General features: G+C 40.9%; 4 protein-coding genes and 2 long non-coding RNA genes across 16 annotated transcripts; 2 read left to right on the plus strand and 4 right to left on the minus strand.

Annotated features, from left to right (window-relative positions):
• Positions 1-35,944: 35,944 nt before the first annotated feature.
• On the minus strand, positions 35,945-39,997 carry LOC120319448. The gene is made up of 3 exons (XR_005559763.1): positions 39,845-39,997; positions 38,350-38,406; positions 35,945-36,618 (listed from the first exon to the last, which is right to left on the minus strand). It is a non-coding gene; the product is annotated as an uncharacterized LOC120319448 (long non-coding RNA).
• Positions 39,998-44,279: 4,282 nt separating this feature from the next.
• Positions 44,280-68,815, minus strand: CNGA1 (cyclic nucleotide gated channel subunit alpha 1). 4 transcript variants are annotated; one of them, XM_039368308.1, is made up of 7 exons: positions 68,245-68,814; positions 65,354-65,966; positions 58,219-58,350; positions 56,873-56,968; positions 53,201-53,308; positions 50,949-51,055; positions 44,280-48,706 (listed from the first exon to the last, which is right to left on the minus strand). In XM_039368308.1, exons 3-7 carry the CDS (start codon positions 58,326-58,328, stop codon positions 47,310-47,312), a joined length of 1,818 nt encoding a protein of 605 aa, XP_039224242.1. In that variant the 5' UTR covers positions 58,329-58,350; positions 65,354-65,966; positions 68,245-68,814; the 3' UTR covers positions 44,280-47,309. The 4 variants fall into 4 exon arrangements, with proteins under 4 accessions (XP_039224242.1, XP_039224243.1, XP_039224245.1 ...); XM_039368309.1 differs by lacking the exon at positions 65,354-65,966 and having other exon boundaries at positions 68,245-68,815; XM_039368311.1 differs by lacking the exons at positions 65,354-65,966; positions 68,245-68,814 and adding an exon at positions 62,260-62,317.
• On the plus strand, positions 68,531-85,505 carry NIPAL1 (NIPA like domain containing 1). 2 transcript variants are annotated; one of them, XM_039368313.1, is made up of 7 exons: positions 68,531-68,665; positions 73,540-73,806; positions 77,332-77,388; positions 79,697-79,787; positions 80,527-80,687; positions 83,479-83,904; positions 84,524-85,505. In XM_039368313.1, the coding sequence occupies exons 1-7, from the start codon at positions 68,635-68,637 to the stop codon at positions 84,547-84,549; spliced, it is 1,059 nt and encodes a 352-aa protein (XP_039224247.1). In that variant the 5' UTR covers positions 68,531-68,634; the 3' UTR covers positions 84,550-85,505. The 2 variants fall into 2 exon arrangements, with proteins under 2 accessions (XP_039224247.1, XP_039224246.1); XM_039368312.1 differs by having other exon boundaries at positions 83,479-85,505.
• Positions 85,506-87,331: 1,826 nt separating this feature from the next.
• LOC120319442 lies at positions 87,332-88,603 on the minus strand. Its single transcript, XR_005559762.1, has 2 exons — positions 88,327-88,603; positions 87,332-88,163 (listed from the first exon to the last, which is right to left on the minus strand). It is a non-coding gene; the product is annotated as an uncharacterized LOC120319442 (long non-coding RNA).
• Positions 88,604-88,980: 377 nt separating this feature from the next.
• On the minus strand, positions 88,981-157,532 carry TEC (tec protein tyrosine kinase). 5 transcript variants are annotated; one of them, XM_039368300.1, is made up of 18 exons: positions 157,106-157,532; positions 130,228-130,410; positions 121,560-121,664; positions 120,033-120,114; positions 119,280-119,408; positions 118,310-118,350; positions 114,799-114,983; positions 112,905-112,970; positions 111,581-111,635; positions 108,410-108,489; positions 107,086-107,219; positions 106,553-106,627; positions 104,252-104,423; positions 101,901-102,117; positions 93,637-93,701; positions 91,636-91,754; positions 90,432-90,589; positions 88,981-89,331 (listed from the first exon to the last, which is right to left on the minus strand). In XM_039368300.1, the coding sequence occupies exons 2-18, from the start codon at positions 130,363-130,365 to the stop codon at positions 89,257-89,259; spliced, it is 1,896 nt and encodes a 631-aa protein (XP_039224234.1). In that variant the 5' UTR covers positions 130,366-130,410; positions 157,106-157,532; the 3' UTR covers positions 88,981-89,256. The 5 variants fall into 5 exon arrangements, with proteins under 5 accessions (XP_039224234.1, XP_039224233.1, XP_039224236.1 ...); XM_039368299.1 differs by lacking the exon at positions 157,106-157,532 and adding an exon at positions 146,090-146,290; XM_039368302.1 differs by lacking the exons at positions 120,033-120,114; positions 157,106-157,532 and having other exon boundaries at positions 130,228-130,245.
• A 15,728-nt stretch (positions 157,533-173,260) lies between these two features.
• SLAIN2 (SLAIN motif family member 2) lies at positions 173,261-210,199 on the plus strand. Of its 3 annotated transcripts, XM_039368270.1 has the most exons (9): positions 173,261-173,834; positions 179,158-179,306; positions 180,676-180,840; positions 181,875-182,033; positions 185,574-185,933; positions 192,351-192,488; positions 198,704-198,781; positions 204,194-204,500; positions 206,696-210,199. In XM_039368270.1, the coding sequence occupies exons 1-9, from the start codon at positions 173,401-173,403 to the stop codon at positions 206,760-206,762; spliced, it is 1,857 nt and encodes a 618-aa protein (XP_039224204.1). In that variant the 5' UTR covers positions 173,261-173,400; the 3' UTR covers positions 206,763-210,199. The 3 variants fall into 3 exon arrangements, with proteins under 3 accessions (XP_039224204.1, XP_039224206.1, XP_039224205.1); XM_039368271.1 differs by lacking the exon at positions 198,704-198,781 and having other exon boundaries at positions 173,263-173,834; XM_039368272.1 differs by lacking the exons at positions 192,351-192,488; positions 198,704-198,781 and having other exon boundaries at positions 173,262-173,834.
• The last annotated feature ends 10,157 nt before the right edge of the window (positions 210,200-220,356 follow it).

Consider the following 220,356-nt stretch of genomic DNA (forward strand, 5'->3'; position numbering starts at 1 on the left):
GAGAGACAGAGAGGGAGGGAGAGAGAGGGGGGAGAGAGAGGGAGAGAGAGGGAGAGGGAGAGAGGGAGAGGGAGAAAGCAAAAACCCCTTTAGTATTAAAGTAGTTTTAAATAGTCACCTCTTTGAAGACTTAAATTCTATGTCTCAGCCCAAACAGATTATTCTCGTTTGAGAATGAGAGAAATGGCCAAATGGTAGATAAAAGGATTAAGTCTTCTGAATGACTTCATCTACAGTAGCCATGAAATTACTATAATGAACAATGCGCGTTGCTCATCAAAAAGTCCAATGGTAAACACCCTTCTCTTGTAAATTAAAATGGAGCTATAATTTTAATGCCCACGAACAGCAGGTGAAACCTGTTTTCTCAATTTAATGCCCTCTAGATGTGGTTTAAACCACCCATGAAGTTGACTTCTGATGGAAATCTTGAATCTGGCTCCCAGTTTGTGTTAAAAAATAGTTCCCATTGATAGATTCTGGAGGTGTTGTTTTGGTTTTTTTTTACCATGGTGGAGAAACAAGATCAAAGTTTTTGACAAGGTAATAGACCAGAATTAGGGCTTTCCCTCATTTAGAAATAAGAACTGGGACCATATCTTAAATTGCAGCTCAGAAGATTTATTGCTCAAGCCTATACACAAGAATCTAGTCAATTAAATTCAATATTAAATTGGCACTAGATAAGGGTCAACAGAACTCAAGAAGAGTTGGAGTTAATACCATTTGTGGAAACCATAATGAGTCTAGGCTTATGACTCATTTGCCTCTACCTCCCAGCTCTGCCTGCTCCACAAATACATCCATAAAAGATTTTTTTTTATGTATCTGTGGCCTTTCTCCCAAGAGTGGGAGAAGCTTAAATCACCCTTAGCTGTACCACTATTAAAATAGCATCTCCATCTAACACCACCCAACGGCAGCCTCAAGGGGTATAAAATCTGTTAAGCTTAGCAACCAATTACCTTGCTGAGAAGTCAGGTAATTGGCAAGGACTTGAAGCAGTCATGAGGAGGCAGGCAATGCTAGGGGGCAGCAAAGTGGCATGTCAGCACACATCTCAGCTGACTCAAGATGGGCAGACAGACTTCGATTCGGCAGTGGGGAAAGGTCCTACGTCATCCCAGTGAAAGGTCATCTCCAGTGGTGAGATTCAGCCAGTTCGCACCAGTTCGGCAGAACCGGTAGCTACTTTTTTGTTGTCCAGGCCTAGAATGGACTTCCGGAAGTGGCATCCACAGACATATTTGTTCACATATTTGAATTCCACCACTGGTCACCTCTCTGCCAGTCATGTCCTTGGTTGGAGAAAAAGGGAAACGAAGGACTGATGACTTAAGAAAAGCCGTGCCCACTCACACAGGGAAGGAGGGGGGGAACCAAAGAGAAGTTCCTTGGGCCAAGAATGTTACTACTCTAGGTCTCACACAGGAAGTTCAGAGAAACTCCAAGCCCACAGGATTTCTTATTTGTGATTCTGAAGAAATCTAGTTTTTGTGATTGAAAACAAAACCGTAGCATCTCTTTCGTGGGGTCCCCAAAACGCCAAAGGCACCGAACTGTTATTCAGTTTAGGTGTCTTGTAGATCAGGGATGAGCAATTGAGGACTTCAGCTCCCAGAATTCTTGAGTCAGCTCAGCTTGTAAATCCAAATCCAACGTAAATCCACGTTGTAGATGGGAGATGACAGTAATATAACTGGGATGCAGAGAAGGGCAACAAATATTATTAGGGAACTGGAGGCTAAAACATACGAACAGTTGCAGGGAGTGGGTAAATCCAATCCACTGAAGAGAAGGACGAGGGAGGACAGGATAGCAGTATTCCAATATCTCAGGGGCTGCCACAAAGAAGAGGGAGTCAAGTTATTCTCCAAAGCACCTGAAGGCAGGACAAGAAGCAACGGATGGAAACTAATCAAGGAGAGAAGCAACCTAGAACTAAGGAGAAACTTCCTGACAGTTAGAACAATTAACCAGTGGAACAACTTGCCTCCAGAAATTGTGGGTGCTCCAACAGTGGAGGCTTTTAAGAAGAGACTGGACAGCCATTTGTCCAGAATGGTATAGTGTCTAATCAGTGGTAAGATTCAAATATGTGAACAACCAGTTCTCTGTATGGATGCCACTTCCAAAGGTCCATTCTGGGCCCGGGCAACAAAAAATTAGCTACTGGTTCTGCCGAACTGGGGCAAACCGGCTGAATCCCACCACTACAGGTAGTCCTTGCTTAACGGTCGCTGAGCAACCATTCTAGGATGGAACGCCACAAAAAGTACTTCGAAACTGGGTTTGAAGTTCTGACAGCTGCCGTCCTCTACCCCTCAATCATATAATTGTATTTTGGGCACCCGGCAATCAGCTGACATTTATTGCCATTTGCAGCGTCCCACCACAATTTATTTATTTTTTATTCTAATTTTTATTCACTTGTAACATAAAATACGAAGATACAAAAGCAAATAATAGGGAACAAAGGCAGGGGAAAGGAAAAAAGAGAACAGGGGACTGGAGGCTAAAACCCAAAGAAGAGGGAGTCAAGCTGTTCTCCAAAGCACCTGAGGGCAGGAAAAGGAGCAATGGATGGAAACTGACCAAGGAGAGAAGCAACCTATAACCAAGGAGAAATTTCCTGGTAGCTAGAAGAATTATTCAGTGGAACAACTTGCCTCCAGAAGCTGTGAATGCTCCAACACTGGAAGTTTTTAAGAAGAGACTGGACAGCCATTTGTCTGAAATGGTACAGGATTTCTTGCCTGAGCAGGGGGTTGGACTAGATGACCTCCAAGGTCCCTTCCAACAACTTCTTCTTCTTCTTCTTCTTCTTCTTCTTCTTCTTCTTCTTCTTCTTCTTCTTCTTCTTCTTCTTCCTCTTCTTCTCCTTCTCCTCCTTCTTCTTCTCCTTCTCCTATTCCTACTCCTACTCCTTCTCCTTCTCTTTCTCCTACTTCTTCTTCTTCTTCTCCTACTTCTTCTTCTTCGTCTTCTTCTTCAACTTCTTCTTCTTCTTTTTGTTTTTGTTGTTGTTGTTGTTGTCGTCATCATCATTATCTGGAGCAGTCATGTCCTTTTACATAAAACATAAAAGCAGGAAACCTCTGACTACATTATTTTCATCTCTCCACCAGATATGGGGGGGAGGAAGGGCTGGAAATAAAGTTCCTGGTGCAACTGGAGCAGTGAGCAAAAAGGCTTGCAAGAACTCTTCTGTCCTTCAAGAATTCTCCATCAAAAATGTTTCCCTAGCTGTTCTCATAGGCGCCCCCAGCCAACTTGAGCTTCCAAACTATAAATAAGCCAGTTAGGCTGGGTGGAGCCAAAGGCCTTGGGGAATTTGTTAGGGAGAACAGCCAAGAACGGAAAAGCTGACGAAGGATTTTTGATCTTACTAGCTAATTCTCCCTTGAAGGATCAAAGGATCAGAATCCTTGTCTTCCTCTTCATCCATAGCATTGACTTTCTCTTCCATAGAAGTCATCTCAATGTTGGGATGACTATTCATCGACCTTCTAAGGCTTGAAGAAAAATGAATTTGCCCTGTAAGGAAAAACACCAGAACTAAATGTGATGTGATTAAGGAAGGATCCCGACGGAGTTGAATACTGGGCCCTGACTAGCAAAATAAAATTCAGTGTGAGAACAGTAAGGATCTACATTTAGGCAAAAAAAACCCAAATGCACGGATACAGAATAGGTGGCTGGCTCATTAGTAACAACTGTGAGAGGGATCTCGGAGTCCTAGTGGACAATCATTTAAATATAAGCTAGCAGTGTGCTGCAGCTGCCAAAAAAGCCAATTTAACAGAGGGATAGAATCAAGATTAAGTGATGTGTTAATACCACTTTATAAAGCCTTGGTAAGACCAGATATAGAATAATGCAATCAGTTTTGATTGCCATGATTAAAAAAAAAAGATGTTAAGATGATTAGGAGACTGGAGGCTAAAACAAATGAAGAACAATTGCAGGAATTGGGTATGTCTAGTTCAGGGGTAGGCAACCTCTGCTCTTTTATGACTCATAACTCAGGAATTCTGGGAGTTGAAGTCCATGAGTTATAAAAGAGCCGAGGTTGACAACCCCTCCCTGGAGTGTAATGAAAAGGAGGACTAGCGATGACATGATAATAGTGTTTTAATATCTAAGGGGCTACCACAAAGAAGAAGGTCAACCTATTCTCCAAAGCATCTGAAGACAGAACAAGAAGTAATGGGTTGAAACTAATCAAGGAGAGAAGCAACCTAGAACTGTGCTCCCACATTGGAGGTTTTTAGGAAGAGATTTGATAACTATTAGTCTGGAATGGAACAGGATCTCCTGCTTGAGCAGTGGGTTGGACTAGAAGATCTCAAGGTTCATTCCAACGCTGTTATTCTGTTACTAGTAGTAAAATTAAGATCTCCTTTAAAGCTGTGTATCTTTCCTGGCAACACTATGGACGTTATTCTCCGTTGCCTTGTCTGAAGTGTTTTTTTTAACTTCCCAATCTAACCCAACCATCTTAGTACATCCTGAAGATCTGCCACCCAAACATTAATCAGGTTTGACAGATTGACCAGCTGTTCAAGTTTATCAGTTGAAGAAAATGAAGTGGGCAAATATACTCGAAATACTTCCACAGAAGTAGCAGATAAGAAGAGAGATTTGCAGGGATTATAAACTAGAGTGCCTCAAATCTTCAGTCCCACACACACTTACCTGGAGGTAAACACTGTTGAGTTCAACAAGATTGTGTGGGCAAGCAGGAGACCGTTCCTTCTGAATGAAAGTGCCTGTGAAATTGCGCCTTGAAGATGAAACAGCTGCCTCACAGAGCATTCCCTTAAAGCACATCGAGGCACCAGAAATAATGTTTTTCAAGCAATTTAAAATGGTGGACATGGTCTGAGTAATTAGTTACATATGTTTCTGGTGGTGCCCCAGGGTGAGCAAAAAACGCTGAAATGAGATCATAAATAGACCAAGTGTGGTTTTGCAAACTGACAACCACAGTACCCCAAATGTCCTGAAGAGAAAGAAAACTATTTGAATGTTTTAGAATATGGAAGTCATCACAAAAGGGGAAAGAAACTTAAGCTATCGCTTAGTTTTTCTAGGAAGGAATTACAGTCTAACAGGGAGGAATGCAACAACCACTCAACTCTCTTGAAGAGCTGGCAAAAGAGAGGAGTTAGATTTACAATTTGTTAGCCTGAAAAGACGCTTCTGAGTTTTGGCCATGGTAGACCACTATAACTCTGTTGCAGAAATGAGACAATGGTGTAAATTATTACATACATACAATCAGGATACTACCCAAGATTCGAAACCTACTGTGGAAAGTCAGCCCCCAGAGAAGGAAATATTAAAAGGGCAGAAAAATATATTTCCTCAAAGGATCTTAAAGAGGCAGAAAAGCATGCCCAGCTTTTCCTAATAGCCCCAAATCTCCCACCCCCAAGCAGAAACCAGCTCTGTAGAAATGCAGATGTAAATAATCCATTCAGGAAGGATGGAGCCCTCCAGCTAGAAACTTAGGAAGACAAAGACATCCAAAATCTACACACCCCACTCAAACTCTAAGACAGGGCATAATAGGATTAACCCACAGATGCCAAAGAGGCACACTCAGACTCAGGTCAAAGTACATGACACAGGAAATACGAAGCCTCAAACAGGAACAGGAAACAACTCCAAACAAAAGCCCAAGAGGGTATAAAAACCCACCATTCCCTACTACATGTGCTCATTCTTTTTTCTTCCAGAGCCATCTTTCTGTCTGGCTCTCCTCTTCAATGCAACCTTCTTTCTAAAGCAGTCGCCATGTTGTTTATTCCCGGCTTGGACTGAACCATGATGAAGACTTTTCCTTCAACACTACTGAGAAAAAAAAGCTGCTCAAATTCTTTGTTATCTGCGGTTCCATACATATTTTTCTCAAATTATGTTCTCATTGAACTTGGCTCTGAGTCATAATTTGCACTATTGACCAAGATTTAAGCTGACTCCCTGTTCTTTCTATCTCCTATTTGAACTAGATAGTCATTGGGCTTGTATGTTAAGCTGAAGATGGGGCTCACCCAAAATGACAAACAATGATTTGTTTAGCCATTGTTTTTAACATAAATAAGCAATGGCTAGGTTTCCTACAATATGTAAAGCAATTAGAAATGATTGGGTTGCATAGCACTCTAAACTATATTCAGGTAAGCCACATTTGGACTTAATGCGTAGCAGGACTCTGGAGGGAACTAATATTAATTCTAGCTCAGCAGGAACGAAACATGTCAGTCCGCCTTTCCCGATCAAGTTGTAAAGAAAACCTAGTTGTATCTTCAGCTACAGCTACCCAAAATCATGTCCTGCAGAATTTGGGTCAACTTGGAACAAAATATGCCAGCCTTTCATTGAGCTCTTAATATTCCTCAGTGCAATTTGATAGTAGGGCAGATTTGCTCATCAAGCAGCTGCATGACATTTCAAAGGATAGATATTATGGGTCTATTCAAGGTTACTAGATGGCATCCAACATCTTCTCCAATGAGAGCAACATGAATAACCTTGAATGGGGGCTGTGCTTCCTTAGAGCTTTCCATTGCTGTAGTGAATAGTAAATTGATTTTAGGGGAAACCCCCCCCCCCTTGGACTATAAGTCTAGCCAGATCTGAAGAAGTAGAGTGGTTGGGAGAAGATCACCATATCATCCTTGATTTATCTTGCAGAAGAAACAAGACTTTTGTTTCTGAATCGCTTTCACCTGGACATTGATCTGGACCAGGGGTCTTCAAACTTGGCCCTTTTATGACTTGTGGACTTCAACTCCCAGAATTCCTCAGCCAGCGTGCCTGGCTGAGGAATTCTGGAAGTTGAAGTCCACAAGTCATAAAAGGGCCAGGTTTGAAGACCCCTGATCTGGACTTATGGTCATTGAAAGTGCTGTCAATAAAAGACAAAGTTGTTATTGGTTATTAATATGTCAGTTTGAGAGGCAAAGCTCAGGATCACATGATCAATGACCTCATTTTTACATGTGTTGTATCTAGGGCTTCAGTCGAGACACCGTGGCTGCCATTTTGACTATTTTTTACCACCTCTGCCCCACCAGATCTGCTAACTTTACCAGAGGACAGCTTAAAAGAGATAGGGAAAAATAAGCTTTTAAAAATATTTCTATGCACTACATTATTTTTCTTTACTTAAAAGCCACAGTATCAACTCCACTCAAGTGTTTCAAACACAAAAGACCTTTTGGGGGCCAAATATCTGCTTTCAGTTTTATAATAAATTCTGTTCTTGAATTCATGCTGGTTAGGATCAAGTGCAATCAATGTGTCAACTGAGGATGTGGTTATTGGGTAAAATAATTTTCTGCAGATACTGTCCTGTCAAGCATCCTAGTATAGGAAATGGGAAAAATGATGGGCTAAATCTATAAAATGTGCTCCAAGCTATAATCTAACGTTCGTACAAAAATGTTTTACCAATGATAGCTTACTCTGTCAATAATCTCCATCATAGATAAATTATACAGTAATAAATGTTGGAAATGCCAGAAAACAGAAGGAACATATTACATATGTAGTGGACATGTAAAAAAAAAAAACGCCTCAAAAAATATCTATATAGAATGCAAAAAACAAATTGGAAATGAAATTTGTAATGAAAGCACAACTTTTTAAATTAAGTGTAACCCCAGTCTATATTGACAATAGGTACCATAATTTACTGAGATGCTTTCTCATGGCAGTGAAAATAAATTTTGTGCAGCATTGGTAAAAAAAAAAAAGAACAATTCTGACAAGATTGGTTTGGAGAATGTGCAACAGTGGCAAAGATGACAACACAACAAAAGTTTAACTAAATTCTAGCAAGAATGATTCCCACAGTATTCAAAATATTATGCAGGATGGGAAATATAAACAATTACAGTTTCTAAGGGGGGCTAAATGCTTATAAACACCACAGTCGATACACTCACAAGAAGGAGAAAGTTAGAAACCAAGTAGTATTTTAAACTTTTATTTTGTTATTGTTTAATTTGCTATTTTTTTTTCAAATATGCATAAACAATGATAAGTAACAGCACACTGAAGACCTCAATATTATTAGGCTTGAGCTAGAAACCTTTCTATCTCCATTAACAATTTAATACCGTTTGCAGGTGTTTTATCAATGCCACATCCAGCTTTAAATGCAAAATTTCAACTCCCCCCCCCCAATGCTTATCAAGACAAACATTTTAGAAGTCATATTTCATATTAACATCAGCTTCTTTTCTTTATCTTTAAAGATTGAAATCATCTAAACATCAGGATGTTAATAAACTCCAATCAACGCTGAATCTAAATAGTACAATATACTTCTTGTTTTATAATAATACACAAAAAACCCGCAATATATAAGAGGGGGGAAAATCTGTTATTAGCTCTACATCAGAAGTCTCCAACCTTGGCAATTTTAAGACATATGGATTTCAACTCCCAGAATTCCCCATACTGGCTGTCTGTGGAATTCTGGGAGTTGAAGTCCAGATAAAAGTTGTCACAGTTGGACACTCCTGCTCTATACTTCCAGCCAAGGTAATTTTAAGACTTGCACACTGAAGACAGAGGCCTCCAATAACAAGGCAAACTCAATAAAACCAAAATGAATTCCTCCTGTCTTTACAATTTAGCCACGCAAGCTTATTAATTCTACTTAGCAGGAGTTTAATGCCTGTACTTGTAACCTTAAAGTATTTCTCAACAGAAATAAACCAACAATTCTCTGCAAGTTCTTTGGCAATATAGAATATAATCACTATATATATTTAGAGTCGATATATATATATATATATATATATATATATATATATATATATATATATATATATCGACTCTAAATATTAAGCCCATGGGCTTCCTAGCAGACATCATTCCACGCCTGATATAATGGTGCATTTCTTTAGATAAATTAACTGCCTTAATTAATCCAAACATCGTCACCTAAACGCATCAGGGTGATAGACATCAGGGAATCTTCATAATTTCTTTTTTTCCCCCATTCTACAGGACTTCTTGGCACCATCACCAAGGGACTACATTTCCAGAGAGCAATTTAATAACATACGCTCTGTACGGTTAATAATGGAGGTAAAGAAAACTGGATGTGTCTAGTCTAATGAAGAGATAGACTAAAGTTATTAGGATATCAATTTTCCAGTATTTGAGGATCTTCACAGAGAAAAAGGGGGTCAACCTATTCTCCAAAAGCACCTGACAGCAGGACAAGAAATAACAGATGGAAACTTATTAAAGAAAGATCCAATCTAGAACTTAGGAGAAAGAACAATTTAAAATGGTAAGAACAATTTATCAATGGAACGCCTTGCCTCCAGAAGTTGTGGGTGCTCCAACACTGGAGGTCCTTAAGAAGATATTGGAAAACCTTTTGTCTAGAATGGGCTCCTGATTGAGCAGGGGGTTGGAATAGAAGACCTCCAAGGTCCCTTCCAGTCCTGTTATTCTATGTTCTATTTAGATGCATACAGAACAAGTAAGTTGGTTAGTTTGGGCTGTTTGTAACTTGGAAGCAGGCTAGGTTGTGTTGTGTGAACCAAGCTACTGAAACCAAACATATTTATTATCGAAGGAAAAGAGAACAAAAGTGGGGTGGCTGTTTAAAGATCAGCTAGATTCCTGCATAAGCTTTTGTGGGTCACGATTAATTTCATCTGCCATAATAAATTGTGGACTGAAGCCGACTTCATTTCAGGTTTGGGTCCAGAAAAAAACAACACCATAATAAATGTGTGTTTTAATAGAAGTGAACAATACGGCCTTGCCAAACTCTCCTCCGTCTAACTTTAATTCCCTTTTCAGAAGCATTTAATTATCGTCGCAGGATGGAAGCAGTTCCTAGTAAGGCCGCCTTTTGCAATTGACTAATAGCGAATTTGTCAATGCCAATGGTGTTCAAATGGTGCTCCAGTTGTTTTGGGATTGCACCCAAGGCGCAATAATATTAATAATATTAATATTAATATTATCATTATCATTATAAACAACCAAGCTCAGATACAATTCTACAAACATTCTTTTCTGCTGGAGGAAGACAAGATGCAGCAGTTGTCATGTGTTGATTAGCTGTTTGTCTCCTATTTCCAGCATAGTCTTTGACTTGTGGTCAATAGTGTTGATTTGCAAAGTATGACGCCATTTTTACTTAATTTGTGTATTTTCTGGCAGTGTGCTTCCCCCACTCCACACCCCCCCCAAAGTGTGAACAGGGTTGCGATGTTGTATTTCCATCTAATAAAATCATAGAGGTTGTTTACATACAGCCTATTTACTAGTTCACACCTAGCTATTTATAAAAGAGCCGCATACTCTTTTAAAAAAATCAATTGTATATTTTTTTTTATTTTAAAAAAATAGACAACCTGACTCTGATATGTTTGTGTTCCCCAATGGTGCCGTTATCAGAATTCCTTGCAGGCGTTAAATTAGCATATTGACGTTCCTTAGCAATATAACAACAATTGAACCTTAGTTTACACAGTGAGATGTTTTCAGAAGACGTAAACAGCAGAAGACCTCATTTTAAAATCCTGACCATATTTATGATGATTGATTTGTTTTTTTTAATTACAGCAAGATTTCCAGGCAGAGGAAGGACATTAATAAGCAAGAACTTTGCTTCAATGTCATTCTACAGCATTATAAACATTCTTTTTCAATTGAAGTGACTGCTAGGAACAACGCCTGCCATCCAAAGCAATGGTATTCATGATGGAAACGTACAGTGAGCAAAATGGAAATGTCACATTTGTTTATTTATTAATCAAATTTATGTAGCCACCCGTCTCACCACACTGGGCGGTGCCCAATCATCAGTTATACAATTAATGTTAAAGCAAACATATAAAAATATAAAAAATCCATATTAATAAATGTAAAAACCAAAGCTCATATGTAAATCTTTTCCAATAGATATGAGAAGACGTGATTTAACTATTATAGCATCTTTTCTTTTCCTCTCTGCACTTTCTGACAATTATACTGTCATGGTTCCGACAGATGAAACTCTTCAAAGAACTTTGATGCATTTTTTTACCTTAAAGAATCTTTATTCGAGTAGCATAGAATCGGCACATACATAGTCAAAACCAAAATCTGAATTCCCCTCCCCTGAGCACATAGTATCAAAGCACAATTCCCTCCTCTAATTAACAGTCATAAATCACATTCTCCAATTAGTTTGAAATGTAGGCTTTCCTTCCAGTTCTTCAACCCGCCAGTTCTTATCATCTCTTATTTCAAAAAACCTTAGTTCTCACCCTAGTTACAATATTGTTATGTCTAACTAAACTCCCATGCATATTCCTCCTCCCCCCCCCAGTATCATCTACTTCTAACTCTAATTCTAAGAGTAAAATGTAAGAAGGAAAATGGCTGCATCTCCATATGTTGTCAAAGAAAGAACATCCGATGTTAGCAGCATTGACATATACTTAGGGAGAGGAGATATAAACATGTCCAGTAAATGTACAGATAGTTCTCGACTTATAACAGTTCCTTTAGTGACCGTTCAAAGTTACAACGGCACTGAAGTGACTTATGACCATTTTTCACATTTATGACCGTCGCAGCTTCCCCGTAGTCACATGATCAAAATTCAGCCACTTGACAACTGACTCACGCTCCTTTTGTGATCTTCTGACAAGCCAAGTCAATGGGGGAGCCAGATTCACTTAACAACCGTGTTGCTAACTGAACAAATGCCGTGATTCGCTTAACGACAGTGGCAAGAAAGGTTGTTAAACAGGGCAAAACTCATGCCTCGCTTAACAACATAAATTTTGGGCTCCGTTGTGGTCATAAATCAAGGATTACCCTGTATAATGGCAGGGATATAATTATCCGTGTGTGTGTGTGTGTGTGTGTGTGTGAAGTAACTAGAAATTCAGACTTGCAATAAAGAACAGTGAAAAACCGCCGCTGAGTCTTTCGCCACAATTCTTTGATAATCCCCTTCATACAAACACAGACCGTGTGGAATACATTACAGAGCTTTAGAAAGAAATGATTTCTTGTTAATGTTAAGCTGCACAAAGCTGCCAGCTGACGGCATTTGATTTGAAAAGAAAAATGAGCATTTCCTTCTGGCTTTGCAGCCTCTAAAAATGAAATGTTTCCAATCGATCCCGTTTCTAGGATTCCCCGGGGCTACATGATGGATTTCATGTCATCCTAACCAGCTAAGGAGACCACAGCAATTCTCTGAATGGATTCCCTAAGAATAATTATCCAGTACATGGCAATTAAAGACAACAACTAAAATTCTTTCTCTTCCACTCTATTAGTGATGCTCGGGCATCTTGGCCCAAAAAGTCGATAACAACTGCTCCTGTTGTTTGGGGTTTTTTTTTCTTCAGATGGCAAGGGGTCATTTGTGTAATTAGTAGAACTATCTTTTATAAACCATTACTTATTTCATCTGGAAAATACCGACCAATGTTCATCCCCAAAGGACTAGAGAGGCCGATGTTTGGATGTTCTTGGGTGGACAACTGAGAACTTCCATCTGTTTTGATCTGCAACCCTTGTAAGGTCTGTGGAGATTCTCAGTCATCCCGATCATGGTTGTCCCAAAGGCGCTTTTTCCAAAAGGCAACTGGATTTCCTTGTTTTACTTCTTTTGAAAACGTTTCGCTTCTCATCCAAGAAGCTTCTTCAATTCTATATAACTGACTGGTGAAGAAGCTTAATTTATCTGATTTAGCCAGTGTGGTTTTAAGGATCCAGGTGATTGCTTCACTTGCTGAAAAGTTCCTTAGTCTAATCCAGTGGTGGCGAACCTATGGCACGCGTGCCAGAGGCGGCACTCGGAGCCCTCTCTGTGGGCACGTGCACCATGCCCCAGAGATGGCAACCGCCCCTCTTCAACCAACTGCAGGGGCTGTGTGCAGGGGCTGATGGTGTCAGGCAGCAGCCGCTCTGGCCCCTGCCTCGCCCTGCGACAATGGCACCCCAGCCCTGCCTTGCCTTGCCTCACCCCTCTGGATCTCCCTGAACCCTGCCTGGCCCCCACAGGCATCCCTCCCCATGAACAACATCGAGGTGACCACACCCACCTTGGCCACACCCACCCAGTCTGCCATGACCACCACAGCCACGCCCACCCAGTGGGCCATGCCCACCTGGCACCCGGTGATAAATAAATGGGTGTTGGGTTGCACTTTGGGCACTCAGTCTCTAAAAGGTTCGCCATCACTGGTCTAATCAATCTTTGCAGGTAGCTGGGTTTTCTTGAACCGCTTGGAGCAGTGGTTCTCAACCTGTGGGTCAGGACCCCATTTGGGGTCGAATGACCATTTCACGGGGGTCGCCAAACAACACAGTCCACCATTTTTTCCCCCTTTTCCTTAGCTGTGCTACTCCCTTTTATTCTATTGGCTTTTGAAAGCCAATAGAATAGACTCTCTTGAAGAGTCTAATTCTATTGGCTTTCAAAAGCCAATAGGAATTGTCCAGGCTTTCTCTGCCCTGCTGAGCCCGCCAAAAGTCCCATTCTGCAAACGGTGCTGCACCAGTTGAGTAGTCCTCAGCTTACGACCGGTTGAGTAGTCCTCGACTTACGACCGGTTGGGGGTCGCAGCATTAAAAAGGTTGAGAACCACTGGCTTGGAGGAATTGTGAACTATACTGCTCAAAAAAATAAAGGAAACACATCCTATAGGATTTCTTATAGGATGTGTTCCCTTTATTTTTTTGAGCAGTATATAAATTTAGCAAATCCTCAGATTTTTCTAGCTGTTTACCCTATTTTAATATGGGATTTTCCCCGCTGGTTTTTCCAAAAAAGAGCCTCCCTATTAGTCATGAAGCATGAACATGGGCCAAGCTGGAGAGAAAGCAAAAAAATGAACTCATAAAAAAGCAATTCTTTCCTGTAATTTATAGCACTCCAAGTTGCCTGAGGAAAAATAAAAATGTAAATGGTTTCCATATGGCTAAATACCTCTAGTGAGGAGGTCTGTACAGTATGTAGCCATTGAATCTGCAATTATAGGAGCAGCTGCCAAGTCCTTTGATTCCACCTATTTATTTTGTTGTTGTATATCTTTGTGTACCTTTGCAATATTTGGTGATTTCTACTGAGCTACTAGATGTGGGGGGGGGGGAGGAAGAAATATTTTAGACCATGGAAGAAATCTCTCATGGAAAAAAAGCTAGAAAAGGTAAACACTTACGCATATGTGTGTAGTGAAAAGAGGACAGTTATAAAAGATTAGAACATGTATTTTCCCCACAACTGGCATTTAGAGAGACAGCCGAGCGTCTGAAAGATATGATGTCCTTCCCTGTACAGTAGAATCAAAACCGTTTTAAAAGAAACAAATATTTCTGAATGATCTCGACTTACCTGATAGATGTGAACTGATAAACAGAGCATGGACAGAGATCAAGCTGGTTGAAGGATGGATCCACTATCTTGCTAAATTCCAAAGTACAGAAGAGGACAGAACAAGAAAAAGAGGGAAAGAACAAGATTATGTGAAGTGTTAATACCACTTTGCAATGCCTTGGTAAGGCCACACTTAGAATACTGCAACCAGTTTTGGTCACCACGATGTAAAAAAGATGTTGAGACTCTAGAAAGAGTACAGAGAAGAGCAACAAAGATGATTAGGGGACTGGAGGCTAAAACATACAAGGAACGGTTGCTGGAATTTGGCATGTCTAGTTTAATGAAGAGAAGGATGAGGGGGGACATGATAGCAGTGTTCCAGTATCTCAGGAGCTGCCCCAAAGAAGAGGGAATCAAGCTATTCTCCAAAGCACCTGAAGAAGCAACGGATGGAAACTAATCAAGGAGAGAAGCAACCTAGAAGTAAGGAGAAACTTCCTGACAGTTAGAACAATTAACCAGTGGAACAACCTGCCTCCAGAAGTTGTGAATGCTCCAACACGGAAGTTTTTAAGAAGAGACTGGACAACCATTTGTCTGAAATGGTATAGGGTTTCCTGCCTGAGCAGGGGGTTGGACTAGATGACCTCCAAGGTCCCTTCCAACTCTGTTATTCTATTGTATTCTGTTCTGTTCTATTCAGAAGTAATGGATGGAAGATCATTAAAGAGAGATCCAATCTAGAATTAAGAAAAAAAATTCTGACAGTGATAACAATTAACCAGTGGAACAGCTTGCCTCCAGAAATTGTAGGTGCTCCATCGCTAGAGGTTTTTAAGAGGAGGGTGGGCAGCCATTTGTCTAGAATGATATAGGATTCCCTACTTGTGCAGGGGATTGGACTAGAAGACCTTCGAGGTCCCTCCAACTCTGTTGTTCTGTTAAAAGACTGGAAACTGACGCATTTTGACCTAGAAGAGTTCGGTTTGTTCAAAGAAGACAGAAGACACAATTTCAGGAAGACAACTGAATCGTTGTGGGATTGATAGAGGGAGCTACAAACCAGCAAAGGAGAAACAGAGGTCTCCTTTGCTGGTACAGAGGGTCTTCAACTTACAACCATTCATTCAGTTACAATGGCATCGGAAAAATGTGATTTATGGTCATTTTTTACATTTACGACTGCTGTTGCAGCAACCCCAGGGTCAAATGGTCATGATTCAGATACTTGGCAACTGGCCTGCATTTATGATAGTTGCCATGTCTCTTTTGCGACCTTCTGACAAGCAAAGTCAATGCGGAAGCCAGGTTCACTTAACAACTGTTAAAGGAAAAATCATCATCAGGGTCCAGTCCAAGCCGGGAATAAACAACATGGCGACTGCTTTAGAAAGAAGGTTGCAGTTTATTGAAGAGGAGAGCCAGATAGAAAGATGGCTCTGGAAGAAAAAAGAGAGAGCATATGTAGGGAGTGGGTTTCTGGAAGAAAAGAGAGACAGCACATGTAGGGAGTGGGTTTTTATACCCTCTGGGGCTCTTAAGGTTGTTTCCTGTTCCTGTTTGAGGCTTTGTATTTCCTGTGTCATGTACTTTGACCTGAGTCTGAGTGTGCCTCTTTTGTATTGGTAGGTTAATCCTATTATGTCCTGTCCTAGAGTTTGGGTGGGGTACGTAGATTTCAGGTGTCTTTGTTTTCCTAAGGTTCTAGCTGGAGGGCTCCAACCTTCCTAAATGGATTATTTACATCTGCATTTCTACAGAGCTGGTTTCTGCTCGGAGGAGAGAGACTTGGGGCTATTAAAAAAACTGGGCATGCTTTTCTGCCTCTTTAAGATTCTTTGAGGAAATATATTTTTCTGCACTTTTAATATTTCCTTCTCTTGTGGGGCGGGCTGACTTCCCACACAACCATGTTACTAACTTAACAACTGCAGTGATTCACTTAACAGTTGTGGCAAGAAAAGTCATAAACTGGGGCAAAAACTGATTTAACAACTGTCTTGCTTAGCAAATGAAATTTTTGGGTTCATGTGTGGTTATACGTCAAGGACTACCTGTATTATCCATAGATGTTATATTTTGTTTTATAAATTAATGTACTGTTTGCACAACGTTGGTTTGGTTTGCGCTGAAGGCTTTCATAAACAAAAATATGCAGTGCACGTATTTCTAAAGATTGCTAGTTATTTATTAAAAATGAGTTCCTTAGCTATCAAGCAAAATTTACCCACAAAATAGTTCATAGAGTAAATAATAATAATAATAATAATAATAATCCCCCAGTGAGGCACTACCTTGACGTGGTTGTGGGGCTTGTGTACTCTGAGGAAGATGAGAGCTATGCCAGAGGTTCAACCATACTGGACAGGTCTCATCAGAGGAGTCAGACAAAGAGTGTCTCTCCCATAAAAAATATTGTGAGACGTAAATTTCAGAATGCCATACCGGCTCGGACGTCGCCCGGGTTAACAAGGTCCGCACTAGATATTGGAGTTCCTGGATATCTTGTGAAAAATGGGTTACAGGACTCAGGACTGTTGGCTGAGCAACCAGGGCCAGCAGCTGCAGAACTACTGGAAGAAAAGATGTTTACCCATCGCAGATACACAGTGATTGAAAACACAGAAATAATGATCTGTTACTACAGATCAAGTCCAACAAGAAGAGGATATCTAAAACGAATGCACCAGTTCTGGAAAGAACAACATCCAGAATCAGAAATAACAGAACAGAGACTAGCAGATCAACACCGATTTATAACACGAAATAAAATATTCACAGAAACAGAATTGGACGAACTGCAAAGGTTTACCCAGGGCAAAGAAATCAAAGCCTTACCAGAAGTAATTCAGAATGTAGAGGCAAACCAGGGGGAGTTGGCAGTGAAGGAACCCAGCAGAGATATACAACTGTTCTCATTTGGAAACTAGGCACCTCTTCCTCAGGAAGAACAAAACCCTCTAACTAAAAAAATAAAAGAATTGAAACAAAGAATAACTGAGCATCTAGAACAGCACAAAAACAACAGAATAAGGCTGCCTGCATTGAAGCTTGTTCCAAAGAAACAGCTAGCTCAAGCATTAAAAGATGCAAATACTGCAATATCAAGTATAAGCACCAATTCACTGCAAGAAACAAACCAACTAATGTACAGCACAGCTGCAGTTATAACAGAATACCTGGGATGCAAAATCAACAAAAAAGAAAAACAAACAAACATTGCACCAGAAAAATGGAAGGTTAGACTAGAAAATAAGATCAGCAAGTTAAGATCACATGCAAGCAAGCTATAACAGATTAAAGAAAAGAAGCTGAAGAACAAGAAGACCAAAGAATACCTAATCAAGAAATACCACTTAGAAACAAGGAAGATCAAGGAAGCACTGGAAATAATAAAGCAACAAATAACAGCTATAGCCAGGAAAATCAGTAGATATGAAGCTCGAATTGCAAACTATAGGCAGAACTCCAATTTCAATCCAATCAGAAACGTTTCTACCAGTCCATCAATGGAGAAACTGCAAGGAATCAGTCAGTACTTGACAAGGAAGAAACAGTGCAGTTCTGGAAGCAGATATGGGATAACCCAAAGAAATACAACAAGGATGCGGCTTGGTTAAAAGAGGTGGATGCAAATAAAAGAGAAGTTGAAATGAAAGAACTAGTAATAACAACAAAAATGGTAGAAAAAAGAGCAAAGAAAATCAAAAATTGGTCAGCACCAGGTGAAGATGAACTGCATGGGTTTTGGTTGAAACATCTAACTGTTATACACCCACTCATTGCCAAGCAATTCAACAATATACTACAAGGAGGATAAATTGAAAAGTGGCTAACAACTGGGAAAACCTACCTAATAATGAAAAATCCAGCAAAAGGGGCAACACCAGGTAACTACAGGCCAATTACCTGCTTACCAACAACTTTCAAATTACTAACTGGTGTAGTAGCTGATGCAATGCAACAGCATCTAGTTGAAAACAATCTCTTTCCACCTGAGCAGAAAGGAAACCGCCCCAACAGCAGAGGAACAAAGATCAACTCCTAATAGACAAAATGATCTTGGAAAACTGCAAGAGAAGGAAGACCAATCTGAATGTAGCATGGATTGACTACAAAAAGGCATTTGACTCTCTGCCACATGATTGGATAATAAAGTGCCTAGAAATAACAGGAGTCAGTAGAAACATCAGAAAATTTGTGCAAAGATCGATGGCCCAATGGAAGACACAGTTGCAGATCAATGGTGAGAGGCTGGGAGAGGTTAATATCAAGAGAGGAATATTTCAAGGAGATTCATTATCACCATTACTATTTGTTATTGCACTGTATCCTCTGTCAACAATACTGAATAACTCAGGACATGGCTATCAAACATCAAAAACATCTGCTAGACTATCCCACCTCCTCTACATGGATGATCTGAAGCTGTATGGAAAAACATCATCTGAAATAGAATCGCTGCTCAACACTGTCCTTATATATAGCCAAGATATTGTAATGGAGTTTGGCTTGGACAAATGTGCCACACTTACTATCAAACAAGGAAAAATAGTGAAAACTGAAGGAATCAAGATGCCCCACGAAAATAGCATTAAGAGTCTGGATGAGGAAGAATACTACAAATACTTGGGTATCCTTCAAGCTGACAACATCAAGCACACTGTAGTCAAGAAAAAGATTAGAGGTGAATACATCAAGAGAGTGAAGAAGATCTTAAAGTCCAAACTCAATGGAGGAAATACCATAAAGGCAATCAACACCTGGGCAATCCCAGTCATTAGGTACACAGCTGGAATAGTGGACTGGACTCAAGCAGAACTAAAAGCAATGGATAGGCAGACCAGAAAAATAATGACAATGAATCATGCCCTTCATCCACGCAGTGACATTGATAGACTTTATCTACCAAGGCAAATAGTGGGCGTGGAATGCTACAAGTACATCAGATGGTTGAAGAAGAAAAAATGACTTTGGAAGAATATCTGAAGAACAATGATGAAGATGCACTGAAATTAGTATATCAGGAAGGCTTACTAACTACTGGAGAGACCAACTGGCCTACAAGAAAGACCAAATGAAGAACAGAATAGAGGCATGGGAAGACAAAGCACTACATGGCCAATACATTAAAAAAATAGCTGGGAAAGCAGATAATAATAAAACCTGGCAATGGCTAAGAGCAGGAAAATTGAAGAAGAGACCGAGGGACTAATTCTGGCTGCACAAGACCAAGCTTTAAGGACAAATGCATACAAAGTCAAAATTGAGAAGACAGCAACAGACAGTAAGTGCCGCCTATGCAAAGAAGCTGAAGAAACAGTGGACCACCTGGTAAGCTGTTGCAAGAAGATTGCACAGACTGACTACAAGCAGCGGCATGACAAAGTAGCAACAATGTTGCATTGGAAGATCTGCAAAAAATATCATTTGCCTGTAAGCAAAAACTGGTGGGATCATAAAATAGAGAAAGTCATAGAAAATGATAAAATTAAACTGCTCTTGGACTTCAGAATTCAAACAGACAAGCACCTGCAACATAACACCCCAGACTTAACAATTGTCGATAAGAAAGACAAAAAAGTCTGGATAGTGGACGTGGCAGTGCCTGGAGATAGCAGAATAGAAGAGAAAGAACTGGAGAAGATAACAAAATATAAAGACCTACAAATAGAAATAGAAAGACTGTGGCAAAAGCAAGCAAGGGTAGTACCAATAGTAATAGGCTCCTTGGATGCAATCCCAAAACAACTGGAGCACCACTTGAACACCATTGGCATTGACAAATTCGCTATTAGTCAATTGCAAAAGGCAGCCTTACTAGGAACTGCTTCCATCCTGCGACGATATCTGTAATACCATCAAACATCCACATCTGCCTATCCCAGGTCCTGGGTAAGGACTCGATAGGTAGACAAAATGCCAAATCCAGTCTGAACATCTGGCTGACTGTGCGATGATCGATAATAATAATAATAATAAAATTTGTCAATGCCAATGGTGTTCAAGTGGTGCTCCAGTTGTTTTGGGATTGCACCCAAGGAGCCTATGACTATTGGTACTACCCTTGCTTGCTTTTGCCACAGTCTTTCTATTTCTATTTGTAGGTCTTTGTATTTTGTTATCTTCTCCAGTTCTTTCTCTTCTATTCTGCTGTCTCCAGGCACTGCCACGTCCACTATCCAGACTTTTTTGTCTTTCTTATCGACAATTGTTAAGTCTGGGGTGTTATGTTGCAGGTGCTTGTCTGTTTGAATTCTGAAGTCCCAGAGCAGTTTAATTTTATCATTTTCTATGACTTTCTCTATTTTATGATCCCACCAGTTTTTGCTTACAGGCAAATGATATTTTTTGCAGATCTTCCAATGCACCATTGTTGCTACTTTGTCATGCCGCTGCTTGTAATCAGTTCTGTGCAATCTTCTTGCAACAGCTTACCAAGTGGTCCACTGTTTCTTCAGCTTCTTTGCATAGGCGGCACTTACTGTCTGTTGCTGTCTTCTCAATTTTGACTTTGTATGCATTTGTCCTTAAGGCTTGGTCTTGTGCAGCCAGAATTAGTCCCTCGGTCTCTTTCTTCAATTTTCCTGCTCTTAGCCATTGCCAGGTTTTATTATTATCTGCTTTCCCAGCTATTTTTTTCATGTATTGGCCATGTAGTGCTTTGTCTTCCCATGCCTCTATTCTGTTCTTCATTTGGTCTTTCTTGTAGGCCAGTTTGGTCTCTCCAGTAGTTAGTAAGCCTTCCTGATATACTAATTTCAGTGCATCTTCATCATTGTTCTTCAGATATTCTTCCAAAGCCATTTTTTCTTCTTCAACCATCTGATGTACTTGTAGCATTCCACGCCCACCTATTTGCCTTGGTAGATAAAGTCTATCAATGTCACTGCGTGGATGAAGGGCATGATTCATTGTCATTATTTTTCTGGTCTGCCTATCCATTGCTTTTAGTTCTGCTTGAGTCCAGTCCACTATTCCAGCTGTGTACCTAATGACTGGGATTGCCCAGGTGTTGATTGCCTTTATAGTATTTCCTCCATTGAGTTTGGATTTTAAGATCTTCTTCACTCTCTTGATGTATTCACCTCTAATCTTTTTCTTGACTTCAGTGTGCTTGATGTTGTCAGCTTGAAGGATACCCAAGTATTTGTAGTATCTTCCTCATCCAGACTCTTAATGTTATTTTCGTGGGGCATCTTGATTCCTTCAGTTTTCACTATTTTTCCTTGTTTGATAGTAAGTGTGGCACATTTGTCCAAGCCAAACTCCATTACAATATCTTGGCTATATATACGGACAGTGTTGAGCAGCGATTCTATTTCAGATGATGTTTTTCCATACAGCTTCAGATCATCCATATAAAGGAGGTGGGATAGTCTGGCAGATGTTTTTGATGTTTGATACCATTGGCATTGACAAATTTGCTATTAGTCAATTGCAAAAGGCGGCCTGATTAGGAACTGCTTCCATCCTGCAACGATATCTGTAATACCATCAAACATCCACATCTGCCTATCCCAGGTCCTGGCTAAGGACTCGATAGGTAGACAAAATGCCAAATCCAGTCTGAACATCTGGCTGACTGTGCAATAATCGATAATAAGTGACATTGATAGACTTTATCTACCAAGGCAAATAGGTGGGCGTGGAATGCTACAAGTACATCAGATGGTTGAAGAAGAAAAAATGGCTTTGGAAGAATATCTGAAGAACAATGATGAAGATGCACTGAAATTAGTATATCAGGAAGGCTTACTAACTACTGGAGAGACCAAACTGGCCTACAAGAAAGACCAAATGAAGAACAGAATAGCGGCATGGGAAGACAAAGCACTACATGGCCAATACATGAAAAAAATAGCTGGGAAAGCAGATAATAATAAAACCTGGCAATGGCTAAGAGCAGGAAAATTGAAGAAAGAGACCGAGGGACTAATTCTGGCTGCACAAGACCAAGCCTTAAGGACAATGCATACAAAGTCAAAATTGAGAAGACAGCAACAGACAGTAAGTGTCGCCTATGCAAAGAAGCTGAAGAAACAGTGGACCACTTGGTAAGCTGTTGCAAGAAGATTGCAGAAACTGATTACAAGCAGCGGCATGACAAAGTAGCAACAATGGTGCATTGGAAGATCTGCAAAAAATATCATTTGCCTGTAAGCAAAAACTGGTGGGATCATAAAATAGAGAAAGTCATAGAAAATGATAAAATTAAACTGCTCTGGGACTTCAGAATTCAAACAGACAAGCACCTGCAACATAACACCCCAGACTTAACAATTGTCGATAAGAAAGACAAAAAAGTCTGGATAGTGGACGTGGCAGTGCCTGGAGACAGCAGAATAGACGAGAAAGAACTGGAGAAGATAACAAAATATAAAGACCTACAAATAGAAATAGAAAGACTGTGGCAAAAGCAAGCAAGGGTAGTACCAATAGTAATAGGCTCCTTGGGTGCAATCCCAAAACAACTGGAGCACCACTTGAACACCATTGGCATTGACAAATTCGCTATTAGTCAATTGCAAAAGGCGGCCTTACTAGGAACTGCTTCCATCCTGCGACGGTATCTGTAATACCATCAAACATCCACATCTGCCTATCCCAGGTCTTGGGTAAGGACTCGATAGGTAGACAAAATTCCAAATCCAGTCTGAACATCTGGCTGACTGTGTGATGATCCATAATACAATGTTAAGCACCCTGACACTATTGAGTGAGGAATATGGAGGATGAGGCCCAAATTCTGTGTGGTATTCTATAGACTACCTGCGAATCTATTTTTTTCTTAGGCAGGTCACAAAGCATTAAAATGTTTTCACCTAACCAAAATCAGATTGTTATTTAAAAAAAAAAAAACAGTAAATGAGAAGGGGTAATGAAAAGCTGCAGCTTTCAAACTTCAGGATTTTAAACTAGGGAGTAAAAGTTTTTCATCTGGAATTAATCTATACCATAAAGTGACACTAGGCAAACCTCGTACTAACTGATTTTCAGAACTGGAAAGTTAAGCAGATTTAAAAAAAAAACATATTTTGCCCTAGTAGCCACTAACTCCTGCCGTTTGGCCACAGAAAAGGAGAACAGGGTGTTTGCAAAAGGAACTTGTGGGTAGGGAACCAGTCCCACCCTATTAATATCTTTAATTCAGAATTCAGAAGTATCTATAATGCCAGGCGACTTTAGGCCCAGTAAAAATGATTGCAATCCATTTTGACAGCCAATTAATGTTTACTAGGAACCCATTAGTATCCCAAGCTCATGGCTCTTAGACTCCTCAAAGTCTTTTCCCACTGATAAATATGGACCCAGGGTATGTGAATGCTTCTTTCTTTGCAGCTGATACATAAAACAAATTGAGACCCTAGAACAGGGGTCTTCAAACTTGGCCCTTTTATGACTTGTGGACTTTAACTTCCAGAATTCCTCAGCCAGCAATGCTGGCTGAGGAATTCTGGGAGTTGAAGTCCACAAGTCATAAAAGGGCCAAGTTTGAAGACCTCTGACTGAAGGGTCAGGTTGGGGATGGGTCACCCTGAGGATGAAGTCCACAAGTCATAAAAGGGCCAAGTTTGAAGACTCCTGATTGAAGGGTCAGGTTGGGGATGGGTCACCCTGAGGATGAAGTCCACAAGTCATAAAAGGGCCAAGTTTGAAGACCCCTGATTGAAGGGTCAGGTTGGGGATGGGTCACCCTGAGGATGAAGTCCACAAGTCATAAAAGGGCCAAATTTGAAGACCTCTAACTGAAGGGTCAGGTTGGGGATGGGTCATCCTGAGATGAAGTCCACAAGTCATAAAAGGGCCAAATTTGAAGACCCCTGACTGAAGGGTCAGGTTGGGGATGGGTCATCCTAAGGAAGGTCACGCTGTAGTCACGAAGAACTAGATTCAGTCCATACCCTAAAACCTCTGGTTGGTTTTGCTCACTTATTTTGAGTAAAAGGTGGGATGGATTCTTAACAAATCTCATCCTTTGCTTGTCCCCTCTTTTGCTTGCCTTCCAGCAAATTTTGCAAAGCGAAAGAGGGAAAATGTTTAACCAGCCACAGTTTCATGTCATGTCTGTTGTGTCTTGGGCCTGATGAGGAAACTCAGCAGGCCCAGAATTGTTGCAAATGGTCCCGGGCATTCTAAAAGCTGCCCAGGACCAGACAGAGCGGCATCAGCCTTGTGCGCATGCGCAAGGCACGGAGAAAGAAGAACTCTTATTGGTTCACTCTGTCCGGGGTTTCAAGCCCTATAAAAAGGCCTGCATGCCTTTTGCTTTTTGCTTGGAGTTGGAGTAGGAGAATAAAGCATTGTTAGTTGTCACCATGTGTCTTCATCATTCGCATGCGAACAAAGGATTTAACAATGTCCAAATGGGGAACCAGGATTTTCTGCCTGGCTGAGGAATTCTGGAAGTTGAAGTCCACAAGTCCCCTCAAATATAAAAGGACCAGGGAAAGAAGATCAGTGAGAATTTAAGGAGGGTAAAGCTGCGGATGAAAACAATTTGTCACAATTGCACAACGCAGGCTTTCATTTCTTTTCTTTTGAAGCCTCTACCGTTTTGCAGAAATTTGCAGGCAACCGAGAGCGGCTGCTTTGAAAAAAAATTAATCTGGCTCAGAAATAGCATTCTTTCAGTTCCTTCTGAAAGTTTATAAAAACCCCTGGGTAGGAAAATAGAAGCAAGCCGCCAGATCCTTCGGCACTTGGCTAAGTCAGAAGCCCCAAAATATACAAAGCGAGCAAGCTGCTTTGGAAATGACCACAAAACGCTCCTAACTGAAACATCCGAAAATAAATAAAGCTGGACCTAAGCAAATAAACTTGATTGTGCATGGCAGTGAATCCAACCCATCGGCATAGCCGCTGAGGGTTGTTGTCAGCTTTAATGAAAAAAGATAAAACAATTGGATTTTATGGCTTCCAGCAAAAGAAAGGACTCGGGTCTGAATTAATGTTGTTGTTAGTTGCGAAGTCATGTCTGACCCATCGCGACCCCATGGACAACGTTCCTCCAGGTCTTCCTGTCCTCTACCATCTTCTGGAATCCATTTAAGCTCACGCCTACTGCTTCAGTGACTCCATCCAGCCATCTCATTCTCTGTTGTCCCCTTCTTCTATTGCCCTCAGTCTTTCCCAGCATTAGGCTCTTCTCCAGTGAGTCCTTCCTTCTCATTAGGTGGCCAAAGTACTTGAGTTTCAACTTCAGGATCTGGCCTTCTAAAGAGCAGTCGGGGTTGATCTCCTCTAGGACTGACCGGTTTGATCACCTTGCAGTCCAGGGGACTCGCAGGAGTCTTCTCCAGCACCATAGTTCAAAGGCCTCAATTCTTTTGCGCTCAGCCTTTCTTATGGTCCAACTTTCACAGTCATACCTTGCAACTGGGAAAAACGGCATAGCTCATAGCTTCATTGAGTTACACAAGCCCCTTCGCCACGACAAGGCAGCAATCCATGAAGGAGTCTGAATTAATACCCCATCTCAATTTTTTTTTTAGAGTGGTGGGTTCTCTACATTGGTATCTCTGTTTTTTAATACTGAGAGTCCTTGACTTATGACCACAATTGAGCTCAAAATTTCCGTTGTTAAGCAAGACGTTTGCTAAGCGAGTTTTGCCCCATTTAACAAAACTTTCTCGCCACAGTTGTTAAGTGGATCACTGCAGTTATTAAGTTGGCAACACCATTGCTAGGCAAATCTGGCTTTTCCATGGAGGTCACAAAAGGAGATCACGTGACGTGACTCCGGGATGCTGCAACGGTCATAAATATGAGTCAGTTGCCAAGCATCTGAATTCTGATCACATGCGGCAATGGTCGTAAGTGTGAAAAATTACAGCACACATGGCATCTGCCGGCATTCCCTTTATAAATGTGGCATAGTATCCTCCTCTCGGTGTGACTGTGGGGTCTTATGTCAAACTGTAGATCACATCACGACTGACTGTAAGCTGAGGGCATATACTGATCCAGTATCTGATTTTTTAAAATATAACAATAGCACTTAGGCTTATATACCACTTCACAGTGCTTTACAGCCTTCTCTAAGTGGTTTGCAGAATCAGCATCTTGCTCCCAATAATCTAGGTCCTCATTTTACCGACCTTGGAAGGTCAACCTTGAGTCGGTCAGGATCAAACTGCCGAAGTGCTGGCAGTCAGCAGAATTAGCCTGCAATACTGCAGTCTAACCACTGCGCCATCTTGACTCTTATAAATGATGCTGGCTTCAACGGTTAGATAGCATAGGACAGGGGTAGGCCACCTTGGCTCTTTTATGACTCGTGGACTTCAACTCCCAGAATTCCTGAGCCAGCCATGCCGAGGGGAAAGGGAGAGGTTTCCAAACTGAGCCATGCTGGCTCAGGAATTTTGGGAGCTGAAGTCCACCAGTCATAAAACAGCCAAGGTTGCCTACCAGGGGCCTAGGACTATTCTCCAAGGCGCCTGAAGGCAGGACAAGAAGCAACAGATGGAAACTGATCAAGGAGAGAAGCAACCTAGAACGAAGGAGAAACTTCCTGACAGTCAGAACAATTAACCAGTGGAACAACCTGCCTCCAGAAGCGGTGAATGCTCCAACACTGGAAGTCTTTAAGAAGAGACTGGACAGCCATTTGTCCGAAATGGTATAGGGTTTCCTGCCTGAGCAGGGGGTTGGACTCAACCTCCAAGGTCTCTTCCAACTTTATTATTATTATTATCATTCATCGCACAGTCAGCCAGATGTTCAGACTGGATTTGGCATTTTGTCTACCTATCGAGTCCTTACCCAGGACCTGGGATAGGCAGATGTGGATGTTTGATGGTATTACAGGTATCGTCGCAGGATGGAAGCAGTTCCTAGTAAGGCCGCCTTTTGCAATTGACTAATAGCGAATTTGTCAATGCCAATGGTGTTCAAGTGGTGCTCCAGTTGTTTTGGATTGCACCCAAGGAGCCTATGACTATTGGTACTACCCTTGCTTGCTTTTGCCACAGTCTTTCTATTTCTATTTGTAGGTCTTTGTATTTTGTTATCTTCTCCAGTTCTTTCTCTTCTATTCTGCTGTCTCCAGGCACTGCCACGTCCACTATCCAGACTTTTTTGTCTTTCTTATCGACAATTGTTAAGTCTGGGGTGTTATGTTGCAGGTGCTTGTCTGTTTGAATTCTGAAGTCCCATTATTATTATTATTATTATTATTATTATTATTATTGTTGTTGTTGTTGTTGTTGTTGTTGTTTTGTTGTTGTTGTTGTTGTTGTTGTTTCAACCTAGATCTTTTTAACGTTTATATTTTATTGGGTTCTTCTAATTTAGATGAAATGTTAATACATACTGCTAGTCCACATATGATGTGCCATACACTAAATAAATAAGTAGATAAAGAAGTAAAACCTTAGTGATATAGACCCCCCAACAGATGTGTCTTTTGAGTTCCACACTTTTACAATCTGAATAGAACAAATGGTGCATTTCATCAGCTAAGCAGTTTTATAATTTAAAATTCTCTTTCCACAGAGCATACATCCATTACAAGATTTAACAGCCTGCCCTCTGCTGTATGAAAAGTATAGAATAATTATATGTTATATATAGAGAGAGAGAGCACTCAGCTCTGATCACCAAAGTCTCTTAAGCTCTGTTTTGCTAAGCTACTCAGCATTTCACCGTCTGCCCCGTTTTTCTCATCTTTTTCAGAGAATTCAGAAATATGCCTTGTTTCTTTTTATTTTCCTGCCCAGATGAAAGCAAAGGCAGATTTTCAGTGATAGTTACAAGGACTAAGAGAAGGCATCGCGCCATGCATTTTTAGACAGATTTTGTTATTGTAAGTGTACACAGTTTAGTATTGTGTGTACATTCCTGGATTTAGGATTCGTTTCTATTTTGTTTATGGAGATTCTCAGTCAAACAGGTCATGGCTGTCCCAAAGATGCTTTTTCCAAAAGGCAACTGGACTTTCTTGGTGGTTCCTTTGAAAATGTTTCACATCCAAGAGAACTGACAAAGCTTCTGGGTTGAGGAATGAAACATTTTCTAAGAAAAAAACAAAGTCGAGTTGCATTTTGGAACAAAAAGAAAACACCTTTAGGATTAGCTAGCTTGTGATCCAGATATCAAGTGATTGTTAGCACAGCCAGTGTAATTAATTTATATCAAGTATAAACTGCATGGCACGGCAAATATATCCCTTTAATTAGTCAAGGCTTATTTAACTGCAAATTCAGTTAAGTACAATATGTAAAAAAAGATGTTGAGACTCTAGAAAGAGTACAGAGAAGAGCAACAAAGATGATCAGGGGACTGGAGGCTAAAGCATATAAGGAACGGCTGATGGAATTGGGTATGTCTAGTTTAATGAAGAGAAGGACTAGGGGAGACATGATAACAGTCTTCCAATATCTCAGGGGCTGCCCCAAAGAAGAGGGAGTCAAGCTATTCTCCAAAGCGCCTGAAGGCAGGACAAGAAGGAACAGGTGGAAACTAACCAAAGAGAGAAGCAACCTAGAACTAAGGAGAAACTTCCTGACAGTTAGAACAATTAACCAGTGGAACAACCTGCCTCCAGAAGCGGTGAATGCTCCAACACTGGAAGTTTTTAAGAAGAGACTGGACAGCCATTTGTCCAAAATGGTATAGGGTTTCCTGACTGAGCAGGGGATTGGACTGGATGACCTCCAAGATCCCTTCCAACTTTATTATTATTGTTGTTATTACTACTACTACTACTACTATCAAGTATTGGCTCAAAATGGAAAAACTGCCCATGAGGTTGAAATGGTAACGCCCTATGGGTTGCTACCAAGAACAAGGGCAGTGTTAGGGGCATATACTTAAAGCAATTTAGGCATCTCCTGAGATCCAATTAACACAAAACACTGCAATAGTTTCCATGAACCCATAAAAGGAAGGAGCATTATCACCAACCTGCATGGTCAAACTAACAAGCAAAACCTTGGATAACAATTGGCACTTGGTGATCAAAGGGCGGGAAAACATCTGTCCTTCAAAGATGACCTGGTTTGTTTGCACTGGATGGGAAGAAAGGTGAGGAGGAAGTTACACACACACACACACACACACACACACACACACACACAGACCTCGTGCTTGTAAGGCAACTGCAGGTATCCCTTTAGCTAGGCAGAAAGTAGAAAGCCAAACAGGGCTGAAGATGGAGGGAAACAAGAATGATTCCAATACTTAATCTGAAGGGAAGTTGCATCCAAATCTGAGCCATTTACAGCTAACGTAATATAGCGTTTTTTGTTGATTTCCCCACCTTTTTTTAAAAAAACAACAACCAAAACTTTTATTTTTATTTTCTTTGACCATGCGTGTATTTTTTCTCTTAGTAGTTTTTTTCTGTCATAAAAGCAATTAAATGGACAAATAAAAGGGGCGCCTGAATGAACAGAGGAAGCCTGGTCTGATGCTTTGTGGACAAATAATTACACTTCTGAATACATGTAGCAGCTTTTTTACTTAGAGAGCTGTTGGGTCACTCAGCCAGCTAACCAGAAATACGTTATATTTTGAGACCCATCTGGAATAAAATTAATCTAACAAAGGGCTGGAGTGCTCTATCTAGTGGACAGAAAAAGAATAGCATTCAATAGGAATGCCATTTTACTGCTCGACCCTCTGAATACAGGTAGTCCTCGACTTATAACAGTTCATTTAGTGACCGTTCAGTTACAACATCCCCGAAAAGTGACTTATCGCTTATCACCATCCCCACGGTCAGGTGATTTGCATTTGGTGCCTGACAACTGACTCACATTTATGATGGTTGCCATGTCCCGGAGCGAGAAAAATCGCCAAACGGGGCAAAACTCAATTAACAAATTTCTCATTTAGCAACATAAATTTGGGGCTCAGTTGGGGTCATAAGTTAAGGACTACCTGCACTAAATTTCTAGGGTGAAGGGCATTCAGCTTTCTGAAGACATTAGACCCCGTGTGCTGTGATCAAAGTGCTGCTGCAGGGAAAGTAACAAGAGACTCGTTCGTTTATTTAAATCCGATAATTTTGGACAGCCCTGAAATGGGTGTGCAAAGGTTTTATCAGATACAGATGTTTGTATGTACTGCTACAGTCTGCTGTTGAGGTTATCATTTACTTAACCAGTCAAAGCAAGGAATCCTTAACATGCTTTAAGCCCTGAAAGGCAAGCTTTTCTGCATTAGCTAAAACCACTGCATATATTCATATACCATCCATCTCATCTCATCATCTCATCATATCTCATCTCATCTATCTATCTAATCCAGTGGTTCTCAACCTTTCTAATGCCGCGACCCCATAATACATTTCTCCATGTTGTGGTGACCCCCAACCACTTATACATCACCGGGTGCCAGGGGCGTGGCCAAAGAAAAAGGGAAAAAAATGCGGAAAGCCTTGTTTGGGGACCCCCATGAAATGGTCGTTCGACCCCATATGGGGTCCCGACCCACAGGTTGAGAACCACTGATCTAATCCATCCCTCCATCTAATCTATCTTATCTATCTAATCTATCTTTCCATCTGTCTGTCCGTGTCTATCTCATCCATCCATCCAATCTCATCTATCTATCCATCCATCCAATTATCCATCCATCCAATCTATCCATCCATCCAATCTATCTCATCTGTCTATCTATCTATCTATCTATCTATCTATCTATCTATCTATCTATCTATCATCTATCTTTCCATCTGTCTGTGTCTATCTCATCCATCCATCTATCCATCCATCATCTCATCCATCCATCATCTCATCCATCCATTTATCTATCCATCCATCGATCTATCTCATCTATCCATCCATCCAACCATCCATTTATCTATCCGTATATATCCTAAATGCTATAACATGATATATATACTGTGTGTGTGTGTGTGTGTGTGTGTGTGTGTGTGTGTGTGTGTGTGTATCATGTGTCATAGGAATAGAATCAAGATCATGTGAAGTGTTAATATATTATAATGCCTTGGTAAGACCACACTTGGAACACTGCATCCAGTTTTGGTCACCACGATGTAAAAAAGATGTTGAGACTCTGGAAAAATTGCAGAGAAGAACAACAAATATTATTAGGGAACTGGAGGCTAAAACATATGAACGGTTGCAGGGAGTGGGTAAATCTAGTCCACTGAAGAGAAGGACGAGGGAGGACAGGATAGCAGTGTTCCAATATCTCAGGGGCTGCCCCAAAGAAGAGGGAGTCAAGCTATTCTCCAAAGTGCCTGAAGGCAGGACAAGAAGCAACGGATGGAAACTCATCAAGGAGAGAAGCAACCTAGAACTAAGGAGAAACTTCCTGACAGTTAGAACAATTAATCAGTGGAACAACCTGCCTCCAGAAGCGGTGAATGCTCCAACACTGGAAGTTTTTAAGAAGAGACTGGACAACCATTTGTCCAGAATGGTATAGTGTCTACTCAGTAGTAGGATTCAAATATGTGAACAACCGGTTCTCTATGTGGATGCCGCTTCTGGAAGTCCATTCTGGACCTGGGCAACAAAAAATTAGCTATCGGTTCTGCCGAACTGGTGCAAACCGGCTGAATCCCACCGTGTCTCCTCCTTGTGCAAGCAGTCGGACTAGAAGACTTCCAAGGTCCTTCCAACTGTGTTATTCTGTTATTCGTAGCCTGTTTTAGTTCCTAAAATAACACTAGTGTCCTAATGACTTGTCACCTTATTTTATCCCAAAAGTCATTGCTCCCTGGCAGAGCACAAGAATGGCTGAAATCAGCTTCTTTTGCTTTATCTATATAGTGGGATAATTGATGTCTGCCTGAATCTTGAAGATTAGTTGGTTAATCATTACTGGAGTAAAACAGGAGAAAAAAACCGCAAGCTATTCAGCGTTCAAAGCAAACAAAAGCTAAATGAACAAGTTCATTTTCTGTTAAAACAGATTAGAGGCTAAACATGTTTGCTTTATCCCTTGGACAAGAGAACTAAGAAATTATTATTTCTGGACTCAGCAACTGAAGATTTAACAGTTTTATAAACAGTTTCAATAGCCAGGCTCGCATCTCTCCACTGAATTGTGTTTGCTCTGGAACAGGTTATCTAAATCATTTCTGTATTCTTTTTTTTTATTGAAAAGTTTTATACAAGTTTTTAACAATATCTCCCCCCCAGAATAACCCCCTCCCCCCCTCACTTCCCAGAGCTGGTTACAGGGTTACAAATAAACAAGCCAATTCTAAATAAACTTATCCAACTATACAAATAATATCAATAATGTACTTTAACTCGAATACAAAAAAAATAACAATATAAGCATTTCCAAATTGAAAACTAAAAATTATTCATAATCTACATAATACTTTTTAAACCCATATCAACTCTAACCCATATTTACTCTACATATAATTTATCCATCTTCTCCTCGCTGAGGTGTATATTTCTTTTAAACAACCATTCATCCATAATAAACATAAAATTTTCCCTCCAATATAACCCAACCAACAAACTTACATTCGATAAACTTGGCTCTTTGCTTTTTACCCCTAAGAAAGTCTATTAATACCCTCCTACCTAAGAAGTTTCAGCAAACCATTCATCTTAATCACTAAAATTCTCACCAACAGAGATCATTAAAATTTAAATTCTTTTACACATTTACCCATATCTCATAATTATTTTTCACTTTGAATTAAAAATTTATAATGTATATACTCCCAAATATTTAAACTTTTCCACTAAATCAACACCTTCTATTATTCTTTTTCTTAAATCTACATACTACACAAATCATTCACTATTCCTTTAAAACATACTAAATCAAACTACCAGCTAAACTAACATTTATTGTTCTTTTTCTTTACATCTACATATTACACAAATCATTCACTATTCCTTTAAAACATCTTCTGTATTCTTGTGACATTGCTGAAGAATCAGTTAGATGGGGAGAAAAACTCCACGCTGTAGTTCAGCAAAGATCCTACCTGTAAATTTTGTTGGAAGCCATCGCCTTAAAACTCTTTTCCATCAAGAAAAAAAATACAGAATTTAAGTGACACCTTTTTATTTGAATCGTAAAATAAAAAAATCTTTCATTGGCTTTCATCTCCAGCAAGTCAACCTGCCCATCTCTCAGAAGATACGGTAGATATTTCTACAGAGCAGTTATGTTCAACGCTTAGTTTTTTCATGACTGAGAAAAAAAATGGAATGAATAACCTGAGATATAAATGGCATTTGCAAACGAACTATAGCTTCTTCTATTCCTATGTCGAAAGATTTGTTTTATAATAAGTCCCTGAAACACACTATATTTCTGAACACAACTTTTAAAAATTTGCATGGTGATAGTTTGGGTTTTTTTTTCTCTTTCCATACAAGATCTTCAACTATTTGTGTAATGAAAACTGCAAAAACAGAAGCTATTATAAACCAACCTGGGTGGGAGGACCTATGGATAATTGGGACGACGAACAGTGAATAATTTATATTTTATTGGTTCTTGACTTCAGTTTTATTATTTTGCTACTCTGAATCACTGCATTTTTATTAAGCCTATTTGAAGGGATAATATTCTTACTAGGAAGAAAAGTCTAAGGGCTGTACGTGTTTCAACCATGCTTTCTTATCTCAGATAACAACAGCATCTAGCAGCCTGTTGCTTTTCCTGTCTTGATATATGAACAAAGTTGCAGCTGCTTTAATGAGATGATTTATTAAAGTTAATGTAATTTTTTTAAAAAAAAAGTTAACATTTTTTTCAAACTCACACAGAATTCTAAAAAACATCAAGAATATCTCATATAGCTGTTCTACACAAATGTGGTTTTGCTTGACTTCAGGTTGACTAGACTAGGGGTAGGCAACCTTGGCTCTTTTATGACTTGTGGACTTCAGCTCCCAGAATTCCTGAGCCAGCCATGCTGAGGGGAAAGGGAGAGGTTTCCAAGCTGAGCCATGCTGGCTCAGGAATTCTGGGAGTTGAAGTCCACGAGTCATAAAAGAGCCAAGGTTGCCTACCCCTGGACTAGACCAACAATCATCTTGTTCAACTTTATATGTCTGTTAAGTATCATTATCTATAATACAGTTTAGACTAAACATAACAAGTGTATCCTCCACAAAAACTCTAAGTGAGCAAAGCAGCCTATTAAATATTATTTTGAAGTTTAGGCAATTTCACATCATTAAGCAAAAGATGATTTCTATACTTTGATACCCCATGTCTGACTGTAAATCACTGCTGTGCACATTTTCTATGCCCGCGATATTTGAAAAAATGTATTTCAATGGATATGGAGATGCAGTATTGCAGGCTAACTCAGCTCTGCCAGGAGTTTGATTCTGAGCAGCTCAAGGTTGACTCAGCTTTCCATCCTTCCGAGGTCGGTATCATGAGGATCCAGATTGTTGGGGGCAATATTCTGACTCTGTAAACCGCTTAGAGAGGGTATAAAGCATTATGAAGCGGTATATAAGTCTAAGTGCGATTGCTATACATAGCTGCCCGGTTCTATCTCAGTGGTTCTCAACCTTTTTAATACCGCAACCCCAACCGGTCGTATGTCGAGGACTTCCCCTGCCCGGGAGGGCCGCACATGCGTGGTACCGCCCCCTGCGCCGGCCGAGGCGTAGCTGGCAAACGGCAGAGACAGAGCAGGCCGACCACCGGCTGGGCTACCAGCTGGCCCAGCCCAAGGGAGGTAAGGCACCCCTGGGCCCCACGCGCGCCAGCAACCCTCCCTGCGCCCGCCAGCCTCCCACCTCCCACCCCTGGCCCTCTTTTACTTACATTTTTAGTAGTTGCTCAGCAGGGAGGGGTGGAAACTTCCAGACAGCTCGCCTTCGCTGCAGACAACTTGCAGCACCGTTTGCAAAATGGGACTTTTGGCGGGCTCAGCAGGGCAGAGACAGCCTGGACAATTCCTATTGGCTTTTGAAAGACAATAGAATTAGACTCTATTCAAGAGAGTCTATTCTACTGGCTTTCGAACGCCAATAGAATAAAAGGGAGTAGCACAGCTAAGGAAAAGGGGAAAAAAATGGTGGACTGCATTGTTTGGCGACCCCCATGAAATGGTCGTTCGACCCCAAATGGGGTCCCGACCCACAGGTTGAGAACCACTGCTTTAAAAGTTCTGTGAAGTGCAGTTTTGCCTGTCCTTGAACTCACCTGGACTGACTGAGGTGACCTGGTCATACAAGATTAGCACAGTTTAATGGAGAACGTACCAGGCTGTCGCTTGTGCGTGTATTTGTGTAGGTGGCCCACAGGTTGAGAACCGCTGTTCTAGCTGGTCAATATCTGTGCAGAAAATCGAGACTAGAAAGACTAGACCAGGGATGTCAAACTGCTGGCCCAGGGCCAGACACGTCATCCAGAAGCCAAGCCCACCCCATTGCCGGCAATGGCAAAACTGTCCCGTCATACGTTGCGTGATGTCACATGACGTTGCAGGTTTGACATGTCTGGACTAGACTATCTGGATGCTAGAAAGGACCTGTCAGGAAATTTCTACACTTGGGTCTCAATGCCAACCTAGTGACAATTTAAACACAGAATTATTAAGAAGTTCCAAATAAAGAAAAAGAGTATAACTTTACAAAAAAAAAGATATGAAAATGAATAATAAAATATTTTTTATTTTTAACAGGAAAAGTACAAATATAGTTTCTCTTAATTTAAGAATTAATTATAAAAGCCCAGAGCCCCAAATGATACCATTTTAATTAGAAATTAAATCTGTTTAAAAATCATCTCTTCTTGAAGCCTAAAAATTACAATGTTTATCTGGGATATCTTTTTCAGAAGTTAAGTATTGTTTTCCTCAGTCCACCTTTTCATTTAAAGAACGGCTAAAATGCTGAGCCCCATATCCTGTAGTAGAACATTATAAAAAAGCTTTATTTCTCACAATTCTAGAAGCAGGTTTGTTTTTTTTTTTATAATAATATACTTTATTGTTGTCATATTTTATACAGACGTCAGCTGCTTAATCTGTGCAGATCAAAATAATATTTATTCTCTCAATAAAGGAAAACACAATTATTCCATTTTCTTAACAGAAAAGATTCCATACAGTTCTCTTTGTCACATCTAGATCAGAGAGAAGCTTGCAAATTAGCAATTACTACATATATACATGAATGCAAACCGACATGCCAAACCCTTTTTCTACATTATTTCAGTTGTCAAAAAGGACTTGGAGTATTATGGATGGCAAAAAGGGAAATCCACACATCTTCAAGAGAGAGCTTTTCACTTTTTTCCAAATGGATCAGACCACACTTTTAATCCTGTGGGTAAACAAACGATTGGAGCATTTAGATTAAATAATTAAAATTACTCCTTTTAATATCGGTAACAATGCAAGGAGGTATTTATTTCCCAGCAGTAAACATGCACACACCAAAGAGAAAACATCCATAACCCATATAATTTAAATAATAAAACAAGCAATCTGTCCCCCCCCCCAAAAAAAAAGCAGTCAGATCTTTTCTTTAAAATTGGAATAGTGGTTTGAGGTGAGAGTGACTAAGAAATGACGTTCCTACATGTGTACATTAGAATGCAAAGAGTCTTTGGTGAGCGATCCTCTTTGTGAAATTTTCATCGATTCTGTCCACAATTCTTGCTGAATGACAAACTAGAATAACTCAGGCTACACTGAACTGTTTTGAGAAATGAGCATCAAATACAGAAGGAGGGTTGGGGAACAGAACTGAAATCCCACTCTTAAAGCTGACTTATTTCAAGATTTAAAGACCGTCCAGCTCTGACAATATGAGGAGGATGCACAACATACAATGATTTAAATAACAACAAACAATATATAAATACCAAAGCTAAAATCTAAAATGACATTCCCCAATAAATTAAACCTATCAATAAACATGTTTAGGTTTGCAGCAGGAAAAAAAATTAGCCAACAATAATCAGTAAAATGGGACAAAATGTAACAAATGTTTCATTTAACAGCAGAACATTTGGGCTCAATTGTGATCATAAGTTGAGGACTACCTGCATTTTGGCAAAGGAGTACCTATTTTTTTAAGCATTTAAATTAGCACTTTAAACACTCAGAAGCAAATAGGTAGCCAATAGTTCTAAAAATGGCAATGCAATAATGTATTGTACAAAGACAAATATGTTGCGCTCATAATTTGAGTGCCAGACACCTTATGAAACCAGTTGGTTTATAACCCTTTGAAGCAATTGAATTGGGACATATGTAGAGCACGGATAACTCTGACCAGGTTTTTCCATGCCTAAGAATATTGACAAGCCTGTATTGTTTGTCTACTACAACTTCACTTGGGAGTCTATGTCAAAATTAAACGCAAGGGGAAAAACAAATTTAAAATCTATTTTGTACATTAGTGCAAACCACTGTGTGGTTGTATGAATCCTAATTCTTCAAACAGGAAACTCAGTTAAGCATAGCACCCATTTTTTTTGGAATATTTTGTTTTCTGGCCTTCATCCACCCCACTAAAAATAGACTTCATGCAGCTGAGTTCACTAATCATCCTCAACAACAGATAATTTAATAACTTTACTATATTAATCCAAATCTTCTGGATTTGCCTGGCCTCCTAAGCCACAAAACTAATCAGATAGGCTGAGCTTTCCACAATGGACCAAGAAAAATGTGGCTGACTAATTTGTGCAAACACAATTTAGTAATTTCAGCTGACACGGAAAAGAGCTGGATAAAATCAGCATACTGGCAGGATTCCCCATACAACAAAAGAGACCTAAACTAAGTTCCATTCTGCATCTATTTTCCAATTTATATTTCCAAAATTGAGCAAGAATAAAATATATGGAGGTGATAAATAGCGCACACTCAGGAACAATTTTCTAAGCAGCAGAAGAATGTCTCCTCCAGGTAGAAACTATCAATTTAAAAATGTATCTCATATTTTGGGCTGGAATCCAAATTAAACCCCACTGCTTATCAATTTGGGGGTACTTATTTAAACTATAACATAATTAAACAGACACACATCAATTTAGAGATATACCTGGAGGCTGTACATCTTCTTGGATAATGCCGGCTCGATTTATATTTTGTGCCTTTTCTAAGAAATATAAAATACATAAGTAAATAAAATGCACACTTGGTTGACTTACTGCTCAGTATAAATGTGGCATTTAAGGGTAAGCTATTTCTTATGCCTTGGTATCTGTTCTCTGCTCTCAGACCAGAACTCCAATGTCATCCTATGCAATTTTCTTAATTTCTTGAATTTACTCTGTTCTCCCATTCTTCCTACACTGCATCCGGCGCTTATCTCCCATCAGACTTTGTCATTGACCAGTCTTAAGATTTTACTTATGCAAATCTATACACACAAGCCCATGCCCCTAAGTGTTCAGCTAATAGCACAGTACTCAATAAGTAATAATATAATAATAAATAACAATAACAAAATAACAATAACAATAATATCCACATCTGCCTATCCTAGGTCCTTGATGCTAATAATAATAATAATAACAACAACAATAAATTAATAATAATATCCACATCTGCCTATTCCAAATCCTTGATATAATAATAATCATAATAATTTAATAATATCCACATCTGCCTATCTCAGGTCCTTGATATAATCATCATCATCACCATCATCATCACCATCACATCTGCCTATCCTAGGTCCTTGATAGACAAATAATAATATCCACATCTGTCTATCTCAGGTCCTTGATATAATAATAATAATAATAATAATAATAATAATATCCACATCTGCCTATCTCAGGTTAATAATAATAATAATAATAATATCCACATCTGCCTATCTCAGGTCCTTGATATAATAATAATAATAATAATAATATCCACATCTGCCCATCCTAGGTCCTTGATAGACAAATAATAATAATAATATCCACATCTGCCTATCTCAAGTCTTTGATATAATAATAATAATAATAATAATAATAATAATAATAATAATAATAATAATAATACATATCCACATCTATCCCAGGTCCTTGAAAGACAAACATGCCAAATCCAGTCTGAACATCTGGCTGACAAACCATTATAAATATGGCTATTATTATTATATTATGTTAATCATAATACATTATATTAATTATAATATATAAAATGATAAATAAAAATATTTACTTAGTGCATCATATAGATGCCATACGCTAAATAAATACATACACCAGTTGTTTTTTCTTTGTTTTTGTTTTTTTTTTAAAAGAATAGGACGGTGTCTTGAGGCTACAATCCCATAAATGATTTTTAGAGGAAGGCCTGCACAACCGCCCTCCTGATCGCAGCTGGGACGCACTGCCAGTTAGCTGCTTTTTTTAAAATAAGATTTTTAAAGGAGGAAGCTTATGGGGTGGCTACGATAACCGTGGATCCAATTAAAAGGCGGCTCAGCCCAGCAGGCCAGCCGTGACCTCCTCCCTCGAGGCCCCGAGTCCCTCCGCCTCCCCTCCCCGCCAAGGGAAGGCCGGAGCCGGCCACGAGGGCCGCCTTCCCTCCCTTACTGTAGTCCCCCAGGTGGGTCATGGGGTAAAAGAAGATGGGGTAGAGGGTCAGCCCCACCGCAGCAGCGAAGCCGCCGAAGACCAGGACGTAGCGCCTCAGAGGCGCCATTGCTATCCGGCATCGGAACCGGAAACCCCCTGCCCTCCGCTTCCGGTTCCTGCGCTTCCCTCAGCTCGAATAGCCGTGCTGCCTCCCAGCCAGAGCGTCCGCGCCTGACCCCTAGTGGCGGCTGCCGGGAGCTAGCAAGTCTGCGCGGGGCTGCGCTGCGGGAAGGCGCGGGAAAGCGGGGAGCGTCCGGATGTTTGCAATCCGGGTTTGCGAGATGGCAGCCTGTAAACCAGCTTGGAAAAAGCTCCGTTGCAAAAGAAGAAGATGGGTGTTCATTTGCAGGAACAAACGTCTTCCCCGTCACCAGAAACCATGACAGTAATGCCCAGTGGTCTTTATTGGCCTCTTGTTAGAGATTTTAAAACTTCCTTCTGAAAAAAAAAAAAAAGTCCCATTTTAAAATATAAGAAGGGAGGCGATTGGCAAAGCACAGTTTCAAAAAAAAAAAAACCAACCCCAAAAAACTGGGATCTATTTTGAGAGAGTAAAGTTTTGCTTAAAGTGTGTTTTGAGAGTCCCTTTAAGTCCCCGAAATCAAAATGATCTGCCAAATACTGGATAGCTGGGGTAATGTCCTGTTTTTTATTTTTATATTATTATTATTATTATTAATCGCAGTCAGCCAGATGTTCAGACTGGATTTGGCATTTTTGTCTACCTATCGAGTCCTTACCAAGGACCTGGGATAGGCAGATGTGGGTGTTTGATGATATTATTATTATTATTATTATTATTATTATTATTATTGCTATTATTAATCATTGCACAGTCAGCCAGATGTTCAGACTGGATTTGACATTTTTGTCTACCTATTGAATCCTTCCTAAGGACCTGGGATAGGCAGATGTGGATGTTTGATGGTATTACAGATCTCGTCGCAGGATGGAAGCAGTTGCTAGCAAGGCCACCTTTTGCAATTGAATGATGGCAAATTTGTCATTGCCAGTGGTGTCCAAGTGGTGCTCTAGTTGTTTTGGGATTGCACCCAAGGCGCCTATTACTATTGGTGATATTATTATTATTATTGATCATCGCACAGTCAGCCAGATGTTCAGACTGGATTTGGCATTTTGTCTACCTATCGAGTCCTTACCCGGGACCTGGGATAGGCAGATGTGGATGTTTGATGGTATTACAGATATCGTCGCAGGATGGAAGCAGTTCCTAGTAAGGCCGCCTTTTGCAATTGACTAATAGCGAATTTGTCAATGCCAATGGTGTTCAAGTGGTGCTCCAGTTGTTTTGGGATTGCACCCAAGGAGCCTATGACTATTGGTACTACCCTTGCTTGCTTTTGCCACAGTCTTTCTATTTCTATTTGTAGGTCTTTGTATTTTGTTATCTTCTCCAGTTCTTTCTCTTCTATTCTGCTATCTCCAGGCACTGCCACGTCCACTATCCAGACTTTTTTGTCTTTCTTATCGACAATTGTTAAGTCTGGGGTGTTATGTTGCAGGTGCTTGTCTGTTTGAATTCTGAAGTCCCAGAGCAGTTTAATTTTATCATTTTCTATGACTTTCTCTATTTTATGATCCCACCAGTTTTTGCTTGCAGGCAAATGATATTTTTTGCAGATCTTCCAATGCACCATTGTTGCTACTTTGTCATGCCGCTGCTTGTAATCAGTCTGTGCAATCTTCTTGCAACAGCTTATTATTATTATTATTATTATTATTATTATTATTATTATTATTATTATTATTATTATTATTATATCTGGGCTCCGTGAGTGTATGTATGTGTGTATTTGATAGTTTTAATAATAGTAAAAGCAAATATTTATTAAATTTATAAACCACCCAGAGTGAACAGTGAGATGGACAACATATTAAATGACTAGGCAAATCGATAAGTAACAAATAGGATCTATATTAAAATCACAATTCATCTCTTTTAAAGTTTCAGACAGTCGTTTGACATTCCAGTGTGACACAATCCCTCTCCCCCAACTTTCTTCCTGCAATTTCAATCTCTTCCCTCATTTCACCTCTATTACTAAAATGTAAATCCAGGAGATACAAAGACACGTTGAAAGCCTCTCTCAAGTCCCTGGATATTAACACCATCTCTTGGGAACTTCTGGTGCATGATTGACCGACATGGCGCACCTTGGTGTACCAGGGTTGCCAGACATATGAACACAGAAGGACAATCTTGGCACAAGAGAAGCGAGCACTCCGCAAAGCCAGAGCTGTAAATGCTGAAGTAACAGTGTTTACATTTCTTTATTCAGTATGTGGCAGAACATTCCGTGCTAACATCGGTCTTATTAGCCACCTATGGACACATCGTTGATGACCCATAACCCACAAGATATCAAGGTCTTCATCGAAAGTCGATGGACAAACAACAAATCCAGGAGAGCTGGACCCTCAAGTTCTCTATCTTTTGGATGACAAAAGTTGTCAGCTGGGTTCGTCAGGACTCTGTTTGATCTCTGACTTGGTCCAGAATTTGTCTCCCAATGGATGTCAGGGCAGTTACAATCTCCTCTACTATGATGGTATTTCTTGAACACACTAAGTAACTGATTAGAAAAAGGTTCATCTAGGCATGTGAGTCCACGATGGATGACTTTGTGTTTCTTTCCTTCCTACAGTATAAATGGTACCTCCCTCAACAGTAGCAACTGTGAGAGGGATCTCGGAGTCCTAGTGGAAATCACTTAAATATGAGCCAGCCGTGTGCTGCAGCTGCCAAAAAGGCCAATGCAGTTCCAGGCTGCATTAACAGAGGGATAGAATCAAGATCAAGATCATGAAAATACCACTCTATAATGCCTTGGTAAGATCACACTTGGAATCCTGCATCCAGTTTTGGTCCCCATGATGTAAAAAAAGATGCTGAGATTCCAGAAACAGTGCAAAGAACAAGGGTGATGAGGGGACTAGAGCCTAAAACGTATGAAGAACGGCTGCCGAAATTGGGTATGTCTAGTTTAATGAAAAAAAGGACTAGGGGAGACATGATAGCGGTCTTCCAATATTTGAGGGGGGTCAATTTATTCTCCAAAGCACTGAAGACAAGACAAGAAGCAACGGAAGGAAACCTATCAGAGAGAGAAACAACCTAGAACTAAGGAGAAATTTCCTGACATTGAGAACAATGAATCAGTGGAACAACTTGCCTCCAGGAGTTGTGAATGCTCTAAAACTGGAGGTTTTTAAGAAGAGATTGGACGACATTTGTCTGAAATGGGATAGGGTTTCCTGCCTGAGCAGGGGGTTAGACTAGAAGACCCCCAAGGTCCCTTCCAATTCCATATTCTATTCTATTCTATTCTATTCTATTCTATTCTATTCTATTCTATGTTCTTACAAACTGCTATGTAAGCATGAGATAAGTGGCACTGTATCTTGTTCAGTTTTAATCCAGATAGCTAGAATAGAGTGGAGTGGAGTGGAGACGAGACGAGACGAGAGAGGAGAGGAAAGAGAAGAAAGAGGAGAGGAGAGGAATAGGTTTTTAACTCGTCGTTCAGACCTCTCTGTCCAGAAGGTCAATCTTGTCCTGAGCAAGGTGACCTGTGTCTTTCAGGTTCAGATGAGCATTCTTCGGGCAGTTTTGATCACATGACCATGGGGATGCTGCAAAGGTTGTAAGTGTGAAAAACAAGTCTTTTTTTTCAGCGCTGTTGTAACTTTGAATGGTCGCTAAATGAACTGTTGTAAGTCAAGGACTACCTGTATCTTATTATTATGTTTTATTAAGGTCCAGGTACAGTAGCTAGGTTCACAATAAGAATTAAATTGATACATCAATCTTCTTACTCCAGTTGGGAGTGAGATAACAAAACCATGTCATTAGCACAAAGTAAGATGTTTATACATTTATGTCTGATTCTGGGCATTCATTCATTTATACCAGTGGTTCTCAACCCTTGGGTCGGGACCCCATTTGGGGTCGAACGATCATTTCACAGGGGTCGCCAAACAACGCAGTCCGTCATTTTTTCCCCCTTTTCCTTAGCTGTGCTACTCCCTTTTATTCTATTGGCTTTTGAAAGCCAATAGAATAGACTCTCTTGAATAGAGTCTAATTCTATTGGCTTTCAAAAGCCAATAGGAATTGTCCAGGCTGTCTCTGCCCTGCTGAGCCCGCCAAAAGTCCCATTCTACAAACGGTGCTGCACCAGTTGAGTAGTCCTCGACTTACGACCGGTTGAGTAGTCCTCGACTTACGACCGGTTGGGGGTCGCGGCATTAAAAAGGTTGAGAACCACTGATTTATACAAAGAGCCCTGGTGGCGCAGTGGTTAGAATGCAATATTGCAGGCTAATTCTGCCAACTGCTAGTAGTTCGATCCTGACTGGCTCATGGTTGACTCAGCCTTCCATCCTTCTGTGGTCAGTAAAATGAGGACCCAGCTGGTTGGGGACAAAATGTTGACATTGTAAACCACCCAGAAAGTGCTATAAAGCACTATATAAGTCTAAGTGCTATTGTTATCAGTTGCCTGGGGACATCTTGGGATATCATTCATGTACAAGTTAAGCAGGATAGGAGCCAAAATACATCTCTGCCTAACCCTATTAAAGTGCTAATTGACTGAAAGCACCATTCCCACCAGATTTTCTATATAAAGACTTGCTGAAATAACAAAGTCTGGTCTCCATATCCAAAGCCACGTTACCTGCAAAGAGTATCTGTTAATTGAATCAACTAATAGAGTAGAGTAGAGTAGAGTAGAATAGGAATAGGATAGGATAGGATAGGATAGGATAGGATAGGATAGGATAGGATAGGATAGAACAGAACAGAATATAGGATAGGATAGGATAGGATAGGATAGGATAGGATAGGATAGGATAGGATAGGATAGGAGTAGAATTAAAAACTTTATTGTCACTTTAAATGTAATCAACATACATTAAAATGAAATTTCATTGTATTCAGCTCAAACAATACGGTACCATTATGCATATACGCATATATATGACACAGAGAAACATCACAGTCTAGTTCGAATGCATACATATACATGGCGAACAAAAAGAATCCTGCAAATTTACAAGATGGATGGCATAAGAACAAAGCTGTTACAGAATCTAAGAGTTGTGAAGAATTGGCTACTTTTATTGCATGTTTCCTAATAAAATAACATAAAGTAAAACAATTATTAATGGTAGAACTATTAATTCTGAAGCCTGACTGCTCTTCAGGAACTAAGGCTTTGCTACTATCCAATCCTTAATCTTAAACAAAAGATATCTATATCTTTTAATGTTTATATGTGTAAGTAAACTCCCCAAGAGTGAGACCCACCATTCAACATGGCTTTTGTACAATTCTGGCAGAAAAAAAGTCCTTCTCCCAGGGCTATATTAAATTTCACCATCTGAACAGGCCAACAGGGCGAAATAAGCAACTATAAGCTAATTATAAAATCCCCCCTTTCCTTTCTCATTTGAGTCCATAAACTGTTAACCATAAAATTTCTTCCATCCAGAGGGTGATATGGGTATGTCCTGTGTTGCCTCTTTATACTTGTCACTCACTGAGTGCAAAAAAAATTGGGTTATGACTTTTTGCAGCTAGTTCTAGATCAGATCAGACCAAGGCCAAACCTTTTGGGTTTTTTTACCCAATTCCAATAGAAGAGAATTATGAAAAATGGTGGCAAAAATGACTAGGTAAATCCATCAGTGCAAGTGAATATGGGATTTGCTCCCTGTTTTTATATAGTAGCTTACCCTGCCCATGAGCATACTGTTTTCTGCTCTTTTGTCTGGTGTTAATTCCTGCTTATCTGCGTGTTGATTGCGTTCTGTTTTTTTAAATTCCTCCTTAATTTTTTAATTGTTTTTAATTGATTGCCATTTAATCTTCTTCATATGTCTATTTGTGGATGGTTTGTCTCAATGCCAAGCTTCCAGGAATTAGCTTAGTTTAGATACATTCAGTTTCCCAGTTGAAGCTATGTTGTGTCTACCCACAAATTGTGAGATTAAAAGAGTTTTCATTGAGTCTTTTTACTGTTAGTTGGTGCTCATGGTTACGTTGTGCTGGGCTTCTGCTTGTCTATCCTACATAATGACTGCCATAATCATTACACTATAGTTTGTAGTTGACTTCTTCTTGAGTTATTGAATATTTTGATTAACCCAAGATGTTTTGGAGGGTTTTAATCGGTTTGTGTTCTATGGACATTCATTACAGCCGTGTGGTTATAATAGTCTCTTGGCTGTTTCTGAGATGTTTTCCTTGTGTGGTAGTGTTATCCTTTTCATAGCTTATGTTGGCTGTGCTGTAGGGTGTCAAGTGGTCAGGCACTTTTGATAAAGTTGCACGAGTGTCCATTGTGTTGGAGGTTCTCTAGTTGTTTCCCTTTTCTGGCGTTCTGGATTGCTCCAGTGCATTTCCTGTCTGAATAACGTTCCACTTGTAAAAAGTTGGGTTGCCACTTTGCAATGGAACACTTAGTTAGTGTGGGTTATTTTTTTGATAGCTATCAAAGCTTTTTTTTTTTTTTTTTTAACAATTCCAAGCTGAGCAGAGTTCTGCCTTGCATTCTTTCCAGGGAATCTTCATGAAAGATGACGTGCCTGTACGACAGCTGACATCTTCATTCTGGATTCCTCAATTAGGTATCTTCTCCGTATACTTGAGTCTTGTAATTTGACTGCTATAGTCATTACACTATAATTTGTAGTTGACTCTGTTTTTTCTTCTCGAGTTATTGAATATTTGGATTAACCTAAGATGTTAATGGCTAGAGTTTTTTCATTTGTATCCACCAGTTGCTGCAGAAATTGTACATTGCTTAAAACAGCGATAATCAAAAGAATAACTCTCATAGTAAAAAGTTTGTCTGTTTATCCAACAGATAACTTTAACTTATGATGAATTGCTTACAGTCGGTACAAGTAGCACAATTCTGCGTCAATAGCATTATTATATTACCAGCAGTGCAGAATTTTCTTGTAGAAATATTTCCACGTCATACAAACTATTTTGAGTTTTCTGGATAGTTATGATAACAAAGGTGTTCTCTGACTCATGAATCTAATATGATCAGATAGTTTAATAATGTCCATCAATTGTAAACTCACAGTAGCTTCTGAGTAGCTGGAAAAAAATGTTTCTTTCTAGATGGGTTACAGAGACAAAATTTAAAATGTAGCCTACTAATCCTTCATTAATTCCATGAGATTCCCAGTTTCCAAGCTGATCCATGAGATTATGATTTGTAGAGCCACAGTACATGATGGCGTTGTGTCATGTGTGTCATACTGCCCAGAAAAAAACTGGTTGTTATGAATAGTTTCCCATATCTAATGGAATATCTAACATAATTCTGCCCATCATTGATTCATTGATCCTCAGGTATGAATATCTGAAATGTTTTTTTAACCCTTAATGATCAGTAGTTCTCTGCAATTCTTCTAAGTCTGACAAATCACACTCTGGGGATGGTTTCACAATGGTTTCGACTTGTCTTAACCTTATCTTCAATTTCTGCTGTGCAGCACTATATTCAGCTAAAAGTTTAGCAAACCTTGTTTGTAAATTATCTAGCATTCCTTCTATTTGGCTAACTTTTTGCTCAAGGTTTTCAGTGTCTCTCTTCATGTGTGCTTGCTCTAAATCCAGTAGCCCATCTTTCATAAGGATTTGCTTTCCCTTCTCTTCCAACAAAGTCTTTGCATCTGGATATTCTGTTAAAGCTTCCATCAGATCATCTTTATGCAGACAAAACAAATCTGAGTAGCCAAGACTTCTAATGTTAGCTGTTCTCCTATTTCCAGCTTTGCTACCTTTAATGTTAAGGATGCTAATTTCTCCAAAATAACTGCCATCACTAAGAACGACAAACTGAGTTATTCCATCATCAGCTACCACTGCAAGTTTTCCTTCTTTGATAATGTACATTTCTCGCCCAATATCACCCTTCCGGCAGATATAATCTCCAGGACTAAATACCTGAGGTTGTAGTTTCAAGACCAGCTCAACTAACAGACCAGCTTCACAGTCTGAAAAAATCTGGACTTTTTTCAATGTCTCCAAATGAACGTTAATAGCAATTTCTGCTCGTAATTTATCTGGAAGAAATTTCAAGACTTCTCTTTCGTCTACGGCCTTTTTATTTGTCCACAAATAATCAAACCACTTGATCACCCGTTTTTCCAAATCTTTGCTTACATTACGAAACTGCATATACTGCTTGATAGCATCAATCTTTGCTTGAAATTCCTCTCGGGCAGCATTCATATTAGAAATCATAGAACCGATATTGCCAACGATAGTAGCAAAGATTAATACACCGACCAAGAAATCAACAACAACAAACCAATACTCTACATCTTTCACAGGAGGAGGGGTTTCACCAATGGTTGTCAAAGTCAGTGTCGACCAGTAAAGGCTGTACACATATTTTCTAGCAAGCCTGCCAAATTCAGGATGAGAAATATTGGGATAGACCCATGTATCTGTTCCAAAGCCAATCGCTTTTGAGATGGAGAAATACATGCAAGCATTCCAGTGGATAATAATTATAATGTACATGACGAGATTAGAGATCCTAAAGATATTTGGATAGCTTGTTCTTGTTTCTGTTTGCTGGAAGAATTCAAACATACGCGATATTCTAAGTAATCTGTTTATTCTTATTTCTGGGTAATTCAGTCCCAATTTGAAGTAAAGTAGATCTGTTGGCAGGATGGACAGTAGATCCAATTTGAACTGTGATGTTTCCTTGTATCTTTGCTTGAGCTTAGATTTTTCTCTCACCAACAAGCCTTGCTCCAAGTAACCTGAAGCAAAACGTAAACAATTCTTTACGGTACAAATCTGTTTTTAACAGGTGACAAAAGGTAAACAGAAACAATTACTAAACTTTTATCTAAACCTGGAGGTTTCTCTACCATCTTTGCAAGTCGTCAGAATTTTGAACCTTTCCGGGTCACGTTTAAAACTAAAATGTGAAAAACCAAACCAACGTTTAGAAACGGATCCTCTTTTTTCTCCAACAATACTTAGTAACTGAACTTCTACGAAACTTTTATCCCACTTAAGATTCTGAATTAACTTCTTAACGGGATTGTTCATTGTATAAAAAGCATGCAGAAATGCTACTAAGGGCTTTTATATTTTTACGCAGGGCTTACCGTTTCTCCATTCCTTTCAAAACCAAGAAACTGAAACACCTCTTTCAAACTAGGGTAGGATTTGGCCTTGGTTTGTGATAATCAGGAATACTTAAAAGTCAGGGGTCCTCAGCCTTGGCAATTTTAAGACTTGTGGACTTCAATTCCACAAAATTGCCAAGGTTGAGGAGCCCTGCTTAAAGTGCTATGTGTGAGGGAATTTTGAAGACCGCCTATTTCTTAATTGAACTGTCCAGCATTATGAATAGTTATGATAATCATGCCCAGAAATGGGGATCTGAAATTTATTATATTTATTTATATAGTCCTAGAAGAGATCAACCCCGACTGCTCTTTAGAAGGCCAGATCCTGAAGTTGAAACTCAAATACTTTGGCCATCTAATGAGAAGGAAGGACTCACTGGAGAAGGGCCTAATGCTGGGAAAGATTGAGGGCAATAGAAGAAAGGGACGACAGAGAATGAGGTGGCTGGATGGAGTCACTGAAGCAGTAGGTGTGAATTTAAATGGACTCCAGAAGATGGTAGAGGACAGGAAGACCTGGAGGAACGTGTCCATTGGGGTCGCGATGGATCGGACACGACTTCGCAATTAACAACAACAACATATCCTACCTTAATATTTTTTAATATTCAAGATGGTGAACATATCTAATACCCCCTCCTCCTATTTTGCTCACAGCGGTAACTGTGTGAGGTCGGTTGGGCAGAGAGAGAGAGAGAGAGAGTGAGTAACTGGCCCAAAGTCACCCAGCTGGCTTTCATGCTAGAACTCAAAGTCTCCTGGTTTCCAGCCTTGTGCCTTAACCACTGGATGAAATTGGGTGATCTTTGTTTTGGTGGGGAAGGGATTTTGGACCTAGCTTCCTTTAAAAATTCCCTCATAAAATACATCTCAAGCTGTTCCATGTTAAAAAAAAATAAATGCCTTCAAAAAGAAGTCACAGAAATGCATAAGGTATATTGAATGTGTACGTATAAAATATCTAAGCCTAAGTGCTACTGAAAGCCGATGCGTTGCATGGGTCTATGCAGAAATACCTGCAGAGAAGAGGACAAAAAAACTCAAGATGGCAGCCACAAAGAGGCAATTGTATCTGGAAAAGAAGGTCGCGGCTTTGATTGCACAATTGTGATCTCCAGCTTGACTTTTTGAACCATCCTCTGTTTCCATTTCTATATCATGGAGGTGCTGTTTAGCCAGTTAAATATGAAAACAACAGCTATATACTGTATATAAGGAACGGTTTCTGGAATTGGGTATGTCTAGTCTAATGAAGCGAAGGACGAGGGGGGACATGATAGGAGTGTTCCAATATCTCAGGGGCTGCCCCATAGAAGAGGGAGTCAAGCTATTCTCCAAAGCACCTGAGGGCAGGACAAGAAGCAACAGATGGCAACTGATCAAGAAGAGAAGCAACCTAGAACTAAGGAGAAACTTCCTGACAGTTGGAACAATTAACCAGTGGAACAACCTGCCTCCAGAAGCTGTGAATGCTCCAACACTGGAAGTTTTTAAGAAGAGACTGGACAGCCATTTGCCTGAAATGGTATAGGGTTTCCTGCCTGAGCAGGGGGTTGGACTAGATGACCTCCAAGGTCCCTTCCAACTTTAGTAGTAGTAGTAGTAGTAGTAGTAGTAGTAGTAGTATGTGATCACCATTTGTTATTTTTCCTAGCAGGCTTTTCACAAGCAAAGTCAATGAGAAAAGCTAGATTTGCTTAATGACGGCATGGTTCACTTAACAACTGCCGCGATTTGCTTAACTGTGACAAAAAAAGGTCCTAAAGTGAGTTGTTAAACTCATTTAACAACTTCCTCACTTAGGAACAGAAATGGTGGGCTAGTTGTGGACATTGTGGTCAGGGACAATAGAATGTAGTCTTACCTGTCCTTGTCCGCACAAACATGTCGGCAATATAAATAAAATCTGAAGAATAGTCCAAAATGCACCACATTTCTAAATTGTTTTGATTAAGGTCATCAAAACAGGCCCTGAGTAAGAACAAATGACACCAGCAATTTAAAATTAAGCATCAAATATCATCATCAACAACAACAACAACAGCTATTCATTTCAGTGGAAGGACCATGTGGCACTTTAGGAAGATGAGTCTCATTCTGGACTGCTTTGTCTGTTAAAGAAAATAAAGATTTTTTGGTACCCCTGCCAATTTGCAGAAAAAACAGATAGCATGCCATGGATGCCATGCCAGATCTGTTGCAGCAGACTAACAGTGTTAGTCTAGGGCAGGGGTAGGCAACCTTGGCTCTTTTATGACTCGTGGACTTCAACTCCCAGAATTCCTGAGGGGAGTTTCCCCCATGCTGAGGGGAAAGGGAGAGGTTTCCAAGCTTAGCCATGCTGGCTCAGGAATTCTGGGAGTTGAAGTCCACGAGTCATAAAAGAGCCAAGGTTGCCTACCCCTGCTCTAGGTTGGCACCTTTTCCAATTAACCAATTTTAGTAAAAGCTTTCATCAGCTGCAATTCACTTCATCAAATGGGTAGAATGGCTAACCCATGTAGGGTTTAAATTGAGATGAGGTGTGTGTGTGTGTATGTGTAAGGAAGTGGAGATTAGGTAGATGATGCAAACACGGGTAGTGTGTAAGAGAGCTTACAAGTATCTTACCTATTAAGGCAGGGGTTTTCTAACTTGGCCCTTTTATGACTTGTGGACTTCAACTCCCAGAATTCCTCAGCCTGGCTGAGGAATTCTGGGAGTTGAAGTCCACAAGTCATAAAAGGGCCAAGTTTGAAGACCCCCTGTATTAAGGGCTGTAATGAGCAAAAAAAAGATATTGTGTTTAATGAGACCATCCGAGATAGATTGAAATCTTTTGATGTACTTGAGTTGCTTTGGATAAACAGGATACAAACAGCACCATCAAGTGACAAATTATTGAATTCACATACTGCAAAAGACTTAGCGAGCACTACCTAGGATTTATGAAAATCAGTACTTGATACTTATAGATTTCAGTTACTATATTCACAAGCTCACATAGCTTCAGATGGTAAATACAAACTTTAGCTATAAATCTCTAAGTAGGGGAAGAAGGTGCTAGTCCTTTTTAAATTAACCTTCCTTGAAACTGTTACATCATTATGGAGATTAGCTGTCTCCTAAGGTTAAATCAACCGCACATTCAAATATATTCAGATAGTCGGTTTCTAATTTAAGAGTTTGAATGTTCAGCAAATGACAATGTATAGACCATTTTTGGAATCTTTGAACCGTTTACGTACATTTTGTCACCAGCCATCAAAATGGCTGCAAAGTATTCATATGTGAATATCCTTACTCCCGTATTGCAGACTGGAGTATGGTATACATTTTACACTCTGTTATACGTTGTTATTTTGCCAAGACCTCCATTATCCACAGATGTTTCTTAACTCACAACCCTGGAATTTTTTTCAATGAACTTAACTGGACTGGATCATATTTTCTGCTTATTTATTTATTTATTTATTTATTAAATGTGCATGCCGTACGCTTCCCAATAACTGGATAGCTTACAGGTGAAACGGTTTCGAAGAATGCAACAAGAATTAAAAATAAAGATTAAAAAAGAAGTTCTTTCTTTCTGTTTCTCTCTGGATAGCAATTACGGGAGTTGAAGTTCAACACAGTTGGATGACGCCAAGTTGGGAAGCTGGGCTTAAGGCTACAGCAGTGATGGCGAACCTTTTAAAGACCGAGTGCCCCAAAACTGGCCCCGTCCTGCTCCACCCCCTGCCCCGCCCCCCCCGCCTGCCCACAGGGCCACTCACCGCCTCCAGGGCCCGCCGCAAATCGCCCAGGCAGCCCAGCAGTGCCATGGCGGCCACGCCCTCTGCCTGCGCCCCGCAGCATCAACTGTACGCGATGGGGCGTGAGGGCAAAATCTTGTCTATGCTGCCTGGCTGCCATGTCCTTGGCTGCGCTGCTCCGTGTGGGCCACACTCGGGAGCAACTCTCCAGGGGGGCTGCTAGTGAGGAGGGGGTCATGGGGGGAGACAAGGCTGGGGCAACGGCACGTGTGCCCACAGAGAGGGCTCCGAGTGCCGCCTCTGGCACACGTGCCATAGGTTCGCCACCACTGGGCTACAGCAATATTTCTAATGTGGTCAGTTTTCTATAATACTACAATACCTAGCAATGATCACTGTCCAATTGTACATGACAGGCAAGGTGATACAGAACAGCCAGTGGTAGTAAAGGTTTCCAGAGGGATCAATGACAAATATTTCTTTCTTCCTCCTGAAGAGTAAGCAAAAGGGGAAAAAAATTATCCATTCCTACATTAATACACAAAATGGTTGCCCAAGTTGAAACCGAAATGACTTCACTGAATCAACTCCTTCTTAGAAATCTCTACAATTTAACTTTGGCTCAAGTCGTTGCAAAATAAAAGAAGGCAGTTGTTCCATTCGGATGCCAAGGCATAGGTAGTTATCTAGAATATAACATTGGTACAGTTCAGGGCAAGGATCAGATTTTCCTCTCTGTTCTGCGTGCCCCTTTCACAAGTCCTACCCCTTCCGATTGTCCATCGTATCATAGTCTAAGGCAGGGCTTTTCAACCAGTGGTACGGGTACCACCTGTAGTACATTGGCACCTGGCAGGTGGTACACGACCATCCTAGAAAAGTGATAGCGAGGGAGGGGAATGAGCTGAACCGGTGGCAACACCGCACAGACCTGAGCAAGAGATGGCTGGAGCTGCAGTGCTGTCAGGGCTCAGTGGAAGCGCCAGGCTCCAGCTGGAGCTCGGCGCTGATCCTGGTGCTTCTCCTGATCCCTGAAGAAGCACCAATCAGCTGGAAAGCAGCACTGATCCTGGCGCTTCTGCTGAGCCCAGAAAGCGCTGATCAGCTGGAATGTTGCAGCACCTCCAGGGTCTTGTGGTTTACATTCAGATGCTTGGCAACTGATTCATATTTATGATGGTCACAGTGTCCCAGGGTCATGTGAAGCGACCAAAACCTGCTGCAACCACCCAGAAGACAGGGAGGATAAAAACCAAACACCCCCCCCACCCCATCCCCACTGCCAATCCTCAACAGAAATGCTCATAACAATGAAAATCTCAGACAGGAGGAAGAGTGCGGGCAGGCAGGCAGGTGTCTTGCTCGGCTGTGGCTTGGGGGGCACTTTTTTCAGTGCCATTGTAACTTCGAACAGTCACTAAGCGAACTGTTGTAAGTCGAGGATTACCAGTACTTTATCACTTTTTTCCTTTTGGGGGGGGTCATCAAGTTTTTGTCACCTTGCTAGGCGACTGGTGGTACTCGGATGTTGCCATATCCTAAAAGTGGTACAGTGGGTGAAAAGGTTGAAAAGTCCTGGTCTAAGGAGAAGGCTATAGAACCAGCAGATTGAGGCATGGAGGACCCTGGAAAACCCTCTGCTTTGCAGATGTGACTCTGCCAGCATGGCCGTCCTAACTAATGGGGGTGCAAACAGGCATGACAAAATATCCCAGTCGGAGTCACTTGTGAGTAGTCCCTCCTGATCAATAGCATCAACCAGCCTCACACCGGACCACGCCAGTGGTGCTTGGCCAGCAACAGCAAAAAGTTGCAAAGGCCAGATGGGGCAATAAGTGCAGGGCTTCAGAGACTGTGGGATGCAGGTCTATGCCAAAAGGGTTGAAATGGGGGAGAGGTGGATGGAGGAGTTGAAGTGCCTTTGCAATCACAAGTGTAAGCAGCTGCCAAGTGTTCAAATTTTGATCATATGCCCACGGAGCGGTGCAACTGCCATAATTTAAGACGCCGGGGGTAATTTGACTCAACTTCAAACAGTCACTAAACAAATGGTGTAACTCGAGGGCTATTAGGATATGGTAACGTGACCTGGACAGGGAGGTCACAGGCAAAAGCACAATTGAGAAACAATGCCTTAGGTCAGGGGTAGGCAACCCAAAACACTCAAAGAGCCACTTGGACCCGTTTCCCACCAAAAATAAAACACCGAGAGCCGCAAAACCCTTTTGAGATCTAAAATGAAGATAACAGTGCATATATCCTTTTTTACCTTTATTATAGGTGTGTGTGTGTGTGTGTGTGTGTGTGTTTGTGTATGTATGTGTGTGTGTTTGTGTATGTATGTGCGTGTTTGTGTGTATGTGTGTGTGTATATATATATATATACATACACACACACACACACACACATTAAAAATAAAAGTAAAAATATGACTCTTGGGAATATCCATATATTAAAACAATGATCACCAAGAGAATGCTTTAAGAGAATAAAATTACATACACACAGAGGTAAAAAAAGGATATATGCAGTGTTATCTTTATTTTAGATGTCAAAAGGGTCTCTCTCTCTCTGTCTTTCTTCCTCCCTCCCTCTCTGCCCTTGGTCTGCCACTCCTCTTCCCCCACTCTCTTTCTTTCTCTCTCTTTCCTCTCTCTCTCTCTCTCTCTCTCTCTCCCCCTCTCTCTCTTTCTCTCTCTTTCTCCCCCCCCCCTCCTATCTGCTGCTCACCTGGCAAGCTTCAAGCTGTTGTCCAACAAGTTCAGGGGTAAGTAACCTCGTCTCTTTTATGACTCATGGACTTCAACTCCCAGAATTCTTGAGTCAGCCTAGCTGGGCTAGCTAGCTCTCTCCTGCCTTTCCTGCTTCCTGCAGAGATGCAGCAAAGGGAGGAACTCCACCCAGTAAGCTTTTCAGCTCCTCGGAGAACACTGTGAGTGCACTCTCTTTTACACACACACACACACACACACACAGAGAGAGAGAGAGAGAGAGAGAGAGAGAGAGAGAGAGAGAGAGAAGCAGGGAAGCGCAATTGCCTCTCTCTGTCTCCGTCTCTCTCTGCAAAGGCAGAGGAGGCTGGGAGCCACAGGGGAAGGCTCAAAGAGCCGCATGCGTCTCCGGAGCCGCAGGTTGCTGACCTGTGCCTTAGGTTCTAGCGAAAAACTATAGTATGGCCCCAGATGTAATGGTATGTAGGAATGATCTAGGGCAGCGGTCTTCAAACTTGGCCCTTTTATGACTTGTGGACTTCAACTCCCAGAATTCCTCACCCAGGCACACTAGCTGAGGAATTCTGGAAGTTGAAGTCCACAAGTCATAAAAGGGCCAAGTTTGAAGACCCCCAATCTAGGGAGACTGGAAAAAGAGCTGCAGATTGGAGGATCAGCATTTAAAAGACACCTCAGCTCATAAGAGTGGAAGGCATGGGAAACATATCAGAAGAAATTTCTGGGGAATTAAAGGAAAGAAGTGGACTTTGGGACCTGCAGGATTCTAGTAAGGTAATTGTAGAGGTGGGGGCCAGGTAGAGGTCGTGAGCAGCAAACTGCCCCTCCAAAGCCTGCGTGCCTCTTCTCTCTACATCTATCTCATCCCTTCACATCACCATGGCAATGTGGGAAAATACCCCAGGCTGGTACAATGACCTCACCTGCCTGATAACAGCTAGCTTACACCAACAGGATGTTACAGCCAACTGCTCCCTGTTTTGGGCCTCTGGCTTTCTATCCTTAAGGATTGGTAAGGAGTTTAACCAATGAAATGCTATTGCTATGCTATTGCCATGCTAAACTTTTGCTGCTTATAAAACTGTATAAAAGGCAATAAACGCTGCGAAGGCGGTCAGCCATATTTGCACTCTGCAATGACTGAGCACTGACTACTACAGTAATCTTAACAATAAAGCTAGAGCTAGTGTTTATTGATGTGCTTCTTTTCTGAACTACCTCCCCTGACTGAAATCAGAACAAAAGGATCTTGTCTATAAACTGACTTGGGCAGTAATGCATTTTAACAGGAGATCGTTCTGTGTAGAAATTTAAAAGCACTTACTCTTTATTATTTTTCTCCTCAGGTTTACTTTTATTTTTCTTCTCATCCTTCTCTTCCTTGTTCACTGTGTTATTTTTCTTTGTGTCCCCAGTTTCACTGAAAGAAAAGAAATATATAACCATTAAAAAGTGCACCCTCACCATAAAGTTACTTTTATTCTGTCTTATTTTTAATGCACTTAGTTTGCCATAAAAATGTTCCACAAAAGATTTCTCCTGGGAATACTTAAAAAGAAATTTGATAGGAAAAGAAGATATCTCATTCTACATATATTAACTACGGCAAGAATTGCGTTTGCGCAATACTGGAAGGAACGCAATATACCACCAGAGGGATTGATCATTCAGAAGATATATGAATGTGCTGAAATGGACAAACTCACTCTAGAATTAAAAGAAAAAGATGATTCGGAATTTTACACGGTTTGGGAAAAGTGGTATACTTGGATAGACAATAGAAACAAAAATTGGAAATATACATAAGGCTGTTGTGGGTTAGATATTGAATGTATACAGTGTATATATTGTATAGAATGTTGATCCGAAGTATATAAAAATGACACAGTCTGCTGAATATGTACTAGAGCTGTATAAAGGAAAATGATAATAAAAATTATTATATAAAAAATGTTCCATAGTTCTTGCATATTATGGTATATGCTCACTACTCACTATTGGGAATCTTATGTTTTAATTTTGAATGTATCTAAGAGCCCTGGTGGCGCAGTGGTTAGAATGCAGCACTGCAGGCTAATTCTGCCAACTGCCAACAGTTCAGTCCTCACTGGCTTTAAGTTAACTTGGGCTTTCATCCTTCCGAGGTCGGTAAAATGAGAACCCAGATTGTTGGGGGCAAGATGCTGACTCTGTAAACTGCTTATAGAGGGCTGTGAAGCACTGCAAAGCGGTATATAAAGTCTAAGTGCTATTGCTATATCTATGAGGTCGCTAAGAGTCACCAATGACTTTATGGCCTAAAACCACTCAGTCAAAGCCCTAGGACACGGGTAGGCAACTTTGGCTCTTTTATGACTCATGGACTTCAACTCCCAGAATTCCTGAGCCAGCATGCCTCAGCTTGGAAACCTCTCCCTTTCCCCTCATCATAGCTGGCTCAGGAATTTTGGGAGCTGAAGTCCCTGAGTCATAAAAGAGCCAAGGTTGCCTACCCCTGCCCTAGGAACTGTGACATTAACCCAAGTTTATGGATTACATTGCATTACAATATACATATTATATTTGTAAGCCGCTCAGAGTTGCCTTGAACCACAGGATGGATGGATGGCATTTAAATTTAATAAATAAGTTTAGATCCTCAGCAAAAAAAAAAAAAATTCATGCACTCACACAGCTTGCTTGCTTTCTCCATCCTCCACATTTTCGATACTTTCCTTTTTATCATTGCTGGCTAAATTATGAGGATCTGAGTCTGAGTGTTGAGTTTCACTCTCCCCCATTCTTGCAGTGATAATTTGTCACCTGAAAAAAAAAAAGAGAGAGAGAGAGAGAGAGAAATAGGTTCAAAGTGGACCAACAAGACTTTGTTTATAATGATATATGAAAAAAAATCCATCCTATCTCTGGTGTGGCCAGCGGCTTAACCAAAGTATTATTTGTTTGCTTATTTATTCATAACACAGATTACCAGGGTCTCTCAGTCGTTCACATTAAAGAAGAAGAATTAGAACCGGAAGTATTTAAAAAAAATATTTAAAACCAGCGTTTAAAACAGTGGTTCTCAACCTTTCTAATGCCGTGACCCCATAATACAGTTCCCCATGTTGTGGTGACCCCCAAGTGGGTGTGGCCACCAATAAGAGGGAGTAGGACAGCTAGGGAAAAGAGAAAAAAATGGCGGACTGCGTTGTTTGGCGACCCCCGTGAAATGGTCATTCGACCCCAAATGGGGTCCCGACCCACAGGTTGAGAACCACTGGTTTAAAACAAAGGTTAAAAGCCTACTTTATAAAAGCGTCAACACTGCTAACATTGGATGTTTTTACTTTGACAACAGATGGAGATGCAACCCTTTTCTTCTTCTGTTTTAGTTAGAATTAGATGATGCTGGGGGAAGGAATGTGCATGAAAATTTAGCTAGACATAACAATACTGAACCAAGTGGGTGAACCAAGGTTATTGAAATAAGAGATGATAAGAATTGGCAGGCTGGCGAACTGGAGGGGAAGCCTGCATTTCAAACTAATTGGAGAATGTGATTTATGACTGTTTTGATACTATGTGCTTTGATACTATGTGCTCAGGGGAGGGGAACCCAGTTTTTGGCTTTGATTGTGTTAGTGCGGATGCTATGCTTCTCGAATGAAAGATTCTTTAAGGTAAACAATGCCTCGAAGTTCTTTGAAGAGTTTCATCTGTCGGAACCATGACATTTGAGCTTTTAAAAAGGTCAAAGAAAACCCAGAGTTCTCAACGAGGAGTACACACCACAGAATTGGGGCATCTACAGAGAAACATCAGTCTCAAATTATCAGACATCAGTCCAGCAATAACTGTAGGCAAATCTTCTAAGACAACGGCCCCCAAGCTTTTGGGCACCAGGGACCAGTTCCATGGAGAAAGGTTTTTTGATGGACTAGAGGGGGCGTGGTTTCATGTGCTGCCTGCATCCTGCAGATGGCGCTTTGCTTGTTTGCATGGCCCGGTTGCTGGCATGCTACAGACCGGTGCCGGTCCATGGCCCGGGGGTTGGTGACCCCTGTTCTAAGAGGAAGGAGTATCTGAGGAATATCTGAGGTAAAGTGGTGTTATTTCACGTACAGGTAGTCCTCGACTTACAACAGTTCATTTAGTGATCATTGAAAGTTACAATGGCACAGAAAAAAGCGACTTATGGCCGTTTTTCATACTTACAACGGTTGTAGCATCCCCGTGGTCACGTTCTCAAAATTCAACTGACTCATATTTATGACGGTTGCAGTGCCCTGGGGTCACATGATCTTTTTTTGCAACTTTCTGAGAAGCAAAGTCAATGAGGGAAGCCAAATTCATGTTACAACCGTATCACTAACTTAACAACTGCAGTGATTCACTTAAATGTGGCAAGGACGGTCGTAAAGTGGAACAAAATTCACGTAAGAAATGTCTTCTCTTAGCTACAGTCGGGCTCAATTGTGCTCGTAAGTTGTGGATTACCTGCACTCCAAATCCAGGCTGCATAAGACTTTAAAGGTGATCCTCAGGACTTTGAACTTGTCTTTAGCACAGGGGCAATGTAATTTGTTTATTTAAATGACTTAACTGGCCAGCCATCTTGTGAAACCCTGGACGGCTCGCAACAATACTAAAATTAAAACCAAGAAAGTCAGGCACTGGATGCATCAGTTCCAGTCCATCAATCCATATAATTCTCAGATTCCAACTTTTATCCCAGTACCTGGAGAAAACCCAGCCTTTTACAACTTTCTGAAAGGCTAAAAGAGTGGGGGGCCTGGTGAATCCCAGGGTGAAGGGTATTTGAAAGGGTAGGGGCTGCTATGGAAGGGCTGCTTCCTAGATCAGTGATGGCGAACCTTTTAGAGACTGAATGCCCCAAACCCGCCCCTGCCCCCCTGCAGGGCCACTTACCGCCTCCAAGACCCACCGCAGATCGCCCACGTGGCCCAGCAGCACCACGGTGGCCACGCCCTCCACCCACACCCCCAAGCATCATCTGCATGCGATGGGGCATGAGGGCGGAGTCTTGTCCTCGCTGCCCGGCTGCCATGTCCTTGGCTGTGCTGCGAAACGTGGGCCATGCTTGGAGGAAGTGCTGGTTAGGAGGGGGCCATTGGGGGAGGCGGGGCTGAGGCAATGGCGTGCATGCCCATAGAGAGGGCTCTGAGTGCCGCCTCTGGCACGCGTGCCATAGGTTCACCACCACTGTCCTAGATCCTATTTGATGGCAATGCTTAAGACCAAGAGCTAGAGGCCACTTCTTTGTGTTCTTCCAGAAGTCGGCTTGACTGCTGATCTACTATTTATTCCAAAAATAGAGTCCAATGGAGGTGGATAGCTATAATAAATTTGAATATAATAATAACAAATGTACTCCCTAAGGTTACTGGCCCACTGAGTGCCATACCAAAATTCTGGACACCACTTAGAAAATCTGCACATTGACAAAATTTCCATCTGACAATTACAAAGTCCACACTGCTTGGTCTACACAAATACTACATCCCTAGGACATCCTAGGTTCTGGAGAAGAACTCGATGTGTATAAAGACCAACATTGGCTAAAGAACTTCACCTTTTGAATATATAATAATAGTCTAATATCTTTGGATTAGATGTCAAGGCATACAACATTGTACAATAATCAAACCCAGAAATTGCAGCAAATGCACCACAGTTTTACGATCATATTTTTCCAGTTACATATCAACAGAACCTGATGAAGATGCTCTTAACCAGGGGTCTTCAAACTTGGCCCTTTTATGACTTGTGGACTTCAACTCCCAGAATTCCTCAGCCAGCGTCTGCTAATTACCTCTTGTAAATAAAGGGTAGCGAGTAGATAGGCAAATTCCCACTCTTACATTTCCTGAGGCTCAACCAGCAGTAGCCAGGAACTAGATTAGGATCCATATTCAGTCATATCAAATACAGAATTTATCACATGGATAGGCAGATTATTCAACTCTCTCCCTTTTTTTGCAAAAAAATATATTTAAAGGTCTTCATTTTTTAAAATCAAGGCAGAGGTGGCTGGCATTCCCCCTACAGCTGTGCCTTAAATTTACAAGAAGGAAAAGGACTTTTTTCCCCTACAAAATAAGCAACCTGCTCAAGCATTTCCAAGTGTCACAAATTACACATATTGTCCAAATATAAACTGGCCACTTTGGCATTCTCACTACCCCACATTCATAACTTACATTAAAATGTGGTTTCAACTTCTGAAAAATCCAAACGAACAATTGTTTTCAAGTTGACATAAGCCTATAATTCTGTTGAGGAACCCATAAACATCTAGCAGTAAGATGATTATAGCAACATGTGCTTTCTAATCAGACTTTGTACTTTAGCTAAAGGGGGGGGGGCGCAATGGCTCAGCAGCTAAAGATGCTGAGCTTGTCAGCTGGAAATCTGACAGCCCAGGTACGCGACTTGGGTGTCACACAGCAGGGTGAGTCCCGCTACTTGGCCCAGATCCTATCCACCTAACACAAGGGTTGGCAACCTTAAACACTCAAAGAGCCACTTGGACCCGTTTTCCAGAGAAAAGAAAACACTGGGAGCCGCAAAACTGTGTGCGCGCAGGCAAGGGGTGGGGACCTTGACTGAAGAGTTTAATTAAAAAGAAATAGAGGCTGCTGTGCGCAAGTTCTCTCTCTCTCTCTCTCTCTCTCTCTCTCTCTCTCTCTCTCTCTCTCAACTTCTGCTCACCTGGCAAGCTGGCTTCATGCTGTTCTCCAACAAGCTGACACACATTCTTATTGGGCTGGCTCCCTCCTCTGTGTGTGTGTGTGTGTTAGAAAGAGAGAGAGAGAGAGAGAGCTGCTGCTTCCTGCTTAGACGCAGCAAAAGCAGGAGCCCCGCCCAATAAGCTTGTCAGCTTGTCCAAGAACAACGTGAGACCACTTTCTTTTTTACACACACACACACAAGAGAGAGAGACAGAGAGAAGGGAAGCGCAAGTGCCTCTCTCTGTCTCTGTCTCTCTCTCTCTGCAAATGGCGGAGGAGGCTGGGAGCCGCAGGAGAAGGCTCAAAGAGCCACATGCGGCTCCAGAGCTGCAAGTTGCCGACCCATGACCTAGCCATTTGAAAGCATGCAAATGCGAGTAGATAAATAGGGTTGCAGCATCTCAGTGTCATGTGATCCCTTTTGCGACTTTCTGACAAGCCAAGTCAATGGGGAAGCCAGATTCATTTAACAACCGTGTTACTAACTTAACTGCAGTGATTCACTTAACAGATATGGCAAGACAAGTTGTAAAATGGAGAAAAACTCACTTAACAAATGTTTCATTTAGCAACATAAATTTTGGGGCTCAGTTTTTGTGGTCATACATTGAGGACACCCTGTACTTAAAACGCAGGACCAACTCAGATTTATCTGCTGTATTCTCTCCTTTTATAGAGAAATACTGTATACTGCTTGTTGCATTTCAAGCAGGACTTTGGCTTCCCAGCTGCAGCGATCCAAAGGACTTCGGGGGGGGGGGAAGAACAGTGCCCTACTCATCATAAAAAGAACCTGGATTTCAGCACAGTAAAGCAATACTATTGTGTGCCCTGAAATTTTGCATTTTTCTGCCCTCTTCTCAAATTACCTCCAGGAGGAATAACTGATATTTAAAATCATAACTCCCACATGGCTTATTTATGTATTTCTATCATTCTTTCTCAGACTGGCATTAAGAGCAAAACAGGTCCGTCTATTTATAAACAAATGCACGCACATCTGAACATAATAAGCTTCTGGGCAAATATATATATACATATATACATGTGTGTGTGTGTATGTATATGTGTGTGTGTCTATATAAATGTGTGTATATATATATATATAGAGAGAGAGAGAGAGAATACATATATGTGTGTGTGTGTGTATGTGTGTGTGTGTATGCACACGCACATACACACATATATATGTATTCTCTAACTATTTACTATTTGAAATCTTAAGATGGTTTGGCGAATAGCAGCACTGGGTCAGTTTTAATAGGCCATCTTTAATCTTGTCTTGTATTTTGCTTAGTCAAGCACTTCCCAATTCCTTTCAATCCCATTAAGGCAATCATTATTACCAAGCGTTGCAAATCTTCTCAGTAAAAAAAAAAAAAAAAACTGGATAGTTCTTACAGTTTTATTCTGTACATTCCAGAGGCCTGGACCAATTCATACGTCTCATTAATATCTACACATACACACACACACACACATATATAATTCTGGTTAAGCTACAGTGGCCTGCTTCACCCCATCCACTTTGCCACCGTGGATGGGTGAATGAGGCTGCAGATCAGAATACAGAATGACACCCGCAGGATTGGTGTAACATATTCTGGACTGCGTTATCATTTCAGGCTTCAAGGCTTTTAATCACCTAAGTATCTTAGAAGGTGAGCCATCTACAGAGGTAGCCACAGGGGATGGTGAAAAAAGTCAAGGTAGCCCCCCCCCAACAGCACAATTGAAGCTCTGCCTGGAAGCACCTATGGAATCGGTGCAGGACTATTCATTATCTAGGTATTATGAAAAATAATTTCTGAACCCAAGATCATTGATTACATGGGGAAACCTTAGCTTATAGAACCACTTGGATTACTTGATGCTCTTTCTAAAAAGCCAGCTCTTGCAAAAGGATGAAACCAAACACAAGCCCACGTGCAGAATCCAACCTGTCATTTAACACATTTATTTATTTATTTTTAAAATTTATAAGCCGCCCCACTCCCGAAGGACTCTGGGCGGCTAACAATAAAAAACACATAAAACATAACAAAACAACAATACAAAAACAATCATCCAGGGGTAAGTTTTTATAAACCCCAGGCCTGCCGGAAAAGCCAGGTCTTAAGTAGCTTATGGAAGACCAACAGGGTGGGAGCGGTCTTAATCTCCGGGGGGAGCTGGCCCCCATTGACTTTTATTTGGACTTCCGGGGGGGGGGGTATGGATTCGTACACTGTGCATGGTTCATTGGCTCTGTATTAGCCTGTGATATAAAGGACGGAGTGGACAGACCATTGACTGAGAACTAAAAGTAAATAACAGGAAGGAAGACATTAGGAGTGCACTGCATGTTCTTCATGTTTGCTGGGTTCACTCAACCCTCTAGACCAGTGCTGGCGAACCTTTAGAGACCAAGAACCCAAAAACTGGCCCTGCCCCCACTCCACCCCCTTGTCCCACCCCTGCTCAGCCCCCCATCCCTCGCCCCACCTGCCCACAGGACCTCTCACCACCTCCAGGGCCCCCCGCAGATTGCTCAGGCAGCCCAGCAGTGCTATGGCGGCCACGCCCTCTGCCCGCGCCCTGCAGCATCATGGTGGGGTGTGAGGGCAGAGTCTTGTCTAGACTGCCTGGCTGCCATGTCCTTGGCTGCGCTGCTCTGTGTGGGCCACGCTCAAGGGCGATTCTCCTTCAGGGGGGCTGCTGGAGAGGAGGGGGTCACGGGGGAGGCAAGGCTGGGGCAATGGCACGTGTGCCCACAGAGAGGGCTCCAAGTGCCACCTCTGGCACCCGTGCCATAGGTTTGCCACCACTGATCTAGGCCAGACATGTCAAACTCGCGACGTCACATGACGTCGCACAACGTATCGGGATGGTTTTGCCATTGCCGGCAACGGGGTGGGCGCGGCTTTCGGATGATGCGTCCGGCCCGTGGGCCAGCAGTTTGACACTCCTGCTCTAGGCTAAAATACAACCGCGAGTGTCTGATGTAGCAAAATAAAAGAGTTTGTGTAGGTGGGTACAGCCTGGCACATACAGATAAGAAAGTACGTTTTTGCTAATGTTCATGCTTATCTTACCGTGATTTCAGCTGTCTCATCTGAATATGGAGTACTTCACGTCTACCTTGTAATAATTTGAGTTTCTAGGTTCTTGTCCGTTAAGCGATAGACCAGACTCTGCAGATCCTTACACATAAACTGTTTGGTGACCGAGTGCTGGGTTTCTGATCTTGATTGAATAGGTCAGGGTTTCTAACACTTCTACCAGTCCAGGCTGGCCGGGGAATTCTGGAAGTTGAAATCCACACATTTTCCACACTGCCAAGGTTCAGGAACACTGGCGTAGATAAATGAACCAGGATGTTCTCCGGTCGTCGTACAAGAGAAGAAATAAGAATCACTGGTCCTCATGAGGTTTCTCTCCAGCAATCCATAGGAAGGCGTCTACTATGCTCAGCTCCACATTGTGGTGCCTACTCCCTAGAGTTGGGTTACTCAGCTCCACGTTGGGTGCCTACTCCTAGAGTTGGGTTACATGTTTCAGGTGGTTCACAATAGCTTACAGCACGTTGCGTGTAGGAGTCTGCAGGGCTTCAAACTCAAGTCCAAAAACTGCTTCAAAGGACTCCTTGGAATGTCTGCAAATCTTGAAAACAACTCTATCGTTTCTTGGAATCGTGTGAAATCAGCCCTGAAAGAACAGCAGGCTGCATTTACATTCCAGGGCATCTTCTTCTTCAAAACGTGGCATAAATCTAACTTGTGTAAACATTGGTTTAAAGCTAACCTTGTGTAGATGGGAACTTGTTTTCTCTTATCCTAAGGGCCCTGCCGGGACTACCTGCACCTGCCTGAAGCCAGGCTCACTATGTTGTAGGTCTCTCTCTCTCTCTCTCTCTCTCTCTCTCTCTCTCTCTCTCTCTCTCTCTCTCTCTCTCTCTCTCACACACACACACACACACACACACACACACTTTTTCTCTCTCTCACTCTCTCTCTCTCCCTCTCTCTCACTCTCTCACTCTCTCTCTCATTCTCTCTCTCTCTCTCTCTCTCACACACACACACACACACACACACACACTCTCTCTCACTCTCTCTCACTCTCTCACTCTCACTCACTCTCTCTCACTCTCTCTCTCTCACACACACACACATTCTCTCTCTCTCTCTCTCTCTCTCTCTCTCTCTCTCTCTCTCTCTCTCTCTCTCTCTCTCTCGTCTTCCTTAAATTCAGCAACCTGGAAATGAAATGGCCGTCATGACTGCATTCCAAAAATCAAAATATATCCAAGCCATTGTTTACGGCTTATAAAAACCGTCATCTCCCAGAAAGGGTTGGAATGACGATCTAAATCCAGTGCAAAGGCATGCTTCCTTGGCTTAACACCTAAGATTAGGGTTTAATCCAGCACATCCGAATAGGACCATATTTTCTTGATTACAAATTAGCTTCAGACTCAGACATTCTCAATCCAGTTGGTCTGCCTGAAGGTGAAGGAGAAGGGAGGGGAAAAAAAAAACTTGGGAGTTCGTATCAGGGGTTAAATAAAATAGATGTTTGTTTGTTTTTAATGGTATGCATGGCAGGGATATTTTCCAGTGCACTAAGTCTGTGTTTCTGACTGAGAGAGAGGATGGATGGATGGATGGATGGATGGATGGATGGATGGTCTATCTACCTACCTAAGATCTGTTCTAAGATATTCAACTGGGTTTGTGTTCCTGAGAGCTACATTAATAGAATTACTGCTTCCGTGCCCATCGCACAAGTTCCCAGAGGAACACATTTCCGAGTCAGGGATTTTTAAGAATGCATCATAGTGGGGGAAATGGCCAGATTCATCAAACGTGGGCTAAGGGAGGGATGCTAAATCGCAAGACCTAAACTGCGATGGCTGGGATTCGTGCATCTTAAATCTTCTAAACTGTTCCCTTTGTGAACGGGATGGAAGCTTAAGTTCCTTTCATTCCTTGCCACGCGTTTATCCCCAAAGTTTCCCAAAGAGAAGAAAAACGAATGGTAAGATCCTCTTTCTCCCCCCCCCCCAGTGTCCTTTGCTGTACAAGCGGAGACTTAACACACAAAGACGGAAGGAATCAGGCGGGATGAGGAAAGCAGTGGACTGAGACGAATGAACAGAATACCAGAACTGGACGGGACCTTGGAGGTCTTCCAGTCCAGCCCCCTGCTCAAGCAGGAGAGACCCCATACCCCTGTCGACAAAGGCTGGTCCAGTTATCTGAATCTCCCGGCAAAAGAAGGAAAGAAAGAAAGAAAGAAAGAAAGAAAGAAAGAAAGAAAGAAAGAAAGAAAGAAGGAAGGAAGGAAGGAAGGAAGGAAGGAAGGAAGGAAGGAAGGAAAAGAAAGAAAGAGAAAGGAAGGAAGGAAGAAGGAAGGAAGGAAGAAGGAAGGGAAAGAAAGAAAGAGAAAGAAAGAAAGAAAGAAAGAAAGAAAGAAAGAAAGAAAGAAGAAAGAAGGGAAAGAAGGAAGGAAGGAAGGAAGAAAAATAAGGAAGGAAGGAAGGAAAAGAAAGAAAGAGAAAGGATGGAAGAAGGAAGGAAAGAGGAAGGAAGGGAAAGAAAGAGAAAGGAAGGAAGGAAGGAAGGAAGGAAGGAAGGAAGGAAGGAAGGAAGGAAGGAAGGGAAAGAAAGGAAGGAAGGGACAAGGAAGGAAGGAAGAGAAAGAAAGAAAGGAAAGAAAGAAGGAAGAAAGGAAGAAAAATAAGGAAGGAAGGAAGGAGGAAGGAAGAGAAAGAAAGGAAGGAAGGAAGAGGAAGGAAGGAAGAGAGAGAAAAGAAAGATAAGGAAGGAAAGAAGGAAGGGAAAGAAAGAAAGAGGAAGGAAGGAAGAAGGAGGAAGGAAGGGAAAGAAAGAAAGAGAAAAGAAGAAAGAAATAAGGAAGGAAGAGAAAGAAAGGAAGGAAGGAAGAGGAAGGAAGGAAGAGAAAGAAAGAAAGGCTGGCTCACCTTCAGCCGAAGCTCGGCTGTTTGCAGTCTCCTTTTTGCAGACGGGTGATAAAGCCGCGCTTCTCCTCGGAGGGAACCCCCAGGTCACTATCGAACGTTCAACCGATTCCTGCCCATTATGACGTCACAAAAAAGCGGACCGGCGTGGGGGGGGTCTCTCGGTCCTCGCCACCCCCGCCCCTCGGCTGGAATTGGTGGCGCGGCTCGGCTAAAGGGAGGAGGCCGCTCCAGATGTTCGCCTGGACGAGCCAGGAAGACGCCGGGCTGCTGCTGCTGTTCCTACGGGGGCCGCGGGGCGGGGTGGGAGGATCTCCCGTCCCGCTGAGCCGGTCCCTGGCGGGGGGTCTCCGCTTGGGCGACCCGTGACCCGTCCGAGCGTGGGGAGCGAAAATGGTGTTGCTGCCCCAGTCGTGCAAGGAAGGTCAGTGGCTGCTTTTGTCCCCGTTCCTGGAGAGTCTTAATTTCGCCTTCCCGCCTGGGTCAGTGAGGGAGCCGCGTTTGTGTCGTTGAGACGGGAGCACCTTCCTGTTAGCCCTATCAGTCATAGTAGGGATAGTAGCAGAGTCGCTAGTAGATAGGGATTGGCGGGGGGGGGGAGGTGGTAGGCAAGCTTTGCGCCCCCGCGCGTGTTCCGTCTGCAAATCCTACGCGTTTAAAGTCTCCCAATCGTTGCGTCTTTAAGAAGGAGTTGGCCCCTGTAGAATAGCTTCTACTATAGGATAGAGTTGGCACCTCTAAAATAGAATAAACTCTACTATAGGATAGAGTTGGCACCTCTAGAATAGAAGAGATTCTACTATAGAATAGAGTTGGCATCTCTAGAATAGAATAGGATAGTGTTGGCACTTGTAGAATAGAATAGATTCTACCATAGGATAGGGTTGGCACCTGTAGAATACAATAGATCCTACTATAGGATAGGGTTGGCACCTGTAGAATAGAATAGATTCTACTATAGGATAGGGTTGGCACCTGTAGAATAGAAGCGACTCTACTATAGGATAGAGTTGGCACCTGTAGAATAGAATAAATTCTACTATAGGATAGGGTTGGCACCTGTAGAATAGAATAAATTCTACTATAGGATAGGGTTGGCACCTGTAGAATAGATTAGATCCTACTATAGGATAGGGTTGGCACCTGTAGAATAGAATAGATTCTACTATAGGATAGGATTGGCACCTGTAGAATAGAATAGATCCTACTATAGGATAGGGTTGGCACCTGTAGAATAGAATAGATTCTACTATAGGATAGGATTGGCACCTGTAGAATAGAATAGATCCTACTATAGGATAGGGTTGGCACCTGTAGAATAGAATAGATTCTACTATAGGATAGGGTTGGCACCTGTAGAATAGAAGTGACTCTACTACAGGATAGAGTTGGCACCTGTAGAATAGAATAAATTCTACTATAGGATAGGGTTGGCACCTGTAGAATAGAATAGATCCTACTATAGGATAGGGTTGGCACCTGTAGAATAGAATAGATCCTACTGTAGGATAGGGTTGGCACCTGTAGAATAGAATAAATTCTACTATAGGATAGGGTTGGCACCTGTAGAATAGATCCTACTATAGGATAGGGTTGGCACCTGTAGAATAGAAGAGACTACTATAGGATAAGGTTGGCACCTGTAGAATACAATAGATCCTATTATAGGATAGGGTTGGCACCTCTAAAATAGAATAGATTCTACTCTAGGACAGGGTTGGCACTTGTAGAATAGAATAGATTCTACTGTAGGATAGGATTGGCACCTCTAAAATAGAATAGACTCTACTATAGGATAGAGTTGGCACCTCTAGAATAGAAGAGATTCTACTATAGAATAGAGTTGGCGTCTCTAGAATAGAATAGAGTTGGCAGCTGTAGAATAGAAGCGACTACTATAGGATAGAGTTGGCACCTGTAGAATAGAATAGATCCTACTATAGGATAGGGTTGGCAACTGTAGAATAGAATAGATCCTACTATAGGATAGGGTTGGCACCTGTAGAATAGAAGAGATTCTACTATAGGATAGAGTTGGCACCTCTAAAATAGAATAGACTCTACTATAGGATAGGGTTGGCACCTCGATACTGTCAACAGGTACGTGTGGTGCAGGCAGAACATAAGCAGACTGAATGGAGCAGCTTTCTTAAGTGGATTGCAACAGCTAGGGACAGACAAAATGATCAACTACAAATTGATTTAGTTTAAATCTGAAGGGCTTTAAACGAACATTGAAAGGGGAGGGTGACCAATCTTTAGGATCTTTAGGACCAAATCCAAAGCATAAGTATGAGGAAGTGTGAGAAGGAAGGGGAACTCAGTGATAAAAAAACCCAGGGTCAGCCTGTAAAGGACTCACTAAAGCAGTGGTTCTCAACCTGTGGGTCGAGACCCCATTTGGGGTCGAACGACCATTTCACGGGGGTCGCCAAACAACAGTCCGCCATTTTTCCCCCCTTTTCCTTAGCTGTGCTACTCCCTTTTATTCTATTGGCATTTGAAAGCCAATGGAATAGACTCTCTTGAATAGAGTCTAATTCTACTGGCTTTCAAAAGCCAATAGGAATTGTCCAGGCTGTCTCTGCCGTGCTAAGCCCACCAAAAGTCCCATTCTGCAAACGGTGCTGCAAGTTGTCTGCAGCGAAGGCGAGCTGTCTGGAAGTTTCCACCCCTCCCTGCTGAGCAACTACTAAAAATGTAAGTAAAAGAGGGCCGGGGGTGGGAGGTGGGAGGCCGGCGGGTGCAGGGAGGGTTGCTGGCATGCGTGGGGCCCAGTGGGTGCCTTACCTCCTTTGGGCTGGGCCAGCTGGTGGCCTGCGTCGGCCTGCGCCATCTCTGCCACTTACGACCGGTTGGGTAGTCCTCGACTTACGACCAGTTGGGGTCACGGCATTAAAAAGGTTGAGAACCACTGCACTAGGATGTCTCTGCACTAATGCTCAAAGTATGAGGAATAAAAACAGGGTGAACCTGAAGTCCTAGTACAGGAGGACAGTATGATTATAGTTGCCATTACCAAAAGTTAAGATGAAACTCGTGACTGGAATGTACTGCTGGAAGTGTATAAACTGTTCAAAAGAAACAGACGTAACAGAAGAGATGGCAGGGTTGCATTATATGTAAGAAACAGGTACACCTCTACAGAAATGCATAAAACCAAGGGTGAACGCCACCTTGAATGCATGGGGGTTAATATAAAAGAGAAAAATAAAGAAATGACATTGCCATAGGTGTATACTATAGGTCAGTGGTGGCAAACCTATGGCACGCGTGCCAGAGGTGGCACTCAGAGCCCTCTCTGTTGGCACGTGCACTACTGCCAGCAGCAGGTCCATCAGGCCGCCACTGCTGCCCGGAGCAAGAGCCCCACTCAGCACAAAGGAGGCGAAGTGGCCGACTAGCAAGCTCCAGTAGAGGTGGTAGAGCAGAGGTCACCAACCATTGTTGATTGGTGGACTGGAAGAAAAGGGGGAAGCATTTTGCATGCGTGCACGGGGCCACAAGCACGCATGTGCTGCAAATGGGGTGGGGCTAGCGCCTGCGTGATACTCACTAGCCCTGCCCCATTCTTGCGTGGTGCAACGCCTTATATCTGCACCCCGTGGTGCGGTGGCGGCTATTTTTGCACCTTGCAGCACAGTGGCCCATTTTTGCGCCCCCGGTTTTTGCATGCCAGAGGTGGCACTCAGAGGTCCCTCTATTATGGTTCCGGCTAATGAAACACTTCAAAATCTTCCAGGCATTTATTTTCCTAAAAGTCAGTGATTGTTACAAAATGTTGGCACATGCATAATGGAGGGAGGCTAGGATCTAAGTTCTCATTATCCAATTAGTGTGAAGGTCAAATGTTTCCTTCCTCTTTCTTTCCCGGGCTTTACCCCCAACCCTCTTCTGCTCTGTATTAACCCCATAAATACCAGACAGTTCTGCATATTGTCAAAAGCAAGAATATACGATATTTGCAGCGTTGACAGCCTCCCTGCGTCCTTGAGGGCACCACAATGCTGATAGGCCCCTGGCACTTTGCAATAAATAAATGGGTTTTGGGTTGCGGTTTGGGCACTCGGTCTCTAAAAGTTTTGCCATCACTGCTATAGGTCACCCAACTAAAGAGAAGAAATAACGAACATTCTGCCAATGAGCTAAACAAAGTGTGCAGGAAATGCACCACAGTAATAATGGGTGACTTTAACTAACCTGACATCAACTGGGAGATCAAACTCTGCAGCAACTGGGAGATCAAACAGGTTTCTGATCAGCCTAGCTGACAACTTTGTCATTCCAGAAGATAGAGGAGGGAACTGGAGGATCCGCTGTTCTGGACTTAATTCTCACTAATAGAGATGAAATGATAGAGAGGGTGGAAGTTGCGGGAATTAATGGTCATTAAGCAAGAACTTATTTTCTTCCGTCAAGTGCTCGGTTGGTGACATGGGATAGTTTTTTTTTTATTATTATTCTCTTGGTCTAGTTTTCTCCCTTAATGCACTGCAGCTCTGGGGTGCAGCTGTACACGGTGGTGGGATTCAGATATGTGAACAACCGGTTCTCTGTGTGGATGCCACTTCCGGAAGTCTGTTCTGGGCTGTGGGGAAAACTGCACGCGCAGCAAATTGCCATGCTTTCTCCCCCCACAAACCTCATAACCTCTTGATACCCTTTGTCCCAATGAAGCAGCCAAAAGGTCATCCCCTTTTAACTTAATACCTCACCTACCTAAATAGATAATATGCTTAAGTTACTTCCTATCTCTTCCTGCCTTTGTCAGTTCTTTCTCCTTTTGATCTACTGTATTTGTTCTTTACCTGGTCTCTGATCAGGTAATATATATTACTAGAAAATAGTTGCTTATATGAAGGAATTTTCCAATGCAGAAACTTTATGTCAGCATCTAATGGTTAAACTTATGAATGTAAAATGTCAGCATTTAATGGCAAAGCCTATGTATGTAAAAAGTATATAAAAACCAATAAACACACAGAGACTCTCAAGCTGTCTCAAGCCGTGACAAGCAGCTCTGCAGCAGCTTCAAATCTCTGCTCAAGACATGCCTGAGTCTTTTTCTTAGCGTCTTTACACTGGGCTTGGGCAACAAAAAATTAGCTATCAGTTCTGCCAAAGGGGTGCAAACTGGCTGAATCCCATCCCCAGCTGTACATCATCTCGGTGTCGTAGTAAGCGAGCTAACCTGATGGAAGGAGAGTTTGTTTTGCTAAGCCTGTGGATCAGCTCTGCAAGCATTTTCTAAACATATGTGGACCAGGTGCTCAGCCCATTGTTTTGTTGTTCTTCTAGGGGAAGTGTTTCCTTTGGCTTGCCCCAACGCTCAACATGCGTGGTGCCAGATCCTCAACATATCAGAGCTACAAGCTTCTTTCTTTGCCTATTCGGGAAGATACCCCAACGAAACAATGTTGAATGTTTCCACTCCGCAAGGAAGCAAATATAGTTTATACCTGGGTGTCGCATTGGCCATCGGCTCCAGTATCTTTGTGGGATCCAGCTTTATACTGAAAAAGAAGGGCCTTCTGCGAATGGCGGCAAAAGGTTTCACGAGAGCTGGTAAAAAATAAATAAAAAATAGATACGGCTTTTAAATATTTTTTTTTTTTAAATTTGGAATCCAATCTGAGCTTGTCTATCTCCAGGGTGTATTTAATATGAGGCAATTCTGGTTTTTAGGTGGGTTTTTTTCCCCTGTCCTATTGTTGGAGGTCTGAGAAGAGGGGGGCTTTTTGACAGTAAATAATTACTAAAGAAGATAAGGTGACTAACCGTCGTCCTTTAGGGAGGACAGTCCTCCTTTTGTAAGTTCTGTCCTCTCTCGAAAAGTGTCCTCCTACATGTCCTCCTTTTTGATATTTGAAGACTAAAATCTGTAAATCTCCGTATTCGATCGATGCCGAGCCGATCTGTTGCGTGTGATGTGACGTATTTGTATTTGACATGACGATTCGTCAAGGCTCAGTACAGTGCGGCGAGACGCGATTATGAGACGTATGCGCTCCGCACAGGAGAATTGTTTTGAGAGAGTGCACCGCGTGCAAGAGTGCGCCGCGCGCAAGAGTGCACCGCACGCAAGTGGCTTTGTTTACTTCTTACCGAAACACGACACGGCACACACGCACGCATTAGACTCACTTTTTTTTCTTCAATTTATTTGTGTCCTCCTTCTCATTGTAAAAAAGTTGGTCACCTTAAAGAAGAGTTGTTGGGGAAAAAAATTACATCCACACTATTTTGATCTTTACATGTGTACAAAACTTTTCAGCCCACAAGTGGTCTTGAAACGACTTAAATTAGGTGAAAGAAATTTAATTACTCTTCTGTTAACTAAGTTTAATAACTTAGTTCCTATTTAACTCACACCCATAATACGGTAGGTTTATTTGCTTTTTATCCCATCTTCGTTATTGTTTATAAATAACTCATTCTCTTTTGCAAACATTCCTAAAAACCCTTTTCCTGTGAAGTGAGTTGGGCTGAAAGGAACTGGCCCAAATTCACTCAGCCTGGCTTTCATGCCTAAGACAGGTCTAGAACTGACAGTATCCTGGTTTCTAGGCCAGGGCCTTAATTTCTTCCTAAGTGATCTGGATGAGGGAATAGAAGGAGCAACTCGTCAAATTTGCAGATGACACCAAACTGGGGGAACTGGAAGATAGATTGAAGATTCAGAAAGATCTTGATTGGGCTCTAGCCAACAAGATGCAGTTCAGTGGTGAAAAAAGCCAGATCCTGCACTTAGATAGGAAAAAGAACAGAAAGTACAGAAAGAGTATAGAGAAGAGCAACAAAGATTATTAGGGGACTGGAGGCTAAAACATATAAGGAACGGTTGCTGGAATTGGGTATGTCTAGTTTAAAGAAGAGAAGGACGAGGGGGGACATGATAGCAGTCTTCCAATATCTCAGGGGCTGCCCCAAAGAAGAGAGAGTCAAGCTAATCTCCAAAGCACCTCAAGGCAGGACAGGAAGCAACGGATGGAAACTAACTAAAGAGAGAAGCAACCTAGAACTAAGGAGAAACTTCCTGACAGTTAGAACAATTAACCAGTGGAACAGCTTACCTCCAGAAGCGGTGAATGCTCCAACACTGGAAGTTTTTAAGAAGCGACTGGACAGCCATTTGTCTGAAATGGTATAGGGCACAGGTCGGCAACCTGCGGCTCCGGAGCCGCATGCGGCTCTTTGAGCCTTCCCATGCGGCTCCCAGCCTCCTCTGCCTTTGCAGAGAGAGACAAAGACAGAGAGAGGAATTGCGCTTCCCTGCTTCTCTCTCTCTCTCTCTCTCTGTGTGTGTGTGTGTGTGTGTGTGTGTGTTCTGTGTGTGTGTGTGTGTGTGTGTGTGTGTGTGTGTGTGTGTGTGTAAGAAAGAGAGTGCACTCACAGTGTTCTCCGAGGAGCTGAAAAGCTTACTGGGCGGAGCTCTTCCCTTTGCTGCGTTTCTGCAGGAAGCAGGAAGGGCAGCAGAGAGTTAGCTAGCCCAGCTAGGCTGACTCAGGAATTCTGGGAGTTGAAGTCCATGAGTCATAAAAGAGACGAGGTTGCCTACCCCTGATCTTGTTGACAACAGCCTGAAGCTTGTCAGGTGAGCAGCAGATAGGAGAGGGGGGGAGAAAGAGAGAGAGAGAGGGAGAGAGAGAGAGAGAGAGGAAAGAGAGAGAGAATAAGAAAGAGAGCGGGGGAAAAGGAGTGGCAGACCAAGGGCAGATAGAGAGGGAGAGAGAGAGAGAGAGAGACCCTTTTGACATCTAAAATGAAGATAACACTGCATATATCCTTTTTTTTACCTCTGTGTGTGTGTGTGTGTGTATGTATATATATATACATACATACATATACATATACATATATATATACACACACACACACACACAAACACACACACACAAACACACATACACCTATAATAAAGGTAAAAAAGGATATATGCAGTGTTATCTTCATTTTAGATATCAAAATGGTTTTGCGGCTCCCAGTGTTTTGTTTTTGGTGGGAAACGGGTCCAAGTGGCTCTTTAAGTGTTTTGGGTTGCCTACCCCTGGTATAGGGTTTCCTGCCTGAGCAGGGGGTTGGACTAGATGACTTCCAACTTTATTATTATTGTTGTTATTGTTGTTGTTATAAAAACAAATGCACAGGTATAGACTAGGTCAGTGGTTCTCAACCTTTCTAATGCCGTGACCCCATAATACAGTTCCCCATGTTGTGGTGACCCCCAAGTGGGTGTGGCCACCAATAAGAGGGAGTAGCACAGCTAGGGAAAAGGGAACAAAATGGTGGACAGCATGGTTTGGCGACTCCCATGAAATGGTCATTCGACCCCAAATGGGGTCCCGACCCACAGGTTGAGAACCACTGGACTAGGTAGTACATGGCCCTACAATAGTAACTAGTAGTGAGAAATATCTAAGTATCCTAGTGCAGAGATCCCCAACCCCCAGTCCGTGGACCGGCAGTGATGCACAGCATGGCAGAAACTTGCTGCACAAGCAACGAAGCCCCATATGCAGAATGCAGGCAGTACATGAAACCACGCCCTCTCCGGTCCATGAAAAAACCTTTCTCCACGGAACCAGTCCCCGGTATCCAAAAGGTTGGGAGCCGCTATCCTAATGGACCATCCCTTAGGTATCAGACAACAGTTTGCAATGCCAAAAAGGTCATTGCAGTCCACAGAGGGATAGCATCAAGATCACAAGAAGTGATGGTACTGTTTTATACTGCCCTCGTGAGGCCACACTTGGAATGCTGCATCCAGTTTTGGTCACCATGATGCAAAAAAGACGTCAAAGCTCTAGAAAAAGTGCAAGGTCACTTGTCCGGGATACCCTAAGATCTCCTGCCTTGGGCAGAGGGGTTAGACTAGAAGACCTTCAAGGGTCCCTTCCAGCCCAAAGCTCTATGGTTCTTATTATTAAAGAATTGTTGCCGATATAATTCTCCCTTTGGTTACAATGGAATAAGGATGACTCCCAAAAAATTCTCCTTTGCAGACAATATTGGAAAAAGAGTACGTATTTGAACAGAAAGGTGAGTTGTAGGTTTTTCTTCTGAAAATGTTTCTTTTTTCCTGTTTCCTAGGAGAGGGGGGCTATTCTTATCTCAAAGAATGGTTATGGTGGGCAGGATTGCTTTCAAGTAAGTATTAAAGCTTCAAAACTTTTCAATTTATTTACATGTAGCTATTTTTTTTTTTTTTTTGCACACTTCTTGCTAAAAAAAAAAAACCTGGCAGTATATTTGTTACTAGTTAGACTTCCTCTGCCTCAATATTACTGCGATATGAATGGAAAAAGCAGGTCCATGTCCATTTGTCAGAAATTCTTCTTGTGGAAGGGCTGCAGTGTGAGTGTTCTATCCCAGCCTATGTGAGTCCTTGTTAACTCACAAGGACAATCCCCTCTTTTAACAAGTAGGCTGGAAATGCAGGAAAAACAAACCCTTTTTATAAATTAGGTACAGACCTGCAAAATGTCCCCAAAGCAAAGGCAAACAAAACACGATGTAAACGGAGAATTGTCCAAGGCAAACAAAACACAATTCAAATGGAGAATTGTTCACAGGCAAGGCAAATGAATCTGATTCCATGAAACTTGAGTCCTTTGCAAACGGTTGCCTTCAGCAACCAGCACCGCCCACACCTTCCCTTTTTATTATGCAGCGCCAAGGCGTGGCTTCTCAATGCCTTCTCCTCCTCCCTTGGAGTCGCCCCATTGCCTCCCTCTGTCCTGCTCTTGTTGCCTGTCTGCGTTTACGAGCGTCTATGATGTCTTCCAGCTGTGAGTCCTCAGAGTCTGACTCAGCTTCCCTGCACAGCTGGGTCTCAGTCTGAGCACAAGTGGAGGGGCCAGGCTCTTCATCAGATTGTAAGTCCTGGAGCTCATCAGAGCCTTCCTCTGGCTCTGATGGCTCTCCAGGCCCCTCCTCCTCCTCCTTCTCTGATTCCCTGGATTCAGCTTCCAGGTCCAGTGGTTGGCATGGACTCAACAACAGTGGGTCTTTTTATGCTTGTATGGTCTGTGGCAGATCAGGGCTTAAATGCACGAGAAAAAGTCTGTTAAAAAAGCATTCTGGAAGTTCAACCTGCAATTTACAAGCTGCAGTGTGGTCAATGGGACAATGGACTCATCTCTTCTATCCCTCCCCCCCCCATGCAATGGCAGGTGTGTGATAGATGGAATACCTGAAATAACACACTTGCTTATGAATTAAGAGTTAGATGTTGAATGCTAGCTGTTTCTTGGACAAATATCCACGTGTCATGTTTGCCATGCAGAGTATTGGTGATTTTGTAGTAACAATCCAGTCTACGGGGATGTCGGCTTACCCTCAGAAGGGAACGGTTAAGTCTCTTGTGTGGTACTCATGATTTGCAATCAATGTGGATGTTTACTTATTTTAATTGCATAGCTAAACCATTCCAATGGAGTATTTGGAGGCCTCGGATCTTACCGCCCTGGACAACCAGGTGGATGTGTCTACAGGAGGGGAGCAGTTTTAGCTGCTTTTCCCTCTCTCCTATTTTTTTGTTTTGTTTAAATTTCTTTTCGTTGCTTGGGTGGGAGAAATAAGTCAGAAACAAATCAGTGATAGAAAACTAGGAGTAGATATATGCTGACACTCCAGAACGTCTCCTCCCTGACGTTGAATTGATGGCTTTCTTGACAGCAACCCAGTTTCAGTAAGTGGCGGAAATGTAGGAGGATGAGACTATCGTGTTGTTGTTGTAGTAGTAATAGTTGTTGTTGTTGTTATTATTATTATTATTATTATTATTATTATTATTCATCTCTGAGGCTGAAATCTTCCATGTTGGGGAAATGGCACCATCCTCGGGAAACTGTATAGGGCAATCCATTTTTCAGTGTGCATCTCTGCACTCAGTTTGTGACTCAGCTACTATGTATAGATAAGGCAGATAAAAAGGTTTTCGTATTAGATTAGCATTAGTAAACAGTTTCAGTAAAAAGGGAGTGCTGAAATATTATAAAACATGGTTTATATTGCGAGGGATGATTATGGGATGCCATTCTCTTCCTTAACTTTTAATGAGGAATCTTTAGAAATGGATTGTTTCACTCTTTGTCTGTGTGTGGGTGGAGAGAGAGGGGGGAAGGGAGGGAGAGGGAGGGACAGGGAGGGGGAGGGAGAGGGAGGGACAGGGACAGGGGGAGGGAGAGAGGGAGGGACAGGGAGAGGGAGGGAGAAAGGGAGAGGGAGGGAGAGGGAGAGGGAGGGGGAAGGGAGGGAGGGGGAGGGGAAGGGAGAGAGGGGGAGAGGGAGGGAGGGAGGAAGGGAGAGAGAGAGAGAGAGTGTGTGTGTGTGTGTGTGTGTGTGTGTGTGTGTGTGTGTGTGAGAGAGAGAGAGAGAGAGAGAGATGTATGCTTTAATCGGTTCCAAAGATTATATCTCTGGAGTAATTCTAATTTGCTGTCGCTTTTGGCAGTGGGAATAGGAGAAGCTGCAAACTTCGCGGCCTACGCCTTTGCCCCTGCAACTCTAGTCACTCCACTGGGGACACTAAGTGTCCTTATAAGGTGAGTACAATTAATACACAGTACAATTGCTTTGCCAACTGAGACATCTGGGATTACAGTTCAAGCAGTGGCTTAATGGGACTGTAAGTTGCAGGCTCTCTTGCTCCTATTTTAGCTAAACCGTGTCCATATTGTCTTTCTAAAGCAGTGTTTCCAAAATTTGGCAACTTTAGGATGTGTGACAACGTACCACACTCCATATATGTTAGAATGTTGCAATATAAAGAGTTTTGGACTATGCATAAATACACAGCACTGCCCATAACTTGTGTTCCTGCAAAAATACATGTTTTTTTCCCCTAATATTGATTCTTTTAATATATATAGGATTTGAACTGAGAATCTGGCCTTGACAATTACATTAGCCAAGTACAGTAACAAAGTAGGTTTGTAAAGGCAATTGCATATAGACACACAATTTATATACTCTTTGGCTGTTAGGGGGGGCATCATTGGGGTCTCAGTCAAAAGACCATGTACAGTTCTTCATTTACTTCTCTTTAAAAAGTCAGGAAGAGCAGTTGTAAAGCTTGGCAGAGTTATTACTAAACTGCTCATATGGTGATGTGTCTAGGACGATAACAAAATAATAATAGTAATGTGCAAAAGTTGTCAATTTATAACACTGTTCTTGGTTCTTATTCGTTCTAGCTGTTCAGAACTTCAGTTTCTATGTTTGTTACATTCCTAAGGGTTCGACCTTTGCTTAATTTCTCCTTTTTTTGAAAATTCCAAACAGTGCAATATTGTCTTCCTATTTCTTGGATGAAAGGCTTAACATTCATGGAAAGCTGGGCTGTGTGTTAAGCATTCTGGGTTCCATAGTGATGGTGATCCATGCTCCCGAAGAGGAACAAATCACATCATTGGATGACATGGAAATAAAATTGAAAGATCCAGGTATGCTTACTAGAGAGCTATCATAGAATGTGATGACTCCCCCAGACACTTCCCCAGATGCCTCTTCATATGCTACTTCAGAGGAGGATGAGCCCATCCTGGGCATGTTAGGAGGAGAGGCAGCTGAGGGCTCTGAGCCAGGAATGGAGGGGCTGAGGCAGGGGAGTGACTGACGAACAGCTGGCTGAGCTAGAGGCAGGAGAGGCACAGCTGCAGCTGGGAAGCCCAGTGGAGAGGTCACACAGCTGGTCAGTGGAGAGGAAGAAGAACTGCTTCCTCTGCCCGATCCGAGAACACATAGGGCTGAGAGGAGGCAGGCACAATGGAGGTCAGCCAGGCTACTTGCAAGGAGGCAGCCTCATCCCTCTTGATGGGCTGCACCAGGAAGCAGTTATTTAACTCAGCAAGGGGAGTGAAATGATGCGGGGAACAATGTATCTGTTTCCTTGCTGTGTGTTCTTCAGCCATTATGATTCTTGCCTTGAACTTTGGATTGTGGCTTTTCAACCCAGGACCTGCCTTTGCCTTGGGGATTTGCTTTTGCCTAGTGGATTTGCCTTGCCCTTGCGCTATAGACTAACACTGGCTTCTTTTGAGTAGCCTGTTGAACTCATTGGGGTGGGCTGGTGCTGGCAAAGGGAATTGCTGGGGAATACTAACTCAGGCTTGGAAGCCTTAATAAAGACTCCTAACACCCAAGGTACGTTTGTGTGAGAGCGGGACAGCACATAGAATGAGCCTCAGTTACGAAAGTGTTTCATCATAAATGTATTTAAATTAGGCTAGAATCTATTTATTTGTCCTATAAACAGATATGGGATTTTGCATGGTCTTTTCGCATGTACAATGTTGCACCTGACATGGAGATGCTGAATGGAAATAGGCTAACACAGAAGGAGAAAGGATTCTGCTTCCAGACTGCTCCCAGGCTCTCGGTAACCGGAACATAGTGAAAATCAAATAACAGGATTTCAGGATTCCATCTCAGTGTTTCTCAACCTCAACCACTTTGAGATCTATGAACTTTGGAGTTGAAGTCCATACATCTTGAAGTTACTGAGGATGAGAAATACTGGCATAGGAGAAGCCTTACAATTAGATTTTGGCCAAGTGCGATTGGACACCCAACGAATTTCTCTCCAGTGCGTAAGTTCTCAGTGTACATACAAGCAACAAGAGATAAACCATGATCGTAATCATAAAATGCATTCATCATAAATCATAAGATACAACACTCAGTGATAGTCATAGGATACTAGCAATAAACATATATCATACTAGGAGACTAAATAAAACAATATAAACTGTAAAATACAAGCAACAAAGTGATAGTCATAAGAAGATAAGGAAACAGGTAATTGGAAAGATGAGAAAGATAATAGTAATACAGCCCTATTAAGTAATTTGAAAGTGTTGTGGGAATTAACTGTTTAGCAGAGTGATGGCATAGGGGGAAAAAACTGTGTGTCTAGTTGTTCTGATGTGCAATGCCCTATAGCAGACATGTCAAACTTGCGATGTCACATGACGTCACACGACGTATCGGAACTTTCCCCCCATTGATGGCAATGGGGTGGGCGCAGTTTCCTCGTGACGCATCCAGCCCACGGGCTGACAGTTTGACACCCCTGCCCTATAGCATCGTCTTGAGGGAAGAAGTTGAAACAGTTTACGTCAGGGGTCCCCAATCCCCAGTTCGTGGATCGGTAACAGGCCGCAGCATGCCTGCAACCGGTCCACACAAACAAGCAAAGCCCCATCCGTGGGATGCAGGTAGCACACAAAACCACACACTCTCCAGTCTGTGGGAAAACCTTTCTCCATGGAACTGGGTCCCGGTGCCCAAAAGGTTGGGGACCTCTGGTTTACATACAAGATCCTCGATGGAAGACAGGCTGGTAGCAATTTTTTTTTCCGTAGTTTTAACAATTTGTTAAAGTCTGTGTCTGTTTTGTTTGGTTGCAGTGCTTAAATTCAAACATGTTCTACTCTACCTCAATTTTTAGAAAAATATCCAAAGGTTTGAACCTAGGGTTTATCAGTTTCCCTCGTAATGTTTCTCACACAGTTCTAAAAAGCTGCCTTTTCCTGACTAGGAATGCAGTAGAAATTGGTATCAATAGGAATTATTTCATAAGTGGTTCTCCATTGATGGAACACTGGATCAAATGCACTTGATCACATAAACCAGACATGTCAAACACAAGGCCCGGGGGCCGGATGTAGCCCGCGAAGTGGTTTCATGTGGCCTGCAAAGCCCTCCTGGAAAGAGTGAGGGAACGGCCCCCGCTGCCTTGGACCTGGCCCAGGCCGACCGGGAGCCAATGTACAATTTTGTGGTGGCCATCTATGCTGAAACGCATTCAGTCTTAGCTCCACAAGGCCATCTAGAAACAGCGAGGAACCAGCCCCTGCCGTATCAGCCCCGCCCCCTGGGTGCATGCTGGGGAGGTGTCACTCTTTGTGAGGAATGAAGAAATGGACCATGCCTTGGCACTTGCCCCGGTCCCACCCCCTTCTGCCAGAGACTCTCAGATCTGTCCACTCATGCCCAGCCCCCACAGGCACCCTTGACGCGAACGATGTCGAGCTGGCCATGCCCACTCAGTAGGCCACACCCACTCCATCCATGCCCACCCAGTAGGCTGCACCCACCCAGCCCCCCCAAGGGCAACCGCAATGCTGGTGCAGCCCTCAATGAAATTGAGTTTGACACCCCTGACATAAACTGTGATTGGACATCTTTGCTCTTATCTCAATCCTAACGTGTTGTTGTTTTCCTTCCCTGCAGTGTTCATCACGTTTGCTGCTGTCATAACTGTGACCTCACTGGTCCTTATCTTTGGTGTCGCTCCACGGTTTGGACAGACAAATATATTGGTCTACATCTCCATCTGTTCACTGATAGGGGCTTTTTCAGTCTCTTCCGTCAAAGGCCTGGGCATCGCTATTAAGGACATGCTTTATCAGAAACCAGTCTTCCGAAATCCACTGCTCTATGTTTTAGCAGTAATTTTGGTGCTGGCTGTTAGTACTCAAATCAACTATCTCAACAAATCATTGGACGTGTTTAATACGTGTCTGGTCACTCCCATTTATTACGTGTGCTTCACCACCACCGTGGTGATCTGTTCCGTTATCCTCTTCAAAGAATGGAACAGCATGGAACTTGGGGATATCGTTGGAACCTTGAGTGGATTCTTCACCATAATTATTGGTATTTTTTTACTTCACGCTTTCAAAAATGTCAGCATTACCTGGAACCAGTTGGCAGCTTCTGTGAAAAAAGACCCCAATTTGCCTCTGCATGCTTATGAGTCTCCTCATATGTTATTGGAAAATATGGACGCTCCCGTTTCGATATGTGATGAGGATAACACGCTGTTCAGCCGAGAGATGAACAACAGTAGCCGCCATTAAATCATCTCTCACAGCTTACCGCCAACCACAGCAATTTTCAGCCTCACTATCTCAGAATTTGGAGGAACCTGAAGGGGGGAATGTCATTTGCTTTAGGGTTAGGAAAGGATCATTCTAGTATTTCTGCATTTCCCATCTTTGACAGCATGCAAAGGTCACCAGTAGCAGTAATACTGTTTGAGTGACGACTACAGTTGCTAATAAACTGAATTTTATATGTAATGTATTTTCTAAATCATATTTTATATTTTTACTGTTTTAAAATAAGATGTTTGCTCAGGGCTAAGTGAAGATATTTTGTGAAAACCAGGATTTTTTCTAATGACCAGCATGTTAGTAAACTGGAAGTTTTAATTTATTCTAATTTTCCAAGTAGGAAACATCCCAAAAGAACCACTTCTCTTTTTTTTTTTTAGGTGTAACTTCCAGCAACAAAGTTTAAAGTCTACTGAAGTACATTAAATGAAAACAGTTAGCACTGAGTTAGCTCCAGACCAAGAAATCCTTACAGCAAACTCATGAAATCTGGGAGTTAAGTTGGTGTACACTAAACATTTCTAGAAAGCCTTTTAAGTTTTATTTGCCTCATCAGTTGCTTTTAATTGTTCAGGATGATAGATTAGTTTTTAAGACACACACATGTATACTCACAAATGATAAAGTCTCTTCCTTTTTACACAGAAGTATATTATGATACAGTGTTGATATTTTTTTTTTTTTAAAATCCATAGTGTCCTTTGTTATTTTGTGAACTGAAAAGTGACTTTGGTTGCAAGTCAATGTCTGAAGTAAAATTATCACTGCCAATAAATTTGGTTTCGAAATAGAATTCCATCTGTAAACATAGGCTTGGCTGTGTGGAGATTTTTTAGTTATCTCTTCAGTATTTAATATTAACACAGCTGGACAGGTTTTATTAAACAAATAAACAAATTATATATTTAGCTCGCAGTAATGGATAGGCATGGACTTGGATAATACAGTCTTTTAGCTCTGAATTTTTCTTATTACACTGGTTTATTAAGAATTGGCATCTGTTCCATGATAAGGAACCGGTTAAGGAAATACAAATTTGTAATTTTTATTTTAAATGGTCATTTAACTGTGTGCTTCATCTGAGAAGCATGAGCAGTGACAGTGAAGTGCCATCCGGGGGGGGGGGGAGATGCTTTTCTGTATCTGTATAAAGTTTGCTATAACTATTTAAAAATATTTAATATTTAATTTTCTGAATGGAAAATCGTTGGAACTTTTGATATAATATTGAAAAAAATGAATAAAAATGTTTTGATGAAGTGTATATTCTGCTGACAGTGGGCCAGTTTTTATATTTTGTATCAGCCTAATCAATCTGGAGAAACCTCCTTTGAAAAACCATGGAGGTGGCCTAAGCCAGGGGTAGGCAACCTTGGCTCTTTTATGACTCGTGGACTTCAACTCCCAGAATTCCTGAGCCAGCCATGCTGAGGGGAAAGGGAGAGGTTTCCAAGCTGAGCCATGCTGGCTCAGGAATTCTGGGAGTTGAAGTCCATGAGTCATAAAAGAGCCAAGGTTGCCTACCCCTGGTCTAGGCCTAGGGATTCAAATAGAGATAGGTCAGGGGTAGGCAACCTTGGCTCTGATGACTCATGGACTTCAATACCCAGAATTCCTGAACCAGCTATGCCGACTCAGGAATTCTGGGAGTTGAAATCTACAAGTCATCAAAGAGCCAAAGTTGCCTACCCCTGAGATAGGTCCACATAAGATTTATATGAAGAAACTATATATTTAGACAACCCACACAAGAGCGTGAATTGATTGCTGTTGAAGACTTTTACAATTAAGCCAAAGGATAGTTTACCCTTCTTCTGTACGATGTTCCCTAAATTTTAGCTATTTCTGGGAATGTCCCTTATTTTTAAGATGTTAACAAAACATAGGGCAAATTTCTGTGGTGGTGCCATTTTTAGAAGCAAAGACTACACGTGCTGCAATTTTGCAGAAAGTCTTTATGTAACGTGGTAAATAGAGTATTTCCCTCTGAAGAATATATTCTCGGCTTTAATATTTAAAAATGTGGGGCAAAGGGGTTACTGAAATCTTAACAATTAGATGTAGCTAAATAACATCTGCGAATGGTAATATCCTTTAGCTGCTACCCCTGGCACTTAACCTCTTTTCAAATGTAATTAACTTGGATTTATGTAAGCGGCATTGGTGTTCCTTAGCAGTAGAATCTAGATCGTTTAGGTGAAGTATCTACATGTAGGTAGAATTATGTATCCCAAAGATGCTTTTTCACAAAGCAACTGGACTTTCTTGTTTTTCTTTGAAGACGTTTCGCTTCTCATCCCAGAAGCTTCTTCAGCTTTGACTGGATTTATACTCCTTGCAGACAGCTGGTCATTTGCATTCTTTTAGAGCAGGGGTAGTCAACCTTGGCTCTTTTATGACTCATGGACTTCAACTCCCAGAATTCCTGAGCCAGCATGAGAGAGTCGTTAATGCTATCTGGAGGCTTATCTGTGTCTTCAGGGTCACCTGAATAATGCAAATGGAGGGGGAGCCTTCTTGGAACTGTTGAAAGGACTATGTTCTAGACTGGAGATAGATGATGTCAGATCCCTCCCCTTCTGTTGAAGAAATGTCTTCAAAGAAAAATAAGAAAGTCCAGTTGCCTTGTGAAAAAACATCTTTGGGATAACTATGACCTGGATGACTGAGAATCTCCATAGACATGTAGGATTATGTAATTTTTTTCCCCCTAAACAGAACTGCAAAATAACCTTCGTTGATTTTGAACACTTTCAGGATAAAGCAAAAATATCTACTTTCCTTTTGGGGTCTGCAATGCACTATATCTAAGATGGCTTGGATGCTTCTGAAGCACTGCGTGACACAAGAAATTAAGTCCCCATGAAACTTTAGGATGAACTCTGGAATGGTCGTAATTTATAACATAGTCCAGAGGTCCCCAACCTTTTGGGCGCCAGGGACCGGTTCTGTGGAGAAAGGTTTTTCCATGGACCGGAGAATGCATGGTTTTGTGTGCTGCCTGCATCCCATGGATGGGGCTTTGCTTGTTTGTGTGGACCAGTTGCTGGCATGCTGTGGCCCAGTACCGGTGCACAGACCGGGGGTTGGGGACCCCTGACATAGTGAATAATTTAGGAACTATCTTAATAATGAATGTGAATCTTTAGTTTTGCCCCACACACTCCCCTGAAAATGAAAATCAGTAGTTCAACCTTTCGTCACAACTTCATATTTATTATATGAAGTATATTTATTAAGACACATTTTGCTATACATTATTTCCCTGGCAGTGCAGCCCGTTTTGCAATTGATAAAACCAAAATAACCATCTGATTAAAGAAAACACTCCAGTTTGTTAACGAAGTTGGGAGTGTGTTCTGTTTTTGCTAAACACCAAACTGAACGTGCAGCATACAGTAAAGGAGTCAATACGTTGTACTTTTAAATAGTCTAGGACGTACTAAATTCTCACTTCATCTGGAAACCTATGTGCAGTGCATATTTACAATACATAAATGGTATTTAGAATACATTTATTATGAATGCCGTGTTTCATAAAAGTCCTTCTGATTTCTAGAGATTGAAAAGTTTTAAAGAGGCTTTAATAATATTACTCTTGGGTGAAGGACGATATAGCAGATCAAATTGAAAGGGTAATTTTCTTCATTAACTTAGTAACTGCTTAAACAAGTCACAAGTACTGGAAGGTCTTCTGAGATTCCTGTGTCCTTCCTAACATCTGTTTCGAGCGCGGCAGAGTTTTTGAGCAGCTTCTAATCCAGGAGAGCTGATATTTTTTGTGCAGTACTAATCTTCTTTGTCCCTATTTTCCTGACAAGCTACAAGTTCTGTAGGAGACTCACAGCCTCAATTCTCCACATACCGCCTATCACCTTTATATTCACCAGGAGTCGTGGCCAAGCCAGTGTACACCAACTTCTTGTGTTGGCTGGAAAGGGATGTGGCCAAACACATCTGGAGACCTCAACGATGGGTAGGAGTATAAACGATAATCACTTTAAATCAGTGTTTCTCAACCTTGACAATTTTAAGGCATGTGGACTTCAACTCCCAGAATTCCACAGCCAGCATTGCTGGCTGTGGAATTCTGGGAGTTGAAGTCCACATGCCTTAAAATTGTCAAGGTTGAGAAACACTGCTTTAAATATTGTTCTTTCAAGTCAACAGCTGACTTGTCAACTTGTGCTGAATTTGGGTTATACTGTACAGTAGTTTTATCCTGCTACAAACGGCCATTTCCCCCCCCCTCCGTAAACCACACTGGGGTCCTCTTGATAACAATATTGTTTAAATAGCCAAAGGGACTTTAAATGGGTTGATAAAGCGTCTTCCTGTTGTGATTCCGTGCCAGCCTGTGCTCGCAACAGCTGAGTCTGAAGAATCTGAGGAGGAGGTGGAGGAGGCATTTGAAAGGCCATCGGGGGCAGAAGGAGGCTCTGATGAATTACAGGACTCACAGTTTGATGCAGAGCCTGGGCCCTCCAGTTGTGTTCCTGATAAAGCTCAGCTGTGTGAGGAGAATGAGTCAGACTCGGAAGACCCATACCTGATGGACTTGCTAATTGATGCTCGCACACGTCGTCAATTAGCAAGAGTAAATCAACAGCAGTCAATGCGGCACCTCCAGAGTAAAAGGAGAAGGCAATGAGAGGCAACGCCTTGGGTCTGCTGTATAAAAAGAGGAGGTGTGGGCGGTGCTGGTTGCTGAAGGCAACCGTTTGGAAAGTGCTTCTTGGAATCCTGGTCTGTTCGTCTTGCTTATGAATTCTCTTCTGTTTGCATCGTGTTTCCTGTGGACTATTTCCTTCCTTTGGACTTGAGTTTTGCTGTTTGTGTTTTGGACTATTTGACAGGTTTGTCACCCATATTAAAAGGGGTTTGTTTTGTTGTAAAGTCTCCAGCCTATTGTATCAGCAGGGGTTTGGTCCTTGTGCCTTTAACAAGGACGGCAATAGGCTGGAACAGGACACTTCCACAGACACAGGAGCAATATCCACAATTGCCTTGTCCTTCTAAGCAGCATCCAGGACTGTGTCTCTGGGAAGAATCCAGCAGCATCTATGAAATGGTATTTCTTTATTGTGAATTCTTGCACCTGCCAAGTTTATGGTCAGGAGGAAGAGTCTTCAGCTATACATTCAATCATATGCAGAAGATCCTGAAACGTAGGACGCCCTTCTGGTTTCTAGAAATGGAAAAAGATTTTAAAAAGCTGTAATAATTTATATTTATTTTTCTTTTGTGACCCATAATATGCAAATAGTCCTCCCTTAGCAATGGTTCAAAGTTACAACCAACCCTTCAAAAGCTACTTACATACACCTGCTGTCACATAACTACCTTTTGGGTGCCTAGTAACTGGCTCACTTTTATAGCCTGTGGCAGTGTTTCGGTCACATTTATAATGTTTTCTTGCTGGTTTCTCGCTTCTTTGGGTGTTTTTGTAAGAGCCGTGGTGGCACAGTGGTTAGAATGCAGTATTGCAGGCTAATTCTGCCAACTGCCAGCAGTTCAGTTCCCTCTATCTCAAGGTTGACTCAACCTTCCATCCTTCTGAGGTCAGTAAAATGAGGACCCAGATTGTGCGGGGCATCATGCTGACTCTGTAAATTGCTTAGAGAGAGGTTTGTTATTATTATTATTAACGGATGGATGGATGGATGGATGGATGGATGGATGGATGGATGGATGGGTTGATTGATTAGCCTTTGGAATACTGTATCCAGTTTTGGTCACCATGATGTAAAAAAGATGCTGAGACTCTAGAAAGAGTACAGAGAAGAGCAACAAAGATGACTAGGGGACTGGAGGCTAAAGCATATAAGGAACGGTTGCTGGAATTGGGTATGTCTAGTTTAATAAAGAGAAGGATGAGGGGGGACATGATAGCAGTGTCCCAGTATCTCAGGGGCTGCCACAAAGAAGAGGGAGTCAAGCTATTCTCCAAAGCGCCTGAAGGCAGGACAAGAAGCAACGGATGGAAACTAATCAAGGAGAGAAGCAACCTAGAACTAAGAAGAAATTTCTTGACAGTTAGAACAATTAATCAGTGGAACAACTTGCCTGCAGATGTTGTGAATGCTCCAACACTGGAGGTTTTTAAGAAGAGATTGGACAACCATTTGTCTGAAATGGTATAGGGTTTCCTGCCTGAGCAGGGGGTTGGACTAGATGACCTCCAAGGTCCCTTCCAACTCTGTTATTCCATTCCTCTTTACTTTGGCTCACTCTTTATACCAGAATACAGTAATAGGACTAATGCAAGTGAAATGCAAGATAGCATACCTCATGCCAGCACTTTACCATCAAGTCATAAATATTCTTAGAAGCTAACTTGGGTCGAAATAGCCGGTGTCCTTGGGTAATCATAGTCACCACTTCATAGTTTGTGTTTGTCTCAAAGGGCATTTTCCCTTCTGTGAACACTTCCCACATGAGAACTCCTGAAAAATCAGAGAAGAGATTAGTCAGGATGGGAGGCGGAGTGGAGCAGGCAGGATGGGAGGCAGAACGGTGACAGGGGGCGGTTTTTGGGCACTCGGTCTCTAAAAGGTTCACCATCACTGTTATATAGTAATAGATCTATCTATAATATAGTAATAGTATAGATGTATAATAAAAGATCTCCATAAAAACAAGTGACTGTCATTATATAAAATTTATTTACTTATCTATTTAAGTTTGTATGCTGCTCATCTCGCTACGGAGAGCAAACATTACCACCCAAACTCGCTTAGGTGAGATGGGTGATGTAGAAAAAATAAAACAAATAAAACACTCAGAACAGTTAACCAGAAACATGTGTTCTGCGATATATTTGGAAACAACTAGAACAGTGGTTCTCAACCTTTTTAATGCCGCGACCCCCAACTGGTCGTAAGTCGGGGACTACTCAACTGGTGCAGCACCATTTGCAGAATGGGACTTTTGGCGGGCTCAGCAGGGCAGAGACAGCCTGAACAATTCCTATTGGCTTTTGAAAGCCAATAGAATTAGACTCTATTCAAGAGAGTCTATTCTATTGGCTTTCAAAAGCCAATAGAATAAAAGGGAGTAGCACAGCTAAGGAAAAGGGGGAAAAAATGGCGGACTGCGTTGTTTGGCGACCCCCGTGAAATGGTCATTCGACCCCAAATGGGGTCCCGACCCACAGGTTGAGAACCACTGGACTAGAAGGAAATAAAGCACAAGTTAAAAACACATTACATACAACATCTGAAACTTCCAAAAGTTAAATTTTAAGTTCTAATTTTCACTTTAAGAAATAACGTCCGGAAATCTCGACACCTAGATTTTATCCAAGATTCCCTGTATGTATTTTACCTAGAACTCTTTATTATGTATCATTAACATGGAGCATTTTTTTTCATTCTATCTTAATTATAATTACTGCTTTGGCGGATTGTTTGAAGAGGCTAGTGGAAGGTTTGAAAAAGTAATCCTAAGTTTATTAAAAATAAAAAATTAAAAAAAAGTTAAACCATCTTACCAAAAGACCAGACGTCAGATTTGCTGCTGAATCGGCTGTAATTGAAAACTTCTGGGGGACACCACTTCACAGGAAATTTAGCACCTGAAGAGCTGGTGTATTGATCATCCAGAACATATCTAAAAGGAGAGGGAAAAAATCCTTCCACTTAAATGAGTTGCAGAGGAACCTCAGTACTCAATTGCTTCAAAACTCGTCAAATTTGGTACTCGACACGTTTTGAAGTGAAAATGTTGTCCCAGTACTTGGCATTTGTTTAATACTAGACGCGCTGTGATAGGAAAAGGGGGACAGCTGTGGAGAACAGTCAGAAAGCCGGCTATGCTGGGAAAGTCAGTGCAAAAGGAGGGGACGGCCACAGACGGCAGACACAAAGTCAGCCATGCTAGGAAGGTCAGTGCAAAAGGAGGGGACGGCCATAAAGGGCAGACAGAAAGTCAGCCATACTAGGAAGATCACTGCAAAAGGAGGGGATGGCCACAGAGCAGGGGTATCAAACTGCCAGCCCGCAGGCTGGATGCATCATGCCGAAACCGCGCCTACCCCAGCTCCAGCAATGGAGGAAAAGTCGCAATATATCGCACCACGTTACATGACGTGGCGAGTTTGACACCCCTGCCATAGAGGGCAGACAAAAAGTCAGCCATGCTGAGAAGGTCACTGCAAAAGGAGGGGATGGCCATAGAGAGCAGAAAGAAAGTCAGCCATGCTGGGAACATTGCAAACATGGGAAAAAAGGACAGATAGAAAGTTCTTCCTGGCTGAAACAAAGGGTCATGTGGTAAGTCACAGGGTTTGTTTGGGCCCTGTCCTTTTTAGTGCTTGTCACATCTCCTGGACCCAATTAGTGCCAAGTACCATGGTACCACTGTACAAGAAACTGACACAGATAGTCCTTGAATTAGGACCATTTAAAATATAACAATAATCTTTGCAGGCTTGGGCTATTTGCTGATATTCTGACTTAGTTATGTGCCCCTCTTTCCACTTTCTATACTTGTCTTTTTTATCTTTCAATTTATCAGAGAGTTCTTTATGCAGCCATGTTGGTTTCTTTTGAGAGCTGTTATTTTTCCTCTTTGTTGGTTTTGTGCTAGACTGGGCTTTTATTATCTCACTTTTCAAAATTTCCCAAACTTCTTGAGTTGTTTTCCCCTTGAGGATTCTCATCCATGGAATCCTTCCCAAGCCCTCTCTAAGTTTATTGAAATTAGCTCTCTTAAAGTCCAAGACTCTAGTTTGACTGTGTTCTACTGCTTGTGCTTCCATAATGTTGAATTCCAATATTGCATGATCACTTCCCCCCAAGGTTCCTGTGGTTTCAACACCTTCTATCATTTCATCTCTGTGAGAATTAGATCCAAAATGGCTAATCCCCTAATTCCCTTCTCTACTTTTTGGGATTTAGCAACGGTTTGAAATTACGATGCCACTGAAGAAAGTGACTTTGACCCATCCTCAAAGTTATGCACAATCCTTGCAGTCACATGATCTCAATTGGCAACCTTCCCAGATGCCTTCAAGTAAGCAAAGCCAATGGGGGAAGCCGGATTTACTTAATAGTAGCACGGTTCGCTTTCATTACTGCATGATTTGTTTAATGACCATGGTAAACAGGGTTGTAAGATAGGATCTGGTCATACACTGCATTGCTTATCAGCTGAAATATTAGTCCCAATTGTGATCATCAGTTGAGGACCACCTGTAATCAATATTCATGTCACTGCCTAACGGTAATGGATAAATTTCACAAATATTTAAAAGGACTAAGGACAGACCTAACACAGAGACTGACTCTGAACAACTCTGGATAACAGTTGGCAGCTATAATATTTTTCAGCCCTTTGTATGTGAGGTAGATGAGTTAAATTTGGTTATGTAAGCTACACATTATTGGGGTTTGTTTTAAGTTAAAAACACGGCCCCCACCCTACCACTTTGGAAGGTACAAATGTAAATTTAAAATATGCCTACTTAAGAGGTGTAGAGATGGACTAGTACCTTGTCATTCCAAAATCAGACACTTTCACCACTCCTGACTCATTCACTAAGCAGTTTCTAGCAGCCTAGAAAAAGAAGAAAAAAGTAAAACAGTAGTTGGATACTGATTGCATATCTTGGGTGTAATTTGCTTTCTGCTTAACTTTTAAGAGTTACACAAGTGTACAGGTATCAGGCTTAAAAAACCAAGAAGGGTATGTTGCAACCCTTCAAAGCAGATTTCTTTATTGTTTCTCACCATCAACAGAATCATGCCAAACTAAAGCACACTAGCACCCTAATAAAGCATGGCTGGCTAGGGAATTCTGGGAATTGAAGTCCACGTGTCTTCAAGCTGGCAAGGTTGAGAAATACAAATTGGGTGTAATGCAAACCAAGGGTCTCCAGCCTCATTTGAATTATGGGTTCTTTTAGGATTAGTGGTTCTTCTCAGGCAAGCTGCTCCCCAAGAGAAAAGTAAAAGCAAAAACTAAGTTTAATAATAATAATAATAATAATTATAATTATTATTATTTACAGGTAGGTCCTGGGTAAGGACTCGATAGGTAGACAAAATGCCAAATCCAGTCTGAACATCTGGCTGACTGTGCGATGATCCATAATAATAATAATAATAATAATAATAGTAGTAGTAGTAGTAGTAGTAGTAGTAATAAATGAAAACTGAAGGAATCAAGATGCCCCATGAAAATAACATTAAGAGTCTGGATGAGGAAGATTACTACATATATTTGGGTATCCTTCAAGCTGACAACATCAAGCACACTGAAGTCAAGAAAAAGATTAGAGATGAATACATCAAGAGAGTAAAGAAGATCTTAAAGTCCAAACTCAATGGAGGAAATACCATAAAGGCAATCAACACCTGGGCAATTCCAGTCATTAGGTACACAGCTGGAATAGTGGAATGGACTCAAGCAGAACTAAAAGCATGAATCATGCCCTTCATCCACGCAGTGACATTGACAGACTTTATCTACCAAAGCAAATAGGTGGGCGTGGAATGCTACAAGTACATCAGATGGTTGAAGAAGAAAAAATGGCTTTGGAAGAATATCTGAAGAACAATGATGAAGATGCACTGAAATTAGTATATCAGGAAGGCTTACTAACTACTGGAGAGACCAAACTGGCCTACAAGAAAGACCAAAGGAAGAACAGAATAGAGGCATAGGAAGACAAAGCACTACATGGCCGATAGATTAAAAAAATAGCTGGGAAACCAGATAACAACAAGACCTGGCAATGGCTAAGAGCAGGAAAATTGAAGAAAGAGACCGAGGGACTAATTCTGGCTGCACAAGACCAAGCCTTAGGAACAAATGCATGTAAAGTCAAAATTGAGAAGACAGCAACAGACAGTAAGTGCCGCCTATGCAAAGAAGCTGAAGAAACAGTGGACCACCTGGTAAGCTGTTGCAAGAAGATTGCACAGACTAACTACAAGCAGCGACATGACAAAGTAGCAACAATGGTGCATTGGAAGATCTGCAAAAAATATCATTTGCCTGTAAGCAAAAACTGGTGGGATCATAAAATAGAGAAAGTCATAGAAAATTATAAAATTAAACTGCTCTGGGACTTCAGAATTCAAACAGACAAGCACCTGCAACATAACATCCCAGACTTAACAATTGTCGATACCACGTAGCAGTGCCTGGAGACAGCAGAATAGACGAGAAAGAACTGGAGAAGATAACAAAATACAAAGACCTACAAATAGAAATAGAAAGACTGTGGCAAAAGCAAGCAAGGGTAGTACCAATAATAATAGGCTCCTTGGGTGCAATCCCAAAACAACTGGAGCACCACTTGAACACCATTGGCATTGACAAATTCGCTATTAGTCAATTGCAAAAGGCGGCCTTATTAGGAACTGCTTCCATCCTGCGACGATACCTGTAATACCATCAAACATCCACATCTGCCTATCCCAGGTCCTGGGTAAGGACTCGATAGGTAGACAAAATGCCAAATCCAGTCTGAACATCTGGCTGACTGTGCGATGATCCATAATAATAATAATAATAATAATAATAATAATAATAATAATCCCCCAGTGAGGCACTACCTTGACGTGGTTGTGGGGCTTGTGTACTCTGAGGAAGATGAGAGCTATGCCAGAGGTTCAACCATACTGGACAGGTCTCATCAGAGGAGTCAGACAAAGAGTGTCTCTCCCATAAAAAATATGGTGAGACGTAAATTTCAGAATGCCATACCGGCTCGGACGTCGCCCGGGTTAACAAGGTCCGCACTAGATATTGGAGTTCCTGGATATCTGGTGAAAAATGGGTTACAGGACTCAGGACTGTTGGCTGAGCAACCAGGGCCAGCAGCTGCAGAACTACTGGAAGAAAAGGTGTTTACCCGTCGCAGATACACAGTGATGGAAAACAAAGAAATAATGATCTGTTACTACAGATCAAGTCCAACAAGACGAGGATATCTAAAACGAATGCACCAATTCTGGAAAGAACAGCATCCAGAATCAGAAATAACAGAACAGAGACTAGCAGATCAACGCCGATTTATAACACGAAATAAAGTATTTACAGAAACAGAATTGGACGAACTGCAAAGGTTTACCCAGGGCAAAGAAATCAAAGCCTTACAAGAAGTAATTCAGAATGTAGAGGCAAACCAGGGGGAGTTGGCAGTGAAGAATCCAGTAGAGATATACAACTGTTCTCATTTGGAAACCAGGCACCTCTTCCTCAGGAAGAACAAAACCCTCTAACTAAAGAAATAAAAGAATTGAAACAAAGAATAACTGAGCATCTAGAACAGCACAAAAACAACAGAATAAGGCTACCTGCATTGAAGCTTGTTCCAAAGAAACAGCTAGCACAAGCATTAAAAGATGCAAATACTGCAATATCAAGTATAAGCACCAATTCACTGCAAGAAACAAACCAACTAATGTACAGCACAGCTGCAGTTATAACAGAATACCTGGGATGCAAAATCAACAAAAAGAAAAACAAACAAACAGTGCACCACAAAAAATGGAAGGTTAGACTAGAAAATAAGATCAGCAAGTTAAGATCACATGCAAGCAAGCTAGAACAGATGAAAGAAAAGAAGCTGAAGAACAAGAAGACCAAAGAATACCTAATCAAGAAATACCACTTAGAAACAAGGAAGATCAAGGAAGCACTGGAAATAATAAAGCAACAAATAACAGCTATAGCCAGGAAAATCAGTAGATATGAAGCTCGAATTGCAAACTATAGGCAGAACCTCCAATTTCAATCCAATCAGAAACGTTTCTACCAATCCATCAATGGAGAAACTGCAAGGAATCAGTCAGTACCTGACAAGGAAGAAACAGTGCAGTTCTGGAAGCAGATATGGGATAACCCAAAGAAATACAACAAGGATGCAGGCTTGGTTAAAAGAGGTGGATGCAAATAAAACAGAAGTTGAAATGAAAGAACTAGTAATAACAACAAAAATGGTAGAAAAAAGAGCAAAGAAAATCAAAAATTGGTCAGCACCAGGTGAAGATGAACTGCATGGGTTTTGGTTGAAACATCTAACTGTTATACACCCACTCATTGCCAAACAATTCAACAATATACTACAAGGAGGAGAAATTGAAAAGTGGCTAACAACTGGGAAAACCTACCTAATAATGAAAAATCCAGCAAAAGGGGCAACACCAGGTAACTACAGGCCAATTACCTGCTTACCAACAACTTTCAAATTACTAACTGGTGTGGTAGCTGATGCAGTACAACAGCATCTAGTTGAAAACAATCTCTTTCCACCTGAGCAGAAAGGAAACCGCCCCAATAGCAGAGGAACAAAAGATCAACTCCTAATAGACAAAATGATCTTGGAAAACTGCAAGAGAAGGAAGACCAACCTGAATGTGGCATGGATTGACTACAAAAAGGCATTTGACTCTCTGCCACATGACTGGATAATCAAGTGCCTAGAAATAACAGGAGTCAGTAGAAACATCAGAAAATTTGTGCAAAGATCGATGGCACAATGGAAGACACAGTTGCAGATCAATGGTGAGAAGCTGGGAGAGGTTAATATCAAGAGAGGAATATTTCAAGGAGATTCATTATCACCATTACTATTTGTTATTGCACTGTTTCCTCTGTCAACAATACTGAATAACTCAGGACATGGCTATCAAACATCAAAAACATCTGCTAGACTATCCCACCTCCTCTACATGGATGATCTGAAGCTGTATGGAAAAACATCTTCTGAAATAGAATCGCTGCTCAACACTGTCCGTATATATAGCCAAGATATTGTAATGGAGTTTGGCTTGGACAAATGTGCCACACTTACTATCAAACAAGGAAAAATAATGAAAACTGAAGGAATCAAGATGCCCCACGAAAATAACATTAAGAATCTGGATGAGGAAGAGTACTACAAATACTTGGGTATCCTTCAAGCTGACAACATCAAGCACACTGAAGTCAAGAAAAAGATTAGAGGTGAATACATCAAGAGAGTGAAGAAGATCTTAAAGTCCAAACTCAATGGAGGAAATACCATAAAGGCAATCAACACCTGGGCAATCCCAGTCATTAGGTACACAGCTGGAATAGTGGACTGGACTCAAGCAGAACTAAAAGCAATGGATAGGCAGACCAGAACAATAATGACAATGAATCATGCCCTTCATCCACGCAGTGACATTGATAGACTTTATCTACCAAGGCAAATAGGTGGGCGTGGAATGCTACAAGTACATCAGATGGTTGAAGAAGAAAAAATGACTGTGGAAGAATATCTGAAGAACAATGATGAAGATGCACTGAAATTAGTATATCAGGAAGGCTTACTAACTACGGGAGAGACCAAACTGGCCTACAAGAAAGACCAAATGAAGAACAGAATAGAGACATGGGAAGACAAAGCACTACATGGCCAATACATGAAAAAAATAGCTGGGAAAGCAGATAATAATAAAACCTGGCAATGGCTAAGAGCAGGAAAATTGAAGAAAGAGACCGAGGGACTAATTCTGGCTGCACAAGACCAAGACTTAAGGACAAACGCATACAAAGTCAAAATTGAGAAGACAGCAACAGACAGTAAGTGCCGCCTATGCAAAGAAGCTGAAGAAACAGTGGACCACTTGGTAAGCTGTTGCAAGAAGATTGCACAAACTGATTACAAGCAGCGGCATGACAAAGTAGCAACAATGGTGCATTGGAAGACCTGCAAAAAATATCATTTGCCTGTAAGCAAAAACTGGTGGGATCATAAAATAGAGAAAGTCATAGAAAATGATAAAATTAAACTGCTCTGGGACTTCAGAATTCAAACAGACAAGCACCTGCAACATAACACCCCAGACTTAACAATTGTCGATAAGAAAGACAAAAAAGTCTGGATAGTGGATGTGGCAGTGCCTGGAGATAGCAGAATAGAAGAGAAAGACCTGGAGAAGATAACAAAATACAAAGACCTACAAATAGAAATAGAAAGACTGTGGCAAAAGCAAGCAAGGGTAGGACCAATAGTCATAGGCTCCTTGGGCGCAATCCCAAAACAACTGGAGCACCACTTGAACACCATTGGCATTGACAAATTTGCTATTAGTCAATTGCAAAGGCGGCCTTATTAGGAACTGCTTCCATCCTGCGACGATACCTGTAATACCATCAAACATCCACATCTGCCTATCTCAGGTCCTGGGTAAGGACTCGATAGGTAGACAAAATGCCAAATCCAGTCTGAACATCTGGCTGACTGTGCGATGATCCATAATAATAATAATAATAATAATAATAATAATAATAATAATAATAAAGTTGGAAGGGACCTTCGAGGTCATGTAGTCCAACCCTTTGCTCAGGCAGGAAACCTATACCTTTTCAGACAAATGGCTGTCCAGTCTCTTCTTAAAAACCTCCAGTGTTGGAGCATTCACCGCTTCTGGAGGTAGGTTGTTCCACTGGTTAATTGTTTGAACTGTCAGGAAGTTTCTCCTTAGTTCTAGGTTGCTTCTCTCCTTGATTAATTTCCATCCGTTGCTTCTTGTCCTGTCTTCAGGCGCCTTGGAGAATAGCTTGACTCCCTCTTCTTTGTGGCAGCCCCTGAGATACTGGAAGACTGCTATCATGTACCCCCTTGTTCTTCTCTTCGTTAAACTAGACATACCCAATTCCAGCAACCATTCCTCATATGTTTTAGCCTCCAGTCCCCTAATCATCTTTGTTGCTCTTCTCTGTACTCTTTCTAGAGTCTCAGCATCTTTTTTACATCGTGGTGACCAAAACTGGATGCAGTATTCCAAGCGTGGCCTTATCAAGGCATTGTAAAGTGGTATTAATACTTCACGTGATCTTGATTCTATCCCTCTGTTAATGCAGCCCAGCACTGAGTTGGCTTTTTTGGCAGAAGCAGCACACGGCTGGCTCATATTTAAGTGATTGTCCACTAGGATTCTGAGCTCCCTCTCACAGTTACTACTATTGAGCAAGGTACCCCTATACTATACCTACAGTATACATTTGGGGTTTTTTGCCCAAATGTAGAACCTTACTTTTTTCACCATTGAATTTCATTTTGTTAGATAGCGCCCATTGTTCAAATCTGTCCAGGTCCTCCTGTATCTTAAGCCTGTCTTCTGGAGTATTGGCTATTCCTGCCAGCTTGGTGTCATCCGCAAATTTAATGAGTTCCCCATCTATCCCCTCGTCCAATCGTTGATGAAGATGTTGAAGAGCACTGGGCCCAGAACAGAGCCCTGGGGCACCCCGCTACACACTTCCCTCCATGTAGATGCAGTTCCATTGAGGACCACATGCTGAGTACGGCCGGTCAGCCAGCTACGAATCCATCTGGTGGTGATGCTGTCTAACCCACTTTTTTCTATCTCGTCGAGTAGTAGGTTGTGATCTACTTTATCAAACGCCTCACTGAAGTCCAAGTAAATTATATCCACAGCATTCCTCTGGTCCACTAATTTTGTCACTTGGTCAAAGAATGCAATAAAGTTTGTCCGGCATGATCTGTTTTTGACAAACCCGTGTTGGCTTTTAGTAGTGATTACTGGAGAACATCGTGAAGATCATTCTAGATACTTTATTTAGTGTCCCCCCCCTTCCAGAATGGATCACGTGCTCCGTTTATGTAGCATAAAGTCTATTGATGGAAATCCTCTCTGCCCTTCTCAAATGTTTGAAGGCAAGACTGGCTTTTTTAATCAAAGGTTTGAGGTCACTTTCCAGCGATAGCTTCCAGGTGGCCGTCAAGGGCTGCCTCACGTAGAACATGTTAAATAATCCACTTGTAAGAAGACTAAGACACGAGTGGCTGTTAACGTGTGTGGAAAAGTGACCTTTTTTTGATAAGTACACTTTGTCATTCGTGGTGGAGAAAACACCAGCTTTAATTTCTCCTTTGCAAGTCTGAAAGGGACATGAATCCTAATTTGTATTGCTTTTGCTCAAAACATTTCAGAAACGTTATAAAAATTCAGAAAAGAAGCACTTCCTTTAGACCAGGGGTAGGCAACCTTAGCTCTTTTATGACTCATGGACTTCAATTCCCAGAATTCCTGAGTCAGCATAGGCAACCTTGGCTCTTCTATGACTCGTGGACTTCAATTCCCAGAATTCCTGAGTCAGCATGGCTGACTGACTCAGGAATTCTGGGAGTTGAAGTCCACGAGTCATAAAAGAGCCAAGGTTGCCTACCCTTGTTTTAGACTCTGTGCTTTAAGAATGCAACAAATGGAGTTAAGGGTTAAGTATGAATTTGTTTATTGTATAAATTGTTTGTTTTAAAAGTTATAGCTTGTGTTTGTTTTGTTTACAATAACCCTGTATTTTGCTCCGGGAAGCTGGGGGGGGGGTAGGGCGGGAGGGGATGGGTGGGATTAAATAGGTCAGATATATAGAAATATTAATGTATAAAATAGATAGAGTAATTCAGAGGGAGGTGCCTCTCAAGTATTTCCCCTGAACTGTATCCGAAGAGGGATGAGAGGGGAGGAGGAAGGGATGGAAGGAAGTTGGATGGGAGGAAGGGATGAGGGGAGAGAGAGGAGATAGGAGGAGAGAGGGAGTAAGGAAGTAGGAAAGAAGGTTGAGAGGGTGAATGCAGCCGGGGGGAGATCGACGAGCGACACCTAAGGTCTTATTTTAAAGGTATTTTTCTTTTTTCTTTTTTTATATATATAACGTATTGAAAGTATTAATTGTACTGAAAACTGAAATAAAAATTTTTACAAAAAAAAAGAATGCAACAAATTTACACGTATTCATCCCTTGACTTACCAAATCTCTGTGTATAAAGCTATTTCTCTCCAGATATTCCATTCCTTCAGAGACATCCTGGCACATAGTCATCAGGTTATCTTTAGTGAAGCGTCCACGTCTCTGGCGAAGATAATTCAGAAGGCACCCATGCTCCATGAATTCTGTCACTATGTAGATAGGTCTCTGCTGAGTACAAACGCCATATAGCTGGACCAATTTCGGATGGGTCATCTTCCTGAAAGTAGTTTAAAGAAAGAAAGAGTAAAACAGGAAACAATAGGGAAATAGAAATGGAAATATAGACCTAATTTTCTTCATGAAGTTAACTTTACCTAGAAAGCACACGTGTTTGGAAAGAAGTCAATGAGAAATAGCTTATGCAGTCCTTATGCTAAAAATATAATAACTAATTCAGAAGAGATAAAGTTGTAGAGCCAGAGTAAAATAACAAGTCCTAGTCAAGTAATGCCTTATCACTGCAGGTCTGTAGAGCAGGGCAATAGCATTCAGTATTATGGCAGATGGAATTAAGCAGCCAAGATTTAGGATTTGAAACCAATTTGAAATGCAGGCTCAGACTTTGGCATACAGAAATGTGGCTGTAATACTCCACCACTGATATCATATTCCAAAATGTAATGTTTTGCAAGATTACATATTTAAAATAAATACAATAGGCCAGTGATGGCGAACCTTTTAGAGACCGAGTGCCCAAACTGCAACCCAAAACGCACTGATGCATCTTCGGGTGCCGGGTGGGTGTGGCCCATTGGCTGGGTGTGGCCTATTGGGTGGGCGTGGCTACGGTGGTAACGGCAGACTGGGTGGGACTAAAAAGTTCAATCAGTCAATTCCAACTTTGCAAGATCTTTTTTCCCCCATGAGAAGTTGAAATTGACTGATTGATTGAACTTTTTTTTTTTTTTGCACATGGTGGCAGAGGCCTAAAGCGAAAAGGTTTTATAAAAGCCAGCTGAAGGCCTAGGACTGGGGCGACGGCGCGCGTGCCCACAGAGAGGGCTCTGAGTGCCGCCTCTGGCACCCATGCCATAGGTTCGCTACCACGGCAATAGGCAGTTGGGGTTCTTTCAATCTATTCTAATAAGAAATTATTTTTCTTTCTTCCATACAATAGAATTGTTTACAGCTAGAGAGTCCGAGTTTCTGAATGTTAAAGGTGAAAACACACACCACGAATCCCATTACAGTTTCAAACTCCATGAAACATCATTTTATATGTTAAGCATTTAAATATGTCAATGAAGATGTTAAGCAGCTGGAACAAAAAATGGCAAAGGATTTTTTTGTATTATTAGGGATCTGATTATATCATTGTCTTTAGTAGGGGATGCTACAGTATACGTATTTTGCTAGCAATATATTGCTAATAATATTAGCATCATTAATTGTTTAAATGGCCCATTCTTCTCCTGATCAAAACACAGATTTGGTTCCTGCTAAATTTGAGTTTCGCAAGTTTGAAACTTCCAAAACAGATTTTTATTTACAGTGCATCAACCCCAACTGCTCTTTAGAAGGCCAGATCCTGAAGCTGAAACTCAAATACTTTGGCCACCTAATCAGAAGGAAGGACTCACTGGAGAAGGGCCTAATGCTGGGAAAGATGGAGGGCAATAGAAGAAGGGGACGACAGAGAATGAGGTTGCTGGATGGAGTCACTGAAGCAGTAGGCATGAGCTTAAATGGACTCCAGAAGATGGTAGAGGACAGGAAGGCCTGGAGGAACGTTGTCCATGGGGTCGCGATGGGTCAGACACGACTTCTCAACTAATAACAACAAAGTCAACAAAATAAGGAAAAAAGCATAATAGGCGTTTTATGTTCTGGCTCAGACAGTAGATGTAATTCTTTAAAACAAAGGGAAACAGATGTTCAGAAGACATTTCTTAAGATGTTTTGCAGCCAGTGTCAAGACTGCTAATATTGGATGTTCTTGCTTGCCATATATGAAGAAGCAAACCTGTGTTATTTAGCCTGTGTAGCACTTCTAGAGTTAAAGCAGATAATACTAGCCTAGTGGATGGGAAAATACGTTAGTTAATCATAAAAATGTCTGAGCACAGTGTTGCCAAGGTCAGGGGCACTTCACACTTCGCATTAATTGGAGAATGTGATTGATGACTGTAAAATGAAGGAGTGAGTTATTCTTCCTTAAGGGTGGTTCGGGGAGGGAAGATTCAGGTTTTGGCTGAACTTTGTTAGTGCTGAAGCTATGCAAAAAATAAAGGATTCTTTAAGGTGAATAAGCCTCAAAGTTCTTTGAAAAGCTGCTTCTTTTCAGAACCATGACAGCCAGATTCTTTAATGGTTTCTTAAAATAATAACCAACACCTTTGCCAGTTACTTACATCATCACTTTAGCTTCTTCTATAAAGTCCTCTTCATACATGGCACCTTCTCGGATAGCCTTGATAGCTACTTTGTACTGGGCTCTCCATTTGCCAAGCCGTACTACCCCAAAGAGACCACTCCCCAGTTCTCGCATAAAGGTGAGTTCTGCAGGGTTGATTTCCCATTTCTCTATAAAAACAAGAACAGATGACATGAGGATGAACCTCCGAGGCAAACGGGAAGACAATTTTTATTGTCAGTATTCTTTGCCACAAGGCTCTTTTTCTTATTTCATCTTTCTTTCAAACTCCAAAAACTTCTGAAGATTCAAACCAGAGTACTCCTGAAGATTCTCAAAGTTGCCATTTTTTTCAAGAAATAATCTTTTGTCCCTCGGCAGAAATGCATATTGTGGGAAGGGACTTTCACCTTGTATAGCTAGTATTCCCAGAATAAGAACCAGAGAGAAACAGTGGCTGAAAAAACAAAGGTCTCCATCAAATTTTCTCAAGACTTGACAGCAACTCAAGATACTTCTCAAAAACGTTTTGTTTGCAGGGAACAAAGCACGCTGACTGCTGACTTCCCGACTCAGGGGCCTAATAATATTATGAAAACCTGCCAATCTTTACCTACGTAAAGACTTGAGATACTAGATACCTTCTCGGCAAAAGTGAACGAGGATAATGGATTTTGACCCAGCTAGCATGATTGTGTACAAACAGAACAATGATTAAGGTGGTTAATGGATGACTGGATAAAGCATTTTATAGAACACGCCAGGAGGAATAGAATAGAATAGAACAGAACAGAACAGAATAGAATAGATATTGGAATATAGAGTAGAGTAGAGTAGAGTAGAGATTGGAATATAGAATAGAGTAGAGTAGAGTAGAGTAGAGTAGAGTAGAGTTGGAAGGGACCTTGGAGGTCTTCTAGTCCCGCCCCCTGCTCAAGCAGGAAGGCCTATACCAGTGGTTCTCAACCTTTTTAATGCCACAACCCCCAACCGGTCGTAAGTTGAGGACTACTCAACCGGTCGTAAGTCGAGGACTACTCAACTGGTGCAGCACCGTTTGCAGAATGGGACTTTTGGCGGGCTCAGCAGGGCAGAGACAGCCTGGACAATTCCTATTGGCTTTTGAAAGCCAATAGAATTAGACTCTATTCAAGAGAGTCTATTCTATTGGCTTTCAAAAGCCAATAGAATAAAAGGGAGTAGCACAGCTAAGGAAAAGGGGAAAAAAATGGCGGACTGCATTGTTTGGCGACCCCCGTGAAATGGTCGTTCGACCCCAAATGGGATCTCGACCCACAGGTTGAGAACCACTGACCTATACCATCTCAAACAGATAATTGTCCAGTCTCTTTTAAAAACTTCCAGTGAAGAGGAAGGGGAAGGGAAGGGGAAGGGAAAGGGAAGGGGAAGGGAAGGCCCATATACTTGCATAACTAACATGGATTGTACTATTTGGTGAAGTACTGGTAGTCCTCAACTTATAACAGTTTGTTTAGTGACCATTTGAAGTTACAACGACACTGAAAAAAGTGACTTAGGACCTTTTTCATATTTATGATTGTTGCTGCATTCCCAGGGTCATGTGATTTACATTCAGAGGCTTGGCAACTGACTCATATTTATGACGGTTGCAGTATCCCGGGGTTATGTGAACCTCTTTTGTACTCTTCTATCAAGGAAAGTCAACCGGGGAAGCTTGATCCACTTAACAACCGTCTTATTAACTTAACAAAAGCAGCAGTCCACTGAACAAATGGGGCAAGAAAAGTCGTAAAAATGGGGCAAAACTCACTTAACAAATTTTTCATTTAGCAACATATATTTTGGGCTCAATTCTGGTCATATGTTAAGGACTACCTGTATACTAAAAATTCATTAATATATATTAAAATATATATATGTTTTCTGAGGTTTTCGCGGGTATTTGTATGTAGGTCTTTGGTTGTTCGGGTTTTCTTCTGCGTAAATTGCTGCTCAAAGCACGAAGCTGAAAACACCAGCCTGAAGATGACGAATGGGACTTCGTCGAAATGTCGCCAAGACACTTCCAATTTTACGCGGGAGAAAACCCGAACAACCAAAGACATATATATATATATATATATATATATATATATATATATATATATATATATATATATATATATATATATATTAGTAAGGGTTTAGTTGGTAAGATTTTCTGCAAAAGTGACATCAACCGACCCATTAGAAAGTTGAGAGGAAATAAATATATTTCAGTTCTTTGTTTATCTACAAAATCAGTCATATTTTCATACAGAAACACAAATGTATGTACCATAGCTGAATCCAGCAGTAGTTGGTGAAGGTTTCACTTTTGGAGTTACTGGGTATCGTAGTCTCGTCACAAGCCCTAAGATTCACAGAAAAAACATATGATGAATAAGTGACTTTGGAAATTAAGAAAGATGAACAATACTTTCTGGTGTTTTAATGTTAATTATGTTATTTTCTTACAGCATCATTCATATAGACTACAAAATAACTTTAAGCACACTAAGCATTTTCTTGATAGTTTTCAGAAACATTTCAGTATAAGAATTTATAGCTATCAGCATCTTAGAAAATTAGAATTATTCTATCATTTGAAACTTGCAAAAGCCTGCAAGGATGAATTAAATAGTTTTCTATAAAAATTTGGAATTTCTAAGCATCGCATATGACAGAAGCACGGGTGAGGTAGAGCTTATTTGAATAATGTATTTTCTTGAATCATATTAAAATCATTAAGCATCTTCAAAAGACCTCAAAATTTAATAGTTTGGAGTTAAAAAGTACAAATTAAACGATAGAAAACTCAAGGTCATTTACCTGCAGCGTTGTGTTTATGATAGTCAATTAACTCTGGAATGGAGTCAAACAGATGCTTTTCTGCCAGATAATACTGCTTTTGTGATGTCATTGTTTCTTTTATATGGTAGTGTCTTATGCCAGATAGCCCTTCTCTAAAAAAACACAACAATGGAGAAATTAAAAGATTTTCACTGAAAATGTTTCGCTGAATAAACTTATGCTGTATCTAACTAACAAAATATTTCATTTAATTTTAGAGATTTATAACAGGTATCCCTACCCCCAGGGCATGGACTGGCACCCGAAACTGGGCCACATGGTGCACCCAAAACTGGGTCACGCAAACGAAGCCCCATCCGTGCATGTGCAGGATGCAGCCAGCACACAAAACCATGCCCCTTCCATAGAACGTCTCTTCATGGAATCGGTCCCAGATGACTAAAAGGTTGGGAGCCGCTGAGCTATAATACTTTGCCCTTCAGTGGTCTTAACTACAAGAAATGTGAAATGGTATAGGGTTTCCTGCCTGAGCAGGGGGTTGGACTAGATGACCTCCAAGGTCCCTTCCAACTTTATTATTATGGATCATCGCACAGTCAGCCAGATGTTCAGACTGGATTTGGCATTTTGTCTACCTATCGAGTCCTTACCCCGGACCTGGGATAGGCAGATGTGGATGTTTGATGGTATTACAGGTATCGTCGCAGGATGGAAGCAGTTCCTAGTAAGGCCGCCTTTTGCAATTGACTAATAGCAAATTTGTCAATGCCAATGGTGTTCAAGTGGTGCTCCAGTTGTTTTGGAACTGCACCCAAGAAGCCTATTACTATTGTATTATTATATTATTATAAAGTAGCAGCTTTCAGTGGAAAAAATGAATCTGACTTTTCAGAAAGAGTGTAGTGTTTTGTTTTGGAAATATGCATGTCTCTCGTTACATCCAAATCAACTCAGAAACATGTTCCATTAATTCACTGGGACATAATCAAGAGTCCAGACTTTTGAATGCTGACAAGATTTCTGAAACCAGCAAAGAGGATCAAAGCGAGATTTAATATTTGCTGCCAGCATTAAGTGGCAGGTATATCTCTTTGAGAACTAGGCCCATCATTCTATTTGATTCTTCGACTACACATATATTTTTTTTTAAGGACAAGATGAGAACATTAAGGTAATCCTCAACTTTATAAGAGTTTGTTTAGCGACCATTCAAAGTTACAACAGCACTGCAAAAAGTGATTTATGACCATTTTTTTCACACTTAAGACCACTGTAAGCATATAAGAATTTTTTTTAATCTGGAAGGGAGAACTAGTTGTCATCACGGGGTTCAGAAACTTACCCTCCAAATTTTGCATAAAGCGATACTGTGTATAAACCTGGTTGACTGGAGTCCCTCACCATAAACCCTCCTTCTTTATCCTAAAATCCGAGAAAAAGAAATGAAACCTTTATTATAAACCAACCAGAATTCTTTGTTGACTGATTTGCAAGATTCACAATTTACTTATGAAAGCTATGTGGCGTTTCGACTGCAAGGGACTGCAACCAGAATAAATGCTAACCCTGCATTAACAAGGTGCTTCCCCCGCACCCACCCACCCACCCCCCAAAAAATTGCTACCAGGAACAAAGCACCTCTCTTAGAAGCATTAGAAGACTCTTTTTAAAAAAAATTTTTTATTAAGTTTATATAGGTAAGAAAAAAATAGGAACAATACAGGTATGGTAAAGGGAGGGGTAGAAGGAAAGGGGGAGGGGAAGTAAGTAAGGAATTAGGGTAAAATAAGGATAGGTACAATCACATATTTCAACAAACAAGCAACCATCCAGATCATAATACTGAGTAAATATCATATTCAACCATTTTTAACAAAGCTTAGACTGTAACGTATTAAAAACAATTAGTAAACAAATACATTGATCTATTAAGTAAACACTACTAATAAAATCTCAAAAAATAAAATAAAATCCTAACGATCAAAAGTAACAGATGAAAATCAGTAAATCAGGAAAAGTAATCGTATCGTCAAAATGTTAGTTAGAACGCGATTAAAAATCAATCATCTATTCTAAAATATTGAATCCTTCAAGTTCTAACGTGTCTCTAACCCAGTGGTTCTCAACCTTTTTAATGCCGCGACCCCCAACCGGTCGTAAGTCGAGGACTACTCAACCGGTCGTAAGTCGAGGACTACTCAACTGGTGCAGCACCGTTTGCAGAATGGGACTTTTGGCGGGCTCAGCAGGGCAGAGACAGCCTGGACAATTCCTATTGGCTTTTGAAAGCCAATAGAATTAGACTCTATTCAAGAGAGTCTATTCTATTGGCTTTCAAAAGCCAATAGAATAAAAGGGAGTAGCACAGCTAAGGAAAAGGGGGAAAAAATGGCGGACTGCGTTGTTTGGTGACCCCCGTGAAATGGTCGTTCGACCCCAAATGGGATCCCAACCCACAGGTTGAGAACCACTGTTCTAACCATTGATAAAAATTTTCCCAAGTTCTAAAATAAATTGAATCATCTTTTTCTTTCATTTCTTGAAGCATTAGAAGACTCTTGAAGTTAAAAAAAAAAAAAATCAGAGTTAAAATTTGACTGTTACACACCCAGTCAAGGATATCTCTCAAAGTACCTTTGTGAATCTTCACAAGGACATGATAGTTTCAAAGAAGCGCTTGGGTTACTCATACAGTTTCATACTTCACAAAGCTCCTCTTTCAAATGCTTTGTGTAGCCCTAGTGAACACTGAGGATTTGATAACAGTTTTGAATTGGATTTTAGAAGCGTCAAGCGTCAAACGGAATAACGGAACAGAATAACAGAGTTGGAAGGGATCTTGGAGGCCTCGTAATCCAACCCCCTGCTCAGGCAGGAGATCCAAGACCATTTTAGACGAGGGCTGTCCAGTCACTTCTTAAAAGACTCCAGTGGAACACCCACAACTTCTGAAGACAAATCGTTCCACTGATTAATTGTTCAGGAAATTTCTGTCAGGTTGCTTCTCTCATGATTAGTTTCCACCCATTGCTTCTTGTCTTGCCTTCTGGTGCTTTGGAGAATAGGTTGACCCCCTCTACTTTATGGTAGCCCCTCAAATATTAGAACACTGCTATCTTGTCACCCCTAATCCTTCTTTTCAGTAGACTAGACATACCCAATTCCTGCAACCAATTTTCGTATGTTTTAGCTCCAGACCCCTAATCATCTTTATTGCTCTTCTCTGCACTCCTTCTAGATCTCAACATCTTTTTTATATCATGGTGACCAAAGCTGGATGCAGTATTCCAGGGGTCTTCAAACTTGGCCCTTTTTTGACTTGTGGACTTCAACTCCCAGAATTCCTCAACCAGGCACGCTGGATGAGGAATTCTGAGAATTGAGGTCCACAAGTCGTAAAAGGACCAAGTTTGAAGACCCCTGCAGTATTCCAAGGCACTATAAAGTGGTATTAACACTTCACAAGATCTTGACCCCTATGTTAATGCACCCTAGGACTGTGTTGGCTTTTTTGGCAGCTGCAGCTCACTGCTGTGATTGGCCACTAGGACTCCAAGATCTTCTCACAGTTACTATTACTGATGCAGGTACCATATATGCCGGTGTATTAGGCGACCCGGCGTATAAGACGACCCCCGTCTTTATCGCCAAGCCGCATTCCTAGAACGTCGTCTTATACGCCGGAAACTACCAGTATTTCCGGCGTATAAAATGACTCGGCGTATAAGACGACCCCCATCTTTGGCACCGAGTTTAGCACTTCCGGAAGTCATCTTATACGCCAGCATATACGGTACAACTTCTTCTATACTGGTGCAATTAGTTTTCCTGGCATAAGTGTAGAACCTTATTTTTTTCACCACTGAATTTCATTTTGTTAGATAGGCCCAGTGTTCAATCTGTCAAGATACTGCTGTATCTTTAGCCTATCTTCTGGAGTGCTGGCTATTCCCGCCAGTTGATGTTGCCTGTAAATTTGATGAGTTTCCCTTCTATCTTCTCATCTGAATCATTGATTAAGATATTGAAGAGTACTGGCCTAAAACAGACCTTGACCTTTTTCTTGTTTTTTACATTTTGAAAGAAGCTTTTTTTTGTTGTTATTTTTTACTTTTATCATGAGCCTTAGTTTATTTTGAGCCTTAGCTTTCCTGACTTCCATCTTTGCAAGTTCGGGCTATTTGCTGATTTTCTGCCTTAATTATCTATCCTTTTCACTTTTTATACTTAGCCTTTTTGTTTTTTACATTTTGAAAGAAGCGAGACAAAATTGTCAGCTAAGTTTGTCAGAAATCCGTTTGATCTTCCACTAGGTGCCGAGTGTGTCTCCCAGTTGATGTCAGGGTAGTTAAAGTTCCCCATTTCTATTGTGGTGTGCTTCCTTAACATATCTTAGTTAACTGATTAGCAAAAAGATCATCTATTTCCTCCATTTGGTTGGGTGGCCTATAGTATACACCTATGTGTCATCTTTTTTTTTCTTTTTGTTTTATCAAAATAATGGTAAGCCCACCTCGTTTCTGAGAAGTTGTTCTGCCTGACTTCTATTCAGATTTCTGCAGTACCATCTAAAGAGGAAACCAGTAAAAGTTTAGCATGTTATATATAAATGCTACTATTGCATGCATGTGCCTCTTTATTAGGGCTTTAGGGCAAAATACATTTTTCAAAGCACCTGTCTGCACCTCCAAATGCATTTCTTCCCTTGAGGCAGTTGCAGAAGATAATCACAGTTTCAGGAAAAAACATAGCTACTTTAAAGAGTTCTGGGCAGGTGCAACATTCATTTTCTGCATACTTCAAAGCACTTTTTTTTTTTTTTGCATTCAAGCTGGAACATTGTCTGACACTTATGTTCCAAAATATATCCGCATGATTTCCATGAGCTGGTTTCCAACTCTTTTTGGAAACCAGCCCAAGTGGTAGCCAGAATCATATCTCATGGAAACAAATTCCAAATTATGCATTTTCATTTTTTTTCAAAATCCTTTTGTTTCTTATGATCTTTCTAGGATTCAATTTGACCTCTGGTTCTATTATTTTTGGGGAAGGGAAAAATAGCTTCTCCATGTCCAATTTATCTATTGTGTGTGTGTGTGTGTGTGTGTGTGTATGCGTATGTATATGTGTATGTGTTAAATTTGGATTTTTGCCAACAAAGAGTTAAAGGGAGACTAGTATAGCTATTTCGCGCTATTTAGCTCCCATCAGCTAGCCATTCCCTTCTGAGATTCGAACCTGGGCCGCTTGCACGTTAGGCAGCTGTGTTAACCTCTAGGCCACAGGTTGGCAAAACATTTTGTTGGCAAAAATCCAAATTTAACATAGAAATGATTTGTCGCAGTAGCAACTACTGCCTGGGATAGCTCCTAGATTGGGGCTGAAAAAGGCAAACGATTCTTTCCCATATTTGGGTAGCCCTGGTGTTCTATTAGACACTTAATATATGTGTATGTATATGTATACACCTCCACCATGTCCTCTCTCTTTTGCTTCAGTTTGCTTCAATATTTAATAAAAATAGTCAATAAAACCATTTATGATAAAGCCAAACTGTAAGAGTACATAAAATAAAATTCATTTTAATCAGGCAGTTCAAAAGGCAACTTATTGTTGAATCTGAATGGGACAGTTTATACTTGGCTATGACCAATTCCCTGAGACAATTTGGCTGCTATGTTAAGAACGACGGGTTCTACTATCTGCCGAAGCATAATATGGAGCCCCAGGAATGACTTTTTAAGCATCTTTCTGGAGATGCAGAGTCTCAAAGCTATTTCCCATGAAATGGTCAAAATACATAAAATCACATTTGCTATATATAAAAATTGACTTACTCATACTGCTCCAGACTGTTGGACTTCTTTCCTGTTACGTAATTGCTTGGAATATATCCTTGGTTTCTAGAATGATAAAAAGGAACAATACAGGCAGTCATTGACTTACAACAGTTCGAAGTTCACACTTATGACCATTGCACCTTCACCATGGTCACATGAGGGGAAAACATGACCAAAATTCAGACGCTTGGCAACTGACTCATATTTATGACGGTTGTAGTGTCTGTCTGTCTGTCTCTCTCTCTCTCTCTCTCTCTCTCCTGAACCACCCCCAAAATAAGATTTCAGCATTATCAGCCCCAAGAACAAGAACCTGCATTTTTTTCCTGAAATTCTGTAATATACTACCTGACCTCTTGTCTCACATAAGACATTTTTTCTTTTTCTTTTTTTTACTTAATTTGGGGAATCTATAGTTACTATGTAATGCTGTTTGCAGACATCCCAGCACCCATGGAACATTCTGGATACTGGCAGCTTGCAGGCATCCCAGCACCCATGGAACATTCTGGATACTGGCAGCAGAGCAGAGATCTCAACTTGATCCAACCCCAACTAGCCAGAACACTACAGGCAGTCCTCGACTTACGACCACAATTGAGCCCAAATTTTCTGTTAAGCGAAATATTCATTGACTTTTGCCCCGTTTTACGACCTTTCTTGCTACAGGTGTTAAGTGAATCCCTGCAGCTGTGAAGTTAAGTAACAGGGTTGTTAACTGAATCTGCCTTCCCCATTGACTTTGCTCGTCAGAAGGTCGCAAAAGGTGATCACATGACTCCCGGGACACGGCAACGGTCATAAAATATGAGTCGGTTGCCATGCGTCTGAATTTTGAGCACCTGACCGTGGGGGATGCTGAAATGGCCATAACTGTGAAAAATGGTCATGCGTCCCTTTTTTCAGTACCATTGTAACTTCAAACGGTCACTAAATGAACTGTTGTAAGTCGAGACCAGTTGCAGTTAGTTCTTATTATTGAAATTGATTTTACATCCTCTTAAAATAAATAAGGTGTCTGTGAATATTATCCACAATTCAATCTATAGGTGTGCCTATAAGCCACCCTTTCAGTAGCTAATCTTAAAGCCTGAAGATGCACAGTTCAAACCAGTCTAGCAAGGCGCCTCACCCACTTTTGTCCTACTTATTTTAAAATACAACAATTTACCCACCTCTGTCAAAAACCCATTTCTCTTTTAATCCTGCTAAAGTACACTACAGTGGTATGAAAACCACAATAAAATATCAGCAAAGACGATCGCAATGCGTTAAGGCAGTGGTTCTCAACCTTTTTAATGCCGTGACCCCCAACCGGTCGTAAGTCGAGGATTACTCAACCAGTCGTAAGTTGAGGACTACTCAACTGGTGCAGCACCGTTTGCAGAATGGGACTTTTGGCGGGCTCAGTAGGGCAGAGACAGCCTGGACAATTCCTATTGGCTTTTGAAAGCCAATAGAATTAGACTCTATTCAAGAGAATCTATTCTATTGGCTTTCAAAAGCCAATAGAATAAAAGGGAGTAGCACAGCTAAGGAAAGGGGAAAAGAAAATGGCAGACTGCGTTGTTTGGTGACCCCCATGAAATGGTCGTTTGACCCCAAATGGGGTCCCGACCCACAGGTTGAGAACCACTGCGTTAGGGGTAGGCAACCTTGGCTCTTTTATGACTTGTGGACTTCGACTCCCAGAATTCCTGAGCCAGCATGGCTCAGCTTGGAAAGCTCTCCCTTTCCCCTCAGCGTGGCTGGCTCAGGAATTCTGGGAGTTGAAGTCCACGAGTCATAAAAGAGCCAAGGTTGCCCACCCCTGGTTTAGGCCTGTTGTAGGTGCTATGTAAGCATATTTCTGCCTATGCCTAAAATTAAACCAGATAATTGCATTCCTTACCCATATTTATCTTTTGCTTTCCACCAGTGGATGTCATTTTTTTCGATTATGATATATTCTTGACCGCTTTCTAATCTCAAATCATGAAGTTCCGTGGGCTCAAAATCATACATTGCAATTGCCACTTCTTCTTCTTCTTCCTCATCCTCTTCTTGAGGAATCGGGGGCGGGGGCCTTCTCTGAAACTTAAAAAGTTATTATCTGTCATTGACTGAAATATTCCAATAATTCTAATTACTAAGATAATTATTTGGGATGCTTCTATTTTCCAGCTCAGTGAAGCAGAATAAAAATACTTTACACAAAATTATACTCTAGGAGGGCAATTAAAATGCACGCAAGCAACACAGACAAGTACATCTAAATTTGTCATTCTATTTGTTTGTTGAACGGACCACGAGTAAATTTAACAATCTGGACACAGATATATTTAAATTAAAAATGAGCTTGTGTTTATGATGAAGGAAACTGCTAAAAGGTATAAAAAAAATAAGGCTGCAAATTAATCCTAGATCCAGAATCCTCCATTTTACTACCAGATACAAGGTTCTGGAAAATATACAGGTGTTACTTGAACAGAAAACAAAAAGAAAAGCACACTAGCTTTAATTATTATTATCTCTCTCCAACACTAAGAAGGTTATTTATTTATTAATCCTTCCACGATGCCATCATGCCCCAAACATGTATGAAAAACAATCAAATCTCCTTTTCTCTACCCACCCACCCACCCACCCCACCTCACCCACCCTGCCGGCCTTTAAGAAAGCCGTTAAAACTCTCCTGTTCCGGCAGGCCTGGGGCTGATGTCCCCGGGGGGGGGGCGGGATATAATCGGACATGCTGTATGATTGTATTATTTTATTGTTGATGATTGTTTTAATTTTGTACGCCGCCCTGAGTCCTTTGGGATTGGGCAGCATATAAATAAAATTAAATAAATAAATTAAATAAATAAATAAATAAAGAATCCCTGGGACCAAAATAATCCAAATATATTGCCTGGAATTTAGTAGCTCATATTCTCGGAAAGGCAGGTCTGAAAACTTCAGTCAGATTTGTTATTTATCTATTATATAGAGATATATAACATTATAAATAGATAGATATATATATAGACAGCTGTGGTGGCGCAGTGGTTTGAAGGAAGTATTGCAGGCTAATTCTGCTGATTGCCAACCGCCAGCAGTTTGATCCTGACTGGCTCAAGGTTAACTCAGTCTTCCATCCTTCCGAGGTTGGTAAAATGAGGACCCAGATTGTTGGAGGCAAGAGGCTGACCCTGTAAACTGCTTACAGAGGGCTGCAAAACACTTGAACTGGTATATAAGTCTAAGTGCTATTGCTATCACATACATATGCACACATGTTATTTGTATCAGCAATTTAAAAGTCATATGACAAAAAGAAAAAAACCTAAATTTCTTTGCAAGCAGTTTGGTAGTCTTTATCCTGTAAGAATGGAATACAAATTTCATTCATTTGGGGGGAAATGGCAAGGGCGGACTGATATCCTCATTAGAGACAATGAGACCATACCAATATTGCATGTTATGGGTTGAAGAAGCTGATTATTAATCTCGCGTTTAGTACAGTCTATCCCTGCGTGAAACTTACTGGCCTATATTATATGCCTGTGAGTAATGGTGACTAGTACAGGTATCATAGCTAGAGGTTTGTCCATCTCAGGGTGCTCAATTATTAGGGTGTAACTACATGTTACTGCTAGTTCCTAAACGTGTTTTTCTGGAGCTGACATGAATGAATGAGAAAAAGCATGCAAGAAGGTGGAATGTGGGACTCTACACACACAAATGCAAATTTACTCTGTGAAGCTTAATTCCCAGTCAGACAGCCTGGAGGAGAATGGTGGAGAACTCATTAGGGAGTAGAAACTGCAGGGAGACAGTAATGAGTAGAAGAAAAAACTTTTAATATTTTCTGCTGAAGTGACTCCAAATTAAGTAGTTTGATGCAGCAAATAAACATCATAGGACTGTGTATTTAATTCAGGTTTTTGAAAAATGGTGACTGGATGCCAAGAAAATGAACAAATCAATGAAACAAGTCTGTTAGCGTCATTTTTGTTCTTTGGCACACATAAATTGGCTGAAACAAGTAGCTGTTCCTTAAAATTCCCAGGTTTATGAAGAGAAAAGTTAAATATGAGCCTCTCTCTTTCATATCTATTTATCTGTCTATCTATATATCTATCCATCCATCCAATTTCTGCCTGCCATAGTCAACAAGACTTTCTGCAGTTCACACCATGCAATAAAATAGCCACAGTAATTACCTAAAAGCAGTCAATCAAAACAAGAAATAACAATCTTTATCAATCAAGTAACCTCTCAATCTCAATCAAGGTCTCAATCATCTCTCAAAACAATTCAATTTTTAGCAGTTTATGGAAGATGAATGGTGAACTTGTGAGTTGGCCCCATTATGATTAACATCCTTTTGTCTGTAATTTCTTTGTTTTGTTCTGTTTTTATAGGTTTAAAATGTTTTTATAATAATTACGATAAGTGATTTTATGTATTTATCTACCGTTTTAGCTTTGTTCTATACCAGCCAGAGTCACTTTCAGTAGGATGGGCTAAAATAATAAAGTGAAATGAAATGAAATGAAATGAAATGAAATGAAATAAAATAATAATAATTAAATTAATAATATAATAAAATAATAAAATAAAATAAAATAATAAAATAATAACAAAATAAAATAAAATAACAAAATAAAATAAAAAATGAAATAAAATAAATAAAATAAAATAATAAAAAATAAAATAATAAAAATAATAAAATAAAATAATAATAAAATAAAATAAAATATAAAATAAAATAATAAAATAAAATAATAAAATAAAATAAAATAATAATTAAATTAAATTAAATTAATAATATAATAAATAAAATAAAATAATAAAAAATAAAATAAAATAATAAAATAAAATAAAATAAATAAAATAAAATAATAAAAAATAAAATAAAATAATAAAATAAAATAAAATAAATAAAATAAAATAATAAAAAATAAAATAAATAAAAAATAATAAAATAAAATAAAATATGCAGGGGACATATCTGAGGTCCATAAGCAGCCTATCCCCGAAATACGTAGACAAGAAATGAAAAAAATTGCCTTCTGCCTCAGCCTCTCCCAATCATGCATTGTGATTGGAGGAGACCACTAGCCCATTCAGGATGCATACATTTCAATCTTTTGGCTTATGTATGACTTATGTAGCTTCCTACAGATTTTGAAGATAATAATTACTAATCTAATTTAGAAACGTATGAAATTGGTGGGAAAAATGTATCTACAATAATAGTTAAAAGGTCCGTTTTGCAGAAGAATATATTAAGCTTTATTTTTTAAACAGCTATCCATTTAATTTAGCCATTATTTAGTCTATAACTTTATCAGAATTCTGTCCTGATTACTGTAATCCCAAACTAAATGCAATTTTTTTCGATTCTTGTTTAGTGTGATGAATTTTATTCTTACCTTACGTTTATCTGTCACTGAGGAAGGTAGAGCTTTAATTCCTTTAAAAAAGGTAAGAATAAATAAAACTATATAAGTTGACAAATATCCATTACAAGATTATTGAATATTAGAAAATGCCTTTTACTGCACAGCTGTTTTCAATTTTTTCTAGTAACCTCTGTGTTTCTGCTAATGTTAAAATAATGGCTATATTATAGGATTTACCGTTATCCTAAAATTAATATTCATGTAATAGTAATAGTATCCTGAAATATATTTCAAGACAGAAAATAATGAAATTGAATGAATTCCCCAGAGTAATGTGATGCCATATGACTGCTTGCTTATTCTGGTGTTATTGTTTAATATCAATATTAATTCAACCATCAATCTGTTGTGATACTGAAGAGTAATTATATCCATAAAGATGAAGAAAGAAAAAATGAAATATATATACAAGAATGGGAGGGAGGGAGGGAGGGAGGGAGGGAGGGAGGAAGGAAGGAAGGAAGGAAGGAAGGAATTTTGACACAATTAACTAACCCTAAGCCTGGGTGAGCAATTTTTTTCCAGATATCAATCCATTTTTAAACAAACATAAAACAGCGTAAAATAAAATAAAAATGAACAATTTACCCTACAAAAAATAAAAGGGGGAAAAAAAATCATACAAGAGGACACATAAAAAGGAACCAGCAACTACTGCATATTCCAAATTCATCAGATCTTATTTTTAAAACAATTCTAAGCTTTCAATAATTTTTCTTCTCTGAAGGATAAGATAACATGACATGTTCCAATTAGCAAATATATAATTTTCCCATAAATTGCAAGTCAATGGTTAAACATGAAGTTAATGGGCCCGCAGCAGTGTGCAGTACACTAATTAAACTATTTGATGAATCATGTAATAGCAACCATGCTCATTTGTAAAGATAAAAAAGGTGCATTTATGAAAATATAGACAGATCATCAGGGTGGCACTTACCATTTTCAAAGAGATTATACTTTTCACAGCCAGGTGCCAGTTTTTCGGTTTGCCGGCAACATTGATAGATGCCATCTGTCCAGAATTTAGGATGATACTTAACCATTATATTATTATTACTCTTTATTTCTAAAAAAAACCCAAAACCCAAAAAGTTAAAAACAGCCAACGTTTTAAATTATTATGTCTCGTTTATATGTTGTAATGCAGTAAATATTTGAACCCAAAGAAGCTTACACAGTAGCTCAACTTGCAACAATCCAAATATTATCAATAACAACAATAAATTGAGATTATTTACATCTTGACATTAAGAACCAAGAAATGTAAAGTGTCAACAGAGATGTTGTTCACTAATTAATAATTTCATTTAGATATAGACGGAAAGGGTTGAACTTTGCACTAAACATTTTGCAACTTAGATGATTCGAAAGAAATGTCAGCACATTTTTGGTCCACCTATTGAGTCATTCCCAAGGAACTGGAGTAGGCAAATGCTGTTTATTTTATTTATATGCTGCCTGACAACCAACAGCTTTGGGGAATCCCAAATAAAAACATTAAAAATGAAAAAGAAGAAAAAAGAAAACAACAGAGAAACATGAAGAATAAGGATGGCAAGGAATTGTTTCCTGACTAAAAAAAATGAAACTAATAAATAAATAAATAGGCAAATGTAGAGGAATTTGTTTTTTGTTAAATCTCCTTCACACTCTTCACTTAGAGACGTATGTTTTCAAGAAATGCAATTACCTTCTTTTAAATTTCTTACCCACTGATCCCTACTATAGGCAGTGGGAGCAAAAATATAAAGTGTGCTACTATCGTATACAACCTGTAAGAAAGAAAAACCAAATATTACTACCAAAACCATTTGCCTCTGCAGCTATTATAACTAATTGTTCCTCAATTATTACAATTCCTCAAATTAATACATGATATAAGCAATGGATTGAATGAGGGCTTATAAAAATGAAGCTATTTTTTTAGCCTTTTTAAAATGTTGTTAGCTTCCTTGAGGGTTTGGCGGGCAGAAAGTCGGGTTTTACAACAAAAGTACAAATATGTAACTAAATAAACAATTATTACTATCTCTGTATATTTCTTTTTGTTGCTTCTTGAAAGTTATCTTATGTAACTTTTAAACAAAACCAACATCTGCTTTCAATATTTAGAATCTAGGAAAAATCATAAACCACGGACACCATCTCAGCTGAATGAGTGCCAATCACTCTATCTCAGCCCTAGGAAAATGGCTATGACTTATCCAATGCTTGCCAGGCGTCAAGACCGACTTGAAGGCACAAGTGTCTTCCTGTCATACTTTTTGTATCAGATTTGCACACTCCCACTTGAACATAGGTCTATGACAATTTGCCATGGCCAACTCACTGTGGGACAACTCATCACGGTCAACTCGGCCATGGAGAGTTGACCGCAACAAGTTGGCTGTGGCAAGTTGTCCCATTTCCCCTTGTGCACGTACACTTTGCCTCCTCAAATCACAACTTCCGCCTAATCTTAGGCTGAGTTTGGTAGCAATGCAAGATCCAGTCTGGTTAAGAACTGGATGCAAGACTATAAGGAGCTACCAATGTTGAAGGCTAGGCTGAGAAATAGAAAAACTTCTCAACAGAAAGCAATGAAAACAACTTCTGCTATCGTGAAAATTGCATGGCTGAACTCAACTTAAAATAAACTTTAGTTTAACCTAAATCAGGGGTAGGCAACCTTGGCTCTTTTATGACTCGTAGGCTTCATTTCCCAGAATTCCTGAGTCCTGGAAGTTGAAGCCCACAAGTCATAAAAGAGGCAAGGTTGCCCACCCCTGACCTAAATGGATCCTGCTTCTTAGAGCTCACCACTTAAGAGTCAAAGCAAGAGAATGTTATTAACAGTTGTAACAGGAAAGTCCTAACACATTTCAGAAATTTTTGAGTGGACATCTGGAACTGTTCGTGTAGTTTTACTTCATGCCAATCAATAACAATAAAAAGGAAGAAAGGAGGGAGGGAAAATTGCATGGGAATAGGAGAGAGGAAAAAGAAAGTAATCAGCAGCGTCTGCTTTAGAGATTTTCCAAATAAAATCATGTGTATGCTCACTGAAAGGAAATTCATGATTGCTCTTCAAAGTAGTTAACCTGACTAACAGAGGGGAATTTAGTTGTAATCTAAACCTCTCAGAGTGCATCAAGTTAAGGGTGGCAGGTCCAGTGTGTCTGCTAGGCAAATATTTCCATGTTTGTTGAAATGCAACAAACCGAATTTCACAGCTTACCTGAAATGGATATTTATTTTGACAAGGTATAACAACATCATCATTCTTCACTGTTTCAACACATTTGATTTTGGAAATGTCGACCGATCCTTTCCTGTACTTTTTCTGCAATAGGACAAAGATGGAATTGTTTTGAAAAGGAGGAATTTCAAACAATTTGCAGCTAGAACGCATGGCAAATTGCAATCCTAGACGATGTAGGCCAGAAGAGGGCACAATTGCTCAAATAAAGCAGGCTTTTTCTTGAAAATGGTCCCAGAGACTTAGAGACTTAAATTTTACCACTAATGAAAATCCCCTTTTCTGATGCACAATTCAGGTGTAAAAATGTCCACCGTTTTTTTCAACTATTTTTTTTTTTGAAGGAAGGTGTACTTGTATTCATATCCAACAGAATTTTCAAGTAGCTCAGTGTCAAAAGAAAAATCTTCAACATGGTCCAGCCCAAGCCAGGAATAAACAACATGGAGACTGCTTTAGAAAGAAGGTTGTAGTTTATTGAAGAGCAGAGCCAGACAGAAAGATGATTTTTGAAAAAAGCGACCACATGGAACAGAGTGGTGGGCTCTTATACCTTCTGGGGCTCTTGAGGTTGTTTCCTGTTCCTGTTTGAGGCTTTGTATTTCCTGTGTCATGTACTTTGACCTGAGTCTGAATGTGGCCCTTTGGTATTGGTGGGTTAATGCTATTATGTCCTGTCTTAGAGTTTGGGTGGGGTATGTAGATTTTAGGGGTCTTTGTCTTCCTAATTTCTTCAGTTTCTAGCTGGAAGGCTCCAACCTTCCTGAATGGATTATTACATCTGCATTTCTAAAAGCTGGTTTCTGCTGAGTTGTCTGGCTGGGGGGGGGGGAGGAAAAATTTCTGTCTTTTTTAAAGATCTTCTCCATTATTCCTTTGGGGAAATATATTCTGTCTTTTTAATATTCCCCAAAATATTTCTTTCTCTGGATTCTTCCCACATCAGTTTCCAGGGAGAAAAATGTTAGCTATTTCCTTCCAATCACCCTCTCTATGTCTAAATCATTATCATGGTGATTAAAAGTAGACGGGTCAATAGACTCATCGTCAATTGGCTCCAGGAATTGCGATGAGTACAAAAAATGATCAGTACCAAACAATTTTTTTCCATAAGGAATAACGTAGTGAGTAAAAAGGCAGCTGACACCAACAAGCTCTAGCTTGTGCGTCAAGCACCAAATAAACAAGGAGTACCAAGACAGAATGTTCACATCTAAATGCGTTGAGTACCAAATTTGATGAGTTTCAAAGCAGTTGGGTACTAAGGTATCACTGTATCCAAAAGCCTTGTAACATCAAACAGTCATGTTATTGTAAGCTTAGTCACTATGTAAGGGCATATCCATTGCAATGTTCCCAAATGCACAGTAATTAATCCTAGGTGAAAAATCCTCTTTATTGCCTCTCTCTGTCCTTGTTCCCAGGTGCACAATAAACTTTGTTCACTATAAATGAACATCACATTCTGATTAGCACAGATTTGTATAAGAGCCATAAGATTCTGAGAATTTTATTTACATTCCTTTCCGTGTGATCTCCAACAGGAATGTTCCTTCGGGTCAAGAGTTTCATCTAGCTATCCACCATATCTCCAATTTTCCTTTAGTCAGTCTTCAATAGCATAGTTATGAGATTATTTCTCCAATTTTTACAGTTCTGATTCTGTATTATTTCTGGTTACTCTTAAAAAGCATTCAAAAGCACATTTACATCCCTTCAGAGTAAGACGTATTCTTATAGGGAATATAGACATATTCCTCAAAGTCTTATGTTCTGCTTTCAGTTCTTTAATCAGGAACCAATCCATAAAATGATCTGATGAACAAGGGAAAACAAAGCCCGAGTAGTATCACAGACAGAAACACACAAAACTGTGTATTGCATGTTCATGCTTTACTGCTCAGCATCAGGAAGAATGCCAGGATGTTGTTCATCTAGATAAGGTTAAAAATATGCATGAAAAACAGTCTGCAGTTCCTGGAATTAAAGGGATAACAAAACATTTTTATTCTGCAGACAACAAAACTCTCAAGACTAATTATTAAAGAATACCACAGAAACAACTTTCCATTTTAGTATTGGTTTCAGATTCTTTCAATCCAAGTTTTGAATTACAAGCCATTTGGGGGCTATTCAATTTATCTCTTATGAAATACTCCACTTGTAAAAAATTATGACCTGTCCTTTCTCTCATTCATATATACGGAGACAACAAAGGCTTTTCATTTTAATTAGCAACATTCTGTGATTAGTGATGCTCAGGTTCCACATTATTATATAAATTGTTCTTCGCAGATATATCCTCCGAGAAGTTTCTACAAACTTTAAGAAATTGTTGTTTCTAAAATACAGGATTTAAAAAAAAAAAGATATAAACTACAAAAAAAAGCCAAAAAGCAATAATGAAAAATGTGAGTAGAACAATTAACAAATTATCATTAAATTTAACATTCAACATAAAATTTCCTCCCTGTTTGAATGCTGAAAAATATATTTTAAATATCTTATTTTAACTAACTGATAAATAAATTATTCAAAAGAAATTGTTTTTGACACGTGGCTCTTTCTGTTCAAACAGGCACAGATTTGATTTGTTGTATGTTTAGCTGAGCTCTATTGTACCCTGCGAAATGTCTAATACGGGTAGGGGTAAGCAATCTTGGCTCTTTTATGACTCGTGGACTTCAACTCCCAGAATTCCTGAGCCAGCCATGCTGAGGGGAAAGGGAGAGGTTTCCAAGCTGAGCCATGTGTATTTGAGATGAATAATATTACGAGCAACCCAGAGCGGATAAAGACAGTAAAGTCATGAAATCAGAGAAACCAAGAGGAAATACTGCTAAATCTAATTTATGCTATTCACTATTCCTTCTCATATCTTTCTATCCTTTGAGGTCACTCTTTCTTTCACCAAATCTATGCCAATTCATGCATTAACATTTGTTCTTTAAACCTCTCCCCCCTCCTTCTCTGAAAGTTTCCCATCACTTCTGTCTAACTCAGTGGTTCTCAATCTGTGGGTCGGGACCCCATTTGGGGTCGAACGACCATTTCACGGGGGTCGCCAAACAACGCAGTCCGCCATTTTCCCCCCTTTTCCTTAGCTGTGCTACTCCCTTTTATTCTATTGGCTTTTGAAAGCCAATAGAATAGACTCTCTTGAATAGAGTCTAATTCTATTGGCTTTCAAAAGCCAATAGGAATTGTCCAGGCTGTCTCTGCCCTGCTGAGCCCGCCAAAAGTCCCATTCTGCAAACGGTGCTGCACCAGTTGAGTAGTCCTCGACTTACGACCGGTTGAGTAGTCCTCGACTTACGACCGGTTGGGGGTCGCGGCATTAAAAAGGTTGAGAACCACTGCTCTAACTCTTATCTTTCTGAGTCTTCCATTTTATTCACCATCCCTGTGAATGTGTGAGCCTAAGAATGTAAAATCTATTATAATTTCAGTCAGCTTCTTCTCCACTTACTTGCATTGGATTGGCATTGCCTATTGACATAATCTTGGGTTTTGTTTTGTTTTAAATAGCCAACTAAATTTTGCTCTGTCTTCTTGCACCTTCAAACATTCTACAACAAGACTTCTCATTCCTTACTTCCCACCATCCAAACGGTTGTCATCATTATAATTGAGGCTGATTTCTCACACACCGTATTTACTTCCAATTTCTCCTAGTTCAGCATTTCTCATGCTATATTCAACATGTAAAGTTAACTAATACGTCGACAGGGGGCAACACTAGGAGTCCTTTCCCAAGCATTAAACTTTTAGTTGTTCAATACTCTATCCTAAATGTTCTTTCCAGATCACAAAATGTTCAATGCTCAATTCGTATAGCCTTGTACGTGTAGCTGGTGGTTATCGTGGTTAGAATGCATAGTGGTTAAAATGCAGTATTGGAGACTAATTCTGCTGACTGCCGGCTGCCGGCAGTTCGGCAGTTCAAATCTCACCGGCTCAAGGTTGACTCAGCCTTCCATCCTTCCAAGGTCGGTAAAATGAGGACCCAGATTGTTGGGGGCAATAATGCTGACTCTGTATCCTGTACCGGTACATTTGGTTTTTCCTGCCTACGTGCAGGACTTTATTTTCCTCACCACTGAACTGCATCTTGCTGGATTGCGCCCAATGTTCAAATTGGTCAAGATCCTCCTGAGTCCATCATTTAAAATGTTACCAGTTCCCCCCATCTTGGTGTCATCTGCAAATCTGATGAGTTCTCCTTCTATTCCCTCATCTAGGTCATTTATGAAGATGTTGAAGAGCACTGGGCCCAAGACAGAAGCTTGATGAAGACCACTGGATGCTTCCCTCCATGTACAGAAGCTATAGTTCCATTGAGGACCACATGGTCATGGTTCCGAAAGATGAAACTCTTCAAAGAACTTTGAGGCATTGTTTTCCTTAAAGAAACTTTAATTGAGCAGCATAGCTTCGGCATGTACATAAGTGAAGCCAGAATCTGACTTCCCCTCCTTTCAGCACATAGATCAAAGTGCAATTCCCTCCCACAACTAACAGTCATAAATCACATTCTCCAATTAGTTTGAAGTGCTGGCTTTCCGCCCAGGTCTTTCTCCCGCCATCCCTTATCAGTTCTTATTACAATATTGTATGTCTAACTCCCATCGCATTCCTCCCCCTCCCCCAATATCATCTAATTCTAAGAGTAACGTATAAGAAAGAAAAAGGCTACATCTCCATATGTTGTCAAAGCAAGAACCTCCAATATTAGCAACGCTGACACACATGTAAAGTGGGGTTGATCAGCCAACTGCAAATCCATCTGGTGATGATCCAGTCTATTCCATATTGTTATGTCTTCCCAAGAAGATGGTTGTGGTCTACTTTATCAAATGCCTTACTGAGATCTAAGTATACTATATAAATATATACTAAATTATATTATTTTTCTAGCCAGTGGACATACTTCAAAACCAAGCATAGGACCCTACAGGTGTTCTTGGAAGTAAAAATAACTGGCACTGGAATCTCTTTTAGAGCAGTAGCCAAGCTGGTGTCAGATGTGGGGATATTTATACCTGTTGCCCCCAAAGCAAATACACCAGGCTTAGTACTGTGGGTCATTTTGTCTACGTCTGTTGGTCTTGCACAGTCTCAGCTCTTGGGAAGAGAGGCAGAAGCAGAAGTTGATATGGTGAGCTGATACCATCAATACATGAACACCTCAGTATCAAACATTCAGAGAAATGTTGATTGTTTTATATTTTTCTTATATGCTGATTTGCTTCTTCCAGTATTTTAAAACTTTAAACAACTTTACCTGCGTAGAGCATACTTGGGCAACATGTCTCTAAGTTAGAAAATGCTGTCAGATTAAATTTATGTTCAACACCTCCCCACTGTTTCGTCTTTTGATTTTGATCATTGGTCTGGTTCAAACTACACTGCTCCCTGACCTCCAGATTCCAGTCATATTTCTTCTTGGGATGCTAACTGCCAGGGCATCTTAACAAGATTTTAATTAGTCACCAACTAATTAATTTGTCACCAACTTCACTTCAGCACAATCCTGGAATGCAATGATGCAAGATGGATTCCAAGGCAAACATTTAACCAAATGAGTTTTTCCACCAAGGAATTCTAATTTCTAAGGCGCTGAACCAACTGGCTATTTTCATATCCTCCAACGCGTCCACCCAAACATCCAGAGCATTGTTTTTTTATTAAAAGTTTTAAAGATTTTATACAATATATACCCCAAATCCCTCCCACCCCTCCCCCCCCACTTCCCAGAGCTGATTACAGGGTTATAAATAAACAATGATAATCTAACTAACATTACCCAACTATACAAACAATCAAATCCATAACATACTTTAACTCCTTTTCAAAATAAATATTAACAAATTAAATACAAAAATAATATAATTAAACCATAAAACTAAAACTAATATAAATTCTACCATATTAAACTATTAATAATAATCTAAAATTTACTCATAAGCTAGATAATACTTTTTAGTCTCATATTTATTCTGAATATAATCTATCCATCTTCTCCAAACCGAGATATATCTTTCTTGTGAGTAATCCTTCAAATATGCGGAAATTTTTGCCATTTCTGCTAACAAAGCATTGTTTTTAATTAAAAAGATTTTGGGTATAAGGAGGAAGAAAAACACAATGAAGCAAATTAATCATTGCCTGTCCATAAACATTTCTTCCAAAATGAGAGACAGATCCAACGGAATGAGAAAGGACTTTCTACACAGGTTGTACATACTACAAAAGAGATCCACCCCCAACAGTACAAAAACATTTTTCTTCTATTAAACAAAGAAAGCAAGTTGAGTGGGCCACAAAGCAAATTGTTTAAACCAGACTTTTTCTTTAGTTTTCAGTTTTCCTTTAATGAACTGAAAAGAGGCATTGTACGTGAGAAGTCAGCCCCCCAGAGAAGGAAATATTAACAGGGCAGAAAAAAATATTTCCTCAAAGAGGCAGAAAAGCATGCCCAGTTTTCTTAATTGCCCCAAGTCTCCCTCCCCCAAGCAGAAAACAGCTCTGTAGAAATGCAGATGTAAATAATCCAGGAAGGTTGGAAGCCCCCAGCTAGAAGATTAAGAAGACAAAGACACCTAAAATCTACATATCCCACCCAAACTCTAAAACAGGACATAATAGGATTAACCCACAGATGCCAAAGGGCACGCCCACACTCAGGTCAGAATACATGACACAGGAAATACAAAGCCTCAAACGGGAACAGGAAACAACTCCAAACAAAAGGCTCCAGAGGGTATAAAAACCCACTCCCAACATGTGCTCTCTCTCTTTTCTTCCAGAGCCATCTTTCTGTCTGGCTCTCCTCTTCAATAAACTGCAACCTTCTTTCTAAAGCAGTCGCCATGTTGTTTATCCCCGGCTTGGACTGAACCATGATGAAGACTTTTCCTTCAACAGTACTTACATAGGTCTTCCATGTCATTTTCAAATAAACACAGCCATATTAAGTAAGACACAAAGGAGTAGACTGATACTTCAGCAACCAACCAAAAGCTTTGTCCAGGCAGGCTGTATTTGGGATTTTGAAACAGGGGTTTGGGTTTCCAACTCTCCTGTTCTTGGACTGAACGTAGATCCAACTTCGGTGTGTTCTTATCCTGTGCTCGTGTGGAACTACCATACCTGACTTACACAAATCTGGATGCGCATTAGAAGGCAACAAAAAGTTAGAATTTTCTCTGTCTCCTTATTGCCATCTAATGGATGTCTGGATTTCCACTGTGGTCTAGTTATGGTGGCTCTCTGGTTATATGACCTTTCTCAGATAAGAATGACATTACTTTTGCGTTTACACATTCTGATGTTTCCATCAAGTCAGGATTTTGAACAGCTGTCCTACAGCAGAGTAAGAAGCTCTTGAAGCTTGGAGAGAATAAGAATTAACTTCCAAGAATCTGTAAGTGGCATGGTTCATACAACAGCCAATAATGTAATAATAATAAAGTTGGAAGGGACCTTGGAGGTCATTTAGTCCAACCCCCTGCTCAGGCAGGAAACCCTATACCATTTCGGACAAATGGCTGTCCAGTTTCTTCTTTAAAACTTCCAGTGTTGGCACATTCACCGCTTCTGGAGGCAGGTTGTTCCACTGGTTAATTGTTCTAACTGTCAGGAAGTTTCTCCTTAGTTCTAGGTTGCTTCTCTCCTTGATTAGTTTCCACCCGTTGCTTCTTGTCCTGCTTCAGGCGCTTTGGAAAATAGCTTGACTCCCTCTTCTTTGTGGCAGCCCCTGAAATATTGGAAGACTGCTATCATGTCCCCCCTCGTCCTTCTCTTCATTAAACTAGACATACCCAATTCCAGCAACCGTTCCTTATATGCTTTAGCCTCCAGTCCCCTGATCATCTTTGTTGCTCTTCTCTGTACTCTTTCTAGAGTCTCAACATCTTTCTTATATCGTGGTGACCAAAACTGGATGCAGTATTCCAAGTGTGGCCTTACTAAGGCATTGTAAAGTGGTATTAACACTTCACGTGATCTTGAGTCTATCCCTCTATTAAAGCAGCCTAGCACTGTGTTGGCTTTTTTGGCAGCTGCAGCACACTGCTGGCTCATATTTAAATGATTGTCCACTAGGACTCCGAGATCCCTCTCACAGTTACTACTATTGAGCAAGGTACCCCCTATACTATACCTGTACATTTGGTTTTTCTTGCCTAAATGTAGAACCTTACTTTTTTCACCACTGAATTTCATTTTGTTAGATAGTGCCCAGTGTTCCAGTCTGTCCAGATCCTCCTGTATCCTAAGCCTGTCTTCTGGAGTGTTGGCTATTCCTGCCAGCTTGGTGTCGTCTGCAAATTTGATGAGTTCCCCATCTATCCCCTCGTCCAAATCGTTGATGAAGATGTTGAAGAGCACTGGGCCCAGAACAGAGCCTTGGGGCACCCCACTACACACTTCCCTCCATGTAGATGTAGTTCCATTGAGGACCACATGCTGAATACGGCCAGTCAGCCAGCTACAGATATATATTAAATGTCTGCAAAAGCCCACTCGGTCAAACAACTATTAGTCTCTTTTAAATATAAAGTGATTCAAAAGATTTATAAAATAGCCATACAAACATATACTAAAGGCAATAGCAAAAATACATAATTGAAAACCAGTTTCCTACCTCTGGACGACCTTCGTAATAGGCTAACATAGATTTTGTAAGAACAAAAAGCCTCTCTTTGTAGTTTAGAGGAGATGTCCTTTTCTTTTGTTGAGACCTCTTAATCAGAATCTCTTCTAGGATAGCATTCATATTCATTTCAACCCCTTCCTCGATCTTTCTTCGGCCATTGAAGATCCAACTCTGCAAAAGAAGCAGCAGCAGCGACCCTTAAGATCCTATTTTTTTTTTCAACAACACAAATGCACAGTGAGAAAAAGAAAGCAACTCATCAACCCACTTTCATTGCGCCGGGTGGAAGGCAGAAAACTACAGACGTAGTTAAATATTAGACAGAAAAGTTCACATTTGACTTCGCTGAGGACTGCAATAACTTTACATAGCTAACTGGAGCCCACTGTTCAGCTGGCATGACACACAAGAATTTTCATATACTTTACACTTGAATATGAAATTCATATTAGGCAATGTAGGACAGAGGTCTACTAACATATGCGATCTGAATGATTAACAACGATCATCAAAAGCAATACAATAAAATCTCTATCAGCCAAGCAGAAAACATAATTAAAATTAAACATTCTGTAGAATAATAATAATAGTAATAATAATAATAAAATTGGAAGGGACCTTGGAGGTCATCTAGTCCAAACCCCTGCTCAGGCAGGAAACCCTATACCTGTGGTGGCGAACCTATGGCACGCGTGCCACAGGTGGCACTCAGAGCCCTCTCTGTGGGCACGCGTGCCGTCGCCCCATTCCTAGGCCTTTAGCTGGGTTTTATAAAACCTTTTCACTTTAGGCCTCCGCCGCCGTGTACAAAAAAATAAAGGTTCAATCAATCAATCAATTGCAACTTCTCGTGGGAAAAAAAGAAGATCTCGCAAAGTTGGAATTGATTGATTGAACTTTTTAGTGCCACTCAGTCTGCCATTACCAACACAGCCACGTCCACCCAATGGGCCACGCCCACCTGGCACCCGACGATACATACCATATAAGACGACTTTTGCAAACGTTAAAATCAGCATCAAAGTCGGGGGTCGTCTTATACGCCGAGTCGTCTTATATGCCGGAAATAACGGTAGTTTCCGGCGTATAAGATGACTTTCTAGGCATGCAACTCAGCGCTGAAGTCGGGGGTCGTCTTATACGCCAGGTCGCCTTATACACCGGAATATACGGTAAGTGGGTTTTGGGTTGCAGTTTGGGCACTCAGTCTCTAAAAGGTTTGCCATCACTGCGGCCTATACCATTTTAGAAAAAATGGCTGTCCGTCTCTTCTTTAAAAACTTCCAGTGTTGGAGCATTCACAACTCTCACAATTGTGCCCACCACCACTTTGCAACAGAGATGTCCACTCAGTTACCAAAAGCACTTGAAGGACTTACTTTTAAGAAAAGCAACGAACACCTACAAGCTTGCTATTGGAAGGGTAATAGAATAACAGAATAACAGAGTTGGAACGGACCTTGGAGGTCTTCTAGTCCAACCCCTTGCTCAAGCAGGAAACCCTATATCATTTCGGACATATCTTTATCCAATTTCTTCTTAAAAACTTCCAGTGATGGAGCATCCACAACTTCTGGAAGCAGGTTGTTCCACTAATTAATTGTTAGTTTTAACTGTCAGGAAATTCCTCCTTAGTTCTAGGTTGCTTCTCTCCTTGATTAGTTTCCATCTGTTGCTTTTTGTCCTGCTTTCCGGTGCTTTGGAGAACAGCTTGACCCTCTTCTTTGTGATAACCCCTGAGATACTGGAACACTGCAATCATGTCACCCCTCGTCCTTCTCTTCCTTAAACTAGACAGACCCAATTCTGGAACCATTCTTTATGTTTTAGCCTCCAGTCCCCTGATCATCTTTGTTGCTCTTCTCTGCACTCTTTCTCGAATCTCAACAACTTTTTTACATTGTGGCAACCAAAACTGGATGCAGTATTCCAAGTGTGGCGTGCCTGGCTGAGGAATTCTGGGAGTTGAAGTCCACAAGTCATAAAAGGGCCAAGTTTGAAGACCCCTGGGATAAAGCTTTACTTTTAATCAGGTAGTATCAGAGGAGCTGATCCTAGTTTCACCTGCAGGCTTCAGCTGCAATCTAGTCAACTGTGCCTCCAACTGTGAGCCTGTGGGCACTGCAAAACAGGAGATGCAACCAGTAGCACACTGTAGAAATTACTTAAGTGTTACCAGCCATGGCTTTTGTATTTCTTGCTCAATCTTGGGGGAGGTGGGGAAATGCTCAGGATGATCTCCCTAAAAAACAAGTGCCTTTGGAGCCAAATGAACCGCTGCTTCCAAATATTTTTAATCTATAGTACTGATTTACTCTTAAAGATTAAATGGAATTGCAAGGGAGTATTTTCAAGATCCCCCTCCCTATATATTAACCACAAGGATGGTGTCAACAACACAACCACAGATGCCAATCATTGTTTTCAATTGACCATTTTTATTAGTTTATAACCTAAAATACAAAAATACAAATGCCAAGAGTAGGAGAGAAAAGGGAGGGAAACGGGCAAGGAGAAGGTAGAAAAGAAGAGAGAAAAGGAAAAAAAAAGGCATTGACTTCCAATAACAATAACAATAATAGAGTTGGAAGGGACCTTGGAGGTCTTCTAGTCCAGGGCTTTTCAACCAGTGGTACAGGTACCACCTGTGGTATATTGGCACCTGGCAGGTGGTACGCGACCATCCTAGAAAAGTGGTAGTCGGGGAAGGGAATGAGCTGAACTGGTGGCAGCACCGCACAAACCTGAGTGAGAGATGGCTGGAGCTGCAGGGCTGTCAGGGCTCAGTGGAAGCGCCAGGATCAGTGCCACTTTCCAGCTGATTGGCGCTTCTTCGGGGCTGTCAGGGCTCAGCAGAAGCGCCAGGATCAGCGCCAGGCTCCAGTTGGAGCTCGTCGCTGATCCTGGTGCTTCTGAGCCCAGAAGAAGCGCCGATCAGCTGGAATGTTGCGGCATCTCCAGGGTCTTATGATTTACATTCAGATGCTTGGCAACTGATTCATATTTATGACGGTCACAGTGTCCCAGGGTCATGTGAAGTGACCAAAACCTGCTGCAATCACCCAGCAGACGGGGGGAATAAAAACCAAACACTCCCCCACCCCACCCCCAAAGCCAATCCTCAACAGAAATGCTCACAACGATGAAAACCTCGGACAGGAGGAAGAGTGCGGCTGGGCAGGCAGGCAGGTGCCTTGCTCAGCTGTGCTTGGGGGGGGCACTTTTTTCAGTGCCATTGTAACTTTGAACAGTCACTAAGTGAACTGTTGTAAGTCGAGGACTACCAGTACTTTATCACTTTTTTCCTTTTTTGGGGATCATCAAGTTTTTGACACCTTGCTAGGCAACTGGTGGTACTCGGATATTGCCATATCCTAAAAGTGGTACAATGGATGAAAAGGTTGAAAAGCCCTGTTCTAGTCCAAACCCCTGCTCAGGTAGGAAATCCTATACCAGGGGTGTCAAACTCGCAAAGTCATGTGACGTGTTGCGATGTATCGTGACTTTTTTTCCTTTGCCAGCAATGGGGTGGGCGTAGTTTCACTATGACGCATCCGGCCCGCAGTTTGACACCCCTGCCATATACCATTTCAGACAAATGGTTGTCCGGTCTTTTCTTAAAAACATCCGTTGTTGGAGCATTCACAACTTCTGGAGGCAGGTTGTTCCACTGGTTAATTGTTCTAACTTTCGGATATGTGATGCGAGACCCAGAAAAATATGGCATACTCCATTTAATCCTCCAGGGAAAGATTGAAGGCAAACGAGGTCCAGGCAGAAAAAGAACATCGTGGCTTCAAAATCTAAGGGACTGGTTTGGACAAAACTCAGCAGCACTTTTTCATGTGGCTGCTGATAAAAACAGGATTGCCAACATGATCGCCAACGTCCGATAACAGATATGGCACAAGAAGAAGAACTGTCAGGAAATATTTACATAGTTCTAGGCTGCTTCTCTCTTTGATTAGTTTCCATCCGTTGCTTCTTATCCTGCCTTCAGGTGCTTTGGAAAATAGCTTGACTCCCTCTTCTTTGTGGCAACCCCTGAGATATTGGGAACACTGCTATCATGTCCCCCCTCGTCCTTCTCTTCACTAAACTAGACATACCTAATTCCCGCAATCATTCTTTATATGTTTTTTACATCGTGGTGACCAAAACTGGATGCAGTATTCCAAGTGTGGCCTTACCAAGGCATTGTAAAGTGCTATTAATACTTCATGTGATCTCGATTCTATCCCACTGTTAATGCAGCCTAGCACTGTGCTGGCTTTTTTGGCAGCTGCAGCACACGGCTGGCTCCTATTTAAGTGGTTGTCCACTAGGACTCTGAGATCCTTCTCATAGTTACTAGTACTGAGCAAGTAACTAACTCCGTTTCTAGTACAGTAGAATAAATCAATAACATTAAACCTCAACTTTTTACTTTTATATAATAGTATAAACTAGTCATTTCTATAACAACAAATCTATTTAATCAGTAAAACCCAAAATCAAAGTTTAATTTTTTCTCACCTCAAGTACAAAGTCCAGAAGCGGTTTCCAAGTAGAAACAAAAGTACTTATGTTTTTTTCTTTAATCAGAGCAGTCAATTTGGCCCTCTCTGCTAACTCCATCAATTTTTGCAGCCATTCGTCCATTGTAGGGATTGAAGCGTCCTTCCATTTTTGTGCATAAAGTAGTTTTGGTGCAGTCAGCATATATAACAACATAATTTCATTTTTTCCCAAGTATTTTTCCACAAATATGCAAATCATAGTTAATAAGATTGTTTTTGACATTAAGTTGCTCTTTTTCAAGGTAATTTTGATTGCTGTATTATATATACTCAACTTAGGAACTGGATGGAGTTTATGCTCTTCCCCCAAAAAACTCACAGGAACCTAAACTTCCTTCATTTCAGTAATATAACTGAGGAGAGGAGAATAATTTTCATGCCATTATTATATTAGACAATTGGAAGTCAAGAATATTTGCTGATTTCCAGCAAATCACTACCATTATCTTCAGATTTAATAACTATCAGTGACTATCAATGACTTGGCCAAGAACAGCAAGCATTAGTATATCAAATTAAGTTTACTTTCTGTGTCTACAATGGCACAATATTTATTCCAGCTTTGTTCATTGCCCAAACTAGACTTTTAATTTCTAAGAAATTAAAACCCATCTTGGGTAGTCAAATTTACCTCAAAGGGGGATTACAGGCTTGTTAATACTATAGGTAGTATTCGACTCACAACCATAACTGAGCCCAAAATTTATGTTGCTAAGTGAGACATTTGTTAAATGAATTTTGTCCTATTCTTTCTTCCCACAGTTGTTAAGTATTAGCAGTCATTAAATTAGTAACATGGTTTAAGTGAATTTGGCTTTCCCGTTGACTTTGCTTGTCAGAAGTTCACAAAGGATGATCACATGACCCTGGAACACCACAACAGTCATAAATATGAGTCAGTTCCCAAATGTTTGAATCTTGATCACATGACCCCGGGGATCAAACTGTCCTAAGTGTGAAAAAATGGTCATAAGTCAGGGGTTTTTTTACTGCTGTTATCACTTTGAATGGTCACGAAATGAACTGTTGTGAGTCGTAGACTACCTGTACAATATATGTTTGTCCTGAAATATCACCTAAACTAGAAGTCATTACTCATTCAAATCATCCAATAAAAACAACGGCTGTCGGTGCTTCAAAATATGATCCCTCCCAAATCTCCATGGTTCTCAGCTTCACCAACCCTTGTTTAGCCAGTCTGACTAGTTGAGATAGTGAGGTTTTGTAACCCAGACCCAGGTTTTAAATGTTCAGCTTTTCTGGTTCAAGGTTGTGTCTGCTTAATTTTCAGAAAAATACTAGCACCTCTTAAGCCAGAGGCCCCCAACCTTTTGGGCACCAGGGACCGGTTCTGTGGAGAGAGGCTTTTCCGTGGACTGGAGGGTGCGTGGTTTTGTGTGCTGCCTGCATCTCATGGATGGGGCTTTGCTTGTTTGTGCGGCCCGGTTGCTGGCATGCCGTGGCCCGGTACCAGTCCGCGGCCCAGGGGGTTGGGGGACCCCTGTCTTAGGCCAGGGGTGTCAAACTCAATTTCACTGAGGGCCGCATCAGCTTTGCGGTTGCTCTTGGGGAGGTGGCCAGAGTGGGTGCAGCCTACTGGGTGGGCGTGGATGGAGTGGGTGTGGCCTACTGGGTGGGCGTGGCCAGTTCTACATCATTCATGTCAAGGGTGCCTATGGGGGCCTGGGCAGGAGTGGGACAGATCTGAGGGTCTCTGGCAGAAGAGGGTGGGACCGGGGCAAGTGCCAAGGCATGGTCCACCAGGGCAAGTGCCATGATGGCCACCACAAAATTATACATTGGCTCCTGGCTGGCCTGGGCCAGGGCCAAGGCAGCGGGGGCCGTTCCCTCACTGTTTCCAAGATGGCTTCGCAGGCCACATGAAACCACTTCTTGGGCCGCATCCGGGCCCCAGGCCTTGATTTGACATATCTGTCTTAGGCGATTGAAAAAAATGAAAGGAAAAAATATTATTTCATTCACTTTAGGTGTTGTCCAACTCCAAACTGGGTGGTTCAGAATTTAATAAATCGTACAACACAACATAGATAGTCCTTGACTTGCAACAGTTCACTTAGTAGCCATTCAAAGTTACAACGGCACTGGAAAAAGTGACTTATGGCTGTGTTTTACACTTAACGACCATCGCAACATCCCCATGGTCACATGATCAAAATGCAGAGGCTTGGCAACTGACTCATATTTATGACGGCTCCGGTGTCCCGGGGTCATGTGATCACCTTTTGTGATCTTCTGACAAGCAAAGTTGATAGGGAAACCAGATTCACTTAACAACCATGTTACTAACTTAACAACTGCAGTGATTCACTGGCAGGAAAAGTGAGGCAAAACTCACTTAACAAATGTCTTATTTAGCAACAGAAATTTTGGGCTCAGTTGTGGTCATAAGTAGAGGACTATCTGTAACAATCACTCTACACAAAAACATTATTTCTTTCTGAATAAATGTTGCCACAGTATATTCCATACAATCCGGAGTGAAACCACATGGCTTTCTGATCCCATACAGGCCATAATTGCATCCGACATGAAATCTGAAGTATAACAATGTAATAGCCAGGCACCAAAATCACATACAATATGTTGTCTATTAGGTTTTAATGTGACTATCAAAATTAGGTTATTCCTAAAGCAGAAAACTGAAATGTCAAGTGAATGAAGTTCCAAATAAGTTGATTTTAAAAAGTCTGAAAATAGAGTGCTGCGTTTCTCATTCAAACCGACAATATGAGAACTGCCAGCATTTCAGTCTGAAAGAAAGTGGAGAGAGACAGCGAAGAAGTATTTGATCCTCTTCAATAATTCTCACAACCTTTGAACGTTTCAAAAAGGCAACATGAAACGCAGCCCATAAAACTATAAAGCTCTCCATTCAAAGACAATCTAACAATTTCAGATTTGGAGGAAACAAACTCGTCAGCCAAAAAACTTTATGCTTACTGAATGCAAAAGCCGCCCCCGTTTTACAAGTATGATTTATATATAATTACTTGAGACAGAAACCAGCCCGTGCTACTTTTATGAACCCGTTTCATTTAAAAGTACATTGCGAACATAAAGCTATCAATAGATCTCTCCAATCTGATTTTGAGAATGGTCTCGAGACTCTTAATTTTCCATATGGGGAAACCACAACACTGGGAAGTTGAGTAACGTGAGCTGTCATTGGGTGACTCAGTGGCAAAAGTAAACTTGACTCTCAAAATCAGATCCCTTCCCTCCAATATATATAACACTAGACCAGGGGTAGGCAACCTTGGCTCTTTTATGACTCGTGGACTTCAACTCCCAGAATTCCTGAGCCAGCATTGCTGCTCAGGAATTCTGGGAGTTGAAGTCCACAAGTCATAAAAAGAGCCAAGATTGCCTACCCCTGCACTAGACAATGGAAAAATGCCTGAAACTCCTGATAATCTTGCTTGTCAACGGAGAATAAATCATGTAATAAACACTAAGAATGGTTGTGTTCCATCCAATTTAGTGTAAAAAAAACAAACACTTTCAAGCAATTACAAGTTATATACATTATAGGCAGGTTTGATTACTTGAAATCAAGTGGTTTTAGGACTACGGTTAACTATTGACCAAACTTGGTACAAAAGCAAATATCATTCAAGTTTTCTCTACCACTAGTACAGATTAAAAAAAATAATCATCTCTGGAGCAGAAGAACATCACACTATTTTAAAAAGTGTGACTGACAAGCTTTGAACTATTTCCTTTCTCATTTCAAAACTTTTCTTGCAGCCACATGCTATTTATTTAGATTCACATCACCCACGGACACTGCAACTGTCATAAATATGAGTGAGTTACCAAGCGTGTGAATTTTGATCGCGTGACCACGGGGACGCTGCAACCGTGGCCAATCACTATTTCCACGGCTGTTGTTAACTCCATACAGTCATTAAATGAACTGTTGTTAAGTCGAATAATATCTATACTTTCATCTCTCTGGCACGGATCCCAAACCCCAGAAAGAGCTACAGGGGAAAGGGCAGATCAAGGAGAAGTGCCTTTAAGCATTGGGTGTGTCCTCAAAGCAGCATTCCACTGAGTGAACCAAGTCACTGCAATCCAGAGTAGCTTAATTCATGCCTTTATTCAGGAAACCCTGATCAAAATCTGAAACTAATAACAGTACAAACGCAAACAAATATAGAAGCGCTTTATGCCATCCTCAGTCCTGCAGAAGACAATGTTCCTTTTTCTTCTTAAGAACATGTCAGATATAAAACTTCCCCTAACAATGCACCAAACAAAAATATCTACATTGAAAACATCTATTTCTGAGGACTTGGATTATGGTATGTTTAACTGCAAACATCGAAGTGTTGAAGGAAGCCACGAAAAGAATGACAAAACGGAAGCCGTGCACCTTGACTAATGTAACAGACAAATATGAATTACTTCCCTAATTTTGCCAATCTTGTAAGGAACAATTTCCCCCTAATAAGTTAGAAAAGTTTTTGTGCAGAGTATATAATTTCTGTACTGATCAGTAGTCAAAATATATCAAAAACAGCGACAGCAGCTTTTTGGTTACTGGTTACTGCACCAATATTGCATAGCAGTATTGAGGATACTTAAATATTGTTCATAAAAAAAGCAATGTTCTTACGTAGCAACAGGCAAATATAAATCAAAATAATTTCTGATTTCAAAAGCATTACAAAGATCAGTTCGTGGAAATTACACAAAGAAAAATGTTGGCATTTATTAAGTAATAATATTTATGCTAAATTTTGTACAGTAACTTCATAGTGAAATGTCATTATCTATTGCCTCCAGGTTAACAATTTTACAATCTGTAAAAAAAGCAATGTTCTCTTATGAAGCAACAGGCAAATATAAATCAAAATAATTTCTGATTTCAAAAGCATTACAAAGATCAGTTCGTGGAAACTGCACAAAGAAAAATGTTGGCATTTATTAAGTAATAATATTTATGCTAAATTTTGTACAGTAACTTCATAGTGAAATGTCATTATCTATTGCAGTGGTTCTCAACCTGTGGGTCGGGACCCCATTTGGGGTCGAACGACCATTTCACGGGGGTTGCCAAACAACTCAGTCTGCCATTTTTCCCCCCCTTTTCCTTAGCTGTGCTACTCCCTTTTATTCTATTGGCTTTTGAAAGCCAATAGAATAGACTCTCTTGAATAGAGTCTAATTCTATTGGCTTTCAAAAGCCAATAGGAATTGTCCAGGCTGTCTCTGCCCTGCTGAGCCCGCCAAAAGTCCATTCTGCAAACGGTGCTGCACCAGTTGAGTAGTCCTCGACTTACGACCGGTTGAGTAGTCCTCGACTTACGACCGGTTGGGGGTCGCGGCATTAAAAAGGTTGAGAATCACTGATCTATTGCCTCCAGGTTAACAATTAGATTAAGTATGCTCTTCACAATTGTTCTATAAAAACAATAAATCAACCCAGATTTCTAGTATAACTGATGTAAGAAATGGAAAGGGGGAAAAATTCTTCTTTGAAAAAAACTGAATTCAAAAAAAGATTTCACAGTAGATCCAGCTACTTTTGATTTACTTACTATTTACTATTTACTTACTATTCTAAGTCTCTCCTTTGTGTTACATATGCTATTTCTTTTTAAGAATTAAAATAAGATAAATAACCTTTTGGGATCTTCTTGATTCTGAACCTCAAACTTTATCCTTACTGAGGGGGATATAAAAATCTAAAATTTGGTATCAATCCACAGCAGGATAAATCCATCAATGCGCTGAATGATTACTGTATATCATACAACTAGATTATAACTTACTCAAAGTAATCTCATAAGCATGAGCACTGGTCCTAAGTCACTTTTTTTCCATACTGTCATTAACAAAATTGTTAACAAATTGTTAACAAAATTATTGTAAGCTGAGGAAAATGAAAACTGGCTTTGGTCGATGTTGGTTTATTATTTATTTATCAAATTCATTTGCTGTCCATCACAAAGTTCTCGTGATCTTGAGCAGCTCACATCAAGATGAAATAAACCTTCAGCGATTATAAATTTAAAAACAGATTACAATTATAACAATTAAAACTAAAAAAACAAGGGTTTAGAGGAGAAAGGATGGAGTACCAGCCACCCCTCAAAGTCAGCATTTCTAAATTCTATCTTTTTAAAAAAATTCTGCTAATCAACCAAAACTGGTTAAAGGAATGATGTAATGTTCATTTTCTCTTTATCTTGTTCACCTATGACAAGGGGTAGGCAACCTTGGCTCTTTTATGACTCGTGGACTTCAACTCCCAGAATTCCTGAGCAGCCATGCTGAGGGGAAAGGGATAGTTTCCAAGCTGAGCCATGCTGACTCAGGAATTCTGGGAGTTGAAGTCCACGAGTCATAAAAGAGCCAAGGTTGCCTACTCCTGACCTATGATGACCTATATCCCTACCAAAAAATATCAAGTGCAGCCACTCAGTGGTTGCGAAGCTCTGTTGTAAAAACTTGGTTTAGCAGCTAAATGTATTCTTTTGGGGAGACTGAATCACCTGTTTCTTTGGGTTGAAATATGGACTAGATCAGGGGTGTCAAGCTGCCAGCCTGCAGGCTAGTTGCATCATGCAGAGGCTGCACCCACCCCAGCTCCGACAATGCAAAAAATGTTGCGATACGTTGTGACACGTCACATGGCGTGGCGAGTTTGACACCCGTGGACTAGATCAGGGGCCCCCAACCCCCAGTCCATGGACCGGTACTGAGCCGCAGCATGCCAGCAAACAGTCCACACAAACAAGCAAAGCCCCATCCACGGGATGCAGGCAGCACACATAACCACGCTGTCAATGCTGCTAACATCGGATGTTTTTGCTTTGACAACAGATGGAGATGTAGCCATAATAATACTGAACCTAGTGTGAGAATCAAGGTTGTTAAAATGAGAGATGATAAGAATTGGCAGGCTGGAGAGCTGGCGGGAAAGTGCTTTAAACTAATTGGGGAATGTGATTTATGACTGTTAATTGGAGGAGAGAATTGTGCTTTGATACTATATGCTCAAGAGGGGGATTTCAGTTTTTGGCTTTGCTTATGTTAGTGCCGATGTTAGGATTCTCAAATAAAGATTCTTTAGTAAACAATGCCTCAAAGTTCTTTTGAAGAGTTTCATCTGTCGGAACCGTGACACACACACTCTCCAGTCCGCGGAAAAACCTTTCTCCACGGAACTGGTCCCTGGTGCCCAAAAGGTTGGGGACATCTGGCTTAGATCATCTGATGTGGTCTTTAGAACCTAGAATTGCTTCAATTCCAAATAAGATTAAGAACAGCTGGGTGCTTTTTAAAAAGCTTGTCTCGGTATATACGGTAAGATTCCTATCCTGATATTATTTCCTCTGTCATTTCCTTGCTTGTATGGGTAGCTGAGCACACACATTTTAGAACAAACTGAATAGAGAAACCGCCTACACAAAATCTTCTAATCCATTATAAGATATAAAATTAATCTGCAATAGAGGAAATGGCTTCAACATGGAGAAAATCAAGTCAGGCTATTCTGTATTTCTGTGTGGTGTAGATCAGGGGCATGCCAGCAATCGGTCTGCACAAACAAGCAAAGCCCCATCTGCAGGATACAGGCAGCACACAAAACCGCGCCCCCTCCAGTCCGCAGAAAAACCTCTCTCCATGGAACCACTCCCTGGTGCCCCAAAGGTTGGGGACCTCTGGTATTGATGCTGAACTAGCTTTGGGGACTCCAGGTTCAAGGTTACCTTCAGCCACTGGGTGACTTTTGACCCTCAACCCAAGCTATTTCAAAAGATTGTGGGTGAAAAAATAAGGAAAGAGTTATTACCTGAGATCTAGTAAGATAAAATATCTAATGGAAAAAACCCTACAGATCCCTCTTTTTAATTTTTAATTATTTTTTTTTAAATTCTTGCAAGAAAGAACAGGAACGAAAGGTAGTAGCAATGAATAAGGTATGTCAACATTCAGTCATAAGTTGCATATAACAGTCTATTTCTCAAGAGAAACTAGTAATAGCATAACTTATACATAATCTTTCCAGACCCAATAAAAATGCGATTCATCCTTTTGAGAAGCAAGTTATCGGAATTTTATAGGTCACTTTTTCCATAAAAGCAACTATCCACACCTTTGCATGCCAATTATTCAATGATATCTTATCCAGAAATGAGCAAATGTCAATCCTGCTGCCAAGAAAACTACAATGTTCTTTTTCTTTAATTTAGAGTTATCTTCCTCAGAAACATGTAATAATCCCCAATTCTGGATCATATACTTTTTCTTCAGTTATTAGTCTAAATTATTCATCAATATTTTGATGAATGATTATAGGCTAGTTGTGTTAGTCTAGGTCAGTGGTTCTCAACCTTTTTAATGCTGAGACCCCCAACCGGTCATAAGTCAAGGACTACTCAACCGGTCGTAAGTCGAGGACTACTCAACTGGTGCAGCACCGTTTGCAGAATGGGACTTTTGGCGGGCTCGGCAGGGCAGAGACAGCCTGGACAATTCCTATTGGCTTTTGAAATCCAATAGAATTAGACTCTATTCAAGAGAGTCTATTCTATTGGCTTTCAAAAGACAATAGAATAAAAGGGAGTAGTACAGCTAAGGAAAAGGGGGGAAAATGGTGGACTGTGTTGTTTAGCGACCCCAGTGAAATGGTCGTTCGACCCCAAGTGGGGTCCCCACCCACAGGTTGAGAACCACTGGTCTAGCTGAAATTAAATGCTAGCCATGTAATACTGTATTTTCCTCTGTATCTCTCGTATGGAAGCTGGTAGAAAAACACCTGATTTGTCCCTGGCCTCTTCCATTTGTTTTCCTAAATTTCTATCTCATGAATTATATACGTTTATGTATAAACCAGTATTTCTCAACCTTGACAATTTTAAGGCATGTGGACTTCAACTCCCAGAATTCCACAGCCAGCATTGCTGGCTGTGGAATTCTGGGAGTTGAAGTCCACATGCCTTAAAATTATCAAGGTTGAGAAACACTGGTATAAACTGATCATTTTGCCTCTGATTCAGAGCCTCTGACTTCGGTAAGTAGCTATAGCAACCAAAAGACAAAAGCTGACTGTGATGCCTGCATTCAGGATCTCAATTTGAGGCACCTTTGTAAACTGAGAAAATGTTAGTTTAAGAGCCATGGTGGCACAGTGGTTAGAGTCCAGTATTACAGACTAACTCACTGCCCACAGCCAGGAGTTCAATTCTGACTCGATCAAAGTTGACTCAGCTTTCCATCCTTCTGAGGTTGGTAAAATGAGGACCCAGATTGTTGAGGATATGCTGATGCTGTAAACCGCTTAGAGAGGGCTGTAAAGTACTGTGAAGCAGTATATGTCTAAGTGCTATTGCTATTATCTGATGTACTATAAGTGGAAAAAAGCCCAAGTATACAGTATTTTTTTATTTCTAATTAATTTAGTAGCTTAGATAAGCAGACACAAAGCTGCTGTGTGTGACAATAGGTAGCTATTTCACTAAAAATGAGAATGAGAATAATTGTTTCCCCTTTTGTGTGTAGGTGGCTACTGGGTAATTTCCAAACTGCAGACTGATTATTTGTTGATAAGATTTATGTGGCCATCCATCTCACAAAGGTGACTCTGAGCAGCAAACTGGTTGGAGTCATGAGGAAACAAATGCCCAGCAGTCAAGATGCATGTTATGGTTTCCTCTAAGTCTGAAGAGGGCAACCATAGTCCATCAGCTCAGAGAGATGACAGGCAATCAGTCAGCTGAGGCAGTTCCCAAGGACATTGAATCTCAGAAGACTGGAGCAAAATCAGAGAAAGAGAGGGCTGATCTTGATCCAAGAACTCGCCAGCAATTAAGACATGCAGAACACAGGTGGTCAGCTTGTCTCCTCAAGAAGAGTTGATGGCAAACCCCTAATATAGGGGTCTGCAAATATGGTGCTGGAGAAAACTCCTGCGAGTCCCCTAGATTGCAAGACGATCAAACCGGTCAGTCCTAGAGGAGATCAACCCTGACTGCTCTTTAGAAGGCCAGATCCTGAAATTGAAACTCAAATACTTTGGCCACCTAATGAGAAGGAAGGACTCACTGGAGAAGAGCCTAATGCTGGGAAAGATTGAGAGCAAGAGAAGAAGGGGACGAATGGCTGAATGGAGTCACTGAAGCAGTAGGCGTGAGCTTAAATGGACTCCAGAAGATGGTAGAGGACAGGAAGGCCTGGAGGAACGTTGTCCATGGGGTTGCGATGGGTCGCGATGGGTCGGACATGACTTCGCAACTAACAACAACAAATATAAATCTAAGTGCTGTTGCTATTGCTAAACCCATCACTCTGTCTATCAAGATTTGCCTTCTTTCCCAGCCAAAGCCATCCAAGCTGAGGGAGTGATTGGTGGCTGTTTTTCTGCCAGCATAGAAACCCATCAATTATTCCAGCTTACTTGCCCTAGAATAATCTGTTAGGATAGTAGCACTCACTGCTCTCGGTACCAAGACAGAATAGAGACTGTGTGTATTCAAAATTTGTGGCTGGCAAAGAGTTAGTGGGAGACTAGTATAGCTATTTCAGGCTCATTAGCCCTCATCAGCTAGTTACACCCTTCAGGGATTCAAACTTGGGCAGCTTGCATGTCAAGCAGCTGTGTTACCCTTTTGAGCCACAGGTTCCCCGTTACTCCTGTCAGCAGAAACCAGGGAGGATATGTATCTTATCTGTTGGGGGAGGCACCTGGTCTACCAAATATAAATCAGTCTGTTCTGCATTTAGCTCCAATCTAGGAGCATGTTTAGCAGGCAGACGTCACATACTGTGAACACTATAAATTCAAAATTTGTGGTTGGCAAAGAGTTAGTGGGAGACTAGTATAGCTATTTCAGGCTCATTAGCCCTCATCAGCTAGTCACACCCTTCAGGAATTCGAACCTGGGCAGCTTGAGTATGTACGTAAAGCAAATTTTTGCCTGTGCAAAAAATAAACGAAAGCACATTCATCTGTCAGTCTGAATGTGCCCTTATGAATCAGATGCAGTTCAGTCTTTCAAGCAAAAAGAATGACCAGAGCCCTGGGAAAGAACAACAAAGAACCACAAAAGTTGTTCTCCAGCAAATATTTCTCCACCAACAATTTTGTACCAATCGAATCACACAGCAATACTCCCATCATAACCACTTGAGCCAAAGATCCATTACTTAAAAGCAAAGGGAAAATAAGCAGAATTTTTACATAAATACGAAGTCAACAGAATGGAGCAGATTAGAAAGCAAGATACAGGAAACTACAACAAGCCCCATTCACCAACCTTTCTCCTGATCCTTTTTCTCCTCCATTGGTGTCCGAGCCACCGCAGCATCAGAGGTGCACAGATGAATGGGCAACTCTGCACTCCCTGCTAAAAGCTCTTGGAAATAAGGGTTATTCCCTGGAAAACAGGTTTCGTGCAATGGTTTCGACGGTGCCACGAAGTCATCAGAAATGTTTGTACGAAGGTTAGAAGATGAGAAAGCCCCAAGGGAATCGAAGCCAAGATGAACAGCAATCACACACACAAAAATAGACAGACGAGGGGGGGGGGAGAAGCAACTTTTGAGGAAGAGGGGAAAAACCACTTGTATATCGTGTGACTGTCAGAAAGAGGAAATAGCATGCGGTAGGCAGAGGAAGCATAATTGAAGACGGACACCAGGGGTTTAGCAGTCTAACAACCCAAATGAAAAATTGTATGTGATGGCCCAGCATGTAAATATCCTTGGATCTCTTAAAATGACCATTACAAAGATTTTGTCTCGGCTCTAATTGCACTAGAAAACAGCAAAGCATTATTTGACCATTATTTCTACGGTATTTGCCTTGATGCATTTACACCATAAACGACCAAAGAATTTCAAGCAATAAATGTCCACAGAATGCTGTCTGTGCTATAACGAAGGAAAAAAATGGGGGAAGTGGTCGTAACAGGTTATTGTCTGAGCTGCTATTAGAGGAGTAATGCCACCAAGCTATCCTTGTCTTCTCTGATTCTATCAAGAGAGGGAGTTGTTGCTGTTAGTTGTAACGTCGTGTCCGACCCATCGCGACCCATGGACAATGTTCCTCCAGGCCTTCCTGTCCTCTACCATCTTCTGGAGTCCATTTAAGCTAGTCTAGTTAAGTAAGTAAGTAAAAAAGGAGGGAGGGAGGGGGGGAAGGGAAGGGAGGGAGGGAGGGAGAAAGACAGTCTTGGTTCAAGACTCAAATGTCATGTGACAGGGTGAGTTCCCATTATTTGCCGCAACTCCTGTCCACCTAGCAGTTTGAAAGCTGGAAATGCAGGTAGATAAACAGGTACCACTTCAGTGGGAAGGTAACATGGCCATGGAAATGTCTTTGGACAATGATGGCTAGTCTCAGCTAAGAAACAGAGATGAGCACCGCCCACTAGAGTTGCACACGACTGGATAAAGGAAGCCTGTACCTTTTTCCTTCCCAAGATGAAAAAAGTTGCCATTTATAGCAATAACTAAGTTGGCATGTAATTTGGCAATGTTAAAACAGCACCCAAAACAGAACTTTACAAGGAAATAATCATGTGTGACAAGAATCTCAATAATTATTTGTTTTCCTTACTGGCCCCTTTTTTGCAACAATCCAAAACAACTGTTGCAAAAACCAAGATCATGGTCGTCAGCAAACAACCCATTAATTTACACCAATAAATTCAGAAGGAATACCATTATAAAAAGTTGAAAGGATCACGTACCTCGGTTCTAATTCACATGAAAGCTGGGACATGACCACTGAAGTAAAGACAAGGATAGAGAAAGCTCGAACAGCATTCTTCAAAATGAAAAAGGTCTTCTGCAGTCACAACATAAGCCTAAGACTGAAAATCAGGCTTGTCAATTAGAAGATTTTGGACACGTGATGCGAGACCCAGAAAAATACTGCAATACTCCATTTAATCCTCCAGAGAAAGATTGAAGGCAAACGAGGTCCAGGCAGAAGAAGAACATCGTGGCTTCAAAATCTAAGGGACTGGTTTGGACAAAACTCAGCAGCACTTTTTCGTGCGGCTGCTGATAAAAACAGGATCATCAACATGATCACCAACATCTGATAACGGATATGGCACAAGAAGAAAAAAGATGTGAAACACAAAGGTGTGAAAACGCTTGAAGATGTACTCTATGAGATAGACATATCAGCATTTCTGACTGCTTAAATGTCAAGCTATTTTTTTTTAATTAACAGTCACCTGTTTCACCAGCTATCATGAAAACTGCTGGGATGAAAATGCTCCGTTTGTATTATAGTTTTGTTATTCATGTATTTTTTTTTATTACTGGCCCCTTTTTTGCAACAATCCAAAGGTATGATACACAAAGATGTGAAAATGACTGAAGATGTATGAGATGGACATATCAGCATTTCCGACTGCTTAAATGTCAAGCTTTTTTTTTTTTTTAAAATTAACAGTGACCTGTTTCACCAGCTTACATGAAAACTGCTGGGATGAAAATGCTCTGTTTGTATTATAGTTGTTGTTGTTTTTTAAAAAAAACCTTTTTAATTTAGTGGTATATTGGAAACAAAAGACTCCTTCCACCTTTCAGTCTGCCTATCAGCAGAATAACTCTCCAAAAATTGAACAAATGGGACAAGATTTGGATCAGAAAGAAAGCAGCTGAGGTTGGGATGTGTGTGTGTGGATGTGTGTGTGTTGAAGGGAGGGAGGGAGCCAGTCACTCACTCTCAGTCTCTCACTCTCTCTGTCAGTCCAACCTACCTCACAGGGTTGATGTTGTCGGGAAAATAGGAGAAGGAAAGAAGATTATATATATGTTTGCCACCTTGAATTACTTATAAAGTAATAAAGAAGGGATAAAAATCAAATAAATAAACAGACAGAAAACTGAAATGCTGCCATTTTGTCCGGAATACAGTTTATGCAACCCACCTTGTGTATCCTAAATTACACATACACAAAACCATAAGTGCGGTCTATATGACTTGATTGTACACAGAGGAAAATACAAATACTTATATGAAGAGCCAAGGTGGCGCAGCAGTTAGGGTGCAGTACTGCAGGCCACTTTAGCTGACTGTGTTCAGCAGGTCAGCGGTTCAAATCTCACCGGCTCAAGGTTGACTCAGCCTTCCATCCTTCCGGGGTAGGTAAAATGAGGACCCAGATTGTTGGGGGCAATGTAAATATATATATACATTGCTTACTGGTGTACACCGCTTAGAGAGTGCTCACACTTAAAGCGGTACATAAGTCTCATAAATAAAATAAAATAAATAAAATAAATACTTTCCAGAAGGCATACTCTTCACATCTTCCCTCTCTTGTTTAAATCACCATCTTTCTACACACATTATTCAACTTTGGGGGGGGGGGGACACAGGTTTCTTCAGCCTGTACTTAATTCCACTTACTTGCTATCTTAGTAAATGAGACAGGAGACCTTAAAAGGCCTCATGGTGAAGATGGAATGGAAGGCTTGTGTGTGTTCCTGGTCAGTTGCATTAGAGTCTATGAGGAACCCTCTAATGCAACCGTTGTTAAACTGTGGTCTGCAACCCCTGGGGGGGGGGGCTGCGATGTTGTCAAGGGGGTCCGTGAAGACTGGAAGAAATGTTATGATTTAAATCGTGAAGTCTTGGTGGTCCATGGTGAAGAAAAAGTTGAGAACCATTGAAATCCAAACCACGGGTGTAGTTTGGCCTCTGAGGTAAATTTTATAATTTGTGACCGCTTTTCTTGAGGTACCGTATTTTCCGACATATAAGACAACTTTCTAAACCATGAAAATCTTCTCAAAAGTCGGGGGTCGTCTTATACGCCGAGTCGTCTGATACGCCGGAAAATACGGTATGTTGGACTTCTTTTTCCAGGCATGGAACAAATTGCCTGCAATATCTAAGAACTTTGAACAGGCAACCGAACTAGAATCCCAGCAAAAAATGACCTACTGTAGTCATTTTCCTGGATTTATCTGCAAGACTACTTTGCGATGATAAAAGAATCTAAAGTGTGTTAAAGGAGAAGGTCCACAAACAACGTGCAGGGCACCATTTCTTTTCTACCACTTGATCTCCATCCAATGAAAAAAACTAGTCTCTGGCAAACGGCAATGAACTTGGATCCAGGAATAGCTCTCTGCAGACAGGCATAGTTTAGTTTCTCTAAGAGTTTTATAGTTTGGTATCTCTAAGACGTTCGTGTGATATGTACACAGGGCAGATTCCCATTTTCCAAGCAGAATGGCCACGGGAGAAGATTAAATACTCCTCATTAAAATACTGACGTTTTATCCGTTTTTGTACTGTACCCGACATTCTTAATGTCTTTAATTTCAGCCTCTAAATAGCTACCCAGATATCAGACATTTGGGATACATATCCTGCTGCCATAGTTTAATCATAGCTTACTAAATAAGCCGCAGCTGGTAGGGGTCATCCCTAAGGCACCCAAAAGTAATATTTTAACTTTGTGCGTTATGTAAACACTCCAGTGTCTATGATGTATGTATTCTAGCCTCAGTTGCTTAGCTTTGTATAAAAACAGAACAGTAACCTACCTCATCAGGGCTATTTTGGCTATCTGTGTGGATTGATTGATTTTCCGCAGTTGCTTTGTTATGGAAAAATAACTGTTTATTTTTGCTATTATTTATTACTGTTGTGTTATTAGAGTCACAGACTCATAGAACTGAAAGAGATCTTGGTTTTCTTCTAGTCAAGTGCCCTGCCCAAGGCAGGAGTCTTTATGACATCCTGGACCAATGATTGTTCAATCTTTTCTTGAAAACTTTCAGCAAGAGAGCACCCACAATTCCAGGAGGCAACGTGTTCCACTGATTAATTATACTCACTGTCAGGAAATTTCCCTTTAGTTCCAGGTTTTAACAAGCTTCTACCCATTGTTTCTTATCCTGCCCTTAGGAGCTTTGGGGAATAAAGCTGTGACAGCCCTTCAAGTATTGGAAGACGGTTGTTGTGTCGCTCCTAAACTTTCTCTTGGTTAGGCTAAACATACAGTACCTAGTTTCCTTAACCATTCCTTATACAATTGAGCCTCCAAATTCCTTATCATCTTTGTTGCTCTTTTCTGCATCCTTCTTGAATCTCAACATCATATTTGTACTGTGATGACCAGAACTAGAAGCGGTATTCCATGTTTGACTTCACTAATGCAATATAGAGAGATACTATCACTTCCCATAATGTTGACGCTCACTATCCTTCTGTTGATGCAGCCTAGGACTGTGTTGTCCATTTTGGCAGATGGAGCACATTTCAAAATGAAAAAGGTCTTCTGCAGTCACGACATAAGCCCAAGACTGAAAATCAGGTTTGTCAGATATTATATTTTTTCTATCCTGCTCTATGGAGTGGAGAGTTGGTCTCTAACAGAAGGCTACCTGAAGAGACTAGAAGCATTTGAAATGTGGATTTACAGGCGGCTCTTACGTATAAGCTGGGTTGACAAGATCAGAAATGAGGAGGTGATAAACCGCCTGGGAAAGCCAAGGGAAACCATCAAAACAATTAAAAAACGAAAGTTAGAAGATTTTGGACATGTGATGCGAGACCCAGAAAAATACAGCAATACTCCATTTAATCCTCCAGGGAAAGATTGAAGGCAAACGAGGTCCAGGCAGAAGAAGAACATCATGGCTTCAAAATCTAAGGGACTGGTTTGGACAAAACTCAGCAGCACTTTTTCGTGCAACTGCTGATAAAAGTAGGATCGCCAACATGATCGCCAACATCCGATAACAGATATGGCACAAGAAGAAGAAGAAGAAGCACACTGCTGGCTCATATTTAAGCAATATGTGTGTGAGCTGTTCAGAACCAGGTCGTCATGGGCAAGCGCATGGACACGCATCACTCTTCACTTATGGCAGAGGACCCCAACGTTTCGGGCACCAGGGACCGATTCTGTGGAGAAAGGCTTTTCCACAGACCAGAGAGCATGTGGTTTTGTGTGCTGCCTGCATCCCACAGATGGGACTTTGCTTGTTTGTGCGGCCCGGTTGCTGGCATGCCGTGGCCCGGTACCGGTCCACAGACAGGGGATTGGGGACCCCTGACTTACGGGGCCTGCCTCCAAACAGCTCACAGCTGAATAGTGGGCTATGGCCCGGAGGTCAGGGACCCTGGTTTAAACTGTTCCTTTATTTAAAGAAAGGAACCTATCTAATTTTGTTTTTATTTGGAATCTGCTTCTGGATTTTGTGCTTGTGACAGAAAAATGAAGCTTTGACGTTGGTTTTGCTGATTAGATAGATTTATTGTTATAGAAATGACTCGTTGGTATATATTATTGTATAAAACTAAAAAGGTGAGGTTGTAATGTTATTATCTTTTACTATGCTGAAGAGAGGCTGAATCAAGGAGAGAAGCAACCTAGAACTAAGGAGAAACTTCCTGACAGTTAGAACAATTAACCAGTGGAACAACCTGCCTCCAGAAGCGGTGAATGCTCCAACACTGGAAGTTTTTAAGAAGAGACTGGACAGCCATTTGTCTGAAATGGTATAGGGCAGTGGTGGCAAACCTATGGCACGGGTGCCAGAGGCGGCACTCAGAGCCCTCTCTGTGGGCACACGCACCGTCGCCCCAGTCCTAGGCCTTCAGCTGGATTTTATAAAACCTTTTCACTTTAGGCCTCTGCCGCCATGTGCCAAAAAAAAAAAAAGGTTCAATTAGTCAATTTCAACTTCTCGCAGGGAAAAAAAAGATCTTGCAAAGTTGGAATTGATTGATTGAATTTTTTAGTCCCACCCAGTCTGCTGTTACCACCATGGCCACGCCCACCCAATGGGCCATGCCCACCCAATGGGCCACACCCACCCAATGGGCCACGCCCACCCGGCACGATGCATAAGTGGGTTTTGGGTTGCAGTTTGGGCACTCGGTCTCTAAAAGGTTTGCCATCACTGGTATAAGGTTTCCTCCCTGAACAGGGGGTTGGACTAGAAGACCTCCAAGATCCCTTCCAACATTATTATTATTGTTATTGTTATTAAGTCAGCACCCCCTTTTCTTTTTTCTTTTCCCCTTTCTACCCCACACCCTCTTTTCCCCCTTTCCCCTCCCCTGCTTCCCATTATTTTAATTTTGTTTTGCATTTTATATTCTGATAAACTACAGGTAGTCCCCGACTTACAACATTTCATTTAGTGACCGTTCAAAGTTACAAGGGACTTATGACCGTTTTTCACACTTACGACCGCTAACAGCATCCCCATGGTCACAGGATGAAAACTCAGATACTTGGCAACTGTCTCCTATTTATGAGGGTTGCTGCAACCACCAAAGTTCATCGGGAAGCCAGATTCACTTAACAACCATGTCACTAATTTAACAACTGCAAAGGCAAGTTCACTTAAAAGTGGCAGGAAAGGTCATTAAATGGGGCAAAGTTCACTTTACAGCAGTCTCGCCTAGCAACCGAAATTTTTAAAAGTTTTGAACCTGAAAAATAAACCCATGCTGGCTCCGAGTAATTACCTTATTTAATTATTTCGCATTCAGGTTTTAACTTGGGGAGCCAACTAGAGTTGTAAGATGAATAGCCGCATTAATTAGTTCAATAAAATAAATAATAAATAACAACCCACCCATCTGTGTTGGGGAAACAATGTTCATATCTATCTGGGAAACTAAGGTAAATAAATCACAGTTAAATGAATTAGGAGTAAGCATGAGATATAAACATGGCCTTTGATGGCAAACAAGATGAATATAAACAGAGTGTCACTATTGTCTGTTTTCTACAGAGTTGGTAAGTGACTTTCCTGTTGTCAATCTATACATCTGAGTAGTAGGGCATGTATTATTATAGAATATCTTTGCTGGCTATTTCAGGAGAAAGACTGAGATTCACCAGCTTTCCTAATTGTCCTAAACTTGCAAATTTAGGCTATATGGTCAGCAAGGAAACTAATCAAGGAGAGAAGCAACCTAGAACTAAGGAGAAACTTCCTGATAGTTAGAACAATTAACCAGTGGAACAACCTGTCTCCAGAAGCGGTGAATGCTCAACAATGGAAGTCTTTAAGAAGAGATTGGACAGCCATTTGTCCGAAATGGTATAGGGCAGTGGTTCTCAACCTTTCTAATGCCGCGACCCCATAATACAGTTCCCCATGTTGTGGTGACCCCCAACCACTTATACATCACCGGGTGCCAGGGGTGTGGCCAAAGAAAAGGGGGAAAAAATGGTGGACAGCCTTGTTTGGCGATCCCCGTGAAATGGTCGTTCAACCCCAAATGGGGTCCCGACCCACAGGTTGAGAACCACTGGTATAGGGTTTCCTGCCTGAGCAGGGGGTTGGACTAGATGACCTCCAAGATCCCTTCCAACTTTATTAGTAGTAGTAGTAGTAGTAGTAGTACTGGCTCACTCATAGTAATATTGAAATCATGTTTCTTTTAATCAGAGAAATGAATCATCAACACGGTTATAATAATTGCCTGGACATTAATTTAAAATGTACAGCAGGGGGATTATGGGAGATCCTCAACCCGTTCAACTTTTACGATAAGGCAATTAAATCAGCGGTGGGATTCAAATATGTGAATGACCGGTTCTCTGTGTGGATGCCGCTTCCAGAAGTCCATTCTGGGCTTGAGCAACAAAAAATTAGTTACTGGTTATGCCGAAGTGGTGCAAACCGGCTGAATCCCACCACTGAATTAAATTCAAGTTGAGCTTTAGGAAAAGGTTGAGCAATTCTATGGATAAAAGCAATAGCTTTTTTTTAAAAAAAAATCATACACATCACCTATTTTTAGAAAAGAAAAAGTTTTCTGATATTTGTGTTCTCTGAAATCTAGCTGTGAAAAAGTCTTCTAAAACAGCTTTCAGTGTTTATCTCCTCTGAATCAATCCCTTAAGTCAGTGGTTCTCAACCTGGGGGTCGGGACCCCATTTGGGGTCGAACGACCATTTCACGGGGGTCGCCAAACAACGCAGTCCGCCATTTTTTCCCCCCTTTTCCTTAGCTGTGCTACTCCCTTTTATTCTATTGGCTTTTGAAAGCCAATAGAATAGACTCTCTTGAATAGAGTCTAATTCTATTGGCTTTCAAAAGCCAATAGGAATTGTCCAGGCTGTCTCTGCCCTGCTGAGCCCGCCAAAAGTCCCATTCTGCAAACGGTGCTGCACCAGTTGAGTAGTCCTCGACTTACGACCGGTTGAGTAGTCCTCAACTTATGACCGGTTGGGGGGTCGCGGCATTAAAAAGGTTGAGAACCACTGCCTTAAGTCATTCAAATATCAATTCTGAAAGAGACTGAAGGAAGGAAGATTTTTATTCTGGTGTAGACACACACAAATATAGTTTATTTCAAGTAGCTCAAGGTGGCAAAGGTACTACTGAATTCCCTTTCCAAGTTATCTTAACGAAAGCCCTGTGAAATGCAGGTGGTCCTCGACGTACGACCACAATTGAGCCCAAAACTCCTGTTACTAAGCGAGACAGTCGTTTAAATGAATTGTTTTTCCCCAATTTTATGACCTTTCTTGCCACAACTGTTTTAAGTGAATCACTGTAGTTGATAAGTTAGTAACACGGGTGTTAATTGAATCTGGCTGTCCTATTGCCTTTGCTTGTCAAAGGATCGCCAAAGGGGATCACATGATCCTGCAACCGTCATAAATACGAGTCAGTTGTCAAGCATCTGAATTTAGATCACATGACCCTGGGGGGTACTGCAGTGATTGTAAGTGTGAAATATAGTCATAAGTCTTTTTTTTTTCAGTGCCACTGTAACTTTGAGTGGCCGTTAAATGAACTGTCGTAAGTCAAGGACCACCTGTAGTTATTTCTCCCCTGTGATGGGGAACAGATACTTCAAATTAGTTTCCCCAGTTCTGACTCAACATCTGAACCCAGTCACTCCTGGCTACATTTCACTATGACTCCCATCAGCCCAGATTTTGTATGACCAGAGAGAAAGCTTATTCTAGCAACTGCATTACCACTATTTCTAGATTGGCTGTTGACTTGTTCTGGTTCAGGAAACATACAGATCTCAGCTGTCAATTCAAGGTGCCACAGCTGAAGAATTAGCATTTCACCCAAGTTAGGACTTCACCATCTGGGCACCATATTAGCACAATTAATCAGTGGAACAACCTGTCTCCAGAAGTTGTGAATGCTCCAACACTGGAAACTTCAAAGAAGAGATTGGACAATCATTTGTCTGAAATGGTGTAGGGCTTCCTGCCTGAGCAGAGGGTTGGACTAGAAGACCTCCAAGATCCCTTCCAATTCTCCTATTCCATTCCATTCTATTCTATTCTATTCTATTCTATTCTATTCTATTCTAGTCTAGTCTAGTCTAGTCTAGCCTAGCCTAGCCTAGCCTAGCCTAGCCTATACTCTACTTGTTATTCTATTCTAATTCTATTCTAATTCTATTGTAAATCTAGTCTAGTCTAGTCCACTCTACTCTTGTTATTCTAGTCTATACTCTATTCTACTCTTGTTATTCTATTCTAATTCTATTCTAAGTCTAGTCTAGTCTAGTCTAGCCTAGCCTAGCCTAGTCTATACTCTACTCGTTATTCTATTCTAATTCTATTCTAATTCTATTGTAAATCTAGTCTAGTCTAGTCTAGTCTACTCTACTCTTGTTATTCTAGTCTATACTCTATTCTACTCTTGTTATTCTAGTCTAAGTCTAAATCTAGTCTAATCTACTCTACTCTACTCTACTCTACTCTACTCTACTCTACTCTACTCTTGCTATTCTATTCTATTCTATTCTATTCTATTCTATTCTATTCTATTCTATTCTATTCCATTCCATTCCATTCCATTCCATTCCATTCCATTCTCTTATTCTGTTCTATTCTATTTTATATTCATGAAAAGGCTGCTGATGACTGTTAGAGCACGCAATACAAAACTCCAATTCCAGAAATTGGGTAGGGTCTCTCCAAGAATTGATGCTACCTTGAAGACTTTCTGGGCCGTGAACTTTAAAGAATGACACACACACCCGCAGCCAAGCAAAGCTACCAATTACTGGCAAGGTTCAACAGGTGCACCCCCTCCTTCAGCGCGGGAAGGTCCTGAGGTCCAGGACTGTCACGCCGTACAGCCGCCGTACAAAATATCCAACCCAGCGGACTAGTACCTTGCTTCGGACGCCCAACCGCCCGCTCCAGAACTGAAGACCCTCCGCCTGCGCGAACGAGGCCACGGAGGCTGAGGGACCTGCCCTGTCTCCGCTCTGCCTGCAAGCACCGAAAGTGACTTGCAAAAAAAGGAGGACGCGTTTTTTTGTTTTTCTTTCTTTTCTTTTGCCTTACCTGACCAGTCGAAGCGGAAGGCTGCCGTCGGGCCTGCGGGCGAAGGGCGCAATTGCACCGCCTTGGGAAAGAGCCCAACCGCCGCGGCCGCTCGCCGCTCCCCGCGCCACCTTTCGCCTCCCCCCCCCCCTCCGTCCCCTTCCGACGGGGAGGCGGTTTCCAAGTGGGCGCTCGTAACCTCGCCCTCTCCGGGCAGCGCCTTCCGCCGCCGGGCTTGTTTGCGACCGGCGGCGTTTGGGGAAGGTCGGGCCTCAGCGCGGCGGAGGAAAAGGAAGCGAAGGCTGCGAAACTCTTGCACGACGGCTCGGAGCGCCCGCTGGTCTTTCCGAGCGCACCTAGAAGGAGGAGGAAGAGGAAGGAGGAGGGAGAGGGAGGAGGAAGAGGAAGGAGGAGGGAGGAGGAGGAGGGAGGAAAAGGAGGAGGAGAGGAAGGAGGAGGAGGGAGAAGAAGAGGAAGGAAGGAGGAAGGAAGAGGAGGGAGAGGAAGAAGAAGAGGAAGGAGCAGGGAGAGGGAGGAGGAGAAGAAGAAAAGGGTGAAGAAGGAAGGAGGAGGAGAAGAAGGAGAAGAAGGAGGAGGGAGAGGGAGGAGGGAGAAGAAGAAGGAAGGAGAAAGAAGGAGGGAGAGGAAGAAGGAGGGAGAGGGGGAGAGGGAAGAGGAGGAGGGAGAAGAGGAGCAGGGAGAGGGAGGAGGAGGGAGAAGGAAGAGGAGGAAGGAGGGAGAGGGAGGAGGAGGAGGAATAGGAGGGAGAGGGGGGAGGAGGAGGAGGAGAGGGAGGAGGAGAGGAGGGAGAGGGAGAAGGAGAAGGAGGAGGGAGGAAGAGGAGGGAGAGAGGAAGAAGGAGGAGGGAGAGGGAGGAAGAGGAGGGAGAGGGAGGAGGAGGGAGAAGAAGAAGAAGAAGAAGAAGAAGAAGAAGAAGAAGAAGAAGAAGAAGAAGAAGAAGAAGAAGAAGAAGAAGAAGAAGAAGAAGAAGAAGAAGAAGAAGAAGAAGCCGCCCTTTGGAGGGAGCGACTGAAATGTAAGGGCATGGAGGGCAGTGAGTGGGTCACTGGGCCAAGGCCGTCTGGTAGGGAGAGAGCCTGACTTGCCCTCCTGAGAAAGACGCCCTGGGCCCAAAGAAGGACTTTGCAGAGAAGGCAAAACCAACAAGAGTTCAGCGTCAGCTGCAATACCGGAACTTCGGTGTGGCTGGTTGTGGTTGCCTCGACCTAACCCACTACACTTTCTGCAGAAAATGATTGTGCAAAAGAAGTCACCCCAAAGCATTCAGATGACAGAGAGAGAGGGGGGGGGGAATACAATATCCAATGTACAGTAATAACCAATAAAATGTATTATTTTACATTACATATATGTAGGAAAAGCCCTCTCGTGTTTGGACCCGCATAAATATATTACATACCAGGCCTCTGTGGCGACAAGAACGAGGCCACTCTGTTAACAGTTGACAATAGAAGGAACCGGGCCCAAGGAAATGCCTTCTCCGGCCAGCCAACTTGTATTGTTCCTGCTCAGAAATCTTGCAAGGGAAAAATGGCAACATTCCTCCCTAAAAAAACAAGAGCAAACACTGCCATCCTCTGAGGGTTTTTTATTTTTTTTGTAAAATTGGTATTGATTTTTTTCATACAATTCAACAGTACTTATTCAACGACGTGTTGTCTGAGTTGATCATTCACTAACACAAATTTAATTCCTTTTTTTTAAAGATGGAATCGACCCGATTGTCTAAACGTTTTTTGAAGAAAAACAAATTTAATTCCTAATCCTTTATTCTTTTCGCTAGCCATCGATAAAACAAGTCCCAAGTCTGCTAGTATTCTCTTTCTTCCTTTTCTTTCAACCTCATAGTAAGTCTGTCCGTTTCTGCACATTCTAATATTTTTTTTAATTATTTCTTCCTCTGATGGTATTCCTTCCTTTTTCCTCATCCTCTGAGGGATTTTTAGTTTTGTCTTTTTGGCACAGTCTGGTGATGTCATGGTTCCGACCGATGAAACTCTTCAAAAGAACTTCGAGGCATTGTTTACCTTAAAGAATCTTTATATGAGAAGCATAGCATCGGCACTAACACAATCGAAGCCAAAAACTGGGTTCCCCTCCCCTGAGCACATAGTATCAAAGCACAATCATAAATCATATTCTCCAATTAGTTTGAAATGCAGGCTTTCCCTCCAGTTCTCCAGCCCCCAATTCTTATCATCTCTTATTTCAGTAACCTTGATTCTCACACTAGATCCAGTATTGTTATGTCTAGCTAAACTCTCAAGTACATTCCTCCCCCCACCATCATCTAACTCTAGCTCTAACTTTTTAAGAGTAAAACATAAGAAAAAAAGGGTTTCATCTCCATCTGCTGTCAAAGCAAAAACATCCAATGTTAGCAGCATTGACAAGTGAGATGATTACAGTTGTAGGAAAACAGGTAGTCCTCAACTTACAACAGTTCCCTTCGTGACCATTCAAGGTTACAACAGCACTGGAAAAAGTGAGTTGTGAATATTTTTCACACGACCGTTCCAGCATCTCCATGGTCACATGATCAAAATTCAGATGCTTGGCAACTGACTCAGACTTATGACGGTTGTAGTGTCCTGGGGTTGTGTGATCACCTTTTGTGATCTTTTGACAAGCAAAATCAATGGGGAAACCAGATTCAATTAACAATTATGTCACTCACTTAACTCTGCAGTGATTCACTTAACATCTGTGGCAGGAAAGGACGTAAAATGGTGCAAAATATCTCGCTTAGCAACAAAAATGTTGGGCTCTGTTGTGGTTGTAAGTCAAGGACTACCCCTATTGTAAAATAAGAGATCCTGTTCATAAATTCTAATGAATAGGACATTAAGTTCTTTTTCTCACATCTGTGTTATTATTCTACTAATTCAGAGCCAGGATATTCTTTTAAGACCAGAGTTTTACCACCCATTTCTCTGGATAAAGGATGTCCAGACACATCTCATATGAAGATTCAGTTGGTCCAAAGTGTAAGTAAAGCCCAAGCCTTACAACAGTGGTGGCGAACCTATGGCATGCGTGCCAGAGGCGGCACTCAGAGCCCTCTCTGTGGGCACGCACACCACAGCCACTAGCAGCTCACGCAGGTCCATTAGGGCCACTTTGGGTTTTGGGTTGCGGTTTGGGCACTCGGTCTCTAAAAGGTTCGCCATCACTGCCTTAGTATCTCTGTAGGACACATCTGCTTTGCAAAGCTACATTGTTTGCCAGTTTGCTTCTGGGTGCAATAAAAGGCTGTTTCCCATAGTATCTGCCCAGCAGATTGGATCCTATGGGGTTGACACACTCTGGTTCCTTGATTAAATAATGCCATCTATCAGGACCCTCTCTGTAGCAGGGCCTGCTCCCTGGGTGATGTCCCTACAAAATCCAGAAGCCCCCCAAATTTCTGTTGTTTAGAACCAGAAGTCCCCAACCTTTTGGGCACCAGGAACTGGTTCCGTGGAGAAAGATTTTTCTACTGACCAGAGGGTGCGTGATTTTGTGTGCTGCCTGCATCCCTCAGATGGGGCTTTGCTTCTTTGTGCGGCCCAGTTGCTGGCATGCCATGGCCCAGTAGCAGGGGTTGGGGACCACTGGTTTAGAAGACTATGAAGGTCTGTCTCTTCATCCAGACCTTTGATGAGGGAGAGGGAGACTCCCTCAATTCATTGCTCTTGCTATCTGTTATCTTTGTTTTGTTGATTTTATTGTAATGTGTTTGTTGTTTGCTGTGCAGAGGTATTGAAAATTGGGTGACATATGAGTTGAATCAATTGTATCACGACAACTATGTCACATGCATTAGTATTACATCGTTGTTCCTTGCAGAATTCCAATATAGGAGCCACACAATTTATTTTAGACTTGGAGTAGGAACACATATTGATATGTGATCAGGTATTGCACAGGCCGAGGGGGGGGAGCTATTAAAACTTGCTCTGGATATTGCTGTTCATTTAGCCTATGAGAACAAATAGTAGGCAGTTGCTGTACGTGTATATGTATTTCTTGCCTAGTCCTAATCCCAATTAGATTATTTTCTTTCATTCCTTATAGAGGGTTGTCAAACAAATACCCTGAAAAATTTGAGAACCACTGAGTTAAAATATATATTGGGAACAATGGCTGGCTATGTTTACACTACACACTTATTTGGTTAGCAAATTGGACTGTTTTAGTTTGCACAGTATCTGGAAACATAAACTTATCAAAATGCCTGAGGTCACAACCTCCCCCCCCCCCCGTTGTTGTTGTTAGTTGCGAAGTCGTGTCCGATCCATCGCGACCCCATGGACAACGTTCCTCCAGGCCTTCCTGTCCTCTACCATCTTCTGGAGTCCATTTAAGCTCATGCCTACTGCTTCATTGACTCCATCCAGCCACCTCATTCTCTGTCTCCCCTTCTTCTCTTGCCCTCCATCTTTCCCAGCATTAGGCTCTTCTCCAGTGAGTACTTCCTTCTCATTAGGTGGCCAAAGTACTTGAGTTTCAACTTCAGGATCTGGCCTTCTAAAGAGCAGTCAGGGTTGATCTCCTCTAGGATTGACCGGTTTGATTGCCTTGCAGTCCAGGGGACTCGCAGGAGTCTTCTCCAGCACCAGAGTTCAAAGGCCTCCATTCTTTGGTGCTCAGCCTTTCTTATGGTCCAACTTTCACAGCTATACATTGCAACTGGGAAAACCATGGCCTTGACTATATGTTCACTATACTAGTTAAAGGTAATAAACTAATAAATAGGCCAAAAACTGACCAAACCTGATGTATTTTGTGAATATCGACAGACTTGAACTCTGGGTCCTATCCAACAAAATGCAATTCAGTAGTAAGATAAGTAAGGTCCTACACATAGGAAAGATGACCTCCAAGGTCCCTTCCAACTTTATTATTATTATTATTATTATTATTATTATTATTATTATTAAACGTATTATTTTATGTTCTATGGATGTTGTGGGCCTGATTAAGGTTATTATGTGAACACAGCCAGTATTTATGATCAACGTTAGTAGGTATATTATTCTCGAGAACTATAAGCTCACCATCAACATGCATGCACACAAGTTTCATTATTGTGAAATGTTTTATATGGGCTGTTTAATCCTTTTGAGTTTCATTGTCTGATGTAAATAAATATGTAAAAATGAGCTACATAACAATGACTCATTCAGAATGCGGTTAATTCTGACCTTTTTCAACCAAACAAAAAAGACTTTATTTTGTCAGCATTAAAAAAAAAAAAATTAGTTTCCAGGTGGCTGCCAAACATAAGCTAAACTAAAAATTGTTCTAAGTCTTACACAGGGTGGGATGTCAGTAAATCTGACTGATATTTAACACAAATCAACCTTGATTTGCAGGTTGCTTTAGATTATCTGTTGCTAAAAGTTGTGTTGTAACCTGCAACTTCTTCTGCTGTTATGAAACACAGGAATATCTACCTTTGTAGGACTCAACCAGCGTTGTGAATGTTTTATGAAATTGCTTTGTTGAGAGAGGTGGGAGTGAAGTGAAAGTAAAGAGGCTTAAGGTAGGAAAAATAAATATTCCAAATTTGCCCTACCGTGATTTGCCTACTAAGTAATGAGCTGTGGCCCACAGGTTGGGGACCCCTGACATAGATCACCGTTTTTCGAATTTGGCAATGTTAAAATGTGTGGACTTCAGCTCCCAGAATTCTCCAACCAGCAGCTGAAGACTTTTATATATCCAGAATTAATCACGAAAAATCAACACTGTTTTATATTGAAGTTAAGCAGGTCTAATCTAATAAATGAACAGTCCTGTCCTGTCCTGGACACAGTCTGCCCTCTAGTGATTATAGCGTCATAGTCTTGAGACAATTTAACTGCAGTTTCGGGTGTGTCCACCCACTACATTGTTTTAATTGTGTTTTGTTGAATCAGATACAGTTCTTGGCGTTCACCATTCATATTAAACCATCAACTGTGATATATTATCCACAGCTATGAAGTTTGCATAGCAGAGGCAACAATCAAAAGTTTGGCCAAATACAACACAACTTTGTTTTTGCTTAAAATAAAGTCAGAAAAAGGTTAGAACAAGTGATTCTTGTTTATGTTTACTGTTACAACAAGGCAGGGAAAACTTGAATATAACATCACTTTGTCGCACAGTTTCCAACTCTTTAACTAGCAAAGGCCCAAAGTATCGCTCAATCAGGTGACACCCACCTGGTTTTGGCAGGTCTTCTTGGAAAAAGAGGGCTGGGGGGTATCACAGGATTTGGAATACAGATTTTCCTCAATTTACAGCAGTTCATTTAGTGACCATTCAAAGTTACAACACTGGAAAAAAGTCATTTATGACCATTTTTCACACATACAACCATTTCAGCATCCCCATGGTCACATGATCAAAACTTGGACGCTGGGCAACTGACTCATATTTATGATGGTTGCAGTGTCCCAGGGTCATGTGATCATCTTTGGTGACCTTATTCTGTTGTTAATAATAATAATAATAACAACAACAACAATAATAATATTGATGATGATGATGATGATGCTACGATATCTGTAATACCATCAAACATCCACATTTGCCTATCCCAGGTCCTTGGTAGACAAAAATGCCAAATCCAATCTGAACATCTGGCTGACTGTGCGATGATCAATAATAATAATAAAGTTGGAAGGGACTTTGGAGATAACCTAGTCCCAACTCCCTGTTGTAACCCTATACCATTTCAGACAAATGGCTGTCCAGTCTCTTCTTAAAAACTTCCAGTGTTGGAGCATTTACAACTCCTGGAGGCAGGTTGTTCCACTGGTTAATTGTTCTAACTATCAGGAAGTTTCTCCTTAGTTCCAGATTGTTTCTCTCTTTGGTTAGTTTCCATCCGTTGCTTCTTGTCCTGCCTTCAGGTGCTTTGGAGAATAGTTTGACTCCCTCTTCTTTGTGGGCAGCCCCTGAGATATTGGAACACTGCTACCATGTCACCCCTCATCCTTCTCTTCATTAGACACCAGACATACCCAATTCCAGCAACCGTTCCTTATATATTTTAGCTTCCAATCTCCTGATCATCTTTGTTGCTCTTCTCTGTACTCTTTCTAGAGTCTCAACATCTTTTTTACATGATGATGTTCCAGTCTTCAAAAAGAGGAAGAGGTGGTTGTGGGGGTGTTCCACGAAACAACAGACCAATCAGCTTGACATCAATGCCTGGAGAAAGAAAATCAAGCACCTAGAATGAACAAGGTGGAACCAGTTGGCTGTAATCTTGCCCCCATCTTCTTCAACAGAGGTCCCCAACCTTTTGGGCACCAGGGACCAGTTCCACGGAGAGAGGTTTTTCTGCAGACCAGAGGGTGCGTGGTTTTGTGTGCTGCCTGCATCCCACGGATGGGGCTTTACTTGTTTGTGCAGACCAGTTGCTGGCATACGGCAGCCCAGTACTGGTCTACGGACTGGGGGTTGGGGACCCCTTTTCTACAAAATCGACGTAAGTAATCTGATTGGAGAGCTGTCATGTCTTGAGTTCACTATTGATAGGAAATGTTGAGAAAGATCTAGCTATCTTCAATCAGTTCTAAACTTCCTACACAAATAAACCGCATCCTAAGATGCTAATGGAGTTGTGAGGCACAGCCAGTTTTTTCTACCATGCAGGATAGCAGTTTGTTTCTGACTACAATATCAATACTGAGTATTAAGGGACTGTTTATAAGCCATATCCAAAAGTGTTTATCAGTGTTCCCATGAAACGCCAGTAGTACAAAATGTGGTCCATCTGGTAATTTTTAATATTAGATCAATTATTTATTTATTTATCAGACTTATATACCGCTTTAAGTGCAAGCACTCTCTAAGCGGTGTACACCAGTAAGCATTGTATGTATATATATATATATATATATATATATATATATATATATATATATATTTACATTGCCCCAACAATCTGGGTCCTCATTTTACCTACCCCGGAAGGATGGAAGGCTGAGTCAACCCTGAGCCGGTGAGATTTGAACCGCTGACCTGCTGAACACAGTCAGCTCAAGTGGCTTGCAGTACTGCTGCGCCACCTTGGCTCATTGAAAATAATTTTAATAGACCTCTGTGATCTCTGTTATAAAGCAGAGTATAAAACTATCGAAAGCAAAATGGCATGTAACAAAGACAAAGACTAATACGGGTGGCATGGAATCTTTATCATTAAATCCATTACAAATGTAAAAAAAAAAAAAGATTAAAAAGCCTGCAACAAAGGGGAAGAAAGAATGTGAACAATGCTGAATGTTTACTAAAAGATAACTTACTCTTTTTTTGTAAGAGTTTTTATTGGTATTTTCCCCATACATTCAGTAATAATTTTTCAACAAACGTGCTGTCTGAGTTTACATTCGCTAATACATATTTAATTCCTAATCCTTTATTCTTTCCTCTAGCCATCGATAAAATAAGTCCCAAGTTTGATAATATTTGTTTCTTCTTTTTCTTTCAGTCTCATAGTCAATCTGTCCATCTCTGCGCATTCTAGTATTTGTTTGATTATTTCTTCATCTGATGGTATTCCTTCATTTTTCCAGTATTGCGCAAATATAATTCTTGCCACTGATGTGACATGCAAAATCAAATATATGTTTTGTTTGTTAGTTTTTCTGGCATTATACTTAATAAAAAAAGTTCAGCTTTAAAATCTACATGTTCTCCCAACATCTTTTCTAGCCAGGTGTGTATCATTTTCCAATAATTCTTTATTTTGTCACATGTCCGCCAAACATGATAATAAATGCCTGACTTATGGTTACATTTCCAACATCTATCCGACATGTTTTTAAACATTTTTGCTAGTCTTGCTGGTGGCAAGTGCCATCTATAGAACATTTTATATAAATTTTCTTTGTAGGAAGTTGATATTGTCAGTTTGTAATTTCTTTCCCATAAATTTTGCCATTTTTCTAATTCTATATTATATCCCAAATTTTTCGCCCTCTTATCATTGTTTCTTTAACTTGTTCGCTTTCCATTTTCAAAGTTAATAGAAAATTATATATTTTCTTAATTAGTTTCTCATCAGAAACTAAAAGACAACTTACTACTAAATCCAGAACATATCAGTGATATTTACTCAGCTATTTAAAATCTAATAATTTATTGCACTACATTTAACAATTTGCTTGCCAGCTATTTCGTAAGCACATTTGCATTCAATTCTAATGAGAACTGATTTCTGCTCCTGGTAGTATCCAATATAACACTAGGATGTAAAAAAGTGAATTGGAAACAATACCAATTTTTTTAAAGCCAGCATTATTATTTAATTCCAAAGCAAAGGCTCCCATGACACTAATTTTATACCTCACCTCATATAAGATTTCATCTAAAGGTTTAGCTATACATAACAAGGCATGTAGGAGCATGTTAAACCTCTAGAGTTGAAAGGCAACTCTCAATTGGGAACAGAAAGCAAATTATACCAGGTTTCCAAGCGTGCTTTTTCCATAATTGTGCTCTTCAAAGATGTGTAGACACTGCTTTTTAAAGTTTTTACCTCAGAATCATCTATCTAAGAGTCAGCTTTTTATAGCTTTTACCTAGAAAGTTTATGTGAAATCTGTGTGGAGTTGGACGGTCAATAAATTCAATTCATAATAAAAAATAGAAAGAGATGACTGAGGCAATGGAACCATAATTCCTTAGAGCAGTCTTTTTCTCAACCTTAGCATCTTTAAATTGTGTGGACTTCAGCTTACAGAATTTCCCAGAGAGTCCATGCTGAGTGGGGAATTCTCGGAGCTGAACTCCATACATCTTAAAAGGTGGAGAAACTGTAACCTAATCCTTTCCTTACGTTTAACCATATACATCTTTAGTACATATTGGTATATCTATCTATCTATCTATCTATCTATCTATCTATCTATCTATCTACCTACCTACCTATCTATCTATCTATCTATCTATCTACCTACCTATCTATCTATCCTAGCACATCTCTCTTTCTCTCTCTCTATCTATCCTTGCACATTTATCTATCCTAGCATATCTATCTATCCTAGCACATCTATCTGTCTGTCTATCTATCTATCTATCTATCTATCTATCTATCTATCTATCTATCCATCCTAGCACATCTATCTATCTATCTATCTATCTATCTATCTATCTATCTATCTATCTATCTATCCATCCATCCATCCATCCATCCATCCATCCATCCATCCATCTATCTATCTATCTATCTATCTATCTATCTATCTATCTGTTATCTATCTATCTATCTATCTATCTATCTATCTATCTATCCTAGCACATCTATCTATCTATCTATCTATCTATCTATCTATCTATCTATCTATCTATCTATCATCTATCTATCCTAACACATCTATGTATCCCAGCACATACATACATAAATACATCTATCTATCTATCTATCTATCTATCTATCTATCTATCTCTCTCTCCCTCTCTCTCTCTCTCTCTCTATCTATCTATCTATCTATCTATCTATCTATCTATCCTAGCACATCTATCTATCTATCTATCTATCTATCTATCTATCTATCTATCTATCTATCTATCTATCTATCACTCTATCTATGCAACAGTGTATGAAAGGGATCCAATGGAGTGAGATTATTATACCACGAGTTACAATTCAAATTTCTAAACCAATCATGGTTTTAGATCAGGAAAATTCTTTGTAAAAGGAGAAGAAATAGTATGACAAGATTATTTGGACAGCTTGGAAATTAGATGCAGAGCAGAGGCATGGTCTATTTACTTTTAGCAAATGATTCAACGTACTTAATCGACCGTGACTATGTAGGCTATTCAGTCCTGTTATGCTATAATTGAAATGAATTATTTCAATTATATGAATTAGACATGAATTATTTATACTTAAGGTGTCTGGGTAGTAGACAAATGTTCTGCATCATGCATTCATTCTCACTCTTGAGCTATCTATCAGATTTTCATTCTGAGAATAAGATATGCAGACATTTAAAATAGGTAGCTTTATTGCAATCTCAACAGTTGATGACGTTCTTCATTGAAAATTCCAGCAAACTTCATTGTGTACACCTTTCAAGGGGGAATAAGGGTGGTCCTTGACTTACAACTGTTCATTTAGCATCCTTCAAAGTTACAATGGCACTGGAAAAAAGTGACTAATGGCATTTTTCACACTTACGACCATTGCAGCATCCCCATGGTCATGTGATCAAAATTTGGATGTTTGGCAATTAGTTCATATTTAATAATAACAATGACAATGACAATGATGATGATGATGATAAAGTTGGAAGAACCTTGGAGGTCATCTAGTCCAACCCCCTGCTCAGGCAGGAAACCCTATACCATTTTGGACAAATGGCTGTCCAGTCTCTTCTTAAAAACTTCCAGTATTGGAGCATTCACTGCTTCTGGAGGCAGGTGGTTCCACTGGTTAATTGTTCTCACTGTCAGGAAGTTTCTCCTTAGTTCTAGGTTGCTTCTCTCCTTAATTAGTTTCCATCCATTGCTTCTTGTCCTGCCTTCAGGCGCTTTGGAAAATAGCTTGTAGAGGATAGTAGAGGATTATTTGCATTGTGAAGTATATAAAGGCCAGATGGTGAGGTTTATATATCAGATATCTTTTCCCTTTAAAAATGTTTTCTAAATAATAATAATAATAATAATAATAATTGCCAGCCAATTTGCCATCCTGATCTTTTTATTTCAACTTGTACATCAGCTGATTCCAGCAATAAATGTAGCTGATAAATTCATCATGCTTCCCCTCAGCTTCCTTTTCGATCAGGAAAAGATTTCCCACCCCCTTTTTTTTAGCAGTATTCTAAATAAATATTATGATGCTTACCCTAGTGGGGTCTGTTTTTTGTTTTTTGTTTTTTTAAAGGAGCCTAAACAATGCAATCAATTTGTTGCTGCCAGTTATGATCTTTACTTGAGCCCATTGTTCCTTCTTTTTAAAAATACTAGGAACTGGACAAACTAGCTTAGGACTTAGCAGCCAAATATTATGCTTCATTATCATGATAAATGATAGGGAAAAGACTTAATTATATACAGAATTTTGCTGCACTTAAGTGGGACTGGCAACCAAGTACATTTCTTGTCATATTAATCTGTCTGTCCATCAAGATTGTCTGCTGAGGCCTAATGTATATGTCCTTTGCGCTGACAGTAAAGATAAAGGTTTATGTCATGTCTGATTCTAGAGAATGGCGCTCAGCTGTTTCTTGGTTGAGGGAGCCGGCATTGTCCTAAAACAATTTCTGTGACCATGTCTAGCATGGCTATATGCCAAAGGAGCATGGAACGCTGTTACCTTCCCGTCAAGGTGGTACCTATTAATCTACTCACATTTGCATGCTTTCGAAATGCTGGGAGGAGCTGGAGCAAGTAACGCTGGCTGGCTGAGGAATTCTGGGAGTTGGAAGTCCACAAGTCATAAAAGGGCCAAGTTTGAAGACCCCTGATCTAGATTAATCCACACAATCTTCATGGCAAGATTTGTGCAAGTGGTTTGTCTTAGTTCTCCAGAAACAAGGCATCTTATTTCACTCTTAGAACTCCACAAAAGCTGCAGCTTTTTCGTGTGAACTTTGCTTCTCTATCTATCCTTGTCAAACTCGTTCTGGTTTTGGTCTCAATTCACATTTCTCCCAGCCAGCTACCTCAAATTGGACTGGGATAGCAGCCAAGCAAGTTGCTCCCTAGCCTGCAGTTTGTTTCATTTTGTACCAGAGACATGGCTCACCATGTCAGAGAAAGATGCTTATTGCCTCACCTCCTCCTAGAAGCCTTCAGAGCAAACCTTTTTTTTAAAAAAAATAGCCTTGAACCCTATTAGCTAATTCCCTTCAACCCCACCCCGGGTTCAGCAGAGAATGCCGACAGTTGGACTCAAAGAGGGATTTCAATTCTAGTAGTAAAAGAAAAGGTCTAGGATTTTTCCCATGGCTTTAATGTGATGGAAGCCTTTATTCTCCATCCCAACAACAGGTAGCAATAATCACAGGATCTACCTCTGGGCATGAAAGTTATTACTTAGCTATGGAGTTTGGATTCTATCCACAGGACGTGGCTACGGTTGCTCCCCTTGCCTTGATAATAAAGGACAATTGTTTATGCTCACCTGCTCTGTCGGGAGTTGATTATAAATAGAGATAACATAATAAGTAGTACAACCACATTGATTAGAATAACGAATAAATTTGGATTGGATCTCAGAAACTTAGCATCTTAGGCCCGAGGGGGCCTACTATGTGCCACTTTTTAAGAAGTCTTATTGGTTACTTTATAAACTGGTGGTCCTTATGACTATATTAAACAGAATATAATCCTTGTGATTTTGTTAATGGTTAATCTGTACCAAAAAAACCAGAATAATGTCATAACAGTAAAAAAAAGACTGGGATGAACTTTCTCCGCATCTGCCTAGGATTTCCAATGTATCAAACCATGATTGTCTTATAACAGTGTTGAAGGAAAAATCTTCATCGGGGTCCAGTCCAAGCCAGGAATAAACAACATGGAGACTGCTTTAGAAAGAAGGTTGTAGTTTATTGAAGAGGAGAGCCAGACAGAAAGATGGCTCTGGAAAAAGAAAGTGACCACATGTAGCAGGGAGTGGGTTTTTATACCTTCTGGGGCTCTTGAGGTTGTTTCCTGTTCCTGTTTGAGGCTTTGTATTTCCTGTGTCATGTATTTTGAGTGTGCCCTTTTGGTATTCTGATGGTGGTGGGTTAATCCTATTATGTTTCCTGTCCTTAGAATTTGGGTGGGGTACGTAGATTTTAAGGGTCTTTGTCTTCCTAATTTCTTCAGTTTCTTGTTGGAAGGCTCCAACCTTCCTGAATGGATTATTACATCTGCATTTCTAAAAGCTGGTTTCTACTGAGTTGTCTGGCTGGCTGGTGTGTTTGTGTGTATGTGTGTGTGTGTGTGTGTAAGTTTCTGCCTTTTTAAAGATCTTCTCCACTATTCCTTTTTAATATTCTCCACTATTCCTTTTTAATATTCCCCCAAATATTTCTTTCTCTGAATTCTTCCCATAACAGAAAGCTCTTGGAATATTTTCAGATGCACCTCCTCTCATTTCTATTAATACTCACTGAAAATAAGTGAAAAGTTATAAGGAATTGGGAATCATTTCTAAGTAAGGAGGGCAGGAGTAAATTACAAACATGTTTACAATGCATGATATCTGAGATCAGCCTAAACTAAGCTTTGTAGTGGGATGAGATTTGCAGCGATGGTGGTTCTTCTGCCATCAAAACACACAAGTAACCCAGCTTGTCCCGAGAGCAAGTTTTCCCAGCCCGTCCTCAATTTCAAAGTCGAACTACAGGTAGTCCTTGACTTACCTCCATTGAGCCCAAAATTTCTATTATTGAGACATTTGTTAAGTGAGTTTTGCCCCATTTTACGACCTTTCTTGCCACCGTTGTTAAGTGAATCACTGTAGTCGATAAGGTAAGTAACACCATTAAGTGAATCTGGCTTCCCCATTGACTTTGCTTGTCAGAAGGTCACAAAAGGGGATCACGGGGCCCCGGGACACTGCAACCGTCATAACTATGAGTCAAGTTGCCAAACGTCCTAATTTTGATCATGCAACCATGAGGATGCCACAAAGGTCGCAAGTGCAAAAAATGGTCGCAAAAGGGGATCACGGGGCCCTGGGACACTGCAACCATCATAACTATGAGTCAAGTTGCCAAACGTCCTAATTTTGATCATGCAACCATGAGGATGCCACAAAGGTCGCAAGTGCAAAAATGGTTACAAAAGGGGATCACAGGACCCCAGGACACTGCAACCGTCATAACTATGAGTCAAGTTGCCAAACGTCCTAATTTTGATCATGCAACCATGAGGATGCTACAAAGGTCGCAAGTGCAAAAAATGGTCGCAAAAGGGGATCACGGGGCCCTGGGACACTGCAACCGTCATAACTATGAGTCAAGTTGCCAAACGTCCTAATTTTGATCATGCAACCACGAGGAGGCCACAAAGGTCGCAAGTGCAAAAAATGGTCGCAAAAGGGGATCACGGGGCCCCGGGACACTGCAACCGTCATAACTATGAGTCAAGTTGCCAAACGTCCTAATTTTGATCATGCAACCATGAGGATGCCACAAAGGTCGCAAGTGCAAAAATGGTCGCAAAAGGGGATCACGGGACCCCGGGACACTGCAACCGTCATAACTATGAGTCAAGTTGCCAAACGTCCTAATTTTGATCATGCAACCATGAGGATGCCACAAAGGTCGCAAGTGCAAAAATGGTTGCAAAAGGGGATCACAGGACCCCGGGACACTGCAACCGTCATAACTATGAGTCAAGTTGCCAAACGTCCTAATTTTGATCATGCAACCACGAGGATGCCACAAAGGTCGCAAGTGCAAAAAATGGTCGCAAAAGGGGATCACGGGGCCCCGGGACACTGCAACCATCATAACTATGAGTCAAGTTGCCAAACGTCCTAATTTTGATCATGCAACCATGAGGATGCCACAAAGGTCGCAAGTGCAAAAATGGTCGCAAAAGGGGATCACGGGACCCCGGGACACTGCAACCGTCGTAACTATGAGTCAAGTTGCCAAACGTCCTAATTTTGATCATGCAACCACGAGGAGGCCACAAAGGTCGCAAGTGTGAAAAAGGGTCACAAGTCACTTTTCTTCAATGCCGTTGGAACTTTGAACGGTCACTAAAGAGAACCGTTGTAAGTCGAGGACTGCCTGTAGGCAGTGCCTGCAATAAACCTCCAAATGATTCTCTTCGGGGACAAAAGGCCATTCGCGCCTATCCCGATGGCTGCTGCCGGTTCTTTCAGAAAGGACAACATCTTACACACACAACACACACACACACACACACACACAAAAGCCGGGGCAAAGCTCTCTCGCCGACCCCGAGCGCCGTCTCCATCCGAGCGGCCACGGCGCGCCGCCTCGCCAGCCACGGAGGCCGCCCTGGCGGAGGTTTCCAGGGAGAAACGCTCCTCCTCCCGACGCCGATTGTCCGGCCGACGAGCGACCGGCCTCCGTCCCTCCCTCCCCGGGGAGCAGCCAGGCCCGCGGCCGGATCTACGTGTCGGTTCCCTCCGCCGCGCGGGGCCGCAGCTGAGGCGGGCCCGGCGGCCGCCAACCGACGAGGCGGAGGCGGGAGCGGCGAGGCTGCGCTTCCCCGCCCGGCCGTGTAGGGGGGGCCCGTCCGCCTCGGGAAGCCAGCGGGCGGCCTGGGCCTGAGGAGTCGGAGACGCCGCCCGAAAGAGACCGGCGGCGGCGGCGGCAGCGGCTTTGGGCGCCATGGAGGACATCAACTCCAACGTGAACGCCGACGCCGAAGTGCGGAAGCTGCAGGAGCTGGTGAAGAAGCTGGAGAAGCAGAACGAGCAGCTCCGCATCCGCAGCGCGGCCGGGGCGCCCGGCGGCAGCCCCAAGCGGCTGCTCAGCGGAGGAGGAGGAGGGTCGGGCGCCTGCACGCCGCCGCCGCCGCCGCTCCTTACGCCGCCCGCCGGCCACCTCTCGCCGTCCTCCTCCTCCTCGCCCTCGGCCCTGGGGCTGGAGAGCCGCGGCCTGAGCTCCAAGGCCGGGCCGCGGCGGCCTCCGTCGGGCGACGAGCGGGGCGCGGAGGCGGCTCGGGGGAGCGTCGAGAAGAGCGGCCTGCTGGACGAGGTGGAGCCGCTGAGGCCCGACGAGCTGGAGCGGCTGGCCGGCTGCGAAGAGGACGAGACGGGCTGGTGAGGAGCGCGGAAAGGGTGGCTGGGCCGACGTGGCTGGGGCGTTGCGCTCCGGGGAGGGAGGCCACACCTGAACCGGGAAGGAAGGAAGGAAAAAAGGAAGAGAGGAAAGGAAGAAGGAAGGAAGGAAAAAGGGAGAAAGGAAGGAAGGAAGGAAGGAAAGGAAGAAGGAAGGAAAAAAGGGAGAGAGGAAAGCAAGAAGGAAGGAAGGGAAAAGGGAGAAAGAAAGGAAGGAAGGAAAAAAGGGAGGGAGGAAGGAAAAAAGGGAGAGAGGAAAGGAAAGGAAGAACGAAGGAAAAAAGAGAGAGGAAAGGAAGAAGGAAGGAAGGAAAAGGAGAAAGGAAGGAAGGAAAAAAGGGAGAGAGGAAAAAAGGGAGAGAGGAAAGAAAGAAGGAGGAAGGAAGGAAGGAAGGAAGGAAGGAAGGAAGGAAGGAAGGAAGGAAGGAAAAAGGGAAAGAAGGAAGGAAAAAGAGGAAGGAAGGAAAAAAGGAATGAAGGGAGGGAGGGAGAAGAGGGAGGAAAAAGAGGAAAGGGAGGAAAGAAGGAAAAAAGGAAGGAAGGAAAAAGAATGAAGGGAGGGAGGAAGGAAGAAGGGGAGGAAGAAAGGGCTAACTCTATCCCTGCCTCGAGCAAAGATCCCCAAAGCTGGAGATCTCCCTGCAGGGTCTTCCATAGGGAGTCTCCCAGCAGCCTTTCCATTCTTTGCACAGATGTTTAAGGAGAGCTGGAAAGGTGGTTTGGGAATCTCCCTTGCTGGGCCTGGACACACTTTTGTTAACTGGGAAAAGATACAACCGGGTTGGGTGGTGCCTTGAATCCACCCTATTTTTACACTGGGGTCTGGAGTGGACGGGTTGTGCCTCTCCACATTGAAATATCTCATAAATATGAGTGATGGTAAATTTAAGGCCAGTTTTTAGAACTGGCAAGCTATTATGATCTAACTCTGGTTAGACAACTGGTTGGGTTGGGCTGAATGAGATCAGTGTTTTATCAGTTCTGGGAGTTGAACTCTTATTGTCTTAAAATTGCCAATTTTGACACCCCCTCAAAAAAAATTGAATTAGATCATAGTGATCTTGAGTGCCTTTTTCTCTCAGCCTTAAAGTTGCTAGGTTTTTTTATTGAAAAGTTTTATAAAAGTTACAATATACACCCCAAAACCCACCCACCCTAAGCCCCCCTCTCCCTCCCCCACTTCCCAGAGCTGAGTACAGGGTAACAAATATAATAATCATACTCTAACATTAACCAACTATGTAAATAACCAAGTCCATAATGCGCTTTAACTCCCCTTTAACATAAAAATAAACAAATTAAAAATAAACATAATAATATAAACAAGTTAATATCCTAATTCTTGAACAATACAATATCCAAATTGTTAAACAATATTAATACTAAAAATAATAATAAAACTAATAAAAATTCCACTATAGTAAAGTTGCGGGTTTATACGGGAAGTCATTAGATTTGAATCCTATCTCTTGAAAAGTTGTTATTCTTCGGGGGGGGGGGAGGTAATGTTGCATTATAGAAAAATACTTGAAAGGAATATGGAATGTGCCATAAAGTTCTGGAAAATACATCAAGCAAGAAAAGCCAATAGTCAATAAGGTTTCTTGAACTCTCTCCTAATATTCTTTAACCTTATATTTATTTGTATTTCACTTTACATACACAGTCACACACACATAAACAATAGGGTACATTTCAATTATTCTCAGAATGGTGATTCAGGGTGGATGTGTTTATTAGCACCGAAATTAGATAATAGAATAAGAGATGATATATTAAGGATGCATGATGTCATTTGATTGTGATAGCTTATGAACAAATTGAGACTTTTTCACTTAAAATTAGGATATGGAGCGATTTCCTCCGTTTATAAGTATTGCTTGTATTGTACTGTATTGTAAATGCTTCCCCCCTCCCCCAGTGTATTATATTTGCTTCATTCTTGACAGACAGAACCCAAGTACATTTAAGTAATTAAAATATATATATTCAGGCATATATTTAGAAGTACAGGAGCTGCTCTTCTATCTATCTGCAGTGTGATTCATTTGGCTAATCTTATAATTGTGAACTGAACACAGATAAACTTGTTTTAAATTTATTTTTCTTTGATGGTACAATCATGTATGTATTTAACTCAGTATTAATTCTCAAATAAGTGGAATAAAATTTCCGAGTAGAAATGTTATTCTGAAGTCATTAGCTGCTGGTTGGTTAGTTTAATTCTTTTCCACATGTTTAATTCATTTCACTTTTCTGTGTTCATTCTCTTCTCTGAAGTACAGCAAAACTTTACAAAAAGTGTTATTTTTCCCTCCAGAGCCTGACATTTTGCTATTGAGCTATTTACACTCTCCTGTAGATAAATTCCAGTGTTCTGATAATGGAAAAAGCATTTGATAAACTATTTTCCAAAGTGCATTATTTCCTTATTGAAGGACTTTTCATGACTTCATGCTTGCATCAGTGAAGATATTTTGGCAATAATATGGATGTGGTGTGCTGATTTATTGTTTCATAGTCTAGCCCAGGGGTAGGCAACCTTGGCTCTTTTATGACTCGTGGACTTCAACTCCCAGAATTCCTGAACTAGCGTGGCTCAGGTTGGAAACCTCTCCCTTTTCCATCAGTGTGACTGGCTCAGGAATTCTGGGAGTTGAAGTCCACGAGTCATAAAAGAGCCAAGGTTGCCTACCCCTGGTCTAGCTGACAGCTGGTATTCCCTATTGCCACGCTACTCAAAGTATGGTCCAGTGCTGGTCCATGAAACATTTGTTACTGGTCTATCATAAGTATAGAGTAAGCATTTAGGAACTTTTATAGCAGTTTACATTGCTTGACATACAAGTGCAAGATCTATGGATTGGTCTTACGGTTGCATAGACCGGTTTCGGTTGTTATCACATCTGGTGCAAGTTGGTCATACAAAGTACCACCACATTACAATGTGTGACATTTTAAAGTTAGTCTGTCGTCTGTAACCCATCCAAAAATCTGAGAAATGTTAAGCGTGAGTCTGGAAATGATTCTGAAGAAATGGACACACACAAGAATCCATACTAGCTTTATTGAGAAGTGATACATAATCCCCTGTGAATAGCGTTGTTGTCAATCCAACCTAAATTAGACAAATTAACAAACAAGGTTATTTAGCACAACTAAAAACTTTAAATTTTGATGTATACTGTGTTCATTTAAACTAAGTATGCATCAAGCTAAAGATTTCCCTGTCCAGTCATGTCCGACTCTAGGGGGCGGTGCTCAGCGTTGTCCGAAGATGTTTCCACAATTATATGGCCAGCATGACATAATGCCGCAATGCAGAGCATGCAGTGAAACACGGAACGCTATTAACTTCCCACCAAAGTGGTACCTGTTTATCTACTTGCATTTACATGCTTTTGAACTGCTAGGTGGGCAAGGAGCTGTGGAGCAAGGAACAGGAGCTCAATCCATCATGTGGAGCTTGGGACTCAAACCTGAGCTGTTAGCTTTCCAGCTGAGAAGCTCAAATTCTTAACCGCTGAGCCATTGCGTCCCCGTAAAGTGTGCATATAGGTCAGTGATGGCGAACCTTTTAGAGACTGAGTGCCCAAAAACTAGCCCCGCCCCTGCCCCGCCCCCACCCCACCTACCCGCAGGGCCACTCATCACCTCCAAGGCCCGCCACAGATCCCCCAGGCAGCCCACCAATGCCATGGTGGCCACGCCCTCTGCCTGCGCCCCGCAGTATCAACTGTGCGCGATGGGGCGTGAGGGCAGAGTCTTGTCTACACTGCCTGGCTGCCATGTCCTTGGCTGCGCTGCTCCACATGGGCCACGCTTGGAGGCCGACTCTCCTCCAGGGGGGGCTGCTGGTGAGGAGAGGCGTGGGGGAAGGCAAGGCTGGGGCAACAGCACGTGTGCCCACAGAGAGGGCTCCGAGTGCCACCTCTGGCACCCGTGCCATAGGTTCGCCACCATTGATATAGGTGTTAAATAGGGGGAATTGATATTTCATTCATAACTAGTTACAATTGTAGAATGACAAAAAGTTACAAATATAACACAGAATAGAGAATAGCAATTCTACAGGGTTTATGCATACACTTTCAGTGAACAATGTATACAGTTTTTGTCATTCTTTTTCCTATGTGAGTTTTTTTCTTATTGAAATGTATAAGCGTTGCCTTGGCGGTAGACTCTTTGGAATGGGATGACTGATTTTGTGCCTTTTATTTTTCTAACATAAGATCCAATGGAAAACATTTTTATTAACTGAGACTTTAAAGATATTTTTTAAAACTTAACAAGTCTGATTGTTAATTACTGTACCTGCCCATTCTTTGGATGGTGATTATGTTTCACAAACGATCTGAAAACACTAGACTGAAGCTTTAGTGTCAAGACTTAAAATGTTTAAAGTGTTAAAATACTTTGTGTAATATTTTATCTTGTAGTTTATTCTTCCAGCAGTTTTGAATTCAAGTCAAATTATTTGGGTTTTCAGTATATTGTGTAAGCTTGATTTTAGACTTATATTGTTCGACTTTAATTTTGTTTTCCCATCCCCTTTTTCATAATGTTTATCTTTCAGCTCCCATGCCTCTTTAGCAAAGCAAAACTATCCTGTATGTTGGAAGATTCCCCCCCCCCCAAAAAAAAACACAAATTGGGCAAAAGCTCTTTCTTAGTAAACTTTCCTACCATCCCACTCCAATTTCCTAAACCATATTCCATATCATTTCTGAGTGTTTGTTTATGCACAGAAAAAGCTGGTAGATATGTTAAGAGGCTGTTTTGTTGTAGGAACTGTTCTCACAGTTCCCATGCTTTATAGTGAATTAATAAAATCTGATTTTGCATACTAAAATTAATATTCATCTGATTTTTTTCTGGAGAGCAGGCAATCTGCCCATCAATAAATTACACTGCCTTAGTGCTGGACTCTAGGTGACTACAACGTGCATCATACAGCCAACAATAATTAAACAATATAAAATATAAACTTTGTAGTATGATAATAAAACGGAAAGTTACGCAAGGGTTCCAGAATCAATTTCAAAAAAGCTGGATCTTTTTGCTTCTGAAGAGAATGTCTTTGAATGTAGAATATAGGCATTCTCTGACTATCTTGGTTAGATGGGCACATTTGATCAGGGAAGGGGCAGTCTCTCTTAATTTTCCAGCATGCTGAGAAAAAAATGCACTTAAAAAAAAACTGCCTTGACTTGTCTTTTTTTGTTAAAAGAACAATATACTGAAGTTCTAATCTGACCGTACAGTATATCCCTATGTAATGTTCGTGTGTTTTAATTTCCACTAGGTTGTATATGTCACCAAAGAAAAAAGTGACCCCAGTGCAAAAATCAGTGAGTCCACTTGTTTGGTGCAGGCAAATACTGGATTATCCAACTCCAGACATTGAATGTGCGAAAAAGTCATTGATCCATAGGCTTGAACAAACCATGTCAGGTGAGCTTCTGAAAAAAAAAAAAATTATGCTAACTTGTTTTGAACAGGGTGTATGTTAGTATACTTTTTTTAAAAAAAAAATAGTTACGTTCCAGTGAAAGTTAGCCTGTTTTAAATCCAATTCATGTTAATAGGAAGGTTATTATATGCTTTTTTGTATTAAAAATTCATGGGACACAAGTGTCCAGATATGTTGTAGTTATTGTCTAATAAGTACATCAGCCTGGCAGTCTTGTACAGTTATCATTTTATTTTAAATGAATTGGTATCTGGGGAAATGGCATGTAAAATAATAATCTGCAATATTTTTTTTGCAAAAAAAAAAAAATTGGGGGGGGACATTAAATAACTGAAATAAGTAGAGAAGATGAGATGACCATTTCCTGGATGGTTACATTATCAAAATTGAATATTAGCGATTGCCAAATTAAATTTAAAAATCAAAAATTAACGGGATTGTACTGTAGAGAGTTTGTGTTATTAACAAGGTGAAGAAATGCATTAAAATATCTCTAAATTGGATGATAGTTCCCATTTAACAATTATTTTTGACCATATCCAATGTTACTATTTCTTTAAGATATGACAACAAAATGTCTACATTAGTCATATATTAGATTGCAAGATGGGTGCTATATAATTTCAACAAACAAACAGCATTCTCAGTTGGAATGCTGAGGGGAAAGGGAGGGTTTCCAAGCTGAGCCATGCTGGCTCAGGAATTCTGGGAGTTGAAGTCCACGAGTCATAAAAGAGCCAAGGTTGCCTACCCCTGCTCTAATGGATTTACGGATTTCCAGTTTAAAAAAAAAAATGTTGAAAAAGATCATCACACCTTAAGATCTTGGATGTTATTGCCTTAGATGTTGCTTGATTACAGGGGAGAACAAGGCGTGCCAAATCTCCCACAATATTTTTATGGGTAATTTAGCCTGAAAAATGCACTGCTCCCTGTCTCCTGTTTTGTTAATTCAACCAGTACTAAAATTGAACCTAATTTTTCAATAAGCAAAACTGAAATGACTTAAACATAAAGTAATAAAAACAATAACTTAAGTAATTTGACTGTAGTATTTACCATGGGAAAATAGTAATTAAAAGTTGAAAATTATTTACTTAACTTGGTACCCACATACTGTACCTCATAACATAGTATAAAACAGGGGTGTCAAACGGCCGGCCCGCGAGCTAGACGTGTCACCAGGAAACTGTGCCTACCCCATTGCCAGCAATGGGAAAAAAGCTCCGATATGTCGCGCGACGTCACGTGGCGAATTTGACATGTCTGGTATAAGAAATAAAAATCAGAAATGCAATTTTAAGTGCTGTGAAACAGTATATGGATTTTCTTTTCTGTTTTTTCATACAGCTCTCAAGAGACACAGCCTATATAGTAATCCATTCAACACTGTCAATTACACAAACTCCTATAGCCACAGTGCTGGCAGTCCCTACAGCACTGGCTTCAGTTCTCCTTCCCCTACACCAGTGAAAGGTCCTTTAATAAAACAGCTTATATATCCTAACAACTCAGGTAAGAGTCTCAGATCTAAGTTGCAAGTGATAACCAAGAAAAACTTGGTTTAATGACTTCTTTTATTTCAGATGTTTGGATCTATCTCTGCTTATACAGCTTATGCAGATAAAGCACTGTATTAGCAATTTTTAATGATGTCTGAATAATTTTGAGCTGTAATCCTTATATTGCTTGTATTGCTGTACATTTCCTTCCTTCCTTCCTTCCTTCCTTCCTTCCTTCCTTCCAGAATATGCCCAAATCCTGGTCAAGGTAGACTACTATATTTACAAATGTGTTAACGTTCTTTTTTACATTGATTCTATTTGGCATTTATAAATTCATCTTTTGTAAGTGGAGGTACTATTTTGAGTGCCCGAATGATTTTTCCTTAATAGCAAAAAATTAAAATTAACGTTCAGTTATTATGAAAGTGATAAATGAAGAATTGCAGAAGTTTAAACAATAAAGACTTGTTTCAACTTTCCTTTAAAGCAGCGGTTCTCAACCTATGGGTCGCGACCCCATTTGGGGTCGATCGACCATTTTTCGGGGGTCGCCAAAGGCGGCGATCCGCCATTTTCTCCCCTCCGGGGGCGCCGCTGCGCATGAGCGCCGCTGCGCATGAGCGCCGCTGCGCATGGGGGCGCGCCACGCATGTGCGCCGCACATGGGGGCGGCGCCATGCCTCCGGGGGCGCCGTGCATGGGGGCGGTGCACATGTGCACCGTGCATGGGGGCGCCGCCGCGCATGCACATAACGTTTGTGTGACGGGGTCGCCGTCACACAAACGTTGAGAACCGCTGCTTTAAAGCACTTTTAAGAATTTCAATATTTGCCCCAGTTAGCACTGTTCCTTTAGAAGTTCACCTAAGTCCTGCACATTGTAGATTGATCGGTACCTAACTTGAAGAAAAACCGAGTTTATTTTTCAACATATTTGAGTTCTTAGAAGTTTTTTCTTTCTGCCCTCAGTGTTCTATAAATCATGCTGATTTATAGGGATGATAGAGATGTCTTTATTTATTAGTTTGTTTTTCTTTTCTTACAGGTCATTTCAAAAGTTCAGATCGAAATCCTCCACTCAGCCCACAGTCCTCTATAGACAGTGAATTGAGTGCTTCAGAAATGGATGAAGACTCAATAGGATCTAATTACAAACTAAACGACTTAACTGATGTGCAAATTTTAGCTCGGATGCAAGAAGAAAGTAAGTTGTTTTCATATCATAAAAGCAAAAATGTGAGTTTTTCCTGTTACATTTAGCAGATTTGCTTTTGTCGATAAACTTCAGAGATTCAACATGAAGGCCATGTTAGGAAACAAAGGGGTTTGCGAAGCATATAGGCCAAGAGAAGTGGAAAACAATAGTAGGAAAAACTAAGAGGTGAAAGTAAAAATAGAGAAATGATCCATCCATTTATGTTTCCACATAGCAACTCTTTCTAGATACAACTTTAAATACCGTATTTTCTGGCGTATAAGACGACTTTCTAAAGCGTTGAAATCGGCACTGAAGTCAGGGGTCAACTTATACGCCGAGTCGTCTTATACGCTGGAAATTACAGTAGTTTCCGGCGTATAAGATGACTTTCTAGGCATGGAAATCGGCGCCGAAGTCAGGGGTTGTCTTATACGCCGAGTCGCCTTATACGCCAGAAAATACGGTAATTGCTATTGTACTGTGGTAATAAGCTGGTAGCGAAGTGGGAACATTTTGGAAATTTGACAAATTTCCTGGCTTCTAATCACCCCAAAGAGTGTTGGAAACTCAGATGACATGCTTGTTGTAGCTGAAGAGATGATCTGGGTTTGAATAGACCAGTGTTTCTCAACCTTGACAATTTTAAGGCATGTGGACTTCAACTCCCAGAATTCCACAGCCAGCAATGCTGGCTGTGGAATTCTGGGAGTTTGAAGTCCACATGCCTTAAAATTGTTAAGGTTGAGAAACACTGGAATAGACAGTTCTTAAAGCACCACCTCCATCTTCCAGGACATTTGCCAAGAAGGATGGAGAAGTCTATATATGAGCTACCGTTGCATTATTATCTTTCTGTAGCAGACTGGGAATTAATCAGAGTTAATACTGTAATCTGTATGTTCCTTGGTTACGGTCCTCTTAGAGAGCTGCTTTGGGGACAGCATTACCAGGCAAAATTTCAATTCGGATTTACAGTACAATTTTCCCTCAGTGATTGCCATCAAGGCAACCTAATTGAAGCTAGTTTTATAAAAGGTTGTGACTTTGTGTTTGCTGCACTGAGTAACTTATCCAGAATAAAACAAGGGACTTGTAAGAATATTTCCATTAATTTTTTTTTCTTAATGTGAACTTCACTAAAAAAAAAAAAAACTTAAGTCTTCATTATGTTTGCTGGATAAAATGTAGAGCTGTAGATTGGCTGGAGAAAAATATACCAGTTATAATATCAATTACTTGTAATTACGGGTGTCATCCAACCTAAACTAAAGCCAAAGCAAAGAGGGATAGCAATTGGACCAATCCTGCAAGATGTCAGGAAAATGTCCCCTCTGCCACACCCATTGAAAAAAGTAAAATGTGACATGTTCAAGTTAGGATTTGTATACTGCACGAGCCAGAAAGAGGGCTGAGAAAATATCTGCAGACCCCCTCACATCCTGGACACAATCTATTTCAGGGGTCCTCAAACTTGGCCACTTGAAGACTTGTGGACTTCAACTCCCAGAACTGGCTGAGGAATTCTGGGAGTTGAAGTCCACAAGTCTTCAAGTGGCCAAGTTTGAGGACCCCTGATCTGTTTCAGCTTTTCCCCTCAGAACGCTGCTATAGAGCATTGCATGCCCAAATAGCTAGACATAAAGATAGTTTTTTCCCCCGTGTCATCACTCTGCTGAACCCTTAATTCCCACAGCACTGACTCATCTCCTCAACTTTCCTACCATCTTCTCCTATTGGTTTCTTATGCTTTATCAGTTGTTGTTTGTAACTTACGATTAATGATTGTAATTATGATTTATGACCTACCACCTATTACTTGCTGTTTATATGTACATTTTGAATTTATGCACCAGAGACAAATTCCTTGTGCGTCCAATCACGCTTGGCCAATAAAGAACTCTGTTCTATCCTGTTTACATTTTGTCAGTAGATATTTCCCAGCTTTTCTTTGTGTCTATTTATTACATTTCTGTTTAGCTCAGAGATCCCATCATACAACTTCTCCACAGAATTAATCTTTCAGTATACAGTAGCCTACAGTTAATATTGCCAAGATGATACTGGATTGAGATGTTGTAAGCACAACAATCAAGCTAGTGTGTTGTTTTCTGGCTGAATAACATGGAGGCAGATTGTAGCCATTTGGGGTTGCGTGTCATTAAGATCTGAATAATGCCTCGCTTTGTCTGTCCATCTGCTGCTGTGGAAGCTGCGAAACATTTGATTTCTGAGTTTATTAAGAGCCGGCCTAATAAAGTGTGGTTAAATATTGATACGAAAAATGTAGTATTGATTAAAATGCTAAATTTGGAACCGATGTCAAATCCACATTGCTAGTCCATGCTTATTATTTGCTTTCATATCTAGTCTAAATCCTGGATGCTAAGGTGATATCCAGATCTAAAATAGCTGGTGCATAACTTAACTTTGGTTCATTCTAGCTCAGTGATGGCGAACCTTTTAGGGACCGAGTGTCCAAAAACAGGCCCCGCCCCACCCTACCCACTCCGTCCCCACCTCGCCCCCATCCCGCCCCTGGCCCCGCCTGCCCGCAAGGCCACCCACCACCTCCACAGCCTGCTACAGATCGCCCAGGTGGCCCAGCAGCACCATGGCAGCCACACCCTCTGCCTGCGCACAGAATCAACTGCGCACGACAAGGCATGAGACCGGAGTCTTGTCCCCACTTCCCGGCTGCCATGTTCTTGACTGTGCTGCTCCACGTGGGCTGTGCTTGAGGGCGACTCTCCTCTGGGGGGGGGCTGCTGGTGAGGTGGGGGCCATGGGGGGAGGCAGGGCTGGGGCAACGGTGCGCATACCCACAGAGAGGGCTCCGAGTGCCGCCTCTGGCACACATGCCAGAGGTTCGCCACCACTAGATAATCCATGCTTCATTTGGCCATTGCTTCAGAGATATTTCCTTACCAATGCCGTCAGCCATGACAGCTAAGGTACTGCATGTCATGGTTCCAAGACAGAGACGAATAAAGCAGAACTCCGAGGCTTGCAAATTCCTCAAAGAACTTGTTTATTAGTTACAAAGTATCAGCACATCAAAAATGAAACCAGATCTGGAGACACACGTAACAATTCCCCAATTACAAAGTTTAAAAAAATCTCACCCCTAAAGCTAGGCAAGCAACTACATTCCCCGATACATCTCCTTGGCGGGCTTTTTAACGCAACGCCCAGCCTGCAGTCTCGGGAGCAGCCAATGACCTTGGTTCCCACCGGACAAAAGATTATTTTGACTAGCGAAGCACCTGGGCAACCACCACCCCCTCCCTCCGTTCTGTGCGGCAACCGAAAATGAGTAGGAAAAATGGTTGCAGCCATGCTCATATGTGGAGTTGACAGTGCCTTTACTGGAAAAGTTGGGATATCCAGTGGTGTTTCTGCCTTGAAAACAGCCCACGTTGAAAGATATAGCAGTCAAAGGTCAGCATAGGAATTGTTTTACGGCATTTTTATACAGCCAAGTGTTCCTTGTCTGCACTAATCTAAAAAGGGGATTGTACTTCAGGCCATGTTCTTTCTGTTCGTTAGGTCTTCGGCAAGAATATGCAGCAACTACTTCTCGGCGTAGTTCTGGTTCTTCGTGTAGCTCTGCGCGGCGTGGAACGTTTAGCGACCAGGAACTTGATGCCCAGAGCTTAGAAGACGAAGAAGACAGCTGCCACCATGCAGCCCACCCACCTATGAATAGGTTCTCTCCGTCACCCCGCAATTCACCCCGACCTTCACCAAAACAGTCCCCAAGGAATTCTCCCCGGTCGCGATCCCCTGCTAGAGGAATTGAGTACAGCAGAGTGTCACCTCAGCCCATGCTTAGCCGCCTGCAGCAGCCTCGCCTTTCACTTCAAGGACATCCACCTGATTTACAAACCACCTCTGTAAAAAATGAAGGTAAAAGAGTCTTGTCTTCAGTTTTAGGTATGGAATGTTCCAATAGCGGTCATGGTGTGCCCCCAGTGGTATGGCAGCATTTGAAACGCTGGTTGCGAAATCAGCAGCCCTGTCAATCAGGGGGCCCCAACCCCCGGTCCGTGGATCGGTACCGGGCTGCGGCGTGCCAGCAACCGGTCTGCGCAAACAAGCAAAGTCCCATCCGAGGGATGCAGGCAGCACACAAAACCACGCCCCCTCCGGTCCGCGGAAAAACCTCTCTCCATGGAACCGGTCCCTGGTGCCCAAAAGGTTGGGGACCTCTGCTGTAAATCATTGAAATAATTTTTTTAAAAAATGTGCCGTGGATTTGGCATTATAGTCAAAGACACTTTTTCTAAGATCCATCATATACATGTTGTACTGGAAGGAAAAAATACTGTCTCCAGAAACTAGGTTGTTTTTTTTTTTCAAAGTTCAAAGTAGAAAAATACTGTTAGAGAGTGAGCTACAGGTGAAACTCGAAAAATTAGAATATCGTGCAAAAATTCGTTTATTTCAGTAATGCAACTTAAAAGGTGAAACTAATATATGAGATAGACTCATTACATGTAAAGCAAGAAAGTTCAAGCCGTGATGTGTCATAATTGTGATGATTACGGCTTACAGCTCATGAAAACCCCAAATCCACAATCTCAGAAAATTAGAATATTGTGTAAAGGTTCAATATTCTAGGCTCAAAGTGTCCCGCTCTAATCAGCTAATTAAGCCATAACACCTGTAAAGGGTTCCTGTGCTTGATTGGCCAGCAAACTCGCCTGACCTGAACCCCATAGTGAATCTATGGGGCATTGTCAAGAGAAAGATGAGAGACATGAGACCGAACAATGCAGAAGAGCTAAAGGACGCTATTGAAGCATCCTGGTCTTCCATAACACCTCAGCAGTGCCACAGGCTGATAGCTTCCGTGCCACGTCGCATTGAGGCAGTAATTGCTGCAAAAGGGGCCCAAACCAAGTACTGAGTACATATGCATGCTTATACTTTTCAGAGGTCCGATATTGTTCTATGTACAATCCTTGTTTTATTGATTTCATGTAATATTCTAATTTTCTGAGATTGTGGATATGGGGTTTTCATGAGCTGTAAGCCATAATCATCACAATTATGACACATCACGGCTTGAACTATCTTGCTTTGCATGCAATGAGTCTATCTCATATATTAGTTTCACCTTTTAAGTTGCATTACTAAAATAAATGAACTTTGGCACGATATTCTAATTTTTCAAGTTTCATCTGTATATACCGTATTTTTCGGCGTATAAGACGACCCCTGACTTCAGCGCCGAGTTGCATGCCTAGAAAGTCATCTTATACGCCAGAAACTACCGTAATTTCTGGCGTATAAAACGACTCGGCGTATAAGACGACCCCCGACTTCGGCGCCAATTTGAATGCTTTAGAAAGTCGTCTTATACGCCGGAAAATACGGTATATTTCCTAATAATCTCATTACAGTACAGAAGAAAAATAATTAGGATGTTTCTTCTTTTATCATTTTCCTTTAAAAGTTAGTATCTTTTTAATGGAATTCAATGAGATATGTAAAAGCACGTGTAGTAAACAATTTTTTTTGCTAAGAGACCACAAACAGAAAGACTCAACGTGGTTATTTTACTGTTGTTGTTGGATGTTCCTGCTGCTCCCCAGTTCTGTTACTGTAGATCTCTTAAGGCATGTTGCATTGCTAACTCTACTTTGTGAAAGGGACCTATCAGACTGTACATCGTATAGCACTGTTCAAAAACGATTGCATTCAAATTTTTCATCTTCCTGTTTGCTCCCTTTCATTGCTTGCTTTAAAGCTTTCTTTCAGTTCTGCATATCCTCTGCAACAAGTGAAATTCCAGCTAATTGTTTTGTTGGCAAGCTGAAAGTTAGTTACCAGCTAGATTTAAGACCTGAGGAAGAATTCTACCATCCTCATCAACCAAACAGTTATTTGCATTTTGAAAATGTAACTCTTTGACTGGCAAATTACGAACCTCAAGTTCTACGATCAATTTGAACTCAGTTATTCTAAGTACTACAATTCCTGCTCCCTCAGTTAACAGGAGACTGATCAAAAAGAGCAACACAGAAAGTCTGGAACATATATTTTTCTAAGCAGATCCTAGCATTTCAAACATTTGAATAGATGATAAATGTAAATCAACTGAAACAATGCATGGCTTGTGCCTAAAACAGGACGATTTCCAAAAAAAAATGTAGTGAAAAATTCTTCTAGAGCAGTGGTTCTCAACCTTTTTAATGCCACGACCCCCAACCGGTCGTAAGTCGAGGACTATTCAACTGGTCGTAAGTCGAGGACTACTCAAGTGGTGCAGCACCGTTTGCAGAATGGGACTTTTGGCGGGCTCAGCAGGGCAGAGACAGCCTGGACAATTCCTATTGGCTCTTGAAAGCCAATAGAATTAGACTCTATTCAAGAGAGTCTATTCTATTGGCTTTCAAAAGCCAATAGAATAAAAGGGAGTAGCACAGCGAAGGAAAAGGGGGAAAAAATGGCGGACTGCATTGTTTGGTGACCCCCATGAAATGGTTGTTCGACCCCAAATGGGGTCCCGACCCACAGGTTGAGAACCACTGTTCTAGAGTCCAATAATTTATAGTTCCCAGAGGAAGCGGGTATGCCTATTTGTCTGAAATACGGAGGGCGATATCTTGTACACTTACTCTTTGGTGTCTTGCACCTACCCTTTTCACATACCTACAAGTGGTGTGGAAAATGCTCTAGTCTGTGTTTTGTATTGACAGGCTTGTTCATCCCTTGGCGCTGCACTCTGTGTTTCTCCTATGCTCTCTGCCACTAACTCTTAAATAGGATTTAATCTCAATGGAAAAACTATACTGGGTGGGTGGAAATGGAAACCATAAGCTAGATAGGGACTTGGAAAGGTGAGTAACAGCAATGATGTCACTTAGTTGGAAAGGCAAGTAATGGCACACCTGTTCCGCAAAGCATGCGATCAGCACCACTTGCGTATGCAGTATTTTATGGTTCTTGATAGTCTTGCTGTTGCAAAAGTAATACTGTGGCTGAAAACCTAAACTATCCTTTCTTTTAAATTATGTTGGCGTACCTCATGTTTCCCTGCATGCATGCACATCCTTGCGCCGTGAGTGAGCAGCTGGTTGAAAGGAAAGGAGAGTTTCCGTTAGAAGTAGTTTGCAAAATTCTTAAAAAGGGTCAGGAAAATTAATCTAAGTAACCTGCCTGTTAACAAATTAAAAATACACATTGTTAACTGCATCTTTTAGCTACATTGAGGAATTATCAAACATGCTCAGTAATGGATAGGGAAGGGGGCTGTCTTTATTTGTAAGAGACGGGCCCCATCTATTTTCCTCTGTACTGATTATACCAGTGATGGCGATCCTTTTAGAGACCGAGTGCCCAAAAACAGGCCTTGCCCCCACCCCATTCCCTGCCCCCTGTCTCACCTACCCACAGGGCCAACCACCACCTCCACAGATCACCCAGGTGGCCCAGCAGCGCCATGGCAGCCACGCCCTCTGCTTGCGCCCCGCAGAATCAACTGCGTGCGACGGGGCACAAGGGCTGAGCCTTGTCCCCGCTGCCCGGCTGCCATGTTCTTGGCTGCGCTGCTCTGCGTGGGCCGCGCTCGGGGGCGATTCTCCTCGGGGGGGGCTGCGGGTAAGGTGGGGGCCACGGGGAGAGGCGTGGCTGGGATGACGGTGAGCATGCCTACAGCGAGGGCTCTGAGTGCCATCTCTGGCACGCGTGCCATAGGTTCGCCACCACTGGATTAGGCAGTTGCAGAAAAGCTGGTAGCTGCTATTAGATCAATTTGCCCAGTGTACAAAGTCAAAATGGCAACAAGCTCACAGTGATTCTATATTTCTATAATTAAGTTCCAGTCTCTATATCGGGTGTCAAACTCGCAATGTCACATGATGTGTCGTGACTTTTTTTCCATTGCTAGCAATGGGGTGGGCGCAGTTTTGGCATGATGCATCCAGTCCGCGGGCTGGCAGTTTGACACCTCTGCTTTATATAATCACAGACTGCTAATCACAGATAGGTCATAATTTGTGGGGGGGAGTAATCCCATAATTCCCTATAGTAATTACTATGGATGGGATAGAGGGCTAGACAGTCGCAGCAGTATGAAAGTATGTACAGTATTTGTATATATCAGATTTAGATTCCAAAATAATGATTCTCGGCATAGTTCAGGAGTAGGTGACGCTAAACCTATTTGCATCGCTCTATTCATCTTTATCCCTGTTTGCATTATTTTTCATCTTTTGAGCTTTTGCTTTTGCTTTTTTTGCATTGATCTCAAAAAGGGATACACCAACAAACAACAAGAAATATTCCCTAACTCAAAAAAAACATAAAGTTCATTATATGTCGCGATCAGTGAAATATATTTCAAGCCTAATTTTACTTAAAACTATAAATTCTGGGGGCTATAGCAAAAGCTGTCAAGGAAACTCAGCATAGTTGATTCCATTATATTTAAGAAATTATTTATGTTGTTTCTTAGTTCAGATGCTGATTTGCAGTGATAGCTGCAAAGTTAAGTTTACGTGATTTTTAGTATTACTAAGTCCAAAAGCTAGGATTCGTTTTTGCATTGGTCTACTACTTCTAGTGGTGCACTACTTCCAGTGCATATTCCAAATTGTTACATATCTCCCTTTACGGTTCAATCTAGGTTTCTAACAGTTTTTCAGACAAAATGCCAATTGTCATTTGATACAGACAACTGGCCCATAAATCTTTTTAGAAATTCCCAAAATCTGCTTTAAATCATGATATCTTACAATTGTTGCATTTGAGAGTGTTTCCTTTGCCAAGAAATAACAGGCGAAAATAATATACAGAGAACGCCATTTGATTTATATCACTAAAGAGTGAAAAATTAAGATGATGCAGATTTGTTGGTGATATATTACCTCAGTGGTCCCCAATCTTTGAGGCTTGGCGGCCTAGGAGAGGGGAACGGGGCTGTGCAAGCAGTGGGCCAGTGCACACATGTACCTCAACTTGCGTGAGCAGAGGACCAATGCACACAGCCATGCGCGTGCAAATCAACTTGCTCACGTTGAGCTGCACGTCCGTGTGCATGCGCACCGGCTTGCCACTCGTGCAACTTGAGCTGTGTGCATGCTTATAATTCTTATAAGATTCATAAGACTCAATATTGCCTAGCAAGCATATCTTTTAGCTAATAAAACTGATTTTCCCCCAAATCTATAGCGATCATTCTACATGCAAATCAATACTGTTAGGATGATGGAGAAGAAATTTTGACTACAAGGCCATATTTGTTCAGAGCTATGGAATCTGCTACTCTCCATCACTGTAGGGTTTCTGAAAAATGTTAGCCTAACTTGTTTCCCATTGTTTCGTCTTAAAAGTATGTAGCATTGGTTTTCAAAATAAATAGGCTTCTGTACAATGGTGTCAGCTGGTAAAAGCTGTTCCACCAGAAAACAGATTGTGAATGTCTGAATCCTTCTCTATATTTGGTAAAATCTGCTCTAGATCCCTATCAAATCTAATCAGCCAAAACAGATTTGGGACAATTATGGGACTTTGAGGAAATTGTTGCAAAGCCCAAACTCACTAAACCTTTTTGGGGGGGGGGGTGTCCAGTTGTATATTGCTAGTTTGTTCCTTATTTATTTTAGTATCACAGTTCTGACTCCGAACTACTTCTACCTAACTTTATGCAGAGACTGGAAATTAAATAGATAAATAGGTTGCCATCTGTTGGATATCCATTCACCATTTTGAGAGAATGGATCAATACACTAGGTCAGGGGTAGGCAACCTTGGCTCTTTTATGAGTCGTGGACTTCAACTCCCAGAATTCCTGAGCCGGCCATGCTGAGGGGAAAGAGAGAGGTTTCCAAGCTGAGCCATTGCTGGCTCAGGAATTCTGGGAGTTGAAGTCCACGAGTCATGAAGAGGCCAAAGTTTCCCTCATGCTGGCTCAGGAATTCTGGGAGTTGAACTCCACAAGTCATGAAGGGGCCAAGGTTTCCCTCATGCTGGCTCAGGAATTCTGGGAGTTGAAGTCCACGAGTCATAAAAGAGCCAAGGTTGCCCACCCCTGCACTAGTCTGTTTTTCCTAAAGTAACAAATATCAGTTAATGTTTGCTGTCTGGGAAGGTTCAGACTTCAATAAAATGTAATATTTTGGATAAAATGTTCACTTGCTAATGCTTTAATTGATAATGTATTGCTTGACAGCTAAAATGTGCGCTCTGGAGGCCTATACTTAGCCTTTTCCCCTCCCTCCGGGCCTCTTTACTCCAGATTGCAATGGGTGGTCGAAGAATGCAGTCTCCTGCATTAGACGGTATGTTGTGGTATGTTGTTATCTTTCTTTAATACAGAAAAACTAAGGCGTAGTCTTCCAAACCTGTCCAGGACATCTAACATCCATGTTGAGTCTGTGAAAAACAGTAGAAGTGATTCAAACTTCCAAGTGCGAAATGGAGGAATGCCTCGTATTCAACCTCAGTCCTCAGCCAGTAAGTATCTTTACGGTGATGCTGTAAACGCAGCTTCTGAAAGAAGACTGAAAATTGTAGCTGCGTGTTTACAGTTTCATGGTAAAGGGATTAGATGTTTCATGCGACCGATGCTAACTTAGCCAGATCTAATGTATGTTGAATGAATGAAATGATTTTTCTGCCCCATCTTTGAAAATATATACATTTTTTGTCCCAAGTTACTTTTTTTTACCTTTAATATGCATTCCTTTTTTTCTAGGTTTACCTTTCTAGGTAAACTAGGTTTAAATTTAGTAATTCTTTAAGCATTCAATATCATCAGCAGTTATAATGTCCATATTTAATTTAATATCACACTCGTATCCTACCTAGGATTTAAAGTGTGCTACAGGTTTCCTTGCAATTTGCAGCTGTGAGATAAGATAAGATAAGATAAGATAAGATAAGATAAGATAAGATAAGATAAGATAACCTTTATTGTCATTTTTTACTGTGGGCACGACGACACACATCAAAAATGAAATTTAGTTGCCCGCTCCCAAGTGAACACATACATGACACACACTTAAACATACTATATACAACATATGTATACACCAGGGGTCTTCAAACTTGGCCCTTTTATGGCTTGTGGACTTCAATTCCCAGAATTCCTCAGCCAGGCACGCTGGCAGAGGAATTCTGGGAGTTGAAGTCCACAAGTCATAAAAGGGCCAAATCCGAAGGCCCCTGGTGTAGACCTACAGCCCTACATATACATATCTTCAATATAGTATAAAAAAATATTGAAAAGCAATTTTCTTTTTGCAGTTAATGCCTCAATACTGTTTTTAGGGAATAAGATAAAGACAGTGCATTGTGCTCTGTGTGGCTTCTCCTAAGACCTAAACAGATAAAAGTACAGCCATTCTCATTTCATACTTTAGACTGGTTTCCTGAAATGTTTACCCGAATAAAGGCAGAATAAAGCATTTAATGTTGCTGATTTCACAAATATCTTTGTCATCTCTGCAGATCTTTATGTGCTGAGCGCTAAGAACTGCACAAGATTGTTTGTCCAAATGCATTTTTCTGCAGTTAGAAATGCTTGTATTACTGGTGTCCCTGGTCAGCAAAATCAAACTGAACATATTCATGGTTTCCATGCTCAGAGCACAGATGTCTGCAGAGGTGTGCAGATGTTTGGGGGTGGGATTTACTCACTTTTTGTTAACCTTCAGTGCTGTTATGCTTACATGTACCATCTACATGCCCGCAAAGTAGCACAATATGCTGAACACAATAATGTAATTAATGATGTAGCCATTGTTTGAGCATATTGATTTGCCTTGCATTGATTATGCTAAAGAGTCTCCCTCGGGCTATGGGAACATATGTAGAGGATGTATTTGTAAAAACAGAGCTTTGACTTTTCAGGCAATATTATTAATTGCCTTGTATGTTAAGACGTGTGTCTAGAGGGGCAGGTGAATCCAGACACACCTCTAATATACGGATACAAAATATATACTGTATGTATTGTAGAACTGAGGTTTTCAAATTTGGAAGGAACATGGAAACTTAAAAGGCATGACTTTTGGAAGCTAAGGGTTAAATTACACTTGATAGTAAACACGAAGCTTAACATGGCATATATTGTTGCTTAACTGTTAAGTAATAGTGACTGGGTAGTTCATTCAGAATTGTAGCACTTGTAGTGAGAAGGGATATTAATATCTTGCCTAGTCCAGGGGCAAGGGCAACCTTGGCTCTTTTATGACTCATGGACTTCAACTCCCAGAATTCCTGAGCCAGCCATGCTGAGGAGAAAGGGAGAGGTTTTCATGCTGAGCCATGCCAGCTCAGGAATTCTGGGAGTTGAAATCCATGAGTCATAAAAGAGCCAAGGTTGCCTACCCCTGGCTTAGTCATTGCTAACATATTTTCTTGAGTTTTATATGAGCTGAGAGTTTTAATTCAGAAGAACACATTTCCATCTGTCATCCCAATTGCCGAAGCTATTTGCAACTAAACAAAGATGTATTTGATGATATTGAACAGTATGTGCTTAACATTGTATGTGGTTTGCCCCTAATGTATTCTTAAGTTTGATATATAGAGATCTTGCTATTATATGCTTTTCGGTGTTTGTGAGTTACCTTTTCATGTTTTCATTGGAATTTCTTTTACAAAGCACTATCATATTGTGGTGGCTTTTTCACTTCAAGCTGCTGTTCTGCATGGACTTAACTTGGTTGACAAGGTTACTTTGATTTATGTTTAAAACTATTACCTTTTTCATTCCACAAGTAAAGCTTTCAGAAACTGCATGCCTACCATATTAGTATTGAAAAATACTAATGTACATATAAACCATGTATCCACACTGATATAAATGTCAGTACATAGCATTAATATGCATATATAATATCAGAACATTTACAGATTTTGATACCTATATTGAAAAAGTGTGTTTATTTTTATACCAAGTTCCGAGCTGACAGCTCTTGTTAGTGTGTAACAGTAAGCTCTACTTTATTTCAGTCATGGTTTGTCGAGCAAACAGGTTAGTTTTCACATCTTATAGTTGCTTCTTTGCTCAGTATTAGCTTGATCCTGCCCTCACTTTTCTGCAATAGACCCTGAACATTTTGCTGACATTCTGAATTAGCATAGACTCAATACTACTTACAGTGGTACCTTGGTACTCAACTGCTTTGAAACTCATAAAATTTAATACTCAATGCATTTTGATGTGAAAATTTTGCCCCAATACTCATTGTTTGTTTGGCATTCAACACATAAGCTAGAACGTATTGTTATCAACTGCCTTGTGGCACATTATATTATTCCCTTATGGGAAAAATGTGTTTGGTACCCATCACGCCTCCTGGGAGCAATTAACAACGAGTACCAAGGTATCACTGTACTTAACATTATCCAGTTGCAGAATGTGATAGGGGACTCAAATCATTTTTGGCCATTTAAGGGTACATGTTAGAACAGGCGTCTTCTTTTCCTAAACGTGAACAGGATAGTCCTGACCTCATCTTTTCCTGACAGGAACATAACTCACACTCTTCCCTCAGTGGATTGCCATAAATTTATTTGCATAGTCAAAAGCAAAGAGTTAATACTTAACCCACACCGGCTTTGGCAGAAATTTGCCTAACACCGTTTTCATCTTCAGCAAAACAGAAAAAAAATCTGTTTCCAGTTGTTCCCTAGAATTCTTCCCCCCCACCCACCCAAAAAAAAGATCAGTGCTTACTCATTTCGGTTTCCTAAGCTGACAGGTTAGGGAGAAGAAAGTTTAGAGAGAGATACAGTGCATGAAGCAAATTGTTACATTGTAGCAGGCAGTGGTCACAGGCAATAAACAAAGCAAAAGGTTACCCCTCCCCCTTGGGAGTATGGCAGAACCTGGGGAAAAGTGAGATTTGTTTTTAGATCAGAGGAGATAGATAGAAATGAAATAGAGATGGGTTCTGACACTATACTTGGTTATGGGCTCCCGGCTTCTGAAGATTCTTTCTCCATAACCAGCACTTGCTCATCAATAAAGATACTTTTTGATTCATGAGGAACTTTGTTCGATGGCAAATGAAAGCAGTATTTTGTTACAGTAGAAAAGGAGTGGTAGAGGAAAGAAGTTGTGCATAAAGAGAGATCTCTTGGGAATATGCTTTCGGGGATAGATGCAGATAATTGGGAGAGATGATCCCAAGTGGACTCCCCCCCCCACACATACATTTCTGGTATAATTTATTTGATATCAGCTGACATTTTCAGGCTATATATTTGCATAAGTGAGTAAGAGTGGTGTGATGGCCTAGAGGTGGAGCTCTCACCTCACAGTCAGGAGGCTGTTAGTTCGATCCTAGATAGTGGCAGATATTTCTCTGGGCACAAAGAGAAAATATCTGTTGTGAACTCCACGTAGGTGTCAGGAAGGGCATCCAGCCAGCAAACGCTCAGCTCCAATCAGTTGCCCTGCCTCCATCCCAAAGCAAGGTATTGCAGAGTTGTTAAAAGGAACAAAAATGAATGAGTAAGATCTTCAAGTGACACAGGAAAGAAGTAACTTCAATCTCAATTTTTAACCACCTAAATATAATCTTTTATTAGGCAGCAGAGGTAAATTATTAGAGAAAAGGCAGACAAATAAAGAATCATATAGCCACCAAAAGAATATGAATCTAGGCCAGGGGTCTTCAAACTTGGCCCTTTTATGACTTGTGAGCATGTCTGACTGAGGAATTCTGGGAGTTGAAGTCCACAAGTCATAAAAGGGCCATGTTTGAAGACCCCTGATCTAGGCAGACAAAGAATCATGCAGCCACTGAAAGAATGTGAATCTGGGAAAAAAAAAAAAATTCTATCAGCGTTAAGAGAATATTATGGGTTTAAATGTAATGATATTTCAAAGTTAACACAAACTAGATTTTTTTAAAAAAAATAATTCAGAAGAGGGTTGATCTGCTGAAAAAAAACCATAAACTATAATTAGATTAGAGTCAGAATCAAATCTCAATTCATCTAGACAAATCTTAAGTTGAAATTTTACTAGTGTTAGGATCTGTTAAATCTAGCTGAAATACTTGATATGCTTTCCCTCTTAGTTTAATATTGTGCATGTCAAAATAGTTATTATGTGCTATTTTATATTTTCTGGAATGGGAGGCTAGAGGAAAAAAAATTAGAGGGGAGCAGAGGACATAACATTGTTTCGGTGAATCATTTCAAAGATATATTTGTAATGTAGTACAATTTATTTGGACGATTAAAAATTAAAACATCTATTATTGAGATCAGGGAGTAACCAAGCCATTTGCTAAATCTCATTAAACTAATTTAAAATTAGATGAGTGCCAATTAAACTGAATGTAGATAATTATATCGCATATTACCTAATAGGAAGACTCATTGTAATTATTTGTGAATTTAAGGAAAGGAGTTGTTGCTTAGAAGAACAGAAGAAAACAAGTAAATAGTGGAGATGCAGATAAATGTGAATTTTATGGCTGTTCTAAAGCCTTTGAAGAGTTTGGAGTTTAGCTATTGCTTGATAGAGGCTGTTTTGCCTTTGCCTTCTTTCTTTCCAAAAGCCTATTCTTTACCCTCATCTTCTTCTAGCTTTCTTCTCCCATTGCTCTTCCTAGGGCAGGTAACTGTTCCCAGATCCTATTTCTGTTGTTTGCTGCTGCTGCTGCTGTTCATTCTTTGTTGATTTTTGCACATGGAGCAAAAGGAAACAAACAGTGAATGTGTGAATGGCTTATATCTATGAAAGAGAGTGGTCCATAAATGCAAACAGGATCAGTGTCACTGGCCTTTTGAAAAAAGTGTCGTCTTAGCAGCTGCACACACGTGAACACATGTTAAATAAATAATAAATAAATCCGTCTGTTCTTCTAAATGCTTGGCAAGCAGTTGATTTTTTTAATTATTCTCAAAATGAGTTTAATTATGCCTGTCTGATCTAAAGTATGTTAAGAGTGGTCATCTGGTTAGAAAACTTCTCATGCACGGAAGCAAGGCAGACGATGCTAAAGAGTATTCCATGTTGTGTTGCAGAATTTTGTTTCATGACTGTTACACTGGACAGACTAGTGATTTATATTGGTCTTCATAGATCAGCTTTAATGTATGGCATCCTATGTATTCTTTCCCTCTCTTCCGTGTTGATGGCAGAGCTTCTTCACCTTTTCTGTATAATAGGAATGGATTGTTAAATAGCCATCAGTGTAATGTTTGAGTATCAGAAGCTATTCGGGATGAAGAAATGCCACTTTGAAATAAGAAAGAGACAAGTTAGCAGTTTTATTTCAGAAATAAATATTCTTTAAAGCGCACATATCTTTGGGAAGAAGAAAATGCTCTTAAGAGTTGACCGATGTGAAACTTTATAAACCTTTTGAGTTAAATGAGACAGTTGCCCTCTTAAGTTTAACCTTGCACTGATATGGCTTTGCATGATTGGCTGGTGGTTTGTTTTCACGTCTAGGCGTGCAGGTATTTATTATTATTTTGGCCTGCAAAAATCCTTTGCCTGCTAAAGCACATGATGCATTTTATTCTATACATTTTCTGACAGTTCTTACTGTGGTGAGAGCCTCACTTCTTTAAAATAAAACACTTTGCTGCTACTGCTGCTACTATTACTGGAGCCATAACAGTTTTTCAAAGCTATTTTTTTTTTTTGTTCATATCAGCTTCGTTTAGACAGAGATAACATGTCTTTGTTTCAACAGCTCTGCAAAAGCAGAAAAATTTGCACCGTGTTGCCTTCAAAACCAAACAGCTACTTCATACTCCAGGCGCCAAAGGAGGTAATTAGCTTAAAGGCTCTTACTGAGCTCCAGCAAAAGTCAGAAAGTTGTTTCTTTATGTCAGGGGTCCTCAAACTTGGCCCTTTTATGACTTGTGGACTTCAACTCCCAGAATTCCTTAGCCAGACACACTGGCTGAGGAATTCTGGGAGTTGAAGTCCACAAGTCATAAAAGGGCCAAGTTTGAAGATCCCTGTTTTATGTGTACTACAACAACTTTGTAGTTCCGGTATTCCCCAGGGAATATTAATCTTCAGTGTTAACACTTGTTCACACTTGTTCCTCTGTAAAGACCTGACTATATCTGTTTTGTCATCCTGTACCTCAAACCCTCGAAGCACGTTTGAGCTGTAGATTTGGGGCACCAGCTTATCAGCAAATGCTAAATATTTGAAGCTTGGTACAAGATTCAGCCCAGCCAGACCTGTCAGAAAAAGATTAACTCATGTTGAGATTGTACAAATGAACTTTCTTCTTGCTTTCTAAGAAGAAGCTTCATTATACTAATTGATTTTGGGGGGGGGGGGTTTGCCTTAAATCAGGGGTGTCAAACTCAATTTCACTGAGGGCCGCATCAGCATTGCAGTTGCCCTCGGGGCTGGGTGGGTGTGGCCAGGGTGGGTGCGGTTACTGGGTGGGTGTGGATGGAGGGGTGTGGCCTACTGGGTGGGTGTGGCCAGCTCTACATCATTCACGTCAAGAGTGCCTGTGGGGGCCTGGGCAGGAGTTGGATAGATCTGAGGGTCTCTAGCACAAGGGGATGGGACCGGGGCAAGCGCCAAGGCATGGTCCACTGGAGGAGCCTCACTGTTCCTCTCAGGCCATGGGGGGGGGTCTTATGGAGCTAAGACTGAACGCGTTTCAGCATAGATGGCCACCAAAAAATGTACATGGGCTCCCGGCTGGCCTGGGCCAGAGTCAAGGCAGAGGGGGCCATTCCCTCACTGTTTCCAGGATGGCTTCACGGGCCACATGAAACCACTTCGCAGGTCGCATCTGGCCCCCGGGCCTTGTGTTTGACATGTCTGACTTAAGTCAACTCAGCATCCTGAGTGGAGTTTCAAGGCTGTTTGATTGTCATCCTTTCTAGATAGAATCTATCATTACTTCTTGAGTTGGCTTTTCAGGGACAGGATATTAATCTTTTAGTCTTAGATTAGTATACTTAGAAAGATATGATTTATAATTAGGATGGTTCACTTTTCTGTGGTATGGGAAATATGAAAATATCAGGATGGCTCTTAACAAGGGAAGTAAGAATTGTATTTGCTTAGTGCTGGAAAAATGAAGAAACATCACCTGAAGCAGAGAGGATCAAGAAAACACCAGACTGTGTAGAAATTGGCAGATCAATATTGGAAAAGAAGACAGAATAATTTCAAATATGGGATGTAGTTTATCATTGGCCGGAAAAAAGGGTAGAGATTAGGAATTCAATATCTATTATTAAGTAAAAAATGGAGCCAGACAACATGTTGTTTACTAAGCATTTATGATTTGTAACAATAGAAAAATTTTTGAAACGACTTATTTCACCCTGTCGTATTTAATCAGCATTGTACCAATTGGTATTATTCAAGTTTGATATCTCTGAAATTCATAGTTGGTGAAGGAAACTCATTATTTTCATCAAGACTAATTACTTTTGATATTCTTACATTCCGCTTTTAAAAAACTCATAGGACAACTATCTAAAGTAGTTTTGTACTGCTAAAAAAAAGAATAACTGTGGAACTTAATATTATCAGGATAATACATGGCGTCTTTGAGAAAGCTAAACTTAATCACAGTATTTTAGAAAAAGCCTTGGCATTTACAGTAAAAAAAAAAAGCTTGTCCACATTATTGGAAAGCTCAGGATACTAAATCTTGACTGACTTCAGAAATTTTAAGTAATAAACATTGTTCCGGTGTTTATGCAGATCTCGCAATATAAAAACACACAAATAATGTTCACCTGGTACATAGCTTTTGGTGAGCAGCACAAATCATGCAGTATAGCAATCCTCTATATTGGATACCGTTATTGTGGACTTCTGCTTCACACATGCCTACCCAAAACCAATGTCAAAATTATTGCAACAATCCCAACTACCCATAACATCAAAGCCACATTGCATCACATCAAATGTAGTTGTTTTTAGAAGCCTTGCTTAAATTAAGCTTCAGTTTCTTTCTATAGTTTATAAATGACTTCAGGCATCAATTTAAAATCTAAACAGTTAGCTGGGATTTTGATTGGAAAAAAGATAAGCAGTGTTAATCTTTTGGCTTAAGGTTCTTCTGCCATGCACTTCTAGGTAAACTACATATCTTGGCTTGTCCAGGCATGCATCTAGTAATCTATTACACAGATCAAGAATTTAAAGTGTTTCGTAATTAATGTCTTTTGATTTTGCACCATATATACAGTAGAAGGCCAGTTTGATTTCCTTGGTATACTGTAGTTTCATCTGTATTTTCATGCAAGAAGTTACAATTTTGCATTCATAAGATTAGCCTATTGCAGGGGTAGGCAACCTTGGCTCTTTTATGACTCGTGGACTTCAACTCCCAGAATTCCTGAGCCAGCCATGCTGAGGAGAAAGGGAGAAGTTTCAAAGCTGAGCCATGCCGGCTCAGGAATTCTGAGAGTTGAAGTCCACCAGTCATAAAAGAGCCAAGGTTGCCTACTCTGGCCTATTGCCTGCGGGATTGGGTTTGTGTTTCTCAAGATTTGTAAGTTTGTTGTTTCTTTATTGGAGGGCTCCATTTTTGAGGCAGTCTTGGTCTTCAGAGGAGGACTCTAATTAGTGTGGCACCAATAAGGGAAAACATCTGATTTGCGTGCTGAATTTATTGCTGTTGAAAGTGGGTGGCATAGAAGTGTGGTTACAAATAAACATCTCTGAACTAAAGACTTATTTGAGAATGGAACAAAAAAGACAGTTCATTAATACTTACATCAGACTGCAAATGATTTAGACCTCAGACAAAGAAACTCTTTTTCTGAGTGATTTGCTTTTTCTCGTAAAGGCCTTTTTTGTTACTGCTAAATCACATTTCTGTGGGCAGTGTGTTTTGCAGACAAATGAAGTTTTTTTTTTATAAAGTCAGCCTGGGAAGCCTTGTTCATAGGATATCTTAGAGCAGTGGTTCTCAACCTTTTTAATGCCGCGACCGCCAACCGGTCGTAAGTCAAGGACTACTCAACCGGTCGTAAGTCGAGGACTACTCAACTGGTGCAGCACCGTTTGCAGAATGGGACTTTTGGCGGGCTCAGCAGGGCAGAGACAGCCTGGACAATTTCTATTGGCTTTTGAACGCCAATAGAATTAGACTCTATTCAAGAGAGTCTATTCTATTGGCTTTCAAAAGCCAATAGAATAAAAGGGAGTAGCACAGCTAAGGAAAAGGGGGAAAAAATGGTGGACTGCATTGTTTGGCAACCCCCGTGAAATGATCATTCGACCCCAGATGGGGTCCCGACCCACAGATTGAGAACCACTGTCTTATAGCATTTAAAGAGAAATTAATGTTTTCTTAATTTAATGGGTGTGTGTGTGTGTGTATGTGTGTGTGTGTGTGTTTATGATGCACTCGGTCAGCCCAAATATGTGAAGAAGAAATCTGATGAGAGCTAAGAAGCTTGAAATAGCTATACCAGCTTCCTTTTAAGTCTTTGTTAGCAATCCAAATTTAACATAGATAGATAGATAGATAGATAGATAGATAGATAGATAGATAGATAGATAGATAGACAGACAGATAGATAGATAGATAGATAGATAGATAGATAGATAGATAGATAGATTGATTTTCATACTTGAATTTACTATTCTGTTTTTCAAAAAGATTTCCCTACAGTGAGCTGGAATTGCATTTATTTATTTACAGCTCCAAGAGCTTTCAAGATCTGTAGTTACATTTAATGTTTCTCAAATATCCCTCTATCTTTATTTAGCAGTTTTTGCAATTCATTATGTTGAACTTTTTCAAACCCAGTTTGTGTCTCCCCCCCCCCATCCACCCCCAGGACCCATTGTCTGTTCCTCAAAACCCCTTCGCTATGCCACCTTGGAAATATTCTTGACAGAAAGATCCTTTTGTATTTTAATATAATCATTGCACAACATAAATATATGAAGGATCAGAAGAAAAAGATTACAACAATCTTGTAACATGTAACGTCATCTGTTAAGTATCAAATCTAGCCGTTTTCGTGAAACATAATTCTTCTTCTTGGATATCTATCTCTTTAAACTGGAAGTGGCCTACGTTGTTTGCATGATTACAGACCATAACATTCCTATTGGGATGGTTTATCATCAATTATATATTCATACTTTGAGAGATAGTATATTTGGTCCATAAGGCAGGCCCATATTTACACATCACACACTTTTTGAATGTACTTTACCTTACAAATTCATAGTGTGAATACGAGCCTCATTTAATTGAAGTAAATACTTATTCAATTTCAATCTGGTGCGTCATACACCATTTAAAGTATTGTAATACTTTAATACTTAATGTTGTTTTCTCTGTATATTGTACACTACATTCTTAGCTTGCCAGATATATTATCCTCATTTTCTAATGTAATAGAAAGGTATTATTTGGCTGTATTGATCATTTTAAACAGAAAATTAACTGTTAATCCTAAACTTATCTACAATTAGCAATTGTTTAAGAAAAAGCCAAAGCCAAATACTGAAGTAATTAGCTAAAAGAGTACACTGTAGAACAGGGCTGTGAAACGGCCGGCCGGCAGGCAGGATGCATCATGGCAAAACCGCGCCCACCCCATTGCCAGCAATGGGCAAAAAAAGTCACAATATGTCGCAACACATCACGTGACGTTGCGAGTTTGACACCCCTGTTGTAGAAAGAATCTTTAAATTTAAATTTGAGGACTCTTAAACTTCCTTTTTCAGTAAGGAATTACGGAAACGTAGACCCACTTCTGCACATCATTCATGAAAACCATTCGTCTGAAATGGTATAGGGTTTCTTGCTTGAGCAGGGAGTTGAACTAGAAGACCTCCAAGGTCCCTTCCAACTCTATTATTATTATTATTATTATTATTATTATTATTAGTAGTAGTAGTAGTAGTAGTATTTAGCTGCTGAAACATTTAGAATTAATTTGCTACACAGTTACTTCTCATTGCAGCTGTTTTTATTTGCACCGCTTCTCACTGAATTGCTCATCTTTCCTGGTAGAATATTGAAAGGACATTGTCATTTAGATCTGACCCATTTGCATCTCTCAAAAGCAAGGTTCAGAAATATTGGCTATTGTGAACTAGTATGCATTGGGTGCTGTTCTACTCCATCGCTGATGCTTTTAGGCTCTGTCTGATTTTAAGCTGCGACCATTTTACAGCTCTGACACTGAACGTGACTTGTCTCCTTTTGTTGCTATTCCAGTTCCGTCTCCCAGTAAATTCCGGTCTCCAGCAGCGCCCTCCCCTCTGGCTCTGAGACAGCCAGTGAAAGCGTTTAATACCCATGGACCTAATTCTGTTCCTGAAGCCACGCCGCTTCCGCACGGCAGCTCTTCGCCGGGGCCTTTAGCAGCTCCCAGTTCTGCAAGTCCAGCCGGCAGCATCAACAGCACGACCCTTACCAGACCTGCGGGAACCACAGGGTTGAGGAGTGGCTTGCCAAGACCGAGCACCCCCGGCACGGGGGGCATCCCAGTGCCTCGCAGCAAACTCACACAGCCCATGCGCAGGTGAGCCTACCGCTTTTTCCATGGCAAAAGACATCATTTGGGAGAAACAGTCATGTCCTGGGTCACGTTATCTTACACCGCTAGAATGATCTGTCTGCATGCGTTTATTCTGAAAACGAAACACTTTTGTATCAAAATTAATGTATTTTTCAGTGGTGCGTTTCTGGTATTTCAGAGAAGCTGGCAAATAGAGGGGAATGATACTTTCGAATAGAATAGAGCTGGAAGGGACTTTGGAGGTCCTCTAGTCCAGCCCCCTGCTCAAGCAGGAGAGCCTATACCAATGGTTCTCAACCTTTTTAATGCCGTGACCCCCCAACCGGTCGTAAGTCGAGGACTACTCAACTGGTGCAGCACCGTTTGCAGAATGGGACTTTTGGCGGGCTCAGCAGGGCAGAGACAGCCTGGACAATTCCTATTGGCTTTTGAAAGCCACTAGAATTAGACTCTATTCAAGAGAGTCTATTCTATTGGCTTTCAAAAGCCAATAGAATAAAAGGGAGTAGCACAGCTAAGGAAAAGGGGAAAAAAATGGCGGACTGCGTTGTTTGGCGACCCCCGTGAAATGGTCGTTCGACCCCAAATGGGATCCCGACCCCCAGGTTGAGAACCACTGACTTAAAGAATCTTTATTTGAGTAGCATAGCATTAGCACTAACATAGTCAAAGCCAAAAACTGGATTCCCCTCCCCTGAGCACATAGTATCAAAACACAATTCCCTCCTCCCGTTAACAGTCATAAATCACATTCTCCAAATTAGTTTGAAATGCAGGCTTTCCCTCCAGTTCTCCAGCCCACCAGTTCTTGTCATCTCTTATTTCATTAACCTCGGTTCTCACACTAGTTCAGTATTGTTATGTCTAGCTAAACTCTCATGCACATTCCTCCCCCCCCCCATCATCATCTAACTCTAAAAGTAAAACATAGGAAGAAAATGGTTGCATCTCTAACTGTTGTCAAAGCAAAAACATCCGATGTTAGCAGTGTTGACACCTAAGGGGTTCCTTTAACCAAGAAATGTATCAGGTGCGCCTGCATGGGTGATTTCATGCAAGAATCGATAAAATTTATCTCCCAGTCTTGGGCTCTTCAACAACATATCAACCTGCAGCTGCGCTTTGGCTGCACAAATCCAGACAGCTTTTGCTCTTTTGCTGCCATCTAGTGATTTGTAATTTAATAGGACAAAAATCCTTTAGGACAGTGGTTCTCAACCTGTGGGTCGGGACCCCATTTGGGGTCGGACGACCATTTCACGAGGGTCGCCAAACAACGCAGTCCGCCATTTTTTCCCCCTTTTCCTTAGCTGTGCTACTCCCTTTTATTCTATTGGCTTTTGAAAGCCAATAGAATAGACTCGCTTGAATAGAGTCTAATTGTATTGGCTTTCAAAAGCCAATAGGAATTGTCCAGGCTGTCTCTGCCCTGCTGAGCCCGCCAAAAGTCCCATTCTGCAAACAGTGCTGCACCAGTTGAGTAGTCCTCGACTTACGACCGGTTGGGGGTCGCGGCATTAAAAATGTTGAGAACCACTGCGTTAGGAGGAAAAAAAAGTGGATGGGATGGAATGGAACTCCTGACCCTAACAAGCACCATTCCAGCCACATTTTGCATGGGGACAGGCGGTGGCTTTTCCACAGTTCAGGATCCTGAAATTTTGTCCAGAAAAAAAACCCACCAATTGCTGTCCTTAAGAGTGTTGCTTGGAGGGACTATAAAGAGTAGCACAACATGGCTAGGTTCAAGGGCAGACTGTAGGCAGGGCAAAGCAGTTGTGCATTTGACGGTCCCATACGTGCACAGAAGGCAACTCTGAAAGCTAGAAGGGGAGCATAGAGCTAATCTCAAAATGGTGACATTTAAATGCCTGCTAAATTTAAAGAGCAATACAAAATTATTATACAATAAAGGGCATAAGGCAGATGTATGAAAGCTTCTTCCTGTGCCAGGCTACCGTATAATTAGAGCACCAAAAGGAAGCATAAGAAAAGGTACTGTGGAATATTATTGCTGATCCTACAGTTTCTTGGCATTAGGAGAGAAGCAGTACAAAACCTTCGACGGTTTTCATTTTTTGTTCCTGGGTTCTTTACATCAAAAGAAAAAGAGAGAGAGAAAGAGAGATACAGTAGGCTATAAAGAACCAGAATATCTGGGAGAGACCTTCTGATGAATCTCATTTTCTCTGTTTCAGATCTCTGCCAGTTCCCAAATCCTATAGCAGCGTAAAAGACGAGAGCTGGAAGGATGGCTGCTACTGAACAGCAAAGCTTTGTAACTCACGATATCCTTCTTCACCAGGCTAAACCACAGATCAACATGCAGACTGATGAAAAATACTTTGGGAGGAGGGGGGGGGGTTGAAACTCTCCAGATCTCTCTGTCTTTAATTAGCACAAGCTGGCAGAGATTATAAAACAGCACTTTAATGACATTTAACATCAGATACTTGGTGATCACTCAGATTATTTTTACGTGAATCACGTATCGCTTCTGAAGCTCTACTTCCCTGCTTCCTAAAATTGTTATCGATGCTCACATGACTACAACAGTCCACATGGCTACAACAAGGGCAAATGTCTGAATATGCCAAAGATACATCCATGTTGAAAAAGCAGCACATAAAATATTAAGCAAAAACCATTCTTGAAAGACCATGCGTTACTTGATTTTGAAGAGCAAGGCTTGTTTTAACCTGTAGAAGAGAAATATTAACGTTGATCAAAGCAAAAATTGGATCGTAAAATGCTACTGGGCTAGTGAGATTGTTTTAGACAATTGTGGAAGAGGTGTGTGGAGAAACGGAGTCACAACAGAACCTTGTCTCTGGAGTCTCACTGTGGGAGTGATAGAGTTGTACCAATTTTTGTTTTTTGTTTTTTTTTTTTTTTAAAAAAAACACCTAGGCCTCTGAGACTTGATAAGCATAGGTTGCCATTCTTTTACGTTGACGTGTCATATCAGGTTTTGTATAATACTACGATTGCCAAAAGGGCTCGTTTATCAGTTGTACAATCCCAAAAGTAGCTGTTCCTGGCTCAGGAAAATAGCATTTTTATTTTTTATTTTATTTTTTTGCAGCGATGTTTTTAAACATGTGAGTCTTTTTTAGAGCAAGCTTCCTGGGAAGAGAAAAAAGGAAGAGAACTGATGAAGAAATAATTGCCAGGTGTATAATGCCTGGAGTGCAACTGAGCAGGCCTGTAGTTAACATGAAGGAAAAACAACAACAGCAACAACAACAACAACAACAACTATGCAGCTCTTGCCCAGAGATTCTAAGGAAATCAATTGTTCCGCTGACACCAAATGCTTTATTCCTGTGGGTTATGTTTCACGGTATGAGGGAGTCTTTATCCTTTTTTTAAAAAAAAAAAAAAGATCAGCTTCCTAGAGGTGTGTTTAATTGTAAATACTTCCACTGAGGTTATTGCCCCTATTAATATTTTAACTATGTACTTTGCCTTATATTTGTATTTTGCATTGTTGGTAACAGTTTGAAAAAAAAGAAAAGAAAACTCTGCCATGTATGTTTACAAAGTGGTTTGCTCCTCTAACAGTTGTCAGCTTTTCGCTATTTTGCCAATCCTCGTTGTCAGGGTATCCCTCACGCGGTAGAAAACTATTAATACTCAAAAGCCCCATCTCTTGCGGCTCCCTTTTCGGTTGTTTTAGGTCAGGGGTAGGCAACCTTGGCTCTTTTATGACTCGTGGACTTCAACTCCCAGAATGCTGAGAGGAAAGGGAGAGGTTTCCATGCTGAGCCATGCTGGCTCAGGAATTCTGGGAGTTGAAGTCCACGAGTCATAAAAGAGCCAAGTTTGAAGACCCCTGTTGTAAGCTCTCCTCAACGTTAAAACTATGCTGAATGCCTAAAAATGGAGAAAGGATTTCTTTCTATTTCTGAGGAAAGAGTAATTCATTTGCAGACAAGCCATCCTGAATGAATGGATTGCCGATATAGTCAATAATTAGATAATACCCAATTTAAATATTAATCCACATACAAACCAGATAATCTCATTAACTTAGCCCAGGAGAAGGCAACCTTGGCTCTTTTATGACTGGTGGACTTCAACTCCCAGAATTCCTGAGCCAACCATGCTGAGGGAAAAGGGAGAGGTTTCCAAGCTGAGTCATGCTGGCTCAGGAATTCTGGGAGTTGAAGTCCACGAGTCAAGGTTGCCTACCCCTGAGTTAGGTTGTAGTGGAAGACAGAAGAAAAGTTATTTATCGGAAAGGAATTCAGAATCAGTCACTTGCAAGGATTATTTTCCTTTTTAAAGAAAGGAAAGGCAGTCTCTCGGAATGACGTTTCCTTTTGCTGTCTAAAGTATTGAGCTAAACAAACAAACAAAAAGGTTTTAGCTAGGATGCCATTTTGGTAAGGACTGAGCATCAAACATACTCTGTTTGCAGCTTGAAACCCTCATTCATGCCTGCCTCTTAAAGTGTGTATTTTTGAATTTTGCAAAAAAAAAAAAAAAAAAAGAGTAAGTGGTTTGGGGATTCCCATCTTTGATTATTTAGGTAGCCTTCCTAGATTAGTGGATTAAAAGCCATGCAATTTTTACTTGAATTGGAAAAGTGACCAAGGCAGGATAGGACTAGACATCTGTTCCAGCACTCAGGCATTTTTGTTTTTATTTTTTAATTTAAAGGGATGGCCCTTCCATGGTCTTGTGTGAAGGATGGGATTCTGGAATCTTTAGATGCTGGGTTCTGAAGGCACAATATGGACCTTTCAGACATAAATTATCACCTGCAAGTAAGACCCTGGGCATCAATGACTTCGTTTTCACTTTGCAGCTTTACATAGTGGAATTACTTGCACTTGTGTGACTCACAAGCACATTGTGGGGAGTGATTTTCCTTTAACTGGGAATGTTACTATGATCACATCCTAATTGCAGTCAAGCCAGATCAAAAAGAATTGAACCTGGGTGTCGTCTTAAATCAGGGTAGCCAGTAATTGTAGGAAGGGAAATTAACAGGAGCTGTGTTGCACTGTTAGTCCAGCATGTTTAAAGTGCTGATCAGAAAAAAAACATGAGATATCTAAATATTTTTAGATAACTTTTACCTAGTCTAATTTTTAAAATGGGGCTCTAGCCAAGCAGATATTGCAGTCTTTATAAGTGAGAACGTTCTCATTTCTACTTTTACTAGAAAAAATACTTTATCTGAATATTTTCTTCAAACATCCAGATGTTGCCTTTTTAAGCAAGCTACATCACCTTAATTTATAAGCGTGTTTTACGAAGCTCAACCTTGAGTTACTTTTGATAATGCATCACGTTTTGAAGGCATCATCCCCCCTTGTTGCCACATTGCAATAAACATCCAGCAAATTTAGATTCCTGAAAAAAGTGTAACTAGAGGAGACTTTCACACTGTCAGTTTATTTGATTGCCACCACATCCTATGACTTTTTTTGTGTTTTAGAGGTTTGGGTATGTTGAAGTGTGGAAACATGAATATGATAAACTAGTGCCTATGATTTACTTAATTTATGTTTGACAATAGTTGTTAAGGGTTTTATGAATGTGGGGGGGGGATTGTGTCAACAGCTCAGAATTGTTGTATGTGTGTAGGCAGAAAAGAGGAGTTCTGCTTCTAAAATTATTTAATTTTTCCTCAGTGTTTGAATGTTTTTGTAAATGTTAATAAAAAAGTGTAAAAAGGAAGAATATAGGTATTCTTAAAACATTTCTTTGACTCCTTTTTTGAAATAAAATATATATAAAATGAAATATTTGTTGTTTTATATTAAATAACTTTGTTCATTTGTATGTTTTCAGAAACAAAGCTTGTATGGGAGAGCCGTGTTCAAATTGCACATAACAGCAACAATTCCACTTTTAAACATAGTATATTGTGAATCGAAAAGGGAGAGTTGATTTTAAGAGCAAAAGAAAACGTTCAGCAGCAGCGTAATTTATAGAACTATTTTTGAATCTTGTCTGCATAATTTTGTTCTAATAATACAAGCTATCTAATTTTAGTTTAATTTATTCGTATGAAATGCTGAAAGCTTACCATGAGAGCATTCTAGTTTTCTTAGCTTTACGTTTCTTTTTCAGATGTTCTGTTTTCTAAATCTTCATTTGTTCTGTTAACAAAACTTCTAGAATTGAATTGCTCCTATTTTTATGGATTTTTTAAAGCTTAACATTCTGTAAGTTCATTTTTTTTAAAAAAAATGGCTTTTTTGTTTGTACATCTATAATATAAATGTTTTTGTACATTTTATGCAAACGGAGATGACCTCATCTCCCTTAATTTACTACTACTTAAAAGCACAATTTTGTGTTTGAATTTTTTATCAACTTGCAAATTTTTCAATGGATGAATTAAGCCCCTAATTACAGTCCTGATCTTATAAAGGAAAAATATAAGTTTGGTTAGAGTTTGAAAAAAAATACCAGCTTTGCTCTTTTTACATAACTTTCTAGAGCAGTGGTTCTCAACCTTTCTAACGCTGCGACCCCATAATACAGTTCCCCGTGTTGTGGTGACCCCCAACCACTTATACATCACCGGGTGCCAGGGGCGTGGCCAAAGAAAAGGGAAAAATGGCGGACAGCCTTGTTTGGCGACCCCCATGAAATGGTCGTTCGACCCCAAATGGGGTCCCGACCCACAGGTTGAGAACCACTGTTCTAGAGAAAGGATGGTCCTTTTAAGGAAGCATCAATAGCTCACCTCGGCTGATATATATCTTTTTAATAATCACATTTTTAAATTATCTAGCAAAGTCAAAAACACTTGCTTTTATTCCTTATGCTGTTTTTATATAGATTTTATATAGACTATGTGGATGTTCCAGTTCAAGTATTCCTTTTAGTTTTATTATGATGGCATTCCAGCTGTTTCCACGTATATTTCTTTGTGAAAAGGATATGACATCCTTACATCTACCATCTCTCCAAACATGATTCAGGACTAACCATAACAGTTGAAAATCACAAGATATTAAAGGGGAATAACGGTACTGACATGTAGTAGATATGCCAGAATAAAAAGCTAAATTTATGTTTAATATTACACTATTAAATACCAGCATACAGTTTATTTTCATTTTTTGATTAAATTCCAGAGTCTGAACATAACCAATATACAAGAAAACTTAGAGAAGATTGCCTCTTAATATTTCATAGATGAAATAACTCCCACTTCTTGAGTAAATAAATAGGTTACAGCGCCACTGAGAGAACTTTCTCTCCACACAACAGAATTTGAAGGGACCTTGGAGGTCTTCTAGTCCAACCCACTAAAGCAGGAAACCTTATATCATTTCAGACAAATGGTTGTCCAATCTCTTCTTAAGCACTCACAACTTCTGGAAAAAATGAAAAAATAACTTCCGTCTAAAATTGCAGCCATCACTCTAATATTGTTATTTATTTCAAGCTGAGGGATCCAGAGAGTAGCTTTAAGGATAAACCTGTTATTTTAGTTAAATGTTATCTCTCGCATCATTCCAGAGGTTCTTCGGATGTAACTCCCATATCTTACCACTTGGATCTTGCTTGCTAAGGGGAATTGAAGCTCCATAATATCCGGAGGCCACACATGACATATTCCCAGGAGAAAAGATCGCAGGGTTGATGAGGAAGAAAGATAGTGAATGAGAGCATGGTCCCTTTAATGTATTAATTCTCCCGTAATATGATTCATTCATAAGAGTTACATTTGAAAGGCTAGTTGTTAATACTAATTTACTTTGGAGCAAAACTGACTTAAGTACAAAGGAAACGTGTCCACCATGAGGCTATAAGTTTGCGGTATGAACCCACAACTTCCACTGCAAGTTTTATTATATGCAAAGAAAGATTTATATGCACCAAGATTCCCATCGCCCTCACTATGTTTTGTTTGCTTTTCAGGAGACTGGGAGTTACTTTTACTAGTTCTGTGATAATATCAGACAGAAGTAAATGAGTTTTGGTCACCACGATGTAAAAAAGATGTTGAGACTCTAGAAAGAGTACAGAGAAGAGCAACAAAGATGATTAGGGGACTGGAGGCTAAAACATATAAGGAACGGTTGCGAGAATTGGGTATGTCTAGTTTAACGAAGAGAAGGACAAGGGGGGACATGATAGCAGTATTCCAATATCTCAGGGGCTGCCATAAAGAAGAGGGAATTAAGCTATTTTCCAAAGCACCTGAAGGCAGGACAAGAAGCAACGGGTGGAAACTAATCAAGGAGAGAAGCAACCTAGAACTAAGGAGAAACTTCCTGACAGTGAGAACAATTAATCAGTGGAACAGCTTGCCTCCAGAAGCAGTAAATGCTCCAACACTGGAAGTTTTTAAGAAGAGACTGGACAGCCATTTGTCCGAAATGGTTTAGGGTTTTCTGCCCGAGCAGGGGGTTGGACTAGATGACCTCCAAGGTCCCTTCCAACTTTACTATTACTATTACTTTGAGTTAATAGTAATTCAGCAGGCCTTGGATATTCAGGGATGTTCTGCATGTCATCAGTGCTACTTCGCTACTAGTTGAATGTCCCTTGGGGATATTGTTAAAATTTATTATGGACAAGGCAGGGACAATTAAAGCAGTGGTTGGATTCAAATATGTGAACAACCGGTTCTCTGCATGGATGCCACTTCCGGAAGTCCATTCTGGGCCTGGGCAATAAAAAATTAACTACCGTTTCTGCCAAACCGGTGTAAACCGGCTGAATCCCACCACTGAATTAAAGGCACTGAGTTGGCTTTTTTTGGCAGCTGCAGCACACGGCTGGCTCCTATTTAAGTAATTGTCCACTAGGACTCCGAGATCCCTCTCACAGTTACTACTATTGAGCAAGGTACCCCCTATATCAGTGATGGCGAACCTTTTAGAGACCCGAGTGCCCAAACTGCAACCCAAAATCCACTTATTTATCGCCGGGTGCCAGGTGGGCATGGCCCACTGGATGGGCATGGCTGTGCTGGTTATGGCAGATTGGGTGGGTGTGGCCAAGGTGGGCGTGATCACCTCAATGTTGCTCATGGGGACATCTGTGGGGTCCGGGCACAGTTGGGGGAGATCAAGGGGGTCTCTGGCAGGTGGGGCGGTGGGCAGGCGGCTCGTCCTGCGAGGAGAGACTAGGCAAGGCGAGACAGGGTGGGGGTGCCATTGTCACAGGGCAAGGTGAGGCAGGGCCTGGGCGGCTGATGCCTGACACCATCGGCCCTTGCACACAGAAGCCAGCGAGCTCATGGGTGCTGGGATGCATCCAGCCACGTGGGACCTCGGTGAGTTAGCGGGCGGCTGGTTGAAGAGGGACCGTTGCCATCTCTGGGGCATGGCGCGCATACCCACAGAGAGGGCTCTGAGTGCCGCCTCTGGCACACGTGCCATAGGTTCGCCACCACTGACCTATACTATACCTGTACATTATAGTACTACAGCCATATAACATGGTAAATATTTATTTATTTATTAAAATTTATAGACTGCCCCACTCCCGCAGGACTCCGGGTGGCTAACAATAAAAATACAACATAACTTAACAAAACAAACAATATAATAACATTCATCCAGGGGTCAGATTTTATAAACCCCAGGCCTGCCAGAAAAGCCAGGTCTTAAGCAGCTTGCGGAAAACCAACAGGGTGGGAGCGGTCCTAATCTCCGGGGGGAGCTGGTTCCAAGACGTGGGCGCCATCACAGAGAAAGCCCTCCCCCGCGGCCCCGCCAAATGGCACTGCTTGGCCGACGGGACCTGAAGGAGGCCCAGCCTGTGGGATCTAACCGGACGAAGGGAACTATGAGGTAGTAGGCGGTCTCGCAAATAGCCTGGCCCTGAGCCATATAGAGCTTTAAAGGTAATAACCAACACCTTGAATTGGACCCGGAGACCAATAGGCAAACAGTGCAGCTCACGGAGGATAGATGTAATGTGGGTGTACCGAGGAACACCCACTATCACTCGCACGGCTGCATTCTGTACCAACTGTAGTCTCCGAATACTTTTCAAGGGTAGCCCCATGTAGAGCGCGTTGCAGTAATCCAGGCATGAGGTGACAAGGGCATGAGTGACTGTAAGGAGATATACTCAGACATAAGTGAGAATTGGGCGTTCATCAGACTGATGGCACAAGGGGAAAAAACTGCCCCCTTGTCTAATTGTTTGGGCATGCACCGCCCTATAGCGGTGTCCGGAGGGGAGGAGTTGAAACAACGAACTGTTTCTTATATACTACAAAAGATAAAAAAAAGTCTGTCTCAATTATTCTTTCCTCTTGATGTTTATAGAAAAGAAAGCAGAGTGACCTTCTTCCACATCAATAGAAGTATCTAAATCTTCCCAGATTAACCCCGTGGTCAATTGGTTTAGAGAAAACTGCAAAAAACAGTGTCAGAGAACAAAAACAAAGACAATAGAGTCCAGAGAACGATGGTATTTTGCTGCCACAGACGTGTCTCGGTCACTTCATTAATTTTAATTCCTAAATTAAAATGAATGAATGAAGCTCTGACTGTATTGACCTGCTGTTTTGTTTTGTTTTTCAGATAGGAGCATTTAAATGCGGCTTTTAAGAGGAGGAAAATTGCAGAAATTACAGATTTCTGGTGCCTGCTTGTCCTAGAGAAAAGGGCATTGAAAAGGCCATAGACCATTTTTTTTCACTGTCACTTGTCTGCTTTTCATGTCCTCCATCTGGATTGCAGACTTAGTGACAGAGACACGTCTTTTGCTGTTCATCAGGTCACCCTTCACATTCTCATATTCAAAAGCATGGAAATGGCTGTAAAATACTATATATCAAAAATGTTTTTCAGACACAGATAAGTGATAATAATGATGCAATGCAGTTCAGTACTGTATTGTTGGAAGCTTGCATTATGTATTAAACATTAGAGAAACAGAAATCTGATTTGTTCCAAAATAAAATGATCAGAATGAGAAAACGTAGTTGGTCTATATGCAATATATGACAGCCAAATCTGGCCCTAGATTCTGCCTCGGTTTAGCTTCCCAATAAGCAACCGAGTCAGAAGATAATTTAAAAGCAGTTTATTAGGTTACCTAATAAAGTGGGATCTCGCTATGAAAAGGGAGAAGCCCAAGACCCATCTTACATTCCTTTTTATAGTTACATATTTGCATCCCATAATATCGCACATGTTCATTAAAATGTAGTCTGTTGTCAGAAGGGGCATAAATTGTAAGGGAAAAGGTTGTTCAGAGTTCACAAAAGAGATAAACCAGACCCCAATTTTTACTAACAAACTTTTTCTTATCTGGAGATAGTCTAAGGCTAGTTTATTTTTTCAGTTTATGAATGTTAAAAGCTATTCCTATATTCCAGTCTGTAATGAGCCTAGACATCGTTTAAAAGAAAGAAAATAAGTCAATTTAAAATACAAACTAACTAGATTAGTTAACAAATTACAAAGCCCATGTCATGTGCCCCTCATGTTAAACCATAGCTAGTTTTAACCAGAATTGATTGAACGTGATAACTGGCTTCTTACATGATGCTAAATAATCAATCATAATTTAGAAATTTATTTATTTATTTATTTATGAGACTTATATACCGCTTTAAGTGCAAGCACTCTCTAAGCGGTGTAAGCAATGTATATATATATATATATATATATATATATATATATATATATATATATATATATATATATATATATATTTACATTGCCCCCAACAATCTGGGTCCTCATTTTACCTACTCCGGAAGGATGGAAGGCTGAGTCAACCTTGAGCCGGTGAGATTTGAACCGCTGACCTGCTGAACACAGTCAGCTAAAGTGGCCTGTAGTACTGCACTCTAACTGCTGCGCCACCTCGGCTCATGATTCCAAGTTTCAAACAACAACCTAGTTAAAAGTAAAAAAAAAAAAAAATTTGTTTTCCAGCTTAAGAATGTTGAAAGAAAAATCTTCATCAGGGTCCAGTCCAAGCCAGGAATAAACAAAACGGGGACTGCTTTAGAAAGGTTGTAGTTTATTGAAGAGCCAAGCCACATTTCTGTTTGCTTTGCTCTTCAATAAACTGCAATCTTCTTTCTAAAGCAGTCTTCATTTTGTTTATTCCCAGCTTGGACTGGAGCCTGATGAAGATTTTCCTTTCAACAAGAATAAAGGAGGATCCTTGCTGGATTGACAGACCTAGTCCAGCACTCTCTATCCTACAACAGCCAGCCAGATGTATTCTTATGTTTACACAGACAGTATTGATACAATTTGCAGGTTCATCGGTTCCCCCTCTCTTTGTCTAAGCTCTCCTACTTTCTTGCCTTTTAAATTTACAGGTATGTGGCCTGTTTTCACCGGGCTTAGTTTTCTGGCAGTTTTTTTTGTTTGTTTTTTGTTTTGTGGCACAAGAAATATGTCTTGCCTTCACAAAGAAGAGGGAGTCAAGCTATTCTCCAAAGCGCCTGAAGGCAGGACAAGAAGCAACAGATGGAAACTAATCAAGGAGAAAAGCAACCTAGAACTAAGGAGAAACTTCCTGACAGTTAGAACAATTAACCAGTGGAACAACCTGCCTCCAGAAGCGTGAATGCTCCAACACTGGAAGTTTTTAAGAAGAGACTGGACAGCCATTTGTCCAAAATGGTGTAGGGTTTCCTGCCTGAGCAGGGGGTTGAACTAGATGACCTCCAAAGTCCCTTCTAACTTTATTATTATTATTATGGATCATCGCACAGTCAGCCAGATGTTCAGACTGGATTTGGCATTTAGTCTATCTATCGAGTCCTTACCAAGGACCTGGGATAGGCAGATGTGGATGTTTGATGGTATTACAGATTATTATTATTATTATTATTATTATCATTATTATTTCTTAAATCTTCTACTCTTTAGCTTAAATATGCTTAGTTCAGGGGTAGGCAACCTTGGCTCTTTTATGACATGTAGACTTCAATAGCCAGAATTCCTGAACCAGCCATGCTGACTCCGGAATTCTGGGAGCTGAAGTCCACAAGTCATAAAAGAGCCAAGGTTGCCTAGCCCTGGCTTAGTTGTTCTTGAGAATAAGATGAAACTATCACTTTCTTATCTGTAAATGTAACTTACAAATTGCAGTCTGCTATTAAGAGATAGCTAACTCACCCAACCTCTGCAGAATTAGCTGCAGGAGAACCCAGGGAAATTTTTTTACAGGCACTTAGAGTATACTCCTTCTGCCTCCAGAACCAATATGTTCATTCTTAGTTTTGGTTTTCTAGAGAAAACGTTGGAAAAATATTTATATCTGTAGGGCAGTAGAAGGAAAGATCAACTCACCTTGCAGTCACCTCCTAACTCCTCAGCCCTAAGCAAACTGGTTGAAAAATGACTAAAAGAACAATGGCAGAAATTGGTCAATGAATACAACTGAATACCATACAAATCACATTATTGAATCTACTTTTTGAGGGGGCCAATGGCAAAGCATTCATATATCTCCTCATCACTCCTCATTAGATGTGTGTAACCCAGGGGTAGGCAACCTTGGCTCTTTTATGACTCATGGACTTCAACTCCCAGAATTCCTGAGCCAGCCATGCTGAGAGGAAAGGGAGAGGTTTCCAAGCTGAGCCGTGCTGGCTCAGGAATTCTGGGAGTTGAAGTCCACGAGTCATAAAGCGGTCTAGGCCTAGGCCAGGGTTAGGCAACCTGGGCTCTTTTATGACTCGTGGACTTCAACTCCCAGAATTCCTGAGCCAGCCATGCTGAGGGGAAAAGGAGAGGTTTCCAAGCTGAGCCATGCTGGCTCAGGAATTCTGGGAGTTGAAGTCCACAAGTCATAAAAGAGCCAAGGTTGCCTACCCCTGGTGTAACCTAAGAATGAAGTCTGTTCTCTCTAGATAGTAATAGAATGCTTGAGTCTCATGTGAAAGGAACGTCAACCACTCACATTTACCTTGAATTTGATTCCATTCTTTTTTTTAAAAAAAATATTTTATTGGTTTTTAACAATAACAATCTCTAGCCCCTGGTGTATGTGTGTTGTCTTAGTTTATATAACTGAGGGGGGAAAAGGCAATAATAATTAATTAACAGTCAATAATGATTAAATTTGATAATCCCATAATTAGCATATTAATAAATAATATATTTCTTTGATTTTTCCCTTCTCCCATTTGTATTCTCCTTCTTCAACCTTAAACAAATATAATTCTTAATATTTTCAATATATAAATGATTAAATATAGATATTTTTTCATAGTTACACATAGTGATAATATCTATGTATAACATTTTTATCAGCTTATATTATTCTTATAACCATCATCACATTAGTTCACCATGCATCCTATTTCTGTGATTTTTGTTTAAGCTTAATTTTCCCTTTTATTCAATCCATTCTTATCAGTCATGATTTTCTCAATGTTAGCCATCTAAATATCCAATTTTTTCCATTTAGGTACACCATCCCAATTTTTTCATATTTCATGTATTATAAAAATACTGTGTTTTTTTATCTATCTTATAACATCTGGGTATGACATAATTTGATTCCATTCTTGATATGGTTCTTTTAAACATGTCCAGGCATTGGTCGGTAGGATCCGTTTCAGTTGATGCTTCTATGAAAAGTTTAAGCTACGTGGAGAAAGTAAATGACAGAATGGATCTCAATTATTTTTAGATTTTATTCTCATCCTTTTCGATTACTAACATTACAAGGAATTGGATTTGACTGGATAGTCAGTGACATCTTTTTCAGAAATAGCATGGTAACAGCCACCTTTGAAAAAGATAATTTTGTAGGTATTCATTATAAGCGATCTAGAAAAGTTTGGGAACAATCATTTACTTCCTAATAGCAAAGTCTTGGAAGACAAACATTGGGACTTCAAACTACAGATAATTTGGGATGACATCCATTATCTGAATCCTTTTCTATCTGGATAAGAGCCCAGGTTTCATATTTCAATAGCATTGGTTGCCCTGATGGATGACCTCTCTTTTATTGTTCTGGCACATAACTTCTAGAACATTTTCTCCACATACTGTGATTAAAATTGATGTAACAGTGACTTAATTCCAAGTGTGTTTTTCTCTTGGTATGGAATTTAAAGTTGCTTTCATCTGTTGAATTATTGCTTTTATTCTATTCTATTCTATTCTATTCTATTCTATTCTATTATTTTATTATTTGTTTGTTTATTTGTTTGTTTATCACATTTAGAAACCATAAATCTCCCTCACAGAGGGACTCTTGGTGATGTAAAAGTACAATGTTAAAAACATTAAATATAAAAATTTAAAATAGAGGCAAGGATAGTTAAAATTTGATATTAAAAGTTAATTAAAAGACAAAGTAGGGCACCAACCAGCCCCATAACTGCATGTTCCTCTTTAAGCTCCAAGCGAGATGGCAAAGCCAGGTCTATATATATATATATCTATTAAGCACAATCCTAAAACAGTAAAGAAATCCTTGAAATATATACATATTTCTTTAATGTCTTAGGACTCTGCTTATTGTATTTCGTGATGATTTGCATTATTTATTGTTTACCATATTCGTACTGGTTGATGAAAGGCTCTTCATCCATATATAAACAAATATGTAAACAGGTTGCACAAAGAAGTACTGATTTAAGATATTAATTATTGGTAAATGAAATGAGAGAGGAGGAAGAAAAGAAAAAAAAACTACGATGATTAAAGGCCTGGAGAATAAAACATATGAAGGACAGTTGCAGGATTTGGGAATGGCCAGACTAGAGAAAAAAAGGACTAGGGGTGATGTGATAGCAATGTTCCAATATTTGAGGGGCTGCCACAAAGAAGAGGGGGTCAATTTATTTTCCAAAGCACCAGAGGGCAAGACAAGAAACAACGGATGGAAACTAATCAAGGAGAGAAGCAACCTGGAATTAAGGAGATATTTCTTA

Source organism: Crotalus tigris, unplaced genomic scaffold, assembly GCF_016545835.1.
Source record: "Crotalus tigris isolate CLP2741 ecotype Arizona unplaced genomic scaffold, ASM1654583v1 scf7180000020728.642097, whole genome shotgun sequence".
Lineage (NCBI taxonomy): Eukaryota > Metazoa > Chordata > Lepidosauria > Squamata > Viperidae > Crotalus > Crotalus tigris.

Excerpts from the sequence above, each read along its gene's own strand:
- CNGA1 (XM_039368309.1), bottom strand. The coding sequence starts at position 58,328 with ATGGGGGAGAGTGAAACTCAACACTCAGACTCAGATCCTCATAATTTA. Across the intron at positions 56,969-58,218 it reads GGAGAAAGCAAGCAAGCTGT|TGAAACTGGGGACACAAAGA; the intron begins GTGAGTGCATGA and ends CTTTTCTTTCAG. Across the intron at positions 53,309-56,872 it reads GAGGAGAAAAATAATAAAGA|GAGGAAGAAAGAAATATTTG; the intron begins GTAAGTGCTTTT and ends CTTACTCTTCAG.
- NIPAL1 (XM_039368312.1), top strand. The coding sequence starts at position 68,635 with ATGGTGTTGCTGCCCCAGTCGTGCAAGGAAG. Across the intron at positions 77,389-79,696 it reads GTGGGCAGGATTGCTTTCAA|TGGGAATAGGAGAAGCTGCA; the intron begins GTAAGTATTAAA and ends CGCTTTTGGCAG. Across the intron at positions 79,788-80,526 it reads ACACTAAGTGTCCTTATAAG|TGCAATATTGTCTTCCTATT; the intron begins GTGAGTACAATT and ends AATTCCAAACAG.
- TEC (XM_039368299.1), bottom strand. The coding sequence starts at position 146,140 with ATGCTGCGGTGGCTCGGACACCAATGGAGGAGAAAAAGGATCAGGAGA. Across the intron at positions 120,115-121,559 it reads AAAATAAATATCCATTTCAG|GTTGTATACGATAGTAGCAC; the intron begins GTAAGCTGTGAA and ends TCTTTCTTACAG. Across the intron at positions 104,424-106,552 it reads TACTGCTGGATTCAGCTATG|AGAAATGGGAAATCAACCCT; the intron begins GTACATACATTT and ends TTGTTTTTATAG.
- SLAIN2 (XM_039368270.1), top strand. The coding sequence starts at position 173,401 with ATGGAGGACATCAACTCCAACGTGAACGCCGACGCCGAAGTGCGGAAG. Across the intron at positions 192,489-198,703 it reads TCAACCTCAGTCCTCAGCCA|CTCTGCAAAAGCAGAAAAAT; the intron begins GTAAGTATCTTT and ends TTGTTTCAACAG. Across the intron at positions 198,782-204,193 it reads TACTCCAGGCGCCAAAGGAG|TTCCGTCTCCCAGTAAATTC; the intron begins GTAATTAGCTTA and ends TTGCTATTCCAG.